Source organism: Vipera ursinii (genome assembly GCF_947247035.1).
Source record: "Vipera ursinii genome assembly, chromosome: 12".
Taxonomy (NCBI): domain Eukaryota; kingdom Metazoa; phylum Chordata; class Lepidosauria; order Squamata; family Viperidae; genus Vipera; species Vipera ursinii.
In genome coordinates, this window is record NC_139525.1 from 16,898,928 (window position 1) to 17,160,661 (window position 261,734).

General features: G+C 44.6%; 4 protein-coding genes and 1 long non-coding RNA gene across 7 annotated transcripts; 3 read left to right on the forward strand and 2 right to left on the reverse strand.

Moving 5' to 3' along the window:
- Positions 1-48,733: 48,733 nt before the first annotated feature.
- ABCB7 (ATP binding cassette subfamily B member 7) lies at positions 48,734-122,121 on the reverse strand. 2 transcript variants are annotated; one of them, XM_083372319.1, is made up of 17 exons: positions 121,963-122,121; positions 114,379-114,456; positions 107,418-107,504; positions 95,431-95,550; positions 81,953-82,085; positions 81,275-81,543; positions 78,089-78,177; positions 77,906-77,993; positions 75,657-75,831; positions 74,864-75,021; positions 74,190-74,353; positions 73,893-74,022; positions 71,082-71,253; positions 66,046-66,149; positions 64,326-64,433; positions 52,236-53,338; positions 48,734-50,644 (listed from the first exon to the last, which is right to left on the reverse strand). In XM_083372319.1, the coding sequence occupies exons 1-16, from the start codon at positions 122,083-122,085 to the stop codon at positions 53,120-53,122; spliced, it is 2,217 nt and encodes a 738-aa protein (XP_083228445.1). In that variant the 5' UTR covers positions 122,086-122,121; the 3' UTR covers positions 48,734-50,644; positions 52,236-53,119. The 2 variants fall into 2 exon arrangements, with proteins under 2 accessions (XP_083228445.1, XP_083228444.1); XM_083372318.1 differs by having other exon boundaries at positions 51,678-53,338.
- Positions 122,122-127,930: 5,809 nt separating this feature from the next.
- UPRT (uracil phosphoribosyltransferase homolog) lies at positions 127,931-147,766 on the forward strand. Its single transcript, XM_083372356.1, has 7 exons — positions 127,931-128,283; positions 140,790-140,832; positions 143,218-143,287; positions 145,456-145,518; positions 145,752-145,913; positions 146,446-146,544; positions 147,341-147,766. Exons 1-7 carry the CDS (start codon positions 127,946-127,948, stop codon positions 147,445-147,447), a joined length of 882 nt encoding a protein of 293 aa, XP_083228482.1. The 5' UTR covers positions 127,931-127,945; the 3' UTR covers positions 147,448-147,766.
- A 3-nt stretch (positions 147,767-147,769) lies between these two features.
- ZDHHC15 (zDHHC palmitoyltransferase 15) lies at positions 147,770-184,226 on the reverse strand. Its single transcript, XM_083372351.1, has 12 exons — positions 184,066-184,226; positions 177,774-177,800; positions 176,547-176,641; positions 175,732-175,852; positions 174,546-174,615; positions 172,428-172,460; positions 170,320-170,440; positions 167,275-167,407; positions 163,777-163,903; positions 161,282-161,394; positions 159,057-159,141; positions 147,770-156,604 (listed from the first exon to the last, which is right to left on the reverse strand). Exons 1-11 carry the CDS (start codon positions 184,181-184,183, stop codon positions 159,098-159,100), a joined length of 1,002 nt encoding a protein of 333 aa, XP_083228477.1. The 5' UTR covers positions 184,184-184,226; the 3' UTR covers positions 147,770-156,604; positions 159,057-159,097.
- Positions 184,227-187,186: 2,960 nt separating this feature from the next.
- LOC310645859 lies at positions 187,187-191,234 on the forward strand. 2 transcript variants are annotated; one of them, XR_014493600.1, is made up of 4 exons: positions 187,187-187,284; positions 188,071-188,100; positions 188,765-188,924; positions 190,938-191,234. It is a non-coding gene; the product is annotated as an uncharacterized lncRNA (long non-coding RNA). The 2 variants fall into 2 exon arrangements; XR_014493601.1 differs by lacking the exon at positions 187,187-187,284 and having other exon boundaries at positions 188,041-188,100.
- Positions 191,235-196,863: 5,629 nt separating this feature from the next.
- NALF2 (NALCN channel auxiliary factor 2) lies at positions 196,864-230,586 on the forward strand. The gene is made up of 4 exons (XM_083372362.1): positions 196,864-197,673; positions 219,651-219,822; positions 223,959-229,651; positions 229,853-230,586. Exons 1-3 carry the CDS (start codon positions 196,909-196,911, stop codon positions 224,390-224,392), a joined length of 1,371 nt encoding a protein of 456 aa, XP_083228488.1. The 5' UTR covers positions 196,864-196,908; the 3' UTR covers positions 224,393-229,651; positions 229,853-230,586.
- Positions 230,587-261,734: the final 31,148 nt, after the last annotated feature.

The following is a 261,734-nucleotide window of genomic DNA, read 5'->3' on the forward strand; positions in this document are numbered from 1 at the left end:
TTGACGCTGGCAGCAGGTGCTCCCTCAGATAATCCGGACCCACGCCATTTAGGGCTTTATAGGTCATCACCAGCACCTTGAATCTTTGCTTGTAAGAAGGTCATAAAAGGGGATCACATGACCACAGGACACTGTGACCATCATAAATATGAGTCAGTTGCTAAGCATCCAGTTTGATCATGTGACCAGGGGGTTGCTGCAACGGTTATGTGAAAAATGGACATAAGTCACTTTTCCAGTTTCGTTATAACTTTGAATGGTCACTAAATGAACTGTTGTAAGTGGCGGACTACTTGTATTTGAATATTACCACCTGCCCCCATTTTCTTTCCTCAAGAATGACTCTGGTCTTGTGACAACCTTACAACTCACAATACCAACACCACACCTTCTTAATGCAGGTTGCTACAAAGCACCAAGAACTCTGGAAACATCTGCAATCAATGAAGGGTCTAACCCAGGGCTAGGCAACCTTGGCTCTATTATGAGTCGTGGACTTCAACTCCCAGAATTCCTCAGCCAGCATGGCTCAGCTTGGAAACCTCTCCCTTTCCCCTCAGCGTGGCTGGCTCAGGAATTCTGGGAGTTGAAGTCCAAGAGTCATAAAAGAGCCAAGGTTGCCTACCCCAACCATTTCAATTTTTTAAATTCACAAAACGTGAATATATTGTACAGAATCTATGGTTGCCAAAGTGTTGTGTTTTTTTATAGTTGAAGGAGTAGCAGGACAATGGCTGAGGATGATGAGAAATGGCCATAGGTTCCAAAGAATGTAATTGCTAATTGCACCATAAAATCTGGCTATTAGAACAATATTGCAATAAATAAAACAGCAGAAGCTCAGGTCCAATTAAGTTAAACATTAAAAATAATCCTGCTTTCACTTTAAAATGAAGACATCTTCAGGATCCAAAATAACTGCAGGTTCTTTTCGAGCTTGGAAATCTGTCCCTCAGCAGCAGCTGCAATTTAGCCAAGTGAGGCTATTTCTTTGGATGGTTTAGGAGCAGAGGAGAAAAGCAAGTGAAGGAAAAGAAAAACAGAAGAACATTGGAAAAGAAGTCTTTAAACATCTTCATTCTCTTAATATGTTTGACCTTATTGGAAACAAGCTACACAAACACACACATTACACATCCCTCAATGGGACTTGCAGTAAGGTAAAGGTAAAGGTTCCCCCGCACATGCGTGCTAGTTGTTTCCAACTCTAGGGGCCAGTGCTCATCTCCGTTTCAAAGACGAAGAGCCAGCACTTGTCCGAGGACGTCTCCGTGGTCATGTAGCCGGCATGACTAGATGCCAAAGGCGCACGGAACGCTGTTACCTTCCCACCGGAGTGGTCCCTATTTTTCTACTTGCATTTTTACGTGCTTTCGAACTGCTAAGTTGGCAGAAGCTGGGACGAGTAACAGGCGCTCACTCTGTTACACGGCACTTGGGATTCGACCTGCCAAACTGCCGACCTTCTGATCAACAAGCTCAGCGTCCTAACCCCCTGAGCCACCGCGTCCCTTATGGGACTGGCAGTACTTTAGGCCAAAACCCGGATGGTTAGTTTGTGGTCCATGCTACCCATATCTGGTCTGCAAACCCAGCCGATAAGCCTGGCCTGCTATCTGAGGAAAACAGCTCAACGTATCAGAGCCGTCCCCGATTCTGGTGCAAAAATGCAGCAACAAGAATGCATCCCGGTGTTCTAATGTGTACTGCAAGGCTTGAGGACAGCCTTTGAAAGGCCCCGATCCTCAGGATAGCCAGCCAGCCCCAACCTCAGCAGCCACCATGATGGCCGGACTTGGAATCAGACCCAGGAATTCTGGGGAAAGAGGCAGGAGGGAGGCTTGAATCAGCTGGGACGGCACCATTCCGTTTGGCCAAAAGCAGGGGTAGGCAACCTTGGTTCTTTTATGACTCATGGACTTCAACTCCCAGAATTCCTCAGCCAGCATGGCTCAGCTTGGAAACCTCTCCCTTTTCCCTTCAGCATGGCTGGCTCAGGAATTCTGGGAGCTGAAGTCCACGACTCATAAAAGAGCCAAGGTTGCCTACCCCTGGCCAATGGCTTGTGCTCCTTAAATATTTTGAATATTGGATATATATATATATATATATATATATATATATATATATATATATATGTGTGTGTGTGTGTGTGTGTGTGTGTGTGTGTGTGTGTGTGTGTGTGTATGTATATGTATATGTATATGTATATATTATATATAATTAATACATTAAGGTATTTAATGTATTTGCATTATTCATTGAAACTTAAGAGTGGTTATTGTATGATATTATCTCTGTACTGAAAAAAGTTGCTTGCTTTTGTTATACAGGTAGTCCTCGACTTACAACCACAATTGAGCCCAAAATTTCTGTTGCTAAGTGAGACAGTTATTATTTTGTCCCATTTCACAACCTTCCTTGCCATAGTTAGTGAATCCCTGCGGTTGTTCAGTTAGCATGGTAACACGGTGGTTAAGTGAATCCGGCTTCCCCATTGACTTTGCTTGTCAGAAGGTTGCAGAAGGGGATCACGTGACCCCCCCCCTCCCGGAACACGGCAACCGTCATAAATGTGAGTCCGTTGCGAGTGTCTGAATTTTGATCACATGACCGTGGGGATGCTGCAACGGTCGTAAGTGTGAGAAATGGTCATGTCACATATTTCAGTACCATTGTAACTTTGAACAGTCACTAAAAATTGCACAAGTAATCCTCACTTAACAACTAGCTGTTTAATTGCCATTTGAAATTACAGAGGAACAACTCAAAAACTACTTATGACCTGGTCCCGGAGTTATGGCTGCTGCAGCCCCCCTGCAGTCATTCTCCCTTATGACCAACCGCTGGGACGCTGCATCATCCCCCTGCCTATCTCCCCCCATCCCTCCCCCAGCTCCCCCCAGGCCTCCTCCCACACACACATCGGGGTTTCTCAATGGGTGAGAGAGACCTTCGGAGGGCTGGGGAAGGTGAGCCAGGGCCTCCCTAGACACCACATTTCCACTAAATCAGTGTTTCCCAACCTTAGCCATTTTAAGATGTGTGGACTTCAACTCCCAGAATACCCCAGCCAGCATTGCTGGCTGGGGTATTCTGGGAAGTCCACACATCTTAAAATGGCTAAGGTTGGGAAACACTGCACTAAATGACCCCCCATTCCTTTAATGACCACATCGGAGACAGTAAGGGGGGGAGTTGCTAAGCAAGGCCATCTCGCTAAACAGCCATCACAACATGTGACTGTAAAGGGCAGGCTCTGTTATCGTCGTATGCTGAGGACTAGCTGTTTGTTGTTTGATGTATTTTTTTTTGTCACCTTTTAACTTGTCCGGTTATTTTCCTCCCTTTTTCCCCTTTAGATTACTTTTTAATTTTTATGTTTGTTTTTGAAGTTTAATTAAGATTTTAAAAAACGAAACGAAACAAAGCTCTCTTATGCTTCTCGAGAGCAAGAGGCAAGCTCCCCTGCCATCTTTCAAACCACAACCTTCAGCCATGTGCACAAGTTGGAATGCCACTTCCTTGATATCCCTGTAAGAATAAGTGCCACTTTCCGGATTGCTAAACATCCTGCTAGTGCTAACAGAACACAGAATAATGAGAGTTGGAAGGGAGGTCATCTAGTCCAACCCACTGCTCAGGTAGGAAACCCTATACCAGTGATGGTGAACTTTTTAATAATAATAATAAACCTTTATTGTCAAAGTACAACATGTGTACATTGAGATTAGCTGAGCCTCCCCCCGTGCTCTCTCCCCCCAACACACAGTGACAACAAACCCTCCATCCTACCACACCATGTGAACCCACTACACCACACACCGGCCTCCCAAGACCGAGTGCCGAAACTGCAACCCAAAAACCCACTTATGTATCGTCAGGTACCGGGTGGGCGTGGCCCATTGGGTGGGCGTGGCTGCAGTGGTAACAGCAGACTCGGTGGGACTAAAACATTCAATCAATCAATTCCAACTTTGTGAGATCTTTTTTTTTCCTGTGAGAAGTTGAAATTGATTGACTGAACCTTTTTTTTTTTGCATACGGCGGTGGAAGGCCTGAAGCGAAAAGGTTTTATAAAACCCAGCTGAAGGCTCTGCATGCCACCTGTGGCACGCATGCTAGAGGTTCACCACCACGGCCCTATTCCATCCTGGACAAATGGCTGTCCAATCTCTTCTTAAAAATCCCCAGAAGACAAAGTCAGGATCCAAAAAGATCTTGACAGACTTGAACAATGGGCCCTATCCAACAAAATGAGTTTCAATGTGGAGAAAAGCAAAGTCCTACACTTAGGCAGGAAAAATCAAAGATACAAGTAAAGACTGGGTGACACCTGGCTCAAAAACAGTAACTGTGAGAGGGATCTTGGAGTCCTAGTGGACGATCACTTGACCATGAGCTATCAGTGTGCAGCAGCAACCAAAAAAACTAATACAATTCTGGGTTGTATAAACAGAGGCATAGAATCAAGATCAGGTGAAGTACTAGTACCGCTTTACAAAGCCCTAGTAAGACCACACCTGGAATACTGCAGCCAATTTTGGTCAACATATGACAAAAATGATGTTGACAGTTTGGAAAAAGTTCAGAGAAGAGCAACTAAGATGATCAAAGGCCTGGAGACTAAAACATATGAAGAACAGCTGCGGGACTTGGGTTTGGCTAGTGAGAAAAGAAGAAACAGGGAAGACACGATAGCAGTATTCCAGTATTTGAGGGGCTGCCACAAAGAAGAGGGGTCATGTTATTCTCCAAAGCACCAGAAGGAAGGATGAGAAATAATGGTTGGAAGCTGATCAAAGAGAGAAGCAACCTGGAATCGAGGAGAAACTTCCTGACAGTGAGGACAATTAACCAGTGGAACAGCTTGCCTCTAGAAATCGTGGGCACTCCATCACTGGAGATTTTTAGGAAGAGACTGGACAGTCACTTGTCTGAAACGGTATAGGTTCTCCTGCTTGAGTAGGGGGCTGGACTAGAAGACCTCCAAGGTCCCTTCCAGCTCTATTCTATTCTAAAAGCCTCCAGTGTTGGAACACCCACAACTTCTAGAGGTAAGCCGTTCCACTGAGTAATTGTTTTCAGTGTTAGAACTTTGTCTGAAATTTCAGGTTGCTTCTCTCCTTAATTAGCTTCCATCCATTGTTTCTTCTCTGGCCTTCTGGTGCTTTGGAGAATACTTTGACCCCCTCTTCTTTGTGGCAGCCCCTGAGATATTGGAACACTGCTATCATGTCACCCCTGGTCCTTCTTTTCTCTATATTAGACAAACCCAGTTCCCGAAACCGTTCTTCGCATCTTTTAGCCTCCAGCCCTTTTTTAGATTGGAACAGAGCTGGTATTTTAAAAAGGGGAGGGAGGGACTATTTTCAGGACCACACTGAATTTGAAGGCACCTCCGTCACACAATGTGCACATCTCACAATGCTTTCCCTCAAGCCTTCTCCAAACATCAAGGTGCCCAAGAGTTGACTCATCCCTGCCTGAGAACAATCTTGCCCCACAGATCCTTCCAGGGGCCCCAGGTAGAACCCACAGATCAGTCTTTCTGAATTTGGCCACTTGAAAATGTGTGGACTTCAAATCCCAGAATTCCTCAGTGAGCAAAGTTGAGAGACACAGCCATAGAGTCATACAGAAAATTGGATGGAGCTAATTTTTTAGACCTTTTTATGTATTTAAGAATTTTTAAGGGATGAAGCTGCTGCAGACAAGCTACACACATACACAGAGAGAGACAGACAAACACACACACAGAGAGACAAATATTTGGCCCTCCTGCTTTTGGGATCTCTCCACTTTAAACAGACAACTGTTTAAACAAAAGAGGAAAAGAGATGTAGTTTCTACCCTCTTGGGGAAATGATTTAAAATGAACAAAGGGTCTTCGGTCACCCTATTGGTTAAGGAGAAATGGTCTCTTGTGGGATAGAGATTGTGATAAACCCCCACCCCTCACAAAACATAATACAATATTCAAAAATTAAATTTAAATCATGACATTGGTACAGTTATTCAGGAAAAATTAAATAGGGTCCCATCCCTTTCTGCCCTCACCCAGTTCATGATGTGTAAACCCTCAACCGCTGCAGAGGGCAAAGGTCAGCACAGCATAAAGCATAAAGCCCAGAGTGGCTTAGTTTCCCAAGCCATGGTCAAAGCAAATTGCATCAGGTGCAACCTCAGGTGTTTTGTGGAAACCACCCTCCAACCAAGGAATTAACAGGGTGGGATAAAACCTTCATTTTGCCCAGTGTTGCCTAAGACTGGAAACAGAAGTGCAGCCAAAAGAAGGGGAGGGGAAGAAGTGAGGGGGGGTTTCCCAGCCTTCAAGTCTGCATCCCTTCCTCAGATTCCCTTCCAAGAAAAGACACAAAAGCTTCTCTGGCCATGTGACCAACATACACACTTTTTCAGCTAATGAGTTTCAGTCCATCTTTTCACGCCTGACTGGGCAGTTTTTCATTTCCGGCACAGAGTTAAAGCGTTTGATGTTTCAGGTGTGCAAACGGCCACCGAGATTCAGTATTGTACAGTAACGAATCCCCTGCCAGCTGCAGACCCACCATTTCCTGGCGCTGGGCGGGTCCCCCTTGAAATGGAAGAATTTGGCAGAGGAGAATCGGGATCTTTCCCACCGTTCAACCAACCTCGGGATAAAGTTCACCCCCCTCCTCACTCAAATGAGTCTTTTGGCAGCAACCCAAACACGAGACTTTGCTGCTCGCCTGGTTCACACACTGCACTAATGGTGCTGACTGGAATTTTGGACCAAGCTAATCCCAGTCATTGGGTTTATAAACTGTGATTTATGGACATCCCCCCCTCACTTCCCCCCTCCCATTCTTTTGGCTGAACTTCTGTTTCTAGTCTCAGGCTGGAAATGTTGTTAGCCAACATGCAATCTCAATTAGTCATACTTTAGCCAAAAGACATAGTTAAGCAAACTATGGCTAAGCACAATGTGTGAATCTTCTTTAAGTTAGAAGAAGTAGCTTGGCAGTTTGAAGATGTTTAGAAGGGAAAGTTGGGAGGGACCTCGGAGGCCTTCTAGTCCAAACGGCTGCCTAAGCAGGAGACTCTGTAGAGGGAAGTCCATAAGCATGAAGCCACCAGTGGAGAGGCTTCAGCCATAGCTGTTACCCTCTAATCTTTCCAGATCCAAGACCCACAACAGGATTTCAAATAGCTTCTTCTGAGTCGTCTAATGAGAACAAAGTTGACTTGAACTCCTGTTGACTTCATGGACCCAACACGATTGTTTTGTTCACAATATTTTAATGGCTTACCACTGCTTTCATCTAGGGCACAGGTGTCAAACGAGATCGCATACAGTGACACTTTTTGCCTTTGCAGAGCCGGGGTGGGCATCTGGCCCGCAGGCTGCCAGTTTGACACCCCTAATCTAGAACATCTGCTCACACAAACACAAATCCCACAGACCAAGCCCTGATGGCACCTGGTGGTCACCCACCCATCTGAGCGCTAACCAGGCCCACCCCTTCTTAGCTTCAGCTGACATGAATCAGCCGCTGCCACCTAGCTTCACAATGTTTTACAAGCCAAGACAAAAAAAATTTATTTTAGACTTCAAACATTAGGAAACTGCGCATAAGTCCGGGTCACAGTCTCCCAATCTTTCCAGCTTGGCAGCCCAGCAGGAAGAGGGGGGAGGGGATGGATCTGTGTGAGTGGCAGGTATGCGTGTGCGTAGCTCCATTTGTGTGAGTTCCTGCTGCTCATGCAAATGGAGCTTTGCGCATGAATGCCCACCATTCGTGGATGTGGAGCTGCGCGCGAGCATGAGCTCCTGCCACCTGTGCAAGTAGAGCTGTGTGCTGACAGGGCGCTTCCGCAGCCCAGTTCCAAACGTGCTGCAGCCTGGTCGTGGGCCACGGCCCAGGGGTTGGGGACCTCCGACAGTCGTGCAAGGATAAGCAAGAACCTCACATCAATCAGAGCACCACTACCCATACCGCCCAAAGACCTGGGAGAAGAGTTAGGTCTTACAAAAGTCTACCAGGGTCATCACCATCCCAATCTCTGGAGGGACCCTGCTCCATAGGGCAGGGCGAGAAGGCACAACTTATGGGTCCAACAAGATGACCTAGTTTAGTGGAAGGGATCCAGAACCTGCCCTTCGTGCTACATTTGGTGGGACAAACAGAGACAATTGGGAGGCAAAATATAAGGCCTTGAGTCATTTAGGGCTTTATAGGTAGGTAACCAACAACACCGTCACATTATACACACAAACCTCTGGGTAAAACCTGAGGCCCATAAGCCAATGTGCACACCCATTTCTTTGGCTTTGGACAGGCTCACACAATGCAGGAATGTGAAGCAATTTCACAGCAACTAATTTGTTGCAGAACAGTAATGATCAGACTGCATGGAAAAGCAATTGCTTTGTTATTTCCATCTGTCAGATTTCTATCCTGCCTTTCTTTCAGGAGCTTCAGATAACACAGAGAGAAGCTCCTTCTCTCATTACACTCCACAACCCTGTGAGGTAGGCTAGACTGAGACAAGGGCTGGCCCAGGATCACCCTTGTGAGCTTCCACAAATGAAAGTGGGCCCAAATCTGGGTCTCTCTGATACCAGTCTAACACCTTCAATAGCCACTGAGCAGTCCATCCCAGCACAAACAATTTCTATCCAACAAAACGAGTTTCAATGTGGAGAAAAGCAAAGTCTTACATTTAGGCAGGAAACGTCAAAGATACAAGCACAGATTGGGTGAGACCTGGCTCAAAAACAGCAACTTTGAGAGGGACCTTGGAGTCCCAGTGGACGATCACTTGGCTATGAGCCAGCAGTGTGCAGCAGCCGCCAAAAAAGCTAACACAATCCTGTGTTGTATATACAGAGGCGTAGAGTGAAGATCATGCAAAGTATTAGTACCGCTTTATAAAATCCTAGTAAGGCCACACCTGGAATACTGCAACCAATTTTGGTCACCTTATCACAAAAAAGATATTGAGACCTTGGAAAAAGTTCAGAGAAGAGCAACTAAGATGATCAAAGGCCTAGAGACTAAAGCATATGAGGAACAGCTGCGGGACTTGGGTTTGGCTAGTCTAAAGAAAAGAAGAAATAGGGGTGACATGATAGCAGTGTTCCAGTATTTGAGGGGCTGCCACAAGGTTGTTCACCAGAGCGCCAGAGAGCAGGACGAGAAACAACGGTTGGAAACTGACCAAAGAGAGAAGCAACCTGGAATTAAGGAGAAACTTTCTGACAGTGAGGACAATTAATCAATGGAACAGCTTGCCTCCAGAAATTGTGGGTACTCCATCACTGGAGATTTTTAAGAAGAGACTGGACAGTCACTTGTCTGAAACGGTATAGGTTCTCCTGCTTGAGCAGGGGGCTGGACTAGAAGACCTCCAAGGTCCCTTCCAGCTTCTATTCTATTCTATTCTATTCTATTCTATTCTGTTCTGTTCTGTTGTGTTCTGTTCTGTTCTGTTCTGTTCTACTCTAGTCTACTCTACTCTACTCTACTCTACTCTACTCTACTCTACTCTACTCTATTCTATTCTGTGATTGCTGCTAAAGCACTTTTAACATGTGTGAACTTCAACTCCCAGAATTCTGCAGCTTTCTGGCTGGGGAATTCTGGGAGCTGAAGTCCACATATCTTAAAGTTGTTGAGGTTGACAAATACCTGCAAAGAAGAAGCTGGTCTCAACTTCAACTTCAGAGCTGGGGGGGGCGGGGGGGAATAACAGACTGAACAAAAAACTAAACAATTTGGGTCGTTTCTGTTTCGATTTTACAGCTGCTTACCTCACTGTACATTCATCTAACCTCAGGGGCCATCAGTGGGACCTCACTGCTAACAAGGCAGCAAAGACGACCCTTCCTAATTTATGAAACATACAGGGATTTTTCCACCCTTGGTTGGTAGCACTTCTAAAGACATTTAAAAAGCTTTCGGAGCTTTAGATATTAAGCTCCAGAAAAGAAAAAGAAAAAGAAAAACTTCTGAAGATGTAATATTCTTTCTCTAGGCTATGCTACTGTTAAAAGTAAAGTAAAGGTAAAGGTTCCCCCGCACATGCGTGCTAGTCGTTTCCGACTCTAGGGGCCGGTGCTCATCTCCGTTTCAAAGCCGAAGAGCCAGCGCTTGTCCGAGGACGTCTCCGTGGTCATGTGGCCGGCATGACTAGACGCCAAAGGCGCACGGAACGCTGTTACCTTCCCACCGGAGTGGTCCCTATTTTTCTACTTGCATTTTTTACGTGCTTTCGAACTGCTAGGTTGGCAGAAGCTGGGACGAGTAACAGGCGCTCAACTCTGTTACGTGGCACTCGGGATTCGACACGCCAAACTGCCGACCTTCTGATCGACAAGCTCAACGTCCTAACCCACTGAGCCACTACTGTTACTGGATACTAATGCATCTGTATTTTTTTAAAAAAAATGCCATAATTAAGCTTCTCATTAAGTCTCTTTTCCATCCAAGCCCCATCCTCTCCTTGTAAAATAACATGATCCAAATTTCTGTCAAATTTTCCAAAGACTGTAGTCAGCAGGAAGTATTTGCAAGAATTTGTCCAGAAAAGTGAAGAAAGACTAGGGGGAAAAATTGTGTTTCCTCCTTAAAACTTGCCACCATATTCCACGCAGTTGCTTTCCAGCCAGCACAGCAACTAAGCGTCCCCAACGTTGCTGAAAAAAATTTTCTGGCCAGTTCCAAAAGACGGTTGAATGAGCACCGTCGATCTTCCCACGCGTGCAGCGCATGAGTGAACAAGGGTTTTTCCAAAGGCACAATAAACTCTAGTGCAGCTGGGCATGTGTGAAGGAAATGTTCTGTGCTGTATACTTTACAAGCTGGACTGAAGTAAGGCTGAAGTAGGAAGGTCCACTCAGGGCCCCCAAAAGCCTTAGATGCACCTTCCAAAGTCTCTTCCAAAATTCTCCCCTCCCCCCCTTTTTTTTTAAAATGGAATGGTGTATAACAAATGAAAAATGGAGAGGAATTCTATCAATTGCATTAACTGATTTAGGTTTACATTTAAGTGAATTCAAATCAAATTTAAACTTTGACCAGGACCTGGTTACTTCCCCTCTTAAGTGCTGACCGCCCACGTTTCCTCCTTCCTGGCAGGAAATATCCCAGTGTAGCCGGCATCTCTCCTGTAGGTTTGACCTCAGGCTAAGTGCAAAATGTTGATCCTTCGATTACTCAGAGAGATTGTAATGTGTCAGATCAACTCAGAGAGATTGTAATGTGTCAGATAACATCCATCCAGAATGCCGTCCTGGGAATTTCTGCCCAAACCAGTAAAAGAGTGAATGTCTTTGTTTTTCCAAGTCCCTCCCATGGAAGTTTAAACCTCTAGAAATAAATGGGACAAAAGGGACAGAAAGCCAGCTGACTGAATGCAGCTCATGTATAACACTCAGAATTTACATACTATCTGAGGCTCACTGTGGCTAAAATAAATTGGGATTTCATCAAAGGCATTTGTGAAAATCAAAGATCGCATGCTAATATTTTCTGTGGCATATTTTTATAAACCAATTGTCTCCATAAATGCTTCTGGATATGCTCATATGAACACTTCAGTGTATAAAACACGAGCTTAACTATGATTTATTTTACCCTCATGAAAAAGCTTAAGCAGAAACTTCACGTTTAGATAGACATTATTCTTCTAGGTGTTTTTCTTAATGTGGAAGAAAAGTAAAACAGAGTAAAACTGGTACTCAGATTCCCTGCAGGAATCTAGCTTTCTGCCTCTGGACAAAACACCCGCTGAGAATCTTAGCTCTACTACTGCAGAAAAAAGGAAGGGAAGGGAAGGGAAGGGGAACTCAAACTGGCTAAAAGCGTCACAAAGAAAGAGGACTACAGAAAAGCATTTCCTACCCACGCAGTCTTCAAAACTAATGACCCCCAGATTGTACTTGGACATACAACTCCCAAATATCTCCCATCAACATGGGAGTCGTGGTCGCGAGACAAATAGAGACTTCCAGCTTGAAGGACCGAATAGGCTCATGCTTAAGTGGTTGTCCACTATGACTCCTAGATCCCTCTCAGAGTTACTACTGTTGAGAACTGAGAAGCAGGGAGAGCCTGAGCAATTCTGACCGTAGAGTATGGTTACGTAGGGCACAGGTCTCCAACCTTTTGGGCACCAGGGACCGGTGCCGTGGAGAAAGGTTTTTCCAAGGACTAGAGGGGGTGTGGTTTTGAATACTGCCTGCATCCTGAGGATGGAGTTTCACTTGTTTATGCAGACCGCTTGCTGGACGGGGGTGGGGGGTGGGTGAGGGTGGGGGGGTGGGGGGGGACCCCTGAGGTAGGGGATGAGACAACTAAGGCATGATGCTAGGATTATTTTTTTAAAAAAATAACCAGACTATTGCATCAATATTATAGGTCAGCGGTTCCCAACCTTTTCTACACCCCGCACCCCTAGAAGGCTTCTGATATATTCTCACACCCCATACAAAAAATTATGCATATACACTATAATTTTGAAGCTTGTAAACCCAAGTTTTCACACCCCCTGGAATATTGTCTCGCACCCCCAGTTGGGAACACCTGCCATAGGTGGAAAAGAATTCTGTTGCCATAATCCCAATAAATTTGAAGGTTTACTGGTTGAGGAAACAAGGCCTTGTATCAACTAAGCTTAAGTATTAACAAAGGAGAATATTTGTAGCTCAGGACTGACATGAGGAATCCCTGGTGCAGACGTTTTCATTTCCCAAACAAAGTTACATCATTAGCACTGATGATGTTGCCTAGTTTGGGTCATGAAACATCTGCAAGAAAACAAGCAAGCTCAGAGAGTACCAAGGATCCTACAGTCCTCCTCCTCCTCCTCCTCCCCCCCCCCCACCTCCTAACCTCACTCCCTTCTAGCACTGATGATGTTACCTTGTTTGGGTCCTGAAACATCTCCAAGAAAACAGGCAAGCTCAGAGAGCACCAAGGCGCCCTCAAGCTTAATACTGAGTTTAGAAAGCTTTACACAAACTCTTTGTCTCGAAAAAGATCTTTAGCACAGCTGTTCTGGTGGAAAACAGGATGATATCATTTGCACGATGAACTCATCTGCCCTTCCTCTCGCCTGTGGACCCCCATGATAACGTGCCAATGCAACATTAAAACTTCAATGGCATAAGGCAACCAAGTAAATCAAAAGGCTTAGAACAAAAGGAACCACCTCAAAAATGCAGACTTTCTCTGATCTTATACATGTTGACAGCAGCAAGACTACGCACAAAAATGGAAGGGCGTTTTGATTCCCACCATGGATGAATGGCTTACAAGAGCTGAGGGAGTTACGATAGCAGAGATGGCTAAATTGACCGTTTTGATCAAAGAAAAGGCTATAAGTACTTTTGTTTCTACTTGGAAACCGCTTCTGGACTTGGTGCTTGAGGTAGAAAAAAAATGAAACTTTGATTTTGGGTTTTAGATTGATTTGCTGTTATAGAAATGGCTAGTTTATACTACTATGGAAACGATGAGCTTTGAGGTTATTGCCTTATTCTGCTGCAACAGAGGGAGTCGGAAGTCAATGTGTTTTTTTTCCCCTCTCTTCCACACTTCTCTTTCTCTTTCCCTCCCTTTTGTTTCCTACTGCTTGCTTTTATATTTTATTCCATAAGCTAATAAAAAAATGCAGACTTGTATATAGGTGGAATGTCTGTACCCACATATGCATGTATATTATTTTCCACGTGTTCCCTGGGACTGAACCTGACCATCCAAAGCAATAAAGGTAATGCCACTGCATTGATGCACACCAAGCAAACTCACCCCTCAATCAGTTAATCCTACACAAGGTTTTGTGAAAATACTAATGTGTGTGTTTATTAAATAAAGAGTAATGCACAGACAGAGGTGATATTTCTTGGCCTGATATGCAGCTTTCCAATATTGCTAACCCTCAGTGACAAAAGAGGAAGTTTTACAAACCCTTCAGAGAAGTATCTACATAACCTTCCTAAGTTGTCATGCAGGGAGCAGATGCAACTTACCACAGGAGCATCCAGGGACGCCCCAGCTGCTGCAGGAGATTCTCACGCAAGGTTTTGTGGGCTTAATGAAAGTTCCACGTGGCTCCTCTGCATGTCTTTCTAAGGGATTCAAATGGGAACACTCCTACTTTGGGGGGGGGCCTTCTGAGGTACCCACAAAGGGTAGAATCATTGTCCCTGGTTTCCTCACCTCATTGAACTTCATATGGATCAACTATGGGTTTTTGGTTTTTTTACTACAGATAGTCCCTTGACTTTCAACCGTTTGTTTAGCGACCTTTCAAAATTACAACAGCATTGAAAAAAGGGACTTACAACCGGTCCCTGAACCTACGACTATTGCAGCATCCCCACAGTCACGTGATCAATATTTGGACTCTTGGCAACCAGCGCGTATTTATAAAGCTTCCCATGGGGCTCCTGGGATTGGCATATTTTTTAAATTTTCCCAGCAGAGTCGATGGGGGAAATTGCATTCGCCTAATGAGCACTGATTGGCTTAACAACTGTGGCAAAAAAGATCATAAAATTGGATGAGACTCATTTAACAACCTCCTTCTGATCCCAATTATGGTTGTAAGTCAAGGACTACCTGTGTTATACCTGTTTTCTCTGCAAATTTAAGGTGCCTTAGATGGGGGAGGGAGGTAAATGTCTTCTCACAACTGTATCCTCACAACAGCCTTGGGAAGTAGGATGGGGGGGAAATGCATATTCCGGTGTGGACCTGAACTCTTTAACTACTATATTATTCTGTCTCTTGTACAGAAAGGGAAAGTGGAGAGAGGAAGGACAGCTGTACATCTGCTCTTCCCAACAGCATCATGGAATTGTAGAGTCGGAAGGATCATCTACCTCAGGGATGGGCAATTATGGCCCCTTTATGATCTGTGGACCTCCACTCCCAGAGTTCCTAAACCAGCATGGCTGTGTCAGGAATTCTGGGAGTTCAAGTCCACAGGTCATAAAGGGGCCATAGTTGCTCAAACCTGATCTACACCAACCTTTTGCAATGTACAAGCAAACCGTTGAAGCCAGGCATGAAAAATGCCTGTCCAGCTTCTTCTTTACAAAACAAAACAAAAAACTAAAAGAGATGGAGAACCCCCAACCTCCGCAGACTGCCCCAATTGTTGCACAGAAATTACTCTCAGGATGCTTTTCCTTATATTTATCAATTAAATCTGGGTAGTTGCAGCTTGTTACTTCTGGTCCTACTTTCTGCATTGACCATTTCTCTTTTTTGTCTGTCTCCCTTAAGCCTTCCCTCCTCCAGACTAAACACCTCCAGTTCTTCAGTCTGCCATCACACGATGTACCTTCAAATTGTCATGTTGTTGCCCTCCTCTCAGCCCTCATCAACTCTTTGACAGAGATACAGTCCTGGTTCATCCTAAGCAAGGGATGGAGGAAGAGTATCAGCCCTACTAAGCAGACTAGACCAGGAACTCGCAGGAAGGTTAAAGCTACCTTTGGTGATGTCCCAAAGGTGTGTTTTTTCCCCAAAAGGCAAATGGGCTTTCAGTTCTTGGAAGGAGCTTTTTTCTTGGAAGGAGAAGACACCAAGAAAGTCCAATTGCCCTTTGGGGGTGGGGGGGAAACCCCATCTTTGGGATAATCATGACTTGGATGATTGAGAATCTCCAAAGATATTTACCTTTATTGATATTATCTCACAAGTTTGATTGTGCTCTATTTTCTCCTCCTCCTATTTCAATGAACAGAACAGAATAAAAGGGTAGGAAGGGGACCTTGGAGGTCATCTAGTCCAACCCCCTGCACAAGCAGAAGACCCTATACCAATCCAGACAAATGGCTGTCCAGTCTCTTCTTAAAAACTTCCAGTGATGGAGCACCTGCAACTTCTGGAGGCAAGCCGTTCCACTGGTTAATTGTTCTCACTGTCAGGAAATTTCTCCTTAGTTCTAGGTTGCTTCTCTCTGTCCGAGTCACTTTCAGATGTTACCTTGTTGCTCAGGACATAAAAATATTTCGGCCCCTCTTGCCTAGGTAATAGTTGCTGCATATTCCCACCATGGCCATCTTCCTTGCTCTCTACAAGGATGGATCAAGGAGAAAAGGGTAGCACACACTAAAGGTGTAGGTTTGCTCATGCTTTGCCTGGCAGAGTCCTCTGGCAATTGATATCCAAAAAAGATTCTTTTCACCAGCAATACAAACAACTCAAAAGCAATGCATGTTTAAAGAGAATGAATTTATGATCCTTGGCAGGCAGCCACAGATTAGAACTTTGGTTAATCGTTAGGCTCAGAGACAAAGCTTCTACTATCACAGGTACCCCTAATTTCTCGCTCCAAATAAATAGGAACTGATGACCACTTTTTGAAAATCTGACTGCATTGTGGATGCAACTCCCCTCTGAAGCACCTGGCAAAATCTCCCCGGTCTCGCTGATTTCAGATGAAAAGGGGTGCCTGATGGATTGAACTGTTTCATAGCTCTCCCTTCGGCAAGATTGTCAAAAAAAACCCAGAAAGGGGCTGTAAACAACAATAACAAATCAGCCACGGTGTTCTGACGGCATCACAAGCACAGATTTGAAGGGTTTAATTTGCTCTCACCTGAAGCTCAAAGCCAAAGACTGAAAACCTCTTCAAACATGTTGGGCTGCATTTGGTTTCTCTGCCACAAGGAATCTGCATGCTGCACTAACTTATTTGGGATCCTTCCACATCCAGCCGCCCTCCAAAAAACAATGCCCGAATAAAAGAAGGGCAGAAGAGTATTAAAAATTACAAGCACGAGCCGTAAATTCCTACCAGGGCGACCTTTTTTTTATTCAGGGAAATTTCAATAATCAGCATTCTACCTTCTTCATCTCGATAGATTTCTCTTGCTGGGATTCTTTCTTTAACGTATATCACAATTCCTCTTTTCTTCTGCTGTGAAAGCGATACAAATTTGATTCCTAACTTAGGGTAGTTTAATAAATCCTGATCTTGAGTCTTTATATGTGCTTTACAATCACTATGTTCACCCAACCAAAGAATTATAGACCTATATCGCTTTTAAATATAGATTATAAAATCTTTGCAAAAATATTGGCAAATAGATTAATGCAGGTTTTGAAACAAATGATTCATAGTGATCAGTCTGGATTTATAACTGGAAGACATATGAAATATAATGTAAGACAAATTGTAAATTTAATAGAGTATTTGGATAAGAACAACCAAGTCCCTGCGGCACTGATATTTTTAGATGCTGTAAAAGCGTTTGATCAATTGAACTGGCAATTTTTATTGTAAGTTGTTGATAAGATGAATTTTGGGGATAAATTTTTGCAATCTATTAAGGCTATATATCAACAACAATCGGCACAAATTATAATTAATGGGGGATTAACAGATGCATTTAAAATTGAAAAAGGTACAAGACAGGGATGACCCCTTTCACCATTGTTGTTTGTTTTAACATTGGAGATTTTACTGATTAAAATTCGTGTATCAACTAAAATAAGGGGAATAAAAATAAAGCAGAATGATTATAGGTTAAGAGCATTTGCGGACAACTTGGTTGTTACACTATCTCAACCAACTCAGTTACAGATTTAATGGAAATTATAACTCAATATGGGAAAGTTTCTGGTTTTAAGATAAATAATTATAAGAGTAAAATATTATCTAAAAATATGACTATGAATGAAAAAGAAAAGTTAGTAAAACTAACGGGTTTTGAAATAGTGAAAAAGGTTAAATATTTGGGAGTATATATTTCAGCTTCAAATGTGAAATTATATAAGAACAACTATGAGATATTATGGCAAAAATTTTCTTGTAGAATTGTTATATCTAAGTTTTCCTTACTGAGCTTATTCAAAATTATATTTCTCTTAGCCGGGGAGTTTAGTCCATTTACATTTAATGATAATACTGTTAATATTTCCACATTACTGCCTCTGTTTTGATCTTGTTGCCCTTGTAGGTCTATCTTCCTTGAGTTCTTTGTGTCTACTTTCATCATCATTGTCATAGTTCATTCTCATTTTTTTTTCTTCTCTCCGTTTCCCGTTCTTTGACTTGTGATTCCTGTGTCTTTCTATTATATCTTTCTGTATAACAGTTTGTTATACTCTGTCCTGTCATAGAATGTATTTTTTCTTTTTTCTTTCTGTAACATAAGGTAATATTAATAGTGTTGTAGCCAGGGAAGTTGAATCATGTCCACTTTTGTTTTTAAATGTACATTTAATAAAATTTTCTAATTAAAAAAAAATTACAAGCACGGGTCTTATGCAAAATCTCTCTTTATGAAGGGCCAACTTCCATCTCAGAGAGTTAGCCAGAGGAACAAACTGCTTTCTTAGAAACAGGTAGGGACTGTGAAGGAGCGACAGACTTACCTGTAACTTACACAGAATCACAAAGAAATCCCAAATTCAGTTTGACAAAGAATTGTATCATGCAGGCCTTCTTAATCATGTTTTTACACACACACACTCCTGCGCATGTACACACATACACAAACATGTAAATATACATACTGTGTGACCAAATGTTGCACACTTGGCAAATAGGCCACAACACAGGATGGGATGCATTTTATGATGGTGTTGCCAAAACCCAGCATTTACCCCCAGTTTTTGGCAAAACCATGCCCATGACGAGCCACTGGTTTCCTTAACCACTACAGTGTCCACTAAACAGTGGCTGCTTTACAATCACTATGTTCACTTAGCGACAGCCACAAAGAAGGTCATAAAATGAGGTCGGTCACATAACAATTGCGTTTTACATCACGACTTACAACCATGATGGGCAGGCTCTAGCGGGTAAGTAGAGGACTACTTAGTGTACAAAAACACATACTGTACACACATGTACACTGTGTTTGCATATAATAAATAAAGTATAAATTATAGTTGCCTTTCTATCTAATGGATAAGCAAGGCAGAATTAAAATACATGTACTATACGTACACCGTGTTTGTATATTGCATATATATTACATATATTTTAATTCTGCCTTGCTTATCCATTAAATAGAAAAGCAAGTATAATTTAAATACAGAAATGTCTGCTCTTAGCTCAGATTTTAAGTATTTATCCATGTATTTATAAATGTATATTTATAAGGTACCTGTTTTCTGGCAATTAAGCAACCATATACAAGATTACTATAAATACTAGGATTTCTTTAGCAATGTATGAAGTTGATACATTATTTCTGAAAGCAATCAAAATTAGTAAACATCACTGCTTCTGATGGCAACAACGTTCTTGGTTAATTCATACCTTCCTGGGGTTATTAACTTTGAGTCGGTGGCCTTAAATCCTACACCAGCGTTTGTCAGGCCTGGCCACTTTTAAGATGGGTGGTCTTCAACTCCTAGAATTCCACAGCCAGCATGATCCAGATGGGGAAAAACATCTCTCCACATTTCTCTATGTCATGCATTATTTTATAGGAATCTATGCCTGCCCACGCTTACTTAACCCAAAAAGGTCTTTTTAAGTTTTCCATTACTCAGGTCACCCTTTTTTCACCTCTTTCAATCTAAAACATCCACCTCAAGGCGAGCTGACCATAGCTGCACACAGTATTCCAAAAATAAAGGTAAAACAAATGATTACACTAGCAGGTTTATTTTCCAATTAAAATTAAACACCATCTTCGGGTTTCAGGAGGTTATGAATTTAAAAGCAGAGATAGGGGTGATCGTGAAGAGATAGACCGAAGCTGCTCCAGCTGATGAAAACAGCCATCTAGCCAACTGCTGACATTCCCCTGCTGGGCAGTGTTTCAGCTCCAGGCACTCTGAGAGGAAATAAATGTTCTAGATCTATTTCCAGGTCAGATTTTAGAACAAAAATTATCTTGCTTACCCTGCCGAGACAGAAAAAGCCCCATTGCTTTTCTTGGACTTGTTAGTGGTTTTTGATGTCCTCAATCATAGCATCCTTTGGGAAACTAGGGATGGGAAGTGAGTTCTGCTTCTACCCAGGGTACCAAATCCAGAAAAAACAATTCCTCACTCTTACTGTTCTGACCCATTATGCCAGGGGCTGTGGTGACGCTAGCTAGCGCCTGTATGATGCTCATGGTATCACTAACGCCCATGCGATGCCACGCTAGCATGATTGGGGGGAGTGCACACATGCACACTCGCATGCACTGGCCAGCATTCAGGTGGCCCAGTGGCCAACAGCCCTCGGCCCAGTAGTGGGCCACGGCCAACAGGCTGGGGATCTCTGCATTATGCAATGGTGCTCCAAGCTTCATCCGCTGTGCTTATTGGGCTGACTACCTAGCAACATTGGGAGGTATTGCTTGGGAAGCACTGGCTGAAGTGTCACCACTGTGAAGATGAAGCCCACATCTACCTCTTTCGGGCTTACACAGGCAAGACAGTTGATGGTTCAAACCAATGCCTGGTTGAAGACTATTAGACTTCAACAGGAACTCAATCCTGTTGAGATACAAACGCCAAATATGGGTGTTTCATCTGCTCTTACTTGGAGTTCACTTATTCTGGAGGAGATTGCACTGGTCCAAGATCAGAGGTGCGTGGTCTATGGTTTGTTCTGGTCTCTTCACTGTCCCTGGAGACCCATGTACCCTCAATAGCTTAGACTGCTTCCCATCAGCCTGAAAATATATGGCAGCTTATGATCCTCGCTGGACAAGGATAGCCTTGGAAAAGTTATTAACAGTCCAATAATTTGCCAGGTGGATAGCTGCAATGCGTCTCATGGAGTGGTACCTTTGAAAACAATTTGGAAGCTTCCAGTGCTTCAAAACAGAGCTGCATAGCTGCTGGCTGGATCTGGCTGGCTGACTATGCATTTCCAGGCCCAGATCCAAGCGCTGGCATCAAACTCTGATGCCCTAAACTCTACTGTTTGGGAACAAGTTACTTTGAAGGGCAATTCCTCCTTCAGCTCTTTGAGTTAGGCCAGGCGCCAGGGGAAGAAACAGAGATTCTTGCAAGGATCATAGCAATGCCCTTTATTGTAGGGTATTGTAACAGAAACTTGAAAGCCAGTCCAAAGCCTTTAAGGAAGGGCTCTTCGGCAGAGGATAGAAGAATGGCTTGAAGGTTCAGGAGGAAGACTGTAACTGCTACCAAGATAAGCTCCGACAACCCAACTTGGTCGAGCCCAAGCCACGAAATAGCATAAGAAAACATGCTTTTCACTGTCCCAGGGATGTCCCAGAATAATACCATGGAGGTCTTCTAATCCAACCTCCTGCTCAAGGCAGGAGAAGTTATACCAGGGGTAGGCAACCTTGGCTCTTTTATGACTCGTGGACTTCAACTCCCAGAATTCCTCAGCCAGCCATGCTGAGGGGAAAGGGAAAGGTTTCCAAGCTGAGCCATGCTGGCTCAGGAATTCTGGGAGTTGAAGTCCCCGAGTCATAAAAGAGCCAAGGTTGCCTAGCCCTGCCTTATACCAACTCGGACAAATGATTGCCCAGTCTTTTCTTGAAGACCTCAGTCACTGGATGGAATACCGACAACACGACTCTGGAAGGCAAAGCTGTTCCACTATTCCAGAGCTTTTTCCCTGTCAGGAAACTTCTCCTTCATTCCAAGTGGCAGCTTTCTTGAACAAGCTTCCACCCATTACTTCTTGACCTTTCCCCCTTCCTTCTCCAGGTTGGGATTCCTCCACCTCCTCTGCCTTTTCATCCGGACTCTGAGATCTTCCTCAGAGACCCTGCTGTCTTCCAGGTTCTCCCCCTCCCCCCCCCCAACAGGTCCATGAGGTGGATTAAGAAGGGCCTCTTCAGTAGTGGCACCCCATCTACAGGATACCCTCCCTAAAATTTCCACCTGGCACCGACATCAATAAGTCATGTTTTTTTCTCCCCAGAGGCCATTTAAGAACGGCTGGTTTCAGAGCAACATTTCAACCCCTCAGTCACAATTGCATTATTCTTAACTCTTAATTTTGGGTGTAATGGTGTCACAGTTGTGTTTATGCTGAGTTATTTGCATTAGACTTTAGCACTGGTTTTTGAGATATTTTTATTCCATACTATTTATTTTAGACTGTACTGTATGTTAAAATGCATCCAAGTTGTCCAGAGGGCGATTATTGATGGACAGATTTCAAAACCAATAAATAAATAACCAACCAACTAGCCTTCCTAATGATTCCTAGCACAGAATGTACTCTTTTTAAAAAACAAAAACAAAAAAACATTCTGTGGCATTCTGCACAGAAGCAAAAAAAAAGGGTCTCTAAATACGGTAGTGACGTATCCCTGGCTGTGTGTCGCTCTCCCTCCTTCTCAGAGCTTCCCAATCAAACGCCATTGTGAACCTCTCCCACCGTTCAGCTCTTAACAGAGTTTTTTCTCCAGCAAGAAATAGAAAAAGGGGAAGAGGCAAGAGAGAACTCAAGAATTGCTTTAGCAAACAACACATCCACATCTTCTCCTAAAATTTTCTGAATTGGGCAGGGCAACAGCAGAATAAAACCTGCACTGGAAAAAGAACCAAAAGGAAATTTCCATTTTCTAGCATATAAATGTCTCTCTCTCTCTCTCTCTCTCTCTCTCTCTCTCTCTCTCTCTCTCTCTCTGTGTGTGTGTGTGTGTGTGTGTGTGTAAAGAGAGAGAGAAAGCGCATCACCCAGTGGCTTTTATATCTAAGGTGGGACTAGAACTCACCATCTCCTGGTTTCTAGCCTGGTGCCTCAACTAATAAGACGAAATTCTCTCTATACAGCGTAAGAAAAGAGTGCACCAAGCTGACCCAGGCCAATGAGGGTGGCAGAGGGTCTTCTGAGTCCGAACTCTGTGGTAGTTTATTCCCTGACGAGGCTCTGAAACAAGCATGTAAGGAGATACCGCTCTTCGCTTGCAAATGAATAACGAAGAAGTGGATCAGTGAGAACTGATCACCATTGATTCCTAAGCATATTTTCAAGCAAAGCCCCTTATAGCCATATTTGCCATCTTCTGATCAGCCAAGGAATGCCTGCGGAGCTCTGCCCGCATGGGAGACCTCACAAAACCCGGACAGAGCGTTTGGGAGGGCAAGATACACTAAGAAGGAATTAAAGCATGTAAGCCAAGTTTATTCATTTGCAGGAATGAAACGGAGCACTGGTGCATAGCAGATGTACTCAACTGAACAGGTTGATTTAACAGGCATGTTGCATGCCAAATCTTACCCATGCGTTTGCATAATTGCTGCAGCCTGTTCTTTTGACAAATATTCATTTTTTTAAAAAAATACGGAGGAATGAGCTGCCTGCCACGTCCCTATACATCAACAAATTTAGTAACAGCTATGGTAGCGGGAAGGGGGTGTTCTCTGCTTTGATCGGACTGGAGCATGCCAGACGGCTGTAGAATCCTAGAGCAGGGGTCTTCAAACTTGGCCCTTTTATGACTTGTGGACTTCAACTCCCAGAATTCCTCAGCCAGCTTTGCTGGCTGAGGAATTCTGGGAGTTGAAGTCCACAAGTCATAAAAGGGCCAAGTTTGAAGACCCCTGTCCTAGAGCCTTACCCCCCTGGCACAAGAAGCCAAATGCAAACTATTATTCCGTTCTGTTATTCCTCCTATGATCACATGCATCCATCCCATCAAGCCCAAGGAAGTCTGGAATGGTATAGTAGGACCTCCTCCATAGGCGGGGGGTGGGACTAGAAGACCTCCAAGGTCCCTTCCAACCCCATTAGTCCATCTTCTATGATCTATCTCTGCAAAATGATTCTCCTTGGACACGTATAGAGAAGGAGGACCTGCTTTCTGCTTGGCCACCGATGCCACTGGTCCCAGGAAATAGTTCAGCAGCGCTGCCAGATTTTCCTTTAGCTTTTCTTCCCCAAGAATAAACATACCCAAGTCTTTCAATCTTTCCTCCTGCAGTTTCTACTTTGAGATCCACCTCCTGACCCTCCTTGACCTTTTCTAACCAGCAAACAGCACCTACAACCTAATCAGGGCTAACACACACACTCGAAAGCTCTTCGAATTTCCACCAATGGCCTTGCGAAGTTCGTAACTCTGCCCTGTGCCCGCTTGGCCATTGGCTGCTCCTCAACTGGCAGCCTCTACGCTTCCATTGTTCTGGGAGCTCTGATGTCCCAGAAGGGCAGCGCCTGGCTTGGCAAGCCAAATATTACAGAGGCCCCTGACATTCCTAGAGTCACATCCAACCAATGAGTTTAAAAAAAAAAATCAGTATACTGTGCTTGCTTAATTAGACCAGATCAATCAAACACTCACAGATTTTGTTTTCAATTCTTTAAAAAAAACACAAAAGGAGGAGAGGGAGGGAGAGGGAGAGAGGGAAAGAGATGGTTGTAATTTGATTTGATATTTCATGCACATTCCTGCCCCAAGTTCCTTGGATGCAACAGAATACAGGACCTAAATAAATGCTTATGTAATGCTGCACGTATAGTTATGTACAATCTCTTTCCTAGCATCCAGTTCCCCCCCCCCCCAAGGCCTACCATGCAGCCAGGCTTCTGAAGCAGCATCAGCAACTCCCTCCGTGACTCAAAGGCCAGGGAGGGAAGTCAGCCAGCCCTTTGGCCAATAAAAACATTAAGACCCAAGAGGCAGCCGGTCCCCACCACCACAGGGGTCTTGCCATTCCATCCACGTAGCTCCCCAGACACAGAGAGCCAGGAAGGAGTGGGGTTTCCCTGCAAGACGGTGGGAAGGCTTCCTCTTGAGGCAAGCCTGCCAATGAAGCCCGAAGCAACCTTCAGCATCAACACGTTGCCTGGATGGGCCTCTGCAAGGCAGCACCCCACTCCTGCACCCCACCTCTGAGCTGTTTGGCCAAGTGGAACCGGTCACCAGTCAGGGCTTTGAGGGCCTTCCGGCCACACACACACACACACACACACACACACACACACACGCTCAGAAGACAGCTCTACCACAACGATGGAGCTGGGCAAAGGGAAAGGACCACCTCAACACGCCTGCTGGGAGGTCTTCATGGGGAAGAAGGCAAGGTGAAGTAGAGCAGCCAGGCTGAGGAGCTACGCAACGGGCTCCCCTCCCGAGGCCTGAGAAGTCCACCTGCTCCAGAGGCCAGAGTGCCACCCTTCCCCTCTCCAGACAGAGCTAAGGCAACACTTGCTTGAAATCCTGATGAGTTCACCAGCAGTTCTCCCATCTTCTGATATTCCTCCCTTCCTGCTCCTTCCTCTGGTGTCTACTTGCTCCATCGTTTTCAGCAACAACAAAAAAACTCGACGGCCCCCCCTTGAGAAAATCTCCCATCTGCCTTCTTATTAGTTGAGGCACCTGCTTTAATGCCCCGCAATCCCGTCCCCTCTTATTACAACAGGAGACTTCATAAAACTGACCTGGCACTTGTTGCTGCTCCCTCCCTGAATAAACAGACCGTCTATCAGCATCCGCACCGGCCGAAGGTTCACCCTCGGCCAGCGCTCCGCTCGCTCGGCCCAAGGAGGCGGGAGGGAGCGTCTTCCGCTGGGGAGGCATCAGAGACGCCAAAAACCAAGAGCCCAATTTTCTAATTGCTCGCTGGGCAGACGGTCAACGATGCCCATCGCTGGGCTTGTCCCCCTCTCTCTCCACTCGGCTTCAGTTTCAGATCACGAGCCGGTTTTACTTGATTAGCCGGCTTGATTTGGGAAGCGGGTAATGGGGGGCGGGGGGGCTTTTATCGGGGCTCGGCTGCTCCCAAAGTTCTCCCCGGCCCCGTCGCGGCTCGGCCGCTTCGGGAAAAGGGGCAAGGAAGAGGGGAGCTCGGCCTTCCGAGCCGGCCTGGGGAAGAAGGGGGGGAAAGGCCGCGAGCAGCGATCGCTCCCGGGAAGAAAACCTCCGGCAGCCTCGACGCCCGGCAATTCCGCTCCCGCCGCGACGGGCTGCAGACGCGGAGCGAAGCCGGCCTCGGCGGAGCCTGCGGGAGCCGGCCGGGCACCCGCCACGAGCCGTCCAAGCCCACCCGGCTCTCTTCTCCGCCACCGGCGGGAACCTCCCGCCGCCTCCCGCCGCTTTCCGCATTGAACTTCGGAGCCGCCCGCCGCAGCCAGGCCCGGCCGCGTCCCCCGCGCGCCGATCCCAGCCGCCGCCGCCGCCCCGCCGGCTCCCCCCGGCCCGTCCCCCGAGGGACGGCCGCCCTGCAGAGGCCGGCGGGCGAGGGCTCGGCGCCCAACAAAGGGCCGGCTGGGGGCCGCCTCCCCTCCCTCCCTCCTTGGGGCAGCTTTACAAAGGAAGGACGCGGAACTTCCAGCCAGGCGCGCCCCGCCGCCGCCGCCCCCCCGCCCGGCGGCCCTGGGCTGGGCAGCGGTGGGGCTTCCCCGGCTGCCCCCTCCCCCGTCGCCTGCCTCCCCGCGCCTCCCGCCCGCGGCTGCTGGCAGAGGGCACCGCCAGGCAGGGACGCGGAGGAGCCGCCAACGCCGCCGCCCGCCCGCCCGGACTCTCCGCAGCTGCTGGGCCTCGGCTGCCGCGGCTGCCGGCGGGCGGGGGGCGGCCAGGGACCGCGAGGCTGCGCCGCCCGCATCGGCCCGCCCTCCCTCCCTCGCCCGCCTCTGCTGCAGCCGCAGCCCGCCCGGAGAAAAGCCGCCGCCGCCCCCCGGCTGGCACAAAAGGCCCCCGCCCGCCTGGCCGCCCGGCCCCGCCCCGCCCCAGGCTTACCTTGCGGCGGCGGCGCGGGCGGTGCGGTGCGGGGCTGCGGGCGGCGAGGCGGGGCAGCGGCTACTGCGGCACTGGCTGCTCCGGCGGCGGCGGCGGCTCCTCCAGGCGCCCTGCGCTCCAGCGCGTGCAGGTGGACGCGCCTGCCTCTGCCCCGCGCCTCCGCCTCCGCCTCCGCCTCCTCCGCCGCCGCCGCCGCCTCCGCCTCCGCGCCCGGGAGGGGCCAAGGATGGAGAGGCGGACGGAGCAGCCGCCGCCGCAGCTCTCCCGCCGCCGCCAGCCCCGGCCCCGCGCAGCGCCGCTCCGCTCCGCTCGGGCGGGCAGGAAGGAGGGCGGGGCGCCCGGACCCCTCCCGCCCCGCCTCCCGCGCCGCCGCCCGCGCCGCTCCCGCCCGCCCGGCCTTCCGCGCGGCTCCCGGGCGGGCGGCGGGGGCTCATGGCCGCGCGGCCCCCTGTCCCGGGAAGGCGCGGAGTCTCGGCCGGGGCGCCGCAGGGGGAGGCTCGGGGCGGGCGGGCGGCGCGGCTTGGCCGGGGGAGTGCTGGGCGAGGGGCCGAGCCGAGCTCCGGGCTCCGCGGCCGGCGGAAGGCGGCGGCGGCGGCGGGCGCTGCCGGTGCCCGGGAGCCTCTTCGTGCAGCCGCGCCGCCGCTCCGGAGTCGTCCGCGCTCTTGCTCCGGCGCCGGCGACACCTGAAGCCGCCTTTCCTCGCTAAGCTCCGGGCCGAAACCAAAGCGGGGCCGGAGGGCCGTTGGCCGGATCGCGGGCCCGGCGGGAGCGGCAAATTTCCCGCGCCAGATCTGGAACTCTCCCTGCCCTGCGGCTGTGCGGGGCCGCGACTCCAGGCAGCGGCGGTCCGGCACACCTGGCGGGCGCCGCGTTGGGGAAGCTGCTCCTCGGCCGCCCCTGCGTCCTGCTTTCCTTCGAGTCAAGGGGCTTCTGTACAGGACGGGCGAGTGGATAAGAATATTTCGGACTGCTTGAAGAAAACCTGCAATGTTTAAAAGGAGCTTTCATTTTTGGGGGGGAAAAAAACCTAAAATCCAACAACATACAGTAATTGAACAGAAGTTTCCGACGAGATGAGAGATGAGAGAAAATAAAACTCTTTTGGTGAACAAAAAAGAAATCTTTCATAAAAGAAATACAGCCCGTACATAAATAATTATGCGACTGCTTTCTTGCCCCATACCATAAATTTCAACTAATCGCAGAAGGCATGTTGCTATAATAAAAACATATATATGGAATTTGCATATTTATATCAAACGAATTATATAGAATGAATGTTGCACATTCAGAGTAGAAGTTCTGCTATCCACGCCTAACGCTTCTGGCCATATCTGAGTTCTCCAACCCCTGAGACGAAGAATAAGGATTTTGGGGGGGAAATGATAGATGGTATTTCCTTCACCTCTTGGAAGCAATGCAGATTAGGATATAATATATACAGTGGCTAGAGTAATCAATGCTAATGCATTAGCAAATAATTAATGAACATAGGGTTGTAAGGGTTCTTGGAGGTCTTCTAGTCCAACCCCCTGCTCAAGCAGGAGACCCTATACCATTTCAGACAAATGGCTGTCCAGTCTCTTCTTACAAACCTCCAGTGATGGATTACCCACAACTTCTGGAGGCAGGCTGTTCCACTGGTTGATTGTTCTCACTGTCAAAAAATTTCTGCTTAGTTCTAGACTGGATCTCTCATTAATGACCTTCCACCCGTTACTTCTTGTCCTGCCCTCAAGTTGTTGTTAGGTTATTTATTAGTCTGAATCGGTGTTTAGAATCATGCTGGCTCCACACATCTTCGAGTGGCCAAATTCAGAAAACAGAATGAAGAGCCCCCACTGAGTAGCAGATAAGGAGAGGTGGCATCTGAAGGTGTGTCTCTGTCTGGTCTGCCACCTTTCCAGGCAGGATATACTCTTGCTAGACGTAAATGAAGAGATTCCTACCAGCTTTCAGGGATAAAAGCTAGCAGGGATGGAGAGAAGAGCCAAGTTATTACTAGAAGCCAACATGGGTCTGTTAAAAACAGATCACGCCAAACAAACCTTGTTGCCTTCTTTTATAAAATGACTAACTTGGTGGGTCAAGGGGATGGACTAGAAGACCTCCAGGGTCCCTTCCGGCCCCATGAGCCTGATTCTCAATGCTGCGGAGGTACTATAGTCTATGGTGAGGCATTTGACAAAGCAAACCATAACCTACTCCTTGGTAAGGTAAAAAAATGTGGGACAGACAGCATCAGCACCTGGTGGATTCGTAACTGACTGACCAACCGCACTCAGCACTCAGCGTGTAGTCCTCGGTGGAACTACACCTATAGGAGGGAAGCATGCAGTGGAGTACCCTAAGGGTCCGTCTTAAGTCCAGGACTTTTCAACGTCTTCATAAATGATTTTGACAAGGGGGAAGGTGTCATATTTGCATATAGCACCAAGTTGGGGGGAACAGCCAACAGTTTAGAAGGTTAGGGTCAAGATAGAAAAGGGCCTTGACAGACTTCAACACTGGACCCTATCCAACAAAACGCAATTCAGTGTTGGGAAAAGTAAAGTCTTACTCTTAGGCAGGAAAAAGCAAATGCACAGATATAGAATAGGCGTATACCTTGGTTCAAGAGGGATCTAGTGCAGGGGTCCTCAAGCTTGGCAACTTAAGACTTGTGGACTTCAACTCCCAGAATTCTGAGAATTGAAGTCCACAAGTCTTCAAGTTGCCAAGCTTGAGGACTCCTGATCTAGTGGACAGCCATTTAAGTATGAGCTGCCAATGTGCTGCAGCTCCCAAAGAAGCTCATGCAGTCCATCAACAGACAGATAGTATCAAGATCATCAGCCGTAAGCTCCGCTTTATACTGCACTGGTAAGACCACACTTGGAATACTGGGTCCACTTTTGGTCCCCACAATACAAAAAAGGCGCTGAGACTCTAGAAAGAGTGCAGAGAAGAGCGACAAAGATGATCAGGGGTCTGCAAGATAAATCTACAATGAATGGCCATGGAAACTAGGTATGTCTTGCCTAACAAAGAGAAGGTTGACCGGTGACATGGCAGCATTTTCCAATACTTGAAGGGCTGCCACAGAGAAGGAGAGATCCACCTATTCTCCAAAACACCTGAGGGCAGGTTTATCTGGATGTGCTTCTTGTCTGGACCTATCTTGCAAGGCTGACTTCTTCTCAATGGCTCTCAGTCAGGAAGTTCCTCCTGTTTTGAGTTTGGCTTTACCTCTCTGAAGCTTCCATCTATTGGTTCTTGGTCTACCCTCCCACAAGAAGAAATGGGGGGGGGAACTAGGGGAAAGGAGATGGACAGGATGAAAGAAATCACTAAAATGTTCTTGGAAGCGTTAGAGATTGTGGTAAGGACAGATTGAGGCGTCTATGGAGATGCTTAGTCCTCCAAGGTCATGGTTGCCCCAAAGGTGCTTTTTCAAAAGGCACTTGGGCTTTCTTGGTTTTCCCATGAAGACCTTTCGCTTCTCATCCAAGAAGCTTGTGAACATTTGAAAAAGCACCTTTTGGACAGGTTGAAGTGGTGGACGTTTAACCAAGTGACTCTCCTGAAGATGATCCAACCTGATAACAAGAAATCAAATGAACTTTAGGTCAGGAGTCACTGTCACTCTCCTGAGAAATCTCAGTGTATCTAAATAACAGGGCAGAATGGAAGACCTAATGCACCACTGGCCTTACCAGTTGACCGACAAGTTTCTAACGTGACTTAATTTTATTAATTTATTTTATTTTATTTATTTTTTCACATCTCTGAACCACTCATCCCCCTCAGCTTTAGGTTGTGGCCATTGTTTTCAACTGAAGAACCAGCCCACAGAGGACAACATGGCCTGTTTCCTGAATTAAATCTTGGAAGGTATGTATGTATGTATGTATGTATATTTATATATATGTGTGTGTGTATAATGTAAAAAATATTATATATATATTATATAAAAATATTATATATATTATATAAAATATTATACACACATACACAAAATATTATATATATAATATTTGAGAAAGGTTTCTTCAGCAATTACAGTAGATGAAATTCTTGTAGTCAGTGCAGCTGTAGTGTCTCCTGATACATTTAATTTGGATGAATGGGGTTCTGCAAATGAAAAGTCATTAGCTTACCAGCCCAAATCAGGAGGGACACTGTATTCATGAAGATAGATCTGAAACTAAATTAGGGATCTCTTGAAAATCAGGAACAGCAAATTGATGATACAATTATTATGATATTACTTGGAAAGAGGAGGAGGGAAGGGAGAGAGAAAAAATCACTCAGAGAAGACATGAGGGACAAGCTTTATATCAACAGAGGTACAAAGAGGTCACTACTCCATTTGTAACAGTCAGCTGGTCTGTGGGATCGGTGGAATTAATAGGCGTGCAGTCAGATACTTTGCACGGGAAAATTTAAGATTTGTGGAGCATTTTAAATGAAGTGATAGAAAGCTGGCTATCCTAATGTAGTAACCTGCTCCAATCTCACTAAGAAAAATAAAGGTGCCTTAATAAATTGGCAAATCCAAGCATATTATACTGAGGAAAAACATTGAAATCCCACCCAAACTGCCTCAAGCTAAATTAGAGGTCTACATTGTCCAGCGGCAGCATAGTGGCAAAAGAAACTGGATAAATCATGCTGGAGAAAGATTGTAGTTGGAAAGGGTTGAGATATGAATTGAGAGATTATGTCAACTGCAGAACTTTAGTTCCTATGTTTTTGACACAGGATGAATTTATGGGCAGCCCCCTTGTATGTGTGAAAAAGGGAGGACGTTGTTGGCAAACTCCAGCATCTCAATTATCCAGTATCAGAAGTCCAAACACAACAGGGAGAAGATCCTGATGATGCAGACCAACTCAAATCTTCTAGGCTGGTCAGTGGCCGCTCCAGAAGCCACGTTTGCAATGATAGGAGAGAATCAGAAGAGAAAAAAGCTGGAAGGGACCTTGGAGGTCTTCTATCAAATTCCCTCCCCCCCAGATCATAGTTTGGAGCCAGGGATGATGCCAATGTAGACCCTGCTAAAGAGAAAATTAAGTACAGGTTATCCTTGACTTACGACCACAACTGAGCCCAAAATTTCTGTTGTTAAGTAAGTGAGACATTTATTAAGTGAGTTTTGCCCCATTTTATGACCTTTCTTGCCATAGCTGTTAAGTGAATCACTGCAGTTGTTAAGTTAGTAACACGGTTGTTAAATGAATCTGGCTTCCCCATTGACTTTGCTAGTCAGAAGGTCGCAAAAGGGGATCACATGCGCCTGGGACACTGCAACCATCATAAATATGAGCCAGTTGCTGAGCACCAAATTTTAAAACATGTGACCGTGGGGATGTTGTGATGGTTATAAAAAAGGACTGGTGTTAAGTAATTTTTTACAGTGCCTCTGTAATCTCAGATGTTTGCTAAATGAATGGCTGTAAATTGAGCATTATTAAGATCCGGATGAGTTCAGTGTACTAACTAAGCCATGTTCATTTACGTTGGAGGTTAAGAATTCTGCGGCAGCCCTTGTTAGAGGATATGCTCCTGAGCATATGCACAAGGCTAATAGTATTGATCCAAGTTTTGATCCTGGCCTTCATTATATCTGAAATAAAAGATCAGCTCATACACAAAGATTGCAAATCAATAACAGAACCTGGCACAAGGCGAGGATGAACAGAAGGGGACATTTGCAACTCAAGGTTGATCTGTGGGACCTTGATACTCTCTGAGCTGGCTGGTTTTCTTGCAGATGTCTGTCTCATTACCCAACTAGGTAACATCATCAGTGCTAGAAGGGAGAGGAGAGAGGAGGAGGGGGGAGGAGGAGGAGAACTGGTGGGTCCTTGGTGCTCTCTGAGCTTGGCTGTTTTCTTGTAGATATTACCCAACTAGGTAACATCATCAGTGCTAGAAGAGAATAGGGTCTGTGGGGAGGAGGAGGAGGAGGAGGAGGAGGAGGAGGAGGAGGAGGAGGAAGAGGAGGAGGAGGAGGAGGAGGAGGAGGAGGAGGAGGAGGAGAACAACAACTATGGGGTCCTTGGTGCTCTCTGAGCTCAACTGTTTTCTTGCAGATGTTTCATTATCCAACTACTAACATCATCAGTGCTGGAAGGGAGTGGGGTTTGTTCTCTGTTTATATATGTTGCTTGTCCTGTCAGTGTTGACGGGACCATTCTTGGTGCTTCTTTGATGAGACTGTTGTTTACTGTTTGATTATTTGTCTGAGTGGGAAGTTGGTGGACAGGAATTGCTGGGTAAACTTTACTCCTGAGATACGAGCAAAAGCATGAGGATATGTCAGATTGGGCAGCCTCATTTAGAGTTTGTTTGCTAGGTGAGTCTTTGCCATGGTTAGCACCACGTCTGGCTTCATGTATTGGGTTAACCTGCTCAGAGATTAGAGCCAAAACAGAGGAAGAATGAACAGCAGCCACTATCGATTAAAAAACAACAGTTAAAATGGAAAACAAAAAAGTAACTCAGTAGAAAAATGAAATACATGCCAGATACCTTTTGAAATAGGAAAAAAAATCACCCACACCCCGCCAATATGCAGTACTGGAAGCATCTCTTCTTAACTTACGTAATTGCATGTATCCATTTATTTGGCAGGTATTACGTTCCAGTTCTTTTGTTATTAATATTCCATGATTTTTGAAACAAGTAAAACATTTCAAGAGCTTCTGAAGTTCCCACTCTAAACCCATTAACATTGATAAGTAGGAAAAATATCAACTTGTTCATACTTATCATCAAGCTTGACACTTCACAAAATGAAAGCAGAAGTTGTAGAAGTTTGGGAACAGCCCTTACTGAATTAGAAGTGTAAAGTAGAATATTGTTGTATATGTAGAGTTCAGTCTTGTGTTCAGTGTGATCAACATGATTTATGTTGTTGGATTTGGGATCATGTCTGCTCCAGCCTTGATGGCAGTTAGAGAAAGGAAGGCAGGAGCTCACTTCTTTTTGCTTGGGACATCTTCTGTAGATGAAACTGGTTTATCATTTGATCTCTCAGAATGAACTTTCATTGAAAGAGAAATAAAGCTTTCTCCCAGGTTCACTCTTCAGAGTATCCTCAAAAGAAGCAGCAGCCATTCCAAGTGGCCAAATGTTTTGTGCTTATCTCAAGACAGAAGCAGCTCAAGAATTATAATGAGCGGAACATCAAGTCTTGTTTAGTAAGAGTTGATCATTTGATGGTGGTTAATTCTTCCTCCATTTGCTGCCCTCCAAAGCTGATGCGACTAAACTCAGAATTCCTGGCCAGGCTGGATGGATTCTGTGACTTGTAGTCTAAGCATGCCCTAATCCATTAGAAATCCATGACACTTTACAATCAAGAAACCACAATATCCATGGTAGAAGCATGGGATAAAAATAACTGGATTAACAATAGTAATAGTGGCACGCCTTTCAATAATAGTAAAGATGGTGACAGTCTTTTGAATGGTCTACAGAACTGCTCAGTCTGAAGAAATGGCCTATACCATTTCAGACAAATGACTGTCCAGTATAATAATAATAATAATAATAATAATAATAATAATAATAATAATAATAATAATAATAATAATAATAAAAAGTTGGAAGGGACCTTGGAGGTCCTCCAGCCCCCTGCTCAGGTAGGAAACCCTACCTAGAATGTTAAAATAGAAGGCCAAACTTTGACTCTAACTCTTAATTTCTGAATATCTCTAGGTATTGAGGACATTAGAGGCCCACCAAGTGTTACTGCATCTGTGACTGAACTCAGCCATTTCACCAAATTATGAAAGACTTTGCACATCATGCTTAGCTATAGCTTGAATAAGCCCTGCTGGCTGAGTTCAAACATGCTAAGCCATAATGTATGTTTTAGAATCCACAATGACTGGATTCACATATTTCATTGCAGGACAAACAAACCACATTACAAATAAACTGGTGGGCTCACAATCTAGGATGTGTGCCATTCATAGTTAGGATATCCAGTCTAACTCTAACCATGGTTTAGAGTTGCCATTTTATTTTAACTTTTATCCACTCAGCACTTTGGTCTCCAGGCTTGGTGTATGTTAGAGGCGGATCAATAGCTGTAACAAACTCGTGTGTGTGTGTGTGTGTGTGTGTGTGTGTGTGTGTGTGTATAAATTATATTCTGGCAGCCTCACTTCAAATTTTCTTTTCCAGTCTTAATTTCCTTGCCATGAACCACGCCCTGTCCTTCAGCCCTAAACTGTAGTTCAATTTCTTTAACCAGCTTAGGGGTAACACCTGAACTGAGCATTGCCATCCCTTAAAGTTTAGTTTTTGGCCACCACATGAACACATAGTCCTCAACTTACGACCACGATTCAGCCCCAAATTTTTCTTGCTAAGTGAGACTTTTGTTAAATGAATTTTGCCCCATTTTATGACCTTTCTTGCCACACTTGTTAAGTGAATCACTACATTTGTTAAGTTAGTAACACGGCGGTTAAGAGAACCTGGCTTCCCCATGGACTTTGCTTGTCAGAAGGTCCCAGAAGGGGATCACGTGATTCCTCGGGACACTGCAACTGTCATAAATATGAACCAGTTGCCAAAAATCTGAATTTTGATTGCATGACCATGTGGATGCTGCAACGGTCGTAAGTGTGAAAAATGGTCATAAGTCACTTTTTTCAGTACCTCAAACAGTTGTAAGTCGAGGACTTCCTGTAGTAATAAACAAAAGTCACTTCATATACCGTAATCTCCAGAATCCTAGCAGGAGCAATTGCTTCTTCCCTAAATGGACAATTATTTCCCCTTTCAAATTTCAGGCGAAGGGAGGCAATTTAAAATGTATAAATGCCTCAGGAAAAGAAAGAATATTTTTTGCTGCTGATTGTTATTGGTGAAGGCGACTTTTTGAACATTTATTTATAAACAGCTTGAGTCCTAAAGCTTGACCAGATGGAAACATGCCTGCAAAGAATTGGAACATTCTCAGGATGGCTACTAGTCAATAGATGAGACAATTCACACCAACAAACGCCAAAAATGGCCAGTCCTGTAATCTTTAAGTGTGACACAACTGATGCTAAATTTATGCAAACGCTTTTAAGTGTATTTTCAGAAGACGGGCAAGCATTGTATGAGCTGCAAACATTGGTAACAATGCCTGATTTGAACTGGACGTTCAGCCAGCTCCAGCCACTGCACAGAAGGAACATGAGAAAAGCCAAATTTCTGTTTTTTTGTTCCTGTTTAAGGCCATCTTGATCTCCTTCTCCACCGCTACGCAACTTGTACTATTTAACAATGGTCACACTGACACCAGTACCCAGTTTTCTTGGAACGTAGCATACCCAGAATGGTTTTAGTGTACAAATAATTCCTGCAGAGCTATCTTGAAGAAAGTGTTCATTTTTGAAAGCACCAAACAGACAATGCACCAAAGAGATAATCAGAGAGAGAGAGATTAATGCACTGGCCTCTGTGGAAAAAGGCTGGAAAACTCCCCAAAGGTGTCACTCTGTTTGTCTGCCATGTTTGGTTAAGCAAATAAACCATTCCTGGTTTGATCAGCTCCTTTGGATGTGATCACCCTCTTTGCACACAGTGACCGTGGAATAGCAGACTAAAGTGAATTCCTAATTTTAGTTTAGGTAAGGGGTGTCAAACTCAATTTCATTGAGGGCCGCATCAGCATTGCGGTTGCCCTCGGGGGGGCGGGGGTGTGTGGCCAGGGTGGGCGTGGCCTACTGGGTGGGCATGGCTAGAGTGCGTATGGCCTACTGGGTGGGTGTGGCCAGCTCTACATCGCTTGCATCAAGGGTGCCTATGGGGGCCTGGGCAGGAGTGGGGCAGATCTGAGGGTCTCTGGGCCAGGGCCAAGGCAGTGGGGGCCGTTCCCTCACTGTTTCCAGGATGTTTTTGCGGGCCGCATGAAACCACTTCGCGGGCCGCATCCGGCCCCTGGGCCTTGTGTTTGACATGTCTGGTTTAGGTGGTAGAAGAAGATCCCATCTCACTCTGTGGTTCCATAGGCAAAATTACCCCATTCTTTTATCTCCTCTCCGAGTGGTGTGGTGGCCTAGTAATGAAGATACTCACCACACATTCAGAAGGTTGAGAGTTCAATCCTAAGTAGCAGCAGATGCTTCTCTATCAGGGCACACAAAAAAAAATCTGCTGCGAACTCCGCGTGGTTTCAGGAAGGGCATCCAGCCAGTAAACACTCAGCTCCATCCAGTAAATTAAGGGATTACAGGATTGTAAAAGGGAGGGTTTTTTTTATTTTGTGTCCTCCCGATGGCCTCCTGGGAGGACCCATCACAAGGGTCTGAGGGACCGGTTTATCCCGTTTCAAAAAATCCTTCTCAGTCACACATTGGCTGGATTTACAGGAGGCTTTATCACAGCATATGCCCATAGGGTTACGAATTTTATATGCCAACCTCATTTCACGATTACATTCTTCAAACTTTCTCTCAGATGTCTGTAAGTCCTGTGAATAATTTTATCCGGCCTTATACTAACTAGACGGCTGTTAACAATCTCTTGACTTAAAATCCCAACAAGTTATTACCTGTATCTTTGTTTCTTTAATTCCTTTCCTTTGTTGGCATTGTCCTATTGATTTAATGTTTACCTCTCTATAAGAAATATCTAAAAATGAATGGCATGAATATGCTGTAGAGATAATATGCTAAAGAGAAAAAACCTCTTCCTATTCTGGAATATAAAATAAAGATGCACCATATATATTCACAGAAAAGCCCGCCCATGGATAAACTTACCGTATGTTGTATAATTTTCACAACTATTTGGGTTAAAAATGTGTGGGTCAATTTATTCCCAGATAATCTCGTCTGCAAGATCATAGCCTACTTCAGTTAACACTTTGAAAGGTAAACTCAAGATTCAAAAGGATCTTGGTAGACTTGAGCATTGGGTCCTAGCTGACAAGATGCAGTTCAGTGGTGAGACAAGTAAGGACCTGCACCTGGGCAGGAAAAGCCAAATGCATAGGTAGAGAATAGGTGGTTATGACCTTTTTTCACACTTAGGATCATTGCAGCATCCCCAGGGTCACGTGATTTGCATTTGGATGCTTGACACTTGACTCACATTTGTGACGGTTGCAGTTTCCCACAGTCATTGGATCCCCTTTTTTGTGGCTTTCTGACAAGCAAAACCAATGGGGAAGCCAAATTCACATAATGGCCACGTTGCTAATGTGAGAACTGCAGTGATTCTCTGAACAAACGCAGTAAGAAAAGTCAAAAAAGGGGACAAAACTCACTTAACAAATGTCTCAGTTACCAGCATAAATTTTGGGCTTGATTGTGGTCATACGTTGAGGACTACCTGTTCTCTTCTATTGATCGGTAATTCCGGCTCATCTTTTCTTCACCATTTCTCCCCTTCCTTTCTCCTTCCAGCCCCCACCCCGTACCTGTTTCTTCACGGAGAATTTCTCAAAACCGTGCTCCATGCCCCTGCGCACCTGCGCAATCTCCAGAGCATAAACTCTTTCTTGCTCAGGGTGCGACACAAGCAGATTTTCGCAGGTTATTTCCAGTTGATGCTTTCAGGTGCCAGACTGCACTGGGACAGCCTGGGTAACGAAAGCAAACTGAATGCTGCTTCTTTCCAAAGGCAGATAATTATGACTATATTATACTACGATGAGATCTGAATTCTTGTTAAGAGAAGCGGGGGTGGAAAGGCATTGGCCTAAGTATTTTCTGGGCTTTTTTTGTGGACTTTTCAGCTTCTGTTATTCTCAGCTGAGGGTGGTGCACAGAGAAAAAAAACACCTCCATGAGGGCAAGGTAGCTTAAAGGCCAGGAAACATAGGAGGAGGGGGGCGGGTTGTTGACATTTCTACACCAAGCCGAAAGGTACACAGTATAAGAAGAGAAGAGAAGGCTTAAGAGCTTTCCATGTAAATGTCACAGACCAACTGGATCACTTCGGCTTCCTGGCTGCTGGGCCTTCTTCATTTACAGCTTTCATCTCTATCCCCCAAGAGAGGGACCCTCCTCCAGATACGAGGAAACGAGCTTCCTCTGCCTGAAGCTCCTTCTGCCACCAGGCAAATAGAGGCCAGAAGCCGGAAGATGCTTCTTCCTTCTGCTTCTGGAAGACCAAGTCACGCACCCTTTGAAATCTGGCGCACACGCACGAGAATAGGCCGTACGTGGCTCAGCCGTGGGATCTTGGGAGTCCTAATGGAGAATCATCTCCCGTATTTTCCCCTCTATAAGACGCACCCTTGTATAAGACGGCCCCCAATTTTCTAAACAAAAATTCAGAAATCAACAGTTTAAATATTAAGCAAACCACATCTTTAGTGGCAGTACCACAAGTGGCCATGCCATCACACAAGGGAGGCGGCTTCCTCTAAACAGACGGCGCTCTGCGGGCTTAGTCTCACCCACCCCCTCGGCCGTCAATCACTGTACTGATGTGACATCCAGGGGCCTCTTGCGGCTTCAGCCTGAGCTGCGCCGGTGAAAACCGGGTCATAGAAGGCCGCTTCAGTGGGACCGGCGGCATCCTTGGGGCAACACGATCCTCCAGCACCAGGCGGCTTGGCTGCAGAATGTAAAGAACGCACACAGGCATGCCCTGGGCTGCGGAGATTACCATTATTTTTTTGTGTATAAGACGCTGCACTTGTATAACAACAACAACAACAACTGCACTACTTGGAACATCTTACATTTTAAAGAGGTACCTGGTTGATACCTAGGATGCTGGCAGCAACCCGTGTCAACCATTAGTACCAGTCAATTGGAGTGTTCAGTTGACTGAGGTTCATGTTTAATGAATAATAATAATAATAAAGTTGGAAGGGATCTTGGAGGTCATCTAGTCCAACCTCCTGCTCAGTCAGGAAACCCTATACCATTTCAGACAAATGGCTGTCCAGTCTCTTCTTAAAAACTTCCAATGCTGGAGCATTCACCGCTTCTGGAGGCAGGTTGGTCCATTGATTAATTATTCTGTCAGGAAATTTGTTCTTAGTTCCAGGTTGCTTCTCTCCTTGATGAGTTTCCATGCGTTGCTTCTTGTCCTGCCTTCAGGTGCTTTGGAGAATAGCTTGACTCCCTCTTCTTTGTGGCAGCCCCTGAGATATTGGAAGACTGCTATCATGTCCCCCCTCATCCTTCTCTTCATTAAACTAGACATACCCAATTCCAGCAACTGTTCCTTATACGTTTTAGTCTCCAGTCCCCTAATCATTTTTGTTGCTCTTCTCTGTACTCTTTCTAGAGTCTCAACATCTTTTTTACAACATAGTGACCAAAACTGGATGCAGTATTCCAGGTGTGGCCTTACCAAAGCATTGTAAAATGGTATTAGTACTTCACATGATCTTGATTCTATCCCTCTGTTGAGGCAGCCTTGCACTGTGTTGGCTTTTTTGGCAGCTGCAGCACACTGCTGGCTCATATTTAAGTGATTGTCCACTAGGACTCCGAGATCTCTCTCACAGTTACTACTATTGAGCAAGGTACCACCTATACTATACCTGTGCATTTGGTCTTTCTTGCCTAAATGTAGAACTTTACTTTTTTCACCATTGAATTTCATTTTGTTAGATAGCGCCCAGTGTTCGATTCTGCCCAGATCCTCCTGTATCTTAAGCCTATCTTCTGGAGTATTGGCTATTCCTGCCAGCTTGGTGTCGTCTGCAAATTTGATGAGTTCCCCATCTATCCCGTCGAAATCGTTGATGAAGATGTTGAAGAGCACTGGGCCTAGAACAGAGCCCTGGGGCACCCCACTACACACTTCCCTCCATGTAGATGCGGTTCCATTGAGGACCACACGCTGTGTACAACCTGTCAGCCAGCTACGAATCCATCTGGTGGTGATGCTTTCTAACCCGCATTTTTCTATCTTATCAAGTAGTAGTTTGTGATCTACTTTATCAAATGCCTTACTGAAGTCCAAGTAAATTATATCCACAGCATTCCTGTGGTCCACTAATTTTGTCACTTGGTCAAAGAATGGAATAAGATTTGTCTGGCATGATCTGTTTTTGACAAACCCATGTTGGCTTTTAGTAATGACTTTGTTTGCATCTAGGTTGTTGATGATTCGTTGTTTATCTTTTCCAGAATCTTCCCAAGTATTGAGGTTAGGCTAATAGGTCTGTAGTTTCCTGGATCCATTTTTATTTTGCCTTTTTTTGAAGATGGGAACTACATCAGCTCTTTTCCAGTCCTCTGGTAGTTCCCCAGTGCTCCAGGATCTTTGAAAAATATAGTTCAGTGGTTCTGAGATCACATCTGCCAGTTCCTTGATTTTTGAACAGGGTGTTCAGCACCTGATTTTTGAACAGGGTGTTTGCAGGAAAAAATAGTGTCTTATACACTGAAAAATACAGTAAATATGAACCCACAGTGTGCTGCAGCTGCCAAAGAAGCCAATGCAATTCCACAAGGTATCAACAGAGGGATAGCATCAAGATCATGTGAAGGGTTAGTACCACTTTATAATGCTTTGGTAAGACCACATTTGGAATATTGCATCCATGTCTGGTCACCAAGATAAAAGATATTGAGACTCTAGAAAGAGTGCAGAGAAGAGGAACAAAGATGATAAAGGGTCTAGAGAGGTTAAATTATATGATGAACAGTTGAGAGCAAGCTAGGCATGCCTAGGCTATTGAAGAGGACTGTGGGGGGACATGGTAACTGTCTTCCCGTGCTTGAAGAGAAGCAGTGGGTGGAAGATCACTAAAGAGAGGTCCAACCTAGAAGTAAGAACTTTTCTGACACTGAAACAATTAACCAGTGGAACACTATAAGGTTTCCTGCTTGAGGAGGCAGTTGGACCAGAAGACCTTCGAGGTCCCTTCCAGCCTTAGGTTCCAACATGAACCAGCTCAACCTGCCTGATTAGTCTTAGTTCAATGTCTTTTGTAAATCCAGGCAAGGTATTGTTCAGTACGAGTTGAGTTTTGGCAACTCTAGTTTGAGTGTGAAAGACACCATTTGTGGGAAATCCCAGAATTATATGGTTGACCACAGACAAAATGGAGATAGTTTGACCACCTTTGTATCTCAGATAGATTCATTATTGGATGATTTCCCTGGACTTCCAGCGAAGTCCACCCCACATATTTGAAATTTGCTTCCTCCATGCCTCTCTTCATCCTTAACTCGACCAGAAAGTCCTTGCCATGGCTTCTTCTACAAATTCAGCTTCCAAGAACTCTTAACATGTAGGAGCTTTTCAGCATTGTAGTCATACATTCTACAACAGAAGACCCGCACAGCAAATGGGGGTCTTCAGATAGTCCCAGCTGGCTAGAAATTTTCTTTGTGCATTTAGAGTAGAGAAAAGGTCAGGGGTCTGGTTGTGAAAGCCGGTTTGATAGATCCTTACATAAAATGAAGCAAAATTCTCAATGACTTCCCAGGATCAGCTCAGAGCAGCCAGGCCCCTTGAGACTCCATTTCTTCTTACATGAAGGCAAGAGGTACTTGAGAAAGGAGTGAACAGCTGTATAAGGGTTATAATATAAAATTTATGCAAGCCAGAGAGAAACAGCATTTCAATGACATACAAAGAATTTGTGCCAGGAGGGAACAGAGATGATCAGCCCCAGCGTCTGTTTCTGGTCAGGGCCCAAAGGTTGAATTGTGGCAACTGGACCAAGCTTTGTTAATCTGAGATGTTTCATTGCTCATCCAAGCAATGTCTCAAATTAAGAAATTTTGGTCCAGTTGCCACAATCCAACCTTTAGACACCTTTAGATTGGATTATTGAATCTTCATTGATATGCTTTCTGATCAGTCCTTCCACTTCTGGGTTAAGAAGACCCTTCCTGCTTTCCTAAGAGACATTTAATGGATAGCTGCACCAACGTGAAAGTAGTTCCAACTTGTGTTCTGAATTCTCAAGTGATAATCCATAGTGTCTTTGCTCTTGTGGCAATGGCTTTCCTCTTTTTAATTTTCCTTATAGAGCGGCAGGCATCTAAGTTGTTCTCCCTCTTTTCAATACCCCTTCCCATTGTCTCCTGAATTAGTTTTTTGAATCGTTTCTTTGGATTTTGGTTTACGATACTTGGTCTCTTTTGTTCTTTGTATTAAAACCTTGTATCTCTCTTCACCTGACCTGTATCCCTTGTTTAATTTCTTTTTCCATCTATCTCACTTGACATTTTGTACTCTGAGATCTGCTTCAAAAAGCTTAAGAGTTCTTCCCCCCACCTTTTTTTGGGGGGGCTGGTAAAGTGCTTTACCAGTAAAAACTGACTTCCATGGTAGATACCTAAAGCCACTTCTGTGTTCCAGCCTTGAACATTTTCCTGCATGAGGACAACGTTTAAGCACAAAGAACGCTAAAGAACATTGTTTGAACCAACTCAAAAGGAGGTTACAGTAGAGGGTTCGTACAGTATTTCGTGTACTGTAAAGTAAAAGCTCCGTCTTTCGGAAAGGAACACACAAAGACACCCAAGGCTGAAAGCTTTAGAAGGCTCGTTTTAAGGTTGGACTGACGTAAGTATTTTCCTTGACAATTTTGTGGATAGCTATAAAGCATAGAAAAATCATAATGAATGCGCAGCAATGCTGGGTGACACATTTGTCTTCCAGTCCCTGAGAACCAGCTGTACACATGGCCTGAGGCAAGTTTTTAAAGATGTGTTGTTCTTTCCTCACATCATAAAAGCAGCCACTGTGCAATTTACTACAACAGGTTGCATCTTTTGAAGGTGGGACCCAAGATACCATAATAAGAACATGCTCTGTAGGAGAAAACCAGGAAATGTTAGCATGCATCACCTCCACAAGCAAATGATTCTAAATTCCCAATCTCCAGGAGACCACTTTTTTGTGATCTCCAGAGATTTTGGGGGAAACACTGCACCAAGTTTAGGTACGATAATACTGTCTTAAATTCTCTCTGGGTGCCATTGTTATCTTTATGACAAAAACAGTTCCTTTTGCTGCTGCTGTAGTTGCTCCTGAGAAGTAACCCCAGGAAACACAGAAATGCAGAATTCGCTGCAGCCAACTCACCTCATCCAACTCAGTGTGGGACAACTTGCCATGGGACAAATTAACAATTTAATTATTTAAAATAAATAAAAAAAATTTTTTATTTTTTGCTATTCACATTTCATTCTGTCCCTCCTTTTGCATCCTTTCTTGAATGATTCTATTCCACCATTTCTTTGATATTAGGGTAACTCTTGTTCCGCGGTGAATTATCCCACGGCGAGTTGGCCGTGGCGAGAATCTCTGTGTTGCTTCAGATCTGCTGTGATCTTATGTTACTTAGGGAGGAAAGGAGATGACCACAACTGATAGGAGTTCTGTAAATAGGAGGTCCTGGATTTGGCACTGCCCATCACAAAGGCAAAGAAGAAGGAGGAGGAGGAGGAGGAGGAGGAGGAGGAGGAGGAGGAGGAGGAGGAGGAGGAGGAGGAGGAGGAGGAGGAGGAGGAGGAGGAACAAATGGGTGTTATTGGTTGCTCCTCCAACATGGAGTTTGAGAAAATTCCTTCCATTGGGCCCAACTCAGGTGCCATTACAGTTATCACAAAGACACTCATCAACAGGAAAGGCTGCTTCTTGACACCCACTAAATTTCATGGTCAGAAATGTAACCCAAACCCACAGCTTGTTGTTTTTGTTGGAAGTCCTGTTTCTCAATAAATTGTTGTTGTTGTTGTTGTTGTTAGTTGTGAAGTCGTGTCTGACCCATCATGACCCCATGGACAACGTTCCTCCAGGCCTTCCTGTCCTCTACCATCTTCTGGAGTCCATTTAAGCTCACGCCTACTGCTTCAGTGACTCCATCCAGCCACCTCATTCTCTGTCGTCCCCTTCTTCTCTTGCCCTCAACCTTTCCCAGCATGAGGCTCTTCTCCAGTGAGTCCTTCCTTCTCATTATGTGGCCAAAGTATTTGAGTTTCAACTTCAGGATCTGGCCTTCTAAAGAGCAGTCAGGGTGGATCTCCTCTAGGACTGACCGGTTTGATCGCCTTGCAGTCCAAGGGACTCGCAGGAGTCTTCTCCAGCACCATAGTTCAAAGGCCTCAATTCTTTGCCTCTCAGCCTTTCTTATGGTCCAACTTTCACAGCCATACATTGCAACTCAATGAATTAGGATCGTGTAGAAGACGCGGTGGCTCAGTGGGTTAGGACGCTGAGCCTGTCGATCAGAAGGTCGGCAGTTTGGCAGGTCAAATCCCATGTGCCGCGTAGCAGAGTGAGCGCCTGTTACTCGTCCCAGCTTCTGCCAACCTAGCAGTTCGAAAGAATGTAAAAATGCAAGTAGAAAAATAGGGACCACTACGGTGGGAAGGTAACAGCGCCTTTGGCGTCTAGTCATGCTGGCCACGTGAGCACGGAGACGTCCTCGGACAAGCGCTGGCTCTTCGGCTTTGAAACGGAGATGAGCACCGGCCCCTAGAGTCAGAAACAACTAGCACGCATGTGCGGGGGAACATTTACTTTTTTTAAAAAACCCAGTGTGCTGAAGGGTGAGCTAGCAGCCTAACCCTATTGCTACAGGAAACAAAAACTGGAGGAAACAAAGTGAGAGAGGGAATGCAGGCAATCCTTGACTTACAAACACTTGTTTAGGGACTGTTTGAAGTTACAATGACACTGAAAAAAGTTACAACTGGTCTTTGCACTTACGATTGCCGCAGCATTCCCATGTTCACATGATGAAAATTTGGGCACTTGGCAAATGGATGCCGCATCCCGGCTCATGGGATTGCCTTCTCAGCAGGCTTCCGACGAGCAAAGACAGTGGGGGAAGCTAGATTCAAGTGATTCATTTAACAACTGCAGTGTTTTGTTTAACAACTGGGGGGGGGGGGAAGGCTGTAAAATTGGGCATGACCCATGTAGCAACCACCTTGCTTAGCAACAGAAATTCTGGTCCCAACTTTGCACATAAGTTGAGGACTACCTGTAAGAATATTTATGTCTAAGCCCTAATTTAAGTTTACCAGTCTTTGGAAGGAATTAAGACTTAAACATGAGCCAGCAGTGTGCAGCAGCTGCCAAAAAGGCTAATATAATCCTTGGCTGTATAAACAGAGGCATAAAATCAAAATCACGTAAAGTATTAGTACGGCTTTATCAATCTTTAGTGTCAGCTGCCTATCTTCATCTTCTCTGAAGTCACTAGCAACTGCCATAACTGAGGGGTGGGCATTTGTGAGGAGAAAAATGCTGGATATGTGAATGAATCTTCTGGGGAAATGGGGAGTATTGACACTGACAGGAATCAGAGGTGCCAAACTGAGTCACATTCCTCTCTTCAAGGACACTGGCCCTGGGAAAGGAATTTGCTGTGGCGCCGGAGGGACCATGTTCCCCAAACATTGGACTGGGACCTGATTGGACCCCTCTTCCAGGGGGGAGGTTTTGGACATTGGGGATTGCTTTCAATATACAGGTGAAACTCGAAAAAAAATTAGAATATCATGCATAAGTTCATTTATTTCACTAATGCAACTTAAAAGGGGAAACTAATATATGAGATAGACTCTTTTTTTAAAATCCCATTTATATCCCGCCTTTCTCCAAAGACTCAAGGCGGCTTACAATCTAAGAAGCACAAATCAATGTGCTTAGCAATAGCCTTCATTTTATGTATATGCCTGCTTGTTAGGGCTTTCGCCCACCCCCCAAGTGGCATTATTACAAAGTCATCTTATTGCCCCCCAACAATCTGGGTCCTCATTTTATCTACCTCGGAAGGATGGAAGGCTGAGTCAACCTGGAGCCTGGTGGGACTCAAACCTGCACTAATTGCAGGCAGCTGGTGTTACTTAAGGAGGCATTAGCCCACTGCTCCACCAAGGCTCTTCATTACATGCAAAGCAAGATAGTTCAAGCCGTGATTTGTCATAATTGTGATGATTATGGCTTACAGCTCATGAAAACCCCAAATCCACAATCTCAGAAAATTAGAATATTGTGAAAAGGTGCAATATCTAGAATATTGCACCTTTTCACAATATTCTAATTTTCTGAGATTGTGGATTTGGGGTTTTCATGAGCTGTAAGTCATAATCATCACAATTATGACAAATCACAAATCACAAATCAAAGTGTCCCACTCTAATCAGCTAATTAAGCCATAACACCTGCAAAGGGTTCCTGAGCCTTTAAATGGTCTCTCAGTCTGGTTCAGTAGGAATCACAATCATGGGGAAGACTGCTGACCTGACAGTTGTGCCGAAAACCATTACTGACACCCTCCATAAGGAGGGAAAGCCTCAAAAGGTAATTGCAAAAGAGGTTGGATGTTCCCAAAGTGCTGTATCAAAGCACATTAATAGAAAGTTATGTGGAAGGGAAAAGTGTGGAAGAAAAAGGTGCACAAGCAGCAGGGATGACCGCAGCCTGGAGAGGTTTGTCAGGAAAAGGCCATTCAAAAGTGTTGGGGACTTTCACAGCTTTTCTCTAACACCTATGGAATCCAGGGTCGTTCTTTCCTAGGGAGCAGACTGGGGGCAGTCTCACACTTAGTAAGGCCACACCTGGAATCCTGCACCAGTTTTGGTCACCATACCACAAAAAAGATGTTGAGACTTTGGAAAAAGTGCAGAGAAGAGCAACTAAGATGATTAAAGGCCTTGAGACTAAAACATACTAAGAACGTTTGCAGGACTTGGGTATGGCCAGTCTAGAGGGGGGAAAAGGACCAGGGGTGACATGATAACAGTATCCCAATATTTGAGGGGCTGCCACAAAGAAGAGGGGTGTGTGTGTCAACCTATTTTCCAAAGAACCAGAAGGCAAGACAATAAACAATGGATGGAAGCTATCAAGGAGAGAAGGAACTTGGAATCAAGAGAAACTTCCTAACAGTAAGAACAATCAACCAGTGGAACCGCTTGCCTTCAGACGTTGTTTCACCACTGGAGGTTTTTAAGAGCCTGGACAGACACTTGTCTGAAATGGTATAGGTTCTCCTGCTCGAGGTCCCTTCCAGCTCTATTCTGATCAAGATTCCAGCCACATTTGCTTTGAACCTTTATTCTTTCCATCCCTGCCCCTGGACTTGCAAAAATGTTAAGTATTCTTCCACCCCCCACCCCCCCTTGAATGCTGCCAAGACAATCCTAGTCTGCTGGGATAAATAAAGGTCAATATAAATGTGGCTAAATTCAACACCATCATTTCTAAGTCTTGGCAGCTTTTAACTATTCTTCCTCTGATTTTGCAAGCAACCCGAAAGAAAATTAACTCCAGAATCTTGACTGAGATTGTAATTTCTCATGCTTGAGCGGGTGGTTGGACTAGAAGACCTCCAAGGTCCCATTCTATCCTATTCTATCCTATCCTATTCTATTCTGTTGTTCCGTTCCATTCTGCCGTTGTCTTATGGCCAATGAGGAGGATTTTCAATCACAAAGCTCAGGGGGTCATCTTGAACTCAAAATTGTTGCAATGGTAAGAGAAGGCAGAACCGACCTTCAAATGGCAACAGCCAGAGGGGGAACCCTGATGGTCTCCCCATCTTGTATCAAAGCTCAATTGGTGGAGGAGAGACCTCTGGCTTGGATCCAGTTCCCATCTGCTCCAACTGAGCAACTGAATTGTGATAATGGAAGCCAGTCTTGCAAGAGGAGCTGGGATCCAGTCTCCTGTAATTCATAGCCAGCATAGCTGCATTCTCATTACAGCTGGAGAACCTTTGGCAAGCGATGGCTATTAAACATGACTGCTAATGGGAAAAGCCTTCCAAAAAAGAACAGCTAAAAGACATTTTTGAGCGGAGTCTAGAACAAGATATGGCCTAAAACAATTCAATACAGCATAGCTCTTTTTTCCATTGTAATAATGAACGATAAGAGCATCATAGCATTGTAGAGCTCCTTTTTCTGGGCGAGATGTTACATTGCTGACTGTTAAGGCTGAAAGTGTGACAATTTATTCTCATTTCACTGACATTACTGAATGCTGCACAAACAATGACTTTTAATCCAAGAATAATTCTCCGGCAGCTCCCTCTGGGCAGATGAGGCATGCTATTAAAATAATCAGGCCTTCTGTTCCATGTAAGGAACTGGGGAAGATATTGGTTTGCACTTGAAGATACTGATGAAGGTGCTATCAGAAAGAATAATTCCAACAGGACACCCATTTGTATTTTTTTAAAAAACACAATACATCATTTATTCCAGTAATAATTATCTACACACATTAAACATGAATCATGTTAAGAAGACTTCATAATAGACATCTTATATACAATACTTTCAAGGGGGTGACTTCTGGATTTTTTTTATTATTATTATTGTGGCTTGGAAATTGGTTATTTGCTCTGCCCAAGTTATATTGACACTAGCGAAGGGAATTAAAAGTCTAAATAAAATGTAAGACATCTGAATTTCAAAATAATTTCTGTTAGTACAATTAGCAATCCACTCCCCAAAATGCGCACTCAGGAATAAGGGCCAAGTGAATCGGCAGAGAAATATGAAATTCTACGTACAGCCAACGAGCTGGCTCACCACACTGTTTCCTGCTAATTCCATCTTGTTCTCTGTTAATGAAATCTGTTCAGGAATTTTAAGATGGAACTTGCTAAGGCACCACATCAGTGTTTCTCAACCTCTGCAACTTTCAGAGGGGTGGACCTCAACTCACAGATTCCCCCGCCAGCTATGGTTGAGGTTGAGAAACGCTGCACTACATAACTAAGATGTTACGGTATAAGAAATTGTGAGCAATTATTAAATGAATGGCTTCAACTCAGCAGGTACAAACCTGAGAATTGCTCCAGTGTTGAGCAATACCCAAAATTTTCTATAGGAGATTATCAAGAAAAGACTTCAGGATGGGACAGTAAAGAATTACATTCACTTGAATACAGGATCTTCTTCACAACTCTAAGATAAGGTCCACAATTATATGCTCCCGCTGAAAAAATGTTCATACTGAGAAATCCTTCTCCCAACACAGTCCATACTTCCTTGAATTTCCCTTCAATAGGCTGAACAGTTTTATTTTGACATTAGTTTAAAAAACTGCAACTTTATTGACTTGGTTGATCTGTGGCAAAACGCCTAGCCATTGACTCAAGGCCACAAGAGAAATGAATAGTTAATGGCTCTTACCAATGACTCTTAAGAAAAACTTCATCATGTTTTACAAAACAGAACTAGTGCATTCTTAGCATGAAGCCATTTTACAGCATGTAGTTACCGTACCAAAAGATCACAGACTAGAAAGTCAAATTGTTGCCTTGCTATCAGTGAGTCCAGACCAGAAGCTACAGTGCCAAAGTAGTTTCCGATGTTTGTAAATGAAATATTATGCTAATAAAATCTATCAAATGTACATATTAAAAATCCACATAAAGACAGTAAAAAGATTCCTGTTTTTTAGATTTCTTTACCTCCTGTAGGGTTCTGCAGTCCATTGGATTAGAGCAGGGGTGTCAAACTCACAACGTCACGTGACGTATTGCGACGTGTTGCGACGTATTGTGAATTTTTTTTTCCATTGCCGGCAATGGGGTGGGCGTGGTTTTGCCATGACGCATCTGGCCTGCAGGCCGGCAGTTTGACACCCCTGGATTAGAGGATCAAAAGATGCCTTGGAATGTGAGTCTTTAAATATGAGTGAGTCTTTAAAGCACCCACATCATCCCAGAACGAGATACGGCTTCTTTAAAGAGCTGTACAAATGGCATACATGAAGCCCCCATTTCAACCCCGCTTTTTGCTTGAATCTAAAACAATTCAAGCACCCTAAACTTTTGCCCTTTTCTTTTAAATTTCGATCAAAATAGAAATTTAAAAAAGCTTCAGTTATCTTAAGTTAATAATTAAAATACTAAGTTTTTCCACTCCCCCTCCTCTTCAAACATGCTCTCCTAAATTTTGTTTTACAACTTGGGGTAATTAAAAATGTATAGGAGGTCTTTAGGATCAGGAGAGTGGAATAGGAAAAAAGTATTTCTTGTAATCTTCAACAAATGCTTAAATCCAGGCTTTAGAGCACGTGTCCATTTGTTTTCCACTCTACCCTGGAGCTTTCCTGTAGGAGAGGAATCTGCAGAGGGAATGAAAAACAAGTAAACAGCCGACAAATATGTTTGAACCAAAAAATGGTATGTGGAGTTAGGGTTAATTCAGGGCAGAAAAGTGCCACCCGCATGGCACCTTTACATTCCCATCAGGTATAGAGCAGGTATTGGTATAAAACTGCTGCTTCATTTTGCCTTACAGTAGTATTTCTCAACCCTGGCAGGTTTAAGATGGGTGGATGGACCTCAACTCTCAGAATTCTCCAAACATAATCCAGGCTGGTTGGGGAATTCTGGAAGCTGAAGTCCACCCATCTTAAACTTACCAGGGCTGAGAAACACGGCCATACAGTAAAAAATGTGACTTTATTTCACACCGGAGTCTATCCAAGAGAGAGAGAGGAAAAAAAAGGGCTTTGAAGTAGATTTCCACGGTCATTTCAGAAGAGACATATTATGAAACCTAGAAAAAAAAATTGAAAATTAGGAATGATTGGTCTAAAAGGAAAATCGGTCCTCTTCAGCATTTTACAGAAGTCTCGATTCCACAAAGGCAAACCCTAAGAACATCGCAGTATTGCTTGCTTTCTTTTTCACTAGAACAGTGTTTCTCAACCTCTGCAACTTTAAGATGCGTGGACTTCAACTGCCAGAATTGCCCAAACAGCAAGCCAGGCTGGCTGGGGAATTCTGGGAGTTGAAGCCCACCCATCTTAAAGTCGCCCAGGTCGAGAAACACAGCCCTAGAGCATGCTTGCAGTGACGTCACTTCTTGAAAAGGTGCCCTGGATCTAAAGCTCCTGTAATAAGGGCAGGAGGACTGGCCTAAAATTGCTAGAACATTGTACCACATTTTAGAAGGAACCAATCGCAGTTCAAATTGACCTAGCTCATTTGCATGGAGAAGATCAGTACTGTTTGACGCAGATAATGTACCGGCTCTAGTTCTGGTGAAAAGTATTTGTTTAAATGACCATTGGACACAGCTGACCAGTTACAAATCACAGCGCTATGGAGCCTCATATACGGACACGCTACAGGTGTTCAGAATACTTGTACCTTTCACTGGAACAATGTTGACAAGGAGGACAGTTACACTCTAGTGGAAGAGGTGTGAACACTCCATGCAAGCACAGAAGGTGCCTGGAGGAATATACCGATCTCTTAAGATAGAGCATTTTCATTTTGGGAAAGAAAAATAAACGCTGAAAGCAGGGTAAATTATACCGTCAATTCTTGGAATTTAATAATGACTATTTTCCCCACCTCTAGTGGCAAGGAAGGAAGGAAGGAAGGAAGGAAGGAAGGAAGGAAGGAAGGAAGGAAGGAAGGGTAAAGGAAAGGAAAGGAAAGGAAAGGAAAGGAAAGGAAAGGAAAGGAAAGGAAAGGAAAGGAAAGGAAAGGAAAGGAAAGGAAAGGAAAGGAAAGGAAAGGAAAGGAATGTTATCAGCAGTTATCAACAAAGAAAGACAGGTCTTTGTTTTTTAGCACCATGACTTTTTCCACTTAAAGCCATCAAACAGCAACTTATTCAGTCGAAGAATGAATCCCCAATTTCCATTTTGTTATCACCTATTAAAGGGGTTTATTTTGCAGGGCACAGCAAAAGTTACTCACCTTTGTACTGAAGTAACGTCACGGTCAACTGACATTACTTTTCCAAAACAATACATTTCCTTCATCAATACTTATTGACATAACTGGGCCCAAACGTAAAGGCAGTCCGAATAGTGCCTGAGGAGTGAAGACATTCTGTACCTTGCTACACAAGCACAACTTATTGGCAAGACAATAATTCTAACCATATTTGTATTGAATTATCATTAGAATTTAATAGAAACATTTCCTTGTGCCGTTCCCGGATGATTACAGAATTGAGATGAGCCAGCCTTTACTACTTTGCTTTGAAAGATGCACTGATCATTTTGAGATGCTCTCTTTTGTTCTTTAACACTGAAAATTTAGTCCTTTTAGAACTTCTAATGGGGAAAACCAGTAAATATTGAGGCAAAAATGTCTCTGCATTGAACTGCAAACCCGATGCCCCTTTTATAAAAGGATACAAACTCTATTAAATGCAACAACCAAAGAATATTAACTGCATCCATGAATATATGTACTTGATTTATATATATATATACATCTTTAACTCTGCAGTAGTGAGGAGCAGCATTAGAATGCAACATCTTAACAGTGAATGCCAGATAATTTGATTCTGGCCAGGTTATAGCAATTTCTGCCACGTTACAAACAATTCCAGGTGGATTTGCACCTTGTCTGAGATTATTACCAAATATAAGTGTTAATGAACCAGTCCAGGTCAGCTTCAACCAATCCTCACTGACAAGCAGATATAAAATCCTTTGGCCACCAAGATCCGGTTTCATGGAGAAAAGACCACTAACAAAAGCAATCAAAATCTGGGCACTGTGTACTTGGTTGGACGCAACTTCAGTGCGAACTTTACTTGGCATCAATTGGGGGTGGATTTAGACTCAGACTCAGCAGGAGCAATTCCCACAGCCTTTCACGCTGTTGATTATTTCTTCTTGCAGTTTCTTCCTTTCTTCCTCTTTGGACATGTGATGGTTTCTCTCCTCCCACCTCTCACTGGTGCTTCTGTTCAGCATCCGGCTGCTCTGAGTGTGCCACATCTCGTAGTAGAGGCTGTTGGGGCTGGTAAGCAGATCAATATGCTTGCCACGCTCTGCAACTTTGCCCTGTTTTTAAAGAAATCAGAATTGCACAATCACCCTGCGCCGTTTGTCTGGAACAAGGAGAGGCCCCACCTGTCTTATGAGAACGCACATGGAACACCCTGGGTTCAGAATGCAGAATAACAGAGCTGGAAGGGACCTTGGAGGTCTTCTAGTCCAACCCTATGCTCAGGCAGGAAGCCCTATACCATTTTAGACAAATGGTTGTCCAATCTCTTCTTAAAAACTTCCAGTGTTGGAGCACTCACAACTTCTGGAGGCAAGTCGTTCCACTGATTAATTGTTCTGTCAAGAAATTTGTCCTTAGTTCTAGGTTGGCTCTCTCTCTGATTAGTTTTAGTTCAGTAGGAAAGGAACAGATCATTAGCAATAGCAATAAGACTTATATACTGCTTCATAGTGCTTGACTCCCTAAGCGGTTTACAGAGTCAGCATATTTGCCCTTCAACAATCCGAGTCCTCCTTTTATCGACCCGAAGGATGCAAATCATCCTTGAGCCAGTCAGAATCGAACTGCTGGCAGTAGGGCAGAGTCAGCCTGCAATACTGCCTTCTAACCATTGTGCCACCACAACTTGGCCTTAGATAAAGCATCATGCTGAAAAACATTGGTGGGTTTCTAGTTAGAGGGCTGCAGCTGAGGTCCATGCTTCTACAAATGTATGGACCCTCATGTCCGAACCATAAGGTCTCTCACTCATAATAAACCAACCATAGTTTATAGGTAGTCTTCCACTTACAAGTTTGTTTAGTGACCATTCAAAGTTACAACAGTATTGAAAAGTGAGGACCATTTTTCACACTTATGACCATTGCAGCATCCCTATCGGCATGTGATTAAAATGCAGGTGCTCAGCAAGAGACTGATATTTAGGATGGTTGCAGCCTTCTGGGGTCCTGGGATCCCCTTCTGTGGCCTTCTGATAAGCAAAGTCAATGGGAAAGCCGGATTCACTTAATAACCGTGTTACTAACTTAACAACTCTAGCGATTTCCTTAACAACTATGGCAAGAAAGGTCTAAGATGGGGGAAAACTCACTTAAAAATGTCTCATTTAATAACATAGATTTTGAGCTCAACTGTGGCCATAAGTCAGGGACTACCTGTATTTCAGAACTTACTACTCTAGAATAGGGCAGGAAACATTTTTTCCCTCAATCTTTCTCAATACCTTACAAGCTAGGAAGTGCTTGAATTAAGATTTGCTTCCTTTTGGTATCATGGGTTGCATGAAGAGTTTTGTAAAAAATGCTCAGCCCTCCATTTTTTTAGCCACCAACTATTGGTGGCACGATCTGGAAGAATTTCAGGAATTGAGTAAAAAGATCCCGGGAAATCTGAGCTATAGATAAAGAGCTCTTGAAAGTCAGTTGTAGCTGCTAGTCCATTTCAATCTTCTTGAAACTGGTAGCCTCCAGATGGGTAGACTCGTAACTTATGGAATTTTCAGCCACGGCTATGATAGTTGGGGAAATTGATTTTTTGGGAAGGCTGATCCATTGGGTTGGATCTTGCCTACTACAACTGGCATGCGTTTCCCAAGCTACATTTCCAGCTACTTACTAAGCATCTGTCAGGACCCACCCCAATCCACGTCTTAGGAAGACAAAAACTCTTGGAGTCAGTTCTAGTCCAAAAGGAATCTTTACTAGGACATGCTTGGTTGTGGGAATACAAGACAGGACTTAGTATTGTTTTACAAATTGAAATTTGTAAAATACTTACTAAGCATCTCTTTAAAGTAGATCTGGGGGATTCAACAGGGTCTGCCCACTTGCAAAATCTGTGCCTGAGCATTGAGGGGGGGGGAAACAGGAAGGCTTGCTCTTAAGAAGGTAGATGGCTTTCAGATCCTGTTTCCAAGCTGTCTGCCCATAATTCCTTTCAATGGCTCTCTTCTTATAACCCAGGTACACTCTCCCTATTCAGCCAGTGTTTAGTTTGTGTGTAACAGTCAAGGTTATGGTGGAAATGGAGGGCAGGGGTGCTGGTGAGTCTTTCCCGTTCTTTTTATGAGGATATGAGAGCCCTGGCTTTGCCCCTTTCCTCTTGGTCCATGGACTTTCCAGGCCGCAGAGCCATCAAAAGGAAAAGTGTGGACCAACTAGTAGAGAACCGAATTGTTGGGCGTTCACACTGTTCTACTTTTGCTCCAGGTATTCATCTATTAAAAACAGACAACCCCACCCCAAATTAAAGAGCCCAAAATTCGGGAAAGAAACCCTCACTGTACCTAGCCTGCTCCTTCATGGAGGCTTGATCTCAGAACACACAGTTGTTGCAAGTTGCCCAAGTAAAATTTGAAGTGGGTGGGAATGGCCTTGGATCTTTTCTCCACCTGAATAAAAAGGGAGGTACGCCGCAGTAAATGTGGTTCCACTCATTGATAAAACTGCTTTTCGGAAGAGTACCAAAGCAGAGAAACAGACCAATCAGCTTGCAAGGGCAGGATTGAGGAAGCAAGAAGTGCTTCAATTTCTTAAGGCATATTAGGGATAAACAAACAGACAATGCAGAAGGTATCTTCACACCTCATTGATGCCACCCATTCTGAGGTTTCTTGTTGCCTGGACTGAGTTGCTAACAGCCATATTTTTCTCTCTTGATTGTTTATGGATAGCTTTCCCTCCATTAATCTCCCTGCCTCTCTACATTCTCTCATCTAAGTGTCCTGTTCCAGCCTACGACCGGCCCTGTTTGAATGTCAGGGACAACCCCTTTTTATCGTCAATAGGCTGGAAAAAACCCAACCAAATTTATTTACAAAGAGTTCAAACAAGAGTTAAACGAAAAGTTCAAGCAAGAGTTAAACAGGGATAACAGACCAGGATCTTCAAACGGTTGCCTTCAGCAACCAGCACCTCCCACACCTTCCCCTTTTTCAGCAGTCCCAAGGCGTGGCTTCTCATTGCCTTCCTCTGTTCTGCTCTGCTGGATTGCCTCCGGCTCCTAGCGTCTCTGAATAGATTCAGCTGTGAATCGTCTACATCCAATACCTCGTGCTCACACGGCTGAGTCTGAGGAGGAACATGACGGGAGGGGCCAGGCTGAGAGTCCTGCAGTGCATCAGAGCCTCCCTCTGATACCAAAGGCTTTCCAAACCCCTCCTCCTCCTCCTCTTCAGAATCATCAGACTCAGCTACCGATACCACAGGCTGACGCTGGATCACAACACTAAGGTTGACCCATCTGAACTATTGGCTTTTTGATTTTTTTCATAATTTCCCTACCTCCTTTTCAAAATGGCTGGGTGATGAACTCTAAAACAAACTTCAGAGGAACTGATCTAAAGGGATTTACCAAAGCAGGGGGAAATAATGCCGTGGCCACAAAGATGTGTATTAAGTCTGGCACAGATATCAACAAATGACTGACTCAAAATACCAGATTTTTATTAGAGAAAGGAGATGCAGACACTCCAAAAGCCTTTTAAAACTTTCGGGAAGAGTTTGCTGTCTCTGCCTGTTCCAATGTTTGGAGGTTGCACTGACATCAGAAGCAGCAGATTTGATTTAAACTTCTGATTTATAATTGAAGCTTGCAGCTTTGCAACATCTGTTGGATGAACACAGTGGTAAATCAACGGGACTCTTATCCACATTATTCACATTTCTCTTTTGCTTTCAATCATTTTTTTTAAAAAAATATCAAGCTCACAATAGGTCAGTCTTAATTTACAATTCATTGGTTAAAAAAAAAAGAGCCCCGATGTATTTGAAGGAGACAGCATGCATTTCCGGCAGTTTTAAGAGGAACAGAAAGCTTCCTTATACAGCAATGAAACTGAATAGATTGTTGCCACTGTGATTCGGACTTTTATTGTACCCCAAACTACAAATATTTACGCTGTACTGGGAAGAGGTCACAGAAGAAATCGTTCAGCCTTTTTTACCTCATCCCCTAATTTATTTTAATGTTTTCTTCCTGTCTTTCTTTTGCTGTGCTGGTTCTCAACTGTTTGAGCTATCTGTTTTCTAAGAAACCTCATTTATGGGACAGCTGGGAGCCAGGCATGCATGAAGCCACCTCACTCAGCTCATCACAAGATTTCTATTCTATTAGAGTTCACAAAGGCAAGATATTTAAGGGGGCCTAAGTGTTCGCTGGCATTTCATTATTACTAATGAGCCAGCTCAACTGGGCCTTTTTAAAAAACCCAGTAACAATGATGTAATGGCCCTATTAGGCCAATTCCTTACAACAGTGATGGCGAACTTTTTAGAGACCGAGTGCTCAAACTGCAACCCAAAACCCACTTATGTATGTTCGGGTGCTGGGTGGGCGTGGCCCATTGGATGGGCGTGGCCCATTGGGTGGGTGTGGCTGCGGTGGTAACGGTAGACTGGGCAGGACTAAAAAGTTCAATCAATCAATTCCAACTTTGCGAGATCTTTTTTTCCCCCGCGACAAGTTGAAATTGATTGATTGATTGAACCTTTTTTTTTTTGCACATGGCGGCGGAGGCCTAAATCGAAAAGGTTTTATAAAACCCAGCTGAAGGCCTAGGACTGGGGCGATGGCGTGTGTGCCCACAGAGAGGGCTCTATGTGCCACCCGTGGCATACGTGCCATAGGTTCGCCACCACGGCCTTACAATGTTTAAATTTCTTTCATACAATGGTCGCGTAAAATACAAATATGAAGTGATGGAGGTAGATAGAGGAAGAATATTTGGGAAGGATGGCCAGAGGCAGCGTCATCAAGGGTATTTTCAAAACTAATGCTTTGAGCACCTAATGCTCAAATGTTTCTTGATCTTTTTCGTCTTCTCAAAGTAATACAATGCTCAGTTTGTTTTTAACTTGTTCAGGGGAGCAGAAAGGGACAACTCACCACAGCCCACTCTCCGCAGGACAGCCCACCACAGCGCAATTCAACAATTCAATTATTTAAAATAATTTTAAAAATTGTTTTCATTTTTGTCATTCACATTTCATTTTGTCCCTCCTCTGGTATCCTTTCTTTAACAATTCTATGCCACCATTTCCTCAATATTAGTTTAACTCACGGCGAGTTGTCCCATGGCAACTTGGCCATGGTGAGTTGGCCCCCATTTTACTGACCTCGAAAGGATGGGAGGCTGAGTCAACCTTGAGGATCGAACTTCAGGCTGTGGGCAGATAACTCTAAGTACTGTGTCATCACAGCTCATTTCATATAAATAAAATGTATAAGGAGCGATGTCAAGCGAATCCATAATTACATTTTGCTGGAATTTATTAGCTGGCACACAGAATTTAAGAATCTTGCAAGTAATAAAAGGCTGTTCATTTGATAATAGGTAAGAAACATAGTGATTAGCTGAATGTCCAGGAAGTGGTAATAAAATAAGCAAAACCAAACTGACCAGTTTATCGTTATGTTTTTTTTTAAAAAAAGAAGAATGTGGCCACCCCTTTTTATGGTTTCAGAGCCAGAAGGAAGGGGCCAATCCCATTATTGAAAGGAACATTTCTGAATCTACCATCCCACAAAGAGAAGGAAAGGCCTGAGTAGCAATCCAGGAAAATATTTCCTTCCATATGGGGCTCTGTTAAAACAGTAACACGAGCTGGTTGCTATCTGGATTCAGCCTTTCAAGAGTTGAAATTTTCAGGAACATCACCAAAATAATTTTGATAAGCTTTCACGGAGACTAGAAAATCTGGTGAAAGACCAGATGGTAGCAGTTTCCCTCAAACAGCCTTTGGCTGGCACTGGAGGAAGACATCAGTAAATATCTATGGAGATTCTTAGTTGTCCCAAAAGGGCTTTTTCAGAACTGAAGAAGCTTCTTGGATTTGAAATCAAACGTCTTTGAGGAAATACCATGTCCAGTTGCCTTTTGAAAAAGCACCTTTAGGGCATCAGTAAATATAATAAGCACCTGGGAAGATTAGGAATTTGAACCTAAGCATATACAGGTAATCCCTGACTTGAGACTGGTCATTTAAGGACCATCTGTTTAAAGTTACTAGGGTCTTGGGAAGGGTGCTTCATGGCCAGTCAAGCACCTCCAGCCATTGTAAAATGCCCCCATGTGTGAAGGCTCACATTTACAACCAGCTGCTAAACACCCCATCAACATGTTCTCTATTTACAGTACTCTCTGCCGTCTTCCCCAGAAAGTCAATGGGGAATTTGGCACGGAAGGTTGCCAGCGGAGAGGGTGGAGGAGCTGAAATCTTTCAGAGGGCTGTAGAAATGTTTGAGAAGGGCTGCCTGCTGAAATCCTTCCAGCAGGCAGCTCTTTGGGAGCAGAAGGGCCCCCTGCCAGAGGGTTTCGGTCTCATGGAACTGGAATCCTTCCACTGGTGGCTTTCTTCTCCATTTGCCTCCTTAAGTAACACCAGCTGCCTGCAATTAGTGCAGGTTCGCATCCCACCAGGCTCAAGGTTGACTCAGCCTTCCATCCTTCCGAGGTAGGTAAAATGAGGACCCAGATTGTTGGGGGCAATTAAGCTGACTTTGTAATAATGCCGCTTGGGGTGTGTGTGAAAGCCCTAACAAGCAGGCATATACATAGAATGAAGGCTACTGCTAAGCTTGTAAGCCGCCCTGAGTCTTTGGAGAAGGGCGGGATATAAATGGATTTAAAATAAATAAATAAAAATAAAAATTTGCTTAAGGTATTGGGAGACCACCTGACGACCACAACTGAGAGTGCTGGGATTGTGACCACTGAGCTGAACAATCACGTGGGCATCTTGCTCTGCTCAACGACAAAAGATTCTGGTCCCAAATTGTGGTCGTAAATTGAGGACTAGCTGTAGGTAATCCTCATTTTCCTCTTTAACGGTAATCATCACAATTCAATTTCCAGTTTTTTTCCTTGCTTGAACCCGAAGTCAGACTTACTGCCCCTTTCTAATTTACTAAGGTTGCTAAAATGGCGAAGTGAGAGACACAGAAATATTAGGATACCTTTTTTTTTTGCTAAAAAAAACTCTGCTTGCTTTAGTTTTTTTACGCCTGCATTTAGGCAAAATCAGCATGAACGTGCGTGCCAATATAAAGGAGTAACAGTCACATATTGACAGTGATAGTCAGGGAGATTCGGGCTCCCAAGGCTTCAAGTGGAAGGTGGCATCAGAACATCTTTGTTACAATCATTGAACAGAGAAAAGCAGGAAAATTTAGTGGATGCAACTGATTTTTATTTTGGGTTAGCTTGATCATCTTTAGTAATAATGCATCATAATCCTGCATTATAAATATATTAAAGAAACAAGACACACCTAAATTAATGGAGCAGAATCTTAAATCAATCAGGGCATTACAGCTCCGCAAGAGAGAACCTGCTTCATTTGTGTGCAAGCACCAATGGCTCTATGGCAGTCAATATGGCCCTCTCATCCCTAAGCATCTTTTCTCCTTATTTAAAGCTCATTGCTGTCTTCGTCTCCAGGGAGATCAGAGCAAAGAAGCAACGGGGAGAATAATTCAAGTATGGGTGACACCTGACTTGGAATGGCCTTCAACCAGGGACACCTTCTTTCACAACACAACCCCAACTGACATCAATCGTACTGTTTTAGAGGTAAATAAAAATCGTATTACGTCCCCTGGATTTACTGCTTTTGTTTCTTAGCTGTTGATAATTTCTTGGCCACTATTGGACTGTCTTTAATTAAGCCAGGGGTGTCAAACTCAATTTCATTGAGGGCCGCATCAGCATTGCGGTTGCCCTCAGGGGGCCAGGTGGGTGTGGCCTACTGGGTGGGTGTGGCTAGAGTGCATATGGCCTACTGGGTGGGCGTGGCCAGCTCTACATGGTTCGCATCAAGGGTGCCTATGGGGGCCTGGGCAGGAGTGGGACAGATCTGGGGGTCTCTGGCAGGAGGAGAGTCTCTGGGTCAGGGCCAAAGCAGTGGAGGCCATTACCTCACTGTTTCCAGGATGGCTTCACGGGCCGCATGAAACCACTTCGCGGGCCGGATCTGGCCCCTGGGCCTTGTGTTTGACATGTCTGAATTAAGCATCCCAGCGCTTTTCAAACACCAAGTTTGTGTGGACTTCAATTCCCAGAATTCTTCAGCCAGCACATCATGGCTAGCTGGGGAATTCTGGGAGTTGGTTCATACCTCTTCATGCTGCCAAGATTCTGAAGGATACTGAACTCTGCTATGTTGTTTCTTACAGGAAATGCTCACAAGAAAGCATGGCTAAAGTTTTTTTTTTTCCTGGCCAACCCATCCTTTTTCAAGGATGCAGGTAGTCCTCAACCACAACTGAGTCCAAAATTTATATTGCTAAGTGAAACATTTGTTAAGTGAGTTTTGCCCCATTGTATGACTTTTCTTGCCATTGTTGTTAAGTGAATCATTGCAAGCTGTTGTTAGTAACAAGGTTGTTAAGTGAACCAGGCTTCCCCCATTGGGTTTGCTTGTCAGAAGGCTGATCACATGATGCCGGGATGCTGCAACCATCATAAATATGAACCAGCTGCCAAGCGTCTGGGAATGCCGCAACAATAGTTGAAAAATGGTCCTAAGTCACCTTTTCAGTGCGGTTCTAACTTTGAATGGTCACTAAATAAATGCTTGTAAGTCGAGGACCACCTGTACTCCATTCCAGTCTTCCTTCCAAGGCTCTTTACTTGCTGCTTTCTCTTGACTGCGCAGTCAGGCAGCATTCTGTGGTCACCGAATATGCGCACGCCCCCCTTTATTTGTGTAAATCTCGAATTGTACAGTTCTCCTATACAACAATTGGTACTCTAACTTTCTTCCTGGGCTGTAAGTCACCAGTGGCATTTATGTGAAAGGACAGCTAGGACAAATATATATTAATGAAAAAATCTAGAGATAGCCAATAACAATACAGAATGTCAAACCTATCATTTAATAGGAAGCACCTGACCCCCTGCCAAATATTCATGGAAGCAGGATCCATCTACTTTTTCTATTGGCCATAAAATGCGCTCTAAACATCATGTAAGTCACAACAATAGAAAAACACAGTCTGCTTAAAATAATACTACACAAACATTAGCTGTTGTCATGTTTTAATTGAACATAAGATGGAGGGTGGAAAAAGTATGTGAACCTTTGGACTTAATAACTGGTTGACCCTCCTTTGGCAGCAATAACCTCAACCAAACATTTCCTGTAGTTGCAGATCAGACCTGCACAACAATCTGGAGTAATTTTGGACCACTCCTCTGCACAAAACTGTTTCAGTGTAGCAATATTCTTGGGATGTCTGGTGTGAATCGCTCTCTTAAGGTCATGCCACAGCATTTCAATCGGGTTGAGGTCAGGACTCTGACTGGGCCACTCAAGAAGGCATATTCTGTTCTGTTGAAGCCATTGTTTTGTTGAATTACTTGTATGCTTTGGGTCATTGTCCTGTTGCATCACCCATCCTCTGCGGAGCTTCAGTTGGCGGACAGATGGTTGTACGTTTTCCTGCAAAATGTCCTGATAAACTCTGGAATTCATTTTCCCATCAATGACAACAATCCGTCCAGGCCCTGAGGCAGCAAAGCAGCCCCAAACCATGATGCTCCCTCCGCCATGTTTTACAGTGGGGATGAGGTTTTGATGTTGGTGTGCTGTGCCTTTTTTTCTCCACACATAGTGTTGTGTGTTTTTCCCAAACAACTCAATTTTGGTTTCATCTGTCCACAGTATATTTTGCCAGTAGTGCTGTGGAACATCCAGGTGTTCTTTTGCAACCTTCAAATGTGCTGCAATATTTTTTTTTGGACATCAATGGCTTCCTCTGTGGTATCCTCCCATGTACTCCATTCTTGTTTAATGTTTTCCTTATTGTAGATGTGTCAACAAAAATGTTAGCATGTGCCAGAGATTTCTGTAGGTCTTTAGCTGACACTCTAGGATTCTTCTTTACCTCATTAAGCATTATGCGCTGTGCTCTTGCAGTCATTTTTATAGAACGACCACGCCTAGGGAGAGTAGCAACAGTGCTAAACTTTCTCCATTTGTAGACAGTCTGTCTTACCGTGGACACATGAACATCAAGGCTTTTGGAGATACTTTTGTAACCCTTTCCAGCTTCATGCAAGTCAACCATTCTTGATCGTAGGTCTTCTGAGAGCTCTTTTCTGCGAGGCATGGTTCACATCAAACAGTGCTTCTTGAGACCAGTAAACCCAAAACAGGTGTGTGTTTTTAAAGGGCAGGACGGCTGTCAGCAACACATCCAATATCATCACACTGATTGGAGTCAAGGTTGGCTCACTCCTGGCTCCAATTAGATATTGGAGAAGTCATTAGGCTAGGGGTTCACATACTTTTTCCACCCTGCACTGTGAATGTTTACATGTTATGTTCAATTAAAACATGACAAGAGCTAATGTTTGTGTAGTATTATTTTAAGCAGACTGTGTTTTTCTATTGTTGTGACTTACATGACGTTTAAAGCGCATTTTATGGCCAATTCATGCAAAACTCCACGTAATCCCAAAGGGTTCACATACTTTTTCTTGGAACTGTGTGTGTGTACTCTCTCTCTCTCTTTCTCTCTCTCTCTCTCTCTCTCTCTCTGTGTGTGTGTGTGTGTGTGTGTGTGTATGCGTGTAAAGGTAAAGGTTCCCCCGCACATGTGTGCTACTCGTTTCCAACTCTAGGGGTTTCTCCATTTCAAAGCTGAAGAGCCAGCGCTTGTCCGAGGACGTCTCTGTGGTCATGTGGCCAGCATGACTAGACGCCAAAGGCGCACGGAACGCTGTTACCTTCCCACTGTATTATATATATATAATCATTACAATTTGAAAAAAGGGGATATCATGCTCCTACCCTTGCTAAGCCCCTAGGGAAGCTAATTAATGATAATCCACTTCAAAACCCAACATGTTGTTCCCTCAATCCATCTGTCTTTCTTTGTCACACACTCCACATACAAATATGTATCCACACATTGACAACATTTCAGTATTTCAAGTCAAAAGCTTTTCAGGGAAAAGTGGCACCGGGAAATTGCGTAGCCCCAAATGACATTTGCAAGACTGCCAAAGTTTCTTCTCATCAGGAAGCTGGGTCTTACCTGATCCAGGACAATTATTTCATCAGCATCAACCACTGTTGACAACCTGTGTGCAATGAAGATGGATGTTCTGTGCCTTACAATGTCTCTCATGGCACTCAAGATGTTCTGAAAAATTAAAGATAGGTGGCAGGGGGGGAAACTCATCTTAAAATAGATTAGCAAATGAGTATGATTTAATCACACATAGAAACAAGCTGCCAGCAGTTCCAATGTCATAAACAAAGAAAAAAAGTCACAATTTGATGCACACATAGTTCTCAACTTATGACTGTTTGCTTAGCAACAACAAAGCCACAACGAATTTCCCCACAGCTATTTATGATTCGTGTTCGAAATTACAATGGCCGTATCCTCCCCCCACGATCCCTTGATTAGATTTCAGGCACCTGGCAACTGGCTCACCTTTACGATTGCAGTGTCTTGCGGTCACATCTCTGTAATTTGCAATGGTTTTATTTATTATTATTTTTTTGCCATTTTCCAGTGTTTATTTTTGGTTTCCCGCAAAAAACAAACAAACCACGCCTACTGGAGGAAATGTATTCATTTAATGACTGCATCATTTAAGAATTGCCAGAAAAAATGGCAAAAGAAATTAGGTCCATGATGCCTTTACCTGTGATAGCAGCGAAATAGGACTATAATTCTAGGCTCAACTATGATTGTAAGTCAAGGACTACTTATATTTCATTTAATGTACATGCTATGAAAACTATGAAAACCACAAAAAAGAGATTCCTTCATTGTGAAGTCTAGATATCCCAGGGGAAAAATCAGAGGAAACTTTAGTTTCTAAACAGGAGAAATGTGCCTGCTGCAGCAGTGAATTTTTTTCTTCCTTTATAATATAGGAAGGCAACAGACACATTTTGCATTCCCTTAAATACCCTTTTGATTGCTTGTTGCACACTTTGGGGGGAAAGGAGTCATATTTTACTAGCTGCTTTTAAAGTGCAGCTGTGTTGTGTAAACATTCAACTTCATCTGACAACCTCATAATAAATATAGCAAAACGAACGGCAACAAACAAGTAGAATAAACAAGCTCTCTAAAAATTCTTATCATGATCAGTGAATAGAATCCGAGGAGATTTTTCTTGACAGGTGCATCTGCCTCCTTTTATTCTTTAGAAATGAACTGTGCATCAACCATCAACCGTCAGACCGTCTCGTGATCAGAGGTCCTGGTATGTCAAGTAACCTAACACAAGCAGACACGGTGAGCTTTGGCTGCAGACGAGGCAACTAAGGGAAGTTGCCCGAGGTGCAGGTGTCCATGTATATATTATGAAGCTGCCACTGTGATGTCACAGCATCTGTATCACAACACCCTGATGCTTTACAACCCTACCTGGGAATACAATTTGGTGCCAAATGGAAACATTATCCACACTGCATTATCCAAGAAAGATGCACCAGCAATGAGGATTCCACGGTTCTATGGCTCGCATGCAAAAATAATTGAGAGGGCCAATTTTTATGAATATTAAGTGGCAACCAGCTGCTTTCCTTCAAATTAAAACTTCACCTCTTAGAGTGAGCAGGTCAAGCAATTCCAACTGCTCTACTTAATACTTTTGTGCTATAATTTATTCAGAAGTGGGTTCATTTCTCCATCCAATTCTAGAAAAGCCGGTTCTCCCACTGTTCCACATTTGATCTTGGGAGCCTACGATAACAAAATGTAGGAGTGTAATAAAGAGGAGGAGGCAACCTACCTCTTCTGTAATGGAATCTAAGGATGAAGTGGCTTCGTCATAGAGAATAATGGGAGGATTCTTCAAGATGGCTCTGGCTATTGCAATCCTCTGCTTTTCACCTCCTAAAAAACAGAAAGACACGTGCACATAAAGTCAGTGAAAACTATTTTGGCTTGGAAGACCATTCTGAAATGAAGGACACGAGTGTGCCTTTGTGGCGGAGTAACAAAATTGGAAGCAACCTTGGTCCAACAGCCTGACGAGCAGGAAACTCTATGCCAGGGCTTTTCAACCAGTGTTACGGGTACCACCTGTTGTACATTGGCACCTGGCAGGTAGTACACGACCATCCTAGAGAAGTGGTGAGGGGAATGAGTTGAACCGGTGGCAGCACCGCAGAAGCCTGAGCGAGAGACGGCTGGAGATGCAGGGCTGTCAGGGCTCAGCGGAAGCGCCAGGATCAGCACCAGGCTCCAGCTGGAGCTCGGTGCTGATCCTGGTGCTTCTGCTGAGCCCAGAAGAAGCGCCGATCACCTGGAATGTTGCAGCATCTCCAGGGTCTTGTGAGTTACATTCAGATGCTTGGCAACTGATTCATATTTATGATGGTCACCATGTCCCAGGGTCATGTGAAGTGACCAAAACCTGCTGCAACCACCCAGCGGGGGGGAGGGGATAAAAACCAAACACACCCCACCCTACCCTCGCTGCCAATCCTCAACAGAAATTCTCACAATAATGAAAACCTCGGACAGGAGGAAGAGTGCCGCCGGGCAGGCAGGTGTCTTGCTTGGCTGTGGCTTGGGGGGCACTTTTTTCAGTGTCATTATAACTTCGAACAGTCACTAAGCGAACTGTTGTAAGTCGAGGACTACCTGTACTTCATCACTTTTTCCCTTTTTATTTTGATCATCAAGTATTTGACACCTTGCTAGGCGACTGGTGCTACTCAGATGTTGCCATATCCTAAAAGTGGTACAGTGGGTGAAAAGGCTGAAAAGCCCTGCTCTATGCCATTTCATTCAAATGGCTGACCTTGAAATCCTCCAGTGTTGGAGCACGCACAACTTCTGGAGACAAGCCGTTCTACTGATTAATTGTTCTCAGGAAATTTCTCCTCAATTCTAGGTTGGTTCTCTCCTTGGTTAGTTTGCATTCATTGGTTCTTGTCTGGCCGCCTTGTGCTTTGGAAAATAGGTTGACCAGCACTTTGTCTGCCCCCACCCCCCCTACAGATTTTGGTGTCTTGGCATGTTCTCCAGCATTAAGGACACTCTTTGCTTCCATTCTCTAAGGCCACAATTAGGATATTTTTCTAAGCCACCATACTGCTGCATTATTACTTTTAGGCGTACAGCCTTTCTTACAAAAATTTAAAGTCCATTTCCAATTTTGGAGGCCTTGGAAGTAATTAATGGTTATATCTCCATCTGCTTTCTTGTCCTACATGTCAAAGATCTGACAAGCTTCCATTTTAATGTTTTCATGTTCCTGGTGATGTGCCCTTCTAACTAACATAGCTTTGTTTTAGCAACCCACTTTAGATGGATAATAAAAATACTCATAAAAATCATTTAGACCATTTCTTGACAATGCATTTCCAATAATGTGATAAAATAAAGGGACAGTTTACCATCTGTAATGTTCACAATAGTTATTGCATATACTACGAGAAAAACAGATTTCATTTCTGCAGTAGTGACCTTCCTGCAAACCTCCTCAGCATAAGTCAATGCTATAATTAAAAGTATAGCATTTGATTAAGAAAAAAATGGCCATTTCTTAAACTGAGTTACTGCGTGGCTGCAATTTCCAAGTTAGAAATTAAAAGTCCAGCAATAAACAAGAAAGACATTTACCCTGATAAATGCTGAGCTTATATAAACAACGTGTTATATAAATCATGAACAAATAATGTTCCTCTCTCCTTTCTTAGTTCCTACATTTATAAAAGTACCAGAAACAACTCTGAACAGATTTTCAATGGAGATCACAGATTTAACTATCCTGAAAGATTCTGGCATGCAACTGTTGGCCTGGGACCAGGAAATCTCCCGGGCCACCATAAGATAAACAGCTGAGCAGAAACTGGGTTTGCTGATTCCAGCATCACAGAGAGAGGGGACAGTAGTTCATTTGGAGGACAAGACTGCCTACCTCTCATCCAAAGCTTCCTTGAGTAATGAGCTACCCAACAGGGTAGCATCCCTAGGAGTTAAAGTCTCGAGAGATATTTTAGAAGTGCAACATGTTTCGAAATATAATAGTTTCCATTTAATCAGAGGCTGCATATTAGTGAAGGTTGCTGCCCCTTTCACAGGTCTGGGCCAATCATGGGAATATTCAGTTCATTCCATGAAATATGCAGCATTTGATTTGTGTGCTTTCTTCCACTGTTATAACTGTGCCAGTTCAACAGTCGGCATTGGCTGGGAGTTTATTTATTGACTAGATAAGTCCCGCCTTTATTACTTTATAAGTAACTCAAGGTGGCAAGCATCCCTAATACTCCTTCCTTGTTCTATTTCCCCCACAATAACAACCCTGTGAGGTGGGCTGGGCTGCAACAGAGAAGCTGGCCCAAAGTCACCCAGCTGACATTCATGGTTAAGGAGGAACTAGAACACACAAATTTAGCTCCACACAGCTATACATCCTCCCAACGAATAATGAAATCCTTCTGTTTGCGTCTTCTTCCAACCTAAAGGTAAAGGTAAAGGTTCCCCCGCACATGCGTGCTACTTGTTTCCGACTCTAGGGGGCTCATCTCCCTTTCAAAGCTGAAGAGCCAGCGCTTGTCCGAGGACGTCTCCGTGGTCATGTGGCCGGCATGACTAGACACCAAAGGCGCACAGAACGCTGTTACCTTCCCACCGTAGCGGTCCCTATTTTTCTGCTTGCATTTTTACGTGCTTTCGAACTGCTAGGTTGGCAGAAGCTGGGACGAGGAACAGGCGCTCACTCTACTACGCGGCACTCGGGATTTGACCCGCCAAACTGCCGACCTTCTGATCGACAAGCTCAGCGTCCTAACCCACTGAGCCACCGCGTCCCTTATTCTTCCAACCTATCCATACTAAAAAGATTCATGGTGATGCAAATTAGATACATAAATGATGTCCCGGGATAATGTTACAGGATCCACTCTGGGTTAGTTTTTCTGAGCTTTTGGTCTCATGCTGGAGCCCAGGAACTTCTTTCTCACCAAAACGTCGGCTTTGGGCTAGTCTAGGGATAGTATTTATGTGGTGCCTGGTTGTGGGTCTTGTTTCCTTGTGCTGCCAAATCCTTGGCTCATAGAATAGCCCCACGCAGACATTCTGCTGAGTGAAATTCCCTGAGGATGGGATGATGATGATGATACTACTACTACTACTACTACTACTACTAATAATAATAATAATAATAATAATAATAATAATAATAATAATAAAGTTGGAAGGGACCTTGGAGGTCATCTAGTCCAACCCCCTGCTCAGGCAGGAAACCCTATACCATTTCAGACAAATGGCTGGCCAGTCTCCTCTTAAAAACTTCCAGTATTGGAGCATTCACCGCTTCTGGAGGCAGGTGGTTCCACTGGTTAATTGTTCTGACTGTCAGGAAGTTTCTCCTTAGTTCCAGGTTGCTTTTCTCCTTGATGAATTTCCATCCACTGCTTCTTGTCCTGCCTTCAGGTGCTTTGGAGAACAGCTTGACTCCCTCTTCTATCATGTCCCCCCTCATCCCTCTCTTCATTAGACTAGACATGCCCAATTCCAGCAACCGTCCTTTATATGGTTTAGCCTCCAGTCCCCTGATCATCCAGTATGAGTCCAAAAACTCATAGGATTAAACCTCTGGTCACAATGACCAACCCACATTGGATCCTGCAAATTAGATGAAACTCTAATAGCACTACATAGCAACTACTTAAAGAGTGATTTTTCCCTTCTTTCGATTATATATTTAGGCTGCGGTGTCAAAGAATCTTAGATAAAAATATGTTTTTTTCTACAATATGAGACGCAGATGCTTCTTTCATACCATTTATGAATCTCACAAGGAAAATTAAACAGAATTATCCTGTGTTCTCTATCACCACTGCCATCATCACTCTCAGCTAAATGTTGCCATTAAATAGTCAATTAAGAGAGACACACGTCAACCTTCAAAAAATTTGGACATCTACAGCTTCCAATTTTGATTAGTTATCAGTTGTGTCACGGGAAATCTTTACTCACTGCCTTACACAGATGGACAGACAACAAGTTTCACCCAATCTCCCAGCAACCCAGAGACAGTGGGTCACTTTTTTCCAGGAGCGAATAAAGGGGCAAAGTAACAAAGATGACTGGTACCCATTTTATCCCTTAACCCAGGAGAAACAAGCCTCTGTGACATTTTGGATTGAGAAGGAAATGAAAGATTTAAGGCACAAGCTGTTTACCCCTCAAGTCCCCTCCCCAGAGACTCATCTACCTGTGACTGACAGCTGCGTGGTCTCCTGTACTCATAGCTACGATGATACCATGTTTGGTTGTTATCCTATGACATTGGGATGTGTCCTTGTGGCCCTTGGAGACATAACAACAACAACAACAAGATGCAATCACTGGCTGCCAGTCAGTTTTGTATTCCTCCATCTTTCAATCTGTGTAGCTACTGCTAATTGTCTCCATCTAATCCAGGGGTGGGGAACGATGGCCCCTTTATGACTTGTGGACCTCAGCTCCCAGAATTCCTGAGCCACCATGGCTTTGTTCAGGAATTCTGGGCGTTGAAGTCCACAAGTCATAAAAGGGCCATTGTTCCCCATCCCCAAACTAATTAAAACAGTTATTTGGCCAACATACCGGGCAGGATGGCACGAAGAGCACACCAACTCTCAGTTCTTGATAATAAAAGTTTTCTGAGCTGCTTCTGGAGAAGCATAAGACCAACTGCTGGATGACCATTTAATATTAAACTTGGCATTTATCTGTCTGCTAAGAAAGGTCAGGTTAGGAAAGCATTCGCTGAGGCAAGACAGAAAAAGGGAGGCTCGGAGACCAGCGGCCCCTTGATTTCCTTACCGGAAAGTTTCAGGCCTCGCTCGCCTACTTGGGTGTTGTACCCGTTGGGCATTCTGAGGACAGCGTCGTGAATTCCGGCTAGCTTTGCCACCGCATAGATCTCTTCGGCAGAGGCATTGATATTGCCATACTGGAGGTTGTAGAAGATGGTGTTGTGGAAGAGAACAGCATCCTAAGAAACACACAGACAAAACGATGCTTCTTCATTACAAGTAGCCCTCAACTTACAACAGTTCATTTAGCGACCTTTCAAAGTTACGGCACTGAAAAAAAAGGGTGCATTTTTCACTTAAGACCGTTTCAGCATCTCCAGGGTCACCTGATCAAAATTCAAATGTTTGGCAATTGACTCACATTTACGACAGTTGCAGTGTGTCCTGGGGGTCACGTGATCCCCTTTTGCAACCTTCTGACAGGCAAAGCCAACGGGGAAGCCAGATTCATTTAACAACCGTGTTCCTAACTTAAAAACTGCAGTGATTCACTTAACAACTGTGGCAAGAAAGGCCGTAAAATGGGGCAAAGCTCACTTAACCAAAGTTTAACTTATCAAGAGAAATTTGGGGCTCAATTGTGGTCGTACGTCGAGGACTGCCTGTACCAAATGCCGATCGGCAATGCAGAGGGCCTTTGCAAAGTCAGCAGAGAGTTAGCTAGTTTTTCCCGAAAAGCAACAGAGCTCCTGGGACATTGGAAGAGCAGTCAAAGATGCTGCTGCAAGGGCCGTCCTAACCCAAGCTAGGGTGGCCGAGAGGAAGGATGCTCGCCATAATTTCAACATTAATAGGTTCTCTTGCTTACACCGGAGGTGCGGGGGGGCTGGGCTAGAAGACCTCCGAGGTCCCTTCCAGCTCTATAGTCTATTGCTTACAAAACAGCCTGGGAAGCTGACATGGCAGGACAAGACTGTTGAGGATCTACATATTATTCAGATTTATTTTATTTATTTTATTTTTATTTTTATTTATTTTTATTTAAACTCCCAGACTCTAACTGGCATCTTGCCAAAAACGGCAAGTGAGTGCAAGGACCGACAAGACCAGGGTTAGGCAACCTTGGCTCTTTTATGACTCGTGGACTTCAACTCACAGAATTCCTGAGCCAGCCACGCTGAGGGAGAGGTTTCCAAGCTGAGCCATGCTGGCTCAGGAATTCTGGGAGTTGAAGTCCACCAGTCATAAAAGAGCCAAGGTTGCCTAGCCCTGGACAAGATGAACCTGACGGGCAGTTGCCCTTTTACCCCCTTGATAGAAGGATCTGGATATAAGCAGTCCTCTACTCTCAACCATTAGTTTGCCAACTGTTCAAAGTGACAGTGACACTGAAAAAAAAAACCTGATTTATGACCAGCCCTCAGACTTATGACTGCTGGAGCATCGCCACGGTAAAATGACCAAAATTTGGGCATGGGGCAACTGGCACATACTTAGGCCATTCCAGGATCACACGAATACGGCTTCCAACAAGCAAAGTCAGTGAGGGGAACTACTTAACAACTGCAGCTTAGCAGCCGTGGCCAAATAGGTTGTAAAAGTGGGCACAACTCATTTAACTTTGCTTAGCAACCGAAATTCTGGTCCTAACTGTGGTCGTAAATTGAGGACTGCCTGTAGTCTTATTCAAACATTAATAAATTTTAGATGCCGGAGATTTTTTTAATGCTTGGGTGCCATCATTCCACTTCTGAAATTAAAAAGACTAAAATAGCAACATGCATGCTGCGTCCAATGGAAAAAGGCCTCGACTTACATCAGTTTGTTTAGCAACCGTTCAAAACTACAATGGCACTGTAAAAAGGGACTTATGATCATTTTTCAGACTTAGGACCGTTGCAGCATCCCCAGGGTCATGGGGTTTACCTTCGGATGCTTGGCAACTGACTCACATTTATGACGGTCGCAGTGTCCCAGGTTTGTGTGATCACCTTTTGCGACCTTTTGGCAAGCCAAGAGGGAAGCCAGATCAGTGGGTTACTAATTTAACAACTGCAGTGATTTACTTGACAAAAGAGGCAAAAAAGTCGTAAAACGGGGCAAAACTCACTTAACAAATGTCTCACTTAGCAACAGAAATTTTGGGCTCAGTTTTGGTCGTGAGTCGAGGACCACCTATACTGTGATAAGACAAATGTCCCTCAAGATATCCCAGGTCCAGGCCAAGGCTCCCCTCTGGACATTCTCTGGACTGTTTTCTTTTTGGAATATTTTTAGCATTGAAGTAATAGAATCCAGCCGTGTTTCTCAACCTGGGCAACTTTAAGGTATATGGGCTTCAACTCCCAGCATTCCCCAGCCAGCTGAATGCTGGGAATTGAAGTCCATATACCTTAAAATTGCCAGGGTTGAGAAACATTGGAATACAGTAAAAATGAGAAACGTTTCAAAGTTAGTGCCTAACCTGAGCATTATTAAGACACGACTGCTTCTCTAGACTAGAGCAGTATTTCCCAACCTTGGCTACTTAAGTGTGGACTTCAATTCCCAGAATTCCCCAGCCAGGAGCTTCCACGGGGATTATTTTGCTCCAGCTCCAGAAGCAACACTTCACAGGAAATCTTTTTGGTTGATGCTTTCAGCTTCAACCACTAGTTTCCTAAGGACATCGGTTTAATTTTTTTTTTCCAGCGGGGCTTTTACCAGCAGATCAAAACTCTTTCATTCACACAAGCTGAGCCTGCTATTCTGGCCTGGCTTCTCTTTCTTCTATCGTTTCTTTTTTGTCTGGCTTCCTGGCCCCCAGTTTCCCCATTATTACATCAGTCTCTGGGCCTGCAGCATTAGGATGACTTTCCAAGCAGGGAAGGAACCATACCTGTGGGACGACGCCTAGAGCCTTCCGCAGGCTTTCCAGACTGACATTTTGTATATTCTTGCCAGCGATATAAATCCCTCCCTTCTGAGGCTCATAGAAGCGAAATAATAATCTTACAATTGTGCTTTTCCTAAAAAAGAGAGAGAGAGAGAGAGAGAGAGAGAGAGAGAGAGAGAGAGAGAGAGAGACTTAAGGTTGGAACAGTGTTTGTACCTTTTAAAAAACCCAGCTCTTTAATCGCCGTTAAAAAAAGAAATCAATCAATGATGCAGAATTTTGTGCATCCATTTTACCCACCCTGACCCACTGCCTCCTACAATGGCCACTTTTCTTCCTGCAGGGACTTCAAAAGAGACGCCACTGAGGACTTTCTGCCCCTCAAGGTATTCAAAATGCACGTTATCAAAGGCGATGGTTGCAGTCTGTGGTGTAATCTGCAGGGGTGGAGCCAGTTCTTTATCCTATTAAAAGAAGAGTCCCGCTTTACACACACGGCCCAGAAGGTATTCTAAAGAGCTTAACAAGCTAAACAATAGATCTAATTGAAACCAAGGCACAAGCAAATGCCTGAAAGAGATTAAAAGTAATAATAATAATCACAAAAAAATCTAGCAGTTTCAGCCACAGGTAATTTCTCCCCCCCCCCCTCTTCTTTCAAGCTCAGTGATTATTTTGCCAGAATGGTCTGGCTCCAAAGCAGCCTTTTACACAATCAATTCTGCATCATTAATTAAAATGACAGAATAAAATTTCAACGCACGGGGCACACTTATATAAAATGCAGAGATTACACAGACCCCTTGCCTTCCCCCTCACCCCCCCCCCCAAAAAAAAGCTCTTTCAGAAATGCAACATTAGAATGAAGGATCTTCGGGAGCTGCTCAAACATCGCCATTAAAAACAAATCGGGATTCATTTTAAACTAGCACACATGACAAACATTTAAGGAAGATGTTATAGACAATACTCACTTTGATTTTAGTGTCTATGCTAAGCAGCGTAAACAGTAAGTTCATGTCTATGAGCGCCTGTCTCGTCTCTCTGTATACTGTCCCCAGGAAGTTAAGGGGTAAGGAAATCTGGAACAGCAATCCGTTCACCATGACCAGATCGCCAACAGTTAAGTTACCTTCGTGACAAAGAAAAAGTAGAGGAGCAATAAAGCAGTTTTCAGCTATGTAGCTTCAATTTTCAAAATAAGTTGCAGCAAGCTTATTTTTCCCAAAGCACCAAAAGGTAAGAGAAGAAACAATGGTTGGCAACTAACCAAGGAGAGAAGCAACTTAGAACTCAGGAGAAATTTCCTAACGGTGAGAGCAATCAACCAAGGCAACGGCTTGCCTTCAGAAGTTGTGAGTGCCCCATCACGACAGGCTTTCAAAAATAGACTGGACAACCGTTTGTCTGAAACACTATAGGATCCACCTTGAGTTTCCTACCAACTCTATTATTCTATGTTCTATCTAAGTTATTAATAACCCTACTCAAATTTATATTCAGCATAGATTCATATTAAAGCTGAAGTCAGCTGACAGCCATATGTTTAGATCACGCTGTCACAAAACCTAGTAGAAAAATGGGAGGGGGGACCTGCAACCCCTTGCTGCAAAACCACAGCCTTCCTTGTCCTTGGTGTGCCGGCGTGGCTGGGGGAACATCTGGGGAACCACCACAAACACAGGACATGCATTTGAAAAGAGCAAGGGAAAGGAGTGGAAGTGAAACATGAATATGAAGAACCAGGTTTGGACGAGTAAGAGATACCTGCAACAATTCCCTTGCTGGCCATCACCATGACGGCCGTTAATCCAATGCTGAATATAGCGCTTTGTCCAAAATTAAGCAGAGCCAAAGTTGAGGTAGTTTTCAGCGAGGCATTTTCATAGGTCTTCAAAAATCCATCATATTGCTGGGCTTCATAATTTTCATTATTGAAGTACTAGGAAGAGGGAAAAAAGACTGCATGATGTTCATCTCCTTAGAAAAATCCTGGGTGTTTTATGTTTTAGGATGCAATTAAAGGTAATCCTCGACTTAGGATCACAATTGAGCTCAAAATTTCTGTTGTTAAGTGAAACATTTATCAAGTGAGTTTTGCCCCATTTTATGACCTTTCTTGCCACAGTTGTTAAGTGAATCACTGCGGTTATTAACCCGGCTGTTAAGTGAATCTGGCTTCCCCACTGACTTTACTTGTCAGAAGGCCGCAAAAGGTGATCACATGACCTTGGGACACAGCAACGGTCATAACTATGAAAGAGTTGCCAAGCAGGATCATGAGGATGCTGCAACGGTCTATAAGTCACATTTTTTCAGTGCTGTTCTAACTTTGAAGTCACTAAATGAATTGTTGTAATTTGAGGACTACCCGTGTGTGTTTTCTGTGAATCCACTGGACCAAGCACTGAGCATGATCTGCCACATCAAGCCGTGCCACATTTCATATAATAATAATAATAATAATAATAATAATAATAATAATAATAATAATAATAATAATAATAATAAAAAGTTGGAAGGGGCCTTGAAGATCATCTAGTCCAACCCCCTGCTCAGGCAGGAAACCCTGTATCATTTTAGACAAATGGCCAAGCGCTGTTCAGCTAGAGATGCAGCCTTTTCATCCTAGCAGCGCATTCTCTTGTAACACTTATCCTCATTGGTTAAAGGGCCACGCAAGACCACAGGCGTTGTGTAGGGTTAAAGGTAACCGTCCAAGAATTACCATTCATTTTCCAGCTGAGCAGGGAGGGGTTCATAATTGGGCAATCCTACTTTTACAGCTGCACCCAGCAAACACATTAATATTGTTCCAGTCTGCGTAGCCAACTGAGTTGTCAGCTTCTGAAATCCTTGTCAAATAATGATAAATAAGAAGAGCCACGGATCTGCCTAATGAATACTGCAATCATGTCTGATGTGAAAAAGTTTCCTGCAGTAGTGGGGAAGGCAAATTTTTTAAAAAATGGCTTGCCACTTCCTTCTTCCTAAGGCTGAGAGAGAGTGATTGGCTAATTTTTCTGGAGTCACACACCAACGATAATATCATTTTATAGAAATTTTCTTTGAACAAAGGTTTAATGAATATTTTAACCCTTTCCATGTTTTCCCACTCTCCCAACAGTGTTATATTTGAAATTCTTAGCCCATTTTATCATACTCTTTCATTTGTTCATCTTCCATTTCAAAAATCAGTAAGAGTTCATTCATTTTAACAATTACATATTCGTCATTTATACATAATTCAACTTCAAATTCTGTCTTTTGTTGCTCAATGCCAAATGTCCTGTTATCTACCTTGACTGTTTCTCTGAGCTGTGCATAGGAAAAGCATTGAAAACTAAATCCCCCAGGAGCCAATTGTTCTTTTGATTTCATCTTATATTTTCTCCATGTTTTTGTTCTAACAACTCTCAATAGGTTAACCGTTTCTCTTTACCTGCTGTTTCTTTCCTATAAAATGCTGCTTCTGCTAAAACCAATAAAAGCATTTCTGAGCACAGTCTGGGTTTATACTATTCCATATTCTCAATATGGCACTTCTTGAAATAGTGATTTTTAAAATTGATATTAACCTTAGCTTTATTCAGGCCAGCCACACTAGCTAGCCCTTAAACTGTGTTGCCCACCATGGCTTGGATTCTAAGCTAGCATCTCTGCTTTCAGTTAAATAGGAATTAATAAACTGCCATACAACTGGTCAAACATGCTGAAGCAGACTTTTCAGTGAAAAAAGCATCTGGCTCTTTTAAGAAGCAAATCAAGAGGGAAAGTATGACAGGAGAAGCAGCATTCTTATATTACATAAAGGTAATCAACAGATTATAACCCAAGTAGGTGAACATTTGTTTACCTATTTAGGCTAAGAGTAATCCTTTCTGTTTATTATGATTCCTAACAGAAAGGAATAAATAAATCATCTTTTTGAGTAAAGGGTACCAAAAGACATACGTTGTTAATAAGGCCTGCCCAAGTAATGACAATATGAAAAGTGAAAAATGTTAATGGCTTACCTTCACGGTTTCATAATTCAGCAGAGAGTCAATTGCAGCATTGCCTGCATCGTTATCAGCTTTATTCATTTCGATCCTAAATTTAGTTCTGCAAGACAAAAGGTTGGCAGAGACGGTTGTCCCCATCCAGTTCCACCAGGCAGTCAAATCTCATCAGAGTACCCAACAGCAGGGCTGCCTTACCTCCACTGCGTAAGTCCTATTGTGAATGCCGTGTATGCTCCTAATGTCCCCAAGGTTACGAGTGCAAAATGTGCACCACATTTATAATACTGGAGGGAAAGGAAAAGAAAAAAAAAGGTTTCCAATCATTTTGGTTAGAACATCAATGTACAGAAACCTCTCTGGACAAGACATACGTGTAAGAGACAACAATAATAGTTCTCCACAAGCCAGAGAGAAGGGCAGTGGAAAGAGTTTAGCTCCTTGACACCATACGCACTAGGAGCAGCTCTACAAGGCCACAGACTCTAAGATACAAACACTCAACTCTTCAGATACGCAATCTTTACAGACAAGAGGCCCATACAGAGAAGCGTTCTCAACCGTAAATGAATGGAAGTGATGAATGGAATCCAGGATTCAAGGAAAAGATGGGCAAATTACCAGATCTGTCATTAAATAAGCTGCAATGATTCCAGTTACGATAACCTTTATAGTCACTTTTCTTTGTACACACTGGCACACATTAAAAATGAAATTTTGATGCGCTCTCTCAAAAGAATATATATATATATATATATATATATATATATATATATATATGTATGTATGTATGTATGTATGTATGTATGTATGTATGTAATGTATGTATGCACGTACACACACACACAGATGCACATATGCTGTATACACCCACTGTCAGACCTGCCCCAGGTAGGTCCCTTAGGAAGGAAAGACTGAAGTGGCTGAAGTGATAGGTTCTTTTACTAAAGGCTCCTGGCTACAGCAAAGTCAGGCTAGAACTAAGCTTCCCGTGTGAGAAAGTTACAAAATTCTTCCCCGCATCCCAGCCCTCCCTCCAGTTCCATCTTCAGCCAATGAAAAGCTGCGCAGGCCGCTGAGATGTTTGCGGTAGCCCCCATTGCGCTCTCGGGATGCTTGGCCTTGAGCGCTGGCACAAATGGGTTCCGTGCGTCTCTCTGGTCTCCGTTGCGCTGTCATCCCTCCCCCATCCCTATTTCAAATTGTATCCCCATACCGGTTTATTGCCCATTTGTCCCTCCCCCCCACCCCGGTGTCCTCTTCTTCCTAGCCTTTGATGGCAGGATGCCAGCAAGGCGCCAAGCCGAAGATGGCAGACCTGACACATATACATATATGTGCACACAACACACACACATACACTAATTACAGTCCATTTGAATACATAGCAAAAAAAAAGTGTCTTGAGAGTTAACAAGGTTGATACTATATGGTACAAAGCTATTCCAGAACAGTTTATCAACAGTTCCTCTCTCGCTAATATCGTCTCCATATCCAATGTGGACTGGTGTTCATATAACAGTTTAGTATTACAATTCCTGGCACAATGAAAACCCCACCCATTTAAATGAAAGATACCGGGCATGATTAACTCAAAAGCCAACACTGTTAAGACTTTGGGATGAGTTTCATGTCCTGTCCTTACCTTCCTGGTACAACAGTTATGGATCTTCTGCTTGAAAGCCTGGCTAACTTTAGGAAGGAGAACGATTATGAGCGTGCTCTTAAACGTCAACCTGGTTTGAATGCTGTGAAATGCTGAGAACAGCAGATGGGAAGCATGGAATAGAACAGCAGCATCTGGACCATTGTAACCATACTGACAGCTAGCCTTCTTGGCAATAATCTGCGAACACTGCTCTCTCTCAGCTCACACTCAGGGCTCCATCACCAAGAAGCGGAGGCTATCAACCAGGGTTTTTTCAGACAAGTGGGGAGATATTATACAGGCAGTCCTCGATTTATGACTGAAATTGGGCCCGGGATTTTGGTCGTAACTTGAGGTGATCCTTACGTGGGCCACCAACTTGATTGTAAAGCAAGTCACTGTGGTCATTAAATGAAGCACATGGATGTTAAGCAAATGCAGCATATCCAATGGGTATGTTTTTCTGTTTTCTCTGGAAAATGGCAAAGAAAGTTGCAAATCGTGGTCAAGTGACCCTGGGATGCTGCAAACGCTTATAAAATGCAATCTGGTTGCCCAGCATCTGAAATGTAGTCATGTGACTGCATGAGGGTATGTGTGACATTTTACAATGCTTTACAGACCATAAAGCACCCTTTCTCAGGCCCTCATAACTGATTGGTCACCTCTACCTATTAGGATCCTCCTGTTGTTGTACAGTAAATGTGGAGCATTTTGCAACGTAGGGAAGGAGGCTGTGCAGAGCCTCAGAAAGGAGCCTTTTGCAAAACGTTCTGGGCCAAGCCAAGCCCTCGTCCTCCGAGCCTCAGAAACAGGAGCCCCTTCCGTAAAGCTCAGCGTTAACGGCTATCAAGGCTTTCCCCAGCGGCTTCTGCATGCCCGTGTTTGGACAGAGCTTTTGCCGTGCAAAGGGCCTTTTCAAATGTTTTGCACGATGAGTCTGACACCAATGGACTCAGGTGCATCTCAACTGTAGAAAATACAATTCTTAAAATAAAGGCAGAAGGAGATCTCTGGCTAAAGAAGGGTTTAGAAACAGGCGCTGGGTACCTCTTTTGGAATCAAATTAAGTTCTGCTCTCTTTATTCAACCGGTTAGTTCGCTTGCCATACCAGCTTCCTGGGTCTGCATCACATTCAGATGTTAAGTTCAGCAAATGGTACTGTTTATGCATGGGCATCCAGTGAGGCCACCTTTTCTATGTCTTTACAAGTCGTCCTCAATTTACAACCATACTGTAATTGAGGCCAAACTTTCTGCTGTTAAATGCTAGCCAGAAGGTTGCCAAAGGGGATCACGTGACCCTGGCACACTGCAACCGTCATAAATGTAAATCAACTGTCAAGCCTCTGAATTTTGATCGCATGACCATGGGGATGCTGCAACTGTCGTAAGGGTGAAAAATGGTTGTTAAGCCCCCTTTTTCAGTACTGTTGTAACTTTGAACGGTTGCTAAACGAACTGTTGTAAGTCGAGGACCACCTGTATTTCCTTAAGCGTAATAGAGTTGTCCTGGAGATGCCCAAGGGGATGAAGCAGAAGCAAAGGGCGGATGGGGCCGCATTAGATGGCTACAGCAGCCCTCATCTGCCTTTCTGACCCCTTCTTTTTCCTCTTTTCTTCAACAGGATTCTGGGAAAGGCAAGGAGTGGGCCACATCTGGCCGCAGGGGCAGCTGACAGCCACGAGACGTGGATATCAAACGAACGCCGCAATTCAATGAAAACAACACGTACCAAAATCCCACTCACGAGGGCCACTTCAAACAAGGTGGGCCCCAGGTTAAACACCAGCGCGCCGAGCACAAAGCTGATGCCACGGGTGCCTCGGTCGATGGCTTTGGACAACGCTCCAGTTTGCCGATTCAGATGGAAGCCCAAGTCCAGCTGATGCAAGTGGAGGAAGACGTTTTTGGCTATCCTCCTGATGGAACTCTGGGCCACTTTCCCAAAGACGGCGTTTCTGGCTTCGTTAAATAACGCTGCGCCCGCTCGCGAGATGCCGTCTGGTAAAAGAAGGAGGGGAGAGGAAAAGGGTTTAATTTTTAATCCATTTTATTTTACTCATCCTCAGCAGCTTTTAATACCCCATGTTAATGTTACTGGATGAGAAGTCAAAGGTTATCGGTTAAGTCATTTTTAAACAGATTGTATCTTCAGCTACTTTGGGTTGTTGTTTTTTTTTAAAAAAAGCACAACGCAAGAGCAGGCCTGGAGACTAGGCTATTATTCCAGCAGATAACACAACTCAAGAGAATCACAGTACGTTAATTCTTCATGACAACAAAGTAGGAGAAACTCCAGCAAACAATGTTTACCACAGATGCTTCCCCGTGAAAGGTCAGGTGCACTAATGTTCCCAAACCTTCCCGAAGAAAGTCAGCACCTGTCAGCAGATTAAAGCATCACACTTACATCCAATCAGAACAGCTGTTGCCATGGTTGCAACTGTATTGGGTGCATCACTCAGGTTCAGAACATTTCCAGACAGCTGGTTGAGGTTGTCTACTGCATATTTAAACATGAAGGGAACCACTATGTTCATAGCCTAAAAAGCATAAGATATTATGCAAGATCACTATGTGTATAGTTACGCAAGACATGCTAAAATGCTTTATTTATAAAGTATAAATGTTTTCTCTGAAGAAGCTGAAATTGTGATATTTTGCTAGTGACTACTTACTGGCAGAACACAACAGTGTAAGAGTACAAGGCCCGCCTGCCCAGAGCAGAAGTGGCACATTTTCCCCTTTTCATAAAAAGCAGCCTTCATCTCATTCCCGTCTGCTGCCAGGAACAACTTCCCATCGCCCGGTGTGCTCACACAGAGAAGGCCTCCTCAGGGTGCCGTCGGCTAGACAATGTCGGCTGGCGACCCCCAGGGAAGGGGCCTTCTCTGTGGGAGCGCCAGCCCTGTGGAACCAACTCCCCCTTGAGCTCCGGATGGCCCCGGATCTCCGGTCCTTTTGCCGCGACCTCAAAACTTTCCTTTTTCATCAGGCTGACCTGGACTGACGATGGGTTTTTAAAATGCTTTAATTTTTAATTGTTTAGTTAATTTATTTTGGGTCTGTTTATTTAATTTCTCTTAACTGTTGTATTGTTGCTTTTATTGTTGTTAGCCGCCCTGAGTCCTTTGGGAGATAGGGCGGCATATAAGTCCCAAAAATAAATAAATAAATCTCAACTACCCTCAGTTGAGAAAGTGGTTATTAAAGGGTTGACAAGACTGGGAGACACAATGTAAAATAGCTCAGGGTATGCATTTTTAGAGCTCCTGGAAGCTGCTCAAAGCGTTTCCACCCCAAAACTTCTAGAACAGAACTCCACTGCCTTTCTTGACAAGCCAGACATCAAGCCAAGATAAACCTGGTATATTAAAAGACACAATGGGGGAAAGGTTACCAGGAACCTTGCCAGACAGAAACTGAAATTCATCCCTGAAAATTGACTAGGAGGAAGAGGAACATTCATACAGTTCTACAAAGGGTGTGTCCAAAGTAGAGCTGAAACTCAAGGATTAATTTTAACTTATTCAATTTTGGTGTTGCCTGACTCCAGATAGCTCCGGGTGGCTCACAACGTAAGAACAATAAAATACAGCACATGAATAATAAAAAAGAGAGAGAGAAAAGAGCACACGCACATACAATGGTCCAGCCAACAATGCACAATGCATGTGGTTCAAATACAGAAATTCAGCACCACGCGGTCAGTTTACAGCAACAGGATGCACCTAGGCCAGGGCTAGGCAACCTTGGCTCTTTTATGACTCGTGGACTTCAACTCCCAGAATTCCTGAGCCAGCATGGCTCAGCTTGGAAACCTCTCCCTTTCCCCTCAGTGTGGCTGGCTCAGGAATTCTGGGAGTTGAAGTCCACGAGTTCATAAAAGAGCCTAGGTTGCCTACCCCTGACCTCGGATATCGTTTACTGATTTGGATCTGGATTCTTTACAGATGAGCTTCCTTGTTCATACAACTGTACCAACATCTACGTGCAACTGCGCACACACCTGGGCTGCCTGCTGCTGCTGCCTGTAAAACCTCTGTAACATTTAAGAAACTTTTGACCCTTTTACTCTGTGTGTGTGTGTGCCTGGCATGGATCAGGATGGTAGCTGGGAGGCAGGTTTTTCTGCTATTTTTGAAGACTGGAAGCCGGCAGCAGCTCGGGTCATAGCATTACACATATGAGAGATGAAGTTTTCTTCCAGGTTTCCCATTTATAGAAGGATAGTCTCGCTTTCTTTTCTGTCTACCCCTAACTAGTATACAACACATAGCTTGATTCATTCATTCATTATTTATTTATTTGATTTGTATACCGCCCTTCTCTCTAAGGACTCAGGGCGGTGAACAGTGACATAAATAACAGAATGCACAAATACAGATATTGAAAACAAATTAAACCCTAATTTTGCCCAAATGCAGAAGATAGTTACCTTAAAACAATAATTACAACAGAACCTGTCAGACTAGACCGGATTGCTCAAACAAATATGTTTTTAGGTTGCGTCGGAAGGAGCGAAGGTCGGGAGCCATCCGGAGCTCAACCGGTTATATATAGACAATTTGGAAGGGGGGAGGGCTAGAACCAGATACCATTTTCAAGATTTGGAGATACGTTGCTGCATCTTAGAAATGTGGCTTTGGCAGGCTCTGAAGATCATCAAAAGGATTCAGGATAGCGATCCAACTCTGATTTGCTCAGTACTGATATACAGGTGAAACACAACAGCCTCACAAGTACTTCCAATTCACAGCACCTTTTAAAAGCTGGAGAAAAACCAGCTGCATTCCTCCTTTTCAAGTGTTACTTTGGATTATATATATACATCTTTGCAGAAATTGACCAGCAGCCATAGGGCGCTGACCTATGTTTGTTTCTTCATGCTAAATTCAGAAAGGTTTACTTTTAACAAATAGCCAAACAGGTAAGAAAATGGACAACTTCTTTTATTTATTTTTACGCTACCTGACTGAAGGCGACATAGGACAGCAGTAGCACAAGTGTAAAAAATAATAATAATAAAAAAAGCAATGGCAGCACTTTAACCTTTATGTAATATAAAACACATTAAAATCTATTTCACGCAACTGAATACACTCCTTGCAATCCCCACAGGACTAAAACATCAATAGAGCAGCACTTTTCCAATAAAAGCCAGTTGAATCAGGTAACATTTTTAAAGTCGGTGCAGTTATGGCAGTAAAATGCACCCAGACTGATGGCTAACTTCTTTAGGTAGATTTACACAGACGTAAAGAAGCACCGAGGGCATGCTGCAACTCTGGGGAGTGGTGAATGCCACAGACCGGCATTATCTTCTGAAATAAGGTTCACATTTCAGACTAACCCCAAATGAGGTTGCTTTAGCCTCTCGCCTACTGAGTGATGCAATTTTGGATTACCAATTAACCATGGCTTACAGCAATGTGCAGAAAGAGCCCGAGACTGCCCTCCCTCAGCCTGCCCAGATACACAAGCAGAAAGTTTGAAAGTAATGAATCCTGCAGAGCAACTAAAAGTAACCAACATGGGAATATTCCTCCTTTCTGGAGAGGTAAAATTTTTCCCAGGGCCACCACTGAAAAGGCCCTGAATAACACCACCACCACCAATCTAATGTTTAAACAGCATAATAAGGCCTCATGAAACAGATACCAATGTTTTAGGGAGAGACATAACCTCTCTCCTGTTTTGTGCCTCAAACTGTTCATGGGTGCTTTGGGGCTATTAGAAACAAATGCTCCATGTCACCATTTGATACTGGACTCTTGCTCTGCCTCTAGGAGTTTACTTGGATTAGAATTACACAACATCCCCGAAGATTTCACACATTTAAAATGTTACAATCACAAATCACAGTCAGTGGGAAAAAAAAAACCAAAACAGATTGTTGGAAAATTCAGACATAAAGCTCTAAGGAATTAGAGTGTGTGTTCAACAGATGTTAAAGCTTAAAAGAAGTGTTTTGTTTTAGAATTTTAATTTCTAACTATGCCTTTCAGATAAGCAGCGACAAGCGTTGGTCAACTCCCTTCGGTCCGACTTGCCCGGAAACTCAATTTTAATTCGTTCTTCTGTTTTTTGGCACAATACCACTCCATCTGCACTACATTGTGGTGACCGTCATTTAGAGACCATAAAACTGGTTTCCCTGGGAGAGCCTACTCAGTAGCGATGACATTTATTATAATGCCAATTCTGGAAAGGTCCCTCTCCAGCTATTTAAAAAAAAAAAAGAGGCTACACACCATGGCAAGTTAGAAGAGACACATATTTTTCCTAAAGTTAAAAGGGTATAGCCCCCTCCCTATCCCTTTAGGTATCCTTCTGAACCTTCAATTAAATTAATTGGCTTTACTATAATTTCGCAAAAAAAAAAAAAAGATTCTTCCTGCGATGTAGCCCTACCTTTGAAAGTGCTTACATGAAATTTAAAATTGGTCTCTCACACTCCCAAGGGGTAAAAAGGACGAATCAGAATAAGGCACCATAATATTAAATCACAGTGTTCTCACTTTCCCTCTCCTTCACCACTACCTGCCAAAATCAAGTGTGTCACATTCAGCTTATTTACCTTCCTCCTGTACCAGTGACTGATTAACAACTAAAAAGAATTTTTCCAGAGAGTCACTTTAGGAATTCCCAACAGGCCTTGTAATCATCCATAAAATGCTTTTCAGAGGTTCTAAACTTTTCATGCCTGAAACGCTTTGCCCAAAATTTATGGTGAGTATTAAAGACTTACAAGCATTTCAATGACCTACCTGCACTCTTTCTGAGTCTCATGTACCACCAGTTGAAAATTATTACTTTAATGGCAAATCACTCCTTGCTTTATAAAAGCAGAAATAGGTTTTAAATTCCCTTCTGCTTTCAAACAGACTGTAATTGCCAGATAACTTAGAGAACCACTACAAGCTGCAGCTAAATATTTCCTTAGGCAAATACAATTAGAATGCGATTGCAATAGTGGCGAATATCTGTAGCTCAGGCGTAGGATGAGGGTGAAGCTTCATTCTCCGAGCTGGTGGGTTGGTTTCCAAATGTTTCATTACCAGGCTAGGTAACATCTTCAGCAGTTTAGGGAATGTCAGTGTCGTTGTTCTTCTGCTTATAAGGGCTTCAGGTGTGGGAGTGTCAAGTGAAGGTCTTGTGACGGGGAGGTTACATCAGGTCGAGGCCATTGGGAGGTGCTGCTGGTGGGAAGAAGGGGGCTTGCGTGGCTTGGTTGTGTGTCGGTGCTGTCTCTGGTTGGCTGTGTGGTTGATTTGGATCCTGAGGGGTTCGTAGGCTGGTTGTGGGTCGATGTGTCTGTTGAGGCAATTGTTTGTGGAGTGCCAGGCTTCAATGAACTCAGGAATGTGCCAGGTGGTAGCGTGGCCGATGATTTTTCTGTCGCTCCAATCGAACTGGTGCTGTTTGGTGTTGGTGTGCGTAGAGATTAAGGATTTGCAATTGTGGCGTTTGACAGCCAGCCGGTGTTTGTGGATCCTGTTTTTTAATTGATGTGATGTTTGTCCCATGTAAAGTCGGGTGCAATGGATACAGTTGACACACAGCAGCCAAACCACACAAACTACCATGTAAACCACACCACACCACACCAACTGTCATGCAAAAACTAACCCTACCATACACCCCGCCAGGAATTATCCAGAACCAAAGACAAGATAAGAACGGATGAAAGAAACAATGTAATTTACAAAATCAACTGTAACAGTTGCAACCAATTTTATGTGGGACAAACATCAGGTGTAGAACTGCCTTTGTGAACAATTTTTGAACCAAGGAAGATAAATTCTCGAACTAATTCGATTTCCAATTTCCACCTTGTTGATTTTAAACATCTCATGTCCACCTGCAGCTATGGTTGTTCCAGGTGCTAGTCTGTGGCTTATTGCTTAAGTACCTCTTTGTGGGCGGTTGATGTTGATTCTAAAAGTCGGATGTTATCTACCACTTCCATATATTCATTATTAATTCTAAGATTGATTCTTATACCTGCTGTCATTTGCTTGGTCTCCTTTTAGTCCCACTTTTTCACTATGCTCCTTCACTTTTATTCCTAGAGCTAGGAGATCCTTTGTGTTCTTGGCTATCAGAGAAGTGTCATCAGCATTCTGCAGGCTACTGAGGTTTTTACCTCTAATTTTGAAGCAATCCAGCTTCCTTTATATCTGCAGCATTTAAGTAAATAAATAAGGAAAGAACATACAGTCTTATCTCTCACTCTTTTGCCAACCTGGAGGCAAACCATCATCATCACGTACTGTCTGTACTGTGGCTTCCTGATCTGTATATCTAATATTTAGAGTTTTGGCATTCCAGTCTCTACTCACAAACAGCACATCTTGGCTGGCTGTTTTGTCACTTTCAAATTGATCAAAAAATTCATCAATCTCCTCTTCTGCAATCGGTGATTGTAGCACAAACTGAATATGAATGATCTTCATATTAAAGGGATATCCATGAAGTCTAATTAATATTATTTGGTCACCGATCACATTGTAGTAGAATAGTGGTCTTACTATACCCTACCTAATTATGGAAACAAGAATATTCCTTCTTTGTGTCTCATGCCCCAACAAATAAACAGCTTCTGGCTGAAAGTATATCTCAATTTGCTGATGCCTAGTATGTCAGTCTGTAGTGGTTTCATTCCATCTTTCATGGTGTGGGGCTTCCCCATTTTCCTACTTCTTCGTTCCACCTTCCATTCTGTCTTTACAGAGTTGGGTTTTCTTTTCCTGTATGGAAACCTGGGCAACTAGACCTCCCAAAGAATTTAACCATGTCATAAACACAATTAATACTCGCAAACTAAATTATGATAAAAGTAGTTATATGTGTATATATAATAGGACACAGAACATAGAATAATAGAGTTGGAAGGGACCTTGGAGGTCTTCTAGTCCAAACCCCTGCTCAAGCATACCCCATACCAGTTCAGATAAATGGTTCTCCAGTCTGTTGTTGAAAGCCTTCGGCAATGGAGGACCCCCAACTTCTGAAGGAAAGCTATTCTATTGGTTGATTGCTCTTACTGTTAGGAAATTTCTCCTTAGTAGTTCTTCTAAGATGCTTCTATCCTTGATTATGGTAAAATATGGGGAAGCGTTATTTTGATAAATCTGTCATATGATGGCGGCGAACACAATCTTTGGTTTGCATTGGAGCTTTGCAAAGTAGGAAAATAGTTCCCGGAATAGAAACAGGTGATTCTTTTGCTCCTACTTTTTTTTAGCTTACATTAACCTCTCCCAAGTATTCACTGATGAACAAGTGAAGAACTTCTTTTAGTGAGCACTTGCATGCAATAATGGTTAAGCTCTTAAACTGAGGAGGATCAATTATTAAATATTATGTATTGCTTTAAGAACAGTTCATATCTCCAAACATTTGTGAAAACATAAATATCAATGTGGCAGCCACATTAGCTATAATGTTATGAAGTTGCCCAATAACCTTTTGATCCTCTCTCTCTCTCTCTCTTTATACAACACACACACACACACACACACACACACACACACACACACACACACAGAGCCTTGGTGGAGCAGTGGGCTAATGCCTCCTTAAGTAACACCAGCTGCCTGCAATTAGTGCAGGTTCGCATCCCACCAGGCTCAAGGTTGACTCAGCCTTCCATCCTTCCCAGGTAGGTAAAATGAGGACCCAGATTGTTGGGGGCAATTAAGCTGACTTTGTAATAATGCTGCTTGGGGTGTGTGTGAAAGCCCTAATAAGCAGGCATATACATAGAATGAAGGCTACTGCTAAGCTTGTAAGCCACCCTGAGTCTTCGGAGAAGGGCGGGATATAAATGGAATTAAAATAAAAATAATAATAATAATAATGGTGGGATTTTTAAGGATTTCTTCTTCCTGTTCAATCTGATATGCTGCACATATACTTTAGGTTTTCTTTCTTTCTTTCTCTCTCTCCTCTTCTGTTTTTAAATGTGGTTATCAATTTAGCCTGTGTGGAGAGGCAAGGATTTCAAAGCCTCTCTTTCTGGTGGAAAATTTCTCATGGGACAGACAGCAGTTCACAACCCCACAAAGAGAGCAGAAGCAGAATTTGCATTCCAGATCCGGTAATGCCACGAGACAGCCCGGTGCTCTCAGAAGGAGGCAGACACGGGTACAATATGGGCACCAAGAGCAAGAGACCAGCTGCCTCAGCACCAGATGCTGCTGGGTAAGAACTAGCGAGATGAGCAGAGTTTTCTGGGGCGTTATGCCTGGAGAGGCATCTTGGTCCTACCGGTAGCTGTGGGAGAAGCAACCTGACGATGTGTCATTAAAACACCTCCCTTAAGGCTCTGTACGGCTGACTCAAGCTAAATGAGTTTAGATATTGCCTTGACATATCCCTTGCTGATTAGGTAGATAAGACATCCTCGTGAGGCGAGCGTTGTCATCCATTTTAAAGTTCCCCTGGCACTTGCTCGGCACACTTCGCATTTCTAGCCACTTCCCCTCCCAGATACAGAAAATTAACAGTCAGAGGCGCTACGGAGAAAGACATACCTGACTCATAAATAATAGATGCTAGGCCCATGAGCAAAAGGCCAAAATGATGGCAACTGTGACAGGAGGTGACAGCAGCTCTTATCAAATTCCTGAATTTGATCCAGCTATTATGGGGATACAGATGGATATCTCTGTATATCTCCTCACTACCAAGCTGGCTACGGAGCATAGTGGTTAAAGCGCTTTGATGCTGGAGATCGAGGTTTAAATCCCAGCTGAAACCCAGTTGGGGTCCTCGGCAAAGACCCCCCAATGCTTCACCTGCCTACCTCAAAAATATGAGAGTGACACCAACTAGCCAGCTTAGAAGTGGGCCCGATTAATAAACTCCACATCAGATACTGAGGACCCAGGACAATCAGCTGATAAATAGGCTACTGGAACAAACCATTCATGAATGAGACAAGAGAACTTGAAATTGATGGAATGCTACTACAGCAGTAGACCTAACAAGAGGGGATAAATCAAATGCACGAGAAAACTATGGATGGGTAGAAGATCTGCATCCATTTAGAAACACCTTGTTACCGAATTTTCAACACATTCAACACAGTGAAGAGGAAGCTGCTCTCACAACGTGAGATAGACCAACTACACATTACATCCCAGACTGAAGAAGACTCAGAAGAACAACTGGTTGCACAATGCTCAGCCAATATCTGAAGCTGGAATATCACCACTGCCTCTTCCATTTCAGAGCACAGCAACTATTATGAGGTATGAGATCGTGGATAAACTAGCTACAGTCAAGACTCAGGACTGGCTACCAAGGCTCAGCAGAGAAGTATTATCAGATAGTTCCCTAGAAGATGTCAATACCGCCCTCACAACAATCCCTCCTTCCATCATAACTCAAACCATTGAACTGGCATACACTACAGCTATTATAACCTTGGAGATGCTTGGCTACACAAACAAGGACAATATTACATACCCACTCCCTAGAAAATAAAGTTAAAAGCTAAAATCAAAGAGACTTGGAGAGAGGTTAATCAGCTGGTAAGAATTACAAAAGAGTGTGAAGGTTAGAGATAAGACTCTGAAAAAATACAAGGGTCTGACTCCATCTGAAGCCCTGGAGACTGCTAAGGCTCATGGCACTAGCTTCCAGGCTAAGGATATTATACACTAGAAAAGCAGAAGTCCAGAAGATCAACGTCCTGTTCTCCAAAGAACCATCCAAGGTCTATTCCCAACTGCAATGCAACAGCATACTAACAGCAAGGCCACCAACTGTAGAAACCAAACACAATTGGAAGGACGTAATACAGAGGAGGAGAAGACATATAACAGTGAGGCAAAGTGGATGCAGGACCTGAGATCATAGCCACTAAGCTATAGGACCATACGGTCAGTACATGAACACTGCTCAGAAGGGCACTGGGAACACCAGGGGCCCAAAACACCAGTTGCTCATAGACAGAGCAGTTGCCTAAGACTCAAAGTCTAGACAGATCAATCTGAGCACAGCCTGGATTTTCTGGAAAGCTTACAATTCAATGCCACAGACATGGATCTGTGTCAACAGGACACTACGAATCTTCCTCAAGAACTCAATGGGACTGTGGAAGACACACTGGAAATCAACTCAAGACAGCTCACACAAAAGACCATCAAATGTGGCATATACATTGTGATGCACTGTCCCTACGGCTGTTCTGCTTGATCCCCTCAGCCGGATAATCAAAGAACAGGACATGGATATAAGTTCATGAATGGAACTACCACAAGCTACTACATCTTAGTGAATGACATCAGGGTGTATACAAAGAGTGAACAAAACATTGACTTGCTAATCCATCTGACCTGACTGGGTAAGAAGAGTTCTAAAGTGAGGACATTGGCATGTCATTCAGACTGAGAAGGGTGATAATAGTCAAGAGAGGTAGAGTAATAAGACTGAAGGGGTGGAACTACCAGCAGATCATCTAGCACAAGTGTCCCCAACCTGTGGGCCACAGCCCACTACCAGGCCGTGGCCTGCTGGCTGTGGGATAGCACTGTGGCTGTGGGATAGCACTGAGCCCACTTGTGCTAGCGTTGCTGCTATGCAAATGGGGTGCCGCATAGTGAAAATGCAGTGGTGCTAGCACCCACGTGGCAAAAACAGGGCGGTGCTAGCAAGTGTCACATGGGCGCTAACACCGCCCCGTTTGTGTTGCACTTGCTTGGAGACCTCTGATATAGCAGAGATACAGATCAGTTGCAACTAGTTTGGTATTCCACTATCACAAGGGTGCCATGATGAAGAGGCAAAGATGACAACAACATCCAAGTACAACCAAAGCATCAGACAGCTCCTGAAGAGCCAGCTCAATGGGAAGAACAAGATCCACACATACGTCCTGCCACCCATCAGATGCCCTTCTGTTACAGTGAACTGGTCAAAGAAGGACAGGGGAATTACCGATATGAAGTCCCAGAGGCTCCTCACAATGTAAGGAGCTCGCAGAGCACCCGGAAGTACATCAACAAGACAGCACCCAAAGGTGAGTTGCCGAGACACAGCAGCAGACATGGGAAGAAGACCAAGCAGAGGAATGTTATGGCAAGGCAAGGCCAGACCCTATGTGGGATGTACCATCCCTGATAAAGGCAGCACAGAGGGATGGGGAGCTGATGTGACTGCATGTATCCCAGAATTAGCTATGCTGACTCAGGAATTCTGGGAGTTGAAGTCCATGAGTCATAATCTGGCCCAGATGATATAAGCAGCACCTGATCAACCAGGACGTGAAAGTTCTCTTCTGCTGTGATGGAGGCTCACACAGTGGCCACCTTGTATTTCAAGCAGTTTTTATACTCCAGTCGAGAACTTAGTGAATACAAGTTGCTGTTCCCCACTTGAATCCCCTCAGACCCCTTTACGTGGGTTTCTTCAAGGAGGGGACCAACAAAGTTAAGATGGTGTCACACATAAAAAGGGGCACAACTCTCATCACACCACCGTGGCCTCCTTGCCCTTTTTGAACAACCTCCCCTTAATTCTCGAGAGACCTCTCCCCCCGACGGACAGACTGACAGGATTGCCTTGACGCCCGGGACTTGACAAGAAGTCCTCTGCGACCTGAGAGGGAGGCCAGAGCGAATCTGGCTTAAGTAAAATGAGATTATTCAGCAAATTTGGTGGACAACACGTCGTCTTCTATGAGATCCAGCAAGGAGGTTCGTTTCCAGGCACCGTGAGAAAAGGGGCATATGTGGGCTGGGGAGCTGCCTGCTTCAGGCAACTGGCTTTGCTCTTCCTCCCAAGGTTTCTGACCATCTTCCCGAGAAACCCTTCCCCTCCTCTGCAGCTTAATGCCAGGGGCTGAAGAGAATGCTCTAATCTGCTGGAGTCACTGCTGTTTTCTCTCCTGTGCTCTCATCTTAAGAAAAAATAAAGCCAATAGCATTTTTTGGGGGGGGGGGGTTAATGGAAAGTATAGTGCAGCTAGATTATGAATGGGGAGATCCAGATATAAAGCTAGCCTTAGTCATGTATGCTCGCTGGACATGTTTGGGACATGTGCTGCAGGCTCTCTGTCGAATAGGGCTGCTTTTATCGGGAACACAGATTGGTGCAGAAAGAGCTATGCACATATTTAACTATGTACACAGCAGAGGCGTGCACCCCCCCACACACACACACAAGACGAATTCCCTTAACAATTTCCATGGGCCAAAACACTTGTTTGGATCCTGAACTCCAGCCCTGCGTGAAGGACTAGGTCAGATGGTTGCCTAGGCAAAGACATCATGCCAACCTTTGTCCTGTTTCCCTCCTTGGAAGTGTTCGAGAAAAGCTTAAAAGTGTCCTCCTTTACCATCCTCATGTATTCTCCCTGCTGCCTCCGATTGCTAGTAAGGGAAGCCTGGTGAATACAGATAAGGGAACACGTGATTCAACCTGGTGCAGCGCCAAAGGCCGTATATTCTATTAATGTGAGGCTGTCCTCATAATAAAATAATTATTCTTATTTTGGAATTTAAGCCCACTGGCAAATTCATTCCAGCGCCATGGACTGACGTCGCTTGCTCTACTAAGGCACCAGTCTGAGCTACTGGAATTAAATTAGCCCTTATCGAAGACAATTTCTTTGGGTCCTTGTTAGAGAGAAAACAAAATAGAAAGCCCACAAAGAAACGGCTGTCCTGAACAAAGGAAAAAAAATGGTTCCTCTTGTCATACTTTCTCTCCTCTTTTCAGTATAGCCAGTGACGCCACAAGCATATATTATAAGCATCTCTCTCCAAATGCTCGCAAATAAGCTACCAAGGGGCATCTTCTATTTCAGTATTGTCCAGTCTCATAAACTGTGGTGAAATATGTGATCACAGAGTCTGGGAAACTCTCAGCAGAAAAACCTTAGAATACACCAGCAAGAGAACAATTTGAGTTACTGTCATTTAAGTTCAGTCTCTATTAATGGCAGCCCGCATAATTAATTCCTCAGCCCAGGGTCCTTGACTTGAGCCTAACAGAAGACGACGTATCCTCTCTTGAGTGCTGCTTCAAACGGGAAGAGAGGAAGGCCACCCACAGGTAGCAGGTTGTCTGTTCAGAACCGCCACCATGCCTACAAGTGATATGAGCTATGCATATTAACCGCAAGCTTATCTCAATGAGTGTCTGCACAACTGCATAAATGAAGATTAAGAGTAGCCAGTTTCGTGGCTGAGTGCAACAAGAGGGATGGGATATGCAGCCTGGCTTAACCACGGACAGGAATTTCTGAGCAGTACTTGAGAATAAGCTTTTAATGTTTTCACCGAATCTACACCCGCACCGAAACATCTTACAGGCACTTAAGGCAATATCAAAGCACAAGGGAAAATAAAACAGAGCTGGAGGCCCTTAATGCAGTTCCCCAACCTTTCTGGGTTGGCAGCCGGGGGGGGGGGAGGGAGGAGGGAAACGGGATGATTTTGTGGGAGGGGCAGGTGCATGCACGCACATGCACAAGCACCCGTTGCTCACATGAGTGGGGCCAACAGCACCCGTGATGCTTACATGAGTCGAGCCACAGGCTCCGGCAATACCCGCGGTGCTCGTGTAAGTGGGACCCCAAGACCCTGCGACACTCACAGGAGTGGGGCCCGAGAACCCACGACGCTCGCACGAGTGAGGTTGAGTGTGTGCATGCACCAGCCAGCCAGTCACGTGGCCTGATTGCGAATAGGCCATGAACCGGTAGTGGCCCACGGCCCACAGGTTGGGGACACCTGCCTTACTGGATCTTCAAAAAGGTCTTGTGAGAACAACCCCAGCCAAAATATTTTATATCAGCTTCTCTTTCACTTTATGGCATTTTGTCTGGCAAAAGCCAGGCCACCAATTTTAGCTTGATATTGGAGTTCTTACCTTTGCACCTGCTAAAAATCCCAGCGATATGGCGACTCTGGCACGAAGATCAGGCCGGTCTTTGGGCCAGACATATGAGGCCATTGCTTTGAGGATCTTTCCACCGTCTATTTCTTTCAACTGTGGAGAGAAAAGGTTGTGAAATGGAAAGGATGGTCTCAACAGGTTTCCAAACGACATTGCTTCCAAAGTCCCAATTCAAGAAATGTGAGCTATTTTTAGCTAGCAACACGTAGATGGGAACTTATTTCCCCCTTTTGAAATAAAACCAGCACCAAAAGGAATTGGTTCAGTGGATACAAAGTAATAGCACACTTAAGAAAACTGTTCTAGAGGGTTTAATTGCATGTAAAATGTCATGTCGTTTGAACTAAATGGCTCTGAGTTTGAGTCAATGTGCTAACGATTCAAGTACAGAACTAAATTTCCTTAATAAACTGATTGTCCTGTCCTGTATTATTAATTCCTTCTTTAGAGGTCAAATGAATTACAGACGCTTTTTTGTCACTTTATGGGTTTTTCTAAATAGTGAAACTAAAAATATAGGGATAATTTTATTCAAGCATAAAACCTCAAATAATATCTATAGCAAAGGGCTGTAAAAATGCAGATGCAACAAAAGCAGGTTTGTAAACTGGATTTAAGGATCAAGGCACTTGCTCCCCTCCATGCTGGGTGGGGAGGAGGAACCCTAAACCAAAATTCCAGTAACTATAAAAGATTCTGAGTTCTAAAAGTTAGTTTCGGAACACACAAGATTTGGGCGACTAGGACTACAGACAAAAATTAAATACAAGATTAGGGCATGTGAAATCCAAAGAAACTTGTGAGCAGGTGGAAGCAGGTGTGAGCCTTTGGTGCTTTAGTCCAGGGCTTTTCAGCCTTTTCACCCACTGTACCACTTTTAGGATATGGCAACATCCGAGTACCACCAGTCGCCTAGCAAGGTGTCAAAAACTTGATGACCAAAAAAAAAGGAAAAAAGGGATGAAGTACAGGTAGTCCTCGACTTACAACAGTTCCCTTAGTGACTGTTCGAAGTTACAATGGCACTGAAAAAAGTGGCCCCCAAGCCACAGCCGAGCAAGACACCTGCCTGCTTACCCGGCGGCACTCTTCCTCCTGTCCGAGGTTTTCATTGTTGTGAGCATTTCTGTTGAGGTTTGGCAGCGAGGGTGGAGTTGGGGGGGGGGGGGTGTTTGGTTCTTATTCCCCCCCCTGCTGGGTGGTTGCAGCAGGTTTTGGTCACTTCACATGACCCTGGGACACTGTGACCGTCATAAATATGAATCAGTTGCCAAGCATCTGAATGTAAATCACAAGACCCTGGAGATGCTGCAACATTCCAGCTGATCGGCGCTTCTTCTGGGCTCAGAAGTGCCAGGACCAGCACTGAGCTCCAGCTGGAGCCTGGCACTGATCCTGGCGCTTCCGCTGAGCCCTGACAGCCCCGAAGAAGCGCCAATCAGCTGGAAAGCCATGATGATTCTGGTACTTCTACTGAGCCCTGACAGCCCTGCAGCTCCAGCCATCTCTCGCTCAGGCTTGTGCGGTGCTGCCACCGGTTCAGCTCATTCCCCTCCCCTGCTACCCCTTTTCTAGGATGGTTGCGTACCACCTGCCAGGTGCCAATGTACCACAGGTGTTACCCGTACCACTGGTTGAAAAGCTCTGCTTTAGTCAAACAAGCATCTGAGTCAGACTAGCTACAAGGGAGCAATCAAATGTAGGAAATCCAGATGTAATTTTGGACAGTATTATATGGAAGTCTCTAACTCTTTTCAGCCAGAAAACTCATCTGGAATTTTGAGAGCACATTATGGGACACTATAAAATGGCTGCCATTATGGACATAGCTAATCACTATAGATTTTAGAAAGAGCCAGCATAGCCATACTCCACTCAGGTTCAAGTATGCAGCTGCAGAGGTGGTCAACAGTATTAAGCATCTGGGGGTGCAGATAACTAACAATCTGAATTGGTCTCTCCACACAACATCCTTAGAGAAGCATGCAAACCAGCGTCTGCGTTTCCTTCCTTGGATGAGGAGAGCACACCTTTCTCCTTCTGTCCTGGCCACTTTTTACAGAGGCACAATTGAGAGCATTTTAAGAAACTGCATCACTCTCTGGTTTGGTGGCAGCAGAGCCTCAGATAGAAGGTCCACTCAGAGAGTGGTAAGGACAGCCGAGAAGCTCATAGGATGCTCGCTCCCTGGTATTCAGGATGCTGCTTAGAAGCACTTGTGTGCTTAGAGCAAAAAACAGTGTTAAGAGACCCCACACGCCCACTTTACGGTCTGTGTCTGTTGCTCCCCTCTAGGAGGAGGTTTTGAAGTATTTATAGCAGGACTACCCAATTCTGTAATAGCTTTGTACCCTATGCCATCCATCTGGTAAACTCACAAGATTCATTTGTCTCGCCATGCACATGCATACATAACCTGAACTAGACTGTTCTTTGTCATATATGTGGGTATATGCATAGTTCTGTATTTATTTATTTATATTTGTCATAGTTATGCAGTGTGTATCAGAGGTGGTGACCCTTTGAGAGCTGTATGCAACAAAATTTCATTTTAATGTATGCCAATTAGTGTACATTCAAAGTGACAATAAAGTTATTCTATTAAAAAAAGTTATTACTCTATTCTATCGCAAGCCACACATTTAGCAGAAGACAAACCAACACTGGTCTACAGATACCAAGCATCTTATTTTTTAAGAACCCCTTAGGAGTCCACATGGACCCCAGAGGTATTTTTCTTCAAATAAAAGATTCTAGAAAGTTTAAATTCGGCAGGTCAGGGAGCTTAGAAGGCCCCAAGAAACATGTCAACAGATTGCACAGTAGCTCCTGGGGAGCATGTGATGGTATGTAATGCCTGCACCAGCCCTAATCACAGCTAAAATCATCATTAGGAAGATCTAGACCTGGGGTAGGCAATCTCATGGACTTCAACTCCCAGAATTCCTGAGTCAGCATAGCTGACTCAGGAATTCTGGGAGTTGGAGTCCATGAGTCATAAAAGAGCCGAGGTTGCCTACTCCTAATCTAGACTATAGATTAAAGTCAACTACAGGCAGTCCTCAACTTACAACAGTTCATTTAGTGACAGTCCGAGGTTACAATGGCACTAAAAAAAGGGACTTATGGCACTTTTTCACAGTTACATCCATTGCAGTACCCCTATGGTCACATGATTAAAATTCAGACGCTTGGCAACTGACTCATATTTATGACAGTTGCAGTGTCCCAAAGTCACGCTGCAACCTTCTGACAAGCAATGTCAATGGGGAAGCCACATTCACTTAAAACCCGTGTTACTAACTTAACAGAGGCAGTGTTTCACTTAACAACTATAGCAAGAAAGGTCGTAAAATGGGGCAAAACTCGCTTAACAACTGTCTCACTTAGCAACAGAAATTTTGGGTTCAATTGCGGCACCAGCTAATATTGCTTCTGAGAACTGCTTTCTCTCTATTTTTGGTAATGTGACTTTCAATTAAAACAAAATTCATTTTTGATTTTTCAAACTTTCAATCAAAAGAAAAATGGGCTTCTAAGATTTTATAAAGAACAAATGGCAAGCCCAGATGGAGCAAGTAAGAGATTCTGCTCTGTTCCTGTATTCTCTCACATACTGTTCTACCTACAGAAACAACAACAACAAAAAAGATATACTTAAGGTTGTCGACAACACATTTTCATCAAGTTATACCACGGCAGAAAATTTTAATCAGATAGCCTGTTTTATTGCCCTATTATTTTTTCTTCCCTAATAATTGTATAATTATTGTACAATTATCCTTTCCCCCAATAAATGCTGTATTAATTTATTTCTCTTTTTACTGTACTCTTTTATTGTAAAGGCTGGTGAAAGGCTGTAATAAAGATATCTGATTTGATTTGACAATACAAAATTTGGAACAGGATCAAATATAAAGGCTAAGGCTAAGAACAAGAATCCTGGCAAGTTCCCTGCATTCAAACAAGACACATATCTATAGCTAATTAAGACAGCCAGATTCTTGTCCATTTACTCTGTTCTTCCCTATCCAGGCTAGATGTCTGTTTATGAAGGTGGGATACTGTGCATCTGTTCACTGTTTGGCCAACAGGGATACGAGTCAGTGTAAGATGAAACTCTCACACAAACCGCGATGATTGGCAACAGGGGGTTTATTTCCACATATAGTTGCACAGATGTATGCTGTACGTGCAACATCAAATGACAGCTTTCGAACAGCCTTCATTCCTGTGCAAAAAGCCATAAAGGCTGGGCCATTAATCTTCCCAAGAACCACATGAGAAATTGGGACTACTGTGGAGGGCTGCCACCATTCCCTGGCCACCACAGGCAAAGAAAGGGACAGTCAAAAGACCTGACATGGCCCGCAGGCCGTAAAATGCCCAGGTGTGCCACAGAGTTAATCCATGCCTTTCTTAGGAGAATGGCAAGGCAAGAAAGACCAGGAGACTCCAATTAGTCAGAGAATATGCAGCCACTGAAATCTTGCTATTCCCCAAATGTCTACGGAGATTCTCAGTTACCCAGGTCGCCCCAGAGACGTTTTTTCAAAAGGCAACTGGACTTTATGTTTTTCTTGAAGATGTTTCGCTTCTCATCCAAGAAGCTTCTTCGGTTCTGACTGAATGGTGGAAGACGGAAGGATTTATATTCCTGGTCTTTAGCACTCTTTCTGAGAGTCGTTTTGGCCACTCGGAAGTTTATCTGTTATTGCTATTCCCCAGTTTTTCATCAGAATTGATCTCCTCTCTGAGCGAGAAAAAATCCAGCAGGGAACTGTATTAAATTAGACAAGAGCAATACCAGAGACCGTGAATCCAGATCCAGCTGCAGACAATGCCAGCTTCCAACTTGCCGCTTAGCATTTAGTATTTCTGAACGCATCTATCTCCCCTTTTGTTTCTCCACTGTCCATCCTTTGTGACTCTTCCCTGCAAGCCCGAAGGTACAAGCCCTATGCTCATTTTCATTTCATGCCACATGCTAGGCTGCAGTGAATTCTAAAAGGATATGACCCATTTTGAAAGACGGTATTTGTTTAACAAATGGGGCAAATAATCAGCACTATTAAAAGCTTGCTGATTTAGGCCAGAGGTAAAGCTACCCCATGCTGGCTTAAAGCTTCACAGAATAAGGGAATTGGAAAAGGCTGATGTGCCGGTAAACAGGTCCTAATGATGTTGTACGATATTGCACTGACACTTGGACAATTAAGGCAGTTCGCAATATGGGCCTCTCTATAGGCCTTATGCATTTTACCCTTTGCATCCGAACCCATAAAAACATGACTACGCTGAAGCCAATCAGGATCTGCGGCATTGCCTCTCACCATTACTTGTCACAGTGGATTCCTCTTAACAGATCAGCAAGTTTCAATTTCCTGGCTTTATGGACCTTTAGTTGGTATCCATGGCCGCGTGTCACACTAAGCACATTTGGCTTAGGAAAATGCGTGACCCCATCTCACGATGCTTACTTTTGTTCCACGAATCAGAATTCGAAACAGTGATTTGCCAGTCTTATTAAATGCTTCATATCATGCTCAAACCATGGATTATTGTCAATTTTCTTGGCCTCTTAGAATTTGCCTACCAAGAACCTATGGATGGAGGAAAAATGAAACCTTAGGAAACCAGTATTGTTCCGTATGTTTTGCCAGTGTTGTTATCTTCCAGTTTAATGTGCTTGAAAACTGGATTAAATTCCTTGCAGCTACCTGAACACCTACAGCTCTTTTGAAATGTGTGTGTGTGGGGGGGGGAGGCAAAGTGCAAGGAAAGGAAGTACAACAAAGACAAGCAACTGAACATTAAAACCATGGAATTTCTTTCCACCCAGCGCCGGTCTCTGAGAATTCTTGGGCTCAATCAAGGAAAATGAGATCATTATAGCCAATTCCGGTGCTGATTCCTTGTTTTTTTCCCCTGACTGGAACTACTCAAAGAAGGGCCACAATCTGATTCCAACAATATTGCATAGAGGTTTGGAGTACAATGCCAAGCTGTAACTTGGCAAGTTAATTTACTGCTTTTCCTCTTGAGACGCTTGGTGGGAAAAGGAATGGTAGAGGTAATCCTCAAGTCACAAGAGTTTGTTTTAGTGACCGTTTGAAGTCACGGTGGCCCTGGAAAAGTGACTTGTCACCGTTTTCCACACTTATGACTGTTGCATCATTCCCATGGGTCATGTGATCAAAACTCGGACACTTGGCAACTGACTCCTGATATACAAAATCAACGGGGAAGCCGGATTCACTTAACAACCGGGCTATTAACTTAACAGCTGCAGTGATTCACTTAAGATCTGTGGCAAGAAAAGTGATAAAATGGGGCACTTAACAAATGCCTCACGCCTCACTTAGCAACAGAAGCTTTGGGCTCGGTTGCGGCTGAAGTCAAGGACTAGCTGTATTCAAATCGCTCCTCATAATGGAAGAAGAAATTAATAGAGTTATAGCCCGTTCTTGTCCAAAAAACTGAAACGTGTCTATTTTTGTATTTTTAATACAAGAGGCAATTTTCATCGCATCATTTAATAATGTATTACAAATACAATTTGCCAAATGAATCACAGTCCAACAGGCCTCATTTTATAAGCAAACCTGTCTTGGCTTTTATAAAGGCAGAGCTTCTTCTTTTTTTTTAACACCACCTTTGCTAAAGGTGTATCCTCTGTGTTCCTTGCGTACATACCTCGGGAGTCTATAACAACTATAGCAAGAAAGGTCCTAAAATGGGGCAAAACTCGCTTAACAACTGTCTCACTTAGCAACAGAAATTTTGGGTTCAATTGCGGCACCAGCTAATATTGCTTCTGAGAACTGCTTTCTCTCTATTTTTGGTAATGTGACTTTCAATTAAAACAAAACTCATTTTTAATTTTTCAAACTTTCAATCAAAAGAAAAATGGGCTTCTAAGATTTTATAAAGAACAAATGGCAAGCCCAGATGGAGCAAGTAAGAGATTCTGCTCTGTTACTGTATTCTCTCACACACTGTTCAACCTACAGAAACAACAACAAAAAAATAAGATATACTTAAGGTTGTCAACAACACATTTTCATCAAGTTATAGGTCTTATACCTTTGACAGGAGCCAAGTGTGTTCCTTTTGAAAATTGTAATGTAAGTCCAATGGCTCTCCACTGTACAGAGATTGTGTGGCATCTGATCAACTTTCCTCCGTCTCTGAGTCAGCAGAAGTAGAAGTTGCTTCTTGTTTATGGAAAGGGGTCCTGTCATTTTCCCAGCTCCACGGGAAGAGAGAGAGGCTGGTTGGTGTATGCTCAATAAATGTGTGATCACAGTCTTGGGAGACCAGGCAGTGCAAAACTTAACATTGCCCTTGCATCAACCAATGGGTGGGACTAGACCAGGGGTCGGCAACCTCGGCTCTTTTATGACTCGTGGACTTCAACTCCCAGAATTCCTGAGCCAGCTATGCTATGCTGGCTCAGGAATTCTGGGAGTTGAAGTCCACGAGTCATAAAAGAGCCGAGGTTGCCGACCCCTGGACTAGACAGAGGGCCTATGTAGTTTTAAGACAGTTTTAAGCATTTAAGGAGCAGCCTCAATCCAGTTCTGCCCAGCCATTTTTTCCTGCCAAAGGTAAATAGCCATTGGGAGACTTATACGATGGGGACGGGGATTGAAGTCTCTCCGCCTTTTCCCACATCCTCTTGTCTAAACTTACACAGGCTGCCATCCTGCAAACATTTCGTTTGGAAGGGTCCAAGAAGTTGAATGTGCCAGGAAAGCAGTGAATAATGAATGCTAAACTGAAAAATATTAATTCATGTCAGAGCTGAAGTTAAAGAAGCAAGGTCTAAAATCCGAGAAGTGAGTTACTGATATATTTAAAAATAGTTTGATATTGCCTTTCAGGGCATTTTTCAATGACAGCCATGACATAATAACTATCTTAAAAGCACAACTGACTGAAGCAGCTGAATAGGGTATGGCATTCCTTTTTTTCATCCACTGCCATTATAGAAGAATCTTGTGTTTCTTATATATTAATTTGCGCTGCTTGTCAGCTGCCCCAGAGGCCTGTTGTCAGAAAGATATGAACATTTTAAATAAATAAAACAGATGCAGTGCCCCGCTAAGATATAATCAAGGAGGAGAGCGGAGGAAAAGAGGCATGAATGTGTAATGGAAAAGTCAGTCCTCTCCGTGATTTTTTACACTGGTCAAAGCCATAAAAAAGCCTCAAACTGTCACCCTTCTCCCCGGGATGCAGCCATTTCCAATCACAGACAGATAAGCTAGTGGCTTCCTTCTTCTGTCAAAACTAATTTTCTGAACAATTTATGCAAATAGGGATTTGCTTCCAATCAACCTGGTTCAGAAAACAAAAGGCAAACTTCAGAGAAATGGACAGGAGAATTTCCCCCTTGCGTCCTCAGAGGCAAACATGCAAGCAACTGTGCAGACATTGCTGCCAGCCTGCAGCAATTGAGGACCTGTATACTGCATGAGCAAGAAAGAGAGCTGTTAAAATATCCACAGACCCCTCACATCCTGGACATAAACTATTTCAACTCCTTCCCTGAAGACGCTATAGGACAGGGCTTTTCAACCCTATGGTACACGTACCACTGGTGGTACTTTGCCACATGGCAGGTGGTAGGCAATTGCTAGCCACGGGTAGGAGGGGAGGGGAATGAGCCTAAGTGAGCCAAGCCTGAGGGAGAGGGAGAGGCAGCTGCAGTTGCAGGACTGCCTGGGCTGGGCAGAAGCCCCAGGAACCCGCAGGGCTCCAGCTGATTGGCACTTCTGGAAGCAGCTCGGAGCTGGAGGTGAACTGAAGAAAAAAAAGGGGGGGGAAGAGAGGAGAGGCTATAAAAGAACGTGGTTTGGGTGGGGGAAGGGGAAAAAAGCAACAGGAAAGGTTTAATCCCTTTAAACAAAATTAATTAGCTTTACCCCCTTTAATTGAGTCTGTCTGTGGCTTTTAGAAAGTTTTCTTTGGAGGCAAACTGGCTTAATTTAAAGCTAAAGCTTTTCGCAATTGCGGGAGCCTTTCTGTCTGGGGGATTGCAACGTTGTGACACGTTTTCTTCCTTTGCACTTGATTACTGTGTCTTTAAGGGTACAGGGAAGGGATGGGGGGGTGCATTCTTACTACACTGTGGAAGAGCTCAGAAGGGCCAACCAGCTGGCTCAGGAGTCTACAAACTTAGCAACTTTAAGACCTGTGGACTTCAACTCCCAGAATTCCTCAATCAGCCAGGAGGGCTGAGGAATTCTGGGAGTTGAAGTCCACAAGTCTTAAAAGTGCCAAGTTTGAAGAGCCCTGAGCTAGCTGGTAGTGGTGCACATTAGTAAACATGGATAAATTCATCAAACATTTGTCAGTGCAAAGGGAAAGTGATTCAGCAAAGGAACAGCCACCAAAGAAATTAAAACTGGTACTTTTTTTCTTTTTCTACAGTTTGTAATAGTTTATTAGATTATAGAATAAAATAATACAAAAGCAAATAGTAGGACACAGTGGGGAGGGAAAAGGGGGGAAAGTGAGGGGGAGAAGGGAAAAAGAACAGACTTCCTCTGTTGCAGTAGAAGGAAGCATTAACATTGAACCTCAACTTTTTACTTTTCCATAATACTATAAACTAGCCATTTCTATAACAACAAATGAATCTAATCAGTAAAAACCAAAATCCAGGTTTTTTTAGTTATCAGGTTTTTGACACCTTGCTAAGCACTGGTGGTACTCAAATATTGTCATGTCCTAAAAATGGTACAATCTGTGAAAAGGTTGAAAAGCCCGGCTATAGTGCACTGCACACCAGAACGACTAGACATAAGGACAGTTTTTCCCCCATGCAGTCAGTCTGCTTCACAACTAATTCCTACAGCACTATCAAAATACTTAGTAAAGCTGTATTACTATGATACTCATCTTTCCTATTACCTATCCTTATCTTCTTATGACTATAACATTGCTGCTTGTATCTTACAATTTATATTGGGTTTGTTTGTACCCTAGTACACAGGTCGGCAACCTGCGGCTCCGGAGCCGCATGCGGCTCTTTGAGCCGTCTCTTGCGGCTCCCAGCCGCCCGGTGCGCGCGCACCTCTTCCAACGGGCAGTGGTGCGCGCGCACCTCTCCAAATGGAGAGTGGCACCGCCCATTTGGAGAGGTGCACGCGCACCTCCCCGAATGGGCGGAGGTGCGCGCGCACCTCCCCAAACCTTTGGAGAGGTGCGCGCGTACCTCCGCGCGAATGGGCAGCGGTGCCGCTCTTTCAGGAAGCCCGCCGTGGCCCGTCTGTGAAGCTGCCGAAAGCGGCAGCTTAGCAGACGGGCCGCGGCAGCTTCCGCAAAGAGCGGCGCCCCTGCCCATTCCGAGAGGTGCGTGCGCACCTCTCCGAACGACCGGAGGTGCGCGTGCACCTCCCCAAACCTTTGGGGAGGTGCGCGCGTACCTCCGCGCGAACGGGCAGCGGTGCCGCTCTTTCAGGAAGCCCGCCGCGGCCCGTCTGTGAAGCTGCCGAAAGCGGCAGCTTAGCAGACGGGCCCGCGGCAGCTTCCGCAAAGAGCGGCGCCCCTGCCCATTCCGAGAGGTGCGTGCGCACCTCTCCGAACGACCGGAGGTGCGCGCGCACCTCCCCAAACCTTTGGGGAGGTGCGCGCGTACCTCCGCGCGAACGGGCAGCGGGCCGCTCTTTCAGGAAGCTGCCGCTTTCGGCAGCTTCCTGAAAGAGCGGCGCCGCTGCCCCTTCGCTTTCGGCAGCTTCCTGAAAGAGCGGCGCCGCTGCCCCTTCGCACGGAGGTGCGCGTGCAACTCCGGTCGTTCGGAGAGGTGCGCGCGCACCTCTCGGAATGGGCAGGGGCGCCGCTCTTTGCGGAAGCTGCCGCAGCCCGTTTGCTAAGCTGCCGCTTTCGGCAGCTTCACAGACGGGCCGCGGCGGGCTTCCTGAAAGAGCGGCACCGCTGCCCATTCGCGCGGAGGTACGCGCGCACCTCCGGTCGTTCGGAGAGGTGCGCGCGCACCTCTCGGAATGGGCAGGGGCGCCGCTCTTTGCGGAAGCTGCCACGGCCCGTCTGCAAAGCTGCCGAAAGCGGCAGCTTTGCAGACGGGCCGTCGCCATCGGGCAACCGGGAACCGGTTCCATCTCATTTTTTAAAAAATGGCAGCCGCGTGCGTCCGCGCATGCGCAAAAAACCTTTTTGCGCATGCGCGTGCATGGACACACGCACGCGGCTCCCTCTTTTTTTAATTTGTGATGGAACCGGTTCCCAGTGGCTCTTTTTCTTTTTTAGGTTGCCGACCCCTGCCCTAGTATGATTTATGTTGTTTGCTTAGCTTGTACTCTATGACTATCACTAACTGTTGCATCTTACGATTTATGATGAAGTGTTGTATTTCACGATTTATGATAAATGTATTTTCATGTTGTATATGATCATGATTATCACTATTACTTTTATGTACACTGAGAGCTTATGCACCAGAAACAAATTCCTTGTGTGTCCAACCACACCTGGCCAATAAAGAATTCTATTCTATTCTATTCTATTCTATTCTATTCTATTCTATTCTATTCTATTCATTTCATTTCATTTCATTCCAATAATTCTATTCTATTCTACTCTATCCATTCCTCCTATAATTCTAATTTCTATTCTATTCTATTCTATTCTATTCTATTCTATTCTATTCTATTCTATTCTATTCTATTCTATTCATTCCATTCCATTCCAATAATTCTCTCTTCTTCTCTTCCCTTCCACTCCATATTTTCTATTCTATTCTATTCCATTCCATTCCATTCCATTCCATTCCATTCCATTCCATTCCATTCCATTCCATTCCATTCCATTCCATTCCAATAATTCTCTTCTCCCTTCCCTTCCCTTCCACTCCACTCCATATTTTCTATTCTATTCTATTCTAATTTGTTTCTGGTGTGGAGAAAACGCAGGATGGATTAAGGGGCGATATTTACCGCTGTCTTCGGATCTGAATGGAGGCCTCCCCCGGCATGTCCGTGCCAACAGGTTCTTCTGTCTACCTGCGACCACCCCTGCAGATGCTGGAAGAAGAACACAGCAGAGAAGGATGTCAATGGTTGTACAGTCACAATCAAATCCATTATAGGTAGCCCTCGACGTACGACCACAATTGAGCCCAAAATTTATGTTTGTAAGTGAAACATTTATTGAGGCTTGCCCCATTTTATGACTTTTTTTGCCCCTGTTGTTAAGTGAATTATTACAATTGTTATGTTAGTAACACGGTTCTTAAGTGAATTTGGCTTCCCTGTTGACTTTGCTTGTCAGAAGGTCACAAAAGGGGATCATGTGACCCCAGGACGCCGTGACTGTCATGACTATATTCCAGTTAACAAGCCTCTGAATTTTGATCACGTGACGGTGGGGATGTTGCAATGGTTGTGTGAAAAACAGTCCCATGTCACTTTTTCAGTGCCATTGTAACTTTGAACAGTCACTAAATGAACTGTTGTAAGTTGAGGACTACCTGAACAGGTCCAATCCCAACTGAATTTTGCTAACATCTTAACTGTGGCTAAGGATGGATTGGTGAATAAAAGTTCAGGAAAATTATGGGAGTCCAGAAGTAGCTCACTTGTAGCAACAGCAAGAGCACTTAGACTTGTATACCACTTTTTACAGCCCTCTAAGAGGTTTACAGAGTCGGCATGTTGCCCCCCCACCCCAACAATCTGGGTCCTCATTTTATTGACCTCAAAAGGACGGAAGGCTGAGTCAACCTTGAGCCGGTCAGGATCGAACTGCCAAACTGCTGGCAGCCGGAAGTCAGCAGAAGCAGCCTGCAGTACTTCATTCTAACCACTGCACCACCATGGTTCACAACTGTAACTGCTTTATATATAAATTATTTCAAAGGTCCCCAACTCCCAGGCCGTGGGCTGGCAGCAACTGGTCCGCACAAACAAGCAAAGCTCTGTTCGTGGGATGCAGGCAGCACACAAAACCACACACTCTCCGGTCCACGGAAAAACCTCTCTCCACTGAACCGGTCCTTGGCGCCCAAAAGGTTGGGGACCTCTGAATTACTTCTCTCAGGAATCCTTGCAGAAGGCTGCATAAAGCCTGACTGGAGACTCTTCAGTATAGTAAATACCTGGTAGTCTATATTTACAAAGAGGCTTAGAAAACAAATGCTGCAATACATCTACTTTGAATTAGTGCGATGAAAGACATAATAAAAAAGTAAAAATCTTTAAATACATGACTCAAATTCTGAAATGTTTCTTTCTTCAACAAAAGCACTCCTCCAGAAGATAAACAATGGTATGAATCTTATACAGGCGGTATATGACCGTTTTTCACACGACTGTCGCAGCATCCACATGGTCATGCAATCAAAATTCAGACTCTTGGCAACTGGTTCATATTTATGACGGTTGCAGCATCCCGGGGTCATGCGATCCCCTTTTGCGACCTTCTGACAAGCAGTCAATGGAGAAGCCAGATCCACTTAAAACCACATTACTAACTTTACAAATGCAGTGATTAACAACTATGGCAAGAAAGGTCGTAAGATGGGGTAAAATTCACATTACAACCAAGCAACAGAAATTTTGGGCTCAATTGTGGTCGTTAAATTGAGGACTACCTGCATGGGGAATATTGGATTAGAACAGGGGTAGGCCACCTTGGCTCTTTTATGACTCGTGGACTTCAACTCCCAGAATTCCTGAGCCAGCCATGCTAAGGGGAAAGGGAGAGGTTTCCAAGCTGAGCCATGCTGGCTCAGGAATTCTGGGAGTTGAAGTCCACGAGTCATAAAAGAGCCAGGCTTGCCTACCCCTGGATTAGAACATCTAGTCAACTGCAACCAAAATCTTGCTTCCTAACCTCTTGCAGATATCTTCACATCAAAGCATGTTAACTATTAAATACAGCCCACTATGTGGATGGCATATAGCAGCAGAACCCATATGAGATTGGTGTGTGCATGTGTGCATTCATATATGGGAACCAGGTGTTCAGTTCTCTTGAGTCTTGGGTGAAAAGGCATTTAGGACAAAACCAGAGCACAGGTACTGGGTGATAAAGCTAGAGGTTTTGGGGAGAAATGGAATCAGCTGCAGCTTCTGCCACTTCTTACCACATCCCCATGGTTGTGCAATTGTCACACAGTGTACCGCTTGAAATCAAATAAAATAACAACACATGATTTTCTTTACTGTTGCCCTGAGCAATTCTATTTTTGAATTTTTAAAAAAAGAATGATGTATTCCGAATGTCACTTCTGAAAGTGCTTCTAGGCTTAAAGAAAATGCATGATATCTCTATTATGCTAGAACACCAAAGAGCAATTTGGTGAGCAACATAACATCATAAAGCACTTACAAAGAACTTAAGAAATGCTTGCAAATACATAAAGTGTGAGAAAGCATTAATTCACAACCATTCTTCACAGAAAACATGATTGCTTCTGTTTCTAAGAAGGGGAGCCAGGAAGTTATAGGGAAAGAAGAAAAATGAAAGAAAATGGCATTAACATTCTATTAATAAGCATTTGAGCAAAAATCACAAGCTACATAACATGTTATATGCATTATGTGAGTCAATGTTGTTGGCCTATTTATCTTATTTATCTTGCTACTTGCTCCTTAAATTTATATACCACCATAGTGTCCAAGGATTGACAGCAGCTCACAACATAATAAAAACCAAATAACCTAATTCAAATTTTCACAGTAAAAAATGAATAGAAAAAACCCCCACAACAAAGATCCCAATAATAACAAAGGGCGCTCCAAAAGACTCACATTATTAAAGACTATACATATGAGGATTCTTCCAACATTTGTATTAATCATTTTTAATGCAGTATGTAAAATAAAATTTTGCTTAATCCCTTAGACATCTCCATTAAAAATAGGAAATATTAAATAATAGATTGAATTATGCTATATTTCTTTTAAAACCAAATAACAGTAGTAATAATATAATATATATTTAGATGTATAGTTTGCCCAAATTCCAATCTGTTCTATATTGTCCTTGACATGTTCAAAACTTTTTAAGAACAGCTGCCCAGAATAGTATTCACTTCCTTGTCTTGAAATTTCTACAGGCTGGAATCTAAATCGACTTTGCCCAATTTTCTGTAATTTTCCACCCCACAGGACAGGTTTTTCACTAGCAGGGAAGTCCCTTCTGCTAGTGAACACAATTATTCTTTTAAAAGCCGCCTACACAGTTTGATTACTTTTAAGGGCGATGAGATAGGTCTACTTTTTAAAAAAAAATATGGATATTTTTTATTGGGCAATGCAGCCCACATCTACTGAATTAACGTCCTATATCTGGACCTCCCAGACGTACAGGAAGGTAACAATATATTTGCATGCTAGTCTAAGCTATAGTGAAGTTGAATGGGTTTACAGTGTTGTGGGATGCAGCCTTTATTTTTATATGGTGTGTGAGAAAACATTCTTAAATCAAAATAGGAATTATTCCTTTGGGCAAAGCCTATGATGTGGGCACCGTCATTCTGTTCCAATCACCTTAGGGTTCAGCATGCTGTGTGAAAGAAGTGCATTAAGAGCCACAGTTGGCACCTGCAGGCTAACTCTGCTTACACTGCCAGGAGTTCAATTCCTTTAATCCTGACTGGCTGGAGGTTTGGCTCAGGTCAGTAAAATGAGGATCCAGATTGTTGGGGGCAATTCGCTGACTCTGTAAACCACTTAGAGAGGGCTGTAAAGCACTGTGAAGCGTTATATAAGTCTCAGTGCTGTGTGTCAAAGTCACGTGATGGTGTCGCAACTCTTTTTGCACTGCCGGCAATGGCAGGCCGCAGTTTGACACCCCTGGTCTAAGTGCTAGTGCTAAGTCAACATTTGATTGACAGCATCAAGGGGGCTGCTAGTTTTTCTGACATGTTTCAGGTAATCTTTCCTGTGCCGCTACTTTTACAAGGCTCCAACTTCTCCTTCCTACTCCTAAATGTTCTTAGGTGAGTTCTAATTTCCACAAAGTGGCTTCTCTCTTCCAGGAACTCAGCAGCAAAATATTAGCCAGATTACATAGTTTTATTCCAGTTGAGACGTTTAAGAAACAAAATTAAAAATAAAGGAAGGAAAAATAAACATTTGTACGCTGGATCGACAACTAGGAATATACTTGCGAATGCAGTGGAAAATTTCATTTAGATGCTGAAGATAAATTCCTTTCTAGTCTGGGAGCGTGAGCTTAACAGCTCTCATTTATTACTTTCAAGAGTACAAGTTGTGGATGACCTAATATAAGTAGGGAGTACAGGCAGTTCTCAAATTACCACATTAATGGAGCCTACCCATCACGGTTGAAACATGTGACAGTCGTAAAACAGGTCAATTACATTTTACAACCTTTTCTGTGGTGGTCATTAAGCAAATCACAGTGGTGCTTAAGCAAACCAATGATTCCCTATGGTGTGGTTTTGCTGAAATCTAGAAGTAAATGCTGGGTTTTGGCAAAAACGTCATGAAATGTGGTCTCGTGCCTGTGGGATGCTGTAAATAGCCATAAATGCAGGCATGTTGCTGAGCACGTGAAGTATGGTCATGTGACCATCAGGGGGAATCATTGGAAAGCTGAATCTGGGTTGTAAATACCTCCTAGGTAGGTCTGTCAGAACTTCGAACAGTTGCTAAATGACCGGCTGCAAATCAAGGACTGCCTGTGTGGCTGTACAGGTGATTACAGATGACGGAGTAGTTTTTTTCCCCTTCCAGCTTATCTCTGGAAGATCTGACATCATTTTTTAAACCTGCTCCCCACTTCAGGCTGAAGAAGAAAATACTGATATGTAGGTTTGCTCCTTATTTTCAAGGCTGTGGTCTTCCCATTTGCAATGTATGGCAGTGAAAGCTGGACCATAAAAAAGGCTGAGCGCCAAAGAATTGAGGCCTTTGAACTATGCTGCTGGAGAAGACTCCTGCGAGTCCCTTGGACTGCAAGGCGATCAAACCGGTCAGTCCTAGAGGAGATCAACCCTGACTGCTCTTTAGAAGGCCAGATCCTGAAGCTAAAACTCAAATACTTTGGCCACCTAATGAGAAGGAAGGACTCACTGGAGAAGAGCCTCATGCTGGGAAAGATTGAGGGCAATAGAAGAAGGGGACGACAGAGAATGAGGTGGCTGGACGGAGTCACTGAAGCAGGAGGCGTGAGCTTAAATGGACTCCAGAAGATGGTAGAGGACAGGAAGGCCTGGAGGAACGTTGTCCATGGGGTCGCGATGGGTCAGACACGACTTCGCAGCTAACAACAACAAATGTATCTGAGCCTCAGTATTGCCTAGACTGGGACTTTACAATAAAGAATACTGACAAGTGGTTACCCCTTAAAAACTGCACCTGAAACAGACCTTTGCAGCCAGATTTCATGGCTGGCCTTGGGCTTGTTCCTTAGGCTCAGTGTGCTTCTGCTGGTCACTGGGAACACAGGAGGCCTGCTGGGACACCACACATGGCTCATGAGATGCAGTTAACAAAGCCGGCTGCCCAGTGTGGAACTACTATTTGAGGCCTTTCTCTAATGAACACACTCTAGATTTTGGAAAGTAGTGACGGGGGGGGGGGGGGGGGCGCTGCCCATTTCAGATGCTGTGTACAAGGGAAGTTGCCTGTGTTCAGTTTCTGAAACGGGCAAACTAGGAAGTCTGTTTTACAATCATTCTGGATAGGGAATGCCTAGTGTACAGGAAAGGCATTTCAGATGCACTACAAGCCAGGATTCTGGTTGGCTGGTAATTTACAGGTAGTCCTTGACCATTGTGACAGTTCAAAATTACAGCAGATCCTCCCCAAAAAGTACTCCCAAAGTTCCAATGGCCATTGCCCCCCCCAAACCCCGCCCCCCCATAGCCACATGACATTTCAGGCGTTCAGGAACCAGCCCACATTCACATGGCCACAATTTATGACATTTTTCCCCAAACCAGGGTTTACTTCCCGTTTTCAGCTATAACACACATAGCAAACAATGAATACACTTAACGAGCATGGCGTTGGCGTAATCTTTGCCATTTTTGCTGAACTGCTGCCAAAAGGTCACAAAATCAGGTCCTGTCATGTTGTGAGCCAGTTTGCGACAGTCACAACTTACGACCGTAATGGGCAGACTCCATTACGGTCGTAAGTTGAGGACTACCTGCACTACAAAGCCTGAATCAGTGATCAGACCTGTTGCACTCTTGAGCCTGGCTTTGGTAACCAAAAGTGAATCAGAAGCAGAACTGAGCTGGGAGGGACCTTGGAGGCCTTCTAGTCCAGCCCCTTGCTCAAGCAGGAGACCCTAGACCAGGCATGTCAAACTCGCAACATCACATTACGTCATGTGACATATCGTGACTTTTTCCCTATTGCCGGCAATGGGGTGGGCACAGATTCGGCATGACGCATCCGGCCCGTGGGCTGGCAGTTTGACATGCCTGCCCTAGACCATTTCAGACAGGTGCCTCAAAATAAAAGTCTGAACTACTGACCCAAACTAGGAGCAACTCATTTCTGTAGGGTTGCAAAGAGACTTGTGGATTTTGTTTGTTTCTAAGATCAATTGGAAAGCTTGTCAGCTTGATCTCAGTGCACCTGGGCACTCCCTGCTCCATAAACCTGGGTCATTTTCGTAGGCTTTTCCTCCACGGTGGTGTCCTCCGAAGTGATCCTTGTCCTAGAAACAAACTTTGTTGCTGCCCGCTTGTTTTTATTTTTTACAACAGCATTCACCTCCTTGAAGCTTTACAGAAACAGTTCTCCAAGAAAGTTTTTTTTTAATGTAAGTTTTTGGGAGCTAGAAAGCAGAGTTATAACGATTAAGTAAAAAGCAGGACATAAATTGCAGCCAAGCTCGGAGGTGGAGTCTACAAGTCTTTCTCATGAGCAGAATTTCAGCAGAGAAAAAGAAAAGATCGCTCAATACTACCTTCGCAGCATCTAATAGTTGCCTTGAATAGCATTTTCCTGAGCTGTGCCATGTGGGTCGATTTAAAATTGGTGGAGCCTGGAAAGAAAAAAAAACAAAAACACGGCTGTAATAATTAAAAGCACAATGTCCACAGCTGAAACACTCCACCCATTTTGCAGAGACACATCCAGTGCAATGAAATAGCATTTGCTTCTGAAAGAACCAAAAGAAAATATGAAAACTGTCGGGGAATGTATGTAAGTTACAGCATCAACAATTTAAAGAGCTGAATGGCAATTCTCTGCCTGTTCCTCTTAGTATTTCTACTACCTCATATTATCTCTCTCTCATTTTTCTGGACAACTCTTCCAAGGCTACCAATTACTTGCTTTAATAATGATTTTTAGGAGAGCCAAAAGGCATTTACATCGGACAGTGACTACAGCCTGTTCGATGGCCTTCAAGATAGGCTGAAAACAGGAAATAAAGATTTGCCCCATGTTTGGGGCCTAGCAAGGTAATCTAAATACCGGTAGTTAACATTTGACACATATCTCCCCTTGCAGAAAGCTAACAGAGCGAGAGAGATCCTGTGGCTCAAGAGGTAAATACACTGCCTAATGTGCAAACAGCCCAGGTTCGAATCTCAGAAGGGTATGGCTGACTGATGAAAACTAATGAGTTCGAAATGCATTTCAGTCTCCCTTAATTCTTTGTTTGTAATTTACACACATATATATACATACATATACACATATACACACACACACACACACACACACACACATACATACATACATACATACATACATACATACATACATACATATATATATATATATATATATATATATATATATATATGCCTGAGAGTTTTTAGTTTTAATTGGAGTTTTATTCTCAGGGATTAAATTTAATTGTTTTTAATTGTTTTTAATTTTTGTATCACTGTTTTAAGTACCCTGTAAACCGCCCTGAGTCCTTCGGGAAAGGGTGGTATATAAATCCAAAAAATAAAATAAAATAAAATACACACACACACACATATACATATATATATACACACACACATATACATGTGTATGCTTTATATAAGCTATATATAAGCTTACGTGCTTTTTTAAAAAAGACTATTTTTTAATACAATGCCTACATGCTTTATAGCCAAATGCCAATCTCTAGCTTTATTCACAGCAATGCTTTGGGGTCTGCCAGGCTTCTACCTGGACAGCAGAAAGCACCTGGGACAGGTAGCCCGCTCAGGGACAAGTCCTTTATGAAGGTTAAGGACTACATTCAACAGTGGAGGCTGATCTGACAGTCATGAAGTGGCTGGGGCTGCATCATGTGATATGCTACTTTTAAATTACAGTTTTCAGTTATGTTCCATTTCAAAAAAGTGGGAAATTTATAGCTTCAGAATTTGGCTTTGGGGGGCTGAGGGTAAACCGAGCCACCAAGTCTGGAAGCAATTACTGAGCCTTCCTTATCTGGAATATTCAGATACCTCTGAATGGAACATGTGCACCGGTGAGCAATAATTTTTGTTTCATTTTTGTTAAATGCAGTATCTAATTTAGCACGATTACAACTACTGGTTTTGAAGAACCATATATGAGTTGAACAAAACAGACAAAGTTTATTCCCAAAGTTGCTATGCTGATAATCATATATATTGTTCAAGTTCCCATATCTATTTGGTAGGTTCAAAATGGGTGAATTTATCGCAAATTCTAACACACCCAATCAGTAACAATTACACAGGTCCATTAAATTTTTGCTTTAAAAAAGGAGAAAGGAGAGACTATGGATCTATTATTTTCCATCAAATCACCAGTCACTACCTAAAATCAAGATACTGAGATTTTCCCCAGCAGCCAATACTGTCAAATGTGTGAAGCATGAGATAATTAACTTGGCTTATTCCCATTTTTTCAGCCAACCATCTCCCTTCCCACAACCGTTAGGAATAATTTTTGATAAATGGTTTGCTTCAGTCCGAAAAAGACAAAGAAATAATACAGAACAACACAGAACAACAGAATGGGAGGGTCTTTGGAGGTCTTCCTCCAAGGGGGCCTTGTAGATCATTGGCTGCCCATTCTTGCTTTTATAAACCTCACAGCTTGGTGCAAACAAAATGCTAAGCTAACACCAAATAAACCATATTTTAACTTAAACTTCTTAAACCTTCTTAAACTGAAGGTTGTGATCCTTGAAAGGTCTGAAAGAAAGCTGTTTTGAGCTTGTACATGAAAAACAGAATCATTGTCAGATTTTGCTCCCATTTTGCCTGGATAAACCAATACCAAAGTCAACAAAAGTTAACAACCATATGACTGCAAGGAGTATAAATCCTTCCATTCCCTACCATCCAGTCAGAGCTGAAGAAGCTTCTTAGATGAGAAGTGAAATGTCTTCAAAAAAAAAGAAAGAAAGTCCAGTTGCCTCCTGAAAAAGTCTCCCCAAGCTCTCTGTTTGGATAAAAAAATGTTCCAGTGGTGGCAGAAAGGAGTTGGGGGGGGAGCAAGAAAGAGGCACAGAGTTTGTGATGAAAATGCAAGTTTCTGGGGTCTATGACCTCACGAGAGTTCAGGTACCCATTTTCTGCAAAAGAGGATGGGTGGCTGAACTCGCGCAATATTACAGCATCCAAGAGCTTCCATTGACTCTCTGCTCCCTCAAAGGCAGAAACCGCGGTAGAGAGGAGACAGATCTTCTAAAGGTAAGTGAGTCTGGCACTCTTCTGTCCCAGCCTATGTGAGTCCTTGTTAGTTCACAAAGACAACCCCTCTTTTAACAGTAGACTGGAAAAATAAACCCTTTTTATTTGAGTTAGAGACCTGATAATTGTCCCAGAAAAACAAAAGCAACAGAACACTTTTCCAACGGAGACCTTGTCCAAAAAACAAAATGGAGCATGAGTCAAACAGGAAATAACTCACTGGCAAAATAAACAAACCATGATCTCTTGACACTGAAGTTCTTTGCAAACAGTTGCCTCTAGCAACCAGCCCTGCCCACACATTCCCTTTTTGTTACCCAACCCCCAAGGCGTGGCTTCTCACTGCTTTCTCCTTCTCCCCTGGAGTCATCCCATTGCCTCCTTCTGACCTACTTGGGTGACCTGTCTGCGTTTACTAGCATCTCTGAGGTTTTCCAGCTGGGCTTCCTCGAGTCTGACTCAGCCTCCCAGCACAGCTGGCTTTCAGCTTAATCACAAGTGGAGGGGCCAGGTTCTTCCTCATTTTGTAAGTCCTGTAGCTCATCAGAGCCTTCCTCTGACTCAGCTGGCTCCCCGGGCCCTCCTCTTCCTCCTTCTATTCCCCGGACTCACAGCAGGCGCGGCAGGAAGGGAGGGGGAAGTATGAGGTATTTTAGTGGGCTGGGGAGGCCTTGGGGGGCCTGTTCCATCACTAGGCCCCCTATGGCCTTCCCCACCCTGAGATACCTCGTGCACACTTAACGAACTGCACATTCACCCACACATTCGATTAGCGAATGTGTGGGTGAAACGAAGGAGTGATACGAGATTCACCCCTACGAGTTACGAGTGGAATGGGGCAGGCTCCATTGCATTCGAGGACTATCTGTAAAAACATTATCAATATCAATACACTTGCCAAAAGAATGGAGAAATTAGTTTTAAAGTAAAGAAAAACTGTATGGCACACTTGGCTCTGAAAAAATCCTAACAGTGTAAACAAGCTGGAACATATTATTGCAAGGAGGTAAAAGTGCCAAGTTGAAAAGGTTACCAACACTGTTGGCGAACATGTCAATTACATTGTTAGGAGGGAGAAAAAAGGCATTTCCTCCTTTTCTTCCAGAAAATGACCATTCTTAATGAGACAACAATGGAACTAAGGTAGATAAAAGATAATAAAGTAATTTATAATTTATACTAGCCTCTCCGTTGGGAGGCTATTCCAAAGGGCTGATTACAGAGAAGGAACATTTCCAAAGTCCCATCAGATGACAGCATTTAAGCAGAAGGACCTGGAGTGCACCTACTATACCAGACCTAGAAAAGGGGCAGATATCCTTAGGTGCAGGTGGTCCCACAAGTTACATGGCCCTGTGTAGGTGATAACAAGCCCCTCGAACTGCACCCAGAAAGAATGAAGTACAGCTCATGCAACAGTGGTGTAAATCAGGCAAACCATGGGGCACCCAGAACTCTGCATTCTACTGTATTCTGGACCAGCTGCAGCTTTTGGATGGTCTTCAAGGGCAGCCCTAATACAACACTGCAGCAATCCAAATGAAAAGTGTCTACAGCAAGAATAAGCAAATTTGCAAAATAAGACAACGGAAAAGTGCCAACATATGCACTAGGAGCTGGGCAGCATTATAAATGTAATAATAGCTATTGTTATTTCTTTTAAACACAGTAAAAGTCCATTGTGTAATACTACTCAAGATTTTCAAAATGGATACTTGGGGGCGGGGGGGGGGGGAGTAAGCTGCTAAAGGAAACCTTTTTCCTTGAAACTAAATATGAGATTGAAAGAAAAGTAGAATTAACCTCAAAATTTTGAAAAGAAACATGATTTCACTTAAAAAAGTTATGAACACCTACTGCAGAGAAAAGTATGTATATAGCATAATTAATTTTCTCAGGTTACAACCTTCAGTAGATGAAACATGAATGTAAATAGGCTGTGTCAAACTCACACATGGATATCCATGACTTTAGCTGATGGAAAGCTATAAAATTAAAACCTTGTAATTATTTTTACATGTTTTCAGATGACAAAAGCTTGTATTTCAATAATCCTAAAAATTATTTACATTCTTATAAACACAGGTTAAACATACAAAATATCGATGTTTATCTCTTGGATATTATATAGAAGATATATATGTATTGTGCAAACAAACTTTCCATTTTGTATAAATTACTTGTATTTACATATATTTTAGGCTAAAAGTAGGAGTTGATGCACTATTATAAATAGTTTAAACCATTGGGGAAAAATTATAAAGTAATTGAACTGCCTCTGCCAACAGCAGAGAAAATGTAGAGTAGACATGCAGATAGGTTTAAGAAGAATGTCTGAAAACTAAGGCAAATGAGACTAAGTGGCAAGATAGCTTCAAACTCTGAAAATAAATTATTTTGTCTAGATATATATCTGTTTAAATTTTCAAATATGAAACTGCCAATTATTCAACAATATGTAACATTTTCCATAAACAGTTTCTGTATCTAAAGACTGTAGAAACAGTAAAATAATAGCATTTCTGAAAAATGAATTTATTAAACATATTTACTCTTGGCAATTCCGACCAAATTATCTTATCTGTTAAATAAAATTCCATTTTCCTCAGCAAACAAAGGTAAAGGTATCCCTGTCTAGTCAGACTCTAGGGGAGGTGCTCATCTCCGTTTCTTGGCCGAGGGAGCCAGCACTGTCTGAAGGCATTTCCGCAGTCATGTGGCTGGCATGACTGCACGGAACACTGTTACCTTCCCACCGAAGTGGTGCCTATTTATAGTCACAAATTTTTAAGTATTGCTGTACCATCATGGCCATTAAGTTAAAATGAGATATGTTTAACTTTGACAAGCATGTTGTGTGAATCCACCCAGTTGATTTATTCAGTGACCGAGGCAAGCAAACTATCCCTGTATAACGGAAGTAACCACTTCAGGGGCTCTGGCCTTCCCAAGTACCAACTGGAATACTAACTGCTGAGTTACATGAAAAAGACGACTGTGCTTTTGTATTAGGACCTCATTTGTTAAATGGTAAGGCAAGATAGGTCCTTGATCTGCTTCTGCTATCTTCTTATTCAGAATTAACTTGTTCTGGAAGCTGCCTGATTAGCCTAAGATCTTCCAAGAAAAATATTGCTTTTAAAAATGTAATGCCAGCCCAAAATATGCAGATGTCAACTCAGTTATCAAACACTATTAAGGCTCAATAGCATGACCATCTTTCCCTACCATTGTAGTCATAAAATTGCACAAAAAATAGGTTTTTTTTTTGTAATGAGACTTTTCCTTCATGCTCAACAAAGCTCTTTACCTTCCTTAAAAATAACTGTTTATTGTCAAAATTGGCCTGAGCAAACATTCACTGTATTCATTGCTCTGGCAATATTAATCGATAGCGTAATGAAAGCAAATAAAAGAATCTGCATTAGAAGTCTTCCTTTAACATTTAAAATCTAGCCCCAATATTAATTGGGGGGAAAACATGATTTTTGCCTTTTTATAAGCTATTTGTTCCACTTAGCCAATGCAATAATTCAAAGAAAAGAATACCTTTCTGTCCTAGAGCTAAAGAAAAAGATCTTAAGAGAAACACAATATGTTGGTTATAAAGCAAATGACTGCATTCTTATAGATTAATAGATTTTAAATTTTGCAAAGTATTTCTCAAAAGAAGCAATATCCTCAAAGAGAAAAGCAACTTAACTCAATCTTCCCCCATTTAACATCAATACAAGAAACCAAACATTCACTTTCTCAAAACAACAACAAAAACTTTCCCACTGTTTCTGTAAAGCAAGTAACTTTCTAAATCACATTCATTTACTTCACTGCAACATGGCCAGAGCAAGAAGTTACTTTTTCCCCCCAATAATTATCAGATAGGTACAGGCAATCAACCATCCTGATGTTTTGGAGAAGGTCATTTCTGAAGCAGATGGGATACTCTTGCTTTCCTTGCAAAGCCGCTTTTCAGAAGAGCTCAACTCTGAACCAAACACTGAAATGCAAAATGCTGCCGTGCAAAGTTCCAGCCCTATTTTGGGACGCTTTGTGCTCACCCCTTCTTCCCATGGTTACCCCTTTCAGAGAGTCACGACTTCATGCCCCCCCCAACGTAGATGAATTACCGTATTTAAAATGAAGGCGGTGGAGAATTCACCCCAGCACTTAAAAAAAAAATCCTCCGGCTTCTTAAAAGCCCTAGAGTTCTTGGTGTGAGGTCTTGTTTCCAGTGTTTGAATATTTAAGGGGCTCCTACAAAGACGAGGGGTTCAAACTATTTTCCAAAGCACCAAAAGGCAAGACGAGAAGCAACGGGTGGAAAGCAACCTAGAACTAAGGAGAAACTTCCCAATAGTGAGAAGAATTCATCAGTGGAACGGCTCGCTGCCACTGGAGGCTTTCGAGAAGAGATCGGGCAGTTTATCTGGAATGGTCGAGCAAGGGGTTGGACTAGAAGACCTCTAAGGTCCCTTCCAACTCTGTTATTCTATGTTCTGTGCTTGCAGCCGTTTCGTTGTCCAACGAGGCAACCTCCTCACCTTCTCAGAAACCGGCAGCCAGAATGGGGGGAGACACGACATTCAGGAAGCCACTTCATAGCCTGGGACTTGGATGAATTTTTTTAAAATGGAGTGGGGAATTGACCCCCGACACCCAGGAAGCCAACTTTAAACCGCCCAGCCGGTCCTCTGCCCCCTCCCCGGGTGGCTCCTAAGCAACCTCTCCACGAGCGGACCCACTAAAGCGGCCTGGCCCCGGACTCCGGCGTCTCTGGGGAGGGGAGGCTTTCTCCGTCTCCCCGCTCTCTCCCGTCCGGCCGCCCCTTCAGCCTCCCCGCCCGGCCTTTCGCTAGCGCCCGAGCCTCGCGGGCTTACCTGGGAGACCTCCGGGAGCGACCGGCCCCGCCAGCGCAAGGAAACCCGAAGCGGCCTGGCGCGAAGTGCGGTGGCCGCCGCGCGGTCACCGGAGAGGCTCGGTAGAGCCCTCAGCAGCGCCATATTGGGGGAAGGAGGGATGACGGGAAAGCAGCGGAGCGGAAGGGGCGGCCGGCGCCGGAAGTGAGGCTGGGCACGGGAGGGGGGGAGAGAAAGAGAGAAACAAAACAATAGAGTGGGAAGGGCCCTTGGAGGTCTGAGACAGAGGGCGGGGGGCGAGGGAGGTCGGCTACGAGTGTGAGTTGGGCTTGTGGAGCTGGAGGCGGTTGCGCGTCGTCTCCCACACTGCGAGGCGTGATGGTGCGGCTCGCGGTTTTGTCCAGCACACGTGGAGGCTTCCCAGCCTGGCTTGACGGAGATTTTAGATCAGGAATAGGCAACCTTGGCTCTTTTATGACTCGTGGACTTCAACTCCCAGAATGCCTGAGCCAGCCATGCTGAGGAGGAATGAAGGTTTCCATACTGAGCCACGCTGGCTCAGGAATTCTGGGAGTTGAAGTCCACGAGTCATAAAAGAGCCAAGGTTGCCTACCCGTTTAAGGTGGATACACTGAAATGTGGAGGCCAAGGATCGCCTCCTCCTCCTCCTCGAGTTGGCTCTTGTTTATTTGCTTATTATTTATTTGAGGGGTGGGGAACGATGCTGGCCCAGGAGTTCTGGGAAGTCCACAAAGTCATAAAGGGGCCATCATTCCCCACCTCTGGGTTATTTCAGTTTATTCCAAGCAGAAGCCGCGCCCGTGGTTTTATAGGTACCCAGTCATTCGATTTATAGGGCCACCTGGCTCACTTTTATGGGACTCTGGGTGGCTTTATAATATCGCTATTTCCTATCGCTTAGTAGGTTCTAGCTAATTTCTGCTGACATGCTGCAGGATGGATGTTGCAATTCACAGAAGTCGGGGACAAGAAATGGGCTGTTCTTGCAGAACCACAGAATACAGCTAGTCCTCGGCTTACAACAGTTCATTTAGTGACCATTCAAAGCTACAGCGGCACTGGAAAAAGGAACATATTTATTTATTTAATTGGATTTGAATACCGCCCTTTCTCGAAGGACTCAGGGCGGTTTACAGGGAATTAAAACAAGAAATGTTTTATGTGCATTCCACTGCATCTTCCCCACAGTCCACGTCAAAATTCAGATGATTGGCAGCTGATTCATATTTATGATGGATTGCTGTGTCCTGGGGTCATGCGATCACTTTTTGTGACCTTCTGACAAGCAAAGTCAAATGGGGATGCCAGATTCACGTAACAACTGTGTTACTAACTTAACCACTACGGTGACTCCCTTAACAACTGTGGCAAGACTGGCTGTAAAATGGGGCAAAATTCACTTAAGAAATGTTGGGCTCAATTGTGGTCATAAGCAGAGGACTACCTGTATTCCATGCATCACGTGTTCTGAAGGCCTGGAAAAGAGCCTAATGTTATAGGACAAGCCAGATCCTTGGAAGTGCCACCTGAGCACTCTTGTCAGCAGGAAATTCCCTTCAATTATATGCACACATTTATTAAGAAATATTTATTAGAAAGTAATAATATTCATTTACTATATCAATAAATATGTTCCTTGGAATATTACTTCTTTGGAATTAGTATGGCCGGACCACACCCATCTGCCTTACTGCATTGTAGTGCTTTTCATATATCGCTGGTCAAAAGAATTTACAAGTTTCCCTTTTTCTCAGAAGTGGATATGAAATCAATGTAAACAATAGTTGGCCAGAATCACTTCATGTGTGAGATTTGTGTGCAATCATTCCTCAAAAATCAGGATGCCATTGGTGGACCCAGCTGCAGTTGAAATTGATGAGAACCTTATCATTCAGCAAAAATAAAATGTGGGAAGACTGTATAAGTAAGGATTGTTGGAGGCGTCTGTCATGAGACAGGACACGGCTTCATACCTACTGTGGACGATTAATCTGCATCAACACTAGCAAATGTAATTATGTCATCTGTTTTACCTGGCTTTACAAGTGTAACAGATTGTTGGCATGGTTATGTGAATTGGAAAATATTCCTAATATCACAATCTGTCAATCATCAGGAAGACTTTGGAGATCCTGTGTATTACACAAACACACACAGTGGAAGGTATGTAGAAACTTGCCAAAATGAAGAATCCTGAGGTGTGATTGACAATTACCCCTGTGATTTTAGATTGTTGTTGTTAGTTGCGAAGTCGTGTCCGACCCATCGTGACCCTATGGACAATGTTCCTCCAGGCCTTCCTGTCCTCTACCATCTTCTGGAGTCCATCTAGGCTCACGCCTACTGCTTCAGTGACTCCATCCAGCCACCTCATTCTCTGTTGTCCCCTTCTTCTCTTGCCCTCAATCTTTCCCAGCATTAGGCTCTTCTCCAGTGATTTTAGATACTGACATCATAATCATAACAAGGATATGTTCAAATGCATTGTACATTCTGCATTCTGCATTATTGATTGCTAAAATTTTGCAAAATTTCCCAGTGAATTTATCTGCTGTCCAACCAAAATCTGTTAGATAAAATACTTTATTATTAGTGACTGGCAAAAAAGGAAGAAGAGCCTTGGAGTGACCAAGAATAGAAAGTTATGCTGGGGATCTACAGTATTGAAATATTAGAATTAATTGACTGTCTCCTGAATTAGTCATGCTTTCCATGCACTCATTGAGATAAATGGATATAAAGTAAAAGCACTTTTACAATAAAGAGTTATGAATTAAATATATAAATTTAATATAAATAACCATTTTATTGATCGTACACCTGAAGACATTTTTTATTCTTAGAGTTAAAGGTACAATGTTGCAGTCTTATGTACAACAACTTATAAATTAAGACTTAAAAGATGAGGAGGGGGGGTTTCCATACGAACACTAGGCATTTAGGGTGGAGGAAACAGCAAAAGTTTTGAAGAATAAATTCAACGATGAAAATCCATTTTTGCAATCACAATTGTGCTCATTCATCCTGCTGAACCTTTTGCTTATTTTTTGGGCTGAGGTGCACAGTTAAAAGCAGTAAAGCTAGAATAGAATTGAAGTAGGGATATGAACTTAAGGAGAAGGTTATTAAGCAAAACATCTCATGTCTGCACCACTTAATGGCAGTACTTCTGTAGACCCATTTGCAATCATTACAATAACTGCCTTGTCATTAGTCTCATCTTTATGTCCTGCTTCAACTCCCCCACCCACTTACACACACACACACACACACACACAAGTCTCTGCCCTATTGGCTGCCCTATGCTCTACCACCATCGCCATCCCCAGCTAACCTTCTCTTTTTTTTGTTCCTGCTGTGAAAGCACACCCGGCTTGGCCTTTTCCAAGAAAAATCTCCAGACTCCGGAAGCCTCACTGCACAGTCAGCATGGGAACAAGACAGCGAAGGTCAGCTGGGTGTAGCAGAGGCAGCAGAGTGCAGGGCATCCAAAAGGACAGAGATAGGGAGAGTCAAACAGACCCTGCAGTTATAAATGCAGGCAAGCTGTTGAGCATCTGAATCACATGACTAAAACATGAAGAACAATTACAAGAATTGGCTATGTCTACCCTAGCGAAAAGAAGGACTAGGGGAGATGTGATAGCAGTGTTCCATTATTTGAGGGGCTACCACAAAAATAAGGGGGGGGTTGCAACCTATTTTCCAAAGTACCAGAAGGCAAGACAAGAAACAATGGATGGAAACTAATCAAGGAGAGAAGCAACCTGGAATTAAGGAGAAACTTCCTAACAGTGAAAACAATCAGTGGAACGACTTGCCTTCAGAAGCGGTGAATGCTCCATCACTGGAGGTTTTTAAGAAGAGACTGGACAACCACTTGTCTGAAATGGTACAGGGTCTCCTACTTGAGCAGGGGCTTGGACTAGAAGACCTCCAAGGTCCCTTCTGGCTCTGTTATTCTGATCATGGGGCCACTACAACTGTCGTAGCTTTGAAGACCCAACCCTAAGTACCATTTGTTAAGTGGCGTCATAACTTCTAAAAGTCACTTCATTAAATGAGGACTATCTGTAGTTTTTTTCCTGAAGTCAACTTCAAAACTGCATCTTTATTCAATATATGTATATTCAAGATGGAAGGATGGCAATTTTTATCATATATTCATGTTGCGAAGTATTTTCCGTACTTTATATGAAATCCTGAAAAATGGACTAATTTTATGGCTTATGGTACAAAACAAAATTGAACATGACGGAATTGTCTATGTTGTTCTAAAGTACAAGTCATGCCCCAAGGATTAATCTAATGTGTTGGCATTGTTTCCATCACTCTGTTAAGGTCCTTGCCTTTATAAATTGAGCATCAGTCTAATCGGACAACAACCATATTTTCTTTTACATATCATTTTGTACATAAGAATTAATTGGGCTTTATTTATTTTGATTCTAATATCAAAGTCCTTAGCCTCTTTTAAGTTATATAAGCATAATTTAAATTACTAAGTAAAAAATTAAAGTTTATTTTCTTGTGGCTTTTAAATAAAAAAAAGAAATTAATTTTGGGAAAGCAATTTTTAACCACACAATTCAACTTATTTTTCTAAAACTTAAGATATTTAAGTATAAAATATTAAATGAAAACAATATATTTAAAATTAGAAAATAGCAATGAAATTAATATAAACGGGAATGGAAAGAGAAAAAAGTTGTAAAAATAAGTGGAAAAGGATAGGTTTGCACCGTTTCTACTAAAAGCTAGGAAAATTAGGATACATTTGGTGTGGTCCTCCGCTGTACAAACGATCTACATTCTATGATATTGGGATGTTTCTGTATAAAACAGAAAATTAAATACTACGGTGTTATATGCTGCACTATAAACCTTTACTAAACTTGCAACCATTCATTTAGTGACCATTAAAAGTTACAACAGCACTGAAAAAAGTGACTTACCACCGGCCTTTGCATTTATGACCTTCGCAGCGTGATCCAAATTCAAGCACTTGACAACCAGCGTGTATTTGCAACCATTGCAAGCTTCCCGTGACTGCCATTGGTGTCTTCCTCAGCTGGCTTCAGACAAGGAAACTCAAGGGAGGAAGATGGATTTGCTTAAAGATCGCTCGATTCACTCAGCTGCGGCGTTTTGCTTAATTGTGGCAAAGAGATCGTAAAATCGGTTTAGACGCTACCACCGCCCTGCTTACCAACAGAACTCGGGTCCCCATTGTGGAAATAAAGTCAAGGGCTCCCTCCTTGCGTGCGATTGCAAAGGCGCCCTCGCCACGCAGGAATTATGTGCTATTTTAGCCACCGGGGCAAATGCAACCCTTGCGCTTTGCAAGCCGCACGCGCGGCTTCTTCGCCTGAAGACGCTGCCTTGCGGCTTATGCCCGGGAAGAGAAGGGGCCACGGCGTCCCCTCGGAGGGCGCGGCCCCAGAGGATCCCCGAGACCGATTTTCCCACGCGGAATAGTAATCTTAATATAAGCCGCTCCTTTCAACTGGTTCCGCGCAAAGGATTCTGGGAAATGTATTTTGAGCCGGGCGCTGGGGAGCGTCCGTCGGCGCGAACTCTCTTCCCACTCAGCGAGACCCAGCAGCCGAGGGGCGGGCGGGCGGACGGACTCCGGCGAGGCCCAGGCAAGGCCAGTAGCCATCCGGGCCCCGGCACTTCCCGGCAGGTAAGCCGGCGCACGACCCAGATCCTCGCGTGTTGCGCGCAACTCCCGCCTCGGCCAGAAAGGGGCGGGGTTAGAGAGAGAGAGAGAGAGAGAGAGAGAGCGCGCGCGCGGCTAGCGGGCAAGAGTGGGCGGGCCCCGGCCCCGCCTCCGAAGGCAGAGTGGCGGCGTGGCGCCGAGCGGCAGGCGCGGCGGCCAACGGGAGCGCCCGGGCTGGTCCACGTCACCGGCCGGCACGCGGGCCCGCGGCTGAGGTAAAGCGGAGCGCGTGGCGGGGCGCCGTGGCTGCCTCGGCGGCGCATGGAGGCGATGCCGTGCCGCGACCGGCGCGTGGGCTCGGCGGGGACGTCGCCGGCGGCGGAGCCCGGGCTCCCTGCGGGCGGCGAGGGCGGGCCGCGGCAGCTGCGCTTCGCCGAACCCGGCCCGGGCAGCGGCGACAGTCTCAGCCCGGATAGCAGCGGAGGCGGCGGCTGCCGTTGCGCCGCCGGCGGGAACGGCTGCTGCGCGGGCGACGGGGGCGCCGAGGCGGCGGAGGCGACGACGACGCTTCCCGACTGGCCGGGGCCGGCGGCGGCCCAGCTCAAACTGCTGCCCATGAACGACCAGATCCGGGAGCTGCAGACCATCATCCGGGACAAGTAAGCGCGGCGCCCCGGCTGCCCTCTGAGCGCGTGCAGAGCGCCCGCCCGGCTCAGCCCCGCGCGGGCCTGGCAAGCAAGCGGGCTGCCGGGCAGCTGGGCAGCCTCGCCCGCTCCGGGCTCCGTGGGCAGAGAAGCGGCCTGATGCGGGCGCGGGGGCTCCTCTGGGGGGGCAACTAAAGAGGGTCTCCCGGGAGGAGGAGGAGGAGGAGGAGGAGGAGAGGGCGGCTGTTATATCTTTATTCTGCCTCTGTGCATCATATAAGGCAGGGCTAGGCAACCTCGGCTCTTTTATGACTCCTGGACTTCAGCTCCCAGAATTCCTGAGCCAGCATAGCTGGCTCAGGAATTCTGGGAGTTGAAGTCCAGGAGTCATAAAAGAGCCGAGGTTGCCGAACCCTGGTATAGGGCAGGGGTAGGCAACCTCACCTCTTATGACTCCTGGACTTCAACTCCCAGAATTCCCGAGTCAGCTGACTCGGGAATTCTGGGAGTTGAAGTCCATGAGTCATAAAAGAGCCGAGGTTGCCTACCCCCGATAGAGGTCAACCCAAGGCGGTGAACATGTCTGATAAGAACAGGTAGCGCTCAACTTACGACCACAACGGAGCCCAAAATTTCTGTCGCTAAGCAGGACGTTTGCTTAAGTGAGTTTTGCCCCCTTTTGCGACTTTTCTTGCCACAATTCTTACCTGCCTCACTGCAGTTAAGTTAGCAACATGGGTTGTTAAGGAAATCCGGCTTCCCCATTGACTTTGCTTGTCAGAAGGTGGCAAAAGTGGGTCACAGGACCCCAGGACACTGCGACCGTCATATATACGAGTCAGTTGCCTATAATCTGAATTTTCATCACCTGGCCACATGGATGCTGCAGTGGTCATAAAGGTGAAGAATGGTCACATGTCACTTTTTCAGTGCTCTTGTAACTTTGAACAGTCACTAAATGAATTGTTGTAAGTTGAGGACTACCTTTATTTCTGCCTCCTATTTCCCCTACCACAACAGCCCTGTGAGGTGGGTTTTTTATTGCTTTAATATAAAAAGAAGCAAAAAACATTAGACAAAAATGTTACATTCTTTAAAAAAGTGAATTTTAAGATAAAGCACTACAGCTGACTAGCGGAATAATATTGATCAATTTTTTAAAATTTATGTTTTGAGAAAGAACCAACTTCATAAGCACAGAGGGGTCTTTGTAGGTAAGGATGTTGATGTAAAAATGTCGGCCAGGCAATGCGTCAGCCGGTATCTTCTGAAATACAGGCAAGTTTCACTCTTGTTGTGTAATAATTCTTGAGGTAATATCTATCAGAAATGCATGAGAGATGGGTGAGTCATCCAGCCACACCAGATGATCCTGGCCCAGGGCATCTTCTGTTCGGTGAAGATGTCTTTGAACCATCAAAGGAGTGAAAGGCAGGCAGGCATTCAGGGCAGGGCTTTCAGTTCAAGTCTGCGTCAAAGTTCAGCGAGTGTGCCCGTGCAAGTCCGCCTCTGCTGTCTCACTGTTCTTGGCTTGCACTCAGATCTGGGTTTGTCATGGTACTGTAAGACGTGATGAGTCCAGCTGTCTTTTATTAAAAACATTTTCCTTTGTACGTAGATGCAAAAGAGTTTTTTTGCTCTAGGCAGACTTTTGAGATGAAATGAATGTTCTTGCAATAACCTTGTTTAATGGAGACTGGTGGATTTCACACATTGCACAGACCTGTATGGGTTAGTTTGCAGCTGAGCACAGGGTTGCATAATGTGAGAAAGACCAAAAGTTTGTCAGCACATTTTTAAAGTGACAGAAAAATGTATTGAATGCATTTATTATTGAATGCATTTATTATTAATAAAACTTAGGGGTTTTTTTCATGGCCCCACCCATTTGGCTGGGGGCCCTCATGCCATTGAGAGACTTAAGTGTGGCCTTTATGCAAGAAAGGTTTTGCACTCCACCCCCAAGTTAGCATTACTGAACTCAACCACTGTGCTTATAAAGAAAGCTACATGTTTTGACCTAATGTATAGAATAAAACTCGCTGTGATTTACTTAGTGATCATTGTTAACAAAATCATTTTACTGTAATACATTAACCCAGTTATTATAGCATTAGGGAAGTTGGAAGCAAAAGAACCCATACTGCAGCTGCAATATGAAGCCAAAATTTTGTGTTCTGAGAATAATTTCGAAATATATTTTCCATTTTGCTTGTAGGTCACTAAGTAAACAACAAACTAGCAAAGTATATGACTTCACCTCAGGCTTCTTGCCAGCTCTAGTAGTTAAAGCAGATAGAGACATCCGGGTTCATTATTTGCTGGTACACGTAAACCAGCTTCTCAAGTTTGTTCTTTTTCTAGCCAGACACAAATCTTGTTCAGAAACAAGCTATTTCTCATTCATATGTAACAAGGAAATCAAAGGGGCTTATTTGAACAAAGGGCCAACAATAACTAACTTTATAAATAGCTAATGTAAGCTGAGGATCTCAGTGTTAGAATTTTGCTGCTTACTCTTACCTATTCCAATTTTGGTTTTATAATTATATTTTAATTATATATAAACTGCTAAGCTTGTAAACCGCCCTGAGTCTTCGGAGAAGGGCGGGATATAAATGGAATTAAAATAAAAATAAAATAAATTGATGTGATAATTACATTGCTTCACAATTTGTTGAAATCTTCCAGTGGTATTGTGGCTTTTAAATATACTATATTATGTAAATGGTGGGATTGCATGGTTTTCATTGATCTTAACTATTTTTAACAAACGAATCAAAGTGGATGTAGATATTATAGACATTGGTACTGTCTTATATGCACCTTTGTTCTAGAATTATTGAACCAGTAAAATGGATCTTACTTTAAGCTAATGTTTCCTTTTTATTAAGCTGATTTGGGAAATATATCCTAGCTTATGCAGCAGTTCTACATGTTCTCATTTAGTCCTGCTCTGGTAAAAGATGGAAATATGTTCTAATCTAGATGAGATTGCAAATTGTCTCAAATATTTTTCTAAATGTATATATTTAAAAATCAAGGACAGCAGAAAGGATAAGGCAATGAAAGTTGAAAATTAGTTTCCTTATTTTTTTTCTTAGCTTGGAGGGGGACTAGGAAATTTTCTAGTGCGACACCTACCCCAAATAAATCAATAATTTCTGCTTTATAAAATAAAATCTTTTCAGTAGAAATGAACATTAAAACTTAAGGACATATTTTTAATATATAGGGTGACCTTACTTGAATTTGCTTAATTCCTGAAATGTGGATTTTATTGTTTAAATGTCCATTTCTTCCTTGAAAAGAAAATCAAGCTGCAGATTTGTGAGTATCAAGAAATGAATAAAGCGATCACTAGAAGCCAACAGGGGCTAGTTTAAAGAAAACAAAACTTGCCAAACAGACCTTGTTACCTTCTTTGATAAAATAACTAAATTAGTGGATCGGGGAAATACTGTGGATATTAGCTTACTTGCATTTCAGTAAGGCATTTGATAAGTCAATCACGCCTATTTTTGGGAAAGATAGAAAAAATTGGGATAGAGAGCACCACCACCAGATGGCTTCACAGTTGGCTGACCGACTGTACTCCTTAATACTTAAAACTGTACTCCTTAATAGAACTATATCTACATGGAGGGAAGCATGCAGTGGGGTACTCAAGGTTCTGTCTAGGGCCCAGTACTTCATAAATCGTCTAGATGAGGGGATAAAAGGGGAACTTATCAAATTTGCCAATGACAACAAGTTGGGCGGAATAACCAACAGTTTAGAAAATAGACTCAGGATACAGGGATCTTGACAGACTTCAACACTGGTCCCTATCCAACAAAATGCAGTTCAGTGGTGAGAAAAGTAAGGAATAAAACAGAACAGAATAGAACTTCTATACTGCACCAGTGAGGACACACTTGGAATACTGTGTCCAGTTCTGGTTCCTACGATACAGAAAAGATTCTGAGATTCTAGAAAGAGTGCAGTGAAGAGCAACAAAAATGATAAGTGGTCTAGAGGCTAAATCATACGATGAATGGTGGAATTAGGTATGCTTAACAGGGAGAAGTCATTTTTGACACTGTATGACATCAGTCCTAAAAGAACTGTGCTACAAATTTGGATTTGACTTCAAGGTTACAGTAATGTTGTTTCTAGTTCTTAATTGTTTAGGGTCATATTCACAGCATTCAGCAAAACATGATTAAGATTGCCAAAGCTGATTTTTCCAACGTACAGAAAAATATTTGCTGGCTCAGATCTGAAGTGTATTTGGGAAAGAATTACATTAGGATCAGTGGCTTGTTTCTATTCCTTTATGTAGGTGAGGAGTTTCTACCCATTTCTTACACTGGTGGTATCTTTCAGTCAAAATAACATGTGATAATGATAAACAGTACAGAAATATAAAAATGAAAGCACACATGTAGGATACAGTAAAAGCTTTGAAATGAGATCATCACTTGCTCCTGAACAACGATGAAACAGAACGTTTCAGGACCTATGAGAAAATTTTAAGTATGAGATCTACAATGAACTCACATCTGTAAGGACAAATAACAGCTTATTGCTTCAAATAATCTCATATGTCTTCAGTGAAATGCTATGAAAATAAATCCATTTTACTATTAAAGATTTGAAAAACCATAAAGGTTACACCACAAATGTCCTTGCTTCCTACCTTATAATAGTTCACTGATTTATTTCAGTGTTAATCTCATAATGTGTAATTATGTACTTCCTGTGTAATGGAAGCATTAGCTTTTTTAATTCAAAGCATTTTGAGTTTTATTGTTTATAAGGCTTCCAGGGCATTTGCAAAGACTTCGCTTCTGTCTACATTCTAAAAGAATGTAAAAGAAAGTGGGGAGAGATGGATAAAAGCAAGTTCTGCAATGAATTTAAGAAATAGGTATTTGCTGTAACATCGAGGGGGCAGGGGAATACTTCATGTAAAGGTTACTACAGGTAACCCTTAACTTAGAATTGAACCCAAAATTACAGTTGTAAATTCTGCTGTTTGTGAACGTGGTCAACATATGGCCATGCCTGTTTTTACAACTTTTTTGTGGCAGTTGTTATACAAATCTATTGTCTCCAATGAGTGTTTCTTGCCGAAAACCAGAAATAAATGCCAACTTCCAGCAAAAGCCTCAAATTGCAGTTGCCAGATGCTGCAAATAGTTGTAAAGACAGACTGCTTGCTGAGTGCCCAAAATATGCTTATGTGACCACAGGCAGAGGGCAGAACTTGGGATCCAGATTATAAGCGTCCCTGGTGAGATCCATCATAATTTCAAACAGTTGCTAAGTGGCCAGTCATACGTCAAGGACTATCTATTCCTGCTGACCTGTTGGGACAGCCAACTACATTGGGTCTCTTATCAGAAGCAATTGTTTTCTCCTGTTTTTCCTCTTTTCCTGATGAAATGGTGGCTGTTTAGTCAGCTTGTAAGATTCCATTCTTGGGCTAAGACACCTCATGAGCTTTCATGGCTGGGGGCAGACATTCCACAGGGGTCAGCCTCCAGCTTCACTTGGCCAGGGATATTTTTTTCCTAATATAGTCTGTGGATGTGTTCATCTTTGTAAAGAACACCGACCTGATTTATTTTAGTGGCTTTGGGAGTTGTGCCCACAGCTATTCCTTTTTCTAAAGCTATTGCAGCACCTACTTCCAAACTCCCCTGCTCTGACTCTCTGCTTTGGAATAAGGCTCTGTGGGTGGCAGCACCTGGCTGACCGTGTCTGGGTTTGTCAGCCAAGCAGCCAACGTGGGTCCCAGTTTGTGAAGGCAGCGGCAAGCCCCTTCTGTACTGCTGCCAAAAAATAACATGGCCGTGTCCATAATGTCACCAACAGTTGAGTTCAATTTGACGAAAATGTCACCCTTTCCAATTGAAACGGACTCTGCGAAGAGAGCTTTTCTTCATGTACAAATTGTACGCGGCAGCCTCCTGATTAGTTGCATGCTCCAGGGCAAGTAGAATTATTGCTTGCTTTCGCTGACTTCATACATTTGTTATTGCTGCACTCAGCAGTGACCCACCGTGTCAGGAGCAGTGTATTCCTGTTATAAAAATGTCTCACTCAAATTATTTCCTATTGGTATTGAAACATAGTTTTAAATATCTAGAATATGTTGTACAATTAATGTGCTGAAGGAGTCATTAATTTATAACTCTCAAGACAGTGCAGAAAGCAGCGATGGAAAGTGTGAAATCTTTAATATGGAAAGTTCTCTCTCACCAATGGCATTTTTAAGTTCACTCTGTTACTGTCTTTGTGTTGCGTCATTAGAGAAATGTATGTTCTGGATAATAGGAAAGAGGAGAAAGAAACTGGTGTAGGAAAGAATCCATGCAGATGTGTTGTCAAGCTGATAAGGAATACTGTATGTAAGCAGGAGCAGAACATCTGCAAATATCCTGTAGGAATGAGGAGGCTTTTTGGTGTACCAAATGTTCTCAAATATTTGTTTTGACAGAAGATTAATATTTTACCCTCAAGGTATTTATAATAGTATATTTCATTTGTGCTACATTAAATGCTAATAATGTTCCAGAATTATTGCTCCCCCCCCCACCTGAAATAAATACTGTAGAATAGGGTATGCCCTCATTTGCAGAGACTCATACAAAGGATTTCAATACTCATTTCTTCAATGCAACATTTTGGGTGAATTCGTCTTTTAAATTCCATGTCCAGTACTTACAACTATGAGCTTAATTTGTTTGTATATTTTGCTTTCTGCTCCTTGCCTTGAATATATTTCTCAGATGAAAAGGTAAGATATGAATCCAATAAATAAATCTCATTGAACCTTGCTAGGCCTTTTTTACCTGTAAATCTGCATAAACTGAATGCTTATCGTAAAATACACTACTGTTTTCTTATTACTGCATTTTGCAGATAAAGATTAGTTATAATGGACAAGTTAGTTTGCCAAGGAACTGTATCTGTAATTATTGGTAACCACAGAAGCAAGTAGATATGATACAAACAATTTGGAGTTGTTGTTGTTTTTCTATGTTTGGGTTTCTTCAAAGCAGTTGCAGTTGGTACAGAAGGAGAGAGAAATATAATTTTCTTGCTTCATGTTCAAGTAATCTAAATCATCCCCTAGAAATACATATTAAATTTAGGAAATGTGAATTTAGAGAAAAGTTATATCTGTGTTATTTAAAGAAAAACAACAACTAGTGCTAAATACCCCAAAAGAAGTATAAAAAAATTGAATCCCTGACAAAAATATGGAAGCTTACATGTGAAATGGAGCAAGCCTTTTGAAGTGTGTTAACCATATGCAGTGATTTCAACTCTTCATTTGGTAATGTGCACAAAAGAGCAGAGATTGTATTGGTTTTGCACACTTGGTACTTTTAGCTAAATAGGCTGTTAATTCAGGATGCACCACTCCAGAATTCTTCAGTGAATTGTTTTGTTAGATTTATATCCTATCTTTCATTCCAATTCTTTCTTCATTTTATTCCTGCAAAGACCACCTTGCAAAATAGTTAGACCGGGAGAAATGAGTAGCTCAATGTCACACAATGTCATAACTGCTACTGGTCCTGAACCTGTATACTCTGGGTTCTGATCCAACCTTTTAACCAATATACTACAGTTTTGGTCATTAAAATATTTTTTTCCCAGTCAGACATCTCCTCTTTGTCGTTGGGTGTTAGAGGATTTTAGTATGCCACAGAAAGTTTTTTCAGATAGTAGGTGAGGAAATTCATGATCTAGAGCCGGTCGGTCCGCAGGGCTACTATGGAACGTTCCCTTAGCTTTTTATCCCGATGTGGCACCAAAATGGGTGATGGCAATCCTAGGGATGAGCAGAGAGCATCCCAGCTAGGCAGCTGGAGCATGTCAGGCGGCCAGTGGAGGTTTGATGGTCTGGAGTGACAGTGACACAGCACCTGTAGAGAACCATCAGCAGTGCAGCAACACTGCTGAATGCATGTTTTTCGACGGTTGTTATAGGGCAGGGGTAGGCAACCTCGGCTCTTTTATGACTCATGGACTTCTGGCTCAGGAATTCTGAGAGTTGAAGTCCATGAGTCATAAAAGAGCCGAGGTTGCCTGCCCCTGTTATAGGGGCTGGGAGGAAGCCAGCTAAGGACCAGTAGACAAGTGCCATATCAGCAGCAACACCAACTGGATGTTTCTGTGGGAGGCCATCCTTGGAACTACGGTAGCAGTACTAAATAATGTTCGTTTAGACTCTAAACTTGCCTTTCTGACAAAGGTCATTGAGAAGGTGATAGGTCAAGGTCCTGGTTGTCATTTTTCAAGCTCTACATGAGATGGGGCCAAGTTACACGTGGGACTGCCTCTCCAAATATTTCTGCCTGACACTGAGGCAATGTCACTTGGTGGGTCCTCGTAAAACTGCCTCCTTTTTCATGGCACCTGTCTTGTATGTATAGATCAAATGTCCTCCTTGAGATACGGGCAACCTTCACAGGGCTGTGAAGACCTGGTTATTCTCCCAGGCCTTGGAGATCTGATATGGGTGAGGTGCATTTGCTCATGAGGATCACCTCCACTTACGCTTTGGATTGTGTGTCTGTTTCATTTTTAACTGTCCCAATACCCAAAGTGCTTTTGGTAGATGGGCAGCCATATAAGTATGTTCAATAAATAAATAAATATTGGTGTTTCTTATTTACATCAGTATGTTGACCTTTGCGACGGAAATAAATTTCGTGAAATATTTGGGCAGAGGTTGGTCTGTGTGATTTCAAGGCTAATGGTAAGACTAGCAGTTTACAATAAAAAAAGGAGACTTGGGGCCGCTGATTTTGGGAGCTGGTTTCCATAGAAGCAGCTCAGAACAGTATGTATCTATTAGTGAAATCCATAATTAACTAACTGAACACAAACATGGGGGAGGGGGACTCTATGTTTCTCTTCTGCCAATAATTGTTTTAGGTTACTTAGCACTTTTAAAAAAATTCTGTTTACTTCAGTTGCAAACTCTTTGCTTTTTAAAAAAAATGAATCAGATTTAAGCTTTAGATCTGTCAGAACCTATATTACAATTGTTTGTTATTATAATGTCCATTTCAACTGATCTGATTGCCCTCTTCATGGAGAATAGCTGGTAAGCTGGTGGGGGAGTCTGGAGCAGGAAGCAAGGAATCCAGGACCAGATAGTGTAAGACATGGGTAGGCAACCTCGGCTCTTTTATGGCTCATGGACTTCAACTCCCAGAATTCCTGAGTCAGCATAGCATAGCTGACTCAGGAATTCTGGGGGTTGAAGTCCACGAGCCATAAAAGAGCCGAGGTTGCCTACCCCTGGTGTAGGAGATGATCAGGCTGAGCCCGAGGCAGGGGTCAAACATGTCATAAGCCATGAATCCCTGCACCCCCACAAGAGATCTAAATCCAGTCCACCTTGAATGCCTTTCTTATCTACCACTAATTTCCCTCAACCTTAGTTGGTCAGATTCTTATAGAGAGCTTAAGTTTGCAACAAATCTTCATAGTCATTTGAGCTGTCTGGATCTCTTGATTTCCACAACTCTTGACAGATAGCATCATTTTGTAAGCATATGTCAGATGTTACCAACTGCCCAGCATAAGAAGCAGGCTTGAAACAATGTTACAAAAGACCAGGGAAAAGAATTTCAGCCTTTAAGCTGTTATATATCTGATTGTTAGCCTTTGTTAGAAGTTTTTGATGTACTAAATAAGGCTCCTTATCTTGAAAGCCATCCTTGACTTACCTCAAAAGCATCTCATTCCTAGAGACCTGTAATCTCTAGATTTTCTAGAAGCAATCCTTGGTAATTCTAATTTCTGCTCCCACTATGCTGCTGAAAAGGGGGGGAAAAGCTTAGAATAATGAGACAGAATAATTGTGCAATGAGATTTTTCTCCCACTATAATTCCTGGCCTTCCAGAGAATGTTCCAACTCTTTATAACTGATTTTGATAGAGGGGGGAACTTAAGAGGGTATTTTACTACTGAATTGTCCTGGCAGCAGAATGATTTAGTTAGATTCTGTATGTAGCAGATTGGCTCAGCCTGTGGAGTGGCTTGTTGGTGGTCTCAAACCTCCTTTGGAAGCCCTCTGAATATTCACTCCTTGTTCTGGCTCCTGCTGGGGGTCGGTTAATACCACCTAGCAGTGCTTCTCCTGACATCCTTATCCTTATCCTGATACAGGTGGAAGATCTGGCTTTCACAGCCAGTTGGCAATTAAAAAGTACTAATGAAAAAGGCTGTAATGCAAACTGGCAGTGAGTAGAGAATTTAACTCTTCCTTGGGAAATAAACCAATTTCACAAGTCATGAGCAAAATCATACTTCTAAAATGCATAAATCCCTACTTACATAGTTAAATGCAAGCAGTCAGGGTGAATAAAGAGAAACTACAAAATAGATAATGTGATGGTCTGGACAGATCACAAGATGATGCTTGTAATGGGCTGTGGGAATAGCCTTGAGGGAGAGGAGGAAGAGTTGCAACCAAGGCAATGGTCAAATAAGAGTCCAAAGCAGGAATGGAATTTGAGAAAGCGCCTTGGACGGTAAAGGCGCGGAAGGGAGAGGTGCATTCAGAGTTGCAAGAGTCTATTACTGTAACCCAGGGGCATGGCTGGCTCAGGAATTCTGGGAGTTGATGTCATAAAAGGGCCACATTTGAACACCTGCTGTAACCCTATATTTAATCTTTTTACATTTGTTTTAACGTTTGTATTGACTTTCTTTTAAATGCCCTGTAAACCGCCCTGAGTCCTTCGGGAAAGGGCGGTATATAAATCTAAATAAATAAATAAAATAAATAAATAAATATAATAAAAGTAGTTTTAGTCTACATGACTTTGGTATTCAAGTCTGACCTACCTTGAAGAGCACTGGTCAACTGCAAATTTTCTACTAAGGCATTTGAAACAGGAATCAAATTATCCCAGAAAAAATATATTTTAATATAATAACCCTGTACACCTTGTATGAGTTTGATGTATGTTGGACATAAAGTTCAGATTTATAATTAGAAGAGAAATGGAAAAACTCAGCACCACACAATAAAAAAAAATCAACACTGTAATATGGAATCCTACTATCAGTAATTATTTTTACCTATGACTACAGAAATAAACTACTGTTATCCGTTTTAAATTACCTGGCTTTTCTTCAGATTCCTGGAGATTCCAAAATATAATCAGAAACTGGGGAGAACAAATGTTACTTATTGGCTTTTTCCCAACCCAGTTCCCAGCTTCTGCTCTCTTTCCCCCCCCCCCCATTTTTTAAAACCTATATATGCAAAGGAAGGCGTAATAGATCTCCTTTGTGAATGTAGATTGTATTCGAAATGAGGGAACATATATTCTGTCTCAGCTTGCCGCTATTGCCACCTACAGTCGCAATTCCATCGGAGCTTGAGAATGTTAACAAGGCTTTAAAATCTGTGGAGTTATGAGGATGTAATACAAGGTAGCTGCCTCTTCCTCAGGGAACCAGATTAGCTATAGGACATCCAAACCACATAGTTGGGCTCTATTACTACTATCATTCTCATCTCTCCTATCACCTATTTCCTTAGCTTCTTATGATTGCAACTTTGTTGTTTGTATCTTATGATTTATATTGATTGTTTTTATTTAGTACCTATTATGATTTATGTTGTTTGCTTATTTAGTATTCTATGACTATCACAGGGTGTTGTATTATGATTTATGATGATTGTATTTTATGATTATGATCATGATTTATCACGTGTTGCTTGTATGTACACTGAGAGCTTATGCACTGGAGACAAATTCCTTGTGTGTCCAATCACATTTGACCAGTAAAGAATTCTGTTCTGTTCTACTTGATTCTGTTTATGTTCTGTTCTGTTCTATGCATGTACAACTGGTAACATGTAAGGTGAGTTGCTATTTGAGAATGCCCCACAGTAGCTTGTTTGTTGCAAACTTTTTTAATATCTTAAAATAATGAATAAAGGCTTCAAAAAGATAAATGATCACATATTTTTGTCAGATTCTTTAAGTCTGACTAGAAGCACTAAAAGAAGCTAATTTTAATAAAATGCAGAGGTATGGAATGTTACTGAGTTTTGAAAAATGCAAAATCCATTTTGTTTTCTTTATTAAACTTACCATGCTGCTCATTTTTGAGTTTTTTTTTGGGGGGGGGGGTTTAAAATAAATGTAGTTTTGTTCACATACTTACAGATAATCCTGTCTCCTTATTGTCGCCCGAAGAATTAAATAAAAAGTACCAGATTCCAGAGCAGGCTGACTTCAGTGAATCTTTTTAATGGAGTTTTTCTCTGTCAGTATTGGCAGCTGCTATGATGTTTAATGTTGAAGGGCCTTGGTGATATCAGATTTAAATGTAAAGTCTAGACATTCTTTCATAGAATAAATAAAAAATGTGCACGTTGCCAATGTCACACTTTAATTATATTAAATATTCTGGGATAACTAACAAAAGTGATTCATACCTAAGTTGAATCCCTAATAAAACTGATTTTTTACTGCTTTTTGTTCAGGACAGCCAGTAGAGGTGACTTCGTATTTTCTGCTGATCGCTTGGTAAGCCATATTTTTCATGCACTATGTTGTGCTCAGTAATGAAGGTATTATTAGCATGACTCCATCTTTAAACTTACATTTAAAAATCAGTCATTAACATTAATGGTGTAGTTACATTATTATGTTGTTTTCACATTGTCCCATTCCCCATTTATGTCAGGCGTGGTTTAGGGCAGGGGTCCCCAAACCCTGGTCCGTGGACTGGTACTGGACCGCGGCATGCCAGCAACAGGTCCGCACAAATAAGCAAAGCCCCACCCATGGGATGCAGGCAGCACACACAACCACTCGCCCTCTGGTCCGCGGAAAAACCTTTCTCCACAGAACAGGTCCCTGGTACCCAAAAGTTGGGGGACCTCTGATTTAGGGTGCTTCTGGATTGAAATAATTAGCTGGTGACATCACTGTTGCCAGGGAGACACCCTTAGGGGCTGCTTTAATGTCCCCATCAAGGAGCTGGAGCAAATGATGGGAAACTCACCCCGCCATGCAGCAGCATTCAGGTCTCAAACGTGGACTTGCTAACCTCCCACCTGAGGTCCTAAACACATGAGCAACCTCGCTCCTTGTTCTTATATTGTAATTCCATCAAAGTTCAGTGAGATTTCTTAATGTAAAATTTGAATCCAAAGTTAAATACTATGTTTTAAAATAGAATTTTATTTTCCCACCGGCAAGATATATTTGCTTGTTTTACAAGTAAAATATTTACACATAATTTAAACATAAATCTTTAGAATATATATGCAAGAATACATAACGGATTCTGAATCAATTGGTGTTTTTACTTAATATAACCAGCCTTAAAGTATTGGACAGTTGTTGTATTTTTCAATGCCAGTTTTCTTGGAAATACCTATTCACCTGGAATCTATATATTTTTCTCCATTTGATAAATAGCACTGGTTGATTGATGGAGATGGTTCCTCTATGAATATAATTGAACGTGCTAAGTCATCAATCAAACCTGTCTTTTGGAAATCTTGTTTTATTGCCTTTTGAAAAATTCTAGAATCAGAGTTAAATAAATAAATGCTGTTGTTTTTATTGGTTCAGCAGCAATGCCAATAAATGTGGAGCGAATCCTCCAAGATATTCTCTATTTATTCACCATTGTGGCTGTCCTATGCAGTTAGACCTCAACTTGTGACCGTTCGTTCAACCACTGCAGGGCACAAAGCAGCTGCTCCACAGCTGGTTCCAGAGGCCAGGAGACACCAAGAGTGGGAAGCAGCCCCTTCCCCCCCCCCAAGCCTCAAATGCCTGGGAAGCTCCAGCCCAGCTGCCCTCACTGCCCTGCCCTGCGCCAAATGACTCAGCCTGACGCTTCAGCAAGAAGAAAAAGCTAAAGGCAGCCACTCAGCTGCAGTGTCTTAAAATGCCCTTTCCCCATTTTCCTGCTTGGGGCTGGAGGACTGCAGCTGCCTTCCTGGTAAAAGAAGAAAGGGGGGGAGGGAAGAGCTGTCCTCACTTTCCCACAGCTGTGTGAACCACCCTCAGTCCCCAAATCAAAAATTTAGCCCTTTTTCCTTCTTTTACTTTGCAAAGGGCCAGACTGGATTATTTACGGGAGCACCTTCTGCCGGTGTCAACTTCCCATCCCCCGCCCTGTGTGCTCCCACAGAGAGGGCCTCCTCAGGGTGCCCTCGGTCAAGGAATGCTGTGGGAGCGCCTGCCCTCTGGAACCAACTCCCCCTTGAGCACCTTCGCTCCTTTCGCCACAACCTGAAAACTTGGTTATTTGAGCTTGCTGGCCTGGACTGAGGGAGTGGGATTTTAAATTTTATACTTTTAGAATGTGTTTTATTATTAGGGCTAATTTAATTTATTTTTAACTTTGTATAGCGTATATTGTATATTGTGTTTTAACTGCCCTGTACACCGCCCCGAGTCCTTCGGGAGAAGGGCGGTATATAAATCCAATAAATAATAATAATAATAATAATAATAATAATAATAATAATAATAATAATAATAATACCTCGTAAGCTCAGTTATAGTTTTAGTTATAGTTTTAAGAGCTTTGGGCTTAATGTTCGTGAGTTAAAACCATCAAGGCCAGGGGCCTAGAAGAGATCGGCTTCAATAGAAACAGCTCCTGTAATCATGTGGCATAAATGCGAGTCAGTTGCGCAATGCCCAGGATGCGGCGACATGACTGCGACTGCGGGGTGACGGCAACATTTGCCGATGATTGGAAATGCTTAATGGCCATAAAGCCCCTTTCCTGAGGCTTGTGTAATGGACATTAAACAAATGGTGGAGGCTTCCCTGTGAGCTTATTTTAGACTGAAGAGGAAACAAATTCTGCTTACTGTAAAAGTGAGAAATGCTTTTACTGAAACTTTGGTTTCGCTGTGATTAAGTGAATTTTGCCTCTTGCAGATCAGACTCGTGGTTGAGGAAGGATTAAACCGGCTACCATACACAGAATGCACAGTGACCACTCCAACAGGTAAAAGGTAGTCCTTGGTTAATAACAGCTTGTTCCAATGGTGCTGAATGAGGAGACGTGTCTGGTCCTTGAAGTTGTGGCCATTGCAGAGTTCCCACAATCCCAGGATTGCAGTTCAGGTGCTTGGCAACTGGCAGACTTTTGCAGCATCTTACAGTCACGTGATCACCATTTACAATCCTCACTACAGGTTTCAGACCAGCAGTCAGTGGCAAAGCTGGCAGAAGGTTGCAAATGGCGATCAAGTGGCATCCAATGGCGATCACGTGGCATCACGCTTAAACCACCTAATGACTGGAATCGCCATCAGAAGTGGATGCAGTCATGTGCTGTTGTGCGTTATGACCATGTCATTTAGCAATGGAGTTCCTGGTGCCAATTACTGTTGCTAACCAAGCACAAGGCTAAAAAAATAGATTGATAAGATGATCTTACGGTTAACATAAATAAATTATTAAACAAAACATGGAATACTTTCTGGCAGCAATGTTAAATAACATTCTCAAGATATTGCTGTCCTTGTCTGATTTTTGTTGTCCCAGGCATCAAAGAACAGCAAAATTTATGTAGGACTAGTAGATTTCTAAAGAGATCACATTTGTGAATTGCCTTAAATTTATAAAGACTAAATAACATTCTGATGTAAATACATACTCTTGTAATCCCTTCCTCTCCAGTCTCTGCTATTGTATTTTTCAACGACGACAAAAGGGGTCAGACCCAGAACAATGTGCACTGATTATAATGGTGATCCCGTTACTGAGAGATGCTGTGTTGCCAGCTGATTGGAACTTTGCAGTACTGTGCCTCTGACCCTGGATTTTATTCAAGTGGGTCTGAGAAATATTGCAACTATAATTAACTAGCAAGGAGATGATGCATTCACTTATTTTGTATCAATATGTCCTTCTAATATAGTTTCTTTGAGAGCTTTTATGTAAGCAAGAGCTGATTCATAGATTAGATCCAAGTAGAATCAGCTGGCAGTAAGTTTGTGTTTCTTATTTTATATCTTGTTAACGGGAGTCTAAAGCACCTTTAAAGGTAAAGGTGAAAATAAAACACCTTTTAAGCAGAGCACTTTTCCTGGAGATTCCTCAATGACATCTGAGTAATTTTCTGGGAAACCATGTAGCTTTGCAATTACCCATGTCTCTAATAGTATTTTGACTTCTCAGCCTGGTATACAAGCCTGGGGGTTCCTAGAGATGTTTCTCATACAGATGTGGACAGGTTCAAATTGGCTATGTGTTTTTTGTTTGTTTGTTTGTTCCTGCTGTGGCCAGGTATTAATTAGCTTCAGATGTTCAAAATCATAAACTCTATTTCTAAGCAAGAAGCACTGTTGCATTCAATCAGTTGGCTTTTCATTCTGGCAGAAATGGCTGAACCAGCTGCGTTATCTAGCCAGAGTCTACAGTATATGACTGGAACAATAGTCTCTAAATAAATAGAGTTGTCTGTAGAGTCTGTAAATAAATAGTCTGATAATAAATAGAGTTGTTCCCTTAATTTTGCCTGGAATTTTGCTCAATGCGTTAGCCTAAAATAGCTTTCCTGACCTGATTTGTTCCTACATGCAGGCTACAGTTTTGCAAAGCAAACCACCTGGAAAAGCTGGGAAAGGCTTTAGGAAACAAGTCAGGGAGCTTCCATGCCGTAGTTAATTTGGTACTACTTTACAGATGTGACTGGATTCTTTCTGACTTGGAGTCAGAATGTGCAAGACGTACACAACTAATTATTCAACAACAGCAACTCAGCGAGTTTTTCTTTCCTTGTGTGTATCCCCAAAAAAGTATGGACTAAACTTTAGGAGGGAAATTTATTAATTGACTACAGATGGTAATGAGATTTCAACACTTAAAAAGAAACATCTGTAAACTTTTGCAATGAAAGTGCATCTTAAGTTAAATTTTATTTCTTGTCACTGAAGGTAAACCATTGCAGTATTCTCCTTTCTGTGACTGGTTAGTTCCAAATTTACAGGACCTTGTGTTTTCTTATTTAAATGTGTCATTGCAGTAAAAGCTGTCTGGGAAATGAAGTTATTAGGTTTACTAATTGAATAACGTGAAGAATACTAACTCCTGGAGAAACTTCTTTATTCTTATAAGAATAAAGAATTCTTTATAAGAATATAAAGAATACTTATGTCTTTTCAACAGGGTACAAATATGAAGGAGTGAAATTTGAAAAGGGAAACTGTGGAGTCAGCATTATGAGAAGTGGTAGGTCACTTAAACTTTTCTTGTGTGCTTGTTAGTATTTCTTATTATTAATCATGCATCACATCATCGATAAAGCCAGAATGCAGATTGGAAAAATAATGCACAGAACGATCATATTTAGGAAAATAGCATAGAATTACAAGGAAGAGAGTACAAATTCCAGTTTGAAAGCTAATAATCTCCTTGCCCTTCTTGGCTGCCTAACGCTTTCCTATTTTCCTCTCCCAACGAAGGGGAGGCAATGGAACAAGGATTGCGCGATTGCTGCAGATCTATACGGATAGGGAAGATCCTGATCCAGAGCGACGAGGAGACCCAGAGAGCCAAAGTATACTATGCAAAATTTCCACCAGACATCTACAGAAGAAAAGTCCTCCTCATGTACCCCATTCTGAGTGAGTGTTTTAAAGGCGGTATTACAAGCTGTGTGAGCTGCAGACTGCTCAGTTGGGACGTAGATATGTCAGTGAGGAAAAGCTCGTGAGCCGCAAAATATGCAAGTTTCATGCTTTGCTGGAAGGTCTATTCATTGATCTAATTGAGCTGGTAAAACATTGATCCTAGGCTGCACATATTGAGTAAGAGGCATCTAATAATATAAAATGAATAATGGGAGTTTGCTAATGTAATTTAAGTAATGGCATGACTATGTAGAATTCCACAGATTTTTAAATCTTCATGAAATACTTAGTAATTGGCTATTTCTTTCCAAGTTCCAAACTATTCTGCTTAGCCAAATACTTTGTAGAAGTTTCTTAAAAAGAATTGGGAATAGATTGTGCCACAATGAGACACCAACTCCAGTTGTAATCATACTGAAAGGAAAGATGACTCTGACACGCACCACATTTGAAAAGACAGTTGCATAATTCACCTCTTTCTTCCCTCTCTCTTTCTCCTCCTCCTCCTCCCCCACCCATTTATCAGGCACCGGCAACACTGTGATCGAGGCCGTAAAGGTTCTTATAGAACACGGGGTTCAGCCCAATGTTATAATCCTACTGAGTCTATTCTCTACCCCCCATGGTAAGTTCAGGCAAACTAGTATCAAGTCACAAACTAAGGGTATTTGCGAGAAAGAGTTTAGCTCTCTTGTCATATAAGGAGACCCCTACACATGCTGGAAATGAACAAGAGAAATTAATGACAGGATATATGCAACCGTGTAGTTGATTTCTTTAAAAAGTGAAGACAGAACGTTTCAGCATAGATCTACGACTAAACAAATATGTAAAACTACTACCCAGAACGTGATAAAGCAATCTGTTACACCGAGAGACGGAATCTTAACCCTTCTGCTGCAAGATTTTGAAACACAGACCGCCTTTGGTGTACCTTAGAAAAGCCACTGATGTGGTCATCTTCAAAATATTGTAGATACAAATTGAGATGGAATGAGCAATTACGAACATAATCCATAAACATTTGAAAAGATTTTCAGCATTCCTATGTAGTGAAATCCTTTCATGTTAGAAAAGCCAGATTAAATGAAAGAAAATTTGTGGGTATATGTTTGATGTCTATCAGGACGCATCTGAGTTTTTTCTTATGCAAATAAGAATATTCTAGAGGGCGTCATTTCTGTATTGTAGAATTTCTTATTGACAGCTGCAGAAATTATCACATGTAAGCTGACATAATCGAAATTAACTCTTATGTCCAAAAAGAATACAACTCCTGAATTCACAAAATACTGGGAAAGGAGAAAAAAAAAGTCAACTGATGATTAAAGCTTGTAATAATTGGATAAAAAGGGCACATTCCAGAAGCGGAAAATCAATGTAGCTACATGTATAATTTACAGTTTTCTTTTTTTTTTAAGGTGCCAAATCAATAATCCAGGAATTTCCAGATATCACAATTTTAACAACAGAGGTTCATCCAGTTGCACCTACACATTTTGGGCAGAAGTATTTTGGAACAGACTGAAGTACTTAACCCATTTGTGTTTTGTTACTGTAAGATATTACACCATTTTTGTACATTTTATAATTTGAAGTGGAGGTATCTATGGGAATATTTAACATCTTTTTCTTTTTTTGTCCGAAGATGGAAATAGTTGACCTGCACTAATTTTTTATTTAAATGGATAGATACTTGATCTTAAGTCTAGTTTTTGTTTTAATATTGAGTCGGGGCAATGAAGCAGACCGCAGACATCTAATATTGGGCTATTCAAATTGCTGCCCTCTATTTATTCTTTGTAGCCAATTTGGCTGATTGCAACAAAATAAACTAACTGTGAAGACACCATTGTCTGTATCTTTTATTGTTTTTATACCACAACTGGACCTTTTTCTGAAATAGGGATTTTTCGCTAGAAGCAATTGACACATTTGTGACTGGAACAAAGATGTCTAAACAAAATTTAAAAAAATGCAGCATTACACAATAAATTTTAACATATTAAACATTCAAATGTGATTCTACAAAACATTTTTTATTGTAAAATATTTCCATGCTTCAGACTGCTACACGATCACAAACATACAGTTTTCAGTTAATGAACCTGAGATAATGTAACCATTAAACATTCAGGAGACTCAACATTAACGGCAGAATATTTTACAACCAAGAGATTCTGAGAATCCTTAGGAATGATTATGTTCCACTATACTGTACTTAAGTAATCCATTTCATATGTTTCTGTTTATAAAATCAAATGGGGGAATCTGCTCCTTGATATGTCATCAGTAAAACAATTGTATCTTGATTATACAGTATCAAAGAAAAACCCAGGAAAGAATTACTATAGATAGTAAACAAAATATTTAAATGTATAAAATAAGGGCCCTGCAATTTGCTGCCACCCCTAAGAATATTAATCAGTAATATCCAAACTAAAGATTGTGATTTTACAAAATCCCTCAATGATTAAAAAAGAAAAAGACTCAGCAAAGTATTTTGCAAAAGTGCAGCCAAATGAATAGCTGCTGGTGGTTCACGTAACTGTTTAAAGGATTCATCCATTCTTTACCTACCCACACGTAGCTTTTCACTGAGTAATCTTTCCTCCCTCTCACAGGAAGTAACTCTTATCTTATTTAAAACGCTCTTACAAGCTCAGAGAAAGAATTGAATTCTAACTATGTATTAAGTGTGAAGTATTTTTGAGAAATAACTGGTATCTTCAAGTGAATCCTCCGCCTCAAGTGTTTGATTTTCATTTTAAATCAACAAGAAACTCCTCTATGATTCTGCTATAGGAAACAAAATCAACTTTTAAAATTCTACAAAGGTAAAATCAGCTCTATTCCTCCATTAGCCCTGACCACTACGCACACTTTCTTTCTCTTGATATATTAATGCATTTATGTGTTTATGTAGGTCCTGATATACTTGTTTTATTGTGCTGGAAAGCAAGCAGTGCAACTGACAAAACACCAAGCCCGTTTTGTTCGTACTGGTGCATTATTACAAGGCAGACATTTCAAGAAGCAGAGCTAAAGCAGCTTCGGTGGTATTCACAGTCCTGTTCTGCATTCCTTAATTGTTGATGAGTCACAGATAAGAGGGGGGAGTGCAGCTATATTAGATCTCCCCAAAAGTTGAGAAGAGGGTACACAGGATACTGTAGTGTTTCTTAACTTTGGCTGCTGGAACAAGGCTGGCTGAGGAATTTTGGAACTTGGAAGTCAATCAATCTTCCTAGCTGCCAAGGTTGAGAAACACTGAGGTATTGTATGTCCCTACCTCTAGTATACTTTTTCCCAACCAAGTGAGGAGAAACGAATGGTATGTATGCCACATTCAATTGGTCATTATAGATACGTCGTCGTCCTGTCTTGTAAGTAGAGTAAATTGTGCTTTCAGTTGTGCACCACACCTTACATGAGGAACAGTTATAGGCTGGGGCCAGATAAACATTTCTTACATTGTGCTAGCTGATTCTTACACTATACTGGCATGCAACACCTATTTTGTTCAACAATTCTGATGTTCTCCAAAATCAAGCTATACAGGCGGCCAAATTTTTAAACACAGATTTCCTACCTAACTACAACTGTCTCGCTGTCCTTAGTAGACATCAATGTGATGCTTTGAGTTTTATGGTGAGAATGGGATGCACGCTGTTTGCAAAAATCATCAGGTGGATTTCCGCTGCTCCATTTTCTCAGGAAGACATTTTATGCCCAGGAATATGTGGGTCAGTGTGGAACCATGGAAGCCTTTGAGAAGTTTCTGAAATTGGGATGTTCCAGCATGGAAAAATTCCACATACATCAATGCCAACCAGTTCCATGAATAGTATTGGACAAAGTGCAAATTTTATAGTTCCAGTATACAAATGTTATTTTGTTCCGCAACACAGAGCAAGATTTGCCACAAATGAATCCTGATACTGGAAAGAAGGTACAGTACTTTTCACAATCCAGCCACAATCCTAAATTACATTTAGATTGATGAAAATGTATAGCATCTTCCAAAACCGTGACCACTTTAGAAATGGCTGCAATAATACATGAAAATTACACCTTGTTGGTTGCAACCACAAAACTAATAGTTAAACATAATGGGAATCGCGAGACAAGCATTACAATATTGGATCATAATTCAAATGCTATAGAGCAGTGTTTCTCAATCTTAGCCGGTTTAAGGTGGGTGGGCTTCAACTCCCAGAATTCCCCAGCCAGCAGAGTTGGCTAGGGAATTCTGGGAGTTGAAGTCCACCCACCTTAAACCGGCTAAGGTTGAGAAACACTGCTATAGAATACCATCAAATTCCTTATGTAGCTATTCAAAGCCTTCCTGCTGTGCCTCAAATACTCAGAATATGTCTGCAAAGGGTCTATTATTACCCTTCCTACTTCTGAATTTCATTTGGTCCCATGGGATCATTAAAAAAGGCTAACTAGATTATTAAATACTAGTTATAATATTTCTAGACAGAACTCTGGCACAAATGATTTGGTCCATGTCCTCCTTTAACAGGCAGACTGTTGTGCGCTATCCAGAGTCATTGGGAATCAGGCAGCATAAACATTTAATGACTATTAATTATCTAAAATGAGAAGGAAATACTGTCTGCTCTTCCGGATACTTGCTTAATTGTTACAGTTTTGGGGTGTCTCCTGTGTCCTCATGTGAGTACATGAAAACTAGAATGAAACTCAGCAACTGGATAATGACTGAAAGTGGCAATACTGGTTGGTACAAAATATTCCAGCACACTTTTTTGCCCCATTTGATGACTTTTCTTGCTACGTTTGTTAAGTGAATCACTGTGGTTGTTAAATTAGTAGCCTGGTTGTTAAGTGAATCTGGCTTCCCCATTGACTTTGCTTGTCAGAAGGTCGCAAAAGGGGAACACTTGACACTGCAACCATTGTAAATATATACCAGTTGCCAAGCATCCAAATGTAAATCATGTGACCCTGAGGATGCTGCAACAGTCATAAGTGTAAAAAAAAATTGTCCTAAGTCCCTTTTTCCCCAGTGCCGTTGTAACTTTGAACGCTCACTAAATAGACTGTTGTAAGTTGAGCACCACCTGTACTGCATTTGGTACTTAAGCATTCAATGTACAGTATTTGTGCAGCCATGAAGATGGGTTAATTTGGTAATCAAATGCATAAAGATACTGCACTATTAGTAAAGGACTCTGGATCTCTAATCCATCCATGGGGGGGAGAAATCCCCCCAACTTGTGGAACCCCTTTTGCAATTATGCTTTGCAGGGATGAGCATTAGGAGGCCTCTGATTCTGAGGAATTACTGGGACTGAAGTCTTCCTACCCTGATTTAACAAGCCTGTTTGCTTGCCACAAATCAGTTGGTAGAATGTTTCTAAAGATAATTTTGGTCACCTGATCATATCTAATTTTATTAAATTAAGCTGTCCTGCCCCAACCCAAAATTATTTAAAAATATAATTCACATGTGTTCCATTTGTGCTGTTTCAAGCTCAACAGCTGCCCAGCTCCCAAGAGAGCTGGCAGAGAACAGGAGTCACAGCTGGAGGAGAATTTGGGAGAGGCTGCTAAGAGAAGTCTTAAGGGCTACGGCAGTTTTTCCCACAGGGCTTCCCTGCATAGAACAGATTGGGAGAGAGAAAAACTGCATAACGTTTTTTTTTTACTCCCAATAGTTTAGCCATGAGAACACCAAGTAGACTTTACCCTTAAATTAGGCTGCTGAGGTGAGAGAAGCTTTGGAAATCATCAGGAATGATCTGAGTTCAAGAAGTTCTAAGCAGGCCTGGCTCAAGCAAACTGGTTCTGGGACACCTCCTGCCGTATCCCCAAAACAAAATGAAAAAGTGCAGGCATATTCCCACAAACAGGAGTAAAACTGTTTTATGGAGAATCACAGAGAAATATTAGTGAATGCAAGTATATGCTTCCTGGAAGCAAAGGATGACATGGTTCCTGTGGATCATAATCACTACAAACTACCAGGGCACTTGAAAGCTCCTTTTGCAGACAAATCATCATTTTCACTTTAGTACTTTTCACAGCTTTTCAGTCGTCTAAAGAACCCACCTTCCCTAGCTGATTTTTCACACAACTGTTAAGCAGAAGAGGGCTTGAACACCTCATTGCCTTGATAATGCAATGCTCTTTCTCAACCTTGCTGATTTTAAGATGTCTGGACTTCAATTTCCAGAATTCCCCAGCCAGCATGCTAATTAGGGGAATTCTGGGAGTTGAAGTTCACACAACTAAACAGTACAGTTGAGCAATGCTGGGTTACAACTATAGATGCTACTTGCCAATTGTTTATTTGGAACTAATACCAAGGCCCCAAAATGCCAGGATCTTCACTTCCCTCTGCTCTGGATGCCCTTAATCCAAGAATTAAAAATTAATTGAAAATTCAGGGCACGAAGAAGTGCCTGAAACTGAAACTGACCAGGCATTCCTTCCAGACGTGGCTTTGGAAATTTTCTAAGTCTTAACCAGTCTCTCCCTGCTAGATTCCCAAATTCTGGACCCCCCTTTCAATAAGACAGGGCTTTTCAACCAGTGGTACGGGTACCACCTGTGGTACATTGGCACCTGGCAGGTGGTACATGACCATCCTAGAAAAGTGGTAACAACGGAGGGGAATGAGCTGAACCGGTGGCAGCACCGCAGAAGCCTGAGCGAGAGACGGCTGGAGCTGCGGGGCTGTCAGGGCTCAGCAGAAGCGCCAGGATCAGCGCTAGGCTCCAGCTGGAGCTCAGCGCTGATCCTGGCGCTTCTGCTGAGCTCAGAAGAAGCGCCGATCAGCTGGAATGTTGCAGCATCTCCAGGGTCTTGTGATTTACATTCAGATGCTTGGCAACTGATTCATATTTATGACGGTCACAGTGTCCCAGGGTCATGTGAAGTGACCAAAACCTGCTGCAACCACCCCACAGATGGGGGTTATAAAAACCAAACACCCCCCACCCCACACCCCAGACAGGCAGGCAGGTGTCTTGCTCGGCTGTGGCTTGGGGGGGCACTTTTTTCAGTGCCATTGTAACTTCAGTCACTAAGTGAACTGTTGTAAGTCGAGGACTACCTGTACTTCATCAATTTTCTCCTCTTTTTTTGGTCATCAAGTTTTTGACACCTCGCTAGGCAACTGGTGGTACTTGGATGATGCTATATCCTAAAAGTGGTACAATGGGTGAAAAGTTGAAAAGCCCTGCTCCAAGTACATCTTCTGGTGTTTTAGTGGATCAGCATAACTTTTTGAAATGCTGGAGTGGAGCTGCATTTGTTAATTTGTTAATTAAATGTTAACATTTAATTGCTCTGATCAATGCTGAGAAAAGAGTCTTTTAAGAAAGGGAAACACATTGCAATTGATTGACAGCACTGTTATGAAATCTAACTAGGGAAGAATATCCGTGTTAAATGTGGACCCACGCAAATGTCTATTTTGCTTTAAACATATAGCGTTCAAAGGACTAATATAATCAGCAGAAAAAAATTTTTAAACTAGTTCTATTGAAATTAGTAAAGCTTCAATATTTGCCATAAGATTTGTGTCTGCTTCAATTTCTCTGGCTGGTGCCTTTCTACACTGAGGGAAAAAAATAGCGCATTAAGGGTTTTTTAACTGAGCCTGAACTGTTCTGGAGGCCGAATGTAATCTTCTTGGGAGGTTTCTCCAAGAAAATCAGCAAAGGGTGCAACTGCACAAAGGAATCCCAGCTATGAAACTGGGTTACTTCTTAGCATGGGTATTTCAAAAACCCCACTGCAGCAAAAGATACATCACAAATCTTTGAGGGGGTCCTAGCCACAATAAACAGGGTGGGCAGCCTCTTCCGACTGCAGACTTTTTAAAGTCTTCTTTAAAAATGATCTGATGGCCCCAGAAGGATATAGGCAACTCTGGAATGGGCTTATATTGAGAGAACTCAACAGTTGCTCTCTCTTTCATCTGCTTAATGTCTATGGAGATTCTCAGCCATCCAGGTCCTGGTTGTCCCAAAGGTGCTTTTGCAAGAGGCAAATGGACTTTGTTTTCCTTTGAAGACATTTCGCTTCTCACTCAAGAAGCTTCTTCAGTTCTGACTGGATGGTGGGGAATGGAAGGATTCATACCCGTTGCAGACAGCTGGTCATTTGCATTCTTTTAAGAGAGTCCTTGAGGCCACCTGGAGGTCTCTCTGTGTCCTCAGGATCACCTGAGTGGTGCAAATGGGTGGGGAGCCTTCTTGGAACTGCTGAAAGGACGGTGTTGTAGACTGGGGATAGGTGATGTTGTATCCCTCCCCATTGAGGTAGAACTGTTCAGTTTTGACCTAGACGGCCTCTTGGGCCCCTTTCAAACCAGCGGTATCCTCTGTCCAAAATGTGGACTTTGCTGTCTTCAAGAGTGGCCTTTCTCTTTTAAATGCAGAAGGACGGCTGAGTCTTGTCCTGATGGGCTTGTTCTCCTATGTTGTGCCAGGCGTTTGTGAAGTGGTTGTTTTGTTTCTCCAATGTACAGACCTGCACATGGCTCACTGCATTGTATTGCATATACCAGGTTGCTCAGTTTGTGTCTGGGTGTTTTATCCTTGGGGTGGACAAGCTTCTGCCTTAGTGTATTCTTGGGTTTGAAGTGTGCGCGTATGTTGTGTTGGCTGAAGATCCTCCTCAGCTTTTCAGATATTCCTGTAACATATGGAATGACAACATTGCTTCGTTTATTGTTCTCTTCTTTGTCTGTTATTGGGGGGGGGATTTGGGATAGTCACACGTTCTGAGGGTTACCTTGATGTGTTTTAGTTCATTTTCTTTCCCTCTGCTGGTAGGCAGGCCTTCAGTTCAGTGGTGTAGGGTTCTGATAACTCCCATTTTGCGCTCCAGTGGGTGGTGAGAATCAAATGTAAAATATTGATTTGTTTTCTGTAAATTTCAAAGTTAAGGCTTCTATCTTCCTTAATGAATACTGCACAGTCCAGGAAGGCTAAACTATTTCCCTTAACATCTTCACGTGTGAATTTGATGTATCTGTCCACAGAGTTGATACGTTTGGGAAATGCTTCCAATTCTTGTGTTTTGATCTTGACCCAAGTATCGTCCACATACCTATCCCAGTGGGTGGGTGGAATTCCTGTGAAGGAGTTTAAGGCTTTGGTTTCTACCTGTTCCATGTAGGGATTGCCCACAATGGGGGACACCTCCAAGTGGCCTCAACAACTCTCTAAAAGAGTGCAAATGACCAGCTGTCTGCAAAGAATATAAATCTTTCCATTCCTCACCATCCAGTCAAAGCGAAACGTCTTCAAAGAAAAACAAGGAAGTCCAGTTGCCTCTTGAAAAAGCACCTTTGGGACTTCCATCTGCTTGTGTGGCTGACAGGTGTGGTTGAGAGGTCAAGTGTAGCATAAGCAGAGAGGTGCAGTTGCCTGATTTTGTGGCGTCATTTGGCACTGGGGAAAGCTGGTTTAGCTCCAGCCCCTGGAGCCCTACCACAGCCCATCTCCCTGATCCTATTGAACCCACTGGGCTAAATGGTTGGTGCCTATAGCATATTTCCAAGGATCTCCTCTTCTGGTGTTTTCTCTCCAAAGTTCTAAAGAGGGCAGATAGAACCTATTCCTGCATAGTCACTGAAAAGCCTGAAGGAATCTCTTGGGCAGTAAGGCATCCAACTGGATCCAAACCTCTTCTTGCAACACCAACATTTGAGATCAAGTGACCCAGCACTCAAATTAAAGGGGCAGGGGGGAAGCCCGGCCTTTTGGACTTCTCTGTCCATGAGTTTCTTTAAGTATTTGGGGGGGGGGAAAGAATGACAGAGAGACACAAATCTTATTCCTGATCAGATCATGCAAAGAGTTTAAAAGTCCGTGAAGTGAGGCTGGCCTGGCTCCAAGCAAGGCTTCCCCTGCGTGCAAAACCAGGGGTCAGGCTTTCTCCTCCCGGCAGGCTGACGTTTGCGTGGGGGTGGGGAGTGGGGGGAGGCAAGAAGTCCATAGTCACATGAGCCTCCGTGGACAGTACAAGACGGGGTCGCCGTTGTGCAAGTCAAAGACTATTTTTTTCATAGCAGAAACTAATCCAATAGCTGAAGCTGTTCTGAATGAATTTTAGACGATTATAGGCACCTACGAGGACTGTGCTTACATCAAAAAGGATAAATTACAAGAGCCGGGCTTTTTAGCAAAATCAGAATTTTGACGATCAGTACGTTTAAGGGCTGGAGGGGGTGGGGGGGCCTTCTATGGTTACAGAAGCGTGTTCGCCCAGGTCTCCAGCAGTAAGACTTGATTTGGCAGCCGTGATGCCCGCGCAAGAGGGTTTGTTTTGAGCAGTCTGCTTAACCCTCTTACAGAGCTGTTCTTCCTATTTGGCAAAACAAGACAACGTGAAGTCCAGGCTGTTAGCTAAATGCCCCTTAAGGCACTTGGAAATGCATTTGCACTAAGCAGTTTCCCCTTCTTCTGGGTAAGACATACAAAAAGAGAAGGTCATGAGTAGCCTTAATCACTTCAGAGCTGCCATGTTTTTTAAAAAAAATCCATAATGTGTAGCAAACCTTGGAAGTGTCACCAAGGGCTTTCTCCTCAAGAGCCGTATCCGAAAGCGAGAATTAGCCTCCAACGTTGCTTTTCTTTTTTCTGATCCAAGTTCTGCTTTTTCTTTTATGCCTCCTGAGTTTCCGTCACCAGAGGAAGCTAACGAGACAGGGAGAAAGCTGGAAGTGAAGTGGGTTGCAGGAAAAGAAAGGAATGAGTCTAATTAAAAGAATTTCTATTCTACTCCAAAGGACCAAGCTCGGCATGACATGAGGCAGCCCTGCATTTAATGCGCACATTGAAATAAAAAGGAAATCGCCCCCGCAGATGTGCTGATCATGATCGAGATCAGAGTGAGGGTGAGGGAGAAGGAAGCCCTTTCCTTGATGAAAAGCATTTGTCAGTAGCGGCTATTTGATGTTCTGGAATGAAATCTTTAATTGGGGATGCAAACTTCGAAGGAAAGGAAAGCGCCAATCGGTTTGGACTGGACCTGGAATCTTGCTTCCCAAAGGAACGATTTCTCGTGTCCCCCTCCTCTTCCTCGTGTTTGGTGTAACTTTTGAGTTTAAAAAGAAATGGCATGACCCGCGTGTTGCCTGCCCTTTCCCTGTATCTTTGCCCCGATTTTCCAGCTTTTTTCTGCCACGACTGTTTGGTGAACCCTTATAATTAAGTGACCTGCGTTCTCATTAGGAGAGTCCCCTTCCCTGTGAGAACATGCGGTTGCCACCCAAATGTTGATCATGGTGTTCCTAAGTGTGGGGACTGCTCTACAACACTTTTGTCAGTGCTGTTGTAAACTTTGAACAGTTGCTAAACAAATGATTGCAAGTCAATGACTACCTGCATCCCTTTATGGATTGTGGTTTCCCTAACCCAGGGGTAGGCAACCTTGGCTCTTTTATGACTCGTGGACTTCAACTCCCAGAATTCCTGAGCCAGCTTGGAGATTGGAGATCTTTTCCGAAAAGGTATTGAGCTTCCATTGTTTAGACTAAGCAAGATCATTTAGGAAAACGCTTCTCAGCTCTGACGTTTGTTTCGTGTAGAGATAGATATCTGCACCATCAAGAGATGCCCTGCTCAAGAGCAAACCCGACGTCGGCAAATGTGGCACAGCAGGGGCACAGTTGGGGGGGGGCCTTCCTGCAAGCAAATGGCCTGTGGTGAAATAGTTACCAGAAAAGAAAGCCTTGTGGATCTTTTAAACCACAATCATATGCAAGAGGTTAGCCAACTTCTTCTGAAATGCAAAAATCTGCCTCTTCTATTTGCTGGGCGTCTGTCCTGCTTTCTCCCCAAGAGCCCAAGGCGGCACTTTCCATTTTTGGGGTCCGGAAGGCTTGGCTGTGAAAGAGCATCCGGCCCACAGGAAGACACCCCTGGACGAATCGAACCCGAATCGGGGCCGACCCAGCGCCGATTCTAGGCAAGCTCCCAAAGGTGAGACCTCGGCCTCTCCTGGAGCCGGCCTTCTTGAGCCAAACGTGTCAGGACTTTGTGGCACACTTGTCCAGTTCGGCTTTTTCCAACCTGGCCCCCACCCGTAACTTTGGGATCCCTGAGAAGCAGAAGGTGGTGGTCCAGCTTTGGCCCAGCTGATTTGGAAGATGCTACTTCAAGGTGAGGTATATAACAACAACAACAGCCACTTGTCCGGAACGGAATAGGGTCTAGGGCAGGGGTAGGCAACCTTGGCTCTTTTATGACTCGTGGACTTCAACTCCCAGAATTCCTGAGCCAGCTGTACTGGCTCAGGAATTCTGGGAGTTGAAGTCCACGAGCCATAAAAGAGCCAAGGTTGCCTACCCCTGGTCTAGGGTCTCCTGCTTGAGCAGAGGGTTGGACCAGAAGATCTCCAAGGTCCCTTCCGGCTCGGTCATTCTGTTATTCTAACTCAGGGGTCTTCAAACGTGGCCCTTTTATGACTCGTGGACTTCAGCTCCCAGCTTGCCTGGCTGAGGAATTCTGGGAGTTGAAGTCCACGAGTCATAAAAGGGCCAAGTTTGAAGACCCCTGTTCTAACTCTTGTGCCAGGAGATGGCATCTGGGGCTCTATCGGCTGCTTTTCCTGGCCACGAGAGAGCTCATTTACATAGGCAAGCCTATTTCCCACAGGGAAATCATATGAATTTGGAGCCTCTGTGCTGGGGGAATGTTCTACCACTGCCAAGATTGTAGAACATAAAATAACATGGTTGGAAGGGACCCTGGAGGTCTTCTAGTCCAACCTCCTGCTCAAGCAGGAGAACCTAGACCAGGGGTAGGCAACCGTGGCTCTTTTATGACTGGTGGACTTCAACTCCCAGAATTTCTGAGCCAGCCATGCGGAGGGGAAAGGGAGAGGTTTCAAAGCTGAGCAATGCTGGCTCAGGAATTCTGGGAGTTGAAGTCCATGAGTCATAAAAGAGCCAAGGTTGCCTACCCCTGACCTAGACCATTCCAGATAAATGGTGGTCCAAACTTTCTTGAAAATCTCAGAAAAGGGGCACCCATGACCTCTGGAAACAAGACGCCCAGATCAAGTATCTTATGAAGAAAAAAAACAACTACCTGAAAGAAGAGTGCTAAGCTTTTTTTTTTTAAAACTGAAGAAGGAAACGCTTACCCAAAGCACAGGAGTTGCACAACCTCAACTCTTCAAAGCTGCTACGTCTCCATTTCGATGGAAAGAGAAGTCCCTTGCTGGTAATCTGGGCAGACAAACAAAACAAGTCCACTCAAGGAAGGCAGAGATTGCTCTTCCTTCAAGAGTTGTGCTCCCAATAATTGCGGAGTCCGGTTTTTCTAGGCTGGGGTGGGGTGGGGGTCTATTTGGCTTGGGATGACCTGCTGGGGACCACACTCTACCAAGTCATGGGAAGATTGCAGGTCATTTGCATTCAACTGGACTTCAGCAGAATTATTGTGAATTACTTCCCAATTCTGTATTTAATAACTGCTCCCTTTTAAACCATTCAAAAGCAAATTTGGCAAGTGGTGCAGCCAAGATGTTTACAACTTGCAGAGTCTGAGATGGCATACCTGTTTAGGTAAGCGCGGGCAAGCACACACCCTGCCTTTCTGACACTTTGCAAAAGATGCACTTGAGATTGACAGCTTGGAAAAATGGTCCCTTTCAGCCAGCCTTCAGCGCTGGGCCATGAACCCGCAAAGCAGGGAGACGAGCGGCTGCCTGATTCCGCAATCGGTCCGACCCTGATGGCAACCTCTCAAGTCCCCTGTTGAATAGGACTTGATTGGACAGGATGCAGAGGACAGGAGTAACTTTTCGAAACAGCTGATTGCGGCACTCTTCACCTTATAAAACTCTGCTTTTCGAGCAAAATTTAAAAGAACGAAGGGACCCCGCACTGGAACTACTGAGGTCATCTGCAACAGCCTTTGCAAGAAGAGCAACACGGAAAAACACAAGTCATGGGGGGGGGGGGAAAGACTTCCCGTGATTTGCAAAGTATGTGCCGTGTATGTACTTATGCTCATAGAGGGCTCAACTTACAGCTATATCAAATGTAAACTAAATGAAGAACTGGAGGAATTCTACTCGAGGCTCGACTACTGCAAAGTGCCCTGCATGGGGCTACCCTTGAAAACTACTTGAAAACTCACTGGTCCAGAATGCAAATGGGAAGGCTGCTCTCCAAGTGGTCCCTAAATCTGCCTTGATGAGGAGGAGGGGGCTGTAAGAAGGGCATCTCTGTTGCTGCTGCACAAGAACGAATGGCCCAGGCTTGCTGACTTGCCTCCACCACCACCCGGTCACTTTCGGTTGACTGATGCCCCCTTTTTCTCTCTTTTGAATGTTTTTCAACCTTAGCAACTTTAAGATCCATATGTGTCAGAACTGCCATCTCACGTCTACGCTTCACATTCGCTAGCTGCCAGGCTGCTGTGAACTAGCGGGGAGGGGACCGGATGGGAAGTGGGGAAAGCTAACGATTCATCCGGGAAAGGCATGTATCTCCGCACCGCCTGCTCGAAAGTTGAAGAGTTCGTTCCCCAAACTTTTTGTCTGACTACGATTGGATAATGAGGGATCAACAACGGGAAGGGACAAAGGGGGGAAAGTTTGGCGCACGAGGCTCAGGTCTGGCTGTGCTGTACTGTACACCACTTGGCCTTTAGCAAGGTAAACCTTTCACGTGAAATGGAGTTGAGGGTCATTCTTGCGTAAAGGTCCGAGCTGAGGCTGGACTGACGGGGGATTTCAATTCCCAGAATTCCCCAGCTAGCAGGAACACTGGAACAGAGGAAGGTTGACTTAATGGACCCAAAGGGGGGGAACATCCTCTAGTTTTGATAGCTAAATCAGAAAGTACAACACCTGCAGCAACTTTACATGTACTGTATTTTTTTAATCTACATGGGTTTTATTTAATCTTTTTTAATTTGTTTTAACGTTTGTATTGATTTTCTTTTAAACGCCCTGTAACCCCTGTAAGTCCTGAGTCCTTCGGGAAAGGGCGGTATATAAATCTAAATAAATAAATGAATGAATGAATGAATGAATGAATGAATGAATGAATGAATGAATGAATGTACAACGATGCAAACAGACAGACGTCCACCCAGGGCATTGAAAGCCTGCAGTGCCGAGGTCCACACAACGGCCTTTTGCAGTGTCTTCAACTCCACTTTGCCCCAGAGGCCCCTTCTCCACGACAGCCCTCCTCCTTTTCTCAGCACCAATGGCTCACCCTAGATCCCAAGCATTCACACAGAGAGAGAGAGAGAGAGAGAGAGAGAGAGAGAGAGAGAGAGAGAGACAGACAGACAGACAGACAGACAGACAGACAGACAGACAGACAGACAGACAGACCGCCCTGCTCTTACCTTGCTGGCTGCCATCTTCCAACCCCTCGTCCTCCCACTGCTCCTCGTTTGCCAGCAGGGGATTCCGGACTTCACTCTGGGTCCGGATGGGGAAGGAGTGCCCGTCTCCCTGGCTGTGGAGAGAAAGGCAGCCGAGTGGTGAGGGAGGGAGGGAGGGAGGGAGGGGCCCCCGGAGAGAAGGAAACTGACCAATGACAAAGGAGACTTGTTGGCATTAGGCATGGCAAAGGGGCAACAGGCTCTTCCGATGCTCGCAAACTTTCCTTTCAGATGCTCCCACACATAACCTAGGTCAGGGCTCTGCAACCTTGGCAACTTTAAGACTTGTGGACTTCAGCTCCCAGAATTGTGGACTTCAGCTCCCAGAAGTATGGGAACTGAGGTCCACAAGTCTTAGTTGTCAAGGTTGCAGAGCCCTGACCTAGCTAGATTAGTTGCTCTTCTGCAGAGACAAACAGGTAGTCCTCGGCATACGACCGCAACGGAGCCCCAAATTTCCGCTGCTAAGCAAGACAAGGAAGTTTTGCCCCATCTTATGACCCTTCTTGCCACCGTTGCTAAGTGAATCTGGCTTCCGCATTGACTTTGCTTGTCCAAAGGTCGCAAAAGGTGACAGAGGACTCCGGGACACGGCAACCGTTCATAAACCTGAGCCCGGTACCAAGTGTCCAAATTCTGACGGGACACTGCGAGGGTCCAAAGTGCGAAAAATGGTCATAAATCACCGTTTTCAGTGCCGTTGTGACTTTGAAGGCCGCTAAATGAATCGTTAAGCCGAGGGCTACCCGTATGACGCTCAAGGGGCTCCTCCTGCAGCCCAGTCTGTCCATCTGCCTGCTTATCTGCTCCAGATCATTTTCATCCTACCGTCCGCAGCGATTCGGCCGCTCCCTCCTCAGCCCCAAGACTGGGAGGCACCTGGCCGTCAATCCCAAAAGGGCTCCCTCCGGCCAGCTTCCTCCCCTGCGCCTGCTGACCCTCCAGATGAACAAGAACTGGTCATCCCCGACCTTTGACCACAATGGAGCCTGGAATGTTAGTCGCAATTTGTCCTAAGTCGAGGCATCACACGAGACTCGATTTGACGACCTTTCTGATGACGTTTGTAAAGTGACTCATTGCAACCGTTAAGAGCATCGTGTGGTCATTACGCAAATGCAACATATCCAATAGGTGGGTTGTTTTGGTTTTTTTTTGCAGTTTTCTGCCAGAAAACAGCAAAACAGTTGCAAATCATGGTCACGTGGGCCATAGGACCCTGCAACCAGCCGTAAAAGTGAGCTGATTGGAAAGCACCCAAAATGTGATGACTTAACCACATGGGGGGAAAGGGGGCAGCAGTCGTAACTTTGAGGACAGGTCGTAACTTTGAATGGTCATTAAGTGGCTGTTTCTTAAGCCAGAATTACCTCTAGTCTTGGCTGACATCTGACCCACCGACTCACATCTCCAGAGCGGAGTGTCAGAGTCTGTAAATGGGACCTGCAGGGGAAGGGCTGTTACCAAAGACGGGGACCCTCGTACGGTCTTCTGTAATGCCTTGGAAGGGTCATCGTCTTTAAACCAGAACAAAAAGACCTCAATAAATTCCTGGGTTCTTCAACAAGGAAACAGTGGAGCATCTGCTGGATGCCCACCTGGAATGCGACACAAGCTTTACGGAGACTGAGGGCTCCTCCAAGGAGTCTGTTACTCAGGTCCAGGCCTGAGGGAAGGATGTCAGGGAACAGAGGGAAGCCATTCGGGGCAGACCTAGGATTTTGTAAAGCAGGTCACAGGTACCTTCACAAATGGCCCTGAATGTGCTCTTTCACAGGAGGGAAATAGGAAGTTCACACCGGAAGACACTGAATAAGTTTGGCCCTTCGTCTAGGCAACTGGACAAAGGTAAAGACAAAGCTTTCCCCTGTCCAGTCAGGCCTGACTCTGGGGGGTGGGGGGGTGCTCACCTCCATCTCCTAGTCAAGGGAGCCAGCATTGTCCAAAGGCATTTCTGTGGTCACGTGGCCAGCATGACTACACGCCAAGGTGCACGAAACGCTGTTACCTTTCCAATGAAGTGGTTCTTACTGAGCTACCCGCATTTGCATGCTTTCAAACGGCTAGGTGGGGCAGGAGCTGAGTCAAGGACGGCAGCTCACCCCATCGTGCAGCGCTTGGGTCTCGAACGCGGGCTGTCAGCTTTCCAGCTGACAAGCTCAGGGTCTTTAACCGCTGCGCCATCGCATCCCCTGGCAGAAGGGCATCCTGGGGAAAACGCCAACCAGGCCAGCAGATTTCTTTCAACAAAGACAAAAGAGGCAGCAGACCAGCTCCCCCCGGCTCTTTCTAAATCCAAAGGAAGATTTGCAGAGCAGCCAGGTTTCAGCTGGCTTCTTCGTGGGGCCTCTCCCCACCTACGCAGACAAAAACCTTCCTTTGGGGGGAAGGGAAAGGAGGGAAGCGGGCCTCAAATTCTATCTCCACGGCCGATGGGCAGGTTGCTTTCTACTTACCTGGACATTACCGGGAAAAACCAGAGCCTTTTCTCTTGCCCAAACACTTGCTGGAGGTTTCTGACAAAGCCGAGGTTGAAAGCGTTTTTATCCGGGCCGCTGGAGAACACGGGAGCCGAGAAAGCCTCTGCAGCAAAACAGGAGACTGTCTCAGGCGCTGGAAAGTGGACCCCAACAGGGGAGGATTTGGGGGGGGCAGCGCCTGCTAGAAATCAGCTGACACCTCACAGCATCCTGCGGTTTCAGCACGGGAAGGCCAGCAAGCAAAACGGAATCTGAGCCAGCCTTTTCACGATCTCGTGGGAAGATGTTTTAAGAGGTCAAACAGGCTTTCCTCCTGCAGGTGAGGAGGATCGTAGAACACGGAACACTAAAGTTGGAAAGGACCTTGGAGGTCTTCTAGTCCAACTCCCTGCTCAAGCAGGAGACCCCAGACCCGGGGTGGCGAACCTATGGCACACGTGCCACAGGTGGCACGCAGAGCCCTCTCTGTGGGCACGCGCGCCGTCGCCCCAGTGCTAGGCCTTCAGCTGGGTTTTATCAAACCTTTTCGCTTTAGGCCTCCGCCGCCTTGTGCAAAAAAATAAAAATAAAGGTTCAATCAATCAGTTTCAACTTCTCGCGGGGAAAAATAGATCTCGCAAAGTTGGAATTGTTTGAACTTTTTAGTCCCACCCAGTCTGCAGCTACCATTGCAGCCACGCCCACCCAATGGGCCACGCCTACCCAATGGGCCACGCCCACCCAGCACCCGACGATACATAAGTGGGTTTTGGGTTGAGGTTTGGGCGCTCGGTCTCTAAAAGGTTCGCCATAAATGCCCTAGACCAGGGGTCGGCAACCTCGGCTCTTTTATGACTCGTGGACTTCAACTCCCAGAATTCCTGAGCCAGCTGTGCTGGCTCAGGAATTCTGGGAGTTGAAGTCCACGAGTCATAAAAGAGCCGAGGTTGCCGACCCCTGCCCTAGACCATTTCAGATAAATGATTGTCCAGACTCTTTTTGAAAGCCTCCAGTGATGGAACTTCCACATCTTCTGGAGGCAAGCTGTTCCACTGGTCCTAATAAAGGAGAATATTTGTAACTCAGGGTTGATATGAGGGGATCAGAGCTTGCTTGTTTCCTTGCAGATGGCTCTCACCTTTAGGAAATTTTTCCTTAAGTTCTAGGTTGCTTGTCTCCTTGGTTAGTTTCCATCATTTCTTCTCCTGCTTTGGAAACTAAGTTGAGCCCCACATCTTTGCAGGAGCCCCTCAAATATTAGAAGACTGTTATCGTGTCTCCCCTTGCCTTTCTTTTTATTCGACTAAACGTGCCCAATTCCTGCAAATGTTCTTCGTATGTTTTAGCCCTCCAGCTCCCTAATCATTCTTGTTGCTTTTCTCTGCACTCTTTCCAGAGTCTCAACATCTTTTTTATACTGTGGCAGCCAAAACTGGATGCACAGTCCAAGTGTGGCCTTACTAAGGCTTTGTAAAGCAGTACCAAAATTAGAACTTCACCACCAGCCGGTGGTGGCGGTGCCTATGACCACCCCCTCTGGCCGGTCCAAAAGCAAGGCTGCTTGTCATTCTTCATTGGTCCCGGTCAGTAACAGGGCTTTTTGCTCCTTCTCCATCCCCACAGCTCCCCTTGACTAGTTTTAAGTCACCTGCAAGCCAGAGGCACCTGGCATATACGACGATCCTTTTGCCCTTGCCTGGGATGATCACAGCCTACTGTAGGCGGTCCTCGACTTACGACCACAATGGAGCCCCAAATTTCTGTTGCTATGCAAGACAATTAAGGGAGACGTGCCCCATTTTACAAACTTTTCTCCACAGTGGTTAAACGAATCGCTGCACTGAAATGAATCATGCAGTTGCTTGTCACAAGCCAGCCGGGAAGGTCACAAAAGGGGATCACGTGACAGCACAACGGTCATAAATACATGCCAGTTGCCAAGTGCCTGAATTTTGACCACGTGACCCTGGGGATGCTGCAGCGTAAAAAATGGTCATGAATCCCCTTTTTCAGCGCTGTTGTAACTTTCCATAGCAATAGCAGCCGCCCTTAAGACTTGTATACAGCTTCACAGGGCTTTACACTCCCTCTCTAAGTGGCTTACAGAGTTATTCCCAACAATCCGGCTCCTCATTTTACCGAACTCGGAAGGGTGAGAGGCTGAGTCCACCTGGAGCCGGTCAGGATCGAACTGCCGAACAGCAGGCAGCTGGCAGTCAGCAGACGTAGCCTGCATTATTTATTTGTTTATTTATTTATTTATTTTTGGGACTTATATGCCGCCCTATCTCCCGAAGGACTCAGGGCTGCTAACAACAATAAAAATACAATAATACAAAAGTTAAAAAAAAGAATTAAACTAGCAGCCCCAATAATAAGTTAAAAACATTTTAAAAATCCCCGTCGTCAGTCCAGGTCAGCCTGATGAAAAAGGAATGTTTTAATGCCGCGGCGAAAGGACCGGAGATCCGGGGCCATCCGGAGCTCAAGGGGAAGTTGGTTCCACAGGGCTGGCGCTCCCACAGAGAAGGCCCTTCCCCTGGGGGTCGCCAGCCGACATTGTCTAGCCGACGGCACCCTGAGGAGGCCCTCTCTGTGTGAGCGCACCGGGCGATGGGAAGTCGTTCCCAGCAGTAGACGGTCCTGCAAATATCCCGGGCCTAGGCCATGTAGGGCTTTAAAGGTACGTACCAACACCTTAAATCTCACCGGGAGATTTACTGCATTCTAACCACTGCGCCACTAAATGAATGGTTATAAGCCGAGGAGTACCTGTATTAAATCTCTCTTTCCTGTAACTTTTAAATGGGAAAAATGCTCATCATATAGGGCACAACGTCTTCAACCTAGGTGCCTCACACTGGTTAACTTATAAAATGGCCGGCTCCATTCCAACTATGACTGGGGTAGGCAACCTTGGCTCTTTTATGACTCGTGGACTTCAACTCCCAGAGTTGAAGTCCACGAGTCATAAAAGAGCCAAGGTTGCCCACCCCTGACCTATGAGAATGAAATTTTGGGAAGTTTTTATCATTTCAGCATCACCGCACTGCTGCTGTTGTTCAGTGCTCCCACCATGCTGCCACAGTGAGACGGTCCTCCTTTACAACATTTCCTAAAGCCTTCCCTTAGTTCACAAGGGAAGCCTGGGAAGTCTGCAAAGAGGAAGCCAAGGGGGATCATGTGACCACGGCAGACAACGGGAGCATGGCGAGGGGGGGCGTGTTTAGGCCAGCATTCTCTGTTTAGAAAAGGAAATATTATCTGACAGGATGGTCCGACTGGTCCTGGGTAATACCTTTTCATGATTCTTTGAATAACTAACAAATATGAAGCAAAAAACATGCGTACGAAGATTCCAGGATTCCAGAGTGGGAAACTGGGGAAGCCTTCCTGGATTCTGGAATGCCTATCGGTCAATTTGGTCGCTAAAAATGTGCTGGTGCAAATCTGCCCTGCCCGTAACTTTCTTCCCGAAGGGGTGGAATGCCTTACCTAGAGTCGATCTGTTTTGACTGACGAGCCAGCAGTGGTAGCCGAAGAGGAACAGCAGGCTGACCAGAAACATGACCGCCACGAAAAGAAGAAAGAGGACGTGGAATCTGGAATGACCACTGGTTGGCTCTGCCTGCAAAGGAAAGCGAGAGATCGTGAAAGGAGAGATCCAGGGAGTATTAAAATCCCCCGATCAAAATTCAGACGCTTTGCAACCGGCATGTATTTATGACGGCCGGGGTGTCCCGGGGTCACGTGATCTCCTTTTGCCACCTTCTGACAGCCAAAATGAATGGAGAAGCCAGATCCGCTTAACAACCATGTTACTACCTTCACTATTGCAGTGATTCGCTTAACAACCGTCTCACCTAGCAAGAGAAATTTTGAGCTCAATGGCGATCGTACATTGAGGACTATCTGTACTGTTTCTCAACCTCAGCAAATGAAAGAAGCACGGACTTCAACTCCCACAAATCCCCAGCACAGAGAGCCTGAAGCCCTGGCCACAAAGCGGCTGAGGGTCAGACAAGAAGCGATGGCTGGAAACTTATCAAGACAGAAGCAACCTGGAACTAAGGAGAAATTTCCTGACGGAGAAAACAATTGACCGGTGGAACGGCTTCCCTCCAGAAGTTGTGGGTGCTCCATCACCGGAGGTCTTTAGGAAGAGACTGGACAGCCATTTGTCCATGACTTGTGGACTTCAACTCCCAGAATTCCTGAGCCAACATGGCTCAGCTTTGAAACCTCTCCCTTTCCCCTTAGCATGGCTGGCTCAGGAATTCTGGGAGTTGAAGTCCACGAGTCATAAAAGAGCCAAGGTTGCCTACCCCTGATATAGAGTCTCCAGCTTAGGCATGGATTGGACTAGAAGACCTCCAAGGTCCCTTACAACTGTTATACTGACACTGTCTACAAGACAAAACAGCTGAATGAGACAGGGATATGTTCCAGTATTTATTTTAATGATAAATGGGAAAGGACACTAGCTTGAACACTGTGAGCCGTGGTGGCACAGTGGTTAGAATGCAGTACTGCAGGGTATTTCTGCTGCCTGCTGCCTGCCATCAGTTCAGCAGTTCGATCCTGACCAGCTCAAGGTTGACTCATCCTTCCATCCTTCCGAGCTCGAAAAATGAGGACCCAGATTGTTGGGGGGGGCAATATGCTGACTCTGTAAACCACTTAGAGTAAAGCACTGTGAAGTGGTATATAAGTCTAGATGCTAAAATGCAACTGAAGTACAAATGAACTTCCCCAGTTTTGAAAGATCATGACTGTAGTAATCCCTTGCACAGTGGCAACTTTCTTCTGTTGGTCTTCTGTTCAGAAAGGGGCAAGTTCCCCCTGGATCCTAGGCCTGGTTCCAGGCAGTAATAACTGCTTCTTTGAAGGAGGGTGTCTTCCCTGCCGCCTTGAAGGAGGCTGTGGTGAGACCCCTCCTCAAAAAGCCTGCCCTGGACCCAGCTGTTTTAAATAACTATCGTCCAGTCTCCAACCTTTGCTTTTTGGCGCATCAGCTTCCTCTGTGGTGGCGCATCAGCTCCCTCTGTTCCTGGAGGAAACTGATTATCTGGACCCGTACCAATCGGGTTTCAGGCCCGGGCACAGCATGGAGACGGCATTGGTCACGCTGGTGAATGATCTCTGGCGGGCTCGGGACAGGGGTTGTTCCTCTGTCCTAGTCCTATTAGATCTCTCAGCGGCTTTTGATACCATCGACCATGGTATCCTACTGCGACGTCTCAAGGGGTTGAGAGTGGGAGGCACCGTTTTACGGTGGTTCTCCTCCTATCTCCTGGGCCGCTCGCAGTCGGTGTTGACGGGAGGGCAGAGATCCACCCCGAGGCCTCTCGTTTGTGGAGTTCCTCAGGGGTTGGTTCTCTCTCCCCTCCTGTTCAACATCTATATGAAGCCGCTGGGTGAGATCATTCGTGGTTTCTGGGTGGGGTATCATCAGTATGCTGATGATACCCAACTTTTTTTCTCCACCCTGAACCAACCCAGTGATGCCCTTGCCGTGATGTCCCATTGCCTGGAGGTGGTCCAGGTCTGGATGGGGAGAAACAGGCTTCGTCTCAATCCTGCCAAGACTGAGTGGCTGTGCATACCGGCATCTTGGGTTAACCAGACTATTCCATCTTTAACGATGGGGGGTGAGGTGTTACCCCCCGTTGATAGGGCTCGCAACTTGGGTGTCCTCCTGGATTCAAGGTTCAATTTTGAAGATCACATAGGAGCCATGACCAGAGGGGCTTTTGCACAGGTTCGCCTGGTGTGCCAGTTGCGACCCTATCTGGACCGAGATGCCCTACACACAGTCACCCATGCGCTCGTGACCTCCCGGTTTGACTACTGCAATGCTCTCTACGTGGGGCTGCCCTTGAGGACCACCCGGAGGCTTCAACTGGTGCAGAATGCGGCCGCGCGAGTTGTGATGGGGGTTTCCCGATACTGCCATGTAACACCTCTACTCCGCGAGCTGCATTGGCTTCTGGTTGCCCTCCGGGTGAGATTCAAGGTGCTGGTGATGACCTATAAAGCCCTTAATGGCTTGGGTCCGGGATATCTGAGGGAACACCTGCTGCCGGCATCGAGCTCCCTTCGTCCTGTGCGCTCCCACAGGGAGGGTCTTCTCAGGGTGCCGCCAGTAAAAGACTGCCGGCGGATAACACCCAGGGGGAGGGCCTTCTTAGTGGGGGCGCCTGCCCTTTGGAACCAGCTGCCCGTGGAGCTTAGGACTGCCCCTGACCTTCATTCATTCTGCCGGGACCTGAAGACCTGGCTCTATGAGCTCTCCGGCCCAGGCTGAGAGTTTTTTTAATTGGGGTTTTATATTTTTCAGGGATCAAATTTAATTATTTTTAATTGTTTTTAACTTTTGTATTGTATTGACGTTTTTAAATACCTTGTAAACCGCCCTGAGTCCTACGGGAAAAAGGCGATATATAAATTCAATAAACTTAAACTTAAACTTTGAGCCCGGAAGATTTCAGACTCCAATGATATGCAGAAAGTAAGCAGTAATCAGGTTCCCCAACTTACTGTCCAGTATTTGATGAAATACTTGAAGACTGTTGTTGCAATAAACGTGCAATACAACAGAGAGTAGGCTAAAAACAGTAGGAAGAACTTGTAGTTAGAAAAGCCGATGCAGTTGTTCACCCTGAAGGAAAAAGTGACAAAAATAAGAAGGAAGGTGAAATCAAAATACGTTTGGAGAAATGATGCCATGAAAAGCAAAAGCAGCAGCAAGCACCCTTGTTTCTCTGAGGTGGCCCAACGTCAACCCCCAGCCCACAGAAGAGTCCCTGTGTACACAGTCCGTGGGCACAGTCCCAGCCCACCCTATTCTCTCCCTCCCTTCCTCCCAGGGGTACCTGCCTCTTCCAGAAGCAGTTTGAATTCTCTCCCTAGACACTGACCTCAGATCAAGGCTTAAATTGCCCTCCAAACTAGGATATGGTTGGACCTGACACCTTTGTTTTTACTGCATTTTAGCCCTTGCTTAAGAAAACTGGGATAGTAAATTTTCCTCCCTAAAAATTCTTTGTATTCTTCTTTCTCCTGGATATGAAGTGTCCAAAAATGAAAGCTTCCAATCTAATTTTAATTTCTGTACCACTGCACAGAGCCCAGGATTTGGCCAATCCTCTCCAGAGCGTCCAGCTAATATACAAGTATTTCAAATTCTTTTTTCTTCATGTCCCTTCTTCATTATTAAGATCTGGTTTTATCCTTCCAGTAATTTGTTAATATTCATTTCATTTTATGGTATATTGCAGCCTTCATCAAGTAATTCTTGCTGCATCTTTAATCTAGTCCAGGGGTGTCAAACTCGCAACGTCACGTGACGTGTCACGACGTATCATGACTTTTTTGCCATTGCCGGCAGTGGGGAGGGTGCGGTTTCGCTATGATGCATCTGGCCCGCGGGCCTGACACCCCTGATCAAGTCATTCATACAGAATGAACTATATCTGCATACATAACTACATTTTTTCTTACTGTAACTATCTCTAACTTGGAAAACATCTGAAATCTCTAAATGAGTGTTTCTCAACCTTAGCAACTTTAAGATGTGTGGACCAATTCCCAAGGCTGGCTGAGGAATTCTGGGAGTTGCAGTGCACACATTTTAAACTTGCCAAGGTCGACAAACACTGCTTTAGAGTTTTAATTTTTTGAAAGGCCCCAGGGAATGAACAATATTTGAAAGGCAGATCTTGCTTTGCTCTAGGGCCGTGTTTCTCAACTTTGCTGGCTGGGGAATTCTGGGAGTTGAAGTCCACACACCTCTTAAAGTTGCAAAGGTTGAGAAACAGTGACCTAAAGTACAAATCTAAGAAACCAATGCACGAAAATGCTCCTTTCTCTTCGTAGCAAAGCCCAGGCCTACAATTCCCTTTTGCATATTTTATTTTTTTCTAATTTTTTAAAAAATCCCTCTAGTTCAAACTTATTGGGAAGACATTCTGTGCCTCCATTTTTGTGGAGAGTAAGGTCAAAGAAATAAAACCAAGTAGCTGGGAGACACATGGCAAGATTGCATGGTTCCACTTATTCTGCATTTGTGGAATCCCCTCAAAACATATCGGTGCAAATATATCAAGGTAAGGAGAACCTGCACCAAAGAGAGGTAAAATGAGAATTCCTGTTAATACGAGATTCTGAAACTCCTTTCTAGATTTGGGAAGGGCAAAAATTAACACTGAACTTTTATACTTGAGATATAACACCCAGTCCTTCTTTCTGAGTAGCAGAAACGGAAATAGTGTAAAATCACCAATGGGATATTCTGTTCTCTTTTGGCAGATGGTTCAAAAGCGCAAATGGATTGGGTCAATATTTCTTAAGCCAGTGGTGAAAAGGTGCAAGGCTTTGCATCAAGAATGCCATTTTGTGTGCATAATGCATAATGGATTCAGGGCATATTTTTGCACATTTCTATGTGTATTAATTTGGGTGCGCACGCACGCACTGTTTCATATGAACGTTTATTGGAGTAGCTGAACCAAAGTCGGAGTTCGAAATTTTAAGCGGGGTTGGTGGACTAAGCTGGTCAATTCCACAAATTGATGTAGCTCTGTCCCTGAAACACTTTCATGTGTATGTGATGGATTAATGAAATGGTTCTCCTCAAGAGTCCTTACCATGGGCAATGATGGTCCATTTTTAACACGCACCTATTAGAAAAAGAGAAAAATGTCAGGGACCACATGAGGAGAAAAAGCAGGAACCACAGATGTCTTTGTTCTTTTCTGGATTATTCATCATCCAGGATTCTATTTGTTTTGGGGTTTTTTAAGGCGATGTCATTTATTAGTGAGCAATAAAATTTCCAGGTTGCAATTTAATTTCCCAGGAACTCTGTCATGACGCCCCCTTGTGAGGCTTTTTGTTATTGCATGTACAACACAGAACATGGTTGTGATATCTCACATCTTGGTTATCCTTTGAAAAGCAGGGTGCAACTGTTCACTACCAGCTGTTCAGTGAATAAGGTGGTTTGCATAGATTTAAAGCCATGCAGAAAATGGCTCTGGGTAACAGGCAAACGTTGCTGACAGTCAAGATATAAACTTCATTTACCCATGTAGTAGTGCTCTGTTGATATTATCCTTCTCATCTTCTCCTCTTTCTCACCTTCTCAGCTTACTATTACCTTCTATCTATGTACTATGACGTTGTTATATATTATGATTAATGATTGTACTATGATCTACGATATATGACCTATCACTTTATTGTTGGTATGTACACTGAGAGCTGACACAAATTCCTTGTGTGTCCAATCACACTTGGCCAATAAAGAATTCTATTCTGTTTTGTTCTGTTCTCTACATTCTGTTCTGTCCTGTCCTATCCTATCCTATCCCCATTCCCATTTTTATTCTAGAGAAGGGATATTTATCGATACCCTCTCAATAACCTACAGATAAAAATAAACATCCTGCCTGCAGTCCTTTGAACACCATTTCTCCTATCCTCTGTGTTTCTCAGCACAACAATCCCATCCCAATTCACAGCTAATTGGCCTTCTGACTGGTAAACACAGCAGGATAATCTCCTGATCATCTGCTGTAACTCAAGGACTACCTGCATAAAGGTAACAGCAAGAGAACTGTACCTTCAGACTTGCAAGATTCTGTTAATGCAGCTGTACAATAAGGTAGAATTAGATTATCTGTCCGTGTTTCCTAACTGTTCTACCTGGCAAGGCTGACAAACATTAGCAGGCTCAAACTGCTGGATTTGGCAGCACAGATCCCATATACGTGAGCTGGGATATTTACAGCATAAAGCTTCCTTTGTACACATTCCTCATCTGTCATAGCAACTAGTGTTTTGCTCCTGGGAAAGAACAAAGTGCTTATTTCAGGGAAATCAAATCAAACCTATAATTTGGCAACCCTTGCAAGCTGGCATGTCATTACTCTGCATCTGTTCTAACATCAGCTAACAAGTCAAGGCATAAGCCAGCAGATGACCATGTTTTGCCTGCTCTCTTGCAAACAAGTCCAGTCAGTGCCAAAGTCAGAACCAATTCACTGCTGGCATTTGTAATTTTCAAAAGGAGAAAAACTATTGTTTCATTGTTCCAATACATTTCATTATAATAGACTGTCCAACTGTACCTTTTAAACCTGAAAACTCTCCAAGATAAGAATATCATTGGGATGTTTACTAGCATAGCTTCTTCCCTTTTCTCTCTATTCTTTTTTTTAAAGTCCTCTTCCTTGAGTTGTATGAAAATTTAGAAAGTTAACTTCAGCAATACATGACATTATTTCTAATACAGCCAAAGTCACTTCTTTTTATCTTGTTTTTTCTTTTTTGTACTTATTTTTTCTTTATACTTTATACTTTTCCTCTCTCTGAGTTTAGTCTGCATTTGCTTTCACTGATGTAATTAAAATCTTCAGAATGTCCATGCACATAGATAGGCAGGCAGGCAGATAGATGAGAGAAAGAGATAGATAGATAGATAGATAGATAGATAGATAGATAGATAGATAGATAGATAGATAGATAGATAGATAGACAGACAGACAGACAGACAGACAGACAGACAGACAGACAGGCAGACAGACAGACAGAGAGGATAGGACTGTGTCCCTGGGGGTGGGGTGGGAAGTGGTATATGTCAAGTTGTGCAAGCAAGAGCAAGCAAAACTATTTCTTTTTATGTGTCCAGTCAACAACATCCTGCACAATTGTTGAGCTAACCTTCAAGCCGCATTGGTTATGGATGAAAAGAGTAAACTTACACAGCGCAAACTGAGCAATGGTGACAACGGTCAGGTTTGATCAGCTGACATCTGTCACAGAATCGGATGGCTGGAAGGAACATGACAAAAATGCCCCTAGTTAATCATTATCACAAGTGCAAAATTACTAGAAGGCAGTGTTTCTCAACTTTGGCAACTTTAAGGTGTGTGAACTTTAACTCCCAGAATTCCCAACCAGCATGGGGAATTCTGGGAACTGAATTCCATATATCTTAAAGTTGCCAACTTTGAGAAATGTGGGACCAAGGCAGCATTTGAGGGCTACTTTGATTATAGACGGTGCCTTATGTAAACCAGGGAATTATACTTTCTAGGTGGCTGAATGCTATAGGAGAGAGATCGTGCTGCAGAGACAGGCGCTTCATTGAAGCTGAGCTGATGACTTTATGGACAAAGTCATTTCTTGACAACGGAAGTTATTTAACACTTCCTTTTTCTGGTAGGCTTGGTCAACTTCCTATATCAGAGTGGGTCCAGTTCCTTCAGCTTTGTTGGTACAGCTTCTCAGGGGATTCTACCATGCTTTTTATGTGAACTAAGCTTCTCTAATGATTGGTTAGTCTCTACTGGATACAAATGGCAAATCATGATGCTGATTTTCCATGGATTTACCACTGAATTTCAGCTTGTAACTGTTCATCCTGGATATAAATCTACTATTATTTATTCCCTATCCTATGAAATCAGAAGCAAGAATCATAAAAAAACCAGTGCATTCAATAGTGGACACCTCTACACTGAATAGCAAAAAAAGCAATCATTAGATCATCTTTCCTCAATTTGTGCCCTCCGGATATATTTTGGATGGCAGTTTCCAGAATTACCAGCCAGAAGGGACAATTTCCCCAGATCTGAATTCACCCTACCTCGAGATTCCCAATTCCAGCTGGCATCTAGAAACCACAGTGTAAATTTTTAGCTAGGGTGAAAATGATAAAACCAGACAGGCAAAAGGTTGTAATGTTGTCACAAGGCCTACATTTTGATTTTCAGAGCCAGAAGGAACGAATGCCTTATTTGTCCTTCACCTTTGCCACAAAAGCCAAACATTTTGTCATCACTGATTTTGATGACGCCGTTTGTCAGCCCAAAAGTTCTCCAAAAGCGGGGGGTCAGTATGCGTTGCTACATAGGTGGACTTTGCCCAAGCCATCTTAGAACTCACCGCCATTCCCTGTTCTTGTGTAAACTGGCAACTTCCGGGCCATCTCTGCTAGGATCTGCCTCTGACCCTCGGGCCTTTCTTCGTTTTCATAGCATTCTTTGTCAGCATACGACATGTGGAACTGGCAGTAGAAGAAAAAAGAGTGAAACACACACATGGTTGTAGAACAGGGGTGGGGAACGATGGCCCCTTTATGGGGGCTTTATGTACCTGTGGACTTCAACTCCCAGAATTCCTGGGTCTGGGAAAACAAGGCACCTGCACACCAACCTATGTTTGAAGTGACCGTTCTGATCACACCTTGCTTGAACCTGACTGGTCATTTGCGGGGGGGGGGGCAGGAGTGGGAGGCAGTTATGGGAGGAAAAAAGTTGAATTTATGTATTTTGGCGCCTAATTCTCAGTTCTGGCTATGTGACTGCTGAATCTTGACCTGATAGGTTTGTTCTCCTATGCTGTGACAAGCGTTTATGGGGTTTTTTTTTAAAAAAAATAAAAACTACTCAGGTGACCCTGAGGGGACAGAAAACCTCCAAATGGCCTCAATGGTTCTCTAAAAGAGTGCAAATGACCAGCTGTCTGCAAGGAATATAAATCCTTCCATTTTCCCACCTTCCAGTCAGAGCTGAAGAGGTTTCTTGGATGAGAAGTGAAACATCTTCAAAGAAAACCAAGGAAGCCCAGTTGCCTCTTGAAAAAGCACCTTTGGGACAACCAGGACCTGAATGACTTGACAATCCCCACAGGTACACATTTGCAAGGCACCCGGGTTGGAAAAGACTGGTTAGCCCCTTTATCAAATTCCTGAGTTTTACCTTTTTGTCTGGTTGCAGTGGCGGAGTAAATATAGACTTCCAGTATGTCCATATGAAGAAGACAAAGATGATATGGAATACGGTGAGGTAGGCCACTAAAGAAGAAGAAAAGCATTAACCAAGCAAGCAGAAATGCCCATTTTGCTCTTAATCCTTTTACAGAATCCTTGACTTCCACAATAAGCAATATAAACCTCTCTTAGTGTCTCTATGCTTAAGACTGGGGGAGAATCCATATGGAGTCAGGGTTTATTTATTTAAATTTATACGCCACCCGGCCTGTGATTCAAAGCAACTCTAGTTAAGGCCTCAGGCTAGAAAAGAGGATTCCGTGAGTTCTACTTCTGCCTTAGGCCCCAAACCGGCTGGGTGGGTCACTTTCTCTCAGCCCGAGACAAGAGGCAATGGAAAACCATTTCTGGAAAGAAAAACTTGCCAAGAAAACAGAAGAGACTTGTGCAGGCAATCTCCAAGAATCGGACATGATTGAACAGAAGGGGGGGGGGGGAAAGGTTATTATGGGAAGTGAGACGCCTCAGGAAAAATAAAACAAGCAAGTTACATTTCTCCCTATATTATGAGCATTGATTTCTTCAACTGGCCAAGAATAGAAAAAAGAAACGATATAGTTTCAAACACAAGCTGCAGAGGGAGGAGGAGGGCATGGATTCAGTCAAGAAAGGGACTACGGAGGAAAGGAATCTAAGCCTTTCCCAAGCTCAGAACTGCTAAGACTTCCACTCAACTTAAACGGGGAGCTGAATTTTATGGTAAGCTGCCCAGAGCTGCTACCCCGTAGTAAGATGGGGACCTAAAATTTAAAATAAAATAAAAATACATAAAAAATAAAAAAGAAAAGATAAAATAAATAAATAAATAAGACAAGACAGAATAAAATAAAATATAAAGTATACAAAATATAAAATAATCACTCAAGCGTCCCGGCTAAGCCAGCAATTAGACACTCAGGGCCCAGATACTCCCTTGCACGTTCCCTTAATTACTGGAGCGCAACCTAGACTCGCTTACATCCAAGGTCTTATTTTAGGCAGGGCCTGGGGACCCTCTGCATTTCCATCAACCTCAACTGCAATTGAGGTGGAAAAGTCCGGTCAAACAGCCCTTCCCATCTCTGTCTACACTGGGATAATCACACTGGATCATCCCAGGAGGTGACTGCAAAGCGATCTAAAGTACAAAGACCAGATATAATAAATATCCACGTACCTTTTTCTACAGAGTTTGTCAGAGTCACTGAAAGAGGGGGGAAAAAAAGAACATATTCAAATGGCGTATCAAGGTTTCCACAAAAAAATAGGCTTGCCAATATGCATACGTTGACCGTGTCTGAAATCAATTTTTACTTTATGAGTCATAAATCCTTATATTATTAATTCCACTGCACTGATACTCACTTATTTACTTGATTCATTATCCTTATAACTGTAAGGCCCCAAGAACCAAGCATGGCACGTGGAGTTACTTCTGAGTAGCTACTTTGTTATTGTTCCCCTACAGACAGAATCTTGTCAGACTAAAGCAAGATTCTTTTTCAACAAGCTCATTCATGGAAAGGATGAGAGCTTGAGGGGGGATTCAAGTGGGTCGGGAACTGGTTGCTGATCTGCTACAGATTTACTAAGCCTCCCATGGAAGTTCTACTCTATTCTACTCTTCCATTTTTTTCTACTTTCATGAATGAGGTCAAGATCTTCTCTTTTTTCCATCTGAATTAGATGATTTTAAAAGATTACATCTGTTTATTTACCTACCATTCTTGGTGTATAATATTAATAAATGAGAATAGCAGTAATAATAATAGATCACATTTATCTTTTGCTCCTTCTTGAACTACCGGTCCAACTCATTTGCCTGCCTGCTTCTTGAAGCTCCCCTGTGAATCAGCATTTACACGAGTTCAAAGACATTCAGACCTGCCCACATTCAGTTGGAGTGGGCTTCCATTTTTTCCAAGAGCGCTTATCTTTCAAGGCAAGAGAAGGGAAGCCCAGGATTTGCATCTGGACATAGCAGCCAAAAACCAACTGTCTTTTCTGCTGTGTCACAGCTGCTGTTCGGCAAAAATCACTCGCCGTGCTGAAAGTTGCTTTTATAATCCTACTCTCCCACCAGGCTCAAGGTTGACTCAGCCTTCCATCCTTCCCAGGTAGGTAAAATGAGGACCCAGATAGTTGGGGGCAATAAGCTGACTTTGTAATAATGCCGCTTGGGGGGCGAAAGCCCTAATAAGCAGGCATATACATAGAATGAAGGCTATTGTTAAGCACATTGGTTTGTGCTTAAATTGTAAGCCGCCCTGAGTCTTTGGAGAAGGGCAGGATATAAATGGGATTAAAAAAATAAAATAAAAAAAATAATAAAAAAGAAGGTGAGCAGATATACAGTGACAAGCTGAAACAAAGTGGCTTTACCCTTCTTCTAAACTGGAAAAGAAAAGAGCATTGGATATTTACAAATACTTTATCGCAGGTTCTTTCATTGTGGATTTGGTCACTTTTTATCCTCACAACAATAATTAGGCTGAAAAGTTCTCCAAGGACTAAGTAGAGTATTAAAGCAGAATAGTGGTGCTGGGAAGGTTCTTTTTGAAGGAGAGGGCAGAAAGAAGTCAGTGAATGAATGAATGAATGAATGAATGAATGAATGAATGAATGAATGAATGAATGAATGAACAGGGCGTCATGAAAACACACACAGAGCATACATTTGGACCTTACTCAACACAGGGCTATGCAGCTGACATTTGGATTCAAATCTGAACCAGACATCCTTGCAGCCTGCTGTGGAAAATGATGGAAAGCATGAAGGGCTGAAAGTGACAGGCCTTGGTAATTAATCCTAACAACCCACCTATTCTGTATATCCGGGAAATAACGCAGTAGCATGCATGATTCACTTATCCGGGAAATAACGCAGTAGCATACATGATTCACTTAGGGAAAAAAATGAACTGAAGGCCAGGAACAGCCGAGGAAAAATGGGTGCATGCGATGCAAAAGGAAGCACTAACTCCACAACTGTGATTATCTGTTAATAGCCTAATTAAGATTCAGGAGATGGTTGGGAAAACAGCGGCCACCTGCAAATTCCTATGTTTTGGGAAGAAAGCAGCTAGCTCTTTCCTTCAGAGAAAAGCCCATATTCAAAACTGAAAAATTATCTGCTGAAAGACCAGTTGGGTTCTAAATCGTGAGAAGCGATAGTGCCACATTTTTTACTGCACTAGTGAGGCCACACTTGGAAGTCTAAACCCACTTCTGGTCACCATGATACAGAAAAGATTGAGGCCCTGGAGCAGGGGTGTCAAACTCGCAATGTCACGTGACGTGTCGCGATGTATCACGGCTTTTCCCCCATGGCTGGCAATGGGCTGGGCGCGCTTTCAGCATGACGCATCTGGCCCACGGGCCGGCAGTTTGGCACCCCTGCCCTGGAGAGAGTGCAGAGAAGAGCAACAAAGTGGATAAGAAGGTTTGCAGGATAAACCATATGATGAATGGTTAAGGAAACTAGGCATCTACCTTGACCGGAAGAACAGTTGCAGGAATTGGGTATGTCTAATCTAGTGAAAAGAAGGACATGATAGCAGTCCTCCAATATTTGAAGGGTGCCACAAAGAAGGGGGTGGGGTGGGGTCAACCTATTTTCCAAAGCACCAGAAGGCAAGACAAGAAACAATTATTAGAAACTAATCCAGGAGAGAAGCAACCTAAAACTAAAGAGAAAGATCCTAACAGTGAGAACAATTAACCAGTGGAACATCTTGTCTTCAGAAGTTGTGGGTAATCCATCTCTAGAGGCTTTTAAGAAGAGACTGGACAGCCACTTGTCTGGAAAGGTACAGGGTCTCCTGCTTGAGCAAGGGGTTGGACTAGAAGACCTCCAAGGTCCCTTCCAACCCTGTTATTCTATTATTTATGTCTAGCCTAATGAAGAGACAGGTTAGGGGTGACATGATAGCCGTCTTCCAATACCTGAAGAGCTGTCGCATACAAAAGAGCTCGAGATATTTTCCACAGCACCTGAAAGCAGGACAAGAAGAAATGGGCGGAAGCTCATTAAAGAAGGATCCTACCTGGAACTAAGGAGGGATTTCTCGACAGAGAGAGCAATGGAACAGATCATCCCGGAATTGTGGACGCTCTCATACTGGAGGTTTTCAAGAAAAGATTTGTGCAGCCATTTGTGCAGGATAGCATAAAGACTCCTGCCTTGGGGCGGGGGTTGGACTAGAAGACCTCTAAGATCCTCTCCAGCCCTAGGATTCTGATTCTAAAGTAAAAGCAATCTTGTTGCAGAAATTTCTGTGACCTTATCCCATTCCCTTCCAATAACCTTGTTAAAGATAATTCTGTGAGACTCTTGCTGCTGCTGAATCTCTACTGGGCTCCTATTGACATTCAGCACCAACTCCAAATACTCTCTTATGTGACTGCGTGAACTCCTGGAATTGTTCTCTCCCCCTCTCTCTCTCTCTCTCTCTTTCTCTCTCTCTCTCTCTCTCTGTCTCTCTCTCTCTCTCTCTCTCTCTCTCTCTCTCTCTCTCTCTCACACACACACACACACACACACACACACACACACAGACACACCATTGGCACCCAGGCTGTATCTTCCGTCCCCCAAACCTGCAAGGTACAGCCTCATTTTCCAAAAAAGGATGTGGAAGGACGGTTGTAACTGACAGCAAGTTCAAGCAAACTGCCTTTCAAAAAGGCCCTTCTGTGACTGTTCATTAATTTCTGCATTATTTTGTGGAGCTGGAATGGAGAGATGTTTGGGCTCTGAAGACAGAAGGACAGCAGATACCCTAATTATGGAACGGAACAGCTTTATTGTCACTTTAAATGTACACTAATCAGCATCCATTAAAATGAGATTTTGTTGCATTCAGCTCTCAAAGGGTAACCACTTCCAAAATGAGTCCTGTTACTATTCCTTGCTTGGGTATCAGGTAGAAAGCACTTCCGGGGGGGGGAGCAATCTTACAGCTGCACCTTCGTCTTACCCCTCAGGAGTAGTCTGGGTTTCTGCCGAGACGCGGAATCCCGCTTGCAGGCTACAGCCCCTCGGTCTAAAGAAAAGCCCAGCCTTTGTCCAGCCTGCTGTTTGCCAAAGTTAAGTGAGCATGGCAAGGCAAACCTTTCTGGGACAGCATGTACGTGCACGCACACCTAATCTGAAAAACTGAGCTGGAGGCAAATTAAAACTCAACCACCTTCTGTTTATCTCTGATGCAAACTCAGTATTAATTAACTGAATCTATGTGGTTTTCAACAAACCACCAGCTGCTTTAAATTCCTGTATAAACGGAGTGGTTCACACTTGCTTTGAAAGCATTTTACAGCCAAGTCTGTTCCCTCCTTAAGTGAAGGTGAGCTGGTGGTCAATACTGTTGGTCCTCTCTGGTGCCGTCAACTTCAGGGGCCGCTTGAAGACAAAGGGATGTTTCTACCTTTAGAGCTCCCTAAAGGCTTCTTCTTTGTTCTTCCTCCTCTAGCAAGACTGCAGAAGCCCACCCTTGATTTCATGTCCTGGCTTCATCGGCTGGTTGCTGGGACAAGGCCCCTCTGCAGTCTACCTTCTCTCCCAATTCTCCAACAAGGATCATTATGTAAATGGGTGAGCTATTTTCTGGAAACCAAGAGCTTTACTACCACTTTGATTTTTGCTCCAGTCTATCTAGGAGGCCACACAAAGGAATGAGTCGCAACAGAAGAGGGAACTGTGTTGCAGACATCTCGACCATAGAACTCGCTTCTAATACATCAGTGGTTGGGGGGGATTATCTATCTTTTCTCTCCTGAATGATGAAGTGTAGCAAGGGAGGCTCTCGAAAGACCCCACAGTCAGAACTAAAAGGCCTAAGTGGAGACTGCAGACATTTTAATAACCTTTCCTGGGGTTGCCATGATTTAACCTTTTTCGATGCTTTTGGCCTGGATGATTGAGTCTTCATTTACTTTTGCAATACATTTTTGGGGAGAAACCGTTGAAGTTGGTATGTACATTCCAACTACTCTCTAACTCTGCCTAACTTAAATTTTTCATTTTGACTGAAGAAGTTAGTTGGATGAGTAACAAAAAGTCTCAGTTTAATAAACTTTGGTCCAATTGCCATGATTTAACCTTTTTAGATACTGCAAAATCCAATTGTTCAGAACGAAGGGGGGGCCTACCTCAAATTTACCACATAGCGTTAACAAAGTCCTAATCAAATTTACACCCCCCCCCAACTTTCCCTGTAATGTTCTGATAATCACACTGAGCTACCATAGCAGATTGTTGTAAGAAACCTCCCCAGTTGCCTGTGTTGATATGGCACCCTGAATCCTAAACAAATTGTCCTGGGCAGGTTTCAAAAGCCAACGGAGGAGAAATGATTTTGCCCTATTGTGAACACAGTGTTTCCGCTGAAGACAACTGGCTTGGTTTCCCCACCCTTGTTTTAAGCCAATTGCCTAAGGTCAACCAGGTCCTCTTCCTGCTTCTAATGTAGAGAGAAGGTCCTAGTGAGCCCCCCAACACGCTCCCTTCTTGGCTTTGCAGACCCCACAGGCGGAGACGCGGAAAGGGAGCTGGGCAAGAGCCAGCCTGCTACATGTTGGCTTCTTTGCAAGGCAGAAAGAAAAGCCAGGAAGTGCTTGCTAGGCTAGGATGCCTGGGGAAAAAAGGCTCCTAGGGGGGCGAGGGGGCCACTCACCACCAGAGCTGCCGGGGCTCCAGGGCAGGAGTTGGGGGTGGGGTGGGGGGCGACCTGTCCAGGCACAGCAAGAGGGCAGGGGCTCCCCTCGGACCTCCCCCCTTGGAAGGTCTGGGAAGCAACGCTGGACAGAGGTTCTTCTGCCCCTCCCACCTGGGAATTAGGCACCCCCCAAAAAAGATTTCCAGGCGGGAAGTCCCCAGAAGTCTGGGACTACACTCCCCATCATCCTCAGTCCCCAGAAGGCAGCTGGGAGAGTTGTAGCCCAACACAATTGGAGGAGGGGCACTTGAGGAAGACCGGGCCGGCGAGGATGGGAGTTGTAGCCCAGCACCCCTGGAGGAGGGGGCCCTTCAGACCGGGCCGGGAAGGATGGGAGTTGTAGTCCAGCACCCCTGGAGGAGGGGGCCCTTCAGACCGGGGAGGATGGGAGTTGTAGCCCAGCACCCCTGGAGGAGGGGGCCCTTCAGACCGGGCCGGGAAGGATGGGAGTTGTAGTCCAGCACCCCTGGAGGAGGGGGCCCTTCAGACCGGGGAGGATGGGAGTTGTAGCCCAGCACCCCTGGAGGAGGGGGCCCTTCAGACCGGGCCGGGAAGGATGGGAGTTGTAGTCCAGCACCCCTGGAGGAGGGGGCCCTTCAGACCGGGGAGGATGGGAGTTGTAGTCCAGCACCCCTGGAGGAGGGGGCCCTTCAGACCGGGGAGGATGGGAGTTGTAGTCCAGCACCCCTGGAGGAGGGGGCCCTTCAGACCGGGCCGGGGAGGATGGGCCGGGAGCCCGCTGCGCCCTCCTACCCAGGCAGAGCTCGACGACGTAGGCGTAGTAGGACCAGAGCACCACCAGCGCGATGATGAGGACGGGCACCCAGCCGAAGACCCGCTGGCAGCACCGCAGCCCCCGGGACAGCGCCATCCCCGCCGCCCCGCCGCTCGCGGGCCGGGCCCGGCGGCATCGGCGCTCGGCTGAGCCGGACCGGGCGGCGCGCGCAGCTGCTCGCTCGCTCGGGGCTCGGCTGCGGCGCCTGGGGAGGGAGGGAGGGAGGGAGGGAGGGAGGGAGCGCGCGGCGCGACGGGAGATGTAGTGCCGGCAGCGCCGTGGCAAAGGCGGCCTCTGGAGGGCGCCGGCGGGGCAGCGCGAACAGCAGGGAAACGCGCATGCGCGTGCCGCCTTTGCACGCCTTGCTCCCGAGGAAGGCGCAGAAATGGACGGGAGGCGATGGAGGAGCTAAGGAGGGATTTCCTGACGGTGGAACAGCCTGCCTCCGGAAGTTGCGGGTGCCCCGTCCCTGGAGGTCCTTAAGAAGAGACGGGAATGGCACAGGGTCTCCCGCTCGAGCGCGGGCTGGACTAGAGGACCTCCAAGGTCCCTCCTGCGGCGCCTGGAGACCCGCTGGGCTCCGCCGTGGATGCTGGGTCGGACTTGCGCGCCCTCCTGCCCCGCATGCGAAGGCCGCAGCCGTTGGGCGTGGGCAGCGCTGCCCCCCAGGTCTTCCGGCGGCCTCTGGGATGCCCGAAGCCGAAGGAAGCCATTTCAGCTTCCGAGTGGTTTTAGTGCCCGGCCGGGGTCCCTCCCGGAAGCGGGCTTCTTTTCCTAAACCAGGGGCAGGCGAGCTCGGCTCTTCTATGACTCGTGGACTACAACTCCCAGAATTCCTGAGTCAGCATAGCTGACTCAGGAATTCTGGGAGTTGTAGTCCACGAGTCATAGAAGAGCCGAGCTTGCCTACCCGTCCTAAACCGCCATGCGCTGCTTGGCCGGCAAATAGGCTGTAAAGACCAGGGAGAGATCAGGTTTGAAAGGCTCCCGTTAACTTCTCCGGAGGCTCAGCGGAATTCCCAGAGAGCCCCCCCCCTTCCTCACTGGCCCATCATCCTGCGCCCACCCCCCCCCCCCCGCTTCCTCGCTTGTGTCTGGCCGAGGGGTGAGCTTAGTTCCCAGACATGAAGCCCGCTCAGTCTTAAAGCGGTCGCCAAAGAGAAGAGACAGGACGGCAAGGCACAAATCGCAGGAGAGCCCACGCTGGAGCCGTTGCCCACCATGAAGCCCACCCTTGGCAACATCTGCCAGGAGGCTAAATCCGCCGAGCAGGCTTCAGCGGATGCGGGGACTGCGGTTTCTGGCTGCCACTCCTAGAAGAGCCTCGTGGTTGCGGAGCAAGGTGCCCCGAGGACCGCGATCCCACGGAGGAAGCAACTAGAATCGGCTGGACTCGCACGTACCCGGGCATAAGCCATCTTTGCATTAGACGCAGGGCTAGGAGACCCTGGCTCTTTGGTAACTGGTGGACTTCAACTCCCAGAATTCCTGAGCCAGCCACGCTGAAGGGAAAGGGAGAGGTTTCTAAGCTGAGCCATGCTGGCTCAGGAATTCTGGGAGTTGAAGTCCACGAGTCATGAAAGAGCCAAGGTTGCCTAGCCCTGCTTGATTATTTTATTTTATTTTATTTTAATTCCATTTATATCCCGCCCTTCTCCGAAGACTCAGGGCGGCTTACAAGCTTAGCAATAGCCTTCATTCTATGTATATGCCTGCTTATTAGGGCTTTCACACACACCCCAAGCGGCATTATTACAAAGTCAGCTTATTGCCCCCAACAATCTGGGTCCTCAGATTAGAGGTAAGAGCCGCATCCTTACAGCCCGCTAAACCCAACCGCAGCACTGGCTGAGGCAGAAACATCCAGCCTCGCAGACTGTGCCAGAGTCAGCTCAAAGTCGGTTGACTTCAAAGAACCCCCTTTGGCAAAGCAGCAGGCTGGGGATCTTGGCCAGCCCAGAGTGGGGGAGAGGAGGCTACGTCCTGTGGGTGCCAGCATTCGCCCTAGCATCGAAGGAGCCGTTCTCACCCTCTCCTCCCATCTCCCACCGCCAAGGACGCCCTTCCGTGCCCTTCCTACCTCTCCCACCTGCTCTCATCCACCAGGGGGGACAAACACGCCGCCTCCTCGCTGCCCCCCTTTAAAAAATGCTCCCCGCGCATCTTCTGGACTCCGGTCTCGTCCTCTGCCGATCGACGGCTTCCCGCGGTCTCCTTTCGCCCCAACGGGGAGGGAGTGGGGGGGGGGAGATGTTGGACTCCTGCCAACGCCTCTCCGTCCCTGCCCTGAATCTCTCCCCCAGCAGATTCAGCAGCTGCCCCGACGCTTGACAGACGCTCCCCCGGTTGAGAAGGGTTGCGGGTTGGACGAGGCTCTTTTGCAACAATGCGCGTCTTTCTAGACCAGCGTTTCCCAACCTTAGGAACTTGAAGATGCGTGGACTTCAACTCCCAGAATTCCCCAGCCAGCATAGCTGGCTGGGGAATTCTGGGAGTTGAAGTCCACGCATCTTCAAGTTCCTAAGGTTGGGAAACGCTGTTCTAGACTTTCTAGACGTGGCTGGAAGGTGAGTAATGGGGGGGGGGGACGGGTGTTGTCCTCCGAAGGGAGCAAAAGAGCCGACGAGCGAGCGATCTGGGGACCTGACCCGCAGCTTCCCGCGGGCGGCGGGTCCTCCGGGCTGAAAGGGCGGCTGCAGGGGGGAGGCTGCTCTGCCCGGGGGGGGGCAAGGGGCGGGAGGCGGGCGGGAGCCGGGTCTTGCTGCGGGGGGGGGGGGCTGGGTTTGCTTCCCGGGCTGCCCTGGGAGCGGGGCAGGCCAGGGGGGCACGCGGGGACGCGCTGCTCGGGAGGGGGGCGGGTGCGCGGGGCTGGTTTGCCGAGGGCGGGGCGCTTCGGAGGGGCGGCGGGCGGGGCCTGGGTTTCGGGTGGGGGAAGGGAGGAGGTGGAGGAGGAGGAGGGAAGCCAGGTAGGAAAGAGAAAGTGCGGGGAGGGGGCGGCAGTTGGGCGAGGAATGAGCAGCAGGAGCCGCGGGAGGACTTGGGGGGCGGCGGGGAGGAGAGCAGCCGTTTTCCCGGAGCCGCGAAGAGCGGGCTCGGCAACGCGCGTGGAGCGTCTCGGGGGCGAAGCGGAATCCGCCTCGGTCGCAGGCTTTCACCGGTATGGATCGCTAAAGCGACCGCGGCGGCGAAGCACCGAGGTAGGTATTTTCCGACCTATTGCATCCCCCCCCCAAAAAAAAGGAGACCCCCCCATTTGCTCACCCACCCCCCCTTGCCAAAATCGCACCTCTCCTTTTCCCTGCTCTCCGCCCGTTTCCAAGGGTTACCCTCTGAGCCTCTTGCGCTCCTTGCTATTCTAGCCAGATGTGCGCCTTGTCCTTCTGGGGGTGGGGTGGGGTGGGGTGGGGGGGAAGCTCTTCCACTCCGTTAGCCAGGGCGATCGAGGCACATAGACACACACACACGCAGCTGCTGCTGCCCAAGGACCTCCGCAGCAGAAGAGGCAGGCATCATTATGCCGAGACTCCTCCTGACTCCCACAGACCTTAAAAACCAGCTCCACCCTGGCGAGGCTTTTCTCTTAAATTGTGGCATTGATTTCTCTCTGTTTTGGGCTGCCTGACTGCAGGCAGGTCTTTTGCTTCGGCCTTCGGCTTAGAGTGCCTGGTGGTCGGGGAGGAAAATTCCAGAAGGCAGGAGGGGAGAGAAATGTCCAGAAGCAAATAGCTGTATGGGTGCCTTTATGGAGAGTAGTCATTGTTTTGATCTCCGAAGACTTGAGGAGGTTAGGCTGACAGTAATTAACCTATTTGAAGTGAAAAAATAATCAAAAGAGAAGGAAAGGTGAAGAGATAACTCTGCCTTTCCCTTCCCAGCCAGCTGACCAGGACTGAATGTGAATTCTTCCTTAGTTTGGATCCCCCTGATTTGGTATCTGAACAGCAGATCACACTGGAATAACATTTTCTCTTTATTTATTGCAGGGAATGATATGGATGCCCATCCCTGGGCAGGTCAGTGCCTTGCAATCAAATATGAATATAAATACCAACAAAATGATAGTAACACAAACAGTACACCATACTATATGCTGCCCCCAAATAATTCTCCCCCCACATCTTCTGGAGTCCAGTTTCATCTGAGCTCAATCTACCGGCCTCTTGGGGTCTCCTTTCCCCCCAACAGGGCATGGAGGGAGGGTGGTGGGCTTCAGGCAAGGGCCTCTCTGTTCCTGCCCTGTCCAAAAGGGTCCACCGTGAGATTCTGCAGCCCCACACACACACACACTGCCTCTGTTATTCACAGATTTTTGCCATTAGGAGGTGTTTGTGGCTGGACGAAGTTATGACAGCCAAGCTTTACAACCAAGACTGAAGTGTTGGGAGGTGATAAAATGCAAGGGGGGGAGGAGCAAGTTGCTGCTGAAGATTTTTTCCTTTCGGGACTATTGGATAAGGAATTGGGAAAGAAAATGCAACTGTGTCGCATACATGCTGACTGCAGTGAGAATTGGATGCATTCAAAAATAGAAGCCCCAAGTCGTATAATGGAAGCCTGTTTCCACGTTCAAGGAAGGGATCAGGTAGAAGACGTGGATCCCTTCCACTCATCAACTGAGCCAGCCATGAAATCCTCATCTTTATTATGACCTTTTTTTTTTTGGCAACCCCTTTTCAGCTCAGCTGGACCATTCCTGATGGCTGAGAATGGAAGTCAGCCGAAGGGAAAAGACGGGAAGGGGACTTTCCCTGCCAAGGCTTGACCGGCTTCCCTTCCACCCTCTACACCTGCCCCACGGAGCAAGTAGAGAAATGCAGATGGATTTCTAAGATCCCAGGTAAATGGAGTCATTTTTCAACCTTTGCATATTACGGTAGCAATCCAAAAAGTGATTTACAGCCAGTCCTCACACTTACAACCATCACAGCATTCCTACAGTCGCCTGGTCAAAATTTCAGCATTTGGCAGCCAGCATCTTACTCGAAAGCACGTAAAAATGCAAGTAGAAAAATAGGGACCACTACGGTGGGAAGGTAACAGCGTTCCGTGTGCCTTTGGCGTCTAGTCATGCCGGCCACATGACCATGGAGACGTCCTCGGACAAGCGCTGGCTCTTCGGCTTTGAAACGGAGATGATCATCGGCCCCTAGAGTTGGAAACGACTAGCACGCATGTGCGGGGGAACCTTTATCTTACTCCAAGACTCTTGTGGTGTCTCAGGTTCATGCGATCTCAGTTTGCGACTTTCAAAGCTGGCTTCCAGCAAAGTACGTCAGAGGGGCAAGTCTGGTTTACTTTACGACCTGGTGATTTAGTTCACAACTGAAAAGATTTTCTTAACAACGCTGGCACAAAAGGTTAAAAAAAGAAAGGGCTGTGACGGACTGAGCAAACCTCCTTGCTTTGGAAAGGAAAGGCTGGAACCTAGCATGGCTGTAAGTTGAGGACTCCCTACATCTCTAGGGTTCTAGCATTGGATCCATTGCAGTAGTGCAGTGGCTGTAATTAGCAGAGCATGTCAGTCATTGGCTGGTCCCTCTGCATATTAAGCATGAATTAAAGCAGGGGTCCTCAAACTTGGCTACTTTAAGACTTGTGGACTTCAACTCCCAGAATTCCCCAGGAACGCTGCGCTTCATCAAGGGGGTGTGTGTTTGAGATCAGCCCTGTTCATTGGCCGCATCCAGGCAGTTTTCTTGAGAGCAAAATGGTAGACCACTCCTCCTTCTCAACCTAACCCTGGCATTTCCTGGTGGTCTCCCAACCCTGCTTAAATCCAAGACTGCTTAAGCTTTTCCAAATCAGCCTGCTGCTGTATCCCACAGGTACTCCTCAACTTAAGACCAGAGTTGGGACCAGAAGGGCCATTGCTAAGCTAGGTGGTTGTTAAGTGAGTCATGCTCAATTATACGATGTTTTTTGACACAGTAATTAAGCAAATCACAGTTTTGCCCCTGGAATGACTTGTTGGAAATCCGTGCCACGCACCTAAACTGTGATGGCGTGACCACAGAGATGTTGCAGCAGTCATAAGTGCGAGGACCCGTCATAAATCCCTTTTTTCATGGCACTGTTGGAACTGTTGCTAAATGAATGGTGCTAAGTCGAGGACTGCCTGTAGGATACTTGGTTGGGGACTGTGCACAATTTGATCCATGCATCTTGAGACACATTTTTCAAAATAGCTTTGAGATGAATAGTACCAAATCCTAATACTTATTTCCCTTTCAACTTCTATTCAACTGGGCATGTACAGGAAAACTTTGATTCTCTGGATCTCTAATGCTAGATTACAGATACAAGGGGCAACACTTTAATGTGCACTTCATCCTCAAACAAGGGGCAAAAACTGTGGCTTCCCAAGCTGTCCAGTCAACTGACAGTTGTCCATTCAGATGGACGAGCTCTGGTTGAAACAGATTCAGGGCTCACTTGCAAACACCCCTTAAGAGTTGACTAAACAATTAAAGCAGAGGCCCCCAATCTTTTAGGCACCAGGGACCACTTCTGTGGGGAGAGGCTTTTCCATGGATCGGAGGGGGTGTGGCTTCTTGTGCTGCCTGCATCCCATGGATGGGGCTTCGCTTGTTTGCACGGCCCAGTTTCTGGCATGCTGCGGCCCAGTGCCGGTCCACGGACCAGGGGTTTCAACTGGGAAACTGTGACCCTCCCAGACCAAGCCAAATCCAAAAACACCAGGGAATTTCAGGACAAAGCAGCCACGAATGGGGATGCTGCAATAGCTGTAAGTGAGAAGACCACTCGTGAGTCACTTTTCTCAGTGCCGTCGTAAGTTCAAATGTAAACGAACGGTTGCAAGTCGAGAGTTACCTGCATTGTACATCAATAGGGAGCAACACCCCCTGGCCCTGATGATGATAATGATCAATGATGCCGGGAAAGGAAATGCCTGCAAGCGAAAAACCCAGCTCAGAGAGCCCCAAGGAGTCCACATTTCAGCCCTGGGCTACAGAGATTCTCTTCTATTGGGTCTCATCCTGCAAGTACGGCAATGAAAAAAATTGTATTTCCCACAGTGTTTCCTGTGTGGCAAGATGACGGTGTTCTTTCATTTTGTTTAATAGCTGTAATAGTTAAATATTGATTTAATTTGAATTCTTGGCACCTTACGATTCTATTTAATTTACCTGCTAGGGGTACACAGTAAAGATTGAAGTCTGCTTCCTCACTGGTGTGTTCATTGTCTTTGGATTCTCAAAGCACCGTTTATCTGGCACCCGGCCACTGCCTGACCCTTGGCAAAAGGCTCACGTACAAGGAGGGGGGGGAGGAAACTTATCATCTCAGATGTGTTCAGTCTGAGCAAGCAAGGTAAATCGACAACCAAGGAAACGGTCCACCCAAACAAATTTGCTATTCAGAAGCAATTGGGCCAAGGGACCAAATCATCCTGTTCTGTGACTTCAAGCAGGCTGAGTTCAAGTCCCACCTCAGGCACGAAAGCCAGTTGGGTGTCTTTGGGTGAAGCTGTTGGAGACTGTGAGTTTGAGTTCCACTTTAGGCGGGAAAGGCGGCTGGGTATCTTTGACCAATCAGCAGGAGATGCTGAGTTCTAGTCCCGCCTTAGGCACGAAAGCTAGTTTGGTGAGTCTGCATCAGTCACCAGGAGGCTCCGACTTCAAATCCTGCTTTAGGCATGAAAGCTGGCTGGGTGACTTTGGGCCAGTCTCTCTCAGCCCAGCCCACCTCACAGGGTGGTGGTTGTGGGAAAAATAGGAAAAGGAAGGAGTAGCAGGTCTGTTCCTTGCCTCCATTTGCCTGTCTAAAACAAGGCGCCTCCCCAAGCCTTCTCCTTTCCCTTACTATGCCTCTGTAATGCAACTATTTGCCACTGAATGGGTTTTCCGGAGAAACAAGGGATTCCTTCAAAGGGTTGTGAGATGGCTCAATTCCTACCTGCCAGGATAGATAAGAACATACGTTTCAAATGACGGAAGAAACGGATGCTAGCCTGCTAACTACCTGAGCCTCCGGTAAAGAGTGGTCAGTGAATCACTTCAAAGTCTTTACTCCTGTCCCCATGGTAACCTGGGACATTCTGTGATGCAAAGAGAATTTTCAGAGTAAAATCTGGTGGTGAAAAGTGATGTCAGTGCAGAAGGCAAGGAGCGGATCAGAGATGGCTGTCAAGAGGAAAGCTCGGCTGGGAAGGAAACATCCAGTCCTAGTTCCAACCACTCACTTTCTCTGATGCCCAATCTCCACATTCACATAAGTAGGAAAAAGCTCTCATTTGGGCAATAGATCACTTTCACCTTTCCTGAATTGTTAGTAATCATCACTCTTTACCATCTGTGCAGGAAGAAGGAGTTTGTGGCCATATAGTTGTCAATGTTCTTAAATCTGTATCTATCTATCATGCCTGTCTGTCTGTCTGTCTCCCGTTCACTATGTACTTGGTAAAGACCTAGATGCTTGAGTTCTCAGTCCTGATACCCGTTGATGTTGCCTTACATTTCAGGACTATCACAAAGAAAAAACACCCAAAGGGTTTGGTTTTCTTGGTCCATTCCTATGCATATCTTTGGATATTGGCAATATCCAAAGGCTACTAGAACTAGATGGTCTTCAGCTGTGCCAAAGATTGATGCACATTGCACATTGAGTGCATGCACACTGACATTCCTTTGAAATATCAGATGTTTTCACATAATCTTGTTAGTCAGACAATTCGCATGATGTCCAGTTCTCTCTCTCTCTCTCTCTCTCTCTCTCTCTCTCTCTCTCTTCTCTCTCTCTCTCTCTCTCTCTCTCTCTCTCATACACACACACACACACACACACACACACACACACACACACACTATGCAGGCATGTATGTAAATGAGCATACTTCACAAAGCTACCAGGCTCCAGTTGACAGCTATTAAAATACTCAGAAAAATGTTTTAATGACGAGTTCTATTTATCAGACATCTGTTTTTGACTGTTGGGCTGTAACTTGCAGCCTTCTGCCCACACTAGTCTTGATGGTGCTGAAGCATTTCTCCAATTAAGACAAGAAACTGTTAGTTTGTGGTGGTTTACATTCCAGATCATGTTGTGATGTGAGATGCAGTACTGCAGTTGCAACCTCTGAGTGGCTTTCAACAGTGGCTCCCATGCAGAGCACATTACAACAGTCCATGTGTGAGGTGACCAAAGCATAAGTGACTGTCTTAACTTCTTCCTGTTGTACAATTGGTACGTAAGATAGGTTTGTGTTAAGACCTTCTTAGGACCTGCTATGAGTCTAAGAAGATCCTCAAATTGTATTCCAGTCCTGAGAGGAGATGCATAACACCATTCAGGACTAAACACGAAAATCTCCAGCCCAAGGGAATCACAGAATAGCAAAGTTGGAAGGGACCCTGGAGGTCTTCTAGTCCAACCAGGAGACCCTATACCGGTGATGCCGAACCTTTTAGAGACCGAGTGCCCAAACTGCAACCCAAAACCCACTTATGTATTGTCAGGTGCTGAGTGGGCGTGGCCCATAGAGTGGGCGTGGCTGCTGTGGTAACAGCAGACTGGGTGGGACTAAAAAGTTCAATCAATCAATTCCAACTTTTTTTCTCCCGGGAGAAGTTGAAATTGATTGATTGAACCTTTTTTTTTTTGCACACGGTGGCGGAGGCCTAAAGTGAAAAGGTTTTATAAAACCCAGCTGAAGTCTTAGGACTGGGGCCACGGCATTTGTGCCAACAGAGAGGGCTCTGTGTGCCACCTGCGGCATGCGTGCCATAGGTTCGCCACCACGGCATACCATTCCAGGCAGATGGCTGTCCAGTCTCCTCTTAAAAGCCTCCAGTCATCTAGTAAACCACAAACTCTGAAGGCAAGCCATCCTGCTGGCTGATTGTCCTCACCTTTAGGAAGCTTCTCCTTATGAATGAAAGCAAATATACATGTCACAGGATAATGTTGTATGATCCAATCTGGGTCGGTTACTGGAACAAGAACTTTAGTCTTCCGAGCTTTCAGACTCATGCTGGACCCCATCCTTAGAGAACTTCTCTCTCAGCGGAATGTCTGCTTTGAGCTATTCAATCCTTTGCCTTCCTATTGTTTGATTGGTGTGTTGATGGCCAGTGATTGGCTGTTGTTTCCTGGCCTGCCAAGCCCTCACTTCCTAAGTACCTGATAAGCTGGTGGTAAATCAGTGGTCCTCTTGACTGACAAGGGGCCCATTTCCCAAGCTTCAATCATTTCCCTGGCTATTTTTGTACCTACACGGCTGATTTCTCCTTAGTTCTAGGTTGCTTCTCCTTGCTTAGTTTCCATTTATTAGAGGAAGGAGTATTCAAAAATGCAGTCTTTTCAGGGTTGATCTTTAACCTGTTCCTCTCCATCCAGTCTTCAATAGACACTGCCTGATTGCTTTGCAGTAAAGATGTATAATTAATGCATAATTACCATGTGCATTGATCATATTGCTGTCTTCAGCCTGATGGAATACTTTTCCCAGCAGCCTAATACAGCTGTTAAAGAGTAGGAGCAGGCAAGAGCGTACAGCTCTGAGACACATTGTATATCAGGCACCTCAGATTCAACCTCTGTCTATAGATATTGAGTAGACCCAAACACAGAAAAAGGAGAACCATTGCAACATATGCCTTTCATCCCTAATTCCATCAGACATCCAGCAAGTTACCATGGTAAATGGTACCAAAAATTTAATCAGGATGGTTGCACTAAACCAGGATGGTTGTACAAAACCAGAAAAAAAAAATCAAGGAAGTGATTGATCCACTATTGGAAAAGAATGGCAAGGAGGTAACAGGCAGCAGGGAGAAAACAGAAATGCTTAATTTATTCTTTGCATCTATCTTCACACAAAAGGAAAAAATAGCCCAATGTACCAAAAGTAACATTGTAAAAGATGGATAGGAATAGAAGTCAAAATTGGCATGAAAATTGTAAGAGAACACCTATCCACTCTAGAGGAATTTAAATTACAGGACCAGATGGATTACATCTGCATATGGATATGTCCAGCCTAACAAAGAGAAGGACAGCGGTGACATTAAAGCAATCTGCCAATATTTGAAGAAATATTACAAAGAAGAGGGGGCCAACTTATTCTCCAAAGCATCTGTGTACAGAACAAGAAATAACAGATGGAAGCTTATCAAGGAGAGATCCAACCTAGAATTAAGAAAATCTCCAGTGAGGAAGAACAATTAATCAGTGGACGCGGCTTGCCTCCAGAAATTGTGGATGTTCCACTGCAGGATGGTTTTAAGGAGAGCTTGGACAGGCATTTGTCCGGAATGGCACAGGGTCCCCTGCTTAAGCAGGGTCTTGGGCTAGAAGACCTTCAAGATTCCGTCCAAATCTGTTGTTCTGTAATTGTACTCTGGTTGCAACTCCGTCAAAGGTCATCCCAAAGAAAGACCAACGACGTCTCAGCACGATGTACGCATCTGAAACGTGGAGTAGGTACTAACGATCCATTTGCTGCAGGACTTTCAGGTTGAAGACCGAACGGCAAGTGCCAATACGGTTGAGTTTAGGGACAGCCGCCGAAGCTCCCCGATCGCCTTCCTCGGTCGAAGCTCTCCAGCCTTGGCTTTCTTGGGCAGCAACGGTGGAGGAGCGGACGAGGTGGGACTGCTGAGGATGGGAGCGGCTGCGGGCGGAGGGAGGAGGCAGCCGAGGGCCTCGTCGCCTCGGGGCGCCGTCTTAAGGTCTTCGCGCAAATCATCTCTCTCAGCCACGGGGAAACGTGAAGGAAGCCAATGAGACCTTCGAGGCGCCGTGACCCTCGCGGGCTGCTATCCGGCCTCACCGGCGGTCGCCCCTCCTCTCTCTCGCGGGACGCCCCCTCCGCGCCGCGCCACCAACCGCTCCCGGAGAAGCTTCTCCTCCGCTCGCTCCCGCTGAGCGCGGCGCTTCCCTCCGCCCGGGAGCTGTCCTTCAGCACCACGGCGGCCTGGCCGGGGCCCGCGGGGAAGGACGGGCGGCGGCCGCGACCCTGGGCGGCTCCGGGCCGGGCGTGGCGGGGCTCGGGGGGCGGGGGCGGAGGCCCGCATGGCGGCGGCGGGCTCGGGGGCGCCAGGCGAAGGCAGCGCTCCTCGGGTTCCTCGGAGAGGAGCGCGCATGCGCCCCCGCCTCCCGCCGCCCCCTCCTTCCCGACCCGATCGATTTCTCAAGGTGTTCCCTGCCCGGCTGAAGATGGCGACGGGCTGAGGCGAGCGGCGGGCGCGGGAGGGGCGATGGACAGGGCTGGCCGCCGCGCCCGGGCGCTCCGGAGTGGCCTGAAGCGCAGGAGGAAGGGCGAGTAGGGCTGCCCGCGGCGGGGCGAGGGGCCGGGCCGAGGCAGGCGGGGGGGGAGAGCGAGCGAGGCGGGCCGGTCGGGACGGAAGATGAAGCGGGCCAAGCGCTGAGAGGCCCGGAGCGCCGGAGCGAGCAGCCGGGAGGCCCGGGCGAGGGGGGGGGATGCCGGGACGGCGCGGCGCGGCCTCCTCCCGCCAGGGCTGGCCATGCTGAGAAGCGCCGCGGCGGCGCAGCACCATGCGCCGGCCAGCGGCGGCCCTTAGCGGCCTCGCGGGGGGAGGCTGGGGGCGTCGGCGCGGGGCTCGGCGGCCGTGGAGGAGGAGCGGGCGGGCTCCGGTCGGCGGCCGCGGGGCGAGCCGCGATGGGGCCGCCCCCCACCTGGCCTGGGCGCCCGGGCGGCGGCGGCGGCGGCAGGGCCGGTAGGTGAGGCTCTGCTCGGGGAGGGGGCAGCCGGAGGAGCGGCGGAGGCCGGCACTCCCCCCGCCGCCGCCGCCCCCCGCCCCGCGCCGCCCCCCGCCGTCTCCGCGCCGCCCCCGAAAAATATGACCGGCGGCGCTTGGATGCAGCCACGAGAAAGTGCCGCCGCCGCCGCCGCCGCACTAGCTGCCCGCCTCGGCCCGCCGGAGAAGCCGCGCGCCGCCTCGGAGCGGCCCCCGAAATGGCGCTGCTCGCTGGGCTCGCTGCTCTTCCTCACCGCCCTCCTCTCCCAGCGCCTGGGGCTGTGCGGCGCCGCCGGAGCCCGGCTCGGAGCTGAGGAGGCCGGGAGCGTAGCCATGCCGATGCCCGGGGCCGCCCTGGCCGGAGGGCCGCGCAACCAGAGCGCCGACGGCCCCGCCCCGACGGCCCCCCCGCACTGCTCCGCCGCCGCCCCGGCTCGGCGCCCGGACCTGAGCTCGGCCTGCTCCCGGCGGCGCCTCTTCCAGCAGGGCTCGCTGGCCGCCTTCGCCGCCGTGCCTCTCAGGCTGCCCGCGGCCGCCGCGCTCGCCGCCGCCTCTCCGCAGCTGGACTTCCTGGAGGGCCACTTTCGGACCTTTCGCCTCCCCTTTTGCGAGGCTTACACGGCCTGGGACCTGCTGCTCGGCATGGCCGGCCCGGAGAGCTTGGACTGCAGCTTGGCCAACCTGCTGCTGGATTTCTTGTCCGCCGCCGCGGGAGCCCAGCGCGGGGAGGCCTGCAGCAGCTGCCTGGAGGCGTATCAAAGGCTGGACCAACACGCTCAGGAAAAATACGAGGAGTTCGAGCTTTTGCTGGAGAAATATCTGCAGGCCGAGGATTATTCTGTGCGCTCCTGCATCAGAGACTGCAAGGTAGGGAGGCGGCACAGCAGGATGGGGTGGGTGGGTGGGGGAGAGCAGGAACCTCTCCCTTGGGCTTGTCCCTGGCTTTGGGTGCAACAGCTGGTCAGCCTGTCGGGATTCTGCTTGTCCCTTCTCTCTTGATCACTACTAGTGGACAAGCTGCTGACAAGCTTGGCAGGTGGGTTGAGATGGGGGGAATGCTAGCCACAGAGAGCCAGGCCATTGGCTTCTTGCAGGCTGGCTGCTCCGAACCCGAATTCTGCTTTTCTTGCAGCAGCCCTGCTCAGAATTTCTCTGGAAGAAACGTAGAGGGCCACTTGAGTTCCTCAATAACTTGCTCTACAGCAGGGGAGGTTAATGGCTGGGAATCTCATCTTGCTTGGTAGCGAAATAGCCTTGTGGTTAAGTAGGCACACTGAATTGACCACCACTCAGGAAAACTCACTTTTGTTTCCTCTGTAAAACTCATTCTTTTGATCTAGCACCAAGCAGTTTTTTTTAAAATCTTCTCTGCCCTACTTTACTTTTCTTAAGAAGGCATTGAATCTGCCTTGTTGACAACACTCTTTATTGCATGATATTTTAATCTCAACTTTTGCTTTGAGTCACCTTGCTGACAGAAAGATGGAATATCTAGTTATTACGTATTCCTGAAGCTGTCCCAAAAGTGTTCTCTTTAATTGTGCATCAGTTTATTATAGTTTCCAAACTTTGCTTACATTTTAGAAATTTTACTTTGGGATGTTTGATCATAAGGACCTTCCACTTCCCAAAGTTCCCCAGGGTTGCCTTTAGGACAGACATAATAACTGCACTCCGGGGCATCTAATCCACCCCAAAGCCTCTTCCCAAAGTTGCTCCTACTAGTAGACATGAGTGTTGGCCAGATGGATGTGGCTGTGCTTGACTCAATGGAACTTCAGGCCCAGTTCAGTGGGCAGCACTTGCAAGGGTAACTCACACAGAGCTCAGTGGAAGGCAGCCTCGGAGGCCAGGGCACAGGTGGCTGAGGAAGACTGCCCTGGCCCCCTCAGCCCCCTCTGGAAATAAGATATCCCGATCAAGAATGGAAGTCGAGAGAATTAATAGCTCTTGCAGAGATAGCGATGAGTAAGAAGAGTTGAAAACATGACCTGGAGCATTTCTGGGTTGTAAAAGAAAATGTATCACCAAACTGGCCGTATTTTTAAATCTTTTAAATGTTGCAACAAAGTCAAAAACAAATGCAACACACTTATTTATTAGGTACTGTAAAATTAATCATATGCTTAGCTACGTGGGTTTTTGTTTACATACAATATAATTTTCAGCTTGCGTACAATGTAAATTTCAGTATCCTTCATATAAGAATTACTTTGAAAGTTTCTTCCTCTCTGAAAAGGTTTTTCAAGTTATGTTGTACCTAACATTAAATGTACCGCTTTTGGAAAGTGGAATGTGTGTTCAAGAAATAAGTGCAGGGGCCACTGGTTTTCATATGGGCTTGGAAATGTAAGGAGACTTGCTGTTAACGTTAGCTACTGTAGTTCCATCCAAAAATGTTCCTCATACAGAGTTAACATTAAGAAAAAATAATCACATTGGCATAGGATGTTTTTAATTTGGAACTGAAGGGTTGAATGTATCTACTCTGTCCTCTGATCCCACAATAAATTATTCCACCTCATTATACAGTTTGTTTATATTAAACAAACTTCTTTATACCATGCATGTTTAATATAACATAAAGGTAGGCTTTTAATATTAGGTGGAGAAGAGGCGATAACGTTTCTGGTGATTCTATTGATATTTGCATATCAACTTTGACTGTGGAGCCTTCAAGGGGAGAAGGAATAGACGGTGCCTGAGATTTTCTGCATTGTCACAATATGGCAGTGTTGGAAAAGAAATTATAAAATCGGAATGCAGATGTTTTAGTTCCATTGATTTATACACTTGGATGAGAGGGGAATCATCCTGCCATCTTAACTTTTGGAAGAGGCAGATATGGAGGCGTTTGTTTACCTTGGAGATTGGTAATGATCCAGTGCCCACGAGTCTCAGTGTGTCCAATGCTATGTCGTTTTATTTTGTCAGGTATTCTGTTTAATTTTTAAGAAGCAACAGTTGGCCTCCAACAATAAGTTCATGTCTAAGAATCACTCTGGGATCATCACATTTCAGTCCTAGAGATGTTCACAGAAAAAAGTGTTGACCGGCCTCCGATGAAAAGTGTCCAGAAGAAGACACAAACAAAGTGGAGCTGGCGTTAGAGAGGATTTAATTTAAAAGTGTAACTTTTCCCAGGTCATCTACTTTTTCCCCCCCACTGACTTCTGGTGTGGTTATTTAAAAGTGGTTGTCAGTCCAGAAAAAAAATTGTATCACTGGTATTAGAGTATTGCATATTATATAATGAGTAGATTTTTTGCAACATATTCAAAAACTTTGAATGGTTTCTATGTTTTCAGATATAGTGCATACATACAAAGAACATAGAACAATAAAGTTGGAAGAGACTTTGGAGGTCTTCTAGTCCAACTCCCTGCTCAAGGAGGAGACCCTATACCATTTCAGATAAATGGTTATTCAGCCTCTTTTTGAAAGCCTCCATTGTTTTTTGTCTTGCCTTCTGGTGCTTCGAAAAATAGGTTGATCCCCTCATTTTTGTGGCAGCTCCTCAAATATTGGAACACTGCTATCATGTCACCCCCTAGTTCTTCTTTTCACTAGACCAGACAACTGCAACTGTTCTTCATATGCTTTAGCCTCCAGCTGCCTAATCATCCTTGTTGCTCTTTTCTGCACTCTTTCTGGAGTCTCAACATTTTTTTACATTGTGATGACCAAAGCTGGATGAAGTATTTTAATGTATATATGAAGCCCTCAGATTTTTTTTAGAGGATTTAGAGGTATTACAGTGCTGTTAAGCTCTCTTGCTCTGCAGTACATGTCAGACAGCAACTTGAGGATGTAGAAACCTAATAATATGGTTATATACTGTGAATGAGTATTTCTTCATCTGGAACGTGGGAAATTGTCTATTCTGGATTCCCCCAAAGCAATAGATTTCAGGAATGCTCCTAGTTCCTTCATTGTCAATGGGACCTAATCTGTTGTATATACTGGTATACCAGCTGCACCCATTCCTGTACAAGGATAATTCATGCATGGTCATTTCAAAATTGGAAAAACTACTCAATTTGGGCTGCCATTTGTACTAGCTCAGAAGCTACACAACTGGTTACTAAAGGCAGCACAAGCTGAATTCATCACCTGTGCTGAAAATACTGTGTTGGCTGCTAGTTACTAGGGTCAAAAGGTCAAAATGCACATGGCCTGAAGCAATGTCATCGACTCAGGAACCTTTAGCATTTGGGGAGAGCAGAGGTCTCTTCTTCACTACTTATTTTGCTTTTCTCACAACAGGCTTGTATAAAGCCTGGCCGAGTTTTGAGCAACTACTAATATGATATTGAGACTTAGAGTGAGCTGTGAACACAACACCTTTATTACTTGAGCTTTGTTTCCTGTGAGGTAGTGCAATTTCCTGGCAAGTTGTGAACTTGTCCCCTCTCAAAAAGGAGGGGTGATTTTCAGAGCTCTTGGGAAGTTAGATAGCCAAAAGACTATCTTCATTCAAGAGTGTTATTGTATAAATCTGGCCCTTCCCCTCTGTGAAATATTTATGCCCACCAGGAGCATAGACTTGTCCACAGGATGCAGGCTTTCATCACTGTAGCAAAAGCAACAGTGTGCCATCCTAATGCAACTCCATTGCTTTTAAGGAGAAATGTCATAGTGAATATACAAAAAGGGTGGCACTTGTCTTACATTGATGTGATGCTGCTTTTGTCATTTGTCCTCTCTTAACAACCCTTCCCGCCCAATCCGTGAAAGTCTCTGGTCCATGATCCATCGAGGGTAAGGTCCTATGTAAGGATCTTAACACCCAGGATCAAGTTAGATGTTTTCATCCATGTGATCTGTAGCTCAAAATAGAGATGGAGAACTAAATCCACAGAGTTATAGGTGTTGACATCAGCGAGAAAAGGGATTTGCTCGGCATGTTTGGGACTAAATCTTCTCTCTCTGAAATTCATTGTCGGCATCAACTGACCCAGTTTTCCTATTTGCATGACATTCTGACCTGTGACCCAGCTAAAGTGTGTTGCACAAAACACAACCGCTAACTCTATGAATATTGAGTCAGTGAAATGTAGTTTTTATTGTGATCCCACAATCTACTTTTTGGAGTGATGCGCCCTCTCCTCCCCTCATAATAAAGTTCTGAATCCTTGATCTAGCAAACAGAGTTGCTGGATCTTTGATAGATATTTCTATAAATGTGTCAGGGTCCCATCTAGGAATTGATGTTTTCTCAGGTTTAAGATGAACCTGTCCCATTTCTGGGGCAGAATGGCTCCTTCCTCAAAGCCAATAAGGCATCCATTAGGAACAGTCGGTGGCCCTGCATTCTCCCAGCTCCATTACACCCAAAGCCTTTTCACAGACAGGCCTGCTGGTCAGTGAGGGGAAAGCTTCTTTGATTCCCAAGATCCTTCGGCTATCAGGTCCCCATGCCAGAGTGCAACAGGGCTGACCGGCCAAGGAGGTCTCCTTCCCGCTGCTGCCCTGGTTTCTCCCTCCACCCCCCCCCAGTTAAGAACCAAAAAGAGAAACCAAATCCAAAACAAAAGCTGAATCTGTAGCTCAGCCCAGCTGAGGCAGTTGAGATAAGGCCACTGGCCAGAGTTGAAATAAAAAAATAAACATTATTAAAGGTGTCTATGGAGATTCTCAGTCATCCAGGTCAGTGTTGTCCCAGAGATGCTTTTGCAAGAGGCAGCTGGACTTCCTTGTTTTTCTTTGAAGGCGTTTCACTTCTCATCCAAGAAGCTTCTTCACCTCTGACTGGATAGTGGGGGGAATGGAAGGATTTGTACTCCTTGCAGACAGCTGGTCATTTGCATTCTTTTAAGGGAGTTGTTGAGTTACTAAAGGTGCTAAAAGAAAGACAAGTTTACACTCTAATGCCTTTCCAACTGACTAAATAACTCTCACTTTGCCTGAGGTAATCCCTTCACCAGAGATGCTCTTCCCACCTAAACCTGACAGGCCCCCTTCTTTTGTCCTATTGGCCCTCAGGGATCAGGGGACTCCCTCTGGGCATGAGGAGTGGGCGTCCTATCTGGGAAGGTGATGGCTGCCCCTCTGGAAAGGCCGGTCCAGGCTCTCCTGCAGGCCAGACCACTATTGGACCCAGTGACCTCTTCAGAATAGGTCTTAAAGAGGACTCAGAAACAGGTTTCAACAGACTACAATGGAGCACAAGGTGGACCTTCCCCAAAAGCCGCAGAAGCTTTAATTCCACAGTAACAGCCGAAGGAGGAGAATGGCCCCAAAGAGAGAGTGAGTGAGTGATGTACAGATTAAAGAGGTTGTGGTACTGGGGAGAGGGGAATTCTGGGAGTTGAAGTCCACCCATCTTAAAGTCACCAAGGTTGAGAAACACTGGTCTAGTCCAATCACCCAGTCAGGACAGAATCTCCTAACTATCCAGGAGATCTAATCTTTGTTTTAAAATTTCCAGCAAGAGAGTGTGCACTGCTGTTCTAGGCTGTCTGTTCCTATCTAATAGTTCTTACCACCAGGAATTTTTTAATATCCATCAAGAATCTCTTTTCATTTCAACCTATTGGCACTTGTCCCACACGTTCCTCCTTTTAGATATTGTAGACCGCTCTCCTGTTTCTCGTAGTTTTGGGACCAGGTTATGTGAAGGACCATCTCTTGCCAGTCATATCCACCTGATCTACTAGAGCGGGCAGGCGAGGAATATTGTGGGTCCCATCTTTAAGGAAGTACATCTAGCAGGAGCCAGAGGAAGGACCCTCTCCATGATGGTTCCTTCCCTTTGGAATATCATCCCTTTAGAAATTGGGCTGGTCCCCTCTTTGACACTCTTTCATAAGGCCCTGAAGATTTGGTTTTGCCAGAAGGCCTGGGGAACCCAGATTGTAGGGAAGCCCATCAGATGGCTTATTTGACTGTGTGTTGTCACTGGGTAGGTGGGGTGCAGTATTATTTTTTATTTTTGTTGGGTTTTTTTTCTACACTGTGTTTTTATTGTTTATAAGCCACCTAGCGTTGCTGTGAGTGAGTAGGCGGCTATATAAATTTTCTAAATAAATTAATAGAGATACAGCTGGCTCAGGAATTCTGGGAGTTGAAGTCCACGAGTCATAAAAGAGCCGAGGTTGCCTACCCCTGGCCTAGAACTAAGGAGAAATTTCCTGACATTAAGAACAATTCATGAGAAGTGCCTATGGAGATTCTCAGCCACCCAGGTCCTGGTTGTCTCAAAAGTGCCTTTTTTTCACAAGGCAACTGGACTTTCTTTTTTCTCCAAGAAGCTTCTTCAGCTCTGACTGGATGGTGGGAAATGGAAGGATTTACATTCCTTGCAGACAGCTGGTCATTTGCATTCTTTTAGAGAGTGATTGATGCCTCCTGGAGGCTAATCTGTCCTGAGGGTCACTTGAATAGTGCAAATGGCTATGGTACCTTCTTGAAACTGTTGAAAGGACCGTGTTGTAGACTGAAGCTAGATGATGTTGTATCCCCCCCCTGTTGAGAGAGGGTGGGGGGAGGGGGTGATTGTTAAAGATAAAATGTACTCTAAAACTTTTCAATTAAAAAAAAGAGAGAGGGTGGTTCAATTTTAACCTAGATGGCCTCTTTGACCCCTCTTTTAAACCAGCGGCCCACTATGCCCATTTTGCCCCAGCTCCTGCAACATAGCAGTTAAAAAGCATGCAAATGCAAGTTGATACATAGGTACCACTTTGGTTGGAAGTTAACAGCATTCCATGCACGTCAGTGTATAGTCATGCTGGCCACATGACCACAGCAGTGTCTTTGGACCACACTAGCTCCCTTGGCTAAGAAACGGAGATGAGCACTACCCCCCCCACCAGAGTTGGACACCACTGGACAGGGGAAGCTTTTACTTTTACCGTCATATTTTTGTTAGGCCATTTTCTTTGACACTGTGGGATATTGGCATATGGTCTAAACTCTCAGAACCATGTTTATAGTGCAGTTACAGGATCTGTGACTCAGTTAGATTCATGCTTCCTTCCTAACAAGTTGGCACAATTAGAATATTTGACAGACAGAGTGAAGAGTCTGATTTGTGCAGGGTGAGGAGAGTGTTTCAGCTCTTCACAATGTTGCATGGGGCAGTTTTAAGCTTCAAGTGCCCCTGCGCCTTTTTGGTCTGCTAGATGTGTAGGTTATAAAAATGTGAGGGCAATCCATCTCTTACACCACAGGAACATGCAGAGGGAAAGGACAATAGAGTAGTACAGATTCAGGATGGTCACAAATGGAGGCAGAGGGGGAGGGGGAGGAGAGGAGCAGACCAATGTGACAGAGCCATAACAGTAAGCAGTGCTTTTTTTGTAAAAGAAAAAGGTGCCAGAACTCACACGTGTCATACAACCTGCCTTGCCCTACCCTACAAGGTTCCATCCAAAAAAGGTGCCGGAACTCCGTTCTGAGCGTTCTATGAGAAAAAAAGCCCTGACAGTAAGGATCTAGTATCCATGCTGAGCATCATTACTCTGAGCACTCTTTCACTTGTCATTTGTCTCCCTCCCTGAGCAACTTGAGATGGAAGACAGGAACATGTCCCATCACAGGCAGGCTTGGACCCAGGCCTAAATTGTTTACATTGACTTGCAAAATGCCACCTTTTCCCACATGTCAACTTCAGGGCTATTCATGCCTCAGATATTGCCCCAGGGCAGGGCAATCTTAAGCAAGAGAACTCAAACGTCCATAGTATAAAGAAGAAACATCTTGCATGCTTTGCAATTGTTTCTTCAAAGTCGTAAATGGCTTTGTTAACTCTCAGCTTCATAGATTTTTCCATCCTCTGAGGAATAGATGGAAGAGGAGGAAAAGCAGAGTCCTTGGGTCCCTAGAATCCTAGGGCTGGAAGGGACCTTAGAGGTCTTCTCATCCAGGGGTCCCCAAACCCTGATCCATGGACCAGTACCGGCCGTGGCATGCCAGCAACCGGTCCACACAAACAAGCAAAGCCCCATCTGTGGGATGCAGGCAGCACACAAAACCACGTGCACACTGGTCCATGGGAAAACCTCTCTCCACGGAACCGGTCCCTGGTGCCCAAAAGGTTGAGGACCTCTGTTCTAATCCAATCCTGTGCCCAAGGCAGGAGATTTTATAGCATCCTTGAAAATTGGTTGTCTAGTCTCTTGAAAACCTCCAGCGATGGAGCACCCATAACTCCAGGAGGCAAGCTGTTCCATTGATTAATTGTTCTCACGGTCAGGAAATTTCTCCATAGCGCTAGGTGAGATCTCTGTTTAGTGGGCTTCCATCCATTGCTTCGTGTCCTGCAGTCTGGTACTGTGAAAAATTTCTCCATGACAATGTTCAGGTCTGTCAAGATCCTTCTGAATCCTGAGTCTGTCTTCCAAAGTGTTAGCAATTCTTCCCAGCTTAGGGTCATCTGCAAATTTGATGAGTTCCCCTTCTATCCCCTCATCTAGATAATATATGAAGAAGTTGGAGAGCATGGCTCCAAGACAGAACCTTTGTATCTTAATATTTTTTATTAGTTTATAACATATAATACAAAAGTACAAAAGAAAATAGTAGAAAAATAGGGGATGAAAAAGGGAAGGGAAAAGTGTGGGGCGAGAGGTAAAAAGAAAGATTCCCTTTGGTGCAGTAGAATAAGATGGTAACATGAAACCTCAACTTTTTACGTTTACGTTTATATAAACTAGCCATTTCAATAGCAACAAATCTATTAATTGGTAATCAAATCAAAGTTCTGCCCAAGGCAGATCTGCTTACTTCCCTCCATATTCTACTACAATTCCTCATGTCTATAGCTATTTACCTCATCCTAAGTGTTGGATACTGTGGTTTGCTATTGCCTACCTGGTGGGTTTACTGAAGGCAGCTGTCCATCTGATCATAAAATTGGCATAATTGTTCCATCCAGTCTGCTGTGTACTAGGATAAGTGATGCCCATAAAGTCGTAAACTCTCAGGACCTCAGATAATACTCATCAGGCAAATAACTGGGGGAAAGGGGTAGCACATTTCTAGAAGGATATGCTGCTCTGGCAATATAGATATGAAAAATTTCTGTTTGGCAATTTCCTGGATTTGGACTAATTGCTGTGGTGTTTGATTCATCATTTGGTTCAGTTGATCTATCTGGGCCACCATATAATAATGATGTTGGGCCACAGAAGTAAAGTCTTCATAACCTTTTCTGTGGACGGTGATGCTGCAAAGGATCTTCATTGTCTGGGTGTAGAAACTGGATCTGTTTTTTTTCCTTCTATGAGTTAATGAAATTGCTGTCAAACCCATCAGTAGATACTAGAGCTGGAAGCAACACAGGAAACAATTCAAGGACACAAAATTCTGACAAATAGGTTTATTTCAAGAACTAAAGAAGCTGTCAAGAAATGACTGTAAAATAATTCCAGTGACTGCTTATGTAACAATTCAAGCCCTAACTATAGTGAAATCAAGGATAACATTTTTGTGGCTTTTTCTTTATATTGCCATAGGCGTATGGTACAGACCACCCAACCAAGTAGATGAAATAGATGAACTTTTTGCTAATCAGTTAGCTAAGATACGCAGGAAGCCCACTACAATCATAATGGGGGACTTTAACTATACTGGCATGTATTGGGAGACGAACTCTGTGCCAAGTGGGAGATCAAGTAGATTCCAAAAGGTAGAGGGAGGAACCAAAGGGTCAGCTGCACTGGACTTAACTCTTGCCAACAGGGAGGAAGTCATAGAAGGGTTTGAGGTTGTGGGAACTTTGAGGGAGAGTGACCATGTCATCTTGGAACTCAACATAATGTAGGCACAAGTAATTGAACAAAGTCAAATGAGTGTCTCAGATTTTAAGAGAGCTGACTTGAACATCTGACTTAGAGAGAACTTAGGAAAGATTCAACGGATGGAAATCGTAAAGGGGAAAGAAATCAAAATATTTGGGAAAATTTGAAAAATGAGATTATAAAAGCCCAGACTACAGGCTATCCAATTTTCTTTTCAGCATTTGTAGAACTTAAAAATTTCTGCATTAACGATCCCATTCTTACTAAACATTACACCCATTTATAGAAATCCATCTATTTTTGTCATTTATCAGCAATCTTTCACCCCCACTTCTCCAGTCAATCAGAATTAATTGGGTGTCTGATACATTAATTTTCTTATTTGCTTACTCATATGCCTCATTGCATCACATGGTTAACATTCACTACAAATCATTCAGGTTGTCAAACAACATAGGATCTTATTGTACAAATTTATATCCCCAATGAATACCCTTTTAACTTCTTCACAAACATTCATTATTTATTAATCAATAAATGCATTAAACAATTGAGGTGACATCACACACTCTGCTCAGTGTTGAATAATTTATTCTTACACATGTTTAACTTTAATCAAATAGTGCTGTTACTGAATTCAACAGCCATAAAATTTAAGTTATCTCATTGATTTACTTATAATAGTTGGTCTGCCTACAGGATGGCCCCTGTTAATTAATTCTCCCACTTTATTGAAGCTGTTAATCAGCTCAAAACTGTCTTTAACTGTCTATCAATAAATCACACCTGATCTCTTTTGCTTCTTTTTCCTTTCTCCTTTCACTCTTACGCCCCTTCAAATTCTTCAAAAATACATTCTTTTATTTTTCTAAACTTTCTGTTTTTACATCTTTTTGTGGCCTTTGTAGCCTTCTTTTAGTCTTTAGTTTTAGTATTAAGAACTTTTAGAGAGAGATTTTAGGGTTGTAATTTGTAATGTATTGGTCTTTTGTATATGTTGTGTTTTCTCATGTTGCACTGCTTGCTGATTGCTTGCATTCAATTGCTAAGTGCTAGTTCACGTGTATGTTTGTAACGGTTGTTAGCCGGCCCAGACTGGTTGTCTCCAGCCGGCTAAGTAGGACTTTGGGCAGGAAACCTCTGCTTCAAACCTATTGGTCGCCACCTATCGGGCAACCGTATAAATAGCTGCGCAGCCGCTCCCTTGTTGCTTCAGTTATGTTTGACCTTCATTAAAGCCTGTTGCTGTTTTGAATCTTCCGTCTTGCTCAATGTCTGCAAGGAACCGGCTACACAACACTGGCGATGAGGATGGGATGTGCTGCTTCATCGTAAGAGCCTGAAGTCACTAGGGCAGGGGTGTCAAACTCAATTTTTATTGAGGGCCACATCAGCATTGTAGTTGCCTTCGGGGGGGCGGGGGTGTGTGGCTGCGATGGGTGTGGCCTGTTGGGTGGGCGTGGCATACTGGGTGGGCACGGGCAGCTCAACATCACTTGCTTCAGGGATTCCTGGGTAGGACTGGGGCAGATCTGAGGGTCTCCAGCAGAGGAGGATGGGACCGGGGCAAGTGCTGGGACATGGTCCCTCCCATCCTCTGTTACTTCCTTCCTCCCTCCCACCCTCCATTCCTTCCTCCCTCTGTTCCTTCCTTCTTCCCTTCCTTCCTCTGTTCTTTCTTTCTTCCCTCCCACTCTCCATTCCTTCCTTCCTTTTTTCCTCCCTCCCTCCGTTCCTCCCTTTGCCTTCTCATCTCTTTCCTTCCCCCGCACACAGGAAGGGATGATGGGAGGGGGAGGGATTGCCAGCACTAATATGCTGCTGCTGGCCATTCCTATACCATGTGGGTGGGTGGGGGCGTCCTGTTGAAAGGGATGCCTCATGGCTACAAAGCTGGAGGTGCTGGCGGGGGGGGGGGGGCTACTGATCTAAGCCAGAACACGCTCAGCCTAAGATCCACTGGAACCAGCAAGGAGCTGCCCCGCCACCTCTGTTCTGCCCCCCGGGTGTGCGCACAGGAGATGGCCAGTGCTGGCATCCTGGGTGAAGTCAGCCTGCAGGGCAAGACAGCCAGCAGGGACGCCGGACTCTACTTGCATGCGCACCCAGGGGATGGGGTGGGGCTGCCCCGTGGATTTAAGGCTGAGTGCATTCTGGCTTTGATGGATGCAAACAGGTTGTAGATCAGTGCCAAACCACCACCAGCACCTCCAGCCTCGCAGCCAAGAGGCTTTCCTTTCACTGGGATAGACACTCCCCATGTGGGATAGCAAGACCGGCAGCAACATGGCAGCGCTGGCAATCTCTCCCCTCCCATCACCCCTTCCTGAGCGTGGAGGAAGGAAAGAGATGAGAAGGAGAGAAGGAAGGAAGGAAGTGTAGCAGAGAGGGGAATGGGAGGGATCGGCGCTGGCTGGGAGGCTTTGCCAGAGCTCTGATGAAGTCAGGAGGTCGGGAGCTCCAGAGGCCTCCGCAGAGGCTGGGCGTGGCACGGGGCTCTTAGGGAGGGATTTTTAAAGGAGAAAAGAAGATTGACTGGGGGAAGAACATTTTAGTTTCTCTTTTCTGGAGAGACAAGCCAGAAGGAGGGAGAGCAAGGTAGAAAGTTTATTCTCTGGAGAGAGAATAAAAAGCCTTTTTGCCTTCCTACCTTGTTCGCCCTCCTTCTGGCTTGTCTAAAATCATCTTCGCCCAGTCAATCTTCTCTTCCCTTTAAAAAAATCCCTCCCCAAGAGCCCCGCCACACCCCCAGCTTCCGCGGAGGCCTCGAGCTCCCGACGTCTCTGCCAAAACATCAGAGCTCTGGCAAAGCCTCCCAGCCAGCGCCGATCCCACCCCCCAATTCCCCTCTCTGCTACACTTCCTTCCTTCTCTCCTTCTCATCTCTTTCCTTCCTCCACGCTCAGGAAGGGGTGATGTGAGGGGGAGATTGCCAGCGCTGCCATGTTGCTGCCGGTCTTGCTATCCCGCATGGGGGGGGTTGCCCCAAGCCTCATGGCTGGAAGTGCTGGAGGGTGGAGTTTGGCACTGATCAACCTGGTTGCGTCCATCAAAGCCAGAACGCACTCAGCCTAAGATCCACTGGAATCAGCAAGGAGCTGCCTTGCCACCTCTGCCCTGCCCCCCGAGTGTGCGCACAGGAGACGGCCAGCGCCAGTGTCCTGGGTGAAGTCAGCCTGCATGACAAGACAGCCAGCAGGGGCGCTGGACTCTGCTTGCGCGCGCACATGCACGGTGGGGCTGCCCCGTGGATTTAACGCTGAGCGCGTTTGACTTTAATGGATGCAACCAGGTTGTAGATCAGCGCCCGGTTGGCCTGGGCTGGGCCGAGGTGCAGTGGGCCAGTCCTTTGCTCTTTTCAGAGCAGGTCCCCAGGCCGGATGGAACCACATGTCGGGCCGCATCTGGCCTGCAGGCCTTGTGTTTGACATGTCTGCACTAGGGGGTGAGACCAGCAGAGAGCCCCACCCTGAGGATCAATCCCAGGGCCTACGAAGAAGCCAGCAGCACGAGGCAACGCGAGTCATGAGCCGTGAAGACTTTTCACCATGGCGAAGGTCGGAAAGCTCGAAGAATTCAACATGATGCACCCGGAGAGATGGTCATCCTACATTTACTGCATAGAGAACTACCTGTGTGCAAATCAAGTCAGCGAAGATGGGCTGAAGGCCGCAACCCTCCTTTGTGTGTGCGGCCCAGCCACCTTCGATATTGCAGAGAACTTGGTCACCCTGGCAACATTGGAAACCATCACGTATGGAGACCTAAAGAAGAAGCTGTGTGACCATTTTGAACCAAAGCTTTCAGTGATAGCATGGAGGCATGCCTTCAAACAACGCGAATAACAACCCGGTGAGTCAGCGACAGAATTCATCGCAGCGCTTCGTCAAGCTTTGCGACTCTGCAATTTCTCTGACCTAGAGGAGTGACTAAGAGACTGCTTAGTCTGTGGACTCAGGAACAGAGAGCTCCAACAAAAACTCTTTGCGAAGGAGACTCTCTTACTTTAAAGGAAGTAATGGCAAACGAAGCCTCTGGAGGGGCTGTGAAAGCATTGCGGCCCTCCAGAAGCATGCCATCTACAGAAACCGTCCACCATGAGGACGCTGAACGATTGGAAAACACCGACTCTGACCACGAAGTCGACAAAATTCAGCAGCACCACGAAAGAGGAATGAGGCCGGCTGACAAGGCAGTGCTGTTCCCAAGGTGTTTGGGCTGCAGAGGCCACCATCAACGTGCAGATTGCCGTTTCAGGACAGCCACGTGCCAGGCATGTGGAAAACCAGGCCACATCGCTGCCGTCTGTCGAGGTCACCCGAGGGACCACCAGCCAAACGAGACTCTCAGGAGAGGTACCGGGGCCCTGGGGCAACACCAAGTAGGGTTCTGCTCCAGCAGCCGGAGCATTTTTCTCACAGGTGCCCATCGACTTCTTAAACAGAAGTTGCGACTGCAGGTTGAACTTCACGGTGTTCCATGTAAAATGCAACTGGACACAGTCTCCGCTGTGTCCATCATCTCCATTGGAACTTTTCGGCACATTTGCAGCCGTTTGCAACCATCTAATATCCTACTTACTGACTTTCAGAATTCCAGAGTGGTGGTCAAGGGTGAAGCCACACAAGGGGTTTTCAGGCCCGCTAGATGTTATTGTGGTAGATGGCCAATGAACGAGCCACATAGGGCTTGACTGGTTTGATGCATTGGGCATCCAGGTCACCGGCATTCACCGGACTCAAACAACAGATTTTTCTTCTATCTGCAAGGAATTCGCAGATGTTTTCAGCCCAAGTTTGGGAGAGTACAAGGGCCCTCCGATAGCTTTTAAACTTAATCCCCAGGTCACGCCAATTCAGGTCAAGCCCTGCCGTGTGCTGTTTGTGTTAAAGCATAAGATTGATGCAGAGCTGGACAAGCTTGTTAGTCAGGGGGTTTTGCAGACCGTGGACAGTGGGGAGTGGGAGACTCCCATTGTAACGCCACTGAAGGCCAACGGAGAGGTACGAATATGTGCTGACTACAAGTGTACCATTAACCAGACACTACAGCAGCATGCGTACCCCATCCCAGTCGTCATCCATATTCTGATGTCGTTACAAGGGCTAATTTAGTGTTCGCTAAATTAGATTTAGCACAGGCCTACCAATAGCTGCTGGTGGATGAGGCCACGGCAGCCGCACAAATGATTGTTACGCACAGGGGGGCCTTCAAGGTAACACCCTTCAATTTGGGGTAAGTGTAGCCCCAGGGATTTTTCAGGGGATCATAGAGCGCACGCTCAAGGGCATTCCGGGGGTCTGCCCCTACTTCAATGATGTACTCATCGCTGGGGAGTCCTCAGAAGTTCTGGCTGAGCAGCTTAGAGCCGTCTTTCAGCAGTTCCGCGCCACAGGACTTAGATTAAGGAGAGACAAATGTAAGATTGGGGTTCCGTTCACAGAATTCCTTGGGTTTAGAATCGATGCCAAGGGCATCCATCCTGCAGAGTCAAAGCTGAAAGCGATTCAGCTGGCACCAAGCCCTAGGTCCAAGAGAGAGCTTCAAGCCTTCTTGGGCCTCCTGAATTTTATCATTCATTCCTCCCCAACAAGGCCGCAGTGGCAGAGCTGCTACATCGGCTCTTAGACAAAAATTCCCCATGGCAGTGGACCAAGCTCCACAAAAGGAGTTTCAGGCAGTCAAGGTATTGTTGTCCTCAAACTCGGTGCTCACGCACTTTAACGAAAAGCTGCCAGTTTGCATCACATGTGATGTGTCCCCATACGGGTTTGGAGCTGTGCTGAATCACTTGTTGGCGAATGGGAGTCACCCATCACCTATTACTCGAGGACCTTGTCCTCAGCGGAGCGCAATTACAAAGAGGCCTTGGCCATCGTGGCCAGGGTTAAGAAGTTCCATGACTATTTATATGGGAGGCAGTTCACGGTCTTTAGTGACCACAAGCCCTTGCTAGGCTTGTTCACAACAGACAAGCAGACACCTCAAATTCTGTTGCTACGAATGTTGAGGTGGTCTATCTTCCTCTCGGCCTACGACTACAGGCTGGTTCACAAACCCAGTAAAGAAATGGGCCATGCAGACGGCCTTAGCAGATTGCCCTTGCCACACATGGAGCCCAATCCAGCTCCAGCTGCACGCATTTTAGCAATTCAAGACTTGCCAGAGTTTCCCCAACATGCGGGAGATGCCACTGCAGAAATGCCAGCTGACAAAATCCTAAGTCGCATGTTGGCTTGGATTCACACAGGATGACTGGAGAATAGTGGGGGGTCCAAGTTCCAGAGTTTTTTCAGTCAGAAAAACGAGCTTTCGGCTCACAAGGGGTGCATCCTTTGGGGTAGCAGGGTTGTAGTCCCCAGTTCACTCAGGCCCAGAGTTCTCCAGTCTCTGCACAAGGGCCATCCGGGCATTGTCCGGATGAAGGCACTGGCGAGGAGCTACCTCTGGTGGCCAGGGCTAGATATCGAGGCCCAAGTACACAGGTGTTACACATGTCAACAGTCCAGACCGGAGATGCCACAGGTCCCTGTCCACGGATGGGAGGAAATGCACACACCGTGGTCAAGGATCCATATCGATTTTGCCGGGCCCTTTCAGGGACAGTTGTTTTTAATAGTGGTCAATAACCACTCTAAATGGTTGGAGGTGGTTCCAATGCCCAGTATGACTACTGCAAGGACCATCCAGGTGTTGCGGTCACTGTTTGCAACGCATGGGCTTCCGGACGTTATCGTGTCCAACAACGGAGCCCAGTTCACCGCGTCAGAGTTCCAGGCCTTTCTCAGGGCCAATCTCATTAGGCATGCCACGTCGGCTCCTTTTCACCCGTCATCAAATGGGCAAGCAGAATGGATGGTTCACACAACCAAAGAGTCCCTTAAACGCATTACTACAGGGGACTGGCACCACAGGCTGGCCGACTTTTTGTTATGCCAGCATACAACGCCTTGCATGGCTACAGGCAAGAGCCCTGCAGAGCTGTGTTGGGGCAAGAGACTAATAACAAAATTGGACAGACTGTACCCCGATAGAGTGGCCTCCGACACGGCACGCCTGAAGGCACCTAGGCATTTAAAGATGGGAGACTGGGTTTGGACTCAGAACTATGGGCAAGGGCAGTTATGGGTGCCAGTGAAAGTTGTTAAAATGTCAGGACCACTCTCCTACGAGGTGGTCCTGGAAGATGGGCTAGTCATTCGCCGACATGTTGATCAGTTGCGCCGGCAACTAATGGAGCAGTCATTGGCCCAGGTCTCCCAAGGGGAGCAGACCTGGAGTCCACAGCCTCATACAGAGCAGTTCAGACGCTGTGAAACATTTTGCGCAGAAGAGAATGGGGCCATAAAAGCATTTCCCCTGACTGAACTGCAGGGGCCGGGCAGTCACTTAACACCCAGCAGCAGCCATGCTGATTTAGCAGCACCGTTAGACTTTGGGCTAGGCCGACCGGGACAGGCCAGCCAAAGGGACTTGAGTTGTTTTGACTCTACCGAACCACAGAGCCCGGGTCTATCAAGCACAGCAGATGAACCGGTAGACCAGGAGATTCCGGCAACCCCTCGACGCTCTGAATGAGCCCGAAGACCCCCAAAATATCTTCAAGATTTTATAACCAAATGATTGTGTGTTCCATCCAGGGGGAAGGGGTGTAATGTACTGGCCTTTTGTATATGTTGTAAGTGTTTGCTCATGTTGCACTGCTTGCTGATTGCTTGCATTCAATTGCTAAGTGCTAGTTCATGTGTATGTTTGTAACGGTTGCTAGCCAGCCCAAACTGGTTGTCTCCAGCCGGCTAAGTAGGACTTTGGGCGGGAAACCTCTGCTTTAAACCTATTGGTCGCCGCCTATCAGCCAACCGTATAAATAGCTGCGGAGCAGCTCCTTTGTTGCTTCTGATGTTCCACCTTCAATAAAGCCTGTTGCTGTTTTGAACCTTCCATCTCGCTCAGTGCCTGCAAAGAACCGGCTACACAATATAATTTTATAATATGTTAGTATTTCTAATGTCTAGTTATTATTACTTGCAGGTTACAATGAAATTATTGAAATAGGTGTAATTTTCCTTTTTTATATTTTATGTTATACTCTAACCAAAAGAAACTTTTTTAAAAAAAAATAGTGATCATTGGGACATTTCCCTAATGCAAAAGTTATCCAAGACAAAGAAATATAGGTTTGTACATCAATTCCATATGTGTATTTAATAGCTAGTCAACATGCATTAGCACATATGATTTAATCATTTATATACGTACACACACGTTTGAGTGACTTGAGTGTTTCTAGAGCATACTCCTTTTCTACTCCTCTACTCAATTGGCTCCAATTACACTTCCTTTACAATTTATGCAGAAGAATTCTCAGAGTATAAGGTAGGAGGAAAGACCAAAAAGAAGAAAAAAGGCATCTTTTGTTTTTGTAAAGCACCAATGTTCAAGGTCAGCCAGACTGTTTCCTCCCAAACAAAAACTTTCTCAGTCTTCTGGGATTCACAAAAACTATTACTGAACGAGTGACAAGATCACAGCCACATATCAGGTTCCTGAGCCATTAGAATAGCAGCTCCACATCCCTTTGGGCCTGAGTTTTACATTTATGATCTAATACTTTTTGCAGACTAAGTAAAGTTCATCTTCCTATGGGATCAGTTTCATTGCTTTCACTTCTCTCTTTCCTTCTTTTTCTCTTTATGTTTATTGTGATGCTCAGCAACCCCTCAAACTCTTGTGCAACTTTTGCAAATCCAGTTAGACGAGCATTTGTTAAATCCTGTGTAATGGAGCAACGTATACAATCTCGAAAAGCAGTTAGTATTTTAGAGGTGTTTTCAAATCTTCAGCCAGGGATTTGTGTATGTGTGTTGGGGAGAGTGAGGGTGAGGGGTGGGGATGGGGTGGGTGGGTGGGGAGTGGATGGAGTAATGTGAATACAGTTAGTTTGTACCACAGCAGTCTACACCAGGGGTCTGCAACCTTGACAACTCTAAGACTTGTGGACTTCATCTCCAGGGCCCAGCATCCCCCAGCTTACCTTTCTGCTTTTGCAGCTTTTGAGAGGGCCACCCAGCCTAGCCAAGCTCAGCTTTCCTGCAGAGACAACCTGCAAGCAGGTGCTGTTCTCATGATCCTGTGGGGGGCTTGGTTTTAAGGAGGCTCCTTGAAAATGGTGCCCCCTATGGGATCACGAGAATAGCACCTGCTTGCAGAAATGTTTGTAGGCCCCAAGGCCTGCAGGGACACAAGGGATGGGAAAGGGAACATGGGATGCCTCGGGGATGGAGGAGGCCAGGGCAGGCAAGCCTTGACCTGGGTTGGACCTCCCAGGGTCTCCCCTACCCCTGAGGGACCCTGTGGTCTGCTTAATGACCCACCTGGGTATTTAATGACAGCATTGGAGAGAGATGTGGGGATCAGTAAGCAAGGTAATGACATGGGCATTTTGCTTAACAATCATCATGACTTCCAACTGTAATGGGCAGTGTCTATTACTATCATAATTCAAGGTCTATCTCTGGCCTAATTCGAGGTCTACTTGAAAACAGCTGTTTTCTAGATGTCACCCAGTTCATCCTCTTTCTTTCAAAATATGGGCTTTTTTTCCAGTACAGAAGAGGAAAAAAATTCTGGGTTGAAAGAATATAAAGTACTTACATAGCCAAAACAAAGATATTATAGAAGATAAAACAATCTGCTGAACTATCCATTTTTTTGCTAGAATTCTGAAGTTACTTTTCAGCAGATTTGTCATTAAGAAAGATATGGCTAAAAAATGTTTACATCCAGATGTAATGTGTTTTCCTTGAGTCCCTGCGCTAGTCCATTAGTATGTTAATATAATTTGCTTTCTCTTGAAAGCTGATCTCTACCTGGGTCAGGAGAAGAGCAAGTGCTAGAGACAACTGCGATGTGGGACAATGTAAGGAAGTAAATGATGGATTTAATAATAATAATAATAATAATAATAATAATAATAATAATAATAATAATAAGAAGAAGAAGAAGAAGAAGAAGAAGAAGAAGAAGAAGAAGAAGAAGAAGAAGAAGAAGAAGAGAAGAAGAAGATGGAAGGGACCTTGGAGGTCATCTAGTCCAACCCCCTGCTCAGGCAGGAAACCCTATACCATTTCAGGCAAATGGCTGTCCAGTCTCTTCTTAAAAACCTCCAGTGTTGGAGCATTCACCACCTCTGGAGGCAGGTTGTTCCACTGGTTAATTGTTCTGTCAGGAAGTTTCTCCTTAGTTCTAGGTTGCTTCTCTCCTTGACTAGTTTCCATCCGTTGCTTCTTGTCCTGCTTTCAGGTGCTTTGGAGAATAGATTGACTCCCTCTTCTTTGGGGCAGCCCCTGAGATATTGGAACACTGCTATCATGTCACCCCAAATATCCACTAGTTGCTGGCTTTAACATGGACTTGGGATGGGGAAGTAGGAAGACTTTAATTGATGGCCAAAGCAAGAGGTTAACCATCTGTTAGGACATATAGTGCTTGTTCTGTGAACTTGGTAGAACATGTGTCGCTGACCTATATAGAAAAAAATTGCCCCAGCTACACATATTACGGAGTAACCTGCCTGCCAGCACATTTGTTTCCATATAGATCAACTAGGTAGGTCATTTTATAGAGGTCCTGGTCTACCATTGTTCCCAGCAGCCTGGGATCAGGCCAGTCTAACAGTCAGGATCCAAATGGCCACAGAGGAAAGTCAGTGATGACTAGAGAGCATTGGGATTGCCTGCTGAAAGCAGAAACGTAGAGGTGAGGAAGACCCCAGTAGCTGGCCGTGGCTATAGACTGGCATCACACAGAATTGTCTTGCCAGAATGGCCGCAACAGCCCGGTTGGTCCAATGGCGAAGGGACTGGACTAGTAGCCAAGAGACCCAGGTTTAGTCCCCCTCCCGCCCCCACCTCAGCCATGGAAGCTCCCTGGAAAGTTTTGAGGCAGTTCTCTCTCAACTCAACTTAACTCATGGCGGGAGCGGTGTGGTGTGGTATTTGTTGTGTGCCATCTTGAGCTTCTCAGCAAAAGACAGGATAGAACAAATGCATCTTACCGCTGAAATTAGAGAAAAATGTAGATTTTCTGAACAGAAAGTCACGTCTGTCTCTTTTCAATATCAGTGGCCTGGCTCTCTCGCCGTGGGACTGTGAAGCGGCTTGCAAATCATGGTACAGTTCTTCCACAATAGATTTTTATGAAACAAGATGATGACATTAAACAAAGTCAGGATTTTTGTTTTTGCTTTGCGTTGTATGTCAAGTTTCGTGGCTGTGAAACTCTTTTATATAATTTTTGCGTTGGGTTTTAACTTTTTACAAGTCCGGCATTGCTTCTCATTTCTGTTCTGTAGCCGCTTGGAGGCCTGGCCACTTCATGTACTCATGTGGAGACTTAAGTAGTGCTGGCTATCTTTCTCCCAATAACTTCCTCTTAAAGTAAACTCCAGTGTCCCCATAAATAGCTCAGCCTGACCTACCTGGGCTTGGAAAGAATGGCTTCCTACACAGGATTCATGAGTTTCAAGGTTTCTTCTTTTAGAAACTGGGAATTGTAGTTGAAGGTAGATTATTTCCCACCCATCTATCTTATCTTATTAACAGTTCAGCAAAGTTGTGCAAGGCAATGTACAATTAAGGTTGTCCCTGACTACAGGTAATCCTCGACTTAGGAGCACAATCGAGCCCCAAATCTATCTTTGCTAAGCAAGACAGTTGTGAACTGAATTTTGCACCATTTTATGACTTTTCTTGCCACAGTTGTTAAGTGAATCACTGCAGCTGTTAAATTAGTAACACGGTTGTTAAGGGAATCTGGCTTCTTCATTGACTTTGCTTGTCAGAAGTTTGCAAAAGCTGATCCTATGCTGCTGGGACACTGTAACCGTCATAAATACAAGTCAGTTTTTGACCACGTGACTGTGCAAATGCTGCAATGGTCGTAAGAGTGAAAATGGTCCTAAGTCACTTTTTTCAGTCACTAATAGATCTACTGTAATTCGAGGACTGTCTGTACGTCCTGACAGATGCCGCTCAGATTCTTTGGGGGGCCGTTTTGCTAATGTATTACTGCCTCTGGACTCTTGTTCCTTCCCTGTAGGCTGTCTACAAGGCTTGGCTGTGCTCTGAGTATTTCGATGTGACACAACTACAGTGCCAGCACCGGATTCCATGCAAGCAATACTGCCTGGAGGTGGAGACTAGGTGCCCCTTTGTGTTGCCTGACAACGATGAATTGGTCTATGGAGGGTTGCCTGGCTTCCTCTGCACGGGTAAGGCCTGGGGGGCGGGGGGTGGAAGTGTCCCAGGAACAAGCGCACAAGTATCGCCCTTTGCCTTGCTGGATTAGGACAAACGTCCTGCATTCACACGCCTGTGGGTAGCCTCGGGCGTACAGACAGCCCAGCTGGCCTTGCCTACTTGGCATCTCTCTGCTTATTTACAAAGCTAGTAGTACCTCTGCAAAGAAATGGGAGACAGGTGGCAGCTGTGCCCTCTGGGACAGGCTTCAGGTGTGTTTGACAGGGAACAAGGCCAACCACCAGAAGCAGGGAACTGATTTTATCCAGGTACTGGTGGTCCTCAACTTACAACAGTTCATTTAGTGATTGTTCGAAGTTACAACGGCACTGAAAAAAGTGACTTATGTCCGTTTTTCACACGACCGTTGCGGCATCCCCAGGGTCACAGGATTTACATTTGGATGCTTAACAACTGGTTCATATTTATGATGGTCACAGTGTCCCGGGGGGGGGGGGGTGGTCACGTGATCCTCTTTTGCAACCTTCTGACAAGCAAAAGTCAATGGGGAGGCCAGATTCACTTAACAACCAGATTACTAATTGAACAACTGCAGTGATTCACTTAACAAACATGGCAAGAAAAGTTGTAAAATGGAGCGAGGCTCACTTAACCAATTTCTCACTTAGCAACATAAATTCTGGGCTCAGTTGTGGCTGTAAGTCGAGGACTTAGCTGTACTAAGGAAAGCAATTCTTAGAGGAAGCATCGCATGACCAAGCTACGTAGAGATGGCGGTTCTAGCAGTCACAGGAATGTTCTGTCAATAGGCCGTGATCCCAGACTTCTCCTGCCCTGCCCACCTCTGATTCACCTCCCTCCACTTACTCACCTGCTGCCATGTCTGCGCTTTTGACCACCTGACCCCTCCCCCTCCTTTCCCAGAAGAGCCGGCCTCGGCCCCTGCGGCCAGGTTCCCCCTGTCCACAGTGGGGAGAAAATAGGGAAGGTCAGCTGCGGTGGTGGGCAGGTGGGGGTGGGATGGCTGAAGGAAGCTGAAGCATATGCTGGAGTGGCAAATGTGGGTGCGCTGCCTGAATTCTGATTAATTTTGAATTCTGCAACAGCCGTGGCTTTGAAGACTGGCTTTAACTACCATTTCCTCAGCCCCATCATAACTTCACAAGGTTGTTCAAGGAAAGGCGGTTAAGCAGGGCTGCTGGCTTCTTTCTCTCATGCTTGGGATGGGTGCTGGGGGGGTGTGTTCAACTGGTTCGTAAAGAAATGCAAATTTTCAGGGAGGAAAGGGGCAGCTGTAACATACTAATGCCAGTAACAAGGTGGTGCTTGGCTTAAAAACCAATGTTGCGTGATGGTGCTTAGCGCTGGGCAAGGTCACTAAAGAGGGTGGGATAGATGTCTACGTAAAGGGGAGAGAGATCTTCACATAGAAATGGAGACTTGAAAAACAGAAGGGATGAACTGATTAAGAATTAAATGGTTTTGTTTTAGAGGAAGAACTTTATTTTATAATGTGCAAAGGACAGCCTTCAGGATTAAATGCAGAGGAAGAAGGATAGACAGAGAGTATTAAGTAAACGAGAATAGACTGCCACGGAATTTTTATGGAGAAGAAAATTTGAATTAAGAAACCAAAAGTAAAGGAAATTGCTAAGAGACCGAACAAAACTATAGGTCATCCTTGACTTACGACCACAATTGAGCCCAAAATTTATGTCGTTTAGTGAGACATTTGTTAAGTGATTTTGCCCCATTTTATGACCTTTCTTCACCTAGTTAAGTGAATCACTGGAGTTATTAAGTTAGTAAAATGGTCGTTAAGTGAATCTGGCCTCCCCATTGACTTTGCTTGTCAGAAGATTGCAAAAGGGGATCACAAGATCCCAGGGAACATTGAAACAGTCATAAGTATGAACCAGTTGCCAAGTGTTTGAATTTTGATCCCATGACTATGGCAATACTTCAATGGTCATAAGTGGGAAAAACTGTCAAAAGTCACTTTTTTCAGTGCTGTTGTAACTTCAATGACCTGTTGTAAGTCGAGGACAACCCATATATCATGAAGGGGGTCAAAGAAGAGTGGGCAATTTTTCATTCCTCTATATTGAAGGCAGCAGGAAAAACTGTTGGAGGAGATCAAAGAAGAGATAAAATAGAAGTCTCCCTGAAGGAAAATGATGATATAAATTTCAGTGTAGAAATAGGATTGTGTTCAAAAGAGGAAAATATTGTATAGCAAGATATTTTTAATTGTAATATTAAGAGCCTTGCATGGGCTACTGTCGTTACTGTAGATTAGGGAACATGAATGTTCCACACTGTGGCATGTACATTTCCTTCCTTCCTTCCTTCCTTCCTTCCTTCCTTCCTTCCTTCCTTCCTTCCTTCCTTCCTTCCTTCGTGCAATTATTTATTATTATTGATTGAATTATTATTTAATTTATTTTACATTATTTTAAATTATTTCTGAAAGATATCAGCATAGACTCCAAGTTGAGGTCAGGTCATGTGAAAGTGTCAAGGCTGGATTCATATTTTTTTTCTGCAACCTCATGAACCAAGTGCATTTCTGTTATAATAATGAACACAGAGGACGTGGCTGTCTGAGGTATTTTGCAATTGGTTGTATATCTGTCATTTCTAAAGTCTTGTGTAAGTTAGATGTTTCACTTATAGAATATCACAACTTGTGTCAGGAACTGGGCTGCAAACAGTCTCCTAAAGCAAGAAGAGAGAGGCGTGTAACAGTTAAGTACAGGTAGTCCTTGAGGTATGACAGGTCATTTAACGGCTGTCCGAAGTTACAACAGACCCGCCCCCCCCCCAAAGCTGCATGCAACCCCGTTTCAGTGTCACGCTGCCTACAGCAGAAGGCCCCAACCTTTTTTGCTTGGCAGACTGGAGAAAAAGGGAAGGGAAAGCATTTTAGATGCGTGCGCACGCAAGCGGGACAGTGAGCACGTGTGTGATGCAAACGAGGTGGTGCTAGTGCCTACATGACACTTGCTAGCCCTGCCCCATTTTTGCCACACGGATGCTAGCACTGCCCTGTTTTTGCTGCGTGGTGCCCCGTTTTCACCGTGTGGAGCCCCATTTAGGCTGCATGGTGCCCCATTTTTGCTGTGTGGAGTCCCATTTAGGCCGTGCGGTGACCCGTTTTCACTGCACGGAGCCCTGTCTAGGCCACATGTGACCTGTTTTTGCCATATGGCGCCCCATTTTTGCCACACGGTGCCCCGTTTAGGTTGTCCAATGCTCTGTCTAGGCCACGCAGCACCCGGTTTAGGCCATGCGGTGCTCCATTTAGGCTGTGCAGTGACTCCTTTAGTCCTCACAGCTGCTAGCACAAGTGGGGATGAGTGCGCACACACATGTGCGTGCACTGGCCAACCTGTCCCACAGCCCAGTGGCCAGTAAGCTACGGCCCGGTAGTGGGCCGTGGCCCACAGGTTGGGGACACCTGGCCTACAGAACCGCCACATTCATTTGCCCTTGCAACCAACCTCCGAGACAGGTGGTGCAGCACCCCTAACCAGCTATCCCCCCCACATCCTGTCCCACCAGGTCCCCACTCGGCCTGCTTTGCTGCCCCACTGGGTTCCACATAGTCCTCCCCCCACACACCAGTCACTGTTTGGACCCTTATTTTACGAAGATATCCAGAGCTCAGGAAGTCAGGGTAGGGAAATAGGAGAGGATGCTCCTTTGCTGGACCACATGGCACAGTCCAGGAGAACAAATCCAGCCGGTTCCCCTTTCATTGCTAGTCTTAGCTCTATGGTAGCGCTGCTCACCTGGGGGAGCTCAAGTTTCTGCTGCCGAGGAGAAGAGGTCCTGGCGGTTCTCGTTCCTCACTAGCCTCCCCAGCGTGAGCTGCGCTGGCTTTCTACTAGCACTGCTCACCTGGGGGAGATCGGGCTACTGCTAGTCAGCAGAAGGAAGCATTCACTTACCAATCATCCCGAGAGCAGGCTCCGTTGCTGTCATAACTCAAGGACTATCTGCGGTATCCCATCTTCACAGTTCTCTAATGCACACTTTGGCTGCTGCAGACCTTTGGGGGTGAAGAAGGCAGAAGATAAAATGGTGAAGGGTACCTGCCTCCTCCGGAATTCCCTAGACAATCATTGTGCTGTTGTGTTTGCAGGGTTGTTGGAGAACCAGTTGCCTGACCAGGAAGCAAAGTGCTGTGATGTGCAGTGGGACTCCTGTGATCCCCAGCCGGACCACAGCTACAACACCTCCACCAAATCCACAGAGTCGGAGTCATTCCACAGCCCACGCCACGACGCCCCCCATCACCATCACCAGCAGCAGCAGCAACAACAACAGCAGCAACAACAACAACAGCAGCAGCAACAGCAACACTATCACCTGTATTACCATCACCACCAGTACCCGCCTCCGTCCCTGCTGCCCGTCTCCGCAGGGTCTCGCCTCAGCCACAGCAAAATCCGGCTCTGCGTCCTGGTCCTTATGCTCCTGCACACCATGGTGTCCTTCTCCAGTGTGCACAGCGGTGAAGGGTTGAACTTGGAAGTCCTTCCCGCCGTGGAGGAGAGCATGGCGAGAGACGAGTGACCCAGCGCGAGAGAGCAGCTCCTCAGGCAAAAAGAAAGAGCGGGAAAGAAAAGGCGCCTGCGGAGGGTGGGGGAGGGGACATTTCTTATACCTCTCTGGGGGGCACCGGTTGGGTGACACGCACAGTCCCACCCCCACATGGAAACCCCCAGCAAGACCAACTCCTTGCAGGGCCGCTCTGGGATGCCTGGAGGGCCATGTGGGAACACAGCCTCCGGGCGGGCTCCACCAGCCTCTGGCCTGAAGCTGCAGAAGCCAGGCAGGGAAGGAGCAGGAGGGGAAGTGGAGCAGGTGGCCCCTGGGAAGGCCGGTGCGAGGGCCCCGGGAGTGACCCCGACTGCTCCTGCCAACACACATCCTGGGTCAGGTTCCTGGCTGGGATGTTTCCACTCCCGAGCGAGTAAGTGGCCTGTGGCAGTGTCAGGAGTACCTTAGCCAAGATCGTTTCCAAGTCCTAGGAGTGGCCCAACCCAGGCAACCAGGGGTGAAGACAGGGTTCTTTCCTTCCCTGTTTCGTAGACCTCTCTGGCCCCTTCCCCCCCCACCCTTTCTGTGACCAAGAGCTGCAAGAAGTGCGGAAAGGACCATGCAGGCTTTCGGTTGAGCCAGGCTCCAGGATAAGCCAGCAGCAGCTTGTGCAGCCTGGAGTCCCATGTTCCCAGAAGGGCTGAATTCCTTCACTGTCTGCCTATCATCTCTGTAAGATGTCCTCAAACACATGAAATGCTGTATTTGCCTGAAAGAAAGACGAGGCTTTTCTCCAAACTTTCAAAATTGGAGGGTCCTCTTAGATTTGTCGAGAATACGCCAATAGAAGCAGTTCCTTTTCTGTTCTTTTTTTTTATTGAGTTAGTTCATTAGTTAGTTTTGCAGGAGAAGGGGGTTTATCTGCCATGCTGGCTCAGGAATTCTGGGAGCTGAAGTCCACAGTCAGAAAAGGGCCGTGGTTCCCCACCTCTGCTCTGAGAGATAGACATGCTGTCTTTCGCACAATGGTAGGAAGTTAGAAATGCCTGCCTCCTCATTTCTGGCACCCGCACAAGGAGATTGTAGTTGGCTTGAGATTAATTCCGAGTAGAGCCAGAATGTCCAAGCAAACACCTCTGAATATGCCCTCAATTTGTTTCCTGCGAGAAATACTAGCCCAGACGCTTTTATTTTCCCCCCATTTTTGGGCAGTTGGCAGGCTTGGCTTGGCTCTTCATATAATCTCATTAACTGACTCAAGTCCAGCCCTCCCAACCAGTTCCTGATTCTTTACCGAAACTGAAGGCACGAACTTATTCCCAACTCAATTAACCCTCTACCAAAGCACTACCAGATTTGGGTCCCCATTCATTTCTCAGCTTGAGTTTGCCCCTGCTGTCTCCCCCAATGTGCCCGTGGGAAAAATGGTTCTATGCAGACACAACACAGGTAGACTATGAAATGTTTCTGATACCCAAAAATTCTCTATCTGAAAGTTAAATTTTCATTCAAGGAAAAGGGGAGACTCTTGAGAGACTCTTGATATGGAAGTATCTCTCTGTCTCTCTCTGGCTTTTTAATCTTATATAAGAACCATTTTCCCCCCTCCATCTCTCACTAAGGCCCTCACTCTCAGAAACGTGGATAGCATCCCTCAGCAGTCGGCATGTTTCCTATCCTGACGGAGAAAGAAGAATCCATGACAAGCGACGAGGGGTGTAAACAAGAGTGAGAAAAATGAGCAGCTCTTGACAGGTGATTTGTACCGACAGAAGAGAATATTTGTAGCTCAGGGCTGCACTGTGGGGTCCTTGGTGCTCTCTAAGCTTGGTTGTTTTCTTGCAGACGTTTCATTACCAAACCAGGTAACATAATCAGTGCACTGATATAAGTGCATGAAAAGTCCGCAAGAAAGCAACCCGACTCGGAGAGCATCAAGGATCTCACAGGGGGGTTGTGTTGGTCTAAAATAGACTCATTTAGAGCACATTTAGGTTGTAAAAAAATTCTTGGCTTCTCTGTAATGTCTGACAAATCTTGAAGTGGAATTATTTTAATAATTCCAGAAATCACATTCATTATGGATTTCTGTGCTCTCTGGTTAGATGTTGGGCCACATTCCTTCCTCCTTAAAGAAAAGCTTTCTGTACGGCTGGAATTGAATAATCATAGTAGATCACAGGAATCTATTGTATCCATTCATTCATTATCAAAAAGGGAACCAACCTGTTGGATAATTCTGAGGTCTGAGCTTTAGAACCTTTTGGGAGATACTCATCCATCCCAAATTTACGATCAAAGTCCCAAATGCCCCAAAACAGCAGTCTTCTTAATCCCAGGCCCCGCTGGATACTATGCAACATGAAAACTGAAGTGCATTTTGATCCAATCCACACAGTACATCTGCCTCAAGTATAAGCTCCCCCCCATTCTCTCTCTCTCTTTCTCTCAGATTAAATTTGCCTCTTTGGAGGAGGAGGAGGAAGAGGGTGGATGATGATAAGAAAGGGGTGAGGTTGATGACTCCAAACCAGTGTAGGCTTTCCAGAGGATCTCCAGGTAAGGACTACTCCCAACCCTTTAACTAGGTGCTTGGGACTGAAGTGCCTGGACCTTATTCTTGCAAATGCGTCCCCCTCCACCTGTTTTGGTCCTTCTTGATGACATAATTTCTATAAGGAATTGCTATCACTTACAGTACGTAGTTCAGTTCATGATGAGACATAATTTATTTTTGAAACCGTATTTTGCATCATTCCTGAAAAGGTGGCAGAGCACAGTGAGATCAAAAGAAGGCATAGTTTTCAATCCTAGTTAAGACATATGGAGAACCATTAAAGTTCAGTTTCTGAAGCAACTCCCAGCTTCGTCCTTTAGAACAGAGGTCCCCAACCTTTTGGGCACCAGTTCCACAGAGAGAGGTTTTTCCATGGACGGGAGGGTGCGTGGTTTTGTGTGCTGCTGCATCCCACGAATGAGGTTTGGCTTGTTTGTGCGGACCGGTTGCCGGTGTGCCCCGGCCTGGTACTGGTCCACGGACCGGGGGTTGGGGACCCCTGCTTTAGAATGAATTCCTTTTCCATCTGGAATTGCTATTCATGATGGAAATGGCCAACAGATTGCCTGAGTGAAAAGACTCAGGATCCAGCAGTATATTCATTATTGAATTATAATCTCTGTTACCTTTAATCACCTGGGATTCATAAGAAGTGACCTACCTCTCTGTCTCAGGAAGTGGCAGATGGACCTTTGATGGACCTTTGATCTCTTTATAGGTGAGGGCAAATAATGAAATGAATCCATAGAAAACCCAGTTAATACAGTGTTAGCTTTAGCAGCCTCCGATTGATTGAACCAACACAATTAAACCCATTGGGGAGTATTGTAGGATGAAAGCAAAAAGGAACAGATATTGCTGCATTTGTGTTACTGACTCCAACAACAGTTTCTATTGCTGATTATTTTGCATTGGATCCCAAAAGATCGTCATTACCTTTCACATTCCTGGAAGACGATTATAAATCTTGTTGGCTAACAGCTGAATTGGGTAGGTTTTCTGCAGCAGGAGGAATGAGCAACCTGTTGAAAGCTTTGAGCTCAGAGAGATTCTTGCTATCTACCTTGCGCAGTTCGTTCTTTATGAGAAAAGAACGGTTCTACGCAATTCACACATCATTTTCTATACAGACTGCTCCCCACACAGATTTTTAGGTGGAGAAAGTTTGTACGGAAGTGACACTTAACCAGGGATCATCAGACTTTTCGGCCTGGTGGATGCTCCTGGAATTTTTAAGACATATTTTCGGCAAAATGATTGACTGGTTGTAGGGAGACCAAGCTCAGATCTTAAAATAGTTGCATCTAGAGTGAAACCAAATATAAAGCACTAATTTATCAGCATGTTACTGTCGCCCCCTGCTGGTGGAGGCCAAGGAAAGTGTCTCCTGACATGGATTTGCAAGCAGCATTTTAAGAGACTCCAGGCAGAAATTTTTAAAGAACAAGTACAGGAGCAAGAGAAGTTGAATGAGGGAATGAGCACAGTTGAGATTTGCTTATGGCCCCTGCTTGTTGGACCCCAGACTCGCAAATAGTGCAAGAAGATCAAATGGAGCGTATACTATGAATATTCTGGGTTTCATGAATCCTGTTAAAGCCTCATCTTAGCTGTTGGAAGAATCAATTACCAAATATCACTTTTCTTTTAAATATTAAACTTTGTAGATCGGTGTTTCTCAACCTTGGTGGCTCTTAAGATGTTTGGACTTCAACTACCAGAATTCTGGGAACTGGTCCATCTTAAAGTTGTCAAGGTTGAGAAACTCTGCTGTAGATAATTTCTAAGGTGTCATGTCACATGAGAATAACATCCGATGATAGGTGCTCCCTCAGAAATAACGATCCTGCAAGATTTTGTTTGAGAGCAACTGAGAATCAGACCCACAGATTTGATCACTAATCCATAGAACAGGTCCAAATCTGTTTATTTAAAATGCTTCTATGCCACATATTGAAACTCTTAAGTGGCATAGAAGCATTGAACACCTATCATTCCTTAAAAGATTCAGAATAGCCACTAAATATGCAAAAGATTGTGAATTATCACAAGATGAATTCCAAAGTTCCTAAGAAGAAAAAAATAGGATTTAGATTCTTCCAAAACACTTTCCAATACATGCAGTTTCATAGTTTCAAATATTCCTGGGGTTAGCCAGACCAAACTAAGAAATCAGAAGATGTTTTAATGGAATAAATTGCCATCCTGCATTTTAGAACACCCAAATTATTCATAGAACATAGAGTCATAGAGTTGGAAGGGACCTTGGAGGTCATCTAGTCCAAGTCCCTGCTTGAGCAAGAGACACTATACCATTCTGGACAAATGGTTGTCCAATCTCTTGAAAAGCTCTGGTGATGGAGCACCTACTACTTCTGGAGGTTAGCATTCTACTGGTTAATTGTTCTCACAGGAAGTTTTTTCTTAGTTCTAGGTTGGTTCTGTCCTTTATTAATTTCCATCTGTTGCTTGTTGTCCTGCCTTCTGGTGCTTTGGAAAATAGGCTGACTCCCTCTTCTCTGTGACAGCCCCTCAATTATTCAGATAAGTGAGCCACTTGCTTTCTTCCTGGTCCTTCTGAGGTGTAGTCCATCCCTGCCAGAACTTCTTCATGTAGTTAATATAGACCGTGCTGTAGTGTAGGAACCCAAAGTTCTTTCAATGGCACCATCATTTAAGTCAGTGATTTACTTCTAAAAACCTCTGTTTCCTCATTGGATGTTGACCTGTTAGAGGTACAGATGAAAACACAACCTGTGCTCCCATTTTGTTGGCTTCCATGCCTAGGTACTCATAGTCTCTTGTTATTGTTTTCAGGCTCTTTGTTGTATCATTCATCCCCATGTATACACAATACATTTCTTTAAACTCAGGTTTTCATAGCAAGTTAAATAATGTGACATAAAAAAATTAAAGTATTCATCACATGTGAGAAGGTTAAAGATTTAAAGTCCCTAGCCAACAAAATGCAATTCAGTGGTGAGAAAAGTAAGGCTTTACGCTTAGGCAAGAAAAAAGAAACAGAAGCAACTGATCATTGTAGTAGGACAGTCACTTAAATATGAGCCATCGGTGTGCTACAGCTGCCAAAAAGGCCAGTGCAGTCCTAGGCCACATCAATAGAAGGATTGTTATCAAGAGCACATGAAGTGATATTACCACTTTATACTGCACTGCTGAGACCACACTTGAAGTACAGCACCCAGTTCTGGTCACCATGATACAAAAAAGTTGTTGAGACTCTAAAAAGGGAGCAGAGAAAAGCAACAAAGATGGTAAGGGGCCTGGAAACTAAACCATACGATGAACGATTGAAGGAACTAGGCATACCTACTGTAGCAAAGAGAAGGACTGGAGGTGAGATGATAACTGTCTTCTAGTACTTGGGCTGTCACAGAGAAAAGCAGTTTGACCTATTCTCCAAAGTACCTGACGGTAGAAGAAGCAATAATGGGTGGAAGAGATCTAACCTAGAAATAAAAGGAAATTTCTTGACAGAGAACAATTAATCATGGAACCACTTACTCCCAGAGTTTGTGGGTCTCCATCACTGGAGGCTTTCAAGAAGAGACTGGACAGCCGCTTGTCTGGAATGGTGTAGGGCAGGGGTAGGCAACCTTGGCTCTTTTATGACTCATGGACTTCAACTCTCAGAATTCCTGAGCCAGCCACGCTGAGGGGAAAGGAAGAGGTTTCCAAGCTGAGCCAGCACAGCTGGCTCAGGAATTCTGGGAGTTGAAGTCCGCGAGTCATAAAAGAGCCCAGGTTGCCTACCCCTGGTGTAAGTTGTCCTGCTTGAGCAGGACTAGAAGACCTCCAAGGTTCCCTCCAACCCTATTCTATGTGCGAGGTTTACAAAGAGCAATACAGGACGTCCTCGACTTACAACCACAATTGAGCCGAAAATTTCTGTTGTTAAGTGAGATATTTGTTAAGCGAATTTTGCCCCCTTTTATGACTTTTCTTGCCACATTTGTTAAGTGAATCGCTGCAGAGGGTTAAAGTTAGTAACACGGTTGTTAAGTGAATCTGGCTTCCCCATTGACTTTGCTCGACAGAAGGTCGCAAAAGGGGATCACTTGACACCCCTCCGGGACACTGTGCCCCGTCATAAATATGAGCCAGTTGTGCCAGCATCTGAATTTTGATCACATGATCATGGGGATGCTCCAAAGGTCCTAACTGTGAAAAACTTTCATAAATCACATTTTTCAGTGCCGTTGTAACTTTGAGTGGTCACTAAACAAACTGTTGTGAGTCAAGGACTTACCTGTATGGAAAATGTATGCCATGTTCAAGAAACGGTGCCTTTTCTGTAAAAACAATTGGGGATTATGTAGACTGTTTAGAGATTGATTCCTTTATTGCATTTGTAAAACTATGATTCCATTTTGCTTTCAAAATAAGTTAAAAATAGGGGATAGTCAGGAAACAAAAAAATATTTCAGCCTTCATGCTGCAGTGTAACTGAACAATGTTTTTCTCAGATGAGAGTTGATGGAAAGATTTAATGAGAAATCCACACCTGGTCCCACTGCCTGCCTTTTTTCTACAGCGCGACGTAAGCATAACTTCAGGAGTCGCTGTTTTAAGAGCTGGGCTTTGAGCAAAAGGACCTATCTGCCATTATTTCTTCTTCCTTCACAAATAAATGTTTTCTCCGTCTTAAAGGTCCCTCAAATAACAATTCGCAGCTTCCAGTTCTGCTTACCTTTCCAAATATTTTCTTAACCTTGGGGGAGGCAAGGAGTATCAGTGCTGCAGCCTTTGAGCAATAATGAAAGTGGAGAGTCTGATCTATTTGAGTGTGTATCAGACAAGACTCTTCTTGAATGCATCCAAGATAGAATTTAGAGAGAACATCTGGAAACCTTATTTATTACATGGCCATTAACTGAGTCGCTGCACAAGACTGAACATATCAGAACCTGCAAAGCTCGCTTTCGATTGTGCTGTGCCAGTTTTTAAACAGCCACCTGCTCTCACTGCATTCTTAGAGGACAGCATTTCATAAACTGATCAAGAGACCAGTGTGTCCGAGCATCTGAGATATCTGATAATATTATGGACAGCCCAGTCCTTAAGCTCTAATGCCTCTGATTTTAGCCACTTCTGTGTTTCCCCCTTACATCTGCACATCTGGTTTTGTCCTGTTTCTGTGTTACTTCTGGAGCACAAAAATCTAGCATAATTCCAAAGTTTCTGAACACATCTTCCCAGATTCAGGGCCCATGCTGCTGACCAGACAAACATCTAGGTTCTACATATACTTCCAAGCTTAAGCGTGCCATATAGCCACATCTTTGCATTCCCACCAAAGATAACTGTTGGTAAATAGTTAATAGTTCTAACAAGCAAAACACAGGCAGCTTCTGGGATCTGCTTCCTAGAGGACAGACTGTGACCCCAATATGCAAATTCTTAAAAGCGAAAGTGGATGGAGGAATAATATCAGAATGTCAGCTTTTCTCTCCAACTGTGCTAACTGAGAGGGCATGCACTTAACTCAGAGGACCTGATACCCTTAATCATTAACCCCAAAGGTTTCTTGCTTTTCTAAAAAAAAATGAAATTCAAATATGTATTTAAAATTCAGGGTAGACCTGAGAAGATGCTTCTGTTCTATCTGTGGCCAGAAAGCTAATTTTCAAGACAGATTTGGCAATGCCTCTGATATCAAGCCAGGATGGTTTTTCAAATCGTACATAGTACAAAATAATAACATACCCTAGATATGCTTTACTAACTGCAAATGTCAGAGTCTTTGGGCTGTAGGTGTTTGTGGAGATTCTCGGTCATCCAGGTCATGGTTGTCCCAAAGATGCATTTTCAAAAGGCAACTGGACTTTCTTGGTTTTGTCCTTGAAGACGTTTCGCTTCTCATCCAAGAAGCTTCGTTAGAACTGAAGAAGCTTCTTGGATGAGAAGCGAAACGTCTTCAAGCAAAAACAAAGCAAGTCCAGTTGCCTTTAGGCTGTAGAGCAGCAGGTATGGGAATAAATGTTCAGGAAGAAGAGTATGACCTTTTCAAGCTGCCATGATCGCAGTGAAAGTCCCAACCAAGCAGCAAAGGCTCTTCGTGGGATGCTATCACTGGCACAGTGTACAATGCGGGTGGGGGGAGAAGGGCACCAGCACGGGAGATGAAAAATTGGGTTGGTTTTCCCTGGATTCTTGTGACCCCCGATAAAAACGAGTCAGTGTACACAGAGGTTGGCCATAATTTCTAACCCATTATAACCTCTCATTCGACCCGTAGGGATATCCCTGTTTTCCCTTTGGCCATTCCTGAGTTGAAGGAGTCCTTCCGTTGTGAGTTTTTTTTTTCCTCTGTTCTGGCAGGTCTGTGGAATTGGGGCAGGGGGAATCGTGAAGACCGGCAGGCTCTTCCTCTTTCCTCTTCATGCTATTGTTTTAATTATTAATAATTTTATTGAGTTACTTAATTTTATTGAGTTACTTAACTATTAAGCTCCTCTTGAGGGCCTTCCTTGGAATAGAAGAGGCTGTGCCACCCAAAGACGGCCGGCCAGAGAGGGAAGGGATCAAGGCAGACCTCACCAATTCTCCTCTGCTTCTGTCACAGAGAGGACCACTGAGCGGAGATGGCAAGGGACCTTTTTTTTGCAGAACACGACTGAGATGTTTGGAAAACTACCAGACGTGTTGCAGAACTCAACCTTAAAACTCTTTCGTTCCCTCATGGCCTTGTTTCTCTCTCCAGCCTCCTCCTCCTCCTCCTCCTCCTCCCAGCCCCTCTTTCCCACTGGCTCTCTGTCCTCCCCCTTTCCCCTCTCCTGTCATGAGAAAATGACTGGGCTCTTTGAGGGAGTACCTTTCTTAGGTCATTTTATACACTGTGCTTCATGTTTAGAACCTTTTTGCACTAGTTCCTATTACATTTGTTTTCCAAGATGGTTTGACAAAAAAAACACAAACAAAAAACAAACAAACAAAAAGGAGGGGGGAATGATAAAAATCATGCTATAATTCAGTTGTATTAAACTATTATGATTATCCTATTACTCTCTGTGTTTCAATAGTCTCTGTACCTGTAATGCTTTCAGTTCTGTTGTATTTTGGATCAGGGAACTACTCTGCTCCTGTTTAACCCAGTAAAGAAATAAAATGGTATGAATTGATAACTTTTTATCTGGTGTGTGATTTTCTTGACAGCCAGAAATATTCACTTCCAGACGTGTTTGTAGATTGCAGATATATAGAGAAATATATCCGTGGGTTGAGCTGTGGGACTTGAAGAAGATCTGATCTCCTGAAAGGCAAATTTTCTTAAAAAATGTAGGGGTGTGTGTGGGAGGAAATATTTATTGCCTTCGGGGCTGTTTCTAAAATTTCCCACAGCTCTTTGATGTCTAGTGGCCTTCTTCCCTGACAAGGTCAAGTGGGGAAATGATCAGCAGAAGATCTGGGAAGAAAATGTTACTGCTGTAGGAGCTGAGAAAGACTTTGGGAGAATTTGGAATTAGGGTGAAAACAAAACGTTCCTGTGGAACAATTTGCATAAGTGGAGAAGTATGTTCCTCCTGGCCTGGATGCAATGAAAGCTGGCTGGGTGTCCTTCACAACAAGGAAGGGAGAGAAAAGAGAATGAAAGACTCATTTCAGTGGGCAGGAGGATCAAGAGTTATCTTGGACCAAAAGAATAGAATAATAATAGAGTTGGAAGGGACCTTGGAGGTCTTCTAGTCTAAACCCCTTCTCTAGCAGAAGACCTTACACCATTTCAGACAAATGTTTGTCCAGTCTGTTTTTGAAAGTCTCCAATGATGGAGTACCTGCAACTTCTGAAGGCAAAGCTGTTCCACTGGTTAATTGTTCTGTTAGGAAATTTCTCCTTAGTTCTAGGTTGCTTCTCTCCTTGAACAGTTTCCATTCATTGTTTCTTGTCTTTTGATGCTTTGGAAAATAGGCTGACCCCCCTCGTCTTTGTAGGAGCCCCTCAAATATTAGAACACTGCTATCATGTCTCCCCTAGTCCTTTTCATTAGACTAAAGGTAAAGGTAAAGGTTCCCCCGCACATGCATGCTAGTCGTTTCCGACTCTAGGGGCCGGTGCTCATCTCCGTTTCAAAGCCGAAGAGCCAGCGCTTGTCTGAGGACGTCTCCGTGGTCACGTGGCCGGCATGACTAGACGCCAAAGGCGCACGGAACACTGTTACCTTCCCACCGCAGTGGTCCCTATTTTTCTACTTGCATTTTTACGTGCTTTCGAACTGCTAGGTTGGCAGAAGCTGGGACGAGTAACAGGCGCTCACTCTGTTACGCGGCACTCAGGATTCGACCTGCCAAACTGCCGACTTTCTGATCGGCAAGCTCAGCGTCCTAACCCACTGAGCCACCACATCCCTTAGACTAGATCTGCCCAATTCCTGCAACTGTTCTTCATACGTTTTAGCCTCCAGCCCCCTAATCACCTTTGTTGCTCTTCTCTGCACTTTTTTTTTATATCGGGGTGACCAGAATTAGATGCAGAATTCAGAGTGTGGTCTTATTCTTTCAGAATTCTGAAATTAGTTTTTCTATCCCTCCTGTCTGAACAAAACCAAGTTTTACTTTAGGTTGGTCCACTGGATTTAGGAAATCATTTTTTAGAACATTTGAGTCACAAAGAAGAATAGATAAAAAATCACTTTTTTTCTTTCTTAGTATGAGGGAAAGAATAAGATTCTTTTTATGAATGTAGCAAATTCTTTAAGAAATACCTTCAATTTTCAATTATATTTTTGACTGTTCAAAAAGGAAAGCATGTTGTTTTGTGATCTTCCTTTTAAAAAAAGATAATTTTCAAGTGCCCTCAGGAACAGGCATCAACAGGTTGGGATGAGTTAACCTTTGCAGTGACAAGTTAGGCCTCTCCATATCCTTTAACCCCCCTGGATTTGCTTTCTGAAGCCCTGGTGCAGAAGCTTCCTGTGGGCAAAAGTCCAATCTTGCAAGCTAGTCCCCTGATCAACAGATGACGTTGGGACCTGCAAGATTGAGTGGAGGCCTGTTATTACTGTTTCATTAATGCCTTGGATGAAGAGGAGAAGGGAGTGCTAATTAAATTTACGGATGACTCAGAATTCAATGAGATATAGCAGCATCCACGGGTTAAAAGCAGCAAGAGCACATTGACCAAACCACAGGAGAATATGGTGTGCAGAATCTATGGCTTTAACAAGAGAGCAGATTTCAGTTAGGTATCAAGAAGAATTTCCTAGGGGTAAAAGTTGTTCTATAATGGAACAAACTACCTCAGAAAGGGCTGGATTTTCATTGGATGGAGGTGTTTAAAAAGAGATCAGATGATCATCTGTTGGAATCTGTAATGGCTTCCTGCACTGGGCATAGGATTGGATTAGGTGTTCTCTAAAGCCATTCCAACCCTATAGCCTATGCTTTTATGATCTAAGTTTGGGACTGGATTGGCAATGTAAGGACACCAGATCATTAAAAACTGTTTGTTTTCCTTCTGGCAGACTTTTTTCCACAAGTTCATCTTTGTGTGTGGAGATGCTCCTTCCTTAAATTTGGCAGCCTACTTCAGTCTAGCCACTCCCTCAGTTAGGATGGCACCTGATCTTATCTTCTGTGCTTTGCTCTAGGGCATGCCTGCACATACACACATGCACACAGAGACTTGGAAATAGATAAGTTTGTTTTAATACCAGCTGCTGCAATTCTTCCTTTTGCACAAGTAAGAGGTTAGACATGACAGGGTCAAGGAAGAATCTTATTCTAAAAATACCAAAGAGTTGTCAGTTGAGGTTTTATGCAAGTTCTAAAACTCCAAACAAAGAATAATTCTGTTTATGGAGTATGCAAATTAATCAAATCAAGACCCAAAGGTTAGTAAACATTCATGATAGCAATGCTAAAAGAACTGAGATGTTTTCCAGGGACTGTCAAACGCAGCAGTTGTGGCTGGGCTTTGACATGAATTGACTTCTCAGTTTTATTACTCAGAATGCTTTGGCACTTAGAGCAGGAAAGAAAACAGAAATGTTCCAGTCCATAATATTTGATGTAATTCATACAAAATTTGATGGGATAAGCTCCGAAAAAATCAAATTTATTATGTCCTATAAAGGTGTCTGGACTGTGCAAAAGGTAACCCTTACTTATCTTCAAGTAATAATAAATCTATTGTGTGTATCTCAATATTTTAAATCCAGTTCAAATATCTTGCAGATTTGTAAGAAGAACTCGACCAAAGAAAACAGTAAAACAATTGAATTCCAAAGGCAAATGGCATCCATGAGAATTCCAGAAATGTTTGGAATCTGGGAATGTAGCACAACAGAACAAGAGGGTTGGAACTGGAGACCCCAGACCATTCCAGACAATTGGCTGTCCAATCTCTTCTTTTAAAACTCCAGTAATGGAGCACCCACAACTTCTGAAGGCAAAGCCGTCCCGCTGGTTCATTGTTCTCACTATCAGGAAGTTTCTCCTTAGTTCTAGGTTGCTTCTCTCCTTGATTACTTTCCATCCGTTGCTTCTTGTCCTGCCTTCAGGTGCTTTGGAAAACAGGTTGACCCCCTCTTCTTTGTGGAAGCCCCTCAAATATTAGAACATTGCTATCATGTCACCTCCTAGACCAGACATGTCAAACACAAGGCCCGGGGGCCGGATCTGGCCCCCGAAGTGGTTTCATGCGGCCCGCGAAGCCATCCTGGAAACAGGGAGGGAACGGCCCCCACTGCCTTGGCCCTAGCCCAGAGACCCTCCTCCTGCCAGAGACCCTCAGATCTGTCCCACTCCTGCCCAGGCCCCCATAGGCACCCTTGATGCCAACGATGTAGAGCTGGCCATGCCCACCCAGTAGGCTATACACAGTCTAGCCACGCCCACCCAGCAGGCCACACCCACCCAGCCCCCTGAGGGCAACCGCAATGCTGATGCGGCCCTCAATGAAATTGAGTTTGACACCACTGTCCTAGACCTTCTTTCTGTTAGAGTAGACATACCCAATTCCTCCAAGTGTTCTTCATATTTTTCATCCTCCAGTTCCCTGATCATCTTTGCTGTTCTTCTCTGCAGTCTTTCCAGAGTGTCAACATCTCTTTTATATCGTGGTGATCCAAACTGCATGCAATATTCCAAGTGAGGTCCTACCAAGGCATTAAAAAGTGCTGCTTCACATGATCTTGATTCTATCCCTGCATAGCCTAGGACCATGTTTGCTTTTTTTTTTTTTTGCAACTGTGGCATACTGCTGACTCATGTTTAAGTGGTTGTCCAAGATCCCTCTCAGAGGGAGAGCCAGATACCACGTATTCCATAGCTGTGCATTTGAATTTTCTTGGCTAGATGATACTTTTCTCACCACTGAATGCTGGCTCAGGAATTCTGGGAGTTGAAGTCCACAAGTCATAAAAGAGCCAAGGTTCCCCACCCCTGCTCTAGACCCTTTGATTTCTCTTCCAGCATTTTGATTTTTTCTTCAAATGTTTCTATAAGTTTACAATTGGTATAGATGTACTTTGGGTCTTTTATGGGTGTAAGTACTATACATGGCACAAGTTTTGCAAGTCAGGACAGCATTAGTCTTTTTTTTTCATGATTTTTTTTTTTTTAGAAAGTATAATTGGAGATTTTTTTAGTTTTCACTCTTTTTTGCTTAAAAGTAAAGATTTGGAGATACGATGTAAATTTAAGGATTTTAAAAAATTAAAATTTGTGTAAAAATTCATGAATTAAAAATGTAAAATTCATATGAACTTAATTTAAGTTTTTAATTTTTGAAAATTAAAAAAATTATAGAACAGTTTAAAAATTATTGAAATATGAAAATTTGAAAAATCATAGCAAATTTTTTAAAAATATAGAATTAAATAACCCTTTTTCCTTTTTATATTTTTATAAAATTCAAGAATCTGGCTTTTTTATTTTGCTCAAAATTAGTTCATTTTATGGAAGGTTTTAACCTTCTGAGGTTAATGCTGGAGTAATGCATATTATAGCTCCTCTTCTGGCTGGTGTTGAAATTCCTTGATTTCTTTCTTACTGTGCCATTTTAGATTGTAAATGCTTTGGGAAATATCAACTACCCTCAAGATTTCTTGGGAAATCTTTATCTAAAGACACATATGTTAAAGGAGAAGTAGGCAACCTAGGAAGAAAAACAGTTGCAATGCTTCCCCAGAAGCAAAGGCAAGGGACTTTGCAGGAGAAACAGAACATTTTGACATATCCAGACATGAATAAGCCTTCTGACAGAACCAAAGCTTTGGGCCGAAGATTCTATCACCAACTTTCATTCAGTCATTAACAGAATAACAGAGTTAGAAAAGGGCCTTGGAGGTCTTCTAGTCCAACCCTTTGCTCAGTCAGGAGACACTATACCATTTCAGACAAATGGCTCTCCAATCTCTTCTTAAAACCTCCTGTGAAGGAGCCCCCAGAACCTCTGAAGGCAAAGCCGTTCCACTGGTTAATTGCTCCCACTGTCAGGAAGTTTCTCCTTAGTTCCAGGTTGCTTCTCTCCTTGATTAATTTCCATCCGTTGCTTCTGGTCCTGCCTTCGGGCGCTTTGGTTTGCAGTGATCATGGGGTTTACACAGCTTCCTCTTTCCTCTTGGAAGAGTGCCAGATGGGTTGCTGAAGAATTGGAGAGATGCTGTGCAGTGCTCACCTCTGAGCTTCCTTGCTCAGGCCAGTCAGAGATCTGCAGCATTGTAGATAGGAAGGTTAATTTCATCCATCCACGCTGGCCTTCCCCAAAAGATCTGAATGTGTCCCTTGGTGCATCAAAAGGGTTAAGGAATTTTCCAGGCAAACGCATAGACTATTGCAGTCCCGGACTCCAGATATTGCTTTAACATCTTGACCAATTGTGACCCCCCTCCCCCCAGCTGAGGAGCATCCACAGACCACAACATTCAGTTCAGGCCTTTTTTGGTGGAACATTTTCTTAGAAGTTTATGTCTTTTGAATGTGCCTAGAGGAACAGATTAGCAGCTTATAAAATCCTAATTAGTTAATTCATTAGGAAGGATGACAGGGGAGCTCCACCCAGTCTGACTGGAGCCTTTCATGATGCTTGCTACTTAAGTCAAGAAGGCAAAGCTGATCAAGACCGGGCATGGCTATCCGGAATTTCATTAGGAACAGATGCTCCTAAGCGAAGAGGCGGAGAGGCAGCTGATGGAATAAATGCAACCAGGAGTATGCTTCAGCTTCGTTCCCCAGTAACTGGGTTGTGTGAAACAATTCCATCCAGTTTGATACAAGCACATGTTTTATATTGGAGATGAGATTTTGAAAGAGTTCGTTTCTGGACATCTCTAGATATCTAGAGGTACAAATCCAAGAGATGCCTTTTTTTTTCTTTTTGGCTTTTGAATGGAAAGTTCCTTCCTCATGTAAGGAAGTTGCACCCACTACCAGCCGCCTGGAGGCTCACTTTCCACCTGGAAGAAAGGCCAGGACTGTCTTGAACAGGGAATTAGGGAAGAATAGTGTGTATCTCAGATGGACTTGCAACTGCGGGGAATACTAGGGGGTTGGACTAGAAGACCTCCAAGGTCCCTTCCAATTCTGTTATTCTGTGGGTTGTTCTTATATATGATTCTGGACAGAACTGGAACGGAGCGGACCTTCCTGATACTGCTGAAGCTGATCAGTGACCGTGGTATCCTTCTGCTGGAGACATCAGCATTAGAAATGGCAGAGCTTGTTTTTCAATGCTTTTCCTCCTGCCTGCCTGCCTGCCTGGCTTCAGTTGGGAGGGAGAGTTTCACCAGTGTGTCAGCCTGTGCAGGGCCAGAGAAGCCTGTCTTATCCTCTGCTGTTTAGCATCTGCGTGATGCTCCTGGGAGACACCTCAAGCAGCATGGCGTGAAGCGTCCTCAATAACGCAGATAAGAAGATTGCGTGTCAGTCTCAGTCTGTGAGATGCCCGTCCCTTTTGAATGCGCGCATGAATTGCAGCGCCCTGCGTCCAAGCTTGGAGACTTTGTCAGGTGCAGGAAACCAGGAGCCAGGATAGAGGTCAGAAGCACCACGGGTTTGTTCCATGCAGCCTAGAGACAGGAAGTTGATCTGCTAAGGGTCAAGGCAAATTGGTGCCAGATTAGAGTCAATGGACGACAAGGGGGGGAGGGGCTGGACCTACGGTAGGTCTCTTTTGTGGGACATAGCGACTCCAAACTGCTGATGCGCTTGACCCCTCCCTCAGGCGCCACCTGGTCATCTCCTACATCAAGTCCCTTCCTGGGTCACTTATTTGACTAACTGATTGTTCTTGCTCGGGTGGAAGTGGTATTGCTTTATATTGCTTTTTATATTTTTTATTTTTATTTTTAATTCCATTTATATCCCGCCCTTCTCCGAAGACTCAGGGTGGCTTACAAGCTTAGCAGTAGCCTTCATTCTATGTATATGCCTGCTTGTTAGGGCTTTCACACACACCCAAGCGCCATTATTACAAAGTCAGCTTATTGCCCCCATCAATCTGGGTCCTCATTTTACCTACCTCGGAAGGATGGAAGGCTGAGTCAACCTTGAGCCTGGTGGGATGCGAACCTGCACTAATTGCAGTCCACAAGTCATCAAAGGGCCAAGCTGGAAGACCCCTGATATAGACTTTAAGAGGAGTGGACTTCAACTCCCAGAATTCCTCAGCCAGCCTCCCAGAATTCCTCAGCCAGTGTGCCTGGCTGAAGAATTCTGGGAGTTGAAGTCCACAAGTCATAAAAGGGCCAAGTTTGAAGGCCCCTGTTCTAGTGTCTTTCACTGATGGCCACCCAGGCTGTATTTAAAGTAATTGCTGGAGATACTTAAACATTTGCTCTTCTGCTCCATTGCTAAAAAAAACCCCAAAACAAAGATACCCCCCCTTACTTTTAGAAAATACTTCCTGATGTCCAGCTGAAATATTCTTCCCTGTAATTTGTAGGTTCTACTCACCACTTCACTTAATCTGGGCTCCCTTTTTGTAAATTGTTCTGCTTAAATCCAGTTGATCATGGTTTCCCTTTTGGTAAAAGAGAGATGCAGAGTTAGTTCCATTGTCCACCGGTGGATCCAGACTTTCCTTCTTTGTTTTGCAACTTTCTTCCCCAAAAGCCCTTTTTGTTACTTTTAGTGCTGTGAGCACCTTAAGGCACTTCAGCCTACCCGACTTCCATTTTGCAGATAAATTACTATTGGCTGGTGAATTTCCTAGACCTAGAGGACCTATTACCTACCATTTCCCCCCCTGTGACTGTACTTTTTCAGCAGCTAAATTTTGGGAATTTCCTTAAAATAATTATAATTATAATTCCTTCTCACCACTGGATGGTGCTAATGTTTCTCTCCAAAGAACGAGAAGTACATATAGCACATATATAGAAGTATGGAAGATATTCAAAAGGATCTTGACAGACTTGAGTGTTGAGTCATAGCCAACAAAATGCAGTTCAGTGCTGAACAAAGAAAGGACCTGGACTTAAGCAGGAAAAACTAGGTGCACAGGTGCAGGAGAGACAGTGTTTGCCTAGGTGTAAGACCTTGCTTTTCTCACCACTGAATTACATTTTATTGGATAGGGCCCAGTGTTGACATTTGTCAAGATCCTTGTGTTGGCTATTGCGCCAAGCTTGGTAAATTTGATGAGTTCCCCTTCTGTCCCCTTATCTAAATCATTCATGAAGATGTTGAAGAGTCATTGGCTCAAGACAGAGCACTGAGGTACCCCACTGCACACTTCTCTCCATTCAGATGTAGTTCCATTGAGGACTATATGTTGAATGCAGTTTGTCAGCCAATTGTGAATCAATCTGTTTATCTGCTGTTTATCTTACCAAGAAGTAAGTAAGCTGTAATTTAACTTGACAAATGTCTTGCCTAAATCTAAGTAAACTACGTCCACAGTATTTCCCTGTTCCACTAATTTAATCACTTTGTTAAAGAATGCAATAAGGTTTGTCTGGCGTAATCTGTTTTTGACAAGCTTATGTTGGTTCTAGTAATAGCTTTGCTCAATTCTGGTGTTCAGGCTGATTGATCTGTAACTTCCTGGATTTATTTTTTCCCCTTTTTTAAAGATAGGAACTATGTCAGCTTTTTTCCAGTCCTTTTTTCCAGTGCTCCAGAATCTTTGAAAGATGTGATTCAATGGTTCCCAGATCACATCTGCCAGCTCCTTCAGAAACTTGGGATGTAATCCATTTGGTCAAGATGACTGAACTCATCCAGAGTGGATAGCTGTTTTCTTACTATTTTCTTGCCTGTTTTGATTTGTATTCCTATTCTTCCTGTTACGGTACTGCTTTTGATAGGTTGGACCATTTTTTTCCTTTTGTTTAAAGACAGGTGCAAAATATGAACGAAGCTTGGTTTCTCCCTGCTGCCTGTCACCTCCTTGCGTCCTTCTCCCATTAGTGGACCAATAGTTTCCTTGACTTTTTTTTGTGTTTTTACATATTGAAAGAAACTTTTTAAAAACTATTTTTGACATTTGCTGCAAGTCTTAGTTCATTCTAAGCCTTAATTTTCCTGACTTTATCCTTACAGATTCGGGCTATTAGCTGGTGTTTTGTTTTAGGTATGTCTAATCTAATAAACAGAAAGAGTAGGCACAATATGATAGTCTGAGAATTTGAGGAGCTGTCAGAGCAAAGAGTGGGCTGACCTATTCTCCATAGCATCTTAGGGCAGGCCAAGAAGTAGCGGATGGAAATGTTATCAAGAAGAGATCTATCCTGGAATTAAGAAGAAATTTTCTGACAGTTAGACTAATTTACCAGTGGAATAGCTTGCCTCCATAAATCGTGGGCACTCCATCCCTGGAGATTTTTAGGAAGACTAGTCATTGTCTGAAATAGTATAGGTTCTCCTGCTCAAGCAGAGGGCTGGACTAGAAGACCTCCAAGGTCCCTTCCAGCTCTATTCTATGTACGTTTAAGTGCTAACTTGCTACTATGCAATATGAGTCTCTTCAGTGATCCTGCTGAGAATATGTACTCTTGGCATAACTCCAAGGGGTGTTCCTTGTGCACCCCTTCCAGGAATACATAATTCCCCTTATCCCAACCCCTTACCACTCTGCAGCTCCCCCCCCATTGCATATGGCATCTGGCGAAGCGTGGCTGGTGCAGGTGAATGACAGTCCTGGCACTCCTGCTTGAGCAGAGGTTTGGACTAGAAGACCTCTAAGTCCCCACCCAACTCTGTTATTCTGTATTCCTTTCTTTTTGTGGCTGGTCTTGGAAAATTGGCAGGTCCTGCTGTCAAAATCTTCCAGAATTTGAATAAAAATCTGACCCACTTTTTGCAGAGAGCAAAAATATCAAAGAATGGAAGTAAATTGAATCCTTACCTTAAAGACAGGCCAGGGTTGTCGCTGCTTGATGGAGGCTCTTTATGTAACAGGGATTGTGGCACAGAATCAGCTAGCAGGCAGGTGCCTAAGCCTCAAACATGTGTCCGTGCAAGTCACACTAAGACATGTCGAAACTAGTGCAGGTGTCTGAGTATGACGGGGTGTGAACAAGAGAGGCAGGTGAAATGGGGTCTAATGGGTGGGTTAGTCTTTCTCAAACTGTATACTCTCATTTCAAGCCAGCCACAACATTAGAATGTGGACCAATCCAGAAGCTGCTTGCAGGGTGGCTGGGCAGCAAATAGGCAGAAGAACTGAACAGATCTGATCTACTATTTGCGACTGGCTAAATGTGGGCAGGAGGCTGAAGGATTCCAAGTGAACTAGAAGCTGAAAGGATTTCTAGAACAAAGCAAAACAAAGGAGCAACAATGTACGGTATTTTCTCAGATTAGGTATTTGTTTCAAAGATAGCCCTCAATAAAAGAGGTGGAAACTCATGCCCCTTTTTCTGCTTCATGTCCTCATCAGAAGCTATATCAGCAGATGGTGGTGTACAGCATTAGAGAATCTGCAGATGATGTTAGTTACTAACTCTAAATAAGGGAACATTATCATGTTATTATCAAGGAGAAACTGATACCTAGAACAAAGGAGGAATTTCATGACAGTGAGAACAATTAATCAGTGGAACGGCTTGCCTCCAGAAGTTGTGGGTGCTCCATCACTGGAGGTTTTCAAGAAGAGACTGGACAGACACTTGTCAGAAATGGTGTAGGGTCTCCTGCTTGGGCAGGGGGTTGGAGTAGAAGACCTCCAAGTTCCCTTCCAGCTCTATTCTGAATTGAAATTGAAAAAATGTGCCCCCCCTTGAGCCTCTGAGCTACTACAGTTGACATCATCATACCAAGGAGAAAGAGGGAGCAGGGCACCTCGACGATGGCCTTGCAGACCCAAGGATCCACGAGGGATTCTGTCCTATGGGGAGTTGGGGTGGGTTAAGGTTGAGGTGAGTGGCCCTCCAAGCTCTTGTGAAAGATACCCTTTCACTGTATTTTGCCTCAACTCATCTTGCTGCTAATAAAATTATTTTAGTTTACATATTACTGTTTGAACCCATGAAGATAAATCACCCATGAATTACTGCAGAGACTTCTCCACAGGATTGCTTGCCAATGTATGACTCAGCATACTAATCGCAATATGTAATAGAGCCAGGTTTCAACTAAAAGAGGAACTTGGCTCACCTCTTCTAACCACACATTTTGACTGCACTAGCAGAAGTGTGGCAGAGAATAGCCAATCTGTGCAAAGTAAGCTTACTGACTGTAAAACAATCAAGTAGGAATATAGTCATTTTCTGACTAAACTACTGCAATACACTCTACACGGAGCTGCCCTTGGAGACTATCTGGAAGCTTCAGCTGGCACGGCGTAGACAGTTAGAAGGGCACCCAGTTACCAGTTTCCTTCTGGGTCCAATTCAAGGAGCTGATTTTGGCCTTGGAAATCTTTCATGGGATGGGATGGAGTTGTTTGAGGGAATTGCCTCTCTCTGATTATATTTGCCCATCCCGTCAGATCTTTCTTCCAGCTTTTCCTCTCAGCAGGCTGATCTCGTAAGCAAGGCTTTTCAAATTTTAATCTTGTCTTTTTTATTATTAATGTTCTTCCTCTTAACTGTCTTGGCATTAATATACTATATAGATGACAGGTTAATAACTTGCAAATAGAATGAGTAGTTTGGTAGTTTAAAATTCTTTGGACCTGTTTCACACGGGGCGCGAAGCTACAATGGTTGTAATATATTAATCAGTATTCAAGTAGGGGAGACAATATGTGTATATCTGTGTTTTTTAATGCTCTTTTTTAATGTCTTGTTTGTTTTGTGTTTTTTTCTTAGAAATACTTTCGATGCTTTGTATTTTAACTTTTTCTGAATAAAATAAAAATAGAAAAACTAAACTAAAAAATAGAAAAACTTAGCAATGTAACTTAGCAACGGGTCCTACAGTATTACCTTTTAAAAATATTATTTGTTAAACAGCCGGCTAGATGTTCAGACTGGATTTGGCAATTTTATCCACCTTCTGAGTCCTTCCCAAGGATCTGAGATAGACAGATGTGGTTTGATGTCATTAAAGGTATCATCACAGGATGTAAGCTGATCCAAATAAAGCTCTTTTTTCTTCTTTTTTTTTTGCAATTGACTGATGGCAATTTGGTTAATGCCAATGGTGTTCAAGAGATGCTCCAGAGGTTTCGAGATTGCATCCCAGCTCTTATTACTATTGGTTGTATCATCTTTGTTTTCTTTTGCCACAGTAGTTCTACTTCTGTTTGCAAATCTTTGTATTTACTGATTTTTTCCAATTCTTTCTCTTCTGTTCTGCTGTCTCCAGGTACCGCCACATTCCACCATCTAGACTTTTTTTTAATCTTTTTTTATTGACAGTTGTTAAGCCTTGGGTGTGATGTGGCAGGTGCTTGTCTGTTTGAATTCTAAAGTTCCATAGCATGTTAGCTTCTTCATTTTTATTATTTTGTCTGTTTTGTGGCCCTTACCAGTTCTTGCTTGCAGATAAATGGTATTTCTTGCGAAGTTTCCAATGCACTATTGTTGCTACTTTGTCATGCCATTGCTTGTAGTCAGTCTGTGTGACTGTCTTGCAACAGCTAACTAGGTGCTCCACTGTTTCCTTGCAGAAGTGGCACTTGCTGTCTGTTGCTGTCTTCAAAATTCTGGCTTTGTATAACTTTGTTCTTAAGGCTTGGTCTTGTGCAGCCAGAATCTGTCCCTCTGCCTCTTTTTCAGCTTTCCTGTCCTTAGCCTTTGCCAAGTCTTGTTACCTGCTTTCCCCGCTACTTTTTTAAAAAGTATTTTGCCTCGCCACGTCTGTTTTCTATTCATCATTTGGAGGCCAGTTTTGTTCCTTGGGTATTCTGTATATCAGTGACTTACAACAGTTAATTTAGTGACCATTCCAAGTGGCAGACAGATGGCTTTGATATTTCTTGATGCGCAAAAGGCATTTGATAACTTAAATTGGCAATTTATGTTTCAGCAACTTTTGGAAATGGATTTTGGAGGAAACTTCATGAATGCAATTTACGCAATTTATGATAAACAGACTGCTAGAGTAATTGTAAATGGGGACTATACAGAAAACTTTGATATTAAAAAGGGCATAAGACAAGGATGTCCTTTATCACCATTGCTATTCATATTAACTTTGGAAGTATTGAACAGAAATATTAGACAAGACTTTGAGATCAAAGGACTGGAGATAAAGGCTGAAAAATATAAATTGCAGGCATTCGTGGATGACTTGGTCTTTATACTGGAAGAACCTCTGGAAACAAGCACAAAACTGTTGGTCACAATAGAACAATATAGTGAGGTTGCAGGCCTGATAATAACTAGAGAAAAGACCAAAGTTTTGACAAAGAAGTTAACAGAAAATGCAACTTGCAAGAAAAACAAATCTTCAAATAGTTAAAAAAGTTAAATACTTGGGAATTTATTTAACAGCAAGATGTATAACAGTGAAAGAGGACAACTATACAAAACTATTAAAACAAATAAAACTGGACTTAGAAAAGTGGAAAAATCTCCATCTGTCAATATTGGGGAGAATAGCTACAGTTAAAATGAATATCTTACTGAAAATACTCTTTTTATTTCAAACCATTCTGGTAAAATTAGAAAAAGCCTTTTTTGATGAACCGAATACCATAATTTTGAAATTTGTTTGGCAAGAGAAGAAAACACGAATTAAAGTGAAATTGCTACAGGACGTTAGAGAAAGGGGAGGATTTGGACTTCCAGAGTGAAAGTTATATTACCAAGCAGCTATTTTAACATGGATTAAAGAATGGATAACACTTAGAGACAAAAGATTACTATACCTAGAGGGGCATGACCTGCAGATTGGCTGGCATGCCTTTCTGTGGTACGGAAAGAATAAAGCCCATAGATATTTTCAGAACCATGCTATAAGAAATGCACTTCTCTTAGAATAGGAAAAAATAAAAGAAAAAAATTATACTAAGATACCTGAATGGCTCTCAACAATGGAAGCTTTTGCTTACCCAAACTTAATTAACTATGATAAACTTGTAACATATAAAGACTTACTGGATAATGAAGGAAGATTGAAATCTAGACAAGACTTACAACAACAAAGTATTGACTTACCATGGTGGCCATATTTACAAATTCAATCAAGATATGAAAAAGACGTGAAAGCAACAGGGCTCTATAAGGAACAGACAGAACTTGATCTTACATTGTTAAAAACAGATGAAAAGCTGATTAAAAAACTCTATAGATTACTGCTTAACTTAAAGTTGGAGGAGGAACAAGTTAAAGAAACAATGATAATATGGGCAAAAAATGTTGGTCATACTATAGAGCAGGGGTGTCAAACTCAATTTCATTGAGGGCCGCATCAGCATTGCAGTTGCCCTTGGCGGGCCGGGTGGGTGTGGCCAGGGTGGGTGTGGCCTACTGGGTGGGCATGGCCAGCTCTACATCATTCGCATCAAAGGTGCCAATGGGGGCCTGGGCAGGAGTGGGACAGATCTGAGGGTCTCTGGCAGAAGGAGATGGGACTGGGGCAAGTGCCAAGGCATGGTCCACTGGAGGAGCCTCACTGTTCCTCTCAGGCCTCGGGGAGGGTTGGATGGTGGCGTGGAGGTCAAATGCCCAGCCTAGCCGTCAAGCACCCATGGCACTAAGCCCAGCTCCACTTCCCCAAGGTGGCGGCCAGCTGCACCTACCTCCTCCTCAAGGCTGCTGCTGCTGTGCTTGCTCTCCTTAGCCAGGTTGCTCATGATGGGTATGAGGGCAAAGTTAAAAGGGAGGCCCACTCCCTCTCCATGTGAGGAGACCTGGCTTTGTATCCAAACCTTTCTTAGCAATAGGATTGGAGACCCCCCAGGATAGGCCAGGAGGAGGGGGCAAGGGGATGGTGAAAGGGCAGCAGGGAAGGACTAAGGCAGGACTTCCCTCAGACCCCCCCTCACCTTCCTTCCTTCCTTCCTTCCTTTGAGTGGTGGGAAAATATTTGAGATGAGGGAGGGAGAAAAACAGGCAAGAAACGCAGCTGGGGAAGTGTCATCCTTCATGAGGAATCAAGAAATGCACCACTGCCTGGAAGTGGCCAGCACATGGCCCTCACCTACTTCACATATCCATCTTGGTGGGCTCTGGGGGAGGGGATGCCATGAGCAGCATGAGAGTCGATGTTACCTGCACAGTGCTGCCCAGCCCCCAGCCTGCCCGGTTTTGGCAGGCAGTGGGGCACTTTCCTGACAGTGCCGAGAGGCTGAGCCGGATGGCACGAATCTGAAGAGAAGCACAACGCTGCCCAGGCCCTAGCCTGCCCAAAGTAGGCAGGGTCACATGTTGGCCACTTCCAGGCGATGGTGCATTTCTTAATTTCTCACAAAGGGTGATACCTCCCCAGCTTGCGCCCAGGGGGCAGTGCCGATGTGGCATGGGCAGGTCCCTCACTGTTTCCAGACGGCCTTGTGAAGCTAAGACTGAATGTATTTCAGCATAGATGACCACCACGAAATTGTACATTGGCTCCCAGCTGGCCTGGGCCAGGGCCAAGGCAGCAGGGGCCGTTCCCTCATTGTTTCCAGAATGGCTTCGTGGGCCACATGAACCCACTTCACGGGCCGGATTCGGCCCCCGGGCCTTGTGTTTGACATGTCTGCTATAGAGCTTGAAGAATGGGAAAAGCTATGGGATAGAAATATTAGATTAACCAAAGCTGTATCATATAAAGAAAATTTGTATAAAAAGTTTTAGAGATGGCACATCAGTGACACTAGCTAAAATGTTTAAAAATACTTCAAATGTTTGTTCGAAATGTAAGCAAAGACCAGGTACTTATTATCATATCTGGTGGACATGTCCTAAAGCAAAAAGGTTTTGGCTTAAGATACATTTATGGTTAGAGAAGATGATTAAAAAACAAATAAAACTTAAACCAGAATTGTTTCTCTTAGGAATGATAGGCCCTAACTATGATAAGGAGACCGGATACTTAATGTTACATGTATTGACAGCAGCGAGAATTATGTATGCCAAATATTGGAAAAATGAAAAGTCAACGACTGAAGAAGTATTAATTAAGAAAATATTGGATTGTGCAGAAATGGATAGATTAACCTTAGAGATTAAAGAGAAAGAGCATTCAGTTTATTACAGAACTTGGAATAAATTTTATCAATGGCTAGATAAACGAGATAGAGAGAAAGGAATGTGATATGCAACTTTGAATTTATTTGACTAAGAATGCTATCGTACATTGAAAATTTAGTATTGTTTTTGATAATTTATTATATCTATCAGTGTTATTGTTAGCCTCATTATTTTTATTTATATATATTTACCCAGACAACATGCTGTTTGCCAAGTATTGAACGTTATTGGGGGAAACCCCAACCCTTACCTTTAACCCTTCCTCTACCCTATCCCAAATCCCCATGTCCCTACTTTCCCCTTTAACCCTATAAAAACTAATAAAAATTTTTTTCAAAAAAAGTGACAGTGGCACTGAAAAATGTGACTTATGACCGTTTTTCACAGTTACGCATCAGCCCCATGATCACGTGATCAAAATTCAGATGCGTGGCAACTGGTTCATACTTATGACCGTTGCAGCGTCCCAGGATCACGTGATCCCCTTTTACGACCTTCTGACAAGCAAAGTCAAGGCGGAAGCCAGATTCACTGAAGGACCGGGTTAATAACTGCAGTGATTCACTTAACAACTGTGGCAAGAAAAGTTGTAAAATGGGGCAAAACTCACTTAACTGTTTCACTTAACAACAGAAATTTTGGGCTCAGTTGTGACTGTAAGTTGAGGACTACACTTATTTTCATGGTACACTGGTTTCAGTATCTCACTGTCCTTCTGACATTTTTCCAATGCTCTGTTTTCTTTTTATTTATTTATTTTATTTAATTAAATTTTTATACCGCCCTATTCCCGAAGGAAATTATCTGGTACATTTTCTTTCTTTCTTTCTTTCTTTCTTTCTTTCTTTCTTTCTTTCTTTCTTTCTTTCTTTCTTTCTTTCTTTCTTTCTTCTCCTCCTCCTCCTCCTCTTCCTCCTCCTCCTCCTCCTCCACCACCACCACCACTATACCCTGGTGGCACACAGAACAAAAACCAACATAAAAACAAGTAAAGATATGAAATCAATAAGCAGTCCAGGCTAAAATGCTCTGCTAACTAAACCACAAAACAAAACAAGCCATTAAACAACAACAAACATCAAAGCAGACTTTCCAGGCTTTCTGGAACCCCAGGAGGGAGGGGCCTCCTCCTTGTCTCTGGGGGAATGTTACTCCAGGTGGCAGAGGGACAAACCCAGAAGGCTTCCTCGGTGTTGCAAGATGGTAATGTTTAATGGCGGGGACTTGGAGCGCGCACACTGCTGGAAGTTATTGGACAAGCAGGAATGACTGGAGACATGCAGTCACACAGAGATTTATTGGTAACAACACCTTGAGTTGCACCTGGAAACCATCTGATAAACAACACAACTCACAGAAGAGTGGTGACACAGGGGCACACCAAGCACCACCCATTTCTGCCTCTGCTGCTGCAGTTTCAACCTGTTGTAGCTTCTGGGTGGCTTCCAGAGCCATGAAAAGCTCATGGCAATAATCCAGTCGTGAGGTGGCCAGAGCCAGCCCTGCCTCAGCTTGGACTCTAAGTAGAAAAGACCCTTGGCTCAATTTCTTGCAAAAGGAATAGTTTTATTAGAATTCAAGTGAATTGCAGTGAAGCAAAGCTAGAACTGAGGGTCACACCAACATTTTCCCCATTAACTGTCCCCATTCAGTTCCTCTCCTCCCTGGCCCTTTATTGTCCAATTGTAAAAAGGTAAAGGTAAAGGTTCTCCCGCACATGCGTGCTAGTCGTTTCCAACTCTAGGGGCCGGTGCTCATCTCTGTTTCAAAGCCGAAGAGCCAGCGCTTGTCCGAGGATGTCTCCGTGGTCATGTGGCCGGCATGACTAGACGCCAAAGGCACACAGAACGCTGTTACCTTCCCACCGGAGTGGTCCCTATTTTTCTACTTGCATTTTTACGTGCTTTCGAACTGCTAGGTTAGCAGAAGCTGGGACGAGTAACAGGCGCTCACTCTGTTACGCGGCACTCGGGATTTGATCCACCAAACTGCCGACCTTCTGATCGACAAGCTCAGTGTCCTAAGTTCCTCTCCTCCCTGGCCCTTTATTGTCCAATTGTATTTGAGTAAATTGTTTCTGCTGTGGTCTTGCATTCTTCTCCCAGGGCAATGACCTTGAAGAGGCATGCCTCTCCCTACCAACTTCATCAGTTTCACTTCCCCCTGCCCATCCCCCTCGCTCCCCCCAAAGTTCATGGCAGACTGGCAGCTCTGACAGCCAGTGCGATTGGCTGTCTAAAGGGCCATGAGCACACAAGGTGAAACTCTGCAAAGACCCTCCTGTGACAGGCTCTATAAGCAGTAGATGCAACTGTAAAAGGACCTCCAAGTCTTGACCGGGCAAGCGCCCGGATGGTGACCTTCTCAACCCAAGGCTTCTGTTCAGCCTTGTTAGAATTGAGCTGAAGCCTGTTCTGCCCCCCCCCTTCATGGATTACTGCCTTGTCGTGGCGAAGGGGCTTGCGTAATTCAATGAAGCTATGAGCTATGCCGTGCAGGGCCACCCAAGACGGACAGGTCATAGCAGAGAGTTCTGACAAAACGTGATCCACTGGAGAAGGAAATGGCAAAGAAGGAAATGGCAAAGAAAGGCAGTGCCAAAGAATGTTCCAACTATCGCACCATTGCACTCATTTCTCATGCTAGCAAAGTTATGCTTAAAATCCTACAAGCTAGACTCCAGCAGTATGTGGATCGAGAACTACCAGAAGTACAGGCAGGATTTCGAAGAGGCAGAGGAACTAGAGATCAAATAGCCAACATACGCTGGATCATGGAGAAAGCTACAGAGTTCCAGAAAAACATCTACTTCTGCTTCATTGACTATGCTAAAGCCTTTGATTGTGTGGATCATAACAAACGGTGGCAAGTTCTTAAAGAGATGGGAGTACCAGAACATCTTATTTGTCTCTTGAGAAACCTATATGCGGGCCAAGAAGCAACAGTGAGAACTGGACACGGAACCACTGATTGGTTCCAAATTGGGAAAGGTGTCCGGCAAGGCTGTATACTGTCGCCTTGCCTATTTAACTTATATGCAGAGCACATCATGAGAAAGGCAGGGCTAGAGGAGTCAAAAGTTGGAATTAAGATTGCTGGAAGAAATATCAACAACCTAAGATATGCAGATGATACCACTCTAATGGCAGAAAGTGAAGAGGAACTGAAGAGCCTCTTGTTGCGAGTGAAGAAGGAGAGTGCAAAAGTTGGGTTAAAACTTAACATTAAGAAAACCAAGATCATGGCATCCGGCCCTCTCAATCCTTGGCAAATAGATGGGGAAGAAATGGAGGTAGTGACAGATTTTATTTTCCTGGGCTCCAAGATCACTGCAGATGGGGACTGTAGTCAAGAAATTAAAAGATGCTTGCTCCTCGGGAGGAAAGCCATGGCAAATCTAGACAGCACACTAAAAAGCAGAGACATCACCCTGTCAACAAAAGTGCGTATAGTCAAGGCTATGGTCTTCCCAGTTGCAATGTATGGCAGTGAAAGTTGGACCATAAGAAAGGCTGAGCGCAAAAGAATTGAGGCCTTTGAACTCTGGTGCTGGAGAAGACTCCTGCGAGTCCCTTGGACTGCAAGGCGATCAAACCGGTCAGTCCTAGAGGAGATCAACCCTGACTGCTCTTTAGAAGGCCAGATCCTGAAGCTAAAACTCAAATACTTTGGCCACCTAATGAGGAGGAAGGACTCACTGGAGAAGAGCCTAATGCTGGGAAAGATTGAGGGCAATAGAAGAAGGGGACGACAGAGAATGAGGTGGCTGGATGGAGTCACTGAAGCAGTAGGTGTGAGCCTAGATGGACTCCAGAAGATGGTAGAGGACAGGAAAGCCTGGAGGAACATTGTCCATAGGGTCGCGATGGGTCGGACACGACTTCGCAACTAACAACAACAACAACTGTTCTGCCCCATCCAGACCCTGGCCAATGCATTTCACCTGTGCCACTTGGGATGGATGGAGAGCTGGGGTTGAGGCCGAGATCGAGGCTAGGTCAGCCTTCTGCCCCAGAGATGCCAAGAGACATCTAATAGCAGAACCCGTCCATTGCCCAGGGGCCCAAGTGAGGGTTTTGGAAAGACTACTGGTCAAAACTCTGCCAATCCCATCATTAAATGTTTGTCAGTACATCCAAGGGAGGACGTTCTGTTCCGGCCCCACCTAAGCAATTTCAGGCAAAGCTGCTAACCCAGTTCCTTCATGGGACTCTGATTGCCCCCCCCCCCACCTCCCCAGCTTCATGTTTCACCTCTCTGGCAAGGGAACAATCCAAATTGATCCAAGCAGCTCTCAATATGCCACGCTGTGTCTCAGATGCAGGACTGTGGACAGGCATGAACAAAGTTGAGAAGAGCATCTCTGGCTTCTATAAGCCTTTGGATAAATTTCAAGGTTTACCACCATTAGTTCTTTAGGACAATTTTCAGCTTCATTTGTCTGATTATCAAATGTATTTGCTGCCTATCGCACAGTTCAGGTGATTTATCCCACTTGGGTCGAGGCTGTTGAACCTAATCTTTCAAATTTGGGTTCCTCTCCCTCCACCGTTGTGAAAAGGGAATAGGATCAGGCAAAACTTTGGAAAAAGTGCAAAGAAGAACAACTAAGATGATTAAAGGCCTGGAAACTAAAACATATGAAGAAAGGTTGCAAGATTTGGGAAAGGCCAATCTTGAGAAAAGAAGGACTGGGGGGACATGATAGCAGTATTTTAAGGACTGCTACAAAAAGGAGGGGATCAACTTATTTTTCAAAGCACCAGAGGGCAGGAAAAAGAAACAATGGATGGAAACTAATCAAGGAGAGAAGCAACCTGGAATTAAGGAGAAACTTCCTAACAGTGAGAACAATTAACCAGTGGAACAGAAGTTGCCTTCAGAAGTTGTAGGGGCTTCATCACTGGAGGTTTTTAAGAAGAGACTGGACAGCCACTTGTCTGAAATGGTATAGGGCAGGGGTGTCAAACTCAATTTCATTGAGGGCCGCATCAGCATTGCCGTTGCCCTCAGGGGGCCGGGTGGGTATGGTCTGGGTGGGCGTGGCCTACTGGGTGGGCGTGGCCAGCTCTACATCGTTCGCCTCAAGGGTGCCTATGGGGGCCTGGGCAGGAGTGGGACAGATCTGAGGGTCTCTGGCAGAAGGAGGGTCTCTGGGCCAGGGCCAAGGCAGTGGGGGCCGTTCCCTCACTGTTTCCAGGATGGCTTCGCAGGCCGCATGAAACCATTTCGCGGGCCAAATCCGGCCCCCGGGCCTTGTGTTTGACATGTCTGGTATAGGGTCTCCTGCTTGAGCAGGGGGCTGGACTAGAAGACCTCCAAGGTCCCTCCCAGCTCTATTCTGATTGATTGAAAACAAACCTGAAGCAAAGGATAAGGGATATAGACAGGCAAGCAGATCTAGGAAAGGCCCTATTCCCCGGACATAACCGATATGTTGGTTACTGCTGCCAGCCACCTTACTTGCACAGCACAGCACTGGCAAGTAGCCCCAAGCACAGCGAGCACTGAAACAGCAGGTCAATTGTGGTGGTGGTCAGAAAGCAGAATGCCTATTGACACGCACACACACACACACAGCCTTGCATGTCTCTTCTTTAGTCATCAGAGTTCTGCTCAGAGTTGCAAGAGGAGGCTTGAAAGTCTGGAAGAAAAATCATCCACCAGATGGATCGCTGGCATTGCAGGCTTATGATTCAACATGTGTTGATGTCGAATTTATTGGCTAAGAATAGGGCAGAGCTGAAATCTTCAAAATGTGGGATTTGGCAATCACTGCTGTGCATCGTGCCAAAGTTTGCTTTAATTAGGTGCTGAAAGTAGGCTGAGTAATTGCCATTTTTATAAAACTTATTTGCTTCGGATTTAATATTTGTTTGAATAGCGTTACAAAACTAGGATTTTTTTTTTTAAATTGACACAGCATCATCTCACCTATGTGTGTTTGGACGAATAACTTGACTTTTGGCATTTGGAGCATAACAGCCTCAATTCTTTATTGAACCCTAGAAATTAGGAAAAGAAAAGAGTGAAGACAGGTGGAAAAAAGGAAGCTCAAGATGTATTTTAATGCCTGTGGATCTCGGTCCAGCAGAGGAAGAGTTTGCGTCAAGTCAGCAGCAAACTGGGGTAAAAGATTTTTGAACATGCAATGTTAAGCATTCCTTGGAGATGCCAATCATGAGCAACGTTGTTTGTAGGGCCTTGTTTGCATGGCCCTATACATCTGTACAGGCAGTCCTTGACTTACAACAGTTCATTTAGTGACCATTCAAAGTTACAACGGCACTGGAAGAAGTGCCTTATGACCATTTTTCACACTTATGACTGTTGCAGCATCCCCATGATCACATGATTTACATTGAATTTTACCCAGAAAAAACAAAACAAAACTTGGAGCCAGTGCTAGTTGTCCAACAGTAGTGTAACATGGGTAAATAAAGAGGTGCCTGGAACTACATGGAACATGGAATCCTTCCCAAACTCACCCTGTGTTTGCTGAAATCAGCTCTTTTAAAATCTAAGACACTAGTTTGATTATGTTTTATTGTTTGTGTCTGCATTATATTGAATTCCAATATGACATGGTCATTCTCTCCCAAAGTTGCTGCAACTTAAACACCCTTTGAGTGTTAGTGTATACACATTTGAGTCCTTTATGGCTGACCTGGGCATGCTTCCTGTGTCTCTTACTTTATACAGCTGATTCTTGACTTACACCAGTTCATTTAGAAACTGTTCAGGTTTACAACAGCACTGAAAAAAGTGACTTATGACCGTTTTTCACACCTGCTATCATTGCAGCATCCCGAGGGTCATGGGATCAAAATTGGGAGGCTTGGCCATTGGTTCATACTTATGACCATTGCAGTGTCCCAAGGTCACGTGATCCCCTTTTATGATCTTCTGACAAGCAAAGTCAATGGGGAAGAACCCAGATTCACTTAACAGCTGTGTTACTAACTTAATAACTGTAGTGATTCGCTTAACAACTGTGGCAAGAAAGGTTGTAAAATGGGGCAAAGTTCACTTAAGAAATGTTTCGCTTAGCAACATAAATTTTGGGCTCACTTGTTATAATTTGAGGACTACACGTATCGGGTGAAAGGGAAGCACTCCGAACAGGGTCAGCCAGCAGGGCAAAACAGTCACCTGGACGCCAGGCGCCAGGCGCTCGCCACCTCCTCTGTGCATGTCCAGGCAGGTTTGGCTTCTCGCCAGCTCCGCCTCACCTGGCCCAGCCTCTCTGCACAGTGAGTAGAGCGCGCCGCTGCCTGCTGAAACCAGGAAGGCTGGGGCGGGGTCTGGGTGGCATAGTGCAAATAACGTGGACTCACTCTGCTCGCAGCATCCCCTCCCCTGGAGCCGACAGAGCTGGGTGTGTCAAGTGGGCGAGGGCCACTTCTTGGTCTCCTTTTGGGATGGTGACTTTCTTCATTCCTCATGGAGGGGGATCCCCTCCCCCGCTGCATTTCTTGCCTGTTTTTCTCTCTCCCTCATCGCAAATATCTTCCCGCCACTTAAGGCTGTGCGCCCCTTGTCCAGGAATTCACAGTGGCCCTTCAAGCCATGGCCACCGGCAGCAAGGCCACCAGCCACGCTGGCAGCCTCTCCCACTCCCCTTGTCCCTTCCTGGGCACAGAGGGAGGGAGGAGGAAGGAGATGGGAATGAGAAAGGGAGGCAGGAAGGCAGGCAGGCAGGAAGGAAGGAAGGAAGGAAGGAAGGAAAGAAGGAAGGAAGACAATGAGAGGGAGGGAAGGGAGGAAGAAAGAGACAATGAGAGGGAGGGAAGGGAGGAAGGAAGGGAGATCGGAATGAGAAGCAGAGAGGCAGAGAAAGAGGGAAGGAAGGGATGGAGGAAGCAAGGAAGGAAGGAGGGAGATTGTAATGAGAGGGAGGGAGGGTCTCAGTGAAGTCCTGCCTTAGGCACGGCCACCAGCAGCCCTGCTGCCCTTTCGCCATCCCCTTGCCCCCTCCTCCTGGCCTATCCTGATGGTCTCCCATCCTATCGCTCAGGATGCTTTGGTTACAAAGCCAGGTCTCCTCATGTGGAGAGGGAGTGGGCCTCCCTCTGACCCAAACACTTTGCCCTCCTGCACCCGCCATAAGCATCCTGGCCAAGGAGAGTGGGCACATCAGCAGCAGCAGCCTTGACAAGGAGGTAAGCACAGTCAGGTGCCCCCTTGGGGAAGTGGGGCTGGACTGGGTTGGGCTGCAGGGTCCTGGTGCCCTGGGAGCTTGAGGGCTGGGCTGGGTGTTTGCCCTCTGCTGCCCAGCACTCTGGGCAGCCCACACCACTCTCCGGGAGTCCCCAACGCAGCCTAAGAGGACGGCGAGGGTCCTCCAGTGGACCATGCCCTGGCATCTACCCCAGTCCCACTGCCCTCCACCAGAGACCTCTGGATCCCCCGCACAGCCCCACTCGCACACCCCACAGGGGTCCCCTGACCTGAGCGACGTTGAGCTGGCCATGCCCCCCCCAGCCATTAACTTTGCTTGTTAAAAAGTTGCAAAAGGTGATCACATGATCCTAGGACACTGTGATTGTCATAAGTATGAATCAGTTGCCAAACATCTGAATGTAAATCACATGACCCTGGGGATGTCAGAGCATGCACAGTTTTATTGCTCTGAGGTAACCCAGGAAAAAATACAGTAAACAGTGGTTTGTATTAAATGGCGGTTTATATTACACTATCTACAATCATACACTAGAAACAAAATATATACACATGGTAATACAGCACACTCCCAACAGACAGCAGTTACAGCAGGAAACAGACGAGAGAGAGAGAGAGAGAGAGAGAGAGAGAGAGAGAGAGAGAGAGAGAGAGAGAGAGAGAGAGAGAGAGAGAGAGAGAGAGACTCCAGCAAAGCCCTCCCTTTCATACTCAGACTCTTAAAGGGATACACACACTTGCTGAGTCATTCCTATCATTGCATTATCCACCTTACATTTTATTCATCATTACATAAGCTGTTTAGCTTTAAACCATTATCCTGACACTCCTCCCATTTAAAGCTAAACAGCTGTTAAATCAAATGCTTTTACACTGATGCCTGCTTACATTTAAACACTTAGTCCAGGGGTAGGCAACCTCGGCTCTTTTATGATTCATGGACTTCAACTCCCAGAATTCCTGAGTCAGCATAAAAGAGCCGAGGTTGCCTATCCCTGACTTAGTCAATATATCGAATAATTGAACAATTGAACTTTTTTTTTCCTGGTTACATTCCTGCCATATACGGCAGTTCGTTACTGTGTCCTTCCATTTACCCTTTTCTACTTGAGGTAATGATAACATCTCTTGATAATTACAGGGTTCATACCTTACACTATATGCTCTAACCCCACTTGCTGTGAATCGATCACCTGTCCTGAGTTTTTGTTACTTCCCTCTTTATCTCAGGTCTATCCTCATCTATCCCTTTTATCTCTGACCTGCTATCCTGTTCTTCCTTCGTTGGACTTTCTGTAGCCTCTCCTTCCTGAGAACTAATGCTACTTGTTGGCATGAACACCTTGGTGTTAGCATATGCCCTGTCCCAATTATTTTGTTCTGCAAAACTGGCAAACCTTGAGATCACAACCTTCCTTGTTCCATCTGAAAATCTATATTCCTTGGAACCTGGCTGATATCCTACAAACCTAAGTTTCCTGGCCTTTTTCTGTCCTTTCCTTCTGGTGCCTTTGGGAATATGCACCCAGGCACAACTGCCAAATGTCCTTGTTGTTGTTAGTTGCGAAGTCGTGTCCGACCCATCGCGACCCTATGGACAATGTTCCTCCAGGCTTTCCTGTCCTCTGCCATCTTCTGGGCTCCATTTAAGCTCACGCCTACTGCTTCAGTGACTCCATCCAGCCACCTCATTCTCTGTCGTCCCCTTCTTCTATTGCCCTCAATCTTTCCCAGCATTAGGCTCTTCTCCAGTGAGTCCTTCCTCCTCATTAGGTGGCCAAAGTATTTGAGTTTTAGCTTCAGGATCTGGCCTTCTAAAGAGCAGTCAGGGTTGATCTCCTCTAGGACTGACCGGTTTGATCGCCTTGCAGTCCAAGGAACTCGCAGGAGTCTTCTCCAGCACCATAGTTCAAAGGCTTCAATTCTTTGGCGCTCAGCCTTTCTTATGGTCCAACTTTCACTGCCATACATTGCAACTGGGAAGACCATAGCCTTGACTATACGCACTTTTGTTGACAGGGTGATGTCTCTGCTTTTTAGTGTGCTGTCTAGATTTGCCATGGCTTTCCTCCCCAGGAGCAAGCGTCTTTTAATTTCTTGGCTGCAGTCCCCATCTGCAGTGATCTTGGAGCCCAGGAAAATAAAATCTGTCACTACCTCCATTTCTTCCCCATCTATTTGCCAGGAATTGAGAGGGCCGGATGCCATGATCTTGGTTTTCTTAATGTTTAGCTTCAACCCAACTTTTGCACTCTCCTTCTTCACTCGCAACAAGAGACTCTTCAGTTCCTCTTCACTTTCTGCCATTAGAGTGGTATCATCTGCGTATCTTAGGTTGTTGATATTTCTTCCAGCAATCTTAATTCCAACTTTTGATTCATCTAGCCCTGCCTTTCTCATGATGTGCTCTGCATATAAGTTAAATAGGCAAGGCGACAGTATACAGCCTTGCCGGACTCCTTTCCCAATTTGGAACCAATCAGTGGTTCCGTGTCCAGTTCTCACTGTTGCTTCTTGGCCCGCATATAGGTTTCTCAAGAGACAAATAAGATGTTCTGGTACTCCCATCTCTTTAAGAACTTGCCAGAGTTTGTTATGATCCACACAATCAAAGGCTTTAGCATAGTCAATGAAGCAGAAGTAGATGTTTTTCTGGAACTCTCTAGCTTTCTCCATGATCCAGCGTATGTTGGCAATTTGATCTCTAGTTCCTCTGCCTCTTCGAAATCCTGCCTGTACTTCTGGTAGTTCTCGATCCACATACTGCTGGAGTCTAGCTTGTAGGATTTTAAGCATAACTTTACTAGCATGAGAAATGAGTGCAATGGTGCGATAGTTTGAACATTCTTTGGCACTGCCTTTCTTTGGAATTGGAATGTAAACTGATCTTTTCCAATCCTGTGGCCACTGTTGAGTTTTCCAAATTTGCTGGCAAATTGAGTGTAGCACTTTTACTGCATCGTCTTTTAAGATTTTCAATAGCTCAGCTGGAATACTGTCACCTCCACTAGCTTTGTTGTTGCTCAGCTTTTCTAAGGCCCACTTCACTTCACATTCTAGGATGTCTGGCTCGAGGTCAGTGACCACCTCATTGTGATTATCAGGG

Bases quoted from the DNA above. Each gene is read 5' to 3' on its own strand.
- ABCB7 (XM_083372319.1), bottom strand. From the start codon at position 122,085: ATGGCGCTGCTGAGGGCTCTACCGAGCCTCTCCGGTGACCGCGCGGCG. The intron at 78,178-81,274 runs GTACGTGTTGTT...CTTTCCCTCCAG, and splicing joins CCCTCGTGAGTGGGATTTTG to TATTATAAATGTGGTGCACA. The intron at 53,339-64,325 runs GTAAGACCCAGC...CTTTAAAAACAG, and splicing joins AAATAATTGTCCTGGATCAG to GGCAAAGTTGCAGAGCGTGG.
- UPRT (XM_083372356.1), top strand. From the start codon at position 127,946: ATGGAGGCGATGCCGTGCCGCGACCGGCGCGTGGGCTCGGCGGGGACG. The intron at 128,284-140,789 runs GTAAGCGCGGCG...CTTTTTGTTCAG, and splicing joins CAGACCATCATCCGGGACAA to GACAGCCAGTAGAGGTGACT. The intron at 145,914-146,445 runs GTGAGTGTTTTA...CCCATTTATCAG, and splicing joins CCTCATGTACCCCATTCTGA to GCACCGGCAACACTGTGATC.
- ZDHHC15 (XM_083372351.1), bottom strand. From the start codon at position 184,183: ATGGCGCTGTCCCGGGGGCTGCGGTGCTGCCAGCGGGTCTTCGGCTGG. The intron at 170,441-172,427 runs GTAAGGACTCTT...TTTTTCCTTCAG, and splicing joins ATGGACCATCATTGCCCATG to GGTGAACAACTGCATCGGCT. The intron at 163,904-167,274 runs GTAAGGCATTCC...GTTTTGCTGCAG, and splicing joins TCAAAACAGATCGACTCTAG to AGGCTTTCTCGGCTCCCGTG.
- NALF2 (XM_083372362.1), top strand. From the start codon at position 196,909: ATGACCGGCGGCGCTTGGATGCAGCCACGAGAAAGTGCCGCCGCCGCC. The intron at 197,674-219,650 runs GTAGGGAGGCGG...CCTTCCCTGTAG, and splicing joins CCTGCATCAGAGACTGCAAG to GCTGTCTACAAGGCTTGGCT. The intron at 219,823-223,958 runs GTAAGGCCTGGG...TTGTGTTTGCAG, and splicing joins GCCTGGCTTCCTCTGCACGG to GGTTGTTGGAGAACCAGTTG.